The sequence below is a fragment of the Lissotriton helveticus genome, chromosome 1_1 (assembly GCF_964261635.1).
Source record: "Lissotriton helveticus chromosome 1_1, aLisHel1.1, whole genome shotgun sequence".
Classification (NCBI taxonomy): Eukaryota; Metazoa; Chordata; class Amphibia; order Caudata; family Salamandridae; genus Lissotriton; species Lissotriton helveticus.
This window is the reverse complement of record NC_136057.1, coordinates 1737770228-1738058585: the sequence shown is the minus strand read 5'-3', so window position 1 is coordinate 1738058585 and position 288358 is coordinate 1737770228. Positions and strand designations below refer to the sequence as shown.

Here is a 288358-nt window from a genome sequence, read left to right as displayed (position 1 = left end):
GCAAGTGAGAGGTCGTGCTTGCCCTGGAGGCCTGAAAGTAGAGGGGGAACCACCTGTTGGAGAATACTGCCTGAGATGGACCCTGAGTTGTGGTGAGACTCGCATGGAGACTCATTAAGAGGCCTGAGGTGATGGCTGGATGAGCTGCTGTCTTAGCGACTAGGTGGGTGGGAAGAGGCAGAGAAAACCCTGCAGGTGCTACCTGGATCGGACGCCTGAGCTGCCCGGGGGCAGTGGAAAGCTATGAGTGGATGTTGCCCGGGTGCCCTAGTGCTTATGGTCTGCACCTGATGGCAAGAGGGAGCACATTGATGGTCTCCCCCTGACGTCACGGCAAGGATGCTGAACTCTGTTGGGCCTGCACTGCGTGCAGGGACTGAGTCCTGGGCGACAGTGTGCGCCAGAACGACAGCGGGCATAATTGTGGTTACTGGCCGTGTGCCCAGGATTTGAGGTGGGCTGCTGGAGACTGTTGGTCTAGGACCCAGACCATGGTGATGTACACTCAGGAGAGTGATGGCCTAGGGGCCTAAGTGGACAGTTGAGCACCACACTGTGTGGCACCACAAGCTAAAAGGAGCACCCAAGGGAGTGACCTGGGTATATTTGGGGTTGAGTGGCGGCTAGCCCTCTATGGTGGAGAACGCACAGGGCACTTCGAGGAGTGAACCATCGCGAGGACTCTCCGACAACGGAGGAGAACGAGGAAGACGAAGAACCGCACCGGCCGGGAGTTTTTGATCCTAGAAGGAGCACGCCCATGGGCAAGCCATGGGGCAAACAGGGGGGTGTAGCCCCGGAGCAAGAAGAAGAGGCGGTGGATCACCGAAAAACTGAGCATCGGAGTCGCATCCAGAGGGGATGATGCAGCAACAAGTGGAGGTGATCCTTAAAGCCATCATGGATTAGAGATGCTCTTCAGAAGGATATAGCACAGGTGCCCGTGGAGCTGGGCATTCACGGTGCTGATCACATAAAACTGGCAGACCGGGTGAAACTAACCGAAGCCACGCTGGGAGCCGGAGCACAAAGCTCTTGAGATGGGGGATGTGCACCAACGCCAACAAGCCGTGGAGAAGAGGGCGGAGGATGCCGAAGGGAGGGGCAGAAGGAATAATGTACACATGGTGGACCTGCCCGAAGGAATGGAAGGAGACTGTATGGTGGACTATCTGGAGGCCTGGTTGAAGACGGAAGTTGCGCCAGAGGGACTGTCCTCTTTCTTCACCTTGGAGAGGGCGCATAGGATGCCGGTGCGCCCATTGAACCCTGGGAGGCTGCCTGACCTGCGGGGCACGCCTATTACTCTACAGAGATAGATACCTGCTTCTGAATAGAGCACGCACCGTGGGCCCCTTCAGGGTGGAAAATGGTAACGTGACGGTGTTTCCTGACTACACTTTCGAGGTGCAGCGACAGTGGGCCTCCTTCCTGGAAGTAAAGAAGGCACTCCGCACAGAAGGGTTACAATATTCCCTGATGTTTCCAGCGTGATTGAGGGTGGCCATGGACAGCAAGACATTCTTCTTTAGCACCCCTGAGGAAGCATGGGACTGGCTGAAGTCCTACAGGGCAGGACAGAGAGAATCTGGCCGCAGCTCGGAGGCTGCTGGGGGGGGCCCGTGCCCTCCCGGACCAAGGCGCACTGGAAGTCAGAGGCTCAGATCCCAGAGGCCGACGGTCTCCCAGACGGAGACAGAACGCTTAGCGGTGCTGAAGGCAGTGGCGGATATATCTCAATAACAAGAGCCGGAACGGAGGGGAGCGACTGACTCCGAGAAGGGATCAGCCGGGACGGCGTCTGAAGAATCGGACTCGGTGAGTGTTACTATGCCTCATGTCACTCCAGGGACTGCTGACGAGATTGCTGATGCATAGTACAGTAAGACTCTCTCCGGGACTGGAGGGTGCTTTTGGTTACAAACAGTCTTTCCCTTCTCTCACTGTTGCTGTTTTATAAGGTGTGATGCAGTGGGGGTGGGGAGGGAGGACTGGGGGAGGAGTTCCCATAATTTGGGTGGCTACAGTGGTGCTGCAGCATTAGCGGGGATGGGGTAAGGCGTGAGATGGTTGACCGAGTTGGAATCAGACCGTCTGGTACTTGGCCACCTACCCTTTATTGTGAGTAGAGATCCCTGGTAGCTACCGGGGGAACCGTTCAGTTGATAGTTTGGATGGGTGCTGCTTTGTTGGGACCTGTTCTGGGGTGGGGCTGTTGAGGAATGTTAGATGGTTTGTTTGGGGTTGTAGGGGCTCCCGGTGTGTCCGTGGGGAAAGTACAGAGGTACCAAGGGGTAATGGATCAACATGGGGACAATACTTGATTTTAAATGCCTAACGTGGAACGTGAGGGGGATGCATACGATGAGAAAGTGCCACAGGGTACACCCTTATTTGATACGGAGAGGGGTGCAGGTGGCCTTTCTGCAGGGACCCCACATTAATAAAGCGGAGGGCAGCATGTTGCAATGTAGATGGCGGGGGCAAGTTTACTATACAACATATTCTGCGTTTGCGAGGGGGTCTCTCATATGGGTTATGGCAGGAGTACCCTTCCAGATGACCCGCCATTTTGTTGACCCTGAAGGGAGGTTTGTGTGGTGGTGGGGGGGGCGGCTGAACGGCCTGGATGTAACACTGTGTAGCAAATACGCCCCTAATGTTGAGCAGGTGGCTTTTTTTGAACGGTTGTCGGGAAAGCTGGCACCTTACCTGACCGGCTCTGTGATATTGGGAGGGGACTTTAATTCGATAGCTGATGTTGTTAGGGATCGGTCACACCCACCATTTCCGGAGGCTCCGATACACAGGATTGCTAAGGCCAGGAGAGACTGGCAGGAGAAGTGGGAGCTTGTACACACATGGCGATTGCAACACCTAGAAGACTGTGACTATTCTTTCTTCTCAGCCTTTCATGAATTGCATGTGCGCCTGGATGCAATTTTGTGCACTCCGGACGTACATGCAAAAGTCCTTAACAGTGAGTATTTGGTGAGAAAGCTCTTGGATCATAATCAGCTATTGCTAACGATTAGCTGGGTTTGGGAGAGGCCTGTGATACCAATGTGGTGACTACGCCCAGAGATGTTGGAGGACGCGGCCTTCCATTAGGATATAGAAACGGGCATTGAACAGTATTTTACAGAAAATGGGGGGACGGCGTCTAATATAGCGATGGAGTGGGACACCTTCAAGGTGGTGACGAGAGGAATGTGCATTGCCAAATCGGCTGGAGTGCGGTGGATGCTGCTAAGTGAGGTGGAAGCAGGACAAAACAGGATGCGCGCAGTCGAGAGGGAGAGGCCTGAGCACCCCGAGCAGCAGGAAGAATTGGTGGGGGACCAGGGAAGAAGTGGTGACTCAAATAGAGAGATTGCGATGCTATGATCACAGGGCTTATTTGGCACAGCGCACGCGGAGCGGGACAAGGCGAGCACGTTGCTAGCTTGGTTAGCTAATCTGGCGCCTCAGGGCACGCCTATCTTGGCGTTGAACTCATCGTTGGGAACACCGGTCAATACCCAGAGAGGGATTAATGATTTGTTCTTAGAGTATTACGAGGGCTTATATAGGAGTTGGTTGGGGGGCACTGGCGAAGTACATAAACAACAAGACAACCTAGGGGTCTCTGTAGGAAAGTATCATAGAAATTCCTATTTCTTTAGCACGACGTCTAGCATCATACGTCTGGTTGGAGTTGAGACTAAATAGTTCTCACAAGCCACAAAAAAACCAAAGAGAGGGACCACCAGTGATTGTAGATCGAAAAACCTCTGATAGGATTCCCATCAAAGACTTGTGATGATCAATATTATCATTTGGTCATCCTTAGGGTCGTATGTCTCTGGATCATTGAGACAAGGGACGTACCCTATGGTGGATAGGGGTTCAGACCCGCAATCACTGTTGGACCAAGTGAAATTGATCTGACGGGATCTAGTGCAGTGCAAAAATAATAAGGAGTGGTGAATTAAAATAGGATAGAGAACCTAAAGACGGAATTTTTAATAGGGAAGGGCTCTTCCTGTTAAAAACCAAGAACAGTGCAATATCATAGTAGTTTAAACAAATAACTACAAAGGGGCCAACATGTTTCAGCCTAATGGGACAAAGAGAGCAATTCCAACTATAGAATTTCATCAGGAGTCAGACTATCTAGTCTCCCTAGATGTCGAATCCTTATACACCTCGATACCTCAGGATGAGACCTTGGATACCATTAGGTCCATCCTTGAAGGGCGTGATCTTGACTCCATTACTCCGGTCCCCTTTATAATGGCCCTAGCCACCATTGCCATGAAAGACAACTACTTCAGGTTTGAAGAAACAATCTACCTCCAGACCTCAGGCACCAGCATGGGGAGTATTTTTGCTCCTTCCCTGGCGAACTTGTACGTCCACATGTTCGAACAGTCCACTGTGTTAACAACATCTAACCCCTTTTTTTCATCTATAATATGGTGGAAGCGTTACATTGATGATGTGCTGGTGGTTTGGAGAGGTGACCTAGAATCAGTCCAACGCTTCCATGAGTGGTTGAACTCTCAGAACAGATTTTTGTGATTTACCATCGAGATAAGCAAAGAGAGGATCGCATTTTTGGATCTTTCTATTTTTGCCACTCCGACGGGTTTGGAAAGTGAACTCTTTCGCAAGCCTATGGCAAGGAACTCGCTTCTATTGTACGGGAGTCAGCACCCAAAATCTCTGCGTGACAACTTACCGTTTGGTCAGTTTCTCCGGGTGCGGTGAACCTGTTCCACTCTGGAGACTTTCTCACATCACGCCTCTAATCTGTCGAACCAATTGCTAGAGAGACACTACCCTAAGAAACTTATCAAGCGTTCTCTTAAGCGTGCTACCAATAACAACCGGGAGGCACTTTTAGAGCCCAAGACTGCTAAGCCTCCTTTGGACCGCCTTACCTTTGTAAGCACTTTCACCAGCAGGTCCAATTGCATCCAAAGTACCATCAGACGACATTGGCGTATTTTGAATTGTACCAATGAAAAAATTGAATATCCTCTATTCGCATTCAAACGTTCAACCAACTTACGCGATGAATTAGTACACACGCGCCCCAAAGAGTCACCCAGAAGAGAGATTGGGACATTATGGGATCTCCCAGCTGTGACCGGACATCACCCGTGTGGGGCATGCTCGGTTTGCTCACAGACATGTAAGACAACTAGCATTGATATTGGTACCACCCGGCCATGGGAGCAAAGACACTTCACTAATTGTAACAGTACAAATCTTATTTATCTACTGACTTGCCCATGTAATGAAAGGTATATCGGTATGACCAAAGAAAGGTCCGTATTCGGATGTTGGAACACAAAAGCACCTTTCGGTGTAAGAAAGTTGTTTCCAAACTAACCAAACCTTTCATACAAATGAATCATGACGAATCAGATTTTTCATGGACAGTTCTTGAAAAACCTTTCATTCCCACACACACAAGTGACGTTTCAAGATTCCTGTTCCGAAAGGAACAGAAATGGGTTTTTAAACTTCACACAGACATTCGAGGACTGAACGATGAAATCCCTTGGTTCAGTCTTCAATAACATCTTCTAAACTTTGCCTCTAACTGTTGTCTGTATTACAGCCTAGCACAGCAGCACAAGACTATCCGGACAGTTAATATGAGTTGAGCCTTTTAAGAACTATCACTCACGGATTGTCTACTTCAGAGTTTTAAGACCTAACTAGGAAGGTGGGATCTCTGGTCCTGTGTGGGTGACCCAACTCTCAGTTGATTTAACTGTGCCATGAATGTTGGGCCAGGCGTGATTTGTCACGAGAGTAGTCCTTATTTGAATCGCTGCATTGATCACCTGTAAATTCATGCAGCTATTTTCCAATTTCCTTTTATTTGCCTGCTTGTTCTTCTAAACATATTCATGTTTCTACACTCAAGTGGCCATTTCTAGCCTTATTAGTTTGGATAGCCCTCATTAGGATCTCAGTAATGAGACCGATTGTGTTATACCACCGTTTGCCCGCGCTGCTTTGCTTACGGAACTACAGACGTTCCAGGTGTGACGTCATTCTGTAGTCCCGCAGCCGGCGTGAAGGGACTCTTTTCTTTGACAACCTGATGGTAGCACCTTTCAACATCATTTCCTTAGCCGGTCTAGACCTGTGCTGGCTACTTTAAATATCACGTCTAATAGCAGACCCTCACTATGCCACTGTTTTATTCCTCAGCACCGACGCGACCGGCGAAACTACAGACGTCCATGTTATGACGTCATCTTGTAGTTCTGAAGGTATCGCGAGAAGACGCGTTTTGTTTACCGGTTAGATGAGATCGTTTCTTCTCCACTTCTCCTGCATAATGCATTCGCGCTTACGTGATTCCGGGGCAGCACTCTTTGGGAATTCAGTAAGTTATGCTTAGGTGAACGTTTGATTGCTACATGAGGTGTCTATTTAATACATTACTCATACTGATTGGCTACACAGGCTTGTCCTGGACCACTCATAAGGGCTGAGCCTGTTCTGTTCGTTCCCTCCCCCTGACTCGGTACCGGCCAGAGGCAACGACGGACAGGTAAGGCAGGCACTAGATTAATTGCTTTACTCTTTTCTAGCAGTTCAAGTATTATTTTTAAGCAGATTTACTGACTAGGTGTTTTATAAAGGGCTTAGACATTTGGACGCTGCTTCTTAGGGCTACTATTGTTGGACAGGGACCTTAAGAGTTAACTAGGGTCTGTGCAACTCAGCATGACATCCAGACTGCTACACAGGAATTTAAGTGGTTTGTGCCTTGGAGGATTGATTCATGGTCTCTGGACCACGATAGGGAGTGTTCTCTGGTAGCGAACTAGATAATTAACCTGTGCCAAGTATATACAAGACATGGCAGGATAGATCTATATATTCTCTCTGCTGTATTTAAGGTCAGGGTGTTTTACTTCCATAGAGCGGGGTCTCACAAGTCCTGAGCCAGGTCCAGGAGAGGTGAGGTCTGTTCCCCGGACAAGGTGGGTGAGTACATCATGTCCTCTCTGTGCCATGCTTTGGACATGTGACCTTGCACAATTAACCATTTAGGAGCGATCACTGTGTGTTCTTTTTTGTTGCAGATGTGATTAATACACCAGTTGTCACTGAGGAGAATTAACAGACGTTGGAGAAATACATATCCTTTGCTGTTAAAGAATGACTTTTACGTTTGTTTTTTGCTAATTTTGCTTTGGCACATTATTCACACTATATGCAGTAGCATTATTTTTGAGAACAGAGGCCCTGAAGAAAGCCTGGGTGCCTTTGTCCCATTAGGCTGAAACATGTTGGCCCCTTTGTAGTTATTTGTTTAAACTACTATGATATTGCACTGTTCTTGGTTTTTAACAGGAAGAGCCCTTCCCTATTAAAAATTCCATCTTTAGGTTCTCTATCCTATTTTAATTCACCACTCATTATTTTTGCACTGCACTAGATCCCGTCAGATCAATTTCACTTGGTCCAACAGTGATTGCGGGTCTGAACCCCTATTCACCATAGGGTACGTCCCTTGTCTCAATGATCCAGAGACATACGACCCTAAGGATGACCAAATGATAATATTGCTTATCACAAGTCTTTGATGGGAATCCTATCAGAGGTTTTTCGATCTACAATCCCTGGTGGTCCCTCTCTTTGTTTTTTTTGTGGCTTGTGAGAACTATTTAGTCTCAACTCCAACCAGACGTACGATGCTAGACGTCGTGCTAGAGAAATAGGAATTTCTATGATACTTTCCTACAGAGACCCCTAGGTTTTCTTGTTGTTTATGTAATTCTCCATAGGGATATTACCTAGGCAGGTCTTTGAATATCCCTTAGGCCCTCTACTAACGTTTTGTTATTTATATTTTTGAGCAGTTTCCAGCTGCGGGTCTTTCCTGTTTGCTTGCACACATCAGGCAGGTTCCCACTAACTACTATTTAGAGTTAGTATTCTCTTCACTTCCTTGAATCAGTTCAGCCCTGCGATCGTTCTCCTTGAGGCACTTTCTCTTTGTTCCTAGCATTCTACCAACATGGCAGAGCGTAGTGGTCTAGCCTACGATGACTCGGTCTTCCAGTCCATTTTAGACAATATGCCTAGAATTTTGGAGACACTACCAGCACCATCTGTGAGTGCCGTTGATGATTGGACCAAGGTCCTCACACTCAAGAAATCTCATTCACGCACTTTGGCACATGGTATAACTATGGCAGAATATTTGTGGTCGAGTAGTGCTCCTCCAGGGCTTTTAGTAACCAACGCCCCTCGTTTGTTCCTTAATGATAAATCTTTTCTCAAAGATTGGTCATTCATAGCTTGGCGCTGCACCCGCGACTGGCTAATATTGATCATCAGCACAGCTAAGCGGATGGCAGACGCAATTCTTATAGAAATACAAGTCCTTGAGGGACAAATTAAAACCACTGTGAGCCCCTCTGCCTTCAAAAAACACAAGGACGAATCTGATAAGAACAACAAAGACTACAGTGATTCAATACTTCAGGTCAAGATTGATAAATTTAAAAAAGATTTGGCAAAATTCAAACTGGACCGGGTGTATCCATACACCAGTGACTCCTACAAGGCCCCTGACTTTAGTAAAAGTGGCAGGAGATATGGATCCAATGATTCTGGATCAGGCTCTGATTCCAGCAGTGACGCAGAATCTACAAATCCTCCCCCACATCCAGGAAGAGGACGCGGTAGAGGTGGCAGGTATCAGAACCGTGGATGACACCAATTTCCACCAGAACAAACATGGTGGCCACCTACACCCTGGGGTCACCCTGGCAATTTTCAAAATTTCCAACATCCTTTTCAGCCACCGATGGGTCCATACCCAGGTTATTCGACTTTTAACAACCAGCCTTTTTTAGGGTTTGGTCCCAGACACTCCCGAGGGAAAAGAAGACCCACACAAGCACAGGCACAAGCACAGGCACCAGCACAGGTCCATTGGGAAGACTCGGCAGGACCCCATGCAGGCACCCGCAGCCAAACGAGGAGGAGCACCCAAGAATAAATGAGCCGTTACAGCCCAGTTTGGTAGTGAATCTGAGCAACAGAGCTTTATCAGTGATTGAGGAAGTTGTTCTCAATAAAGGTCTGGGTTTTGTCACCACAGCGGACGGGGATCCGTTCAAACTGCAAATTGAGCTAGCCCAGTTCTTTCGAAAACTGAGACTGCATTACTTCTTCAAGAACCAAACTAATGTTGACAACAACTCTGAGAAAAATGTCAACACTGGCTTAAGATGTAAATCCACCTTTCTTCGACCATCACATGCGGTACCCCCACAGGTAGCCACATTTGAACAGGCGGTGAAAGATGACATCGAAAAGATCTGGAGTTACCCTAAGAGTGGCTACAACAACTTGCCGAGAGTAGAGAAACAAGCATTAAGAAATCTCACCCAAGATCCATCGATAATCATCAAACCCGCTGACAAGGGCGGCTCTATCGTGATACAGGGTGTGGACACCTATAGGATTGAATGCTTAAGACAACTGAGCAATACCAGCTCTTACCGTCCTTTGGCGAGTGATCCCACCACTAGATTGTCGAATGAGATCAAGGTTCTGGTTGAAGAAGCCTTGGCAGAAGGCTGGATAACTTCTTTAGAATCACAATTTCTACAGACACAACAGCCCACCATGCCTTACTTTTACACCTTGCCCAAGGTGCATAGGCCTTTAAGGCCACCGCCTGGTAGGCCTATAATCTCTGGCCAAGGATCACTACTCGAGCCACTTTCTGCTTTTGTGGACCATTTTTTGAGACCCATAGTCCATACTATGCCTACATACTTGAAAGACACTACAGATGTACTGAGAGCAATTCCAACTATAGAATTTCATCAGGAGACAGACTATCTAGTCTCCCTAGATGTCGAATCCTTATACACCTCGATACCTCAGGATGAGACCTTGGATACCATTAGGTCCATCCTTGAAGGGCGTGATCTTGACTCCATTACTCCGGTCCCCTTTATAATGGCCCTAGCCACCCTTGCCATGAAAGACAACTACTTCAGGTTTGAAGAAACAATCTACCTCCAGACCTCAGGCACCAGCATGGGGAGTATTTTTGCTCCTTCCCTGGCGAACTTGTACGTCCACATGTTCGAACAGTCCACTGTGTTAACAACATCTAACCCCTTTTTTTCATCTATAATATGGTGGAAGCGTTACATAGATGATGTGCTGGTGGTTTGGAGAGGTGACCTAGAATCAGTCCAACGCTTCCATGAGTGGTTGAACTCTCAGAACAGATTTTTGCGATTTACCATCGAGATAAGCAAAGAGAGGATCGCATTTTTGGATCTTTCTATTTTTGCCACTCCGACGGGTTTGGAAAGTGAACTCTTTCGCAAGCCTATGGCAAGGAACTCGCTTCTATTGTACGAGAGTCAGCACCCAAAATCCCTGCGTGACAACTTACCGTTTGGTCAGTTTCTCCGGGTGCGGCGAAACTGTTCCACTCTGGAGACTTTCTCACATCACGCCTCTAATCTGTCGAACCAATTGGTAGAGAGACACTACCCTAAGAAACTTATCAAGCGTTCTCTTAAGCGTGCTACCAATAACAACCGGGAGGCACTTTTAGAGCCCAAGACTGCTAAGCCTCCTTTGGACCGCCTTACCTTTGTAAGCACTTTCACCAGCAGGTCCAATTGCGTCCAAAGTACCATCAGAAGACATTGGCGTATTTTGAATTGTACCAATGAAAAAAATGAATATCCTCTATTCGCATTCAAACGTTCAACCAACTTACGCGATGAATTAGCACACACGCGCCCCAAAGAGTCACCCAGAAGAAAGATTGGGACATTATGGGATCTCCCAGCTGTGACCGGACATCACCCGTGTGGGGCATGCTCGGTTTGCTCACAGACATGTAAGACAACTAGCATTGATATTGGTACTACCCGGCCATGGGAGCAAAGACACTTCACTAATTGTAACAGTACAAATCTTATTTATCTACTGACTTGCCCATGTAATGAAAGGTATATCGGTATGACCACAGGAAAGGTCCGTATTCGGATGTTGGAACACAAAAGCACCTTTCGGTGTAAGAAAAGTGTTTCCAAACTAACCAAACATTTCATACAAATGAATCATGACCAATCGGATTTTTCATGGACAGTTCTTGAAAAACCTTTCATTCCCACATACACAAGTGACGTTTCATGATTCCTGTTCCGAAAGGAACAGAAATGGGTTTTTTAACTTCACACAGACATTCGAGGACTGAACGATTAAATCCCTTGGTTCAGTCTTCAATAACATCTTCTAAACTTTGCCTCTAACTGTTATCTGTATTACAGCCTAGCACAGCAGCACAAGACTATCCGGACAGTTAATATGAGTTGAGCATTTTAAGAACTATCACTGACGGATTGTCTACTTCAGAGTTTTAAGACCTAACTAGGAAGGTGGGATCTCTGGTCCTGTGTGGGTGACCCAACTCTCAGTTGATTTAACTGTGTCATGAATGTCGGGCCAGGCGTGATCTGTCACGAGAGTACTCCTTATTTGAATCGCTGCATTGATCACCTGTAAATTCATGCAGCTATTTTCCAATTTCCTTTTATTTGCCTGCTTGTTCTTCTAAACATATTCATGTTTCTACACTCAAGTGGCCATTTCTAGCCTTATTAGTTTGGATAGCCCTCATTAGGATCTCAGTAATGAGACCGATTGTGTTATACCACCGTTTGCCCGCGCTGCTTTGCTTACGGAACTACAGACGTTCCAGGTGTGACGTCATTCTGTAGTCCCGCAGCCAGCGTGAAGGGACTCTTTTCTTTGACAACCTGATGGTAGCACATTTCAACATCATTTCCTTAGCCGGTCTAGACTTGTGCTGGCTACTTTAAATATCACGTCTAATAGCAGACCCTCACTATGCCAATGTTTTATCCCTCAGCGCCGACGCGACCGGCGAAACTACAGACGTCCATGTTATGACATCATCTTGTAGTTCTGAAGGTATCGCGAGAAGACGCATTTTGTTTACCGGTTAGATGAGATCGTTTCTTCTCCACTTCTCCTGCATAGTGCATTCGCGCTTACGTGATTCCGGGGCAGCACTCTTTGGGAATTCAGTAAGTTATGCTTAGGTGAACGTTTGATTGCTACATGAGGTGTCTATTTAATACATTACTCATACTGATTGGCTACACAGGCTTGTCCTGGACCACTCATAAGGGCTGAGCCTGTTCTGTTCGTTGCCTCCCCCTGACTCGGTACCGGCCAGAGGCAACGACGGACAGGTAAGGCAGGCGCTAGATTAATTGCTTTACTCTTTTCTAGCAGTTCAAGTATTATTTTTAAGCAGATTTACAAACTAGGTGTTTTATAAAGGGCTTAGACATTTGGACGCTGCTTCCTAGGGCTACTATTGTTGGACAGGGACCTTAAGAGTTAACTAGGGTCTGTGCAACTCAGCATGACATCCAGACTGCTACACAGGAATTTAAGTGGTTTGTGCCTTGGAGGATTGATTCATGGTCTCTGGACCACGATAGGGAGTGTTCTCTGGTAGCGAACTAGATAATTAACCTGTGCCAAGTATATACAAGACAGGGCAGGATAGATCTATTTATTCTCTCTGCTGTATTTAAGGTCAGGTTGTTTTACGTCCATAGAGCGGGGTCTCACAAGTCCTGAGCCAGGTCCAGGAGAGGTGAGGTCTGTTCCCCGGACAAGCTGGGTGAGTACATCATGTCCTTTCTGTGCCATGCTTTGGACATGTGACCTTGCACAATTAACCATTTAGGAGCGATCACTGTGTGTTCTTTTTTGTTGTAGATGTGATTAATACACCAGTTGTCACTGAGGAGAATTAACAGACGTTGGAGAAATACATATCCTTTGCTGTTAAACAATGACTTTTACGTTTGTTTTTTGCTAATTTTGCTTTGGCACATTATTCACACTATATGCAGTAGCATTATTTTTGAGAACAGAGGCCCTGAAGAAAGCCTGGGTCCCTTTGTCCCATTAGGCTGAAACATGTTGGCCCCTTTGTAGTTATTTGTTTAAACTACTATGATATTGCACTGTTCTTGGTTTTTAACAGATAGAGCCCTTCCCTATTAAAAATTCTGTCTTTAGGTTCTCTATCCTATTTTAATTCACCACTCCTTATTATTTTTGCACTGCACTAGATCCCGTCAGATCAATTTCACTTGGTCCAACAGTGATTGCGGGTCTGAACCCCTATCCACCATAGGGTACGTCCCTTGTCTCAATGATCCAGAGACATACGACCCTAAGGCTGACCAAATGATAATATTGATCATCACAAGTCTTTGATGGGAATCCTATCAGAGGTTTTTCGATCTACAATCACTGGTGGTCCCTCTCTTTGGTTTTTTTGTGGCTTGTGAGAACTATTTAGTCTCAACTCCAACCAAACGTATGATGCTAGACGTCGTGCTAAAGAAATAGGAATTTCTATGATACTTTCCTACAGAGACCCCTAGGTTTTCTTGTTGTTTATGTAATTCTCCATAGGGATATTACCTAGGCAGGTCTTTAAATATCCCTTGGGCCCTCTACTAACGTTTTGTTATTTATATGGCACTGGCGAAGCCCTGGAAGACTTCTTGGCTGATATAATCTTGCCCGAGTTAGAAGATCAACAAGCGAAATTGTTGGGGCAAGACATTACTGTGGGGGAAATACGTAGTGCCATTAAATACATGGCACGTAATAAAACACCAGGTACAGACGGTCTGCCCATTGAGTTTTATTCCACTTATATTGATCTACGTGCTCCACAATTGGTGGCGGTCTATAAAGAAGCGCAGGTGGAAGGGAGGCACCCAGCTTCCATGAGAGAGGCCGTTGTTATCCCACTTCTAAAGCTAGGAAAGGCCCTATTAGACAGATCATCGTATCGCCCATTATCTATGCTGACATCTGACTATAAGATTTTAAGAAGAATTCTGGCGACTCGGCTCCTACCCCACATGGTACAACTGGTCCACTGTGACCAGGCGGGCTTTATTCCAACCCAGAATACGGCCGTTAATGTGCGACGCCTACTTCGCTTACTGGACGCAGATCATGGGGATACTCCAAATGCTGCAGTATTGTCGGTGAAAATAGAGAAGGCATTTGATAGCCTGGAGTGGCCTTACTTGTACCGAGTTATGCATGCATTCAGCCATGGGGAGGCGTTTGTGGGATTGACGGGATTATTGTATAGGACGGCTACGTCTAGGGTGCGGACGGGGATGGTGATATCCTCCCCCTGCTCAGTAGACGAGGAACGGGACAGGGATGTCTGTTGTTGCCACTGCTGTTTGCGTTGACCATCGAGCCATTGGCTGAGCATGCTAGAAGGGGGGCGGTACTATAGGGGCCTGACCTTGAGGGGCGACGAACAGTATATATCTCTATATGCTGACAATCTCCTTGCTGTCTTGGCCGACACTGGAGAGGCACTGTAGGGGGCGATGAGCCTTCTGAAGGTGTTTGGGGGGATTTCGGGGCTGGGAGTCAACTGGGGGAAGACTTTTATTTTTCCGGTGATCCCTTCAACAGCAGGCCCGGCCCCGGGAATGGGTATTCAGGGGGAGCTGAGCTGTTTACCCTATCTGGGGACCAATATATATCATGCACCTGCTGATATACAGGAAGGGAACGTGAGAAGGGCTTTACGGGGACTGTGAGGTAACTTGGCCTTTTAGAGCAATCTCCCACTATCTGTGGCTGGCAGGGTGGCACTCCTGAAGATGGTGGCGCTCCTCCGCTTGCTATATTATTTTAGGACATTGCCATTGTGGATACCGGGGGCCATTTTCAAGCAGATTAGATCCATGGTTAGAGGCTTCATATGGGGACTACAATGATGAGGCCATGGTCGGATGGGGGTTTAGTGGTAACGGACTTTAAATTTTATTACTTGGTGGCTCAGCTGCATTGGCTTACTCAGGCGGTGGCTTGGGAGTTTAGCGGCACTGATGGTCCAGAGGGCCGGTGAATTCAGCACCACATGCTATCGTTTACAATATTACAGTAGGGTCTGCGTGTCGGGTCACTAACCGCGGAAGAGCGGACGTTGAGGCAGTGTTGGAACCGGAGCCAGCGTAGAGAGCGGGCATTAGTCGCACGTATGCTCCGGAGATACCCTTGGGCATGTGTACTGCCCTCCTGCATGGAGGGGATTGGTCGGCACTGGCAAACTGGGAGATGATGGGAGTCCAGGTAATGGGGAATCTGTGTGAAGATGGGGTGTTATTGCCTTTTCAAACGCTACAGGAAAGGTACGACCTGCCCCGAGGAGATTATTTATTGCAGGCAGCCCTGGTGTCTCAGCGATACAAGGCCATTGGAAGGGAGGACTATTGGAACCACGGACCTCTATGGCATGTCAATATGTAGTGATGGCGGCAAGAAGGTTTAAGGCGGTCACTTGTATTTACAGGCGACTGGCCACTGAAGACCTGCAACCTTTGCAAGACCTGCAGAGAAAGTGGGAGGTTGACCTTGGGAAGGAAATACCGGATGCTACGTGGGAGCAGTTGACTCGGAGGGCTTGGAAGAGTTCTAGGAATGCTAGGTTTCAATTAATACACTTCTTTATGCTGCATAGGGCCTATTTGACGCCGGCCAAGATTAATCGGTATTTCCAGATAGAAATGGCCCAGTGCCCGCTCTGTAACATAGAGGGGGCGGAGCTGCACCATATGTTGTGGAGTTGCGGACAGTTAGGAACGTACTGGCAGGAGGTGGTTCGCCTGCTTTGTGGTGTTATGGAGCAACAAATAGAGGCTGACATAGGCACCTGTATTTTGCATTGCTTTCCTCATACTCCCAAATCAAGAGCAAGTTTATAGATCTAGGTCTGCTACTGGCAAAGAGAGAAATCACAGCCCCATGGATGAGAGTTATGGAAGTTGATCATTGATGGAAGCTGGCCTGTGTTAATTTGTAACTTAATAGAAAATAGAAGAAAAAAACTGTACTCTCACTTATCTAGTACTGTCAAGGCATAGATAAATATGGCCATTACAAATATGTCCCAACCACCCCCTTTCCTCAATGACATGGGAGAGCCCCTTTTACTGTGGAAACAATGGTTTGGACTAATGGAGTCATACCTAATCGCAATTGGTGGGGAGAAATTCTCATCCCTGCGTAAATTACAAACCCTACTTCATAACTTAGGGATCAAAGGACGCAAAACCTACGATAACGTTTCGGCAGAAGCAGATGAAGATAGCGACAATGATGCAATGTGTACTTAGTCGCAGTAAACAGACTAGAAAACCATTTTGGTAAAACTAATAATGTTGTATTAGAAAGGCTCAAGTTATTTTCTAGAGTACAGAGCAAGAATGAGAAAGTTAAGACTTACATTGCGGCTTTGAAGGGTTTGACAAATACATGTGAGTTTGAAACCTTACAAGATTCCCTTATTAGAGATCAGTCGGTCAGATGCACCAACAACACTAAGATACAGGAGAGGCTCTTGGTCGCCAACCCAGATGTTAAACAGACGATAGAGATAGCAATTGGAATCGAGCAAACTGCAGATTGCATGGTAGCAAAGAAGGAGGATGAAGACAAACATGCAGAGGTTAATGCTATAAGTAAGCAGGAGGTTGGTAAAGAGAGCAAGAGTAAGGTAACCAAAGTTCTTCCTGCGGCACCAAACTTAAATGTTACAGATGCAGGAGCCCCAGTCATTTGGCTAACTATGTAGGGTGCGAAGCCAGATCAGTCATGTGCAATAAATGCAGAAGAAGGGGTCACTTGGCCAGGGTCTGTAGAGATCAATGTTCCAAAGCTGTACTTTCCATTGAACAAGAGCCTCCCCAAGAAACTAAACATGTGTTTCAATTGCAAAGCTCTGACAAAACTACTGATTTTACCATCACTTTGGATAAGAGAGAGGTTACAGTCTTTGCAGACTCTTGCTCACCCAATACTTTGGTGGAAGCTGAGATGTTCACAAAACTATTCCCCTTGTAGCAACAAAACATGCAGCCTCCCGACATTCATCCAGGTGGTTATAACGGTGACCCCATACCCTTGATAGGCATGACTTCCATGAACATAGTATTTAAAGGAAGGAGTACTGTTGGCAAAATCTACATCACGCAGAAGGGATCCAACTTGTTGGGGTGGAAACACCAAAGAGAACTCAGTATTAAGTTAGACTCAAATAGTCCCGACCAAGTTCTCTTAGTGGATCCATCAGAAAGGGGCACAGAGGCTTGTAATGATTTCCCTAAAGTCTTTACTAATAAGTTAGGGCTACTTAAAAACTACCAACACTCCATCAAGCTTGAAACCAATGCTCGACCAGTGGCTCACAAAGTCAGGTAGGTACCACATATGATGCAAACACCCCTACAAGCTGAGATAGGCAGACTTTTGTCACAAGGGGTTATTGAGCCCATAGAAAGCTCACAATGGTTGGCCCACATTGTTCTTACCACCAAAGCGTCCAGCAAGGAGATCAGATTATGTTTTGACCTGAGGGATTTAAATGAGAACATCTGGGTAGAGAGGCATCCCTTGCTCCGGATGCATGAGGTTCTTACCCTTATCAAAGGTGCAAGTTGTTTCAGTGTGCTCGACCTCTCATCCGCCTACCACCAGGTAGAGCTGCACCCTAACTCCCGCCAGTTAACCTCGTTCATAACTCCTCTTGGGGCGTTCCAGTACATTAGCGTGCCCTTTGGTTTGGCTTCAGCAGCTGCTGCCTTCCAGAGGATCATGCAACATGTACTTAAGGATCTCCCATGCACCCTATGCCTTCAGGACGATATTCTAATTTATGGGAAGGATTTGGAAGAGCATAACACTATTCTGAGGAGTGTTTTGGTCAAACTTGAGGTAGCAGGCCTGACCTTGAAGAAGGATAAATGTTGCATTGGGTTGGGATCCGTAGAATACCTAGGTCACACTATTTCTCAAGATGGAATAAAGCCAAAGGTTAACCTGGTTGATACCATTCAGAATGCTGTGGCCCCAACGTGTGTTGAAGACCTAAGATCATTCTTGGGTTTATCCGAGTATTATGCTAAGTTTGACCATAACTGTGCTAGTATTGTGGAGCCCTTGAGAGTGTTACTCAAAGCGAGAACCCCTTTTGTGTGGAACAAAGATTGTCAGGCAGCATTCATCACAGTAAAGGAGAGCATTGCATCCGCCCCATCGTTGGGCAGATTTAATCCCACCAAAACCACTGTTCTATGCACTGACATGAGTAATAAGGGTTTGGGTGCCAGTCTTACCCAGGTTGTCAACGGCAAAGAGCAGGTGGTTGCCTTTGCTTCTCGCACCCTTAAAGGAGCGAAGCTAATTACTCTGTGATGGAGAAAGAGGCACTTGCTTGTGCCTGGGCCATTAAACACTTCCATTTCTTTTAATGGGGTATTCCCTTCACTGTGAAGACTGATCACAAGCCCCTCATGTATGCATTCACCACAAAAAGGTCAGCGAAAACCACACCGAGGATCGCACAATGGATCCTAGGATCGGAGGGGTACAATTTCACTGTCAAATATATGCCAGGTACTAAAAATGTGGTAGCTGATTTTCTATCTCGCTCACCGTCTGAGGCTGATGATTGTGCAACGTTGGTTGATTCTGATAAAGTGATACTTAAACTGTCTTGCCTTAACAAAGAGGAATGGGATGAGTCCTTACATACAGATGAGGAAATGAAAGCACTTAAAAGTCTCAGTCATTGGTTGGCCTAGTGAGAAAAGGAGGTCACCACACCATTGAGTAGCTACTGGGATGTGAAACTGGAGTTAAGCATTCAAGAGGGAACGGTTTGTTGGGGCGAGAAAATCGTTCCACCTGTAAAGTTGAGACAAACCATTGTGGATCTAGCCCATATTGGTCACTTAGGACATAGCCTTACAAAAAATAAGATCAGACTGGACTACTGGTGGCCGGGGATTGACGCAATGGCTGAGCAAACAGTAAGGGACTGTCTAGAGTGTAGCCGCTCTGACAAAATACATCAAGCCTGGAAACCCCCTCTGTCTCCGTTGGTGGTGCCAGATCGTCCGTGGTCCAAACTAGCCCTCGACATCATTGGTCCCCTCAACCTTAAATAAACATTTCATACTGGTTATGGTGGACTATCATACTCGCTGGGTGGTTTACAAGTGTGTGCACCAGATAAACACAAAGGTACTCATCAGCTTTCTGAGGGATGTATTCTTTGATGAAGGTATCCCAGACACCCTAGTAACTGATAACGGGGTACAATTTACATCGGAAAACATGACAGACTTCCTATCCGAAATGGGCATTACTCATCATAAAACAGCTCAATATTGTCCCCGTGCCAACGGGTTGGTGGAACGTATGAATTGTCTAGTGAAAGAGGGTCTTCAGGGAGCGGAGATTTTAGGAATCTCGGCAAAAGATGCCTTGGAAGATACATTTTGGGCGTATCGCTGCACCATTAATTTAGTCACAGGGGTTTCCCCTTTTAGCTCCTTGAAGGGTAGAGCCCCAAAACCAGAATCTCACCTCCTTGGAAAAAACAGAACACCTGTGTAGTAAATCGTGACGAGATTAACAAAAGAGTAGTTGATCATCAATCCAAGTACAAAAACAGGTTGACGCAACAAAACATGTTAAATCTCGTACATTCAGAGAAGGTGTTTGGGTTCGCATAGACCTTCCAAAACCATGAAGAAGGGAGGCTACAAGATTCTCAGAACCCATAAAGGTAACTAAAGTGAGCAGAAATGTAGTTCAACTTGCCAATTGGCAAACTTGGAGAGTGGACATAATTGTCCCTCATAGGCAACTAATTGTTCCCCATGATGATGCCCAAGGGGACGAGAGGGATAGTGTTGCTCTTAGGAGATCCCAAAGAACCAGGTCCACACCTAAGTGGACAAAAGGTTATTTTACCACATAAGATTTATCAATTCTGTGTTCCATTGTTTTTCTGTATTCACTTTGTTTTTCCTTCTTTAGGATGTACTCCACGCATGGGTAATTCATAGACTCCCACTTTCAGCGAGTTAAATTGTTACCGCTTTGCATTCCCTGGCTCACCCCTTTCCTCCCCTTCCTTTCCTAGTTTCCTTCCCCAAGTATGGAGATGTGTTATAATCTGTACTTGGTATGCCCCGCCACCCCTCCCTCCCACTCCACTTGGTATATGCCAATCTGTAGTCAAATGAACATTCAACAGCTGACTCCTGCTGACTGGAACCTGTGACGGTGAAAGGAACTAATAAAGAAGACTCATCACTTACTGCGCTTCGTCTTCATTTATGTAACAGATGTTTGCTGTGTTAGACCTATGGACATAGATGTGATACAGTGGACAGAAGGAGTATCAAAAAGGATCGCTCAGAGTTTAGGGCGGGCACAAGGGCGGGGATAAGGGGGAACAAGGGGCGGGGTTAGCTTTTGGACCGTGCCAACGTTATATGCACAAAATCTGCATGCATTGTTTGAATGTGGGATGTACCTGTCCATTAGTTATCTCACAAATAACTATATATATGTCACTTACTAATAAGTCTTTATTACTATCCAAAGAAACGTTTCTTTTTTAGCAACTTTAAAATAAGAAAGTATTGAGGAAAAAACAGCAAATTCTAAATATATGCTGTCTTGTTTGAAGTCAGGTCCTTGCTGCAGGTTCATAATTCACTAAGCTATAATACAGGGATGCTAACTTTTGACCTGCAGGTAACACAAGGCTATATGCAACAAAACAGTAATCAACTAAGCTATCTACATAAAACAGCTAATCTGCGATTTACATGTTTCATGCTGTGCTTTCCAGCAGACACATTGATCACCTACGCAATATTATGGTGAGTTGAACCTTTGATTAGAATGTACACAGATCTTTCAAGCAAATGCACTAACCTCCAGAGTTATCCACTTCATTGTCACCTATGATGCCCCAAGCTCACTTACTTATGCTTTCTGGTTCTCATGATTGGTGAAGGCGCAACTGCGAAAAACAGGAATTCATCAGGCAGTCTTTTTATTCACGCCACTAGTGAGTGTTTCTGTGAAACCTGGAAACCAGAGTTGCTTTCGAAGAGACATAGTTTGTATAACTTTAGTGAGCAGCATATTTTCTCTCTCTCTCTGCCACTGGATGAGAAATGCAGACATGCAGACAATAGCGATATTGCTGTTGGTGGTTCAGCCTTTCAACATTCCGTTTTATGTGGGTGAAAGGAGTTGTGGAAGGAGTAAACTCGCTGCAGATGTAATATCAGAAAGAATAAAGTATCTACTGGGCTCATCTAGCTGCACTATGTGTAATAAAAATACACACCATTATCTCACTTGTGTTAATTCAGCTAATAATTGATATTCTGTCCCTTATATACTTACTATAATAAATGTTTGCAATTGTCGATTAAATAAATATTAAAAAGAACTTTAAATAGTGTTCATGCGCTGCTCACTATGATTCAGGTACTACTTCTTTTACAATATGGCGCCATCAATGCTGGCCACGTCACAGCACTTTTTAACCTTCCCCCGCCCTCCTCCATCTTGTTTCTTCTCCCCTCCACCTCTCCCCATCCTCTTTCTTCTACCCCCTCACACTGCCATTCCTTGCATGTTTCTTCTGCCCGCTTCATTAAGCTTCTTTTTAGCTGTCGCATTACAAGACCTATTGGCTTTGCCAATGCTTGTCTTACTTCATTCTCCCAATTTAGTTTATTTGTTTTTTTGCCAACTCAATAACCCCTTTATCTTCGCTGTTAAACCGTTGCACACTCCAATTTCCTTCAGGGTGGTAGGCAGATTTACCCTCCTGCTCATGTACTGTTAGAAGGTTTCAGCTTTAAATTGCCTCCACTGTCACTTACTAGGACTTTCAGTAAACCTTCCTTTCTGAATACAGCATCCACAAAGTTCAACTCAGCAAATATTTCCCCTTTACTCCGATTTTGTCATTCATACATAAAAGTAGTACTTTTTACACTGAACCATTCGTGCTTGCAAACGGTTTGAAATAAAGTTTGTAATGTGAAGCTTTTCAAAGAAATGAGGACAGTTTATGTATCAAACCTCAAGGTCTGAATACTAATGAGGCCATTGCATAACAGATTTTTCAATAATCTAACTAAAACGCATTCATTTTATCCACCGCCTAAGGATGACATGCTGCTTCAGCCTGCCTTAAATCGAGCCGATGGTCTACAGCCCACTGAGCCATCTGTCTAGTACACGAGTCTCTCCTGGAACATTTGCAAACCTGAGGGGCCAGAGCTGACAACGTCTTTACTGGGGAACCAGGTGCCAATCTCCACATTTTTTATTGGATTTAAGGTCTGTCCAAGGTCGATAAAATAGGGATCAGCGAGTGTGGTAACAAGATCCCTTCCTATTTAAACATGCAAGAAAGCAATTCAGATGCGTGGCGACGGTAAAAGCATAAGATAATACACAACTATTTTATTGTGAAAAATAATCTAGCTATCGCAAAATGCAATGGAACGGGTAATAAACAAAGGAACAAAAGTGGAGGAAAGATTACTGTCCTGAAGAAAAAAATAAATACAAATCACTCATTAAGGACTACAAAGCCTTAATCATTACAGAAAAATCTAAATACTTCACAGACGAAATTAATACTGCTAAACACTCCACTAAGGAGTTATTCAAAACAGTAAACATTGTATCTACCTGTAACAATAATAATGCCATCAGTCTTGGCCAATCTTTGTGTAACAAACTAGCAAAATGTGTCCAGTCTAAAATCGTATCTTTATTGAATTTATTACTAATCAAAATGTTACATCCATGGAAGTCTACACTCAAATGGTCATTTCGTCAGACGTCTTGAATGCTAAAAGCTGTATCGCATCTAATGTCTTCACGGTTTTTCCCCCTTTCCGAGGAGAAAGTCACAAACCTTATTTAAACCACCAAATTTCCCCCCTCCCCCACCCCCCAGACAGTATAACAAGCAAGCATGCGAAGCTAGTCTTGCCGGCTTTCAATCCAGAAGTGTAGCAGAGTTCATAAATAACTGTCCCGTCTGATGCATTTTCAATAAAACAGTCACCGATGACGAAAATACTTTTAAAATTGGAGAAGAAGTTTTCGTTTACAGGAGAATAAACCTTTTGGCCTCAGAAACATACTTCAGGCCCGTTTCAAAATAGATAGCTAACAGAAGACCGTACGTTCTTTTGATATGTCCTGAACAGTGCCTCCCACCGCCACCCATTAGATTTTACAGTCCCCCTCTCAGACCCACTGTGAAAGATCTATGGATAAGCAAATGACTCTGCAGATACACCCCTGCTCTGATGACTTACAAAGCAGCTCACGTTGTGTCCTGGTGACAAGCTCTATTGATTGATTCCGTGACATGCTTGTTAAAGGTGCTGCCGTGGTATCAGTTGAGGGATGAAGGGAGCGCTGCCTCGGTGAAAGTCAGGTCCCCATGAGTACCGGTACTCTCTTCGTTCTAGAAAAAGTGCCGGTACTCAATGGGAGAAAATGAAGAAGTGACGGTACTCAGTACCGGTGAATATCGGCCCATTTAAAGCACGGGATGGAATGGTACGGGGTGGCAATAGCCCAGGGGCGTAGGAGACAATAAAATTCTGGGGGGGACAGGGACAACCTTGTGGACTTTCCAGTGACCCTATACAAATCACCGCCCGTTAAACAAATACAATCCCATACTTTTGAAGTGAAATATTGAGAAAAGCAGGCATGTAGTCACAGTTTGCATGTATGCTTTATTGTTATTTACATTCACATAGTAATCAGACCAAATGTTAAAAAACATGTATATGAATCTTGCATCTTCATGCACCAAGCAAACAAAGGTCGCTGACTAAGGGTGGGTGGTTGTGTTGCAAGCGCATTATGGTTTGAAAAGAAGTACCTGCTGCTGCATTCCTGGTCTCCATCAATTTTTAGGCAACAATAAAAATGTGAAGATAACTTCAGTGATTAATGTTCTTTATTGAGAGAGATCAGAGGTTTGTCTGGTCGAAGTTTTGGCTCATGGTAAGGTAGCCACAGTGGGGTAATATGCCTGCTGCAAAGAACGTGTACCACGCAGATCACAAAATGCATATCATGTAAATAGGTCAGTGAGTTACTGCTTTTGTCTGAGAGATTCTTTTGCTATTTGCAGTTTATAGGTTAAAATCCTAACATTGAACATTGAGCTATTAACCGTCATCAAAGAGCTGCATGAAAACTTCAAGGTATAGATTAGAACGTTATCCTTTTTCCCCAATCTTTCCTTATCCTAATGTTGGAAAATGGGTTCATTAGGATAGAAATCAATTCTGATTATTAAACAGCACCGCCAACCATGGTGTTGTGTTTTAAATTCTGAGGGTGTGCTTCTCTAGTGTTGGAAAGCCATCCTGTGCCCTTGGCACTCCCCAACTTTTTGCTGACTGGTACTGGTGCTACCTGACTATGACTGGCCCTGGCCTCTGCCTAACCAGGCCCAGTGCTATGCTGAAAGAGACACTTAAAAATACATACACTAGGGTGCACTGTGGGTTAGGGTATCCCTATGATTGGCATGACCTCTCCTATAAGACCCTAGTACATAATAGGCCAGGGGAATTAGAACTATCTTTAAGTCCCTAGAATATAATAGGGCATGGCAGTTTAGAGGCCAGCAGTCCTTCCTACTCTTGCATGTGTGCACTGCTTAAGCCTGCGGTCAGTTTAGAAGTAGCCCTGTATTGTAGAACTGATTTTAAAATGCAATTTGTGCTCAAACTTGACTTTTGGGTTTGGGGAACTTACAAAGTGATCAACTACGATGATGAGGCAAAATTAAGTTAAGTGGAAAAATGTTTTCCACTTAAGTATGGCTGTATCATATTTGCCACACAATACATCATCTGCTACATAATCTAATGATTTCACCCAAAACAATTTTGTAGCTCAAATGGATGAAAAATTACTAAAGAAATGTGACTTATGTTTCTGTGAAGTGTAGGACCCTTTCCAAAGGTTGACTGTCACCTTTCCTACTGCTGCATTTGTATGTTACACAGGTACTAATGAGGCAAAAGCTTTGCAGAGGTTGTTAGTATGTATAAATATGTCAAGGTAATAAAGTATCATCAAATGTACCGCATTACGCTGCAGCCTTTTTATTGTTGCGTAATTTAGTCAACACTGCAACATAATTTTGGCCTCCATTGCTTTATTACTCCAGTGGCCCAAAAGCAGGCTGCACGTGTTATAAGTGTTTGTGCATGAAGCAGAGACCATGAAGTTTGCAAACTTAGGAGCTGATTACGATGGCAGATGGACTTCAGTCCGTCCGCCATCGAATCGGGAAATGGGACCGCTGTCCTTCAAGGCGGTGGCACCACGATAGGCATTACAATGCAGCCGTCACTCCGACGTTCGCAGTGCCTATCTTTTACATTGCTGCAGGTGCTGCTGGCTGCATCATCATCTGCTGCAATGTAAAAAGGGACATGTTAAATATATCACCGCACTACGTGGCAGGCCTAATGCAGTACCTGACACATGGTGCAGTAATATGTAGGGGGGCATCATAGGTGCCCCCCAGGTCCCATGTCTGGGGGCAAAGAGGCCTGCTACAGGCCCCAAATGTCCCTTTCTGACAGCTTTTCCATGGCAGGTAAGGGACATCGTAATTCCTTCAGCGGTGCCTGGCAGGCACCACCAGCATTGATGGAACGACGAGCCCCTCTGCCGCACTGGCGGGCTCAAGGAGCCCGTCGGGTGTGTGGTGGTTGGTCTTTCCGACTGCAAGGGAACCGCCCGCCATTGTAATTTGGCGGCCGGTGGTGCAGTCACTGATGGCAGTGGGACTGCCACCAAAGGGGTGACGTGGCCGTCCCACCACCACCATTATAATCACCCCCTAAGTTTGGTGTGCATGCAAATCCTGCATTGCCAACCCCATGTAAGTTGAACTATTACTACTGAAAAAAGCCAATGGAGGTACCAATGGGTGAGGTGGACTGGCCTCAAGGGTCTTGTGACCGCAGTTAACACAAGGAAGTCCCTATACTTAGAAGCAGCTTTGGATTGCTGAAGGAAATAATCCCAAGGGTTTTTTTTGCAGAGAGGTAAACACGGGGCAAAAACAGCAGTGAGCCAATAGCAGTGAGCACTTAAACAATAAACTGTAATGGAATGATAAGTATCAACAAAGAGATAAAAATCAATTCAAAATTTATTTGGACCTCCCAAATGGGTTACAATCTTAAAAAATTAAAAACAACTAAGACAGCCTTTACGTGAAAGGATTACAATTACAAATTAAAATGAACAAATACAATAAGCAAAACAAGTCGACGCGGCGTTTCGGTGGCTTTCAATCTTTGCACCTTCATCAGGACAAACATATAATTTTCATAGAATCTGATATCTGATCCCAGATTCAAGTCTGATAGGTATATTCAGTTTTTTCTCTCAGCATAGACTGGTAGTTGATGATTTTAGTCACGCTGGGAAGCTTTGAATACTGCCTCCACGTTTTCTCTTTGCATGAAGACGAAGGCGGACGCACGGAGGAACAGGGAGGCCGACCAGAATATTAGAGATACTGGTGATCTGACTATAAAACCACAGAGTGGAAGTGCATAATCTAAAGAGCACAGAGTCAACGCTAAATATTATTTGTCGGACATCCGACAAAAACCGAACAATCTTAGGGTTAAGCTATATACGGTGGTTCCTCCGTGCAAAGAGAAAACGTGGAGGCAGTATTCAAAGCTTCCCAGCGTGACTAAAATCATCAACTACCAGTCTATGCTGAGAGAAAAAACTGAATATACCTATCAGACTTGAATCTGGGATCAGATATCAGATTCTATGAAAATTATATGTTTGTCCTGATGAAGGTGCAAAGATTGAAAGCCACCGAAACGCCGCGTCGACTTGTTTTGCTTATTGTATTTGTTCATTTTAATTTGTAATTGTAATCCTTTCACGTAAAGGCTGTCTTAGTTGTTTTTAATTTTTTAAGATTGTAACCCATTTGGGAGGTCCAAATAAATTTTGAATTGATTTTTATCTCTTTGTTGATACTTATCATTCCATTACAGTTTATTGTTTAAGTGCTCACTGCTATTGGCTCACTGCTGTTTTTGCCCCGTGTTTACCTCTCTGCAAAAAAAACCCTTGGGATTATTTCCTTCAGCAATCCAAAGCTGCTTCTAAGTATAGGGACTTCCTTGTGTTAATTTTAGCTCCCCCTCCCTGACATCCGTCATTAGGGGATCCTCCATTTGTTTGAAAACTTGTGACCGCAGTGACAGAGTCACTGTCTATCTAGGGTGTGCTTCTTCGTATGCCTGCCCGCAAGACCAGTGCTTAATTTGAGCCGGTGCTTTCCGGCGCTAGGCACCTGCTCTTAATTGCCAGCACCAGCACTTGGAACAGCTGCTCATTTAAATATGAGCAGGAAAACAGTTATTTATTAATTCAATACATGTTTAAAACAACTAATACCAGCCACCCAAACCATTTTAAAGCTTGGAAGTCTGAATTCTCAAACTTGTAGCAGTGTAATGGCTAGTAGTTGTGAAAGTTCTGTTATTGGCAGCGCTGGCAGGGGAAATGTGTATTGCAAACTGCGGTGGCCCCATCACGAAGGCCCCAGCACCAATTTGTTTACAAATTAAGCACTGTGCAAGACTGGAGGTGAACTGCAGTATGGAATGTGGTGGACAGACCTTCAAGGTTTACTCACACTTGCCACCGTTAGGGTCCACCTGGGGGTGCTAAGACACCAGGGCTTCTAAGGTCTATTGGGCCTTCTACGGTGTAGCATAGGAATGAGCTCTGTCAGGAGTGTAGTCTGGTGGACTGGTCATGAAGGTTGAACATGGTTCTTGTTAGACCTGACACCTTTGGCGTGGTTCTTCCCCCATCTTTTTGCCTCTGACTCATGTGTTTTTGATGCTGTGCTGGATTTCGTTTTTGCTGGTTTAGATGCATGGGACACTCTGCCACTGCTGATCAGTGCCAGAGTGTAAGTGCTCCCTCTGTAAATTATCATATTGATTGAATATACCTGATTGGCATATTTGTATCACCATGAAGTCCCTAGTAAAGTGCACTGTGTGTGCCAGGGCTGGTGATGACAGATGCTACTAGTGGGCCTGCAGCGCAGATTGCGCCACCCACATGAGTAGCCCTAAAATGGTGACTCAAGCCTGCCAGCGCAGGGCCTGTGTGCAGTCAGTGACTGCCATGTCCGCCTGGCCAGTGTCCCCACTGGCTGGGCCTAACCCTTCCCTGTCTGTGCACATCAGTCACCCCTATGGAAGGCTCAAGGTACCCCCCTGGGCAGGGTGCAGTGTATGGATAAGGTAGAGCATGTACTAGTGCAGGTCACATGCTCTGGTAGTGGGCAGCAGCCATTTTATGTGCTCACTGCTGTAAGGCTATCTTGCTCCATAGAGTAACATGGAGGAGGCTGGTCCCATGGGATACCAGCCTATCGTCCCATAGGAACAAGATGGGACATAAGTGAAAGATATCCCTGAACTCAGAATTTAATAACACATCTTTTAGTGAAGGTTGTTTTTAAATCCTGTGATGGAGAATAGCACTTTTAGAAAGTGGCTGTTCTCTTGTCTAAACCTTTCTGTGTGCCTGGGTTTGTGGAATGCCTGTCTGGTCTGGGTGTGACAGGGGGCTGCAGAGGCCCCGGAGGAGGGGGTCGGAGTCAGCCCGTGGGTGAAAGGCCGCATCTGCTGCTAGGGAGGTGGGAGGAGGAAGCGCCTGATAGTGCCGGGCTGTGTCTGCCTGCCCACCATGCTGGCTCCCTCTCCTGCCGGCCAACTGACACCTCTGACCCTGAAGCTGACAGGAAGAAGAAAACCAGAAACACCCAGCGCTCCGCAACCCCCAGAACTGGTTTAGACCGGGCTCAGGGCCGACTTGCACAAAGACTTCAAAGGACTTCAAAGACTTTGAGGGGTATAAGGGAAGGACCCCTGACTACAGAAGTTTAGATTCCAAGATTCTACAATCAAGAAGGAACCTTGTGGAATCAAGGGTTCAGGCAGGTCAGGTCGATTACCCCTTTCCCATATTTGCCCGGCGTTAGCCGCTTCTCACCCAACTCACGATTACCAAATAAAGAGGCAGGCGCTGGAGACTGGAAGGCAGGAAACAGGAGTTTATTTCCGACGGAACAGAACACGTCAAATCAGACAACAGGGTATCTTCTCGAGGTGCTCTCTCAACATCTCTGAGGCCTGGCCTCTTATACACTGGTTTATTACTTTATTACATGCAACACATTCTTGGTAATGCTTTGAAGTACGGAAAAGGCGTCTTTGGAATCCCCGGTTCAGGCCCGTTCCCACACATATCTACAGTAGGAGTCCCCACCCCAATCTCAGCATGATGGCTATCGTGCAGCTGGACATTCCGCTGGGAACAGGAATACGGGCGATCGATCGGATCTAGGGGTGTGAGGGCATTGATTAATCCCCGTTCCTTTGATGTGAGGCGAGGTCCTACTGTAGGGGCAATAAACCGCATCTGTTGGGCTAAGTGATGGCCTGGGGTCGGGCCGGACAATCGGGCAGGGAGGAAGAGGTTACCAAAAGGGCCTGTTCTATGGGTAGGATGAAAGAGCGAGGGGGCAGGGGTTCAGCACGGAGACAGGGTCGTGTTTAGAGGTGCGTTTATGGCCCGAGCAGGAGAGACCGGGGGCTGTCGGGGCGCGGGGGAATACTTGCGAGGCTGGGGAGGGGGGGAGAGAGAGAGAGACGCAGGTTATTGGCAGTGGGCAGAGAGGTCATGGCACACAAAATGGCTACTATCTATGTTCGTGATGGGGCCTAAAAGGGGACAAGATGGCGGGGCCACTGTTTCGTGACTTTCGCTTTACCTTCAACAGTGGCGAGGGTGAACACAAATGAACGCCGCTTATGTACATATACATTGTCGTTTTCCACAGTCGCCGCTTTTTAACATAAGTTAGGTCATTTCCGTGTTTATCATAACTGACGGGGTGTACATATAGTTGTGTGTTGTCAATGAAATAGCGTTTGTCAATACTGGTGGATTTGCATATAACCGTGTGCAGTTGATGCGACATACGAGGTGGAATACATATAAATTTACATTTGTCGTATTTAAAAAGTGACAGATGAAACATTTTACAGGCAAAAAGTGGTTGAGGGAGGAATTTAGTCCAATACAAGCAATTAGTCAAGGGGGTGTAGAAAGTTCCGAAAAAGGGGGAGGGTCTTCGTCACAGTGTCTTTTTTTTTTTTTTTGTAGCGAGCCATCACTGGTAGGCTCTGGTAGTTCGTTTTCTTCCGTTGGCGCTGTTGAGCACCGGCGGTGGAGCTATAGGTCCAGCTCGGGTCCTTCTTTACACGTCGTAGGGTGTGATCTGTCCTCTGCTGTTAGACCACAGTCCTGTTTCCTAACTAATCTTTTTAAGGGTGCCTCATGCTGGGCACCTGCATTTCTTTCTCCTTTCGCGGCAAACCCTATTCTACCTAAATGCTGTTCTTTTTCTCTGAGTCAAAATCCACGTGAAAAGGAAAAGAGGGGGGTTTTGTCGGATAATCGAGGCAAGAGAGGGCGGAGTGGGACCAGATCTTTGAGACAAACCAAGGGAGCAAAGGGTGATGCGCAGGCAGGTCCATCAATCGGGCTCAAAGGGGCGGGGACTTCTGGCACGCGTGGGTCAACAAGTAGAGGGCTTCAAGGCAGCCCTCCATTCCTTCATTTTCTGCGTTTGAGAGTGGTGCATCGTCCCGCGTCCCGTTGCTCTGCGGCTCCATCTTAGGTCGAGGTCACACGTGCCTCATGATCTGTGGCCAGGCTGTGCGTCACGTCCGGCCCCTCTCCTCCGGTGACTGTGTATCTTTGAATGGGTAAAAAACAGGTTTTAGAGAACTGGCAAGAGAAGACATTTATACATTTCAATTCCGTCCCAGATCTAAATAGGTGGCGGTATGTTCATCGGTCACGGTCAGAAGTTATCACTGTGGAGCATGTATACAGGCATGTCTACTGAGTATGTACTAAGCCTATTTGGCGTTCATTCATGACGTACAGGGAGAGATCCGACTCCTATTGACTGTGTACTTCATCAATCTCGAAATCGGATCCTTCGGTAGAGACTCGTCTTTCTAACCCAAGCCCTGGCAGTCTTCTATCATCATGAGAGAGAGATAGAGGCTAAACATTCTTTTCTCGGGGAGCAACAGTTAATCGGGGTCATCAGTTATACTTCGGGTTATGGAGCTGGGGTCAACCGGGAGAAACGGGGACGTTTTGGACATCCGTACTTGGGTGCAGAGGGGTGGGGCAATCTGGGCATTGGAGATTGCGTTTCTAACGAGCTGAGAACAGAAAGCCACTGACATATAGTCCTCCTATAAGAAGGCCAGATTAGGGGACTTCAGTCGTCTTACCTGTCCTTTCCTTCATAGCCAATTCAAGTTCCATCATTTTACAGAAAGGAGAGGTAGTAATATGGCAAATTACAATTGGTTTAGTTTCTGTCAATTCGCCGAACACCTTTGTGTTCGAAAACCAATTAGGCTCGTGCCGGCGGGGCACAACGTTACCACACAAAGGAAGAGGGAACAGGGGGACCCTCGGAGGGAGAGTCGTCCGCATTTTAAATGAACTATTCGGTACACGTACAACATGAAGAGAGAGAAAAAGAGAGAGAGAGAGTGTGAGAGAAACGTGTACAATAATAGGCCATTTAATGCGCACACAACACAAAACAGTAGGGGTCATGTTATATAGAAACACAGACTGAGGGACAACGTAAATCCATATACTACGTACACATGAATTCAGGCGGGGGGGTACATGTATTATATACAGAACTCAAGACAAAACATAGAACAGTACTTGGCCAAAGATAGTTCCTCCTGCATGCTGCGCATCCTTAGTATGCTATTTAATTCGCCTGGCTGTCTTTTGCTGTTGGCCTCTGTTGTAAATACTTACACTTTCGTCAATTGCTCGGGAACTAACCTGGTCGGGCTAGTACTTACGGTGGGATCTTTGAATCGTTTTTAGTGAATGGGTATCCAGGCTGAGGCAACGGAGGGTGTCAGTCGGGGGGAACAATGGGCAGCTTCGAGTTTCATGTCTATGAGGGTGCAAGAAGGAGGTGGTAAATCTTAAACATTGACAATATTCTTAGTCTTCCAGGAGGAGGGTACTTGGGTAAACCTCACCCCGGAATAGTCCTGAACCTTCCCCTATTTAGTTATCGTATGAACCTACTCGTAGGTGCACGTCATTCTTGGTTGCATTATTCGGGGGCCGGTTGGAGTCATATTTTTGTCATACTGCAATAACCCGTCAAGTTTCTGCTTCGGGCCACCCTTCCAGTCGTTGGGTTCAGAGAGAGAGAGATGGTCGTTTCTAAGTAAGGGAGTGTTATATCTATGTTTGTTCGTCGTGTATAGGTACCATGTTCAGACCCCCTTTTTCCCCATTCCATCGGCCGTTCGATCATCACTCAAGTCGTACAAAAACATCTCTCTTATCAAGTCAACGCGTGCAACGTATATCCAGTCGAGTTATACACATCCGGTCATACACGCGTGCATTCATATCACCCAAATTCGTCATGTCCTCAGGGGCAGTCCCCATGGATAATGTATCATTTTTCCCAGCGGAACCATGGCGCGTTGCTTAGGTCTTCTCCATACTTTAGTCGATGTTCCGATGTGACCTGCAGAAAGAAGGGGAAGAAGAAGGGGTGGGGGCAGTGTTTTAAAACACATCCGCGCGCATAAACCCAAAAGGCTTTTACTTACCACGTATTCGACCTATCTCCGCGGGGTGCAGTCCCTTCCATCTCGGCGTTTTAAGCCCAGAGGGACTGGTAGTGCGGGAGGCATAATCATTGATGGACTGTATATTGCATAGATCGCCCACGTGTGGTGTTGCGGGTCTTGTGTAGGGGAGGGTCGAAACAAAAGGGCAGTCAGTGTAAAGCGGGGTGAACTCGTGCTCTCCTTCGAGGAGGAGGGGTGGTTTACAGTGGTACCGGGTCTGGCTTAGGGGCATCTGAAACAATTTCCCTGAGATATGTGGCATATAAAGCAAAGGCCAAACACCGGGACCTTTATCGATTGCTTTATGTTGCACAAAAGTAGAAAACACAAGCAACGAACTTGGACCATTCACATTTGCAATATTTCTGGGTACTTTGCTTTTTAACCTTTAAGTAATCGAATTGCTTTATTTCGCCTGTATTTTACGTATATCGGAAACAATGGCCATGTATTCGAACTTACCAATCCAAGAGCTACGACTATATTTGCTTTTCACAAAACCTTTATTAAAAAATGTTGACGTACAAATGCAGGCTTACAACCACGTGGGCCGGCCACGGAGCAGACTGGAACTGTACATGAGGGCATATTTATTTGAGGGAAACGTAACTGAGTCGGTGGTCGTTTTATTTCATAAAGGTACGATAAGTGCAATAAAATCATATCGAAAATTCATTGTGGGCAAGTACCATAAGTGTTGAAAATTCGTCCTTTCAATAATACTGTAATCAATGGCGCGTCAGAACTTAATGTCAAATCATTGTCCGAATGTTCAATCAATACTCATCCCCTCCCGCCATGTGCTTCAAAAACTGCATACATATCTCATGATATCAAGTCTGAGCATCCGGAACACAACGGGGAGTTGCGAGTTTCGTTTGTACCGGCGCCATTTTGGGTGGGGTCAGGCGGGTCCAAGTATAGTCAAAATGTCTCCACCAACTCGGGGTTGGACCAGAACCTCTTTCGGCAGTCCAGAAGTTTCGTTAAGGGGCAACAGAAGGGACCGGTGACATGAACCATCAATCAAAGAAAAGGGAGGGGGCAACAATCTTTCCTACCGGGTCATACTGGTGTTCCACCGGAACTGATCAAATCGGTAGTCTGCAGGATTTTTGGTCATTCAAACTGAGGCTGGCGCTAGCATGAGGGCGCCAACGTCTCGTGGCTACGTCTTGGTCGTTCTGCGGGCAATCATGGCAGTCGTTCCCCATCGGGGGGCCTGGGGCCCCTGCAGTTCTCGTAGAATCTTCAAAGCTGAGGAGAACGATTCTGGACGGGGGGGCTCGTTTTCTAGCTGGCCAGCGACCAGGCCATCCTTGCACACCAGGCCCATTCCTGCAGAGTCGACCGCCATTTTTAGGAGATCTGCAGCTACCAGCAGTCACTGGGTCGCAAGAGCAGACGGACTCCAGCCTGTCGGGCGAAGCGTCGTTGCACCGCCACAGTGGACGAGACCCTGCTGGGTGAGTGGAGCGTCGCTGCACCGCAAGAGTGGACGAGCCCTTTGCCGGGTGCGTGGAGCGTTGGGGGTGCAGCTGAGGGGCCTCCACCTGAGGAGGCGGGAGAGGCTCGTCCGCGCCGCCTCTCCCTCCCAGTGCACCCCACGGCGCCTCGTAGACATTCGTTATGGCCGGACCAGGCGATGAAAAAGGGGGGGGGTCGGAGGCATATGCAAGACATCCCCCCCCGTGGCCTGCAAGGCGTTGAAAGAAGAAGAGAATGGGAAGTCAAGTACTTCCCGGGCCGGGTCATTCAACCCACGGCTTCTCCGGCTGATGGCAAGCTGAGTGTTGGAGGCGACCCCCTACCCGGAGGGGGAAGGGGGGGTCGTCCGTGCCACCTCCGGACATCCTGGGGACAGGCCTTGGCGCGTGGTGTCACCTCCGGGCTGTTCGCGCAATGGCCCTCTACCCCAGGCCGCCACCGACGCTACCTCGCCAGCTGATGGCTTTTGTAGACTTTCTAACGCCCAAAAACCTACTAAAAAGTAGCCCAAAGTAGCCCAACATTGCTACTTTTCGCAAGGAGGGACAGGAACGGCGTCAAGCAGGCGGCGAATTGCATTGTGGGTTTGGTGTTGTAGCCGTTTGCCATGTAAATAGTTGTTTAATATATAGTTGTAAAATAAAACGTTTTAACATGTTCCCTTGCTGGAGTGTTGTATATTTCTAATATTTGCCTAGGGTTTGTCGTTATTTGGGCGGGGTGGGTGGTGGAGCCGAGCTGTCTTGAAGTCATAGCGTCGAGTTCGGCTCTTCTCACTAGTTTCATATTTCCTTAGGGGTTGTTCCTAATGTTTCCATTTCAGCGAGGTCGAAAAGAGATCTCATCAGTGGCCTACTGATTTTGCTCGATTCCTTTTGTTATTCCTAACGATTTTTATGTTCTTTTATTTGCTAGCACGATACAGCGGCTAATCCGCATTTTTCTTTATATATGTCCTTTTTATTAGGGGTGTCCTCCGGTGGAGCCAGATGGTCTACCTCTAATAAATGGTCCGGGCTGAACCAACTACTGAACAATGGGGAGAAGATAGGCATGACGGGTTACAACGGGGACAAAAGTCTGCACTACCTATCCTTCACTACTTTGCGGAGACTAGATAGAATATTTCTATTCTACAGTATTCGCAAATAGGGAATACCCAAAGAGAGAACCAATTCCAAACAATCAGTGTTCGGACAAACAATCAATCAATCAAATGAGGAATAAAATAGGCGTGACGGGTTACAACGGGGGCAAAAGCCTGCGCTACCTACCCTTCACTATCTGCAAAGAGAGAGATCTTCCTGTTCCTCCCTGTTTGTAGGCAGAGAAGATCCTTTCAGAGAACCAATTCCGAACGATTAATGTCCGGTCAAACAATCAATCAGTGGGGGATAAAAATAGGCACGACGGATTACAACGGGGGCAAAAGCCTGCGTTACCTATCCTTCACTATCTGCAAAGACTTAACAGAGTATGGCGACTCTGTGCTTGTTTGCAAATAGAGAATGATCCAAAGAGAACCAATTCCAAAACAATAAATGCTTGGATAACAATCAATCAAATGGAGAGGGAAGTAGGCGCGACGGGTTACAACGGGGGCAAAAGCCTGCGCTACCTACCCTTCACTATCTGCAAAGGGAGAATACTCCTATCCTTCCCCGTTTGCAGACAGAGAATTTCTCAGAACAAAACAATCAAATGCGTAATACTAGTATTTTCCAATGACAATCAAACAATCAATTCGCAATTTGTCGTGTTACACGACCTTACCCGGACTGTATGGACAGTTTCTCGTCTTCCGTTTCCAGCGCCCGATCGTCCTCTATTCTCCGTAATTGCTGTGGCACTCCTGATGGTTCCCAGTCAGGACCGTAGATCACTCGAGAGAGGTCTGCTCGGAACCAGTGAAGTTCGGATGATCGGCTGCCAGACAAGGGTCTATCGGGCAGGAGCTCTTCCCGATCGTTGCAGTCGTTCACTCTGTCGTTGGGACCTCTCTCACTGGATCCACGTGTCGCTGATGGGCCCCACGTTTGGGACGCCAATTGTGGAATCAAGGGTTCAGGCAGGTCAGGTCGATTACCCCTTTCCCATATTTGCCCGGCGTTAGCCGCTTCTCACCCAACTCACGATTACCAAATAAAGAGGCAGGCGCTGGAGACTGGAAGGCAGGAAACAGGAGTTTATTTCCGACGGAACAGAACACGTCAAATCAGACAACAGGGTATCTTCTCGAGGTGCTCTCTCAACATCTCTGAGGCCTGGCCTCTTATACACTGGTTTATTACTTTATTACATGCAACACATTCTTGGTAATGCTTTGAAGTACGGAAAAGGCGTCTTTGGAATCCCCGGTTCAGGTCCCGTTCCCACACATATCTACATTAGGAGTCCCCACCCCAATCTCAGCATGATGGCTATCGCGCAGCTGGACATTCCGCTGGGAACAGGAATACGGGCGATCGATCGGATCTAGGGGTGTGAGGGCATTGATTAATCCCCGTTCCTTTGATGTGAGGCGAGGTCCTACTGTAGGGGCAATAAACCGCATCTGTTGGGCTAAGTGATGGCCTGGGGTCGGGCCGGACAATCGGGCAGGGAGGAAGAGGTTACCAAAAGGGCCTGTTCTATGGGTAGGATGAAAGAGCGAGGGGGCAGGGGTTCAGCACGGAGACAGGGTCGTGTTTAGAGGTGCGTTTATGGCCCGAGCAGGAGAGACCGGGGGCTGTCGGGGCGCGGGGGAATACTGGCGAGGCTGGGGAGGGGGGGGAGAGAGAGAGAGACGCAGGTTATTGGCAGTGGGCAGAGAGGTCATGGCACACAAAATGGCTACTATCTATGTTCGTGATGGGGCCTAAAAGGGGACAAGATGGCGGGGCCACTGTTTCGTGACTTTCGCTTTACCTTCAACAGTGGCGAGGGTGAACACAAATAAACGCCGCTTATGTACATATACATTGTCGTTTTCCACAACCTCTGCTGGATGAAGGACTGCTGGGGAACTAAAGGAAGATTGCCTTGCTGTGTGCTCTAAGGGCTGACCTGTTCTGCCGTGCAACTGAGAGCTGAGGAGGAGAAAGGGACTTTGCTGTGTGCTGTGACCCTGCCTACTTGAAACTGCCAAGACTTTGCTGTGTGCTGTGTCTGCAACTTGAATCTCCAAGGGCCTGAGAAGAGCTGGCCTCCTGTTGGAAACCCAGGGTTAAAGGTTCCTACAGCTTTGCCAAAAGCAGCTGCAAGATCGTGCTGTGGTGACCTGGGACGTGTGGTCCTCGACTGCGGAGCGTGAGGAAGGGATCGGTGTGCTCATCGGCACATTCCCAGCGAGGGTCGGAGGCTTGTGGTGCCTCCCCTCGTGAAATCCGCTCCAAAGTGGTTGTGAGGCCGAGAGGGGCGTCTATTCGGGACCTGCGCCCTCAAAAACCCTTTGCCGCCAAATCACCGTCGCGGCCCGGGGCCAGGAACACCCTGCGAAGCTGCCGTTCGTGACCAGGAGCTGCGGGGCCGAGGATCGAAGCCGCCGCGCTCCCATTGGACGAAGGAGCCAAGCCCCCTCACTAACGCCGCGACGGGATTGGCCCGTGCGGCGCAGCGTCATTGCCGTGGCTGAGCTGGGATTGGGCGAGAAAGCGGAGCGTCACGACAAGCCTGTCCCGGGAGCCGCACTGCCATTGGCTGACTCCCGGGTGTGCCAGAGGCTCGCCCCAGACGCCGCGACAGGATTGGTCCCCGTCATCGGGACCGTCAACTGGCCGAGTAATCACCGCCGGGACCGGGGAAGACTGACCCGACCCCGCCGAGGGAATCTGAAGCGTCCCGCACCCCTGGCCAGCCGTCCCCCACAAGGTGAGCAGCACTGCCTCCCCCGCCGCTCGTTGGATTATCGAGAGCGGGCGGGAGAGGACAGGGGACCGGCCGGGGCGGGGACGCGTGCGATCTGCACGGCCCGGGGCGCCTGAGGCACGATAAGGAGCGAGGTTGCACCTGGGGAAAGAAAGAGTCCCCGGGCCTCGCGGAGGAGCGCATTTGCAGCTCTTGAAGCCCACACGTAAGTAAGAGTACCCGTGGGCAGTGTTTCCTTGCTCGTTTTGAGAGCGTATTTGCCGGAAGTAAGCCAGTAGTGCTTATTTTGAACCCTGATTTTAAGTGACTTGAGACACTTTTTGATATACGAACTTCCTGAAATTAAGTACCACCTTAAAGATTAACTGCAACCCTTAAGATTAAGCGCAACATATTCTTGAAAAAGTGATTATCGTGCAAATGCTTTATTTACCTTGCTGAAACTAGATAAAGTTATATATTTTTATAAAATATACTTACCTGTGTGGTCTCAGTTTGTGGTGGATTGGGGATTATTGTTGTGTTAAGTGCAAATATTGTCCACATTGCCTCTGTTTAGCCTAGACTGCTCGTGCCATGCTACCTAGAGGGTGAGCAGGGGTTATCTCAGAGGGTTATTCCTTCACCCTGACTAGAAGCAAGGGTCCCTATTTGGTCTAAGGTACTTACCTCTGCCAACTAGAGACCCCCAGTTCTAACATTGTTGGACAGCGGTGCGGATTTTGAACTAATAATTGCACTTGACCTGCAGTGATTTCTTGTACATCACTAGTCTAGTTTAGCAGAACAGGTTGCGCAAGATTTTTTCTTTTTGGTGAAACCTTTTTATTTGAAAAGGTCAGGAAGCATCATGTCTCAGAAAGCGCTAAGCGTGAATGGAGAAGTGGAAGTGGAATTTGAAATCCTGGAGTTGTTCACCTATAACAAGGAGCAACTGAAAAAATTCTGCAAACAGCTTGAATGCCCAGCGAAGGGCAGCGCAAACAAGGAAGAGCTACAGAAAGCTCTGAGGGCCTGGTGGGAGGCCAAACGTGGTGATCCAGAAGCTGCTACTGGAGAGGAAGGCGCACAGGAGAATGCTTTTTTGCCCAGTGAGTTGCCAGTAAGGAAGGCAGTGTCTAGGACTGGCAGCAACCACTCCAGTAGGATTATTTCTCCAGAGGAGGTGGAGGAGAATCAGAGAGCTAGGGCCCATGAGATTGAGCTTTTTAAGCTCAAAGCACAAGCAGAGGCGGAGGAGAGAAGAAACGCTCTCGCTTTGGAGGAGAGGAAACTCCAATTGGCTCATGAGTTGAGCCTGAGGGAGCTGGACATTAAATTCAAAAAGGTGGAGTCCAGTTCTAATGGTGGCAGCGCACAACCAGTACAGGCGGGTAAGGTATACATACCAAAGGATCTGGTACAGAATTATCAGAGGGGTGAGGATATTTATGCGTGGTTCAGAGCGTATGAACTTGCCTTAACGATGAATGAAGTTCCTGAGAAGAATTGGAGGGCAGGATTGTGGAAGCATTTTGAGGCCTCTGGGAGGGATGTTTGGCACCCTTAGAAGCAGCAGGTGCTTTAGCCTACCCCGCTATGAAGGAGGCTTTGTGCCTCAGGTATGGGCTCACTTCAGAACAGTACCGCCAGAAGTTCAGGAACTTCAAGAAGCTTGATTCAAGTACTTGGGTGGAGTGTGTGAGTATGTACACGCGTGCACTGGAAGGTTGGATAAAGGGCAGCAAAGTTACTGATTATGTGGGGTTGTGTCACTTGATTAGTTGGGAGCACTTAAGTAGTTTATGTGTTCCAGAGCTGCGCCAGCATCTTTTGGATAGCAAGTTAACTGACCCCAGTGAGCTTGCTAAAGAGGCGGACCGCTGGACTAGCACCAGGGTCCACAAGGGGGTGGTAAGTACCCCAGCAAAGGTGGACAGGGTCCCCAGCAGAAGAGTGGGGGGGACACGGGTAATCAGAAGGAGTCTTCTAAAGGGCCTGTTAGACTTGGGCCTTAGGGCAGGTTCACCCCTAATCTTTTTGCCTTTATTTGTGACCCTGTGTAGTGATTTTTGGGTCTTGGCGCACTTTTTCCCTGTGTCCCAGAGTGAAAGTGCGTGCGTGTAGTATGGCTGGCCTGCCCTCCCATAGGAATGCATGGGGAATGTGTGTGCCCTGGTAGTTCCTGATGTGTGGGGAGTGCAGGCTCGAGTTTAGTATGTATGAACTCGGGAGAGTGAATGCTGCGCAATGGTATGTGCGGCTTGTATGTGTCTAGAAGGGAAGTGCTACTTCTGGACATTGATGTATGTGTGCAGTGAGGATACTGGAGCGTGATTGGCTGGAGCTGGCTGGCATGCCAGGCTCCAGGAAGTCTGGATGGGTCTGCCCGGTGGTGAGTGTGAGATCAGCATGAGTGATGTGTGGGAGGAGTAGATCTGTGTCCTGGATGGGCTGGGTTTTTCCCCACACAATGCTGGCTCCGCCCCCCTGTGGTTTGTCTAATGACCCTAGCCTCCCCAGTGAATGAAAGGGGTGGTTGGGCCATCAAGGGTACTCCCAAGCCAGCTGCAACTGGTTTCCCCCCACCCTGCACCTCCTAACAAAGGATTTCTCTGTATAAATATGGGGCTGTGTCCCCACAGAAGTTGTTCTACTTGTGGATCCTTGCCAGAGGGGGCTGTTGCTGCTGCTGGGGCCAAGAGGACCGCCACTTGGCTTGTCTCCCTGCCTGGAGACCCAGTGTGCTGGCTCTGGCCCTGCCCTGCCCCTCTGCCTGCCTCCAGACCCTGCTGGGGCCTTTGCTTTGCTCTTAGCGCTTGGGAGCGCTTATTTGCCCACTAGCGCTGTGGAGCGCTTTTCCTTTTACTCCTAGCGCTGAAGAGCGCTTTATTTTCCCCCTAAGCGCTGGGTGCGCTTTATTTTGATTCTAGCGCTTTGGAGCGCTTTGCCAGGCTGAGCGAGTGCCACCTCGCTTTATTTTTAACTTGAGGCCGGTGCCACCCGGCATTGCCCCGTGGTCTGTATTTATTTTCGAGCCGGTGCCACCCGGCATTGCCCAGGACATCACCGCCGCAGCCCGGGCGCACTGGAAGCTTGCCGGGCCGCCGCGCTGCCTGCAGCGACCCGGAAGTCCCGCCTCCTGACCCCCAGGGCCGCGCTGCCATTGGCGGCCCCGGCGGAAGTCAGGCGGCGTGTGGAGGAGACAAGGCCAGGCGGGAGACGAGGGAGGCAGCCGGTCGTGTCCCCGAGGCTCCCCGAGTGGAGAGAGGAGCCCCGGGACGAGAGGAGCCCCGCCCGCCCTGAGACTGCCGGTGAGTGCCGAGGAGGGAGAGGGGCCGCGGGACACGTTGTCGGTGTCCGCCCCTCCCCCGTAGCGCGATCGTGCGCGCATTGCTTTAGGAAGCCTGAGGGCTTCAGGGGGCATTTTTCGTGGAGGTAGAGTCCCCCGTGAGGGACTCCAACGCCCCCCATCTGTGCTGCAAGGGCCACGAGGCTCTGAGGGGCCATTCTGTTCTTGAGTCCCCCGTGAGGGACTCCAACGCCCCCATTGGTCCTTTGTAAGCCCCGAGAGGCTCCAGAGGCCACAGTTGTTGCCGAGCCCGGCGAGGCTCCTTGCCCTACCTGTAGTTACGAGCCCCGAGGCTCTGGGGGCATTTCATTGCTTTAGAGCGCTAAGCTCTACTTTGCCTATTTTGCTTAGCGAGCCCTGAGAGGCTCTAGGGGGACACAGGCAGTGAGTTGGTTGCAGCCCCGAGGCTCCCACGCTGTGTCTCCCCACCATTGTTCTTGAGCCCACCTGGCTCCAACGTCTGCCTACCTGCTATTCACAACTGTCCAGCACTTAGTGGACAGTTGCTACGTTTAGGCTTTTGTGTCTGTGCTGCCTGCGCAGACCTCCCTGACACTGAGACTCAGGGCATTCCGCCCCTTTCGAGGCCAGTTGGCCTGAGGGACATTTTGAGTGTTGTGCTACATGCACCCTGCGCATTGTGATTTCTTTGCTATATGATTCTTGCGCAAAAGTTCTAACCTGCACCTCTGAATGTGTTTTAATGTTACATGTGCAATTCTTGTTTATTATTACCTTTGCTAAAAGTGACCTGCTTAGGTAATTCTTTATGTGTTTATCCCCTTTGCTAAAAGTGACCTGCTTAGAGGATTGGTTGTGTCATTACCTTTGCTAAAAGTGACCTGCTTAGGTAGTGCCTTGTTCTTTTATTTCCCTTTGCTAAAAGTGACCTGCTGAGAGGAATGTTGATGTTTAATTGCCTTTGCTAAATGTTACTTGCCTAGGTGATTATTTTAGGTTTCCTTCCCCCTGCGTGATTCCCCTACAGAGACTAGGGTGGCGTAGGAGGTGATAGGTTTTCCTTCCATAGGTCCTGATGATAAGGTCCTAGCTCCCTGCGTGATTTCCCTACAGAGACTAGGGTGGCGTAGTAGGTGATAGGTTTTCCTTCCATAGGTCCTAGCTCCCTGCGTGATTTCCCTACAGAGACTAGGGTGGCGTAGGAGGTATTTTCCCTTTACCAGTAGTTACTGGTTGTATGCTACATTTACTATTTCTGTGTTACAGTCATTGTATGTTGATGTGCTAAAGTGTTATACCTACAAGTATTATTTCTAAAAGTGCATACCCCTGACAGTGGTCCAGGTGGCCCTGTCCTGTACATAATCCCTTGTAAATCTTGCCCGTGCCTGTTGGCACATTGTAAAGTGTGTGTGTTATCTAATGTGTTCTTATTATTATAATACAAAGGCTATTTTTGATATAACCTTGTGTGGAGTTTCCTTTGTGGTGGGCCTTTGGTTGTTGTCGCTGGGGTGCGCGCGCAAACGCTTTACACATCGCCTCTGAGATTAGCCTTGCTGCTCGCGCCACGTTACCTAGAGGGTGAGCGGGGGTTATCTTGGTGTGTGACTCCCTAGCCCTGACCTTAGAAATAGTGATCCCTGACTGACCTCGACGCGAGTCTTGGCCGGCCAGGGTCCCGTTTCTAACATTGGTGGCTAGCGGTGCGGATTGGACTTGCGTTTGCGTTGTACCACAGTGGCGACAGGCCACACTTCAAAACTCTGCAATTTTAGATAACCACATTTTTGGGATTATTGTTTTTTAGGGAAGTTCAGTTTTGCTTCTCCTGAAAGGTGTCATTTGTATTTTGTCCAGTACCTTGTTCCCCGCCCTGCTCCCAGAGTTTGGTACCTGTGTCGCTAGTGGTCAGGTTGAGATAATCAGGGGTGGTAGAAACTGCCTTACCAGTCCGAGGGGAGGGTTGTGTGTGAATGAGTGTGTGTTACGCTGGACAGTGGAGTGCAAGTTCTGAGATAGGAATCTTGCTGAATTTTGTTGATTGTATACTCCTGTTTAGCTCAGACCCCCAGGTTCCCTGTGTCAAACTCTTCTTGAGAACGTCCGCCAAAATGGAGCCTGTTTTTGATCTCTGTTGTCTTTTTAGGTACAGTAGGTCAGAGCTGGTCAGATTCTGTGAAGAGGGAGGCATGGAGGTGAGTGTGTTGGATACTCAGTCCCAGCTTAGGGACAGCCTGATCCAATGGCAAAAGGGTCAGTGGGATCTTGAGTACAGTGAGAGAGAGAGGGCCCGGGCCGCACGTCATGAGGATGGTGAGTCTGTGGAGAGCCCTGAAGAATGTGAGTGGTATGATGATGACAGTGGATGGATGTCAGCAGATAGTGAGGACCCCATAGATAGGGAGTCCCTTGCTGGGTCCAGTGTCAGCGCCCCATCCCTTGCCCTGTCCCCAGAGGAGTGGTTGGATAGGAAGGAAGAGAGGGCCTTGTTCAGGGAGAGTAGGTTATCCCCTGAGTGTAATTGTGATTGTCTGGATTCCCCATGGAGGGTGGAGTCCAGTGGTGGCAGCTTTTTAAATATAAGTGTAGACCGTCCCACTCCCAGTTCCTCGAGTATGGTACCTGTTTCCCTAGAAGAGGAGTATAGGTTGCAGTTCAGGGACAGTAGGAAACTGTCTCACCAGTCTTGGGAGGAGTTTACAGAGGACTGTCAGTGTGCACTGATTGAGTGGTTAGAGGTTCCCACGGAACATGATTTTGACAAACTGTTTTGTCTAATTCTCAAGGAAAAGGTGCTCAGTCATTGCCGGCCGGAGTTGCGGCAACACCTGTTGGGGTTGACCTTTGATCCTTGGGAGCTTGCAAAGGAAGCAGACCGATGGGACAGTGCGAAAGGTTCTTTTGAGTCACTAGTGAGTGATTCCAACAATAGTGGGTCAGGTGTCTTCCAGCCCAGTGTGGTGGAAGAGGGTGAGAGTAGCCCAGCTAGGTCCTTGGTTAGTGAGAAGGGTGTAGGGGCTGACTGCCTGTCTCAGTGGAGCGGGAGTGAGTGTGTGACCGAGAGTCCCCAGATGCCCGAAGCCCTGTCACAGAGCCTGGATGGTTTCTTTAGGGAACACCAGGAAAGGAACCTAGACTTGCCTGTTAGTTCACTTGAGGGAGATCTCCTAGTGTGTAGAGAACCTGGAGCATCTGTAAGCGGAGCTTCCACGGCTCTAGAGTCTGGCAGTACCGCTCCAGGAGGGAGAGTACAGAAGTCCAGTGAAAGGAGTGATTTGGGGATAGGATGTGAATCCCCAGAAGTCCTGGAGTGCCAGGCATTGGTTCCACCAAAGGTTGTAGACCGGAGGTTGGAAGGCCAGGTTCAGGATCAGCCTGACCTGAAGGGTGGGACTACTGTAATCAGTGTCCTAACCAGTTCTTTCTCCAGAGGTACCGCCCCGGTTGGGAGGGAGCAGGACTCTGGAAGGGGGTGCAGAGGGTGGGAAAGCCCACCTCTGACCCCGGTACCACCTGAGGGGTTAAACCCTAGGTTGGGAGAATGGTGTTTAGAGGGTACCCCTCGCAGGAGGAGGAGGAACCCTAGGAGAAGAGGTAAGGGGAGGAGAGCCTTCCCTGAGACTCCTGGTCCGCCTGAGGTTGTAGACCCTAGGCTGGAGAACCAGTGGCAGTCTAGCCCTGTCTTGCAGACAGGAAGAGTGGAAAATGGCTGTTATGTGCCAGGGGTTACTACCCCCCACTTTGTGAGTAGGCAGGATCCAGTGGTACCTGGATGGCCTAGGGCCTGGTCCTGGCCGAGGGCAGCTGGAGAGTATCAATGGGGTACCCCAGTTAGTCCCTACAGTAGTTTTAGAAGGAACCCTAGGGGTTCACCGTGGCGTAAAACAGGAGGGTGTCCCTGCAGTTGTGGGCCCGCGTCCTTGTTTTATCGCCCCAAGCAGGGAAGCCCATCACGGTGGTGATCGGTCTGCCCTGCGTTTTGGCTGGAAGGGGGTCGTGTTAGACTTGGGCCTTAGGGCAGGTTCACCCCTAATCTTTTTGCCTTTATTTGTGACCCTGTGTAGTGATTTTTGGGTCTTGGCGCACTTTTTCCCTGTGTCCCAGAGTGAAAGTGCGTGCGTGTAGTATGGCTGGCCTGCCCTCCCATAGGAATGCATGGGGAATGTGTGTGCCCTGGTAGTTCCTGATGTGTGGGGAGTGCAGGCTCGAGTTTAGTATGTATGAACTCGGGAGAGTGAATGCTGCGCAATGGTATGTGCGGCTTGTATGTGTCTAGAAGGGAAGTGCTACTTCTGGACATTGATGTATGTGTGCAGTGAGGATACTGGAGCGTGATTGGCTGGAGCTGGCTGGCATGCCAGGCTCCAGGAAGTCTGGATGGGTCTGCCCGGTGGTGAGTGTGAGATCAGCATGAGTGATGTGTGGGAGGAGTAGATCTGTGTCCTGGATGGGCTGGGTTTTTCCCCACACAATGCTGGCTCCGCCCCCCTGTGGTTTGTCTAATGACCCTAGCCTCCCCAGTGAATGAAAGGGGTGGTTGGGCCATCAAGGGTACTCCCAAGCCAGCTGCAACTGGTTTCCCCCCACCCTGCACCTCCTAACAAAGGATTTCTCTGTATAAATATGGGGCTGTGTCCCCACAGAAGTTGTTCTACTTGTGGATCCTTGCCAGAGGGGGCTGTTGCTGCTGCTGGGGCCAAGAGGACCGCCACTTGGCTTGTCTCCCTGCCTGGAGACCCAGTGTGCTGGCTCTGGCCCTGCCCTGCCCCTCTGCCTGCCTCCAGACCCTGCTGGGGCCTTTGCTTTGCTCTTAGCGCTTGGGAGCGCTTATTTGCCCACTAGCGCTGTGGAGCGCTTTTCCTTTTACTCCTAGCGCTGAAGAGCGCTTTATTTTCCCCCTAAGCGCTGGGTGCGCTTTATTTTGATTCTAGCGCTTTGGAGCGCTTTGCCAGGCTGAGCGAGTGCCACCTCGCTTTATTTTTAACTTGAGGCCGGTGCCACCCGGCATTGCCCCGTGGTCTGTATTTATTTTCGAGCCGGTGCCACCCGGCATTGCCCAGGACATCACCGCCGCAGCCCGGGCGCACTGGAAGCTTGCCGGGCCGCCGCGCTGCCTGCAGCGACCCGGAAGTCCCGCCTCCTGACCCCCAGGGCCGCGCTGCCATTGGCGGCCCCGGCGGAAGTCAGGCGGCGTGTGGAGGAGACAAGGCCAGGCGGGAGACGAGGGAGGCAGCCGGTCGTGTCCCCGAGGCTCCCCGAGTGGAGAGAGGAGCCCCGGGACGAGAGGAGCCCCGCCCGCCCTGAGACTGCCGGTGAGTGCCGAGGAGGGAGAGGGGCCGCGGGACACGTTGTCGGTGTCCGCCCCTCCCCCGTAGCGCGATCGTGCGCGCATTGCTTTAGGAAGCCTGAGGGCTTCAGGGGGCATTTTTCGTGGAGGTAGAGTCCCCCGTGAGGGACTCCAACGCCCCCCATCTGTGCTGCAAGGGCCACGAGGCTCTGAGGGGCCATTCTGTTCTTGAGGCCCCCGTGAGGGACTCCAACGCCCCCATTGGTCCTTTGTAAGCCCCGAGAGGCTCCAGAGGCCACAGTTGTTGCCGAGTCCGGCGAGGCTCCTTGCCCTACCTGTAGTTACGAGCCCCGAGGCTCTGGGGGCATTTCATTGCTTTAGAGCGCTAAGCTCTACTTTGCCTATTTTGCTTAGCGAGCCCTGAGAGGCTCTAGGGGGACACAGGCAGTGAGTTGGTTGCAGCCCCGAGGCTCCCACGCTGTGTCTCCCCACCATTGTTCTTGAGCCCACCTGGCTCCAACGTCTGCCTACCTGCTATTCACAACTGTCCAGCACTTAGTGGACAGTTGCTACGTTTAGGCTTTTGTGTCTGTGCTGCCTGCGCAGACCTCCCTGACACTGAGACTCAGGGCATTCCGCCCCTTTCGAGGCCAGTTGGCCTGAGGGACATTTTGAGTGTTGTGCTACATGCACCCTGCGCATTGTGATTTCTTTGCTATATGATTCTTGCGCAAAAGTTCTAACCTGCACCTCTGAATGTGTTTTAATGTTACATGTGCAATTCTTGTTTATTATTACCTTTGCTAAAAGTGACCTGCTTAGGTAATTCTTTATGTGTTTATCCCCTTTGCTAAAAGTGACCTGCTTAGAGGATTGGTTGTGTCATTACCTTTGCTAAAAGTGACCTGCTTAGGTAGTGCCTTGTTCTTTTATTTCCCTTTGCTAAAAGTGACCTGCTGAGAGGAATGTTGATGTTTAATTGCCTTTGCTAAATGTTACTTGCCTAGGTGATTATTTTAGGTTTCCTTCCCCCTGCGTGATTCCCCTACAGAGACTAGGGTGGCGTAGGAGGTGATAGGTTTTCCTTCCATAGGTCCTGATGATAAGGTCCTAGCTCCCTGCGTGATTTCCCTACAGAGACTAGGGTGGCGTAGTAGGTGATAGGTTTTCCTTCCATAGGTCCTAGCTCCCTGCGTGATTTCCCTACAGAGACTAGGGTGGCGTAGGAGGTATTTTCCCTTTACCAGTAGTTACTGGTTGTATGCTACATTTACTATTTCTGTGTTACAGTCATTGTATGTTGATGTGCTAAAGTGTTATACCTACAAGTATTATTTCTAAAAGTGCATACCCCTGACAGTGGTCCAGGTGGCCCTGTCCTGTACATAATCCCTTGTAAATCTTGCCCGTGCCTGTTGGCACATTGTAAAGTGTGTGTGTTATCTAATGTGTTCTTATTATTATAATACAAAGGCTATTTTTGATATAACCTTGTGTGGAGTTTCCTTTGTGGTGGGCCTTTGGTTGTTGTCGCTGGGGTGCGCGCGCAAACGCTTTACACATCGCCTCTGAGATTAGCCTTGCTGCTCGCGCCACGTTACCTAGAGGGTGAGCGGGGGTTATCTTGGTGTGTGACTCCCTAGCCCTGACCTTAGAAATAGTGATCCCTGACTGACCTCGACGCGAGTCTTGGCCGGCCAGGGTCCCGTTTCTAACAGGGCCCCAAAATGGTTCCCAGGAGAAGGTGTCTCAACCCCCAAGCCTAAGAAGGCCTGGCCCCCTAAGGGCACGCAGGACAAAAGGGGCCCACTTACTTGCTATTCATATAGGGAGGTGGGGCACATTGCCCCCAAATGTCCAAAGAAGAAATCGGCACCCACTGGTGCTCCAGCTCCAGCTCCGGCGTTAGCCAGTGTAGCTTTGGGAGGGGATTTGATTTCTAGTGGGGAGAAGGGGTTAGCATTGATGACCCTTGTCTCTCTAGGAGACCAAGAGATGGCCCAGGAAACTTTGCTGCCCCAAAACACTAAGAAATACGGGCAGAAGGTGACCATCAACGGACAGGAAATAGAGGCCCTGAGAGACACAGGGGCCAGCGTGACATCTGTCAGGTGTCGGTGGGTGTCTGAAGAGCAAATTGTTCCCAAGGTACTCCGGCCTGTGGTGGCCTCTGACAGTTCAGTGCGCTACTGCAAGTTGGCAAATGTTCCATTTGAATGGGGAGGGGTCTCCGGTATTTTGGAAATTGTTGTAAGTGATGCCTTGCCTGTAGATTGACTATTAGGTAATGACCTGGAGAGCTCCCCATGGAAAGAGGTGGAGCACAGGACTCACTTGGAGATGTTGGGTTTGCCTGCGTGGATCTGTGTGTCCACCCGTGCAAGGACAGCCAGAGAGGGCGGTCTAGCAGAGCTGGAGCCTGGAACAATGGCCCAGGGACCTGCCAAGAGAGGAAGGGGTAGAGGGCGCGGGAAACCAGCCCCCACTGTTCCCACGGTCCAGGAAGAAGCAGACCCGGAGGGGATGCCCTGGAACCTACAGGGGATCAGGTGGCCGAACTAGGGGAATTGCCTGAGCTGTCCCAGTGGCAGCAAGAGGGTGGTCCCTCCAGGGAGGAATTCTGCCAGGCTCAGAAGGAGTGCCCTTCTCTCATTGGTGTGCGACAGCTGGCTGCCGACCAGGCCGCAGGCCTGGGGTCCAAGGAGCATTTGATCTACTGGGAGGATGACTTACTTTATAGTGAGCATAAGTTCGCTGAGCCCGGTGCAGCCCGTGTGCTGGTAGTACCGGAGCGCTTCAGGAACTTCCTACTGGGTCTGGCTCATGACGTGCCTCTCGCAGGACATCTGGGGCAAGACAAGACGTATCACAGGCTTGTCACCCATTTCTACTGGCCCCAGATGAAGAAGCACGTCTCTGCCTTTTGTAAATCCTGCCAAACTTGTCAGGCCAGTGGCAAGAGCGGAGGGAAATGCGTGGCACCCCTCCAACCCTTTCCTGTGGTGAGCACCCCTTTTGAGCGGGTGGGCATTGACATCGTGGGGCCCCTGGACCCCAAGACAGCCCTAGGCAACAGGTTTATCCTGGTCTTGGTGGACCATGCCACTCGGTACCCGGAAGCCATCCCGCTCAGGACAGTCACAGCCCCAGTGGTGGGCCGTGCCCTGATGGGAATCTTTTCACGGGTGGGATTTCCCAGGGAGGTGGTCTCGGACAGGGGGACAAACTTCATTTCTAAGTATATGAAGTCCCTGTGGAGTGAGTGTGGGGTGACATACAAATTCACCACTCCTTACCACCCTCAAGGAAATGGGTTGGTTGAAAGATTCAACCGCACATTGAAGGGCATGATTATGGGCCTGGAAGAGCCCATGAGGCGGAAATGAGATGTCTTGTTACCATGCCTGTTGTTTGCCTACAGGTAGGTGCCTCAGAAATCCTTAGGGTTCAGTCCCTTTGAGTTGCTGTATGGCCACCCTGTCAGAGGGCCTCTTACTCTGGTGAAGGAGGGGTGGGAGAAATCCCGTGGGAAAACCCCTCAGGATGTGTTCAGCTATGTGCTGGCCTTTCGCAACCAGACTAAGCGCTTCAGGGAGCTCACTCAAGAGAACCTGGAGGCTAGCCAGGAGGAAATGAAGAGATGGTATGACCAAAACACTTCTCTGGTTGAGTTCCACCCTGGTCAGAAAGTGTGGGTGATGGCGCCAGTGGAGCCTTGTGCGCTCCGTGACAAGTGGTCTGGGCCATATGAGGTGGTGGAGCGCAAGAGCGAGGTTACCTATTTGGTTAACCTAAAGACTCCCAGGCAGCCCCTGAGAGTGCTACATGTGACCCGCCTCAAGCCCCACTTTGAGAGGTCTGAAGTGACTATGCTCATGGCTACAGATGCTGGAGGGGAGACGGATAGTGATCCTCTCCCTGACCTCCTGGCAGTCAAGGAGCAAGATGGGTCAGTGGATGGTGTGGTCCTCTCCCCCAACCTGACCCCAGAGCAGCAGGAGGACTGTCGCCAAGTCTTGGGTCAGTTCGCCCCCCTGTTCTCCCTGACCCCAGGTGTCACCAAGTGGTGCGTCCACGATGTGGACACTGGAGACAGTCTGCCTGTGAAACAGAAGTTTTACAGAGTGGCTGACAAGGTCAGAGCTAGCATCAAGGAAGAAGTTTCCAAGATGTTGGCGCTAGGGGTTATTTAGCCCTCCAGCAGCCCCTGGGCTAGCCCAGTGGTCTTAGTGCCTAAGAAAGCTGCTACCCCCGGTGGCACCCCAGAACTTCGGTTCTGCGTGGACTACCGTGGGCTCAATGCTGTCACCAAGACTGACATGCACCCCATCCCCAGAGCTGATGAGCTGGTGGATTGGTTGGGAGCTGCCCAGTACCTGAGCACTTTTGATTTGACTTCAGGGTACTGGCAGATTGCCTTAACTGAGGGGGCCAAGGAGAGGTCAGCATTTTCAACGCCAGAGGGGCACTTCCAGTTCCGTGTCATGCCCTTTGGGTTGAAAAATGCCCCCGCCACATTTCAGAGATTGGTCTACCAGGTGCTGGCGGGGCTGGAACAATTCAGCGCAGCCTACCTGGATGACATTGCTGTGTTCAGCTCCACTTGGGAGGAACACCTGCAACACCTCACTGAAGTGTTGAAGGCTCTGCAGAAGGCAGGCCTCACTATCAAGGCCAGTAAATGCCAGATAGGGCAGGGATCGGTGGTGTACTTGGGACACCAGGTGGGGAGCGGCCAGGTGGCGCCCCTACAGGCGAAGATTGATACCATTCTGGCTTGGGAGCCCCCCAAGACCCAGACTGAGGTGAGAGCCTTTTTAGGTCTCACCGGGTATTACAGACGGTTTATCAAAGGTTATGGCACCATTGTAGCCCCTTTGACAGAGCTGACATTTAGAAATCAGCCCAGGAAAGTGAATTGGACTGAGGCCTGTCAAACTGCTTTTGACACCCTCAAAGCTGCCATGTGCACAGCACCGGTGCTTAAGGCACCTGACTTTTCCAGTGAGTTCATTGTGCAAACTGACGCTTCAGAGCAAGGCGTGGGAGCAGTACTCTCACAGATCAATGATGAGGGCGGAGACCAACCAGTGGCTTTCATTAGCAGGAGGCTAATCCCCAGGGAACAGAAATGGAGTGCCATTGAAAGAGAAGCTTTCACTGTGGTCTGGGTTCTGAAGAAGCTGAGGCCCTACCTGTTTGGGACTCATTTCCGTGTTCAGACCAACCACAGGCCCCTCAGATGGTTAATGCAGATGAGGGGTGAGAATCCAAAACTGTTGAGGTGGTCCATTTCCCTACAGGGGATGGACTTTACGGTGGAGCACCGCCCTGGTACAGAACATGCCAATGCTGACGGTCTGTCCAGATTCTTCCGCCTTAGTGATGAGGACTCCCAAGAGGTTGGGTAGTTCTCCCCACTTTCAGCTGGAGGGGACACGTGTTAGACCTGACACCTTTGGCGTGGTTCTTCCCCCATCTTTTTGCCTCTGACTCATGTGTTTTTGATGCTGTGCTGGATTTCGTTTTTGCTGGTTTAGATGCATGGGACACTCTGCCACTGCTGATCAGTGCCAGAGTGTAAGTGCTCCCTCTGTAAATTATCATATTGATTGAATATACCTGATTGGCATATTTGTATCACCATGAAGTCCCTAGTAAAGTGCACTGTGTGTGCCAGGGCTGGTGATGACAGATGCTACTAGTGGGCCTGCAGCGCAGATTGCGCCACCCACACGAGTAGCCCTAAAATGGTGACTCAAGCCTGCCAGCGCAGGGCCTGTGTGCAGTCAGTGACTGCCATGTCCGCCTGGCCAGTGTCCCCACTGGCTGGGCCTAACCCTTCCCTGTCTGTGCACATCAGTCACCCCTATGGAAGGCTCAAGGTACCCCCCTGGGCAGGGTGCAGTGTATGGATAAGGTAGAGCATGTACTAGTGCAGCTCACATGCTCTGGTAGTGGGCAGCAGCCATTTTATGTGCTCACTGCTGTAAGGCTATCTTGCTCCATAGAGTAACATGGAGGAGGCTGGTCCCATGGGATACCAGCCTATCTTCCCATAGGAACAAGATGGGACATAAGTGAAAGATATCCCTGAACTCAGAATTTAATAACACATCTTTTAGTGAAGGTTGTTTTTAAATCCTGTGATGGAGAATAGCACTTTTAGAAAGTGGCTGTTCTCTTGTCTAAACCTTTCTGTGTGCCTGGGTTTGTGGAATGCCTGTCTGGTCTGGGTGTGACAGGGGGCTGCAGAGGCCCCGGAGGAGGGGGTCGGAGTTAGCCCGTGGGTGAAAGGCCGCATCTGCTGCTAGGGAGGTGGGAGGAGGAAGCGCCTGATAGTGCCGGGCTGTGTCTGCCTGACCACCATGCTGGCTCCCTCTCCTGCCGGCCAACTGACACCTCTGACCCTGAAGCTGACAGGAAGAAGAAAAGCAGAAACACCCAGCGCTCCGCAACCCCCAGAACTGGCTTAGACCTGGCTCAGGGCCGACTTGCACAAAGACTTCAAAGGACTTCAAAGACTTTGAGGGGTATAAGGGAAGGACCCCTGACTACAGAAGTTTAGATTCCAAGATTCTACAATCAAGAAGAAACCTCTGCTGGAAGAAGGACTGCTGGGGAACTAAAGGAAGATTGCCTTGCTGTTTGCTCTAAGGGCTGACCTGTTCTGCCGTGCAACTGAAAGCTGAGGAGGAGAAAGGGACTTTGCTGTGTGCTGTGACCCTGCCTACTTGAAACTGCCAAGACTTTGCTGTGTGCTGTGTCTGCAACTTGAATCTCCAAGGGCCTGAGAAGAGCTGGCCTCCTGTTGGGAACCCAGGGTTAAAGGTTCCTACAGCTTTGCCAAAAGCAGCTGCAAGATCGTGCTGTGGTGACCTGGGACGTGTGGTCCTCGACTGCGGAGCGTGAGGAAGGGATCGGTGTGCTCATCGGCACATTCCCAGCAAGGGTCGGAGGCTTGTGGTGCCTCCCCTCGTGAAATCCGCTCCAAAGTGGTTGTGAGGCCGAGAGGGGGGTCTATTCGGGACCTGCGCCCTCAAAAACCCTTTGCCGCCAAATCACCGTCGCGGCCCGGGGCCAGGAACACCCTGCGAAGCTGCCGTTCGTGACCAGGAGCTGCGGGGCCGAGGATCGAAGCCGCCGCGCTCCCATTGGACGAAGGAGCCAAGCCCCCTCACTAACGCCGCGACGGGATTGGCCCGTGCGGCGCAGCGTCATTGCCGTGGCTGAGCTGGGATTGGGCGAGAAAGCGGAGCGTCACGACAAGCCTGTCCCGGGAGCCGCACTGCCATTGGCTGACTCCCGGGTGTGCCAGAGGCTCGCCCCAGACGCCGCGACAGGATTGGTCCCCGTCATCGGGACCGTCAACTGGCCGAGTAATCACCGCCGGGACCGGGGAAGACTGACCCGACCCCGCCGAGGGAATCTGAAGCGTCCCGCACCCCTGGCCAGCCGTCCCCCACAAGGTGAGCAGCACTGCCTCCCCCGCCGCTCGTTGGATTGTCGAGAGCGGGCGGGAGAGGACAGGGGACCGGCCAGGGCGGGGACGCGTGCGATATGCACGGCCCGGGGCGCCTGAGGCACGATAAGGAGCGAGGTTGCACCTGGGGAAAGAAAGAGTCCCCGGGCCTCGCGGAGGAGCGCATTTGCAGCGCTTGAAGCCCACACGCAAGTAAGAGTACCCGTGGGCAGTGTTTCCTTGCTCGTTTTGAGAGCGTATTTGCCGGAAGTAAGCCAGTAGTGCTTATTTCGAACCCTGATTTTAAGTGACTTGAGACACTTTTTGATATACGAACTTCCTGAAATTAAGTACCACCTTAAAGATTAACTGCAACCCTTAAGATTAAGCGCAACATATTCTTGAAAAAGTGATTATCGTGCAAATGCTTTATTTACCTTGCTGAAACTAGATAAAGTTATATATTTTTATAAAATATACTTACCTGTGTGGTCTCAGTTTGTGGTGGATTGGGGATTATTGTTGTGTTAAGTGCAAATATTGTACACATTGCCTCTGTTTAGCCTAGACTGCTCGTGCCATGCTACCTAGAGGGTGAGCAGGGGTTATCTCAGAGGGTTATTCCTTCACCCTGACTAGAAGCAAGGGTCCCTATTTTCTCTAAGGTACTTACCTCTGCCAACTAGAGACCCCCAGTTCTAACAGTTCTCCAGTTCCAAATTCAGCAGCTGTGGCCAAAGTGCCACATCCTCTCCCACACTGAACACCATACTGCCCCACAGAGAGAAACTGGCACTGCCTTCAGCTACAATTCAATTGTGCTGCAACTAAATTCAAATTATGCACTAGACAACAGTAAAATGCTGCCTGAAAAATATTATTAACACCCTGGAAAAAGCAAACACTCCTAGAGAATGCAAGAATAAGCAAAGCATGTGAAATGTAATCAGGAACAACAAGGTTGCCTTAACGGTTTTAAACTCATTATTCAGACAAGTAGATGATTTTGCCTGAAAAGTCCAGGACATGGCTACAGGACCAGGAAGGGACCCGTTTCAATGTCCATTGCTTATATCCTTACAAAATGTAATCAGTTTGGTTTAAAAAAGACCACATCCCTAAACACAGAGCTGTGGTATCCATTTTAGAAGCTAAAATAATTAAAACAGTTGAAAACGATTATATTAAACGTTTCCACTCCACCCATTAACCATGTATTGCAGTCCCTTTAGAAATGGTGCACTTCCCTACCCTGGGAAAACATTGTTGTTCAAAGAAAGAAGATAACAGGAAAGTAGCGCTTTCACTGGTAAACTATGTAAAGTGGCGCGAATGTGTGTCAGTGTAAATAACAATCCAGCCTGTCTGCTGACTACTCTGTATTGCTTTATTTAGGTATTATTATTTTTTTCTCTCTGTCCCGAGGCTGTTGTTTGGAATAGAAAAATCAGCATGTAAGGAGGAGTGAGACAGAGACAGAAAGATGGAGGACTAAAGAGAGAGAGAGGGGAGGAGGGCTGCTGCCAGAGACAGATCCGGGGAAGTTGATACTGTCCTTGCCTTCTCTGGGCATGAAGGAAAAGAGAGAGACTTTGTTTTCCTTCTCTGCCCTCCCAGAAAGCCGAGCATTACTGCAGCATAACAAAGGGCAGAGGGCGGGTGGCCTCTTTGAGTCCAGGCAGGTCAAGCGCAGGGCCATTAGGTAGCGCTTTCACACGCTAATGACCCTGTGAATAACAGAAGGGAGAGGGGAAATTCTTTTGACCCCTCGTCCCCCCCACTCTGAAATCTGGGGGGGATATGTCCCCTACACTTCCTACGCCCATGCAATAGCCCTCTCAGACCCTCGGGTGCTCCAGGTTCGCACAACACTCTGCCCCAGGACGCCTCTCTCAAAGCACCCGGCTCACCTTCAGTTCACAGGGTCATCCCTCCTAAAAATACTTCGTCCTGTCAGCTCCTTTCCAGTAAACGTGCTCAGCGCTTTAATGCGCATGCCTATGCAGACTTTCGCGGCAAACTAATAGGACACACACACTTCCACCTGATCACCATACCTTCTGGTTTTCAGAAGGTCTCCTCCTTCTGGCTTTCCTAGCAACAGCACATCCTCATGTGAATGTCTTAGTCAGGGAGGGTTATGCCTTTGTTAAAGTGCAGCAGCATCGCCAGTATGGATGCTTATGCGCTGCAGTTTCCATCACGCTTGCGCCCCATAAACAGTCTCACTACTGACTTAGTTCATCCAGACTCAGCTCGCAGGTGGTCAAGGCACTAGAAATGCGTAATAATGAATTTTAATGCGGACCACCACATTAAAATGTGTTGGTCTAACACCTGATGCATGGTACTTGGCAGGGCTGGCCAAGGCCCCACCAGGGCACAGGTAAGCTGTAGGCTCTACATATGGCACAAAACAACAGGTGTCTTACACAGCGGTGCCCAAATGTCATACGGCTACTGACCTTGCTCCTGGGAGGAGCCGCGGAATCAGCGGCGATCGGTCGCGCAGTCAGCCTCTGCTCCTCGAGGCAGCCTCCAAGCTCTGGGTGCTGCCTGGGTGATTCCTTGTCACTAATGTGGAGGTGGGGGCCTAATTAGTACTGTGCTCTTGCCACCGGCAGTCATATCCTCTGACATAGTGACCCACACATGCATACGCGGTCTAAGACCCTTTTACTTATAACCTCTGGCTGTGTCTGGCCAGAGGATGCGATGTGAAAACATCCAGAGTAGGAGCCACCTAGCAGAGTCTGGGTGGGTCATTACAGGCATGATTGGCTGGATCTAGATTCTGAAATTGAGCTTGATAATTCTGGAGCTAATATTCAAGAATTATTGTCTTCCAACAGTACTGCATACATTCCCCTAGACCTGATTCAGGCAGGAGACTTATTTGCAGCCCAAGAATTTGTCGGATTATGTATGCAAGTTATTGTACTGACATTGTTTTAGTTATTTAACTCTCGTTTAAAATAGTATTTTTTTTAAATTGTACATGCAATTTTCATTTAGTAATTATTATATGCTTTTTGTGATTCATTTTGTTGCTGTTTTTTAATAAGTTGTTGTTAAGAGGGAAGAATGAGTAGTTTTTAGGGCTCGCCTGGCGTTGCAGCGAGAAGCGCTGCCGCTAGCGAGCCTTATTGTCGTTGTGTTTGCCTCCCCAAGTGGTACAGACCGGTGCACAAGCAGACACCGGTCTGTGAACGCGCTTCTGCTTCCCAGAAACGGGCGAAGACTGCAGGTGCCGCCACTGGTACGAGCCGCAGGGAACACCAACGTGCACGCTCACGGCGTCACGCTCCTGCCCTCCTGCGTCTCTTCTGCGCTCCAGGCCGACTTGTTTTATAATTATTTTGATACTGGAAAATAAACGTTCGTACATCAAAAGAGATATCTGCTTCAAGCCACACCAATCGTATCGGTTCTACCATGGTCGCATCACTTGTTGGTTTCAAGAACAAGGCATAGAAGGAAGTGGTCCTACGGCCATAGCTGCCGTCTTTGAAGCTAGGGAACCAGGTTCGAACCTCGGAGTCGGCTCAACAACTGTGATTCTGGCAAACTACATTATCTCCCCGTGCCTACCAAAAATTATCGTGTCCATGTGTAATGTGAATGGTGCTCGTGTGCACTCCAATTCCTTCGGGTTGAGGTCGCGCTACATAAATCTACAAAATAAATAAAGGTCAGAGCTGGCGACGTTGAAACTGGAAAGCCACATTCGAGTCTCTTAGTGGCTAAATATATTATTACGATTATAACTGGTGCTAATGGAAAGCGCTCCAAAACCTTCGTTAGGGTATAAAACTGCAAAAAGAAAGAGGAAAACGAGCCGCCATCACCGCTCTGAACCTGCAGCTAATATAAATATAGTGGGCGCATGCGCATCCCGCGAACGCGCGAGGCAGTCGCTGTAGGAAGGTGGGCGCGCGCTCCCGGCCTGTCAGTCGTCGCGCGGCAGCTCGAAGCAGCGGCGTGGTCGGCGAAGAACTGCAGGCGTTGCTGCTTCCCAGCAGCCTGCGCGGGCAGGAAACGACAGGGGGTGTAGACCTGACCACCCTATTCCTGCTAGACAGCAAGCCCTGCCCCTGCAAGGGGATGAGCCCCACTGGGGAGGGGGCGAAACTCTGAACAGGAACTACTCAAACTAAACTAAGGTAAGAGGCTGGGTGTCCCATCTGCCTTTGATCCTGGTGCTGCCATGGCTTGGAGCAGGAGGACCCGCTGCCACAACATAGTGGGAGGTGGTCCGGCTTCTGTAACTTGTAGTAGGGCATGCTATTATCCCCACGAGGGGCGCATACCTCTCTGCTCCAACCTGCAAGGGTCTGACACCACCAGACAGCGGGCTCATCGCCCACAGCTGTTACCATTAGGATCACTATGGCAAGCACCCTTGGGGCCACCACGAGCTACTTGTGCCACCAGTGACAGTCATTTTATGGTTCTGTGGTGGCGTAGCGTGGACAGAATTCAGAACCTCCTGCGACTACCACTAAGCATCTGCCTTGTGACTCCACTGGTGCTCGCTTTGTGGCAGAGTGTTTTTCATGTGCTCCCGTATGCATTACGATTGATGTATGTGTTGTTTATCTGTGGTACAGAGTGAATATACACTTTGTTTTTATTTAGGGTGTAACCGTAGTGCACTTGTAAAGGAAATGGGTTATTTATGTTGATAAATTGATTATTACAGTTTTTATATTTGGCCGTGACTCTGTTATACTTTGCTTTGGTTGGACCCATGCCCCTAGTAGGGTGGCGAAGGTCGGCATTTTTCTGTTCCTTCAGTGCTCTTCTGTGTGTTAATAAATCATGTTTTATTTACAACAAATCACATATCAAAATGATTTTTGGACATAATGCGACCATATAAGATATTGGTCACATCTTATATGACCGTCAAAATCAAAAGTGACTGTACATTTAAACTTAAACACCTCTCGGGCTTTTTACAGATGGTTCTGTTGGTGGAGAAACGGGTATCTGCCAAGTGACCCGCCTCCTTCCTTAAACTAATCTACTTTGTCATATTTGTCTACACATTGTCATTTATTTACGTTTATAATTGACTTTGAGCATGTGAAATTTCGCATAACAAGCCCGAAGAAACGGCAGATCGATGTTAACTGTTTTTATTGCAGCTGAAGCATCTCAAATAAAACCTTCAACACAGAAAAGTCTGACTGAGACAGGGTTATTAAAACCAGGATGTAACTCTGCTAGGGAAACATGACCATGAAATTGGGTCAGCACACGGACACGACTGTTTTACGTTACAAGTTTTCATTACAAAAATCGGTAAATATGTCACACATATTTGCAGTTTCAGAAACACGCAGGTGACGTTAATTTACCAGAATCCCACTTTTGTTGGTCAATAGCAAATTGAGATAATTTAAAATACAGATCTCCCACTTTCACTCAGATTTCATACCACAAGCACACATCTCCCTTCACTTTAAGAAGGGGAGTGGGAGGGGAACTGTCACTGGTTGCAACATACAGAATAAAAAATTTGCTAGCATTCGCGACAAGAATTTTCAATTCTATTAAGGACACGGAGGCGAGGATTATGCTTCTCAATCTTTACTGCATAAAACACAGCAGCCAATGAAAATGTATATTTTCAGTAAACATTAACAACAAAACTTCATTACCCATGAACACCCATGAGTATAGGCACGCCCCCACAGTCCATAAGAACCCCTTGCGTGCTCCCATCATCCTCTTTCTTTGAGGCGAAACAAGTCCAACAAAACTTGAACGGGCACAATCCTCCAACGTGGAAGAACATCATCAGGCGGAACATCCTGACCTCCGGAGTCGATCAGTCCGACTTCTTATCAGATCCTGAAATAAAGGAAATAACACCACCGTAATCCTTGCATAAAAGGGTGGGTAAGCTTAATACATACAGTACATTAAGCCGGGTGGGATAATCCTCGCCTCCGTGTCCTTAATAGAATTGAAAATTCTTGTCACGAATGCTAGCAAATTTTTTATTCTATTACAGGACCGGAGGCTTCAGATTATGCTAGTTTAACGCTGATTAAATACCACTGAAGTAATATCTCCCACCGGCTTATAATAAAACGTCTTAAACGTTGAATCAGAGGACCAATCTGCACAACGCATGATATCTTGGATACTTGATCCTAAACCATATGACTTAGACGCCATCGCGCCTCTAACTGAATGAGCACCAAAAATGTTTGTATCAACACCTGCTTCCTTCATAATGAACCGAAGCCATCTAGCAATAGTGGCAGCCGCCACTGGTTTAAAGGGCTTTTGAATAGCAATCAATAATTGTGAACAGCCCTGCGGCCGCAAGGCCTTCGTACATTCCTCGTAGGTCTTTAAACATTGGACCACACACAGTTTTTCATTTTCAGGAAAAGCATTATAAGATATATGTCGAGACAATGTTTTAGTACGACCTGTAATATGAAAAGAAACCCCTTCCGGGGTAAACACTCTACCTGTTACGTTGAGTGCTCTGACATCCGAAGATCTTCTGCAAGATGATAAACAAAGCAACATGGCCAGCTTAGCCCACAATTGCTTCCTGGACAGGAGAGAATTAACCGGCCATCTGTTGAGCAAAGAAATTACAACTGAGACATCCCACAAACCCGTATACTTGGGTTTGGGAGGGTTGGCTACCCTGATGCCTTTCAACAACTTACAAACAACCGGATGCATGCCCACTGGTTTTCCGTTCACCTGGGCATGTCCCGCCGAGATGGCTGAGCGAAAGTTGTTGACTGAACGATATGCTAGGCCTCCCGCAGCTTTCTCAGATAGAAAGTTCAAAACTTGGGGTAACTCTGCCCCCACGGGATCCAGACTTCGTCCCACGCACCAATCCACCCAGTTCTTCCAGGCAGCGGAATATCGCTTCCTGGTGGAAGGTGCCCAAGCCTGTTTGATAAAGTCAGCAGTCTTGTCCGAAATTCCTGGCATTTGCCATTGTTCCCTGAAAGCCTCCATGCCATCAGGGTTAACCTGCCCTCCAACAGCAACGGGTGCTATTCCTGACGAGGGCCCTGCAACAACCACTTCAAATCCGGTAGTAGCCGGGGGCTGTCGCAGCTCCACTGCAACAATTTGGGAAACCACGCCTGTGATGTCCACCACGGAGTCACCATGACAATTTCCGCCTCTTGCCGTATCACTTGAGTCATTACTCTGGGGATCAACAGAAAGGGGGGAAAGGCATACTGGATCCCCATCGACCAATCTTGGAGAAATGCATCCGTTGCCGTTGCCATCGGATCCGGTCTCCAACTGAAGAACCGGGGAAGTTGATACGTCAACCTGGAGGCGAACAGGTCCGTTCGAAAACGACCCCAAATCGCCTGCAACCAGAGAAAGACCTGGGGAAGCAGCTTCCAGTCGCTGTAATCCCTCAAATGTCTGGAATGCCAGTCCGCCACTTGGTTGGCCTGACCCGGGATGTACTCCGCTATGACTGATATCTGGTTCTGCAGACAGTAATGCCAGAACTCCTTGGCTATTTGGACAAGAAGAGACGACCTCGTGCCGCCCAACTTGTTGATATACCTCACTGCGGACACATTGTCCAGACGCAGGAGGATGCAACATGACGTCTGCTTCGGGGATAACGTGCGGACCGCGAACGATCCTGCCAGAAGCTCCAAACAATTTATGTGGAGTTCCAGATCCTGTGATGACCACCTGCCGCCTGTGGAAACATCTCCACAGCGCGCGCCCCAGCCCCATCTGCTGGCGTCCGACTCGATCACCACGTCCGGTCGCGACCCGAAGATCGCCCTGCCGTTCCAGGCATCCACGTGGCCTAGCCACCATTGGAGTTCGTGCCGAACCTCGTCCGTAAGCGGGACCGAGTCCGTATATGAGAGACCCTTCTGAAGGTGCCTGATCTTCAGGCGTTGGAGGGCCCTGTAATGTAAAGGACCCGGGAATATCGCCTGGATTGACGACGCCAGGACCCCTACAATCCTGGCCAGGGTTCTGAGCGTGACCAATTGACTGTCCAGTAATTTTGTGATCTCTTTCTTCAGCTCCCTCAACTTCGCCCGTGGGAGACACAGTTGCGCCGTGAGGGAGTTGATCGTGAATCCCAGAAAATCTATCACCTGAGACGGGATCATCACGGACTTCTCCAGATTGATCACAAATCCTAGGCGCTGCAACAGTGAAGTAGTCATGGTCAGCTGGTGCAGTAAGACCGACCGGTCCTGCGCCATGATCAGGACGTCGTCCAGATAAATGATCAGACGCACTCCTCTTTCCCTGAGGTAGGCTACCACTGGCTTCATGACCTTGGTGAAACACCAGGGAGCCGAGGAGAGACCGAAAGGAAGAGCCAAGTACTCGTACCAACGGCCGTTCCAAAGAAACTGCAGGAACCTGCGATGTGGCGGAAAAATTGGAATAGAAAGATACGCATCTTTCAAGTCCAATCGAACCATCCAATCTCCCTCTTGTAACAAGTCTGCCAACATGTGAATACCTTCCATTTTGAAATGGTTGTATACCAGATACTGGTTGAAATCTTTGAGGTTGAGCACTAGTCTGTTGCCACCTCCTTTCTTTTGAACTATAAAGACATTGCTGGAGAAGCCGCGAGGGCTTCGCTGACACTGAGCGATCGCGCCCTTCCTCAGCAAGTCTGCCACCTCTGCGTCTATGAAACTGTGATCTAGTTGGGAAAAACGGAGAGGTGGCGGGGGTAACGCTTGCGCAGGAGGAGAATAGAATTCCAGCTGGAACCCCTGAATTGTCTGTAAAACCCAAGCATCCTGAGTCAACACCTGCCAGTGCAGAAGACAATGCTGTGTGCGACCCCCCAATGGAAGAAGAGACAAGTCCGTGACACTCACCGGAACTTTGATGGGCCTTGAAACTCGCCCTGTTGTTTCCCGACTGGAAACGTCCTTTGTTGAAGCCTCTCCGGGACGGATAGAAGGTGCCGCCGCGGGTCGAGTCCCACTCGCCCCGGCCTCGTCCAAAATCACCTCTCTGGGAGCCTCTCTGGAACCCATGGCCTGACGAGCGACCCCCGCCTCGCCCGGCCCTGTTGAAAACACCCTGCGTGAGTGCTCGCTTGATACCGCTCTGGGCCTTGTCCAACGCGGTGAAGGTACCAACATATTTGGTGACATCCTTAACAAAACGGTCACCGAAGAGACAACCACCAGCCAGGGGACCTGGCTCCGCTTCCGCCAGCTCTGTCAAATTGCCGTCCATTCGTAACAGCAAGGACTTGCGCCTCTCAGAAGAGACGGCGCAATTCGCGTTGCCTAGAAAGCAAATCGCGCGCTGAGTCCATTCAGCCAAGATATCTGGGTCCACAGGTGTTGCCCCTTCTTTGGCCGCCAAGGCCATCTCTAAGATCTTGGCCAGGGGGCCAATAACATCAAGCATCTTGTCCTGACAGCCCCGCCAGGCCCTGTCAAGTCCTCTTTTGGGGTCTTTGGAAAACTTTTTCAAAAAGGTCAGCCTACTGGCGTCGATTTCCGGAGTGTCGGCGACATTGTCCGGTATATCTGGACGCGGGCACTCCGACCGCAGCCGGTTGCGCACTTCCCTCGTGAAACTCTTTCGGAGGTGGTCGTGAATGTACTCCGAAACCTCCGCTGGCGGGACCCAGTCCGAAGACCGAGGGTGAATAATGTCGGAAGGATCAAAATGAAAGGCCCTGGGTGTCTTGTCCTCAGCCTCCTTGGGAGCCGGCTTGGCCTTCTTAGGGGGCGGAGGCTGCTCCTCCGATGAATCAGTGCCTGTACTGGTATCAGTATTGGAGGTGGTGGTATCAGTGTCCACTACTATTTGGCGCTTACTCTTCGCCTTACCACCCGATCGTGGCTGAGTTGGGGCGTCCCGATCCTGCAAGGAAGCCATGGACTGAGCGTGCGGCCACAGGTGGCGGTCGTCCGAAACAGCCGTAGAGGTAGAGGGAACAGGCCGCTTTTGCTTCTTGTGCTTGCCATAGCCGTGGCGCTTGGCAAAGCCCTCTAATTGTTTTTTAATGGGGCGCAGGGCCACTGCGAGTGCTTGTTGCACAGTCTGGGGGACTTTCGTCTCCATGGCTCTATTCACGGAAGCTCGGACCGAGGCATCCAATGCTTCCACAATATTATCTTCTAGGACAGCGTCCTGCTGTCCTTCTGATGTTTCCTCCCCTTCTGCCTGTTCCTCTTCAGGGTACTTAGCCCAATTTTCCATGGTGCTATACAGTCAAACACACAAGGGATTAAACCCTGGCAGAAATGGGGGTGGTGGGGGGGTCAGCCCACTGCACACAAGCAAGCAATACAACTGAAAACGATTCCCAAACCCCCTCAGCAAAGCTGTATTCACAGGGCCAGAGACCCAGGTCCACACAATACACACAATACACAATACACAGAGCGTGTGCTCACTCAGGACCTCGTATTTCTACCAGAACTGGCGGTGACACGAGAGGCAAGCCGGTGTGTGAAAACGCGCAAAACGCGTGTTCCTGTCAGCCTTGGTAACGTGCCGAGGCGCGCCGCCCAAAACGCTACCAAAATCTACTGAAAACCAGCCCAAATGGACAGCGTTTTTGGGCGCGCGCGTTGGCCGTGAGCCACCCGGCCTCTACGCAGGGCGTATCAGGGAGCCTCTGCGCGCCCTCAGGCTGCCGGTAACGGGCCCATCTGGAAGACGCGGCGGCCCCTCGCCGGTCAAAGACCGTTGTGATTGCGCTGAAATGCGCGCGCTCCCCAGCGGAAGCTGCCCCAGCGTCAAGACGGCCCAACAAAGAGTGTGCAGCGAGGTGAGAGTACCCCTCGCGAGCAGTACACGATTACCAGAAATAACCACAGAAACCAGAAATGAACACCAATGCCCTCAATCAGGGAGCGGACTGAGCCGCAGCAACTCAAATAATCGTTAGAAACACAATTAAACGCAATAATCTCCCAAAGCACCCCCAAACCGACAAGCAGAGTGAGGGGACAGGGAAGGTGCACTTAACTCTGGCTTGTGAGCAGCAAAGAAAGAGGATGATGGGAGCACGCAAGGGGTTCTTATGGACTGTGGGGGCGTGCCTATACTCATGGGTGTTCATGGGTAATGAAGTTTTGTTGTTAATGTTTACTGAAAATATACATTTTCATTGGCTGCTGTGTTTTATGCAGTAAAGATTGAGAAGCATAATCTGAAGCCTCCGGTCCTGTAATAGAATTCTCAAACCTCCTACCACCCTCCTAAATATCTGTAATGACGACCTCTGGCGAAGTGTCGCGGATACCCCATTTGTTTTTGTATTCCGCGGTGATTCACACTGAGGTGGACGGTGACGTTGCCTATTGCCCTCGAGATATGACTAAGCCTCCCAGTATAATCTTTAGCTCTTTGGCTCATCGCAAGTAGTAGGCGCTTTTGGAACCGTGATACTTCAGTTTTTTTCTGTAGTTAGCTATACTGAGGCTGAGAAGCTGCACGTCTTTCATTCTTCCGGTCTACCGTTAACGAGGCTGGGGGCATTTTTTGGCCACTACATCTCGAAGGACGTTTTAAAACGTCTTAAATATTTATTTGTGTATTCGAGCATCAATGCATTTTTGGGTATAAAAACACAGACACTTTTTCGCATTTTTGTTATATGCCCTTTTTCTGCATTTATTTTTCCAGAATGGCTTACACTGCCTTGCTTTTGCTGCAAAATTATTGAATGTGTCTCTCTTACACTGTCGGTTTAGCTCTGCCAAGTGTTCAAAGAGGTGGATATGAGAACAAGCATTTGCACTGCAATAGGTCTCGCAGTTACGCGAGTTTAAGCTATTGACATTGTAAATGACAATGCCTTTTGTTTATGTTTTTAAAACGAAAACAAAAATAAAAAGCTTTGTTATTTGCAATGTCAATAGCTCAAACGCGTAAACGCGAGACCTATTGCATTGCAAATGCTTGTTTCTATTTATTGTTATACCTTGATCTCATATTCGCCAAGCTCTTGCCAAGAGACGCTGATAACGGTGCTTTGTTTTAAGTTTTAAAAAAATGAGCGGCACCAAGCTGCTTGTACTGGGCCATCACTAATGTTTTGTCATTTATATCCGGGAGAAGGTGTCAAAAGGGAAGGGACGCCAAATATTCCTCAAACTCTCCACCCCACTTCTAATTATCACACTGTGGATACTTGTACACATAGTAAGGCCTGACTGTCCAGAATAGTATGTTTGCCAATCATGCATTGTTTGCATTTTCAAAACAGCAACAGAACGTAACTGCAATGTCATATTTAAACATTGCCAATTTGATAAAATAACTGTGAAAGGGCCCCCGATTCGTTTGGGTGAGAGGGGGGCCATTAAAAAAGTTTGAAGACCGCTGATCTAACTAGTGTTAAACGTTGGCATTGGCAAGTATTAAGGAGTACAGTGATGCTCCCCTTCACTCTTGTCCAAGATGGCGTCCGCTAATGCTTTATGCTTATGATCTCCCCGATCCAAAATGGCTACACTGTTGTAGTGTTGTGTGACGTCATCATACCGTGTCGGAAGCGTTGTGCTCCCTTTTCTAGCCGGTATCCTTAGCGACGTGAAGCTATTAGGGAGGAGGCAAGACGAGCGGCTGAAAGGTATTTATATGGAAAAGAAAAGGGAGTGTGTAGTACGGGACTGTCGGCTTTGAGAAGTCAGAGAATTTGGATGAAGAGGAGGGCTCTAAGACATGACCGGAGGTTAACTAGAGGAAAAACCTTAAATCAGGATGAAGAGCACCACTTCCCCAGAATATTGAAATACGACACATTTGGATATTCTCATGGTATTTTGGCCAGTCAAAATATAGTGCATGTGGGTATACTGCTTATAAAGCTACTGTTTTGAGGGACAGTAGATGTTAAGTATTCTCTGGTGCCTGGAGGCATTACGTGTTGAAAAAAAACTGAGCTTCACTCTTTAATGAACTCACGCACTCATCGTCCCACAATCAAAAGCATATTTGTTTCCTAAAAACGTAGGCTGATCTGTTACGCAGAGCATCCATTTAACAATACTTCATTAGCATACAGAGTACCCCCTTCACACTTTTTCACATAATATCCTGTCTCTCACCGCCCTTCAGCATCCTTTTCTCACTTCTGTCTCGCACAAAATGATTCTGTTATATTCCCGTTCATTTTGCACAACACCATTTTCCTATCGAACTAGATGCCACAGTTATCTACGCTTTGCTTTGATAGTTCAGGATTCTCTATCGATGCCTATTCGTATTTTTGTTTTAGTATGGACGACTCGCTGAGTTTACCCGATGTTGGGCTGTCAGACGAGTTTCGGATTTAATGAGCCAGGACGCAGGGAAAATATACATTGTCTCAATAATTAATGATACGCGGGGTCAAAGGATATAGGAAGAGGTGTAATATGCGGAAGTAGTACCGCTTCACAGAGGTCATGCAATCCACGCAGGCAATCCAAAAATAAACAGTAGCCACGTTGTTGTTAGATTAATAATCCTCTAATGAAAAGGACCTGAGACCGCATCAACTACTGACCGGTCCACAGAACAGCAGGCAACTGGCAAAGCCTGAAGTTCCAGAACCAATACAGCACTTAATATCTTCATCGTCCCAAGAAAGAATGCATATGACATAACAGGCAATAATATAAAGAAAGCGTATTCTACTTTTTCAAAAACACATTCTGATGCCACACACTACATCACCTCCTTTCCTTACATCACCCCCTTTCTTTAACCAAAAACATGTTTAAAGACATAATGTAATCTCACAATTCGGAGGGTAATTTAACCATATGAGAACTAAGTGTGTATACGGGTTCCTGTTTAGTGTTTTCTACTATCACATTCGTCAGGATTGTTTTCAACACACAACTTCTCAGCAGACCTGGGACACCAACCCCAATCATTGTCACCAGTCAAATTGTTAGTAGAGTTAGTATCACTAATATTACTGTTTCCATTCACAAGATTCCTGCATGAAGAACTTTATTTGCTGGTTTGAGAATTGAACTGCCTGGTAGTCTGCGCACAGGGTGATGAATTATTATAATTTACAACATCCGTGGACAAGATACAATTTCCAGAATTTCCATTATGTTTGTTAGAGTACACGTGCCCAAAAATATTTGCTTGTAAAACACTGTCTCTGTTCTACCAACCTTTTCTTTCCAATAGCACAGAAGCTCTACGAGATTTAAGTACTGTCATAGGAAAAGAAAAATTAGATTCTCCTTTATTTACCCTGAATGTTTTTTTAATCGGAACCAAGTCATTCACATTGTAGGACGCTGGCACTTTAAATAGTGCACTAAAATGAAGTACACTGTGCAGAGAGTCCATTGGATCCCCAATAGGTGTGCAGAGGTAGAAGTAGATAATTCTAATGCTCTGTTTGTGGTAGTGTGGGCTAGCAGTTAGGCTTATCAGAGGGTAGTGCTAAGCATGTGTAGTCTCACACAGGGGCAATAAATGAGGCCACACACAAGAATTAATCCAAGACCAATTAGGAAAAATACAATTGTATCTTTATATTTTAGAAACCAAGAACTTCGTTCAATAGTTAATAAAAGCTTTTAATGTACATTTTTAACCAAATGCAGTTGAAGATACAAATACGCACAGTTTTTAAGCAACAGCGGTCAGTACCATCAGGCAGATACCGTTGCAGTCAAAGGGAAGAAAAGCATAGGCTAAGATCACGGAGCCACTCACACATTTACAGTCGTGGTCGATGGAAGCAACACTCCGCCACAGAGGTTTGGGGTTGACAACTGTCACCCAGAGTTCAGAGGAAGTTCTACTCCAGGCGAGTCAGCGTTTTGGAAGGCTTAGGGCTCTGGCACAGCAGGCAGTTCTCGGCAGTGCCTAACTTGTGCCGGTGGTTTCCGGTACTTAGCACCAGCACTTACTTCCCAGGGCTGGGTCTACATGTGATATTGGTTCACTAATTCCACACGGTCTCCCCGGTGAACAGCTGATAGCGTACAGTAAATCCAGGCCTGCCTGGGTTTCAGGGTTGCTTGATTGTGCTGGATATGTGCATAAAATATTTAAATTTGGATGTTGCAGCCACCTGCCTTATCATGAGGCTCACGGACGGCAGGCGCACACCGCCAGAAACTGCTTGGGTGAGGTCCCTGCCTCAGCATAACTAACAGCAATCATAGTGCTAGTGCACTACCAATGACTAATTTAAAATTAATTATTAGCCTGTCCCATTCCTCCTTGGTGTTGAATCGTCAAGTTTTTCTTCCAGAGTTGCACCAATGCATTTTAGTGCCCCCACTTTTCGCCCACCCCAGCTTTTCTGCGCAGCTGCAGCGCTTGTCAGTCTGCTCAAGAAGCAAGCAGAATTTCGCTCAGTAGCAGGCTTATCATTAATAGTTTTTAAACCAAAAGGCAGTCAGTAAGTAATGATTTAATTTTGGTAACATGCACTAGTTGTGCGACGCAAGTATGTCTTGTTCAATAGTTGAAGTTGATGCCCGTAATACTGCAACCTGTAATTTCTTGCGCTTGTATTTATGTAAGGGTAGCATCGGTTCGTTTGCAAATTCCATTGCAGATGACCTGCTGTACAATCCTGATTGCCGGGCTACTCGAGTGATAATTAATAATGGGGTGACAAATGCAAAAACAACAATTGATGGACTCCACACCACCCCAGGTCAGACATGGCCATATGCAAATCAGCCTTGACCCTGTGCCTCATGGCAACAGTCCAGCCCGAACTTCCAAGCCATGTGTTTCCTGGACCGGAATCAAGCATCCAAGGACCGGTTTCTGGCTATCAGCCGTCATCAGCCTGGATAGCTTGACTCCAGTGGTGTGGAGAGCATGGGACTCACGTCTGAGCATACCCATCCCACTCGGGGTGACAAATGCAAAAACAACAATTGATGGACAGAATACAGAACAATGTCATACATTCACCCCAGTACAGAGATCTGGGCCTAAATTTATCGTTTTTTTGCACTCCACACCACCCCAGGTCAGACATGGCCATATGCAAATCAGCCTTGACCCTGTGCCTCATGGGAACAGTCCAGCCCGAACTGCCAAGCCAAGTCTTTCCTGGACCGGAATCAAGCATCCAAGGACCGGTTTCTGGCTATCAGCCGTCATCACCCTGGATAGCTTGACTCCAGTGGTGTGGAGAGCATGGGACTCACGTCTGAGCATACCCATCCCACTCGGGGTGACAAATGCAAAAACAACAATTGATGGACAGAATGCAGAACAATATCATACATTCACCCCAGTACAGAGATCTGGGCCTAAATCCATCGTTTTTTTGCACTCCACACCACCCCAGGTCAGACATGGCCATATGCAAATCAGCCTTGACCCTGTGCCTCATGGGAACAGTCCAGCCCGAACTGCCAAGCCATGTCTTTCCTGGACCGGAATCAAGCATCCAAGGACCGGTTTCTGGCTATCAGCCGTCATCAGCCTGGATAGCTTGACTACAGTGGTGTGGAGAGCATGGGACTCACGTCTGAGCACGGCTGAAATGCCAGAAACCAGTCCTCGGTAGCTTGTTTCCGGTCCAGGGAAGGCATGGCTTGGCAGTTCGGGCTGGACTGTTCCCATGAGGCACAGGGTCAGACTGATTTGCATATGGCCATGTCTGAACTGGGGTGGCAGAGTGGGCTAAAGAACGGTGATGGATTAAACCCAGATCAGTTGACTGGGGGTGAGTGCTTGTATTGTCAACGCTCCGTCCATCATTTCCTTTGGTTTTTCTTTGTGCTCCAAATTGCATGCCGACATATTTTTGCCCCCTTGTATATACTTCACAACCAAATAATATTCTTGTAGTTATGTATTAAGCAAGCAGATGCTTTACCCAAACCATTACCACTCAAAAGATACACCAAAGGTTTATGGTCCATGTACACATCACAAGTGGTGCCCCAAATGTAGGTTTTACATTTCTGGGTAGTCCATGCACATGCTAAAGCCGCCCTTTCTATTGTACTGTAATTACTTTTAGCATCTGACAACTCTCTAGATGCAAATGCAACCGCGCTTTCCTGCCCCTTAACCCACTGACCAAAAACAACTTCAAGACCTCTGAAACTGGCATCAGCTCTGATAAACGATTTTCCGAATTGTAAAGCTGGGGCAGTGAATATGTGAATACATTGTTTATATGTGTACTCTTTTGGACATTTCTGCCTTTGTTTTGCGGTTATTAACTATATTAAAGTTGCAATGGCCATTAAAAAGCGCTATGAGCTATAGGAAGCTGAACAGGAATGTTGCAATCTTTTAATTTACAACTTTTATACCCTTCACATTTTATGATTAGTGATATATCTTGCAGTGCCAGATCATTTGTACTGTGTATTATGTTTTATCTGTCCGATTTCCATGAACCTTTCTTTTGAATAATTATAACTACATATTTTTACAAGATGTTATGAAATAAAAAAATTGTGATGTTTGTTTGTTGAACTTTTATGGTCCTTGGAACTGAATAACGTTATTTTGAATTGAATTGAATACTAACCCTTTGATTTCCTCAAATGCTGTACTTACTTGACTGTTCCACTCAAACGTGTTACCTTTCTTGAACAGTGCTGTCAAAGGTTGCACAGTCAAAGCATAACCAGGTACAAAATCTGCATAGTATTCACAGAGCCCATGAAAATAACTCAGGGCATCTTTATTAGTAGGCGGAGGAGCATTAATAATAGCTTCCAAGTTACAAAACTTAGGTTTTATGCCTTTCTCCGAAATCATGTGGCCTAAGTACTCCACATCTCGCACCAAAAGCTTACACTTATAAGGTTTCACTGTCATACCTCTGGATTATAATACTTGCAACCCTCTTTCCAGTGCTTTGCTTGCGTTCTTCTTTAGTTTAATTGAAAACCAATATGTCCTCCTAGAAGGCTTGGACATGGGGCATATCACTGAACAGGGCATCTATCATTTTCTGGAGCTTTCGGGAGGCACACAACAGCTTCCCCATTTCCTCAACGTTGCAGTCAGCATTTTGTTCGCCCTACGCATTTCGAGGCCGTTCTGCCTTTCATCAGGGGCTGGCAGCTTTCCTCTCTGTCGCTCGAAGGTCTCTTATCGCGTGCCTCCCGAAAGCTCGTACCATTGTTTCAAAATGAATGTACACGCCTGTCCCGGCGTGTGGGAGAGCACCTTCGTAAATACCAATGAGGCTGAAGGTTGGGACAATGCCCAACTTGGTCAGCACAGTGAAGCCCAGCACCTCCGTGCTTAGTGCGGCACACTGGGTGTAATTAATTAATTATGCACGCAGATAAGAGACCTTCGAGCGACAGAGGGGAAAGCTGCCAGCCCCTGATGAGAGGAAGAATGGCCTTGAAACGCGTAGGGTGAACAAAATGCTGACTGCAACATTGAGGAAATGGGGAAGCTGTTGTGTGCCTCCCGAAAGCTCGGACCATTGTTTCAAAATGAATGTACACGCCTCTCCTGGCGTGTGGGAGAGCACCTTTGTAAATACCAATGAGGCTGAAGGTTGGGACCATGCCCAACTTGGTCAGCACAGCGAAGCCCAGCACCTACCAAGGAGATTACCTCGAGATTGCCCACCTACAAAGGTACAATTATGCTGAAACTACTTTCGCTTGGAACCCACTAAAGGTGGAGACTATCTCTCTAGGGACCATATGTCCCAGCGTGCATCAGTTTCACAACGCGCTTAGCGCGGCACACAGGGTGTAATTAATGAATTATGCACGCAGAGAAGAGACCTTCGAGCGACAGAGAGGAAAGCTGCCAGCCCCTGATGAGAGGCAGAACGGCCTCGAAACGCGTATGGCGAACAAAATGCTGACTGCAACATTGAGGAAATGGGGAAGCTGTTGTGTGCCTCCCGAAAGCTCGGACCATTGTTTCAAAATTAATGTACACGCCTGTCCCGGCGTGTGGGAGAGCATCATCGTAAATACCATCGAGGCTGAAGGTTGGGACCATGCCCAACTTGGTCAGCACAGCGAAGCCCAGCACCTACCAAGGAGATTACCTCTTGATTGCCCACCTACAAAGGTACAATTATGCTGAAACTACTGTCGCTTGGAACCCACTAAAGGTGAAGACTATCTCTCTAGGGACCACATGTCCCCGCATGCATCAGTTTCACAACGTGCTTAGCGCGGCACACTGAGTGTAATTAATTAATTATGCACGCAGATAAGAGACCTTCGAGCGACAGAGAGGAAAGCTGCCAGCCCCTGATAAGAGGCAGAACGGCCTCGAAACGCGTAGGGCGAACAAAATGCTGACTGCAACATTGAGGAAATGGGGAAGCTGTTGTGTGCCTCCCGAAAGCTCGGACCATTGTTTAAAAAAAAAATATATATATATATATCTTCATAAGGTGCCCCGGATCATAAGAACGCCGCTCCGCGAGGATGGATTTAATCCTTTTATTGGCAAAAATATGGTCACAGCCCCAGCCAATATGAATCCCTGACGCGTTTCGTTGCAACATACAACTTCTTCAACTTCTTCATAGGGAAGGGGAAACATGCAAAACCTGGTATTGTACTTCAAACTGCTTTTTACTTTGCGCTTTTTCCCACAATGCAATAGTTTTTCAGTTTTCCAGTAAACTGTATGCTGGTATTTGAAGTACCCAATTTTTCCTTCCAGTAGGGTCCGATTTTGCAGCCCTAATGTTTCAACCCCAATGTTTGATTTCAAAGTTCATCGCCCTCCAGTGGGCTCCAAGGCTGCTCTCGTGCCTTATTTCAGCAATCCATCGCGCTGGCAGGCTGCTACAGTGACAGCCTCGCAGACATGCATTTAATTTTCAGGTGGTGCTTTCTCCGTGGCTCGGAGCCTGCCGCTTATTAATCCATTCACAAGGTGCCCCAGATCATAAGAACGTCACTCCGCGAGGATGGATTCAATCCTTTTATTGGCAAAAACACGGTTACAGCCCTAGCCAATATGAATCCCTGACGCGTTTCGTTGCAACATGCAACTTCTTCATAGGGAAGGGGAAACATGCAAAACTCGGTATTGTACTTCAAACTGCTTTTTACTTTGCGCTTTTCACCATAATACAATAGTTTTTCAGTTTTCCAGTAAACTGTATGCTGGGATTTGAAGTACCCAGTTTTTCCTTCCTGTAGGGTCCGATTTTGCAGCCTTAATGTTTTAACCCCAATGTTTGATTTCAAAGTTCATCGCCCTCCAGTGGGCTCCAAGGCTGCTCTTGTGCTTTATTTCAGCAATCCATCGTGCTGGCAGGCTGCTACAGTAACAGCCCTGCAGACCTGCATTTAATTTTCAGGTGGTGCATTCTCCGCGGCTTGGAGCCTGCCGCGTATTAATCCATTCACAAGGTGCCCCGGATCATAAGAAAGTCACTCCGCGAGGATGGATTCAGTCCTTTTATTGGCAAAAATACGGTTACAGCCCCAGCCAATATGAATCCCTGACGCGTTTCGTTGCAACATGCAACTTCTTCACAGGGAAGGGGAAACATGTAAAACCCGGTATTGTACTTCAAACTGCTTTTTACTTTGCGCTTTTCCCCATAATGCAATAGTTGTTCAGTTTTCCAGTAAACTGTATGCTGGGATTTGAAGTACCCAGTTTTTCCTTCCAGTAGGGTCCGATTTTGCAGCCTTAATGTTTAAACCCCAATGTTTGATTTCAAAGTTCATCGCCCTCCAGTGGGCTCCAAGGCTGCTCTTGTGCTTTATTTCAGCAATCTATCGTGCTGGCAGGCTGCTACAGTAACAGCTTTGCAGACCTGCATTTAATTTTCAGGCGGTGCATTCTCCGCGGCTTGGAGCCTGCCGCGTATTAATCCATTCACAAGGTGCCCCGGATCATAAGAACGCCACTTTGCGAGGATGGATTAAATCCTTTTAGTGGCAAAAACACAGTCACAGCCCCAGCCAATATGAATCCCTGACGCGTTTCGTTGCAACATGCAACTTCTTCATAGGGAAGGAGAAACTTGCAAAACCCTGTATTGTACTTCAAACTGCTTTTTACTTTGCGCTTTTCCCCATAATGCAATAGTTTTTCAGTTTTACAGTAAACAGTATGCTGGGAATTGAAGTACCCAATTTTTCCTTCCAGTAGGGTCCGATTTTGCAGCCTTAATGTTTTAGCTCCAATGTTTGATTTAAAAGTTCATCGCCCTCCAGTCGGCTCCAAGGCTGCTCTCGTGCTTTATGTCAGCAATCCATCGCGCTGGTAGGCTGCTACAGTAACAGCCTTGCAGACCTGCATTTAATTTTCAGGCGGTGCATTCTCCGCGGCTCCGAGCCTGCAGCGTATTAATCCATTCACAAGGTGCCCCAGATCATAATAACGCCACTCGGCAAGGATGGATTCAATCCTTTTATTGGCAAAAACACGGTCACAGCCCCAGCCAATATGAATCCCTGACGCATTTCGTGGCAACATGCAACTTCTTCATAGGGAAGGGGAAACATGCAAAACCCAGTATTGTACTTCAAACTACTTTTTACTTTGCGCTTTTTCCCATAATGCAATCGTTTTTCAGTTTTCCAGTAAACTGTATGCTGGGATTTGAAGTACCCAATTGTTCCTTCCAGTGGGGTCCGATTTTGCAGCCTTAATGTTTTAACCCCAATGTTTGATTTCAAAGTTCATCGCCCTCCAGTGGGCTCTAAGGCTGCTCTTGTGCTTTATTTCAGCAATGCATCGGGCTGGCAGGCTGCCACAGTAACTGCCTCGCAGACCTGCATTTAATTTTCAGGCGGTGCATTCCCCGTGGCTTGGAGCCTGCCGCGTATTAATCCATTCACAAGGTGCCCCCGGATCATAAGAACACCACTCCAAGAGGATGGGTTCAATGCTTTTATTGGCGAAAATACGGTCACAGCCCCAACTAATATGAATCCCTTACGTGTTTCGTTGCAACATGCAACTTCTTCATAGAGAAGGGGAAACATGCAAAACCCGGTATTGTACTTCAAACTGCTTTTTACTTTGCGCTTTTTCCCATAATGCAATAGTTTTTCAGTTTTCCAGTAAACTATTTCCTGGGATTTGAAGTACCCAATTTTTCCTTCCTTTAGGGTCCGATTTTGCAGCCTTAATGTTTAAACCCCAATGTTTGATTTCAAAGTTCATCGCCCTCCAGTGGGCTCCAAGGCTGCTCTCATACCTTATTTCAGCAATCCCTCGCGCTGGCAGGCTGCTACAGTAACAGCCTTGCAGACCTGCATTTAATTTTCAGGCGGTGCATTCACCGCGGCTCGGAGCCTGCCGCGTATTAATCCATTCACAAGGTGCCCCGGATCATAAGAACGTCACTCCGCGAGGATGGATTCAATCCTTTTATTGGCAAAAACGCGGTTACTGCCCCAGTCAATATGAATCCTTGACGCGTTTCGTTGCGACATGCAACTTCTTCATCGGGAAGGGGAAACATGCAAAACCCGGTATTGTACTTCAAACTGCTTTTTACTTTGATCTTTTTCCCATAATGCAATAGTTTTTCAGTTTTCCAGTAAACTGTATGCTGGGATTTGAAGTACCCAATTTTTCCTTCCAGTAGGGTCCGATTTTGGAGAGCAGCCTTGTCGCCCACTGAAGGGCGATGAACTTTGAAATCAAACATTGGGGTTAAAACATTAAGGCTTAACCCTCCCCCCCTCGGGGTGTGTGATGGACCTTGCTCCTTATAGGAGCTATCCCTAGATGAGTACACCCATCTTTACTTACCTAGCACCTTACGGGAACCAGAAACCACTACTGCCATGGCCTGCCCCATTGCCCTCTCTCTCCCCCCTCACCCCCCTGTCACCCCTTGGAACAGCATACCTTTTCTGTTTATCAGCAACATAAATAAGCATATTATACTTTTGCAAATACACATACTTATTTCACATACCACATAGGGCAAGAGGAGGATGGTTTTCGAGTTTCTCTGGTCGATGCATATGTAGCTTCAATAGTCCAGGGCTTCTCTCTGCAGTTTTGTCCTTGTGGTCCCTGATTTATATTTGTATTCACAGCACCACAAGACCTAGGAAGCTTGAGACCTTTGTAGCGGACACTGAGAGGGGCTAGTACACTAATAAGGGTAGACCAAACTAAACTAAAAGGGATTAAAGGCGTAATTTGAGCACCTGTAGGATATACTCGGTGTGGTTAAAATAGTAATAAAAGAATTAAACAAATAACACTTTTCCCCGGTTAGGGGCATTTTAATACCCTATTGCAACAGATAGGCAGAAAGGGGAGAGAAAGTGTGATAGAATGTATGACAGCGGTACTGAGACAAGGGGGAAGGTTGATTATTTAAGAGATGGGGAAATAGGTTACTTTGGGAGTAATAAAGTGGTTACATGCATTCACAGCTCTAGAGAGGGAAGAAGAATAGGACTGAAATGGTTATGTTAGTTCAAGTAAAGAGAGCATAGAAAGATATTGGTAAAAGCCCTAAAATTATATATCGCCCACCAGAGCTGGGGACAGTGTTGCAGGTAGGAAGACGGTGCAAGGGAGATTATGGCTGGCAGTGTCCTAGGTACTAGGGGCTTCTTGGAGGGCAAATGCATCAGGGTTCAAGAGCAAAGCCCTATATGGGGAATTAAACAAACACTGCATACTCCTATTCCTGCGTAGCCTGGTCTGGGCTGCCAGAACTGTAGCCTTTACCACATGCTGTTGAGGGAGCTGCTCTGGTAAGGCTCAAGTTGTGTAGTCTCACTGATGTTTGTGTCTGCATTGACAACATTCAACGATACATTTATCCTCCAGTACTTGAGAACCTTCAGCATTTGAGTTCACTGGGCTTGTCTCCTGTTCTATGAGCAAAAGAATGAAAAGGACAGAATACACCCAAAGACAAGGTGACACGTTGGCAGGGCATACTCCTCAAGGAACTAGAACAAGTGTGGGAAAGGGATAAGTGAACTGGAATGGCGATTAAAATGTGTGTAATTCTGATTAATGGGTATCAAGAGAGGCCCTCAGCAGGACGAGTAAACAAGACAATTTACTTTAATTCTAGATGAATGATTTTAGCTTTGTTTTGCATCACCCTGCCACCTTTGGTCTTCTTCAAGATATTTCAAAGCCTTGGAGATAAAGGGAGGTTGGAAGCAAAGATGGAGGGTCTGGGAAAATGGTAAAGGAAAAGTTTTAAATGACAATATCTAGAGAGTGGAAATGGGTGCAGAGTGTTTTAGGACTTTTCAGTGTTAAGCAGTGACAGCTGAAAGGTGGTTGGGTGCAGAAGGAAAGGTTTGCCAACGGAGAAGAACATTTCAAGGGTTGGAGGTAAAATATGAGGAGACAGCAAAAAGTATGCCTTTATATATACTGGTCTGCTTCTTAGATGTACTGATTTCTGTTTGACATTTTAGGGTATCATGATGGATGGTGCACCAGAACTGCATGACAATGCCCAGGGGTCCGACAATGACTCTGACTCTGAGCTCAGGGGTGACCCGGATGCACAAGCCCAAGAATACCTCAGCCGTGTGCGTGGCTTCAACCACAGTGAGAGGGTGTGCCCAAATGTTCCTGAATTCCTTCCTGTTTCTGGGCGCCTCCCTGCGCTAGACCCCAGCTCTACAGTGGATCTTAAGAAGTCTCCAGCCAGTGAGGATGCCGGGGCCTCTCCATTATTGCTCCTTCCACTAGAGTTGATTTTGGAGATTTTTAGCCACCTGCATGCTAGGTTTGTCTTGGGTGTTTTGCCATTGGTCTGTCGGACATTCAGGGACATTGTGCAGGACAAGGTGACCTGGAGAACTCGGGTCCAGAAGAGGGTCCATGGCTGCTATCCTGTGGTGGAAGGTAAGCAGGTGCCTTTCACCTGGAACACAGCACTTGGTTGCCCAGCGGGTAGCCATGGTCCCTACAGGCTTGAGCGTTGGTAACCATCTGGGCACCTAGTACTCTATATCCTACTCTGAGTACTGACTTTCTTCATTGTATCTGTTTAACCAACTTGCTTGTGGTCGCACTCTGCAAACTCTTCAAATGTATTCTGACATGACATGCTTTCTTTCAGTCGTTTGGGCTCTCTCTTCCATACAGTCTTTAATTGTTAGCCCTTTCTTGCTTTCTCCATCCTTCACTTTCTTTCTCCCTACTGCCCATTCCTTTTTCTGTCACTCATTTTTTTCTTAATTTCGTTCTCTTCTTTTCTCCCTTTTAATGTCTCTTCGTTATGGTTCAGCACTTTTCATTCACAATTTTGAGTAACTGTATTTCCCTAGTTTACTTTTTGTGTTGCTTCTGTATCTCTAACATGACTAAATAAAAAATTGATTATATCCATTATTGTACATTCTTCTATGGCGTTTACCTCAGTGGTATCCAAGCACCTGCTATGCCTTTTTGTATGTTGAATTGGACTAGACTAACCTAAATGCTGTCAGTGACTTGACTGTCATTCGCATGATTGTGGACATCCATTGTCTATCTCCCACAGCCTTAATTCAGCACTTTCCTTCCATTTCTGGGCTAGCTAGTTAAAAATGATTAAGGGCAGGACTGGGCACAGGTTTTACTTCTTGGTGTGTGCTGCTTTGCTAAGTGTGATACGGGAGTGGTTTCACATAAAGGGATTTCTTAGTTAATAGTTCTTACCCCCTTCTCTGCAGATGCAGATTTGGACTGGTCAGCTGCCTGTTTGGATTTGGAAGAGTTGTTGGATCACTGGGCAGATGGCAAAAAGAAAGCAGAGCATTTCTCTTTGACAGATGGGCACTACGCCTCGGTGGACTCTGTGCTTCTACTGAAAGTAAGATCCCCTTTTTGTAAGGCATATCACATTTATTTAATCTTTATGAAGCACTCATGCTTCCTCGTTTAGCTTCAAGGCACTGTACCTGTAAGGAAATCAGCAGAGTTATTTTACTTTTGCACCTTGGCATCTACATCTTATCCATTACTTTTGTTTAGTCGGATCCCAGCCTACTTTTAAAATATTTAAAATCTGAAGTAAGTTTACAAAATGAAAATAAAACTATAAACGTTTTCTTTTTTTAAGAATTAAGGAACTAGTTGTCTGCTTTTTAATTAGCCGAGGGTTTGGGCACCAAAAATGTCTTGCCCCCAGTCAAATCCATCACTTCTATTTTCAGCTTCGCCTGGGAGGCCCCGCATTCAGACCTTGCTTTGGCCTGAACCTGCAGCCCCCTTTTTTTGCCTTTCACCTTCAACTTTTTCAAAGTATTCCTATGGTTAAAAACTTGAAAAGTGCTCATAAGATCTGCAGACAAGGTGACAACTTCCAGTTCCCTTTCTGCCTTTCTCAGACCGTGTAAATACTACAAAGAGGTGAAATATAAAACTACTAGAGAAGATAGGCTCCCCCTCATAGAACCAGCCACCTCTGAGAGAAGTTCAACCGCATTAGCTACGGCAATTTAGTAAATAAAAGATAAGCTCAAAGTCCACCCACCTGCCAAGTAACCAAGCCATATCTCCTCTTTAGTCTTGGTTTCTACGAAGTCTCCATGTACATAAAAGCTACCCTGAAGAGTGCCATTTGTTTGTCAGTGGCAATTTCTTCAATCTACATTGGGGCATCTTAATCAACAAGACCACCTTCAGCACTGAGCCAGCTGTGCAGCAACCTTCTACGCGGAGCAGGTACGTATTCACCATCTAGAGGCTCATTTTCTGAATTGGCACCCTTATGCTCCAAATGCTCCTGATTGAATTATGCTTTGGCACCGATAAACCGATTTACACCCAGAAAACAGCCATACTTGAGGGTTCCAGTTGCAGTGAAAGCAATTCTTTACGTTTTACAGTCCCTCCAGGTAACATAACTGAGACTTTTAGCCACCTTGAGACATTATCTACGTTTTTAAACAGAATTAGACTACTGCCAAGAAGGGTTCCCTCTTTTTTTTTCTGCCTCCTAAATTTAGAGTTCCCGTTGGATCTGGCTGTTCTTTATCTGCAAGTCATGCAAAGTTACAGAAGCCCGAAGAGAGTTCAATCAGTCTTCCTTTTTGGAGAGTAGGGGAGAGTAGGAGAGAGTTCTAAAGAAAAACTGTGAACGAGTTTAATCAGATGTAGGGAGGTACTTAATAGCTTGAATTACGGTTTCACTGTTTGTTAGAAGGAATGTCTTTTTAAGTAAGGCTACTATTTTTTGTTACTATTTTCTGTTGAGATTATAGATTCTGAGCAGGGATAGACTGCTGAACAGCCCCATAGTGCCTGCACCGTAATCACAACATCATCGTGAAAGATTGGCACTCCCTGGAAAGGACAGAGGGAGGTCTGTTTCTCCTGGTAAGAGGAGGGGGTCTGTAGTCACAACCAGCCAGGGCTGGATTTCCAGGTGAGAAAGGTTAGCCAACCTCTGGGAGGGCAGAGGGAGATTAACTCCGAGCGAAATATATTCGGACATCTTGAAAGATCCATAGAATGGTGAATTCTAGAATAGATTTGCAGTTAGGCAACTGGAACTACTGCAAAAAAGGCTACTTTTACTGTGGGAAAGTGTATGGATTGGATTGGGAGTCATCCCCAGCCACTGGCTGTTAGTCATTGAAGAGAAAGTTTCCCAGCACCAGTTCCTCAGAAATGAACTGGACTTGGAGAAAAACTAAAAGAGGAAGGAACTGCTGTCCATGTGTTTGCAGGAGGATGTAGGCTTGGTTTGTTGCCCAATTATACTCTGGGGCGGCAAGGTATTCACAAGGGTCAAACTAGCCTGCCTCCCGTAACCTCATGGACTGAAAAGGTATAGAAGTGCACCTTGGAAGAAGAACTAGCCGAAAGTTGTCACTGGCATCTGAGCTAAGCCATTGCTGGAGTAAGTGGTTGACAACAACACAGAAAGAGCCCTTTAGGGAAAAGTATATTTGAGTATTAATGGAAACAAAAGGTGAAAAGATCCCAACAGAGCATACACACTAATGGAAAAGAATATGGGGAAAATAGGAGGAATATGCTTAATCCAACTATTGCTATTTATTATCTAAAAATAGTAAATGTATAATTCATACTACAATATTATGGCTCTATCCCCACTAAAATATCAACCCTTATATACAATTCAATTCAAAAGCTTTTATTCGATTTGTACATACAAATCATACAAGCAGAAACACATGATTGAAATATTAAAAATTACCATATAATTATTCCAAAAAGGAAAAGAAGGCTAAAGTGCATCAAATTGGAAGTGATCCCGCCTCTATAGGCCAACATTATTATAAAATACAAACATTCTTACATAGATTAGCTGGGGATGAGTAGGAGTTACTCGCTAGACTTTTCATGGGGAACTGTACATTAAAAATTATTATAATCAATCAATACTGTGGTCAACTTCATGCTTAGTAATACCTTAATTACAGAAATTGATATAAAATTTTAAAAGTGGGAGCATATCTATACAGACAGGAGCGTTAAACAGTAATATCATCATAAACAGATCCTGGCAGCTGTAGAGCATAAGTACAGACAGGTAAATAAACAACATTATAATACAATACTTTTCCTGGCAGCTGTACATTTTAAAATAAAAGTAGCCAAAAAAAAACAAGTCTCCTCGTTCTCTAATGAAAATAAAAATATCAATGCTGTTTGTGTGGTGCAGATGTTATATTTGATAAAGATAGGTTTAAGGTATTTTAGCCTAAAGCACTGGTAAAATTTGCAAAAAAGCAAAAAATGGCAACTACTCTGCCTAGAGGTGCTATCGCATGGACAGGGTATATTTGAACTAGTCTTTGTATTTGGAAAAGCAACCAAGTGGTGTACTATGCCCAGTCTGACCCGTGTTAAAACGTACTGGTGAGAAGGGCGAGTCACAAATACAAGATAAGATTGTAGTCCGGGAGCTAGATTTAGGTCTTTATAAAATTTTATAGTAACAAGATTGCCAACGGCTTTGTCTCGTTCAGCCTTACGAAAATTAAGAAACGTTATCTTGATTTCTTTTTTTGAAATGGAGACAACCTTTTCAGGCTCACGAAACACATCAATATTAAAAAGAAGTAGATACCAATGATGAATGTATCTTAACCATGATACACGTGAGGAGTGATCCAAGCCTATACAGTCAAGGATAATATCCTTGGTGAATCGAGTCTCTGGCTTAGCCCAAATAGAACGCCACAATAACAGTGGCCGAACTGCTGCTAAGTCAGAAATATACTCGATCCCAACTTCTTCGTGGATCAGCTGGATGGAGGCAGAAGGGGGAACACATAACATCCTCCTTAAGAACTTGTTTTCCTCCTTCTGCAAGGAAATACCCTCACAGTGACCCCATACCCCTGCCCCATACAGAGCAGAGGAAACACAGCATACATTATAAATGTTCATCATATCTAGAATACTTCGTGAGCCGAGTTTAGAGGCAAAACGAAATATGCTACTAGTGGACCGTAGCATTTTTGTTTTTACGGCCTCAAATTCCGCATTCCAAGACCCTCTATTGTTATATGTTATTCCCAGATAACAAAAGGACTTAACAGAAGTTAGCTTTTCCTTATCAAGGAAGAAAGTGTGCTTTACCTGCTTGGCTGCCTGACCACATGACATTACATATGTCTTAGTTTTATTCACACGAAGCCGCCTAGCTTGAATGAACTGCATAAAATTATCAATTAGGCGTTGTAGGCCCAACTGTGTTCGCGATAAAAGAACAGCGTCATCCGCATAAAGTAACAGCGGAACAGGTTTTCCATCAATCAAAGGGGCATCTGCTGGGATGTCAGTCAGTGATCGGTCGACACCATTAATAAAAAGGGAAAATAAAAGCGGGGCTAAAACACAACCCTGACGTATGCCCCGTGACACTCTAAAGAACGGGGTACATTCGCCAAGGGTGCCATAGCGGACTTTACATGAGAGTTTTTCGTACAATCTAGCTAAAAAGTACACTATTTCCCTTGGTGCCCCGGCGTCAAGCAGAACCTCCCAGAGAATGTTATGGTTAACCAAATCAAAAGCGCTGCTCAGATCGGCAAAACATAAAAAGAGGTTGCCACTTTTGGCCACAGTATATTTACTGATTAAAAGGTCCAGATTTACGCATTGGTCCAGTGTACCCAGGCCTTTGCGAAAGCCATATTGGACTCTAGTTAGAATGTTAAAATCCGTTGCCCAGTCTTCTAGCCTCTTCAGCAAAATCCTACTCATCACCTTTACAGAGGCGTCCAGTAATGAAATAGGACGATAATTAGAGGCCTCTGCCTTATCACCTTTCTTGTGTAAGGGAATGATAATCGATTGACCCCAAGTAGAAGGAAATTCACTTTCGGCCGCACAATTGAAAACCCTCACCAAAATGGGAGCCCATAACGCTGTTTCGTCTTTGTATAAATCCAGCGGAACCCCATCAGGGCCAGGGGCCTTTCCTCCTTTGCTTAAAGAGATAGCTTCCTGACATTCTTCTAGTGTTATAGCCATCGGACGGGGCAACCATGGGTTTATAACTGGTGGTGATAACTCAGAGGTTGACCCTTCTGGATTAAATATCTTAGAAAAATGGTTAACCCAATCGCTACATGTCACATATGAGGTCAGTTCTGGGACATTTTCTTTATTGAGAAACGGGCTGTTAATAGTTTCCCAATAGAGTTTACTATTTTTGGTCTCAGCCGCTTCCCTCAACTTATCCCACGCCTCAGACTGCAGAACCCTTTTCCTTTTATTAATAGCTGTTTTATAACAGGCCCTGAGATATTGTATGTCCGTCTTAACACGTGGTTTAGTGGCTAGCGCATTCTTTAGGTCACGAAGGGCGACTATACATGTCTTATCAAACCACCCCTGTTTTGGACCACTATTGGCTGACGGGGTCTTAGTAAAAATACCCTCAATACAGCTATTCATAGATACAAAATAATCTATTAAGCAGCCAGAATCACTGTCATCATCCAAGCAATAACTAATTTGGTTCTTGCAAAGCATAACGACCTCCTTCTGCTTGGTTTTGGAGTTTAAACCAGTCCATTTAACCCTCAGGCCCTTTGGTCTAACAGGCACTATATCAGTTGTACATTTACTACCTGGAACTAATGAAGTACCATGCCCCAAGAGAGTGACACGTAGGCTATTGTGGTCACTGAGACTTTCTTCATTCACATACAAATTCGTGTAGGCTCCACTGCTGGACATCAAAATATGATCAATAAATGAACCTGCACCCCTGCCTGTAAATGTAGGGCATATAATTGCCTGATTATTAACATTACAATTTAACAGGGTCAGATCTAGCATGATTAACATATTATTTAAAGTGGAACCATAACTGCAGTGTTGAAAGTGGGAAGAGTCCTCCCTCCCCCCCTGATCTCCCCAATGGCTATTTAATGCTGCATCGAAACCACAGTTATTCCCATTGGACAGATGGCAGGGCTGCAAGTTAAAATCACCAGCCCAAACCACCTCAGCCTTTCTTTTCGAAATATCAAGAGCCTTATTAATTTCCCTTTCTAGAGGCAGTAGAATATCCCCCCTAGTTGCATCAAAAATATTATTATAGAAATTAACAATAACTAAATCAATGTTCTTCCTGCACTCCACCCTAATAACTTGGCCGTATGTCCCCACGGTTGTACTGTATTTAACCGTACATTCACACAGCTTGGTTGACATTAACAATAAAAGGCCTCCCTTAGCCCTACCCGAGCTAGATTTAGTTGCTCTAAGGCAGAAGGAGACATACCCTTCGATGTTAATGAGGTCTGGACACCAAGTTTCCTGGAGTAGGATTAAATCAAAACCCTCACCCAAAAAACTGGTCCAAAAGGGTGTGCCTAATTTGCCGGTTAAACCAGCGATGTTCCAAGAAATAAGAGAAATTCCTGCTGGTTTACCAGGATTACCACCAACAGATATCTCCGACTGATCTGCTGGTGGTAAAAAGGCAGGACCCTCTTCCCGAGTGATGGTAACTAGACTCAGGCTCGGACTAGTAGTAGTTATACATATATCAGGACTACCCTGATTACCTATGTACTGGGGTATTGGTAGTGCCGATGTAGTGAATTCGTGAGGTACAGGAAAGGGTGTGGCAGAGGAAGAAAAGGAACACTCCATATCAAGAATGGGCTTAGGAATGTTTAGGTCCAGTGCATCTAGAGGGCTAAGTCAGTCTATCTCATCTAGCACAGCATATCTGTTTGGGTGGGCGAATTGTGAAGACATTGGGTTTTGGGAGTGGGGCGGGTCCTGCCACATTTGTTGCCACGGATGTTTGTCTAATTGCGGTGGATGTAAAGAATGCTGCCATTGATAAGCAGGCTGGTGTAAAGGTGGCGGAAGATGAAAAGGGTGTTGCCAATGTACTTTAACTTGCTGCATAGGAAAAGGTGAGGCATTTGATAACTGCTGCTGTAAATTAACATAATGTGGAAAAGGAGGGGGCGGATAAGGTGGTTGCAGCCAAGGTTTAACGGCTTGCTGTGAAAAAAACCCCGGTCCACTGTTACTTTGAAAGGTGGGACAGGGGGGGTTGGGTCGTGCGGGTTTTGATAAAAAATGTGACAAAGGAAATGGTTTAATTTGGGTCGCAGGACCACTATTGGGTGCATTACATACATAACTAGCTGCCCCTACATCCCTAAAATTGACAGTTATTACGTCCCCAACTATTGATTTCTTACTTCTGCCCACCCAATCCCCTCTCCGGACGGTAAGAATTTCGCCATTCATGCTATTAGGTAGGGGTTTATGTAGATGGAGCCATTGAGCACATTTGTTTCTAAGCTCAGTAAACGTTTCTTTAACTCCCTCTTTCAATGGGGGAACTGCTGTCAACACAACAACAAAAGGAGAAACCTCTGGTGGTAGATTGATGGACCTGAAACGTGCCTGCTTCGGTTTAGGCCCTTCAGGTTTATTTATAGAAAGAGGTGCGGTGGTTAAATTGGGTTTCCCTGCTACTTCTTTAGCTTGGATAGATGTGGTGGCAATATTAGCAACAACAGAGTGTTGAATCGCCTGTACAGGGACATTCCCCTTTGGAATCGGTACAGTTATTGGTTGAACAGAGTTGTTCGCTGTTTGCGACTCAAGAGATACAGAGTTCCCAAGGGCTACGCTACCTTGGACCTTATTTAAAACGTCTTTAGGGGACTGGATGCTCGTTAAGCATTCAGAGACTAAATCTGTAGTCCCCTGCAGTTGAACATGCCCTTGTCCTTGCTTTTTTTGTGGCCATTTGGAGTGTATTAACGAGGTAAGCCTGTCCACTTTAGAAATTAAAGGTTTGATTTGGGCTGCTAAAGTGGCTTCAAGATCTAGTTTTAAATCTGTAACCATATTTTGCACCCAGCACGGGATACCTGATATCATTTGTGGGGTAGGGGAAATCAAATTGTGATTCCTAACCGGTGCTTTTGCTTTACTTTTGCCCTTCGATGTAACCTTAGGAGGGTTAGGAGCCCTTCTCCGGGGATCAATGGGTACAGGGGCTGTTTCCACATCATTAGACCCACTCAGACTCGGCTCCTCTTTATCAGGCGACTGACATGATTCTAGATCTGGTGTACCCTCCAGGTCTTCGAAAGATGGATCCGAGTCTGATTGGGCAACCGATAAATCAACAGTATTCGGTACCGTCGGAACACTGTTGGTAGGCATGGTTATAGGTAAGGAGCAATTATTCAAAGTCTGCATAGCAGGGGATTTAACCTTTGCCAAAGGGCCCAAGGATGAGCGCCTAGCATTAGCAAGGTCCATGGAGACTCTTTTTTCCAATAATACAATACTTTGATCAATTGTCTCGTGCACGCGTGAAATAAAAAGATCAATAGGTCCTGTCACCTGCGCTACCGCCGTAGCTTTTTTCGCGCAGCTTCGGGTTCTGCTGCGTATGGTAGACATTTTAGACGATTATGGTTATCAAGGGTGAAGACACAAGAGTTCTGGGCCAGGGCCGTCCTCTGCCGTCCTTGAACGGCCTTAAACGGCCCGCTCTTTGCCCGGTCTTCGCCCCGGTCGTCGCCCCGCGCGTGTCCCGCGTCGCGGTAGAACTGAAGCCAGTAATGAAGGCGAAGGCTGGGGGCGTGGCCGCCGGGGGAAGAGGCAGCAGCTGTGTGCCGCTGAGGCTGCTGGACCTCGCAGTCCCCCGGTAGGCTCCACGCACACTCTGTAGATTAAATCCTCTACCTGGGAGCGCGTTACTCACCACGGACTGTGGATCCGCTCACACCAGGGAGGACGAGGCAAAAGGAACGGTGAGCGGCACCCGCGGAGCGGGTGTCGCGAACAGTAGCAGGAGATGGCAGAAAACACACAGCACGAGTCTGGCTCCTCACAGAAAGCAGGTAAGCCCAGAAAGCGCCAGTTGACCAGGGAAACCAGGCGATGTTAAAGCGAAGGCTGGGGGCGTGGCCGCCGGGGGAAGAGGCAGCAGCTGTGTGCCGCTGAGGCTGCTGGACCTCGCAGTCCCCCGGTAGGCTCCACGCACACTCTGTAGATTAAATCCTCTACCTGGGAGCGCGTTACTCACCACGGACTGTGGATCCGCTCACACCAGGGAGGACGAGGCAAAAGGAACGGTGAGCGGCACCCGCGGAGCGGGTGTCGCGAACAGTAGCAGGAGATGGCAGAAAACACACAGCACGAGTCTGGCTCCTCACAGAAAGCAGGTAAGCCCAGAAAGCGCCAGTTGACCAGGGAAACCAGGCGATGTTAAAGCGAAGGCTGGGGGCGTGGCCGCCGGGGGAAGAGGCAGCAGCTGTGTGCCGCTGAGGCTGCTGGACCTCGCAGTCCCCCGGTAGGCTCCACGCACACTCTGTAGATTAAATCCTCTACCTGGGAGCGCGTTACTCACCACGGACTGTGGATCCGCTCACACCAGGGAGGACGAGGCAAAAGGAACGGTGAGCGGCACCCGCGGAGCGGGTGTCGCGAACAGTAGCAGGAGATGGCAGAAAACACACAGCACGAGTCTGGCTCCTCACAGAAAGCAGGTAAGCCCAGAAAGCGCCAGTTGACCAGGGAAACCAGGCGATGTTAAAGCGAAGGCTGGGGGCGTGGCCGCCGGGGGAAGAGGCAGCAGCTGTGTGCCGCTGAGGCTGCTGGACCTCGCAGTCCCCCGGTAGGCTCCACGCACACTCTGTAGATTAAATCCTCTACCTGGGAGCGCGTTACTCACCACGGACTGTGGATCCGCTCACACCAGGGAGGACGAGGCAAAAGGAACGGTGAGCGGCACCCGCGGAGCGGGTGTCGCGAACAGTAGCAGGAGATGGCAGAAAACACACAGCACGAGTCTGGCTCCTCACAGAAAGCAGGTAAGCCCAGAAAGCGCCAGTTGACCAGGGAAACCAGGCGATGTTAAAGCGAAGGCTGGGGGCGTGGCCGCCGGGGGAAGAGGCAGCAGCTGTGTGCCGCTGAGGCTGCTGGACCTCGCAGTCCCCCGGTAGGCTCCACGCACACTCTGTAGATTAAATCCTCTACCTGGGAGCGCGTTACTCACCACGGACTGTGGATCCGCTCACACCAGGGAGGACGAGGCAAAAGGAACGGTGAGCGGCACCCGCGGAGCGGGTGTCGCGAACAGTAGCAGGAGATGGCAGAAAACACACAGCACGAGTCTGGCTCCTCACAGAAAGCAGGTAAGCCCAGAAAGCGCCCTTATACCCTTATATACAAAACACAGACGACAAAATAGTTGTCTCAATGAGAAGACATAGGCAGTGAGCAAATTCCTCGAGATCCTTTCACAAGGACTCCCAGAGATATATTCACACCACTAGCTCAACCCTTTCAGTGATGTAATATGTCGACTTTTCTGTCCACTTTAGGTAGTACATAATGCGTATATCTAACCCAAGGGGCTGTGTTTTTTGTCCTCATTTGCCACACCATTTCGCTTTTCTTGCCAGCCGAAATGTCCATAACCTCATATGCTGACATGAGTTACCAGAGGTGGAGTCGCTTGGAGATGCCCTGGAATAATAACTCACACCATCCAAGACCCAATGCACACCAATACCAGGTGGCAGAAAACCTACCACAGTGGAAAAAGGTGCTATCAGCCGAGGCGGAGAAGGGCTTAATCATGGGACCTCTGATCTAATAAATTAAGTGGAAATACTTCCATCGACTCAAAAGGAGTGCCCAAAATTCCTTCCTATGACGACCCTTGATTGACATATCTAAGTTTGCCACATTCTTTACTGATAATATCCATGTTTCATACCTTGGTGGAATCTGAGATACACACAGTTTGCAGATCTCTCTGCGGGCCAATAAAATCGTATAAAATACCAAGTTCGCATGATTCTTACCGCTTACATTTTGAGAGTCCAACAGCCCAAAAATAACTTGTAAAGCGCTTGCCTTAACTTGAATCTTCAAAGAATCAGATAACGCTTTACTCACGGCCATCCAAAAGGGCTGGATCTTTAGGAAAAGTAAAAACATGTAGAGATCGTCTTCCTTCATGCTGCCACACTTTGGACACGCCAATGACCAATAGTCCCTGTGAATGATGAAAAGATGGTTCCTTCTGAGGTATGCAGGTTTTACTATGTTATACAAAGTACGCATAGATACTTGCCATTGATCTTCAAGCGTAGCTGTCGGAAAGCATCTGCCCCATAGATCACTTGGGAGACTGACGTTCCCATCCTCCATTTCCACCATGCACCAGTACCAAAGTGCGATCTCCTTAATTGGAGACCGCCTGGAAATCAATTTCTCCTCAAATTCGTTATAGTCCCCAATTTTTGTGCTAGATGCTTGAAACCAGCTGAGAACTTGGAGGTGTTTGAATCTTGATATTCTTTGATCCGATTTCTGGTTCCAATACTCCCAAGAGATCAACTGATCTTCGTATAAGAGATGTTTCCAGACTACTATGCCCGCTTCCCTCGATGGTACAGGCAGCGCATCTTTAGCTCATTCGGGGGAGCCCGGAGAATCCCAGATGGGAGCAAAATGACAAAAATATGGCAATTTCACAGCTCTCCTCACTCTATACCATGTCTCAGCCATGCCTCGTAAAATTTGCAATCTAACTTTCTTAAAGTATTTTGGGTCTGTGTACTTAAACATAAAACCTCCTTCCATCAGATTCTGGCTTCTCAAATGGACCTCAAAAAGTCTACCCACCTCTGAATTAGAGGGTGTGACCAAAAGCATTCTTCAATTTTTTAACAAAAAAGACCAGGAATACAAAAGCTGATCGGGTAGCATAGACCTCTTTTTTCCAGCCGCCTTCTCAACTTCTTCCAAGAAATTCTTGGCACTTTAGAGGCCCAGATAAAGGAGCTAATCTGACTCTGAAGTTTTAAAAAACAGCTTTACAAAAGGGGAGAGGAATAGCCTCAAAAGGAAAAGTTACACTTCGGTAGGATTACCATTTTTATGAGGTTAACCCGACCAACAGAGTCAGGGGGAGATGCGCCCAGTTCTTCAACAGGGTAACCACTTCCTTCTTAACTTAACTATCACAAAATTTTCTTCTGTGAGTTGAGCGATGTCCTGTGTAATCTTTACCCCTAAATATCTCATGTCCTTAGTACATTTTATTCCATCCACTTCTAAATTCCAAGTCATAACCTCAGTTTTTTATTATTATTAATCTTATACCCTGAGATTTTACCAAAATCAGTAGTGATTGTTAAAACGTACTCAAGTGAACTCTGAATATCCCTAGTGAAGATCAAGATATCATCTGCATACAGTTCAATCTTTTTACTCCAGCCATTATATTGGAATGCTAAAATTTCTGTAGAGCCCCTGAGTCTTCTAGCTAATGGCTCGATATATAGATCAAATAAGACAGGAGACAAAGGACAGCCCTGTCTTGTTCCCCTTGATATCTGGACCGGTTCCGTCAGGGCTCCATTAACTAGAACTCTAGCATTCAGTGCAGCATAAATGCCCTCCAAAGTTCTACATATATTTGGACCAAGGTTAAGAGATTTAACTACTGCTTTTAAAAAGACCCAATTAACACGGTTGAATGCTTTAGCGGCATCAAGTGCCATAACCGCTATGGGGAGCTCATAGGTGGTGGCCAAGTCTATCGCCCCAATGAGATAAAATGTCAATTCTTTGAGCGTTCTACCGCAAATAAAACCCTTTTGATCCTCATGCACAACCAAAGGAATAACCCCATTAAGCCTTTCTGCTATGATTTTTTAAAATAGCTTGTAATCACAGAGTAAAAGTGATATTGGCCTATATGAATCACAATTTTTGGGGGATTTACCGGGTTTCAAAATTAAAGTGATGGTAGCCTCTTTCCAAGAGTCTGGAAATCCCACTCTAGTCACAAAAATGTCATTAAACATATGCAGCAGAATCGGTGCCAAAATGTCAGCCAAGGCCCTATAGACTTTGTGGGGAAGACCATCAGGGCCTGGAGCCTTTCCTTTCTTACCCTCACTTAATGCTTTCTGTAGTTCCACTATACTGATCTTTTCATTCAAACGCTGAATCTACTCTGCTGATAGTTGTTCAATCGAGTCTTGAGCCAACCAACTAACAGCTTCTTCTAGAGTAACAACTAAATCCTCCTTATAGACTTCCGCACAATACATATGAAAGGCCAATTCAATAGCCTGGTTGTCCGAGAGTGAAGCCCCCGTTTGTTCACATCTGATCTCTTTAATTGTGTTTTTGACTTGTTCGCTCTTAACTTTCCAGGCTATTAACTTACTAGATCCTTCCCCATATTTAAAATGTGCCAAGCGGCTTGTTTCCCATCTTTCCCTGACCTTTCCTTGAATAGTGGCTGACAGAGTTGCCTTTAATAATTCAATTTCAGTCAGCCTGGTATCCTGTTGTCCCTCATTATTTACAGAAGTCAGACCATTCTCCAGCAACTGGATTTGCTCCTCTAAGTTTAAAATCTTCTGCTGATATAATCTTCTCCTAGCTGCTGCGAGAGTACCCAGTCTGCCTCTCAAATACGCCTTCTAAGAGTCCCAGACTATTCCTAATGAAGAAGAGCGCACGTTATTACAAAAAAACTCTACTGTCTCATGTTTCAATATATCGAGAGACTGTGGGTCCAACAGAATGGAACAATCTAATGTCCATCTAGATTGAGACCTTGCTTGGCCCAGATTTATACAAAGTACTACAGCTGAATGATCTGAAAGGTGTACACCTATATGTTGGATATCTAATATCAAGTCCCTTAGCCGGGTGAGGTGACAGAGGGCAGCAGGGAGTGAGAGCCTGGTGAGGTGAGACAGATCGAGATAGAGACAGATAAAGATATATATAGAGACAGAGACGGATAGAAGCAAAGACAGATAGAGACAGGGGCAGATAGAGCTAGATAGGGTCAGAGACAGGGACAGACAGAGACAGATAGAGGCAGAGACAGGTAGAGGTAGAGACAGATAGCGATAGAGAGAGAGAGACAGAGAGAGAGAGAGACAGAGAGAGACAAAGATAGAGATCGAGACAGAGATAGAGGCAGGGACAGATTGAGACAGACAGAGACAGAGACTGATAGAGGCAGAGACAGACAGAGATAGAAACAAAGAGAGATAGAGGTAGAGACAGAGACAGACAGAGACACAGACAGACAGAGACAGATAGAGGCAGCGACAGACCGAGACAGGCAGAGACAGAGAGACTGAGAGGGAGACAGAGGGAGAGAGACAGACGGGGACAGACAGAGACAGATAGAGGCAGGGACAGGAACAGACAGATAGAGGCAGAGTGACAGAGAGACGGAGAGGGAGACGGAGAAGGAGATGGATAGGGAGGGAGACGGAGAGGGAGAGGGAGGGAGAGGGAGACAGGGTGACAGAGGGAAGGGGAGGGAGAGCGAGGGAGACAGAGAGAGGCAGACAGAGAGAGAGGAAGACGGAGGGAGTCAGGGGGAGAAGGAGTGAGGGAGACAGAGTGAGGGAGACAGAGGGAGGGAGGCAGAGAGAGACCGAGAGAGAGAGGGAGACCGGGGGAGACAGAGCGAGGGAATCGGAGGTAGGGAGGCTGAGGGAGCGAGTCAGGGAGAGACAGAGGGAGGGAGGCAGAGAGAGGGAATCGGAGGTAGGGAGGCAGAGGGAGCCAGTCAGGGAGAGACAGAGGGAGGGAGACAGACAGAGGGAGGGAGACAGACTGAGGGAGGGAGACAGACTGAGGGAGGGAGACAGACTGAGGGAGGGAGGCAGACTGAGAGAGGGAGATGGACAGAGGGAGGGAGAGGGACAGAGGGAGGGAGAGAGAGAGATTTAGGGAGGGAGAGAGAGAGATTTAGGGAGGGAGAGAGAGAGATTGAGGGAGGGAGAGAGTGAGATTGAGGGAGGGAGAGAGTGAGATTGAGGGAGGGAGACAGAGGGAGGGAGATAAAGGGAGGGAGGGAGATAAAGGGAGGGAGGGAGACAGAGGGAGGGAGATAAAGGGAGGGAGGGAGACAGAGAGAGGGAGAACAGACAGAGGGAAAACAGACAGAGGGAGGCAGACAGAGGGAGCCAGAGGGAGAGAGAGAGAGAGGGAGAGGGAGGGAAAGGGAGACAGATAGAGGGAGATGGAGGGAGTCAGGGGGAGACGGAGTGTGGGAGAGCGAGACAGACAGAGGAAGGCAGAGGGAGGGAGACAGAGAGAGACAGAGGGAGACAGAGAGAGAGGGAGACAGAGAGAGAGGGAGACAGAGGGAGGGAGACAGAGGGAGACAGGGAGGGAGTGGGAGGGAGGCAGAGGGAGCGAGTCAGGGAGAGACCGAGGGAGACAGAGGGAGACAGACAGACAGAGGGAGGGAGACAGATAGAGGGAGGGAGAGAGATAGAGGGAGGGAGAGAGATAGAGGGAGGGAGACAGAGGGAGGGAAACAGAGGGAGGGAGACAGAGGGAGAGAGAGGGAGTTGGAGGGAGGAAGGCAGAGTGAGCGAGTTAGGGAGAGACAGTGGGAGGGCGAGGGAGACAGACAGACAGAGACAGACAGACAGAGGGAGGGAGACCGAGGGAGGGAGACAGACAAAGGGAGGAAGACAGACAAAGGGAGGAAGACAGACAAAGGGAGGGAGACAGACAGAGGGAGGGAGACAGACAGAGGGAGGGAGGGAGTTAGAGGGAGGGAGGGAGATAGAGGGAGGGAGGGAGGGAGATAGAGGGAGAGAGGGAGGGAGATAGAGGGCAGGAGATAGAGGGAGGGAGGGAGATAGAGGGGGAGGGGGATAGAGGGGGAGGGGATAGAGGGAGGGAGGGAGATAGTGAGAGGGAGGGAGATAGTGAGAGGGTGGGAGAGAGAGATAAGGAGACAGAGAGAGGGAGGCAGAGAGAGGGAGACAGAGAGGGAGACGGAGTCAGGGGAGATGGAGTGAGGGAGACGGAGTGAGGGAGAGGGAGACAGAGGGAGGGAGATAGAGGGAAGGGAGGGAGATAGAGGGAGGGAGGGAGATAGAGGGAGAGAGGGAGAGAGGGATGGAGGGATAGAGGGAGGGAGATAGAGGGCAGGAGATAGAGGGAGGGAGGGAGATAGAGGGGGGATAGAGGGTGGAGGGGGATAGAGGGAGGGAGATAGTGAGAGGGAGGAGATAGTGAGAGGGATAGAGAGAAGGAGACAGAGAGAAGGAGACAGAGAGAGGGAGACGGAGGGAGTCAGGGGGAGATGGAGTGAGGGAGACGGAGTGAGGGAGAGGGAGACAGAGGGAGGGAGACAGAGAGAGACCGAGAGATAGAGGGAGACAGAGAGAGGGAATCGGAGGTAGGGAGGCTGAGGGAGCGAGTCAGGGAGAGACAGAGGGAGGGAGGCAGAGAGAGGAATCGGAGGTAGGGAGGCAGAGGAAGCAAGTCAGGGAGAGACAGAGGGAGGGAGAGGGAGACAGACAGAGGGAGGGTGACAGACAGAGGGAGGGTGACAGACAGAGGGAGGGAGACAGACAGAGGGAGGGAGAGGGAGGGAGACAGACAGAGTGAGGGAGACAGACAGACAGACAGAGGGAGGGAGACGGAGGGAGGGAGACAGAGGGAGGGAGACAGGGAGGGAGACAGAGGGAGGGAGACAGAGGGAGGGAGATGGACAGAGGGAGGGAGATGGACAGAGGGAGGGAGATGGACAGAGGGAGGGAGATGGACAGAGGGAGGGAGATGGACAGAGGGAAGGAGATGGACAGAGGGAAGGAGATGGACAGAGGGAAGGAGATGGACAGAGGGAAGGAGATAGACAGAGGGAGGGAGAGGGACAGAGGGAGGGAAAGGGACAGAGGGAGGGAGAGGGAGAGATTGAGGGAGAGAGAGAGATTGAGGGAGGGAGATAGTGAGATTCAGGGAGGGAGATAGTGAGATAGAGGGAGGGAGACAGAGAGAGGGAAAACAGACAGATGGAAACAGACAGAGGGAGACAGACAGAGGGAGCCAGACGGAGAGAGAGAGAGGGAGCGGGAGGGAAAGGGAGACAGAGAGAGGCAGACAGAGGAGGGAGACGGAGGGAGACAGGTGAGACGGAGTGAGAGAGAGGGAGCGGGAGGGAAAGGGAGACAGAGAGAGGCAGACAGAGGAGGGAGACGGAGGGAGTCAGGGGAGACGGAGTGTGGGAGAGGGAGACAGACAGAGGGAGGGAGACAGAGAGAGAAAGAGGGAGACAGAGAGAGAGGGGGACAGAGAGAGAGGGGGACAGAGAGAGACGGAGACAGAGGGAGGGAGACAGAGGGAGGGAGACAGAGGGAGGGAGACAGAGGGTGGGAGACAGAGAGAGAGGGAGGGGGTGGGAGCGAGTCAGGGAGAGACCGAGGGAGGGAGAGGGAGACAGATAGACAGAGGGAGGGAGAGAGATAGAGGGAGGGAGAGAGATAGAGGGAGGGAGGGAGAAAGATAGAGGGAGGGAGGCAGATAGAGACAGATAGACAGATAGAGGGAGGGAGGGAAGGAGACAGAGGGAGGGAGGGAGACAGAGGGAGGGAGACAGAGGGAGGGAGACAGAGAGAGGGAGACAGAGAGAGGGAGACAGAGGGAGGGAGACAGAGGGAGGGAAACAGAGGGAGGGAGAGAGAGGGAGTTGGAGGGAGGGAGGCAGAGTGAGCGAGTCCGGGAGAGACAGTGGGAGGGAGAGGGAGACAGCCAGAGGGGGGGGAGACAGACAGATGGAGGGAGACAGACAAAGGGAGGGAGACAGACAGAGGGAGGGAGGGAGACAGAGGGAGGGAGGTAGAGGGAGGGAGGTAGAGGGAGGTAGAGGGAGGTAGAGGGAGGGAGGTAGAGGGAGGGAGATAGAGGGAGGGAGATAGAGGGAGGGAGATAGAGGGAGGGAGATAGAGGGAGGGAGATATAGGAAGGGGGATAGAGGGAAGGCGGGAGATAGAGATAGGGAGGGAGGGAGATAGAGGTAGGGAGGGAGGGAGATAGAGGGCAAGAGGGAGAGAGAGGGAGGGAGGGAGATAGAGGGATAGGTGGGGGAGGGGGATAGAGGGAGGGAGGGAGATAGAGGGATGGAGATAGAGAGGGAAGGAGACAGAGAGAGGGAGGCAGAGAGAGGGAGACAGAGAGAGGGAGGGAGACAGTGGGAGAGAGAGAGGGAGACAGGGATGGAGACAGAGGGAGACAGAGAGAGTGGGTGACAGAGAGTGGGAGACGGAGGGTGACAGACGGAGGGTGACAGACAGAGGGTGACAGACAGAGGGTGACAGACAGAGGGAGACAGACAGAGGGAGGGAGGGAGACAGAGGGAGGGAGACAGAGGGAGATAGAGAAAGGCGATAGAGGGAGGGAGACGGAGAGAGAGGGAGATAGAGAGAGGGAGACAGAGGGAGGGAGACAGAGGGAGGGAGACAGAGGGAGGGAGACAGAGGGAGGGAGACGGAGGGAGGGAGACGGAGGGAGGGAGACGGAGGGAGGGAGATGGAGGGAGGGAGATGGAGGGAGGGAGACGGAGGGAGGGAGACAGAGAGAGGGAGAGAGAGTGGGAGACAGAGGGAGAGAGACAGAGGGACAGAGGGAGAGAGACAGAGAGAGGGAGACAGACCGAGGGAGAGAGAGTGGGAGGCAGAGGGAGAGAGACAGAGGGAGAGAGACAGAGGGAGAGAGACAGAGGGAGAGAGACAGAGAGAGGGAGACAGAGAGAGGGAGACAGAGGGAGGGAGACAGAGGGAGGGAGACAGAGGGAGGGAGACAGAGGGAGGGAGACAGAGGGAGAGAGACAGAGGGAGGGAGAGAGAGTGGGAGACAGAGGGAGAGAGACAGAGGGAGAGAGACAGAGGGAGAGAGACAGAGGGAGAGAGACAGAGGGAGAGAGACAGAGGGAGAGAGACAGAGAGAGGGAGACAGAGAGAGGGAGACAGAGAGAGGGAGACAGACCGAGGGAGACAGACCGAGGGAGACAGACCGAGGGAGAAAGACCGAGGGAGACAGACTGAGGGAGACAGACAGAGGGAGGAGGAAAGACCGAGGGAGGGAGACAGACGGAGAGAGAGAGAGAGAGGGAGACAGACAGAGGGAGACAGACAGAGGGAAGGAAAGAGAGGGAGGGAGACAGAGAGAGAAAGAGAGAGAGAGGGAGACAGAGTGAGTGAGACAGAGGGAGACAGAGTGAGACAGAGAGAAGGAAGGAGGGAGCAGGAGAGAGAGAGAGAGGGATATATATATGTGACCAAGGCCTCTGTGAAGGCCGAAACGTTATGCTGAGGTGCGTCTTCTCCACGATTGAATAAATTACTGCTCACCTGCACTTGGGTCTCCTCTCTTCTTCTGCGCCGTCGGTATCCGTGACTGGGCTCCAGGCGAGAGAAAGCTGAGATTGTTTCATATATATATATATATATATGTGTGTGTGTGTGTGTGTGTGTATGCCAGGTCTGTTGGCTCAGTGGACGAAGGCGTCCACTGCAGGGGCCTGTATTCAACCTCATGGTCTCCGTTTTTTTCTCTAGCCCCTCCCCCACTGACCCCACCTCCACCAGTGCGGCCCTCGGCCACAAACCACGCTGTAAATTCGGCTCAAGAGAAAGTTTGTGAGTACCCATGCTTTAGAGGCTTCTTTAGAGCTTATATTTTGGAACTGATACTTGGTACTCCACAAGATTGATAGGGAATATTCCCCTTACAGGGTCCCTGACTGTAAACCCTCCATAAACCTATCCACTTCTTCAACAAAACGGAAGGAATGCATCTAATTATTGAACATTACCTTTAGCATCGCTGGAAATTTTAATTGCACAGACGCACCCCAGCCTGCTAAGAGAGTCAATTCTCTTGCCCAACTCCCATTGCCTATTGGAGGTTTTAGTCGAAACGTCTGATCTAATTTCAAACTTTACTCCATTTATCTCCATCCCCTTTTTTGACAGGGCACGAGATAGAATCTTCTCCTTAAGGGAGTATTTACATTTTTTTTACCAAGATTCTCCTAGGTTTGACTCTATTTGGGTTAGGTCTATAAGGGTCCCTGTGTATCCTCTGGATATCCTTGCTGATCTCCTCCTCTGACTCCTCAATAAATAGCTCTTTTTTTTAATCAAATGAACTATAAAACATTTAATCTCCTCCCCTTCTTTGCCCTCTGATATTTTCAGAAACTACAAGTTATTTCTCCTCTGAAAATTTTCTAACCTTTCTAGCCTCTCCTGTTGTTCTTTAGCCCTCCTTTTTAAGACCTCTAATTCTGCTGCGTTACCCTCTATTGTTTCTTTGAGAATCTTTACTTCCCCTTCAAGGATCACAGTTCTTGAACGTAGATCATCAAAATTCTTCTCCAAATTATCACAGACACCTCTGATGTCTTTCTGGTTGCACTCAGAGATTTTTAAAGATGTTTTATTTCCATCGTGAGAGTTGTGAGAAGACTGGCAATAGACGTATCTTCTTTAGCAAGAGTTTTCGGGAGGGGAACGTAGCTCCTTACTGGTCGCATCATTAATAATTTCATCTTCCACAGGGTTTAGAGGGCCTGAAGGATCTTCAGCCGAACATATGGAAACCTCGGCAGGAGCAAATTCTGTAGCCAAGACCTGATAACGGTTTGGAGAGACATCTTTTGACCAATCCCTCATACTTGGGGTCTGTTTAGAGGCAGAGGCAGAAGACGAAAGCTTGTTGCTACTCTAGAGTGGACACTGTTCAGTCCTTGAATCCATCTTAGCACTAACTGTCGGGAAAGGCTATTACTCAGGATGATGGTCTTTGTTAGGATTTTAAAGTAGGTCCTAAGTGAGGGAGTGACCTTAATTTTATGTTCAGAAATGATCTATTTTTAGTTGCTTTCGTTGGTTTATTACGTGTCACTGTCACTGTCTCCTTCACCACACACTCCTTTATTGCTCTAACAGGTTTTTAGCTATCCCTTATTGCCTGTTCACCTGCTACCTTAATTTCAGAATCAACTTTACTTGGGGTCGCCACTGCTGCTACAACCCCAAGATTGGCGTCTTGAGCACTTCTCAGAGTATACCTGGTTAATCCTGGACCCTCCTTGGCTCCCTCCTGCCCCTTTCTCCTACCTCTATGTGATTTGATGTTCATAAAATTCAATTCGGGGAGAGGGGGCCGAGAGGGTTTAAAGCAAGCACTAGGCGAAATATAGTCCAAAACCCCTACCTTGTTTGAGAGTTTGTTCTGCTTTATAGTAAGCACCGATACAGGAGAAGTGATAACAAACTTTTCTGCAGCTTCTGTTCTTTCGGCATGTGACAGATGAACGAGCTTCGAGGGACTGGTGCTACTATGCCCGTCTCCAACTCCCCTCCCCCAGAAGGGAATCCGGGAGGCGGCACGCCTTCCTCTGCGGAGCTCCAGCGCCGCACACATCCACGGCTGATCCCCCGCCATGCTGCCGACCTGAAAACGCCACGAAGGAGAAACGCTTAAGGGGTAATTTTGACTGGATTTCTGCTTTTCTGCTTTCCCCTATTATTCGTATATTTCTATTTCATGCACTCTCCCCAGCTACGCGCATCCTTTCTCCGGGCTCCCGCGACCTGCACGCTAGCCTTAGCGGCGCTCGAAACCACGCTGTGCTGTCGATCCAAAAACCAACTACAGAGGAAGAGCTCTCAAGGAGATATTTAATTCATGTGTACTATTTATCACACATCGCCTTCCTACTTTCTCCCTTTTTTCTGTTTCATACTTTCTCCTAAAATTGCAAACAATATTCCTCCGGGTTCCGGGCACCCACGACCTGGATGCTAGCAGGCCGCCATGTTTTCCAAGGGGCTGTGTTTTTAGGTTTCGCCTGGCGATCAGCTGCGCAGCAGCGTTCGCGCAGGCGAAATCTTTTGAGAACAGTATGTGGCTTTGTCCCGCCTCTCTTTTCCATTGGCTAGCTCCATAAATGGAGGCTAGCCATTGGAAGAGAGAGGCATCCGTCATTGTCCGAGGCGATTCGTTGGCGTTCCAGCGATTTTTTTTCCCTCTCCGCCCCTTTTAAAACGTCATGCGGTGGTGGGCGGATGTTTTTTATTTTTTTTCCGTGATGTTTTGGTCTTTTTCGAAGTGCCTTTACCCGGAGTGGTCTGCGAGATTTAAGTTGCCAGGAAGTTGTTTCTATTTGCGATCAGGTAAGCAGCATTTTGTTTATAATTTTCTTTTCCCTTTGTACGTTTACCCCGTCTCATGTCGTCTCCCTGTTTGTACGTGTACCCCATCTTATGTCGTCTCCCTGTTTATTTTACGTCTTTGCGTGTCTTTTTTTGCCTTTGTAGCTCCTCGCGTTTCCTTTTCATGTGCCGCTCCCGTTCAAGCTGCTCGCCGCAGTGGGCTCGATAGAACTCGTCGAAGTCGAAGATTGGCTTGGTGGGAGTGAGGCGGGACGAGGACGTGCTCTCTGTCCTCTTGGGCGTGGGAGATCCATCCAACTTCCCCTTTGGTTTCTCCGCCGCCCGCACATCCTCTTGGCTTAGGATTCCTCGGTCGTACTTCTTGCGCAGGGTGACGCTGCCCAGTATGAGGTAGGCCTCGCTAATCTCGGTGAAGCGCTGCGCTGCTGCCTCGTCGCCATTGTTGCGGTCCGGGTGGTAGCGGAACGACTGGCGGTAGTAGGCTGTCTTGATCTGGGACTGAGTGGCTGAGCCGGGGACACCAAGGATATCGTAGTAGGAGGTCGGGCTGCGGAAGAGCGGTGGCTTCGGGGAGCCATTGTTCCTTCCAGCTCCGTTAGTCGTAGAGTATACCCTGGTGAAAGAGTTCTGGTGGCCGACAGCAGAGAGCCGCCCCCTGGTGCTTGTTATTTTTTATTTCGAAAATAGTTTGTTTCGCTGTATTTTTCTGATATCCACAAGTTCCCACACAAAGCCTCAATGGAGGATGGAACTTTTCTACCGAGTTTTCCCAAGGTGGTTTGGTGGCAGAAGAGAGGGGACCCTCAAGGGACAGGTGGCGTAGTTACTCATTCAATATCACATTAGATTTCAATGTGTATTTCTTCCTGCCGGCCACCTGAGACCCGGCCACCCAAGCAGAGCGCCACTGTGCTCAGGAGGTGGGAGAGGTGTCCGTGCACGGAGGGTTCGTGCAGAGGCGGCATCGGTGCTGCGAGAAGGATGTGTGCACAGTGGTGTCCATACAGACAGTGAGGTGTGGGCATAATCCTCTTCTGGGGTTGGTGTCTGTCTGTGCGTGGAAAGGCATCTGGGGAGAGAGAGGGCGGGCGGGCGGGATGTGTGCACAGTGGTGTCCATACAGACAGTGAGGTGTGGGCATAATCCTGTTCTGGGGTTGGTGTCTGTCTGTGCGTGGAAAAGCGTCTGGGGAGAGAGAGGGCGGGCGTGCGGGAGAGAGAGACCGAGGGATCCACGCTGAGAGACAAGTCTGTGCCCGGAGAGGTAGGTAGGCGTCTGTGCACACAGAGGAGTCGGCACACTCCCTGCTCGTGCAGAGAAGTGTCTAAAAAGGGTCGTCTGTGGTAAGATTCTGTATGTACAAAAGAGGTCTGAGCACGTGTAAATTGTAAGTTGCTGCTGTGAGTGACGTCTGTGCTTCCAGCAGTATACGTGCGTACGGGGCTCCGTGCTCCTGCAGAGGTATCGACCTCAGAGGTCTGTGCTGGCAGCAGTGTCTGGGCAGTCCTGGCCGTGCTGGGAGCGGCAGCTGTGCTTGCGTGCTGAGGCCAGTGTCGGGGCTGTAAGAAGTGTCTGTGTGGGCTCAGCGCGTACTGTGGCCGGTGCTGTCCGCTTTCTGCAGTGGTTGTGCAAATGCACGCACCGTGAGTAGGAGCTGAGAGCACCCGTGCTGTGAGCCACAGGTACTGGGACCACGTGTTCTGTGAGTAGTGCCCGTGAGTAAGTAGTCGCCGTGGAGGTGCCGTTGCGCTGTGAGGCACAGGTACTGGGACCACGTGTCCTGTGAGTAGTACCTGTGTGTAAGTAGTAGCCGCGGAGGTCTGTTGCGCTGTCAAGGCGCCGTCACGAAGATTAAGCGAGCTATTGCCCAGAGTCTTTGTGCTTACATCTGTGTGCTTGTATTGTTTTATATTTAGATATTTAGCAATACACTCTGACATGCAAAGTCACTTTCAACATTTTAAGCAAATATCGCTACTTGGCAAGGTAGTTAGACAGAGGCAATTTAACGTTGTCGTTTTGTAGGGGATCCGCGCTGTGTGGTTCAGGTGGTATTTGTCCCTCGCAGTTACAATTGCAGCCTCTCTCGTGTAGTCAGGACATAATGTTTCTACTTCTGAGGTTTCATTTAGCTATTTAAGGTATTTTGGGAGTTGTTTTCGTTTGAGTGGCAGGCCGGATACCAATGGTTTTTTCAAAATAGCCAAGCAGTGGAAACATGGCTATGCTTGCTTCCCTGCCCCCTGGCTGTGCTTGCTTCCCTGCCCCCTGGCTGTGCTTGCTTCCCTGCCCGTGCTTGCTTCCCTGACCCCTGGCTGTGCTTGCTTCCCCGCCCCCTGGCTGTGCTTGCTCCCCCGCCCACTGGTTCCCCTTCCCCTGGCTGTGCTTGGTCCCCTGCAACCTGGCTGTGCTTGCTTCCCTGCCACCTGGCTGTGCTTGCTTCCCTGCCCCCTCGCTGTGCTTGCTTCCCTGCCCCCTCGCTGTGCTTGCTTCCCTGCCCCCTCGCTGTGCTTGCTTCCCTGCCCCCTCGCTGTGCTTGCTCCCCTGCCCCCTCGCTGTGCTTCCTTCCCTGCCCCCTCGCTGTGCTTGCTTCCCTGCCCCCTTGCTGTGCTTGCTTCCCTGCCCCCTCGCTGTGCTTGCTTCCCTGCCCCCTGAGTGTGTGTGTGGCTCTGGGTGGGTGTGTGTGGCTCTGGGTGTGTGTGTGGCTCTGGGTGTGTGTGTGTGGCTCTGGGTGTGTGTGGGTGGGTGTGTGTGGCTCTGGGTGTGTGTGTGTGGCTCTGGGTGTGTGTGTGTGGCTCTGGGTGTGTGTGTGTGTGTGTGTGTGTGTGTGGCTCTGGGTGTGTGTGTGTGGCTCTGTGTGTGTGTGTGTGTGTGTGGCTCTGGGTGTGTGTGTGTGTGTGTGTGTGTGTCTGGGTGTGTGTGTGTGGCTCTGGGTGTGTGTGTGTGGCTCTGGGTGTGTGTGGCTGGCTCTGGGTGTGTGTGTGTGTGGCTCTGGTAGTAATTGCTGTCTGCTGAGCTCGTCCGTAGGGTACAATAGGTCTCACAATTGCGAGAGATTAAGCTAATGGCAATGTAAATGACAATGGTTTTCAAAACCAACACATAAATACAAATGTTGTCATTTACAATGCCAATAGCTCTAACTTTTCCAAAGGCGAAACCATTGCATTGTAAATGCTTGTTGTTATACTTATCACCTCAGCCTGTTGTTGGCTCTGTAGGGAACTATGGGGCAGATGTATCATCACCATCATTTGCGATTCCCAAATAGCGATTTTTTTAGAAATCGCTATTTGAGAATTGCAATTTGGGATGTATGTAGAAAATCGCTTTTTTTTAGCTATTTCTTAAAATTCCTTAATTGTGATTAGCAAATTGCTAATCGCAATTAAGGAATAATTTCCCATTCATTTCTATGGGCCAGGAGGCCTATAGGAAGGAATGGGAAGTTATTCTCAATTTACAATTCGCAATTTGCTAATCGCAAATTGAGAATAATTTCAAGGGTGCAAGGGTGTCTTAAGGACACCCTACTGCACCCCTGAAATTTACATATGTACGCATATGGCGCACATACATGAGCGCCACATGGCACTTTTACAAATGCCAAAAAGTGCATTTGTAAAAGAAATCGCAAATTACCACCAACTACAAGTTGGTGGTAATTTGCGATTTCTTAATGAGGATTCGCAAAAGAAAATGCTTGATGCATAGCATTTAAGGAATCGCAAAATTGCGATTCCTTAAATGCTTGAGCAAAATAAGGAATCGCAATTTTTGCGATTCCATATTTTGCGATTTGGCTCATGCATACCAAAACGGCGTTTGCGAATCGCAAACGGCTTCATACATCTGGCCCTATGTTTTGTATTCAGATGGAGTTAGTAGTGAAGCTTTCCTTCTACTGTTTTTTCTGGGCTGGTATTTTAGCAACTTCTGCTGGAAGTCGAGGAGCTTTGGGTGAGGAAGATATTCCGCAACTGAAGAATTTCAGGAAGTTTGACTGTAACTGTCTTCTAGATAACTGCCCTTGTCCTTTCTTTCAGTGTTAAGTACAACAGCTGACTGGTAAATATATTTGTTTTTGGTGCAAGAGTGTCCTCTGATGGTTGTTTTTGGGAATAAACATATCCACTATGCAGTTTCGTGGTGTTTTTTGATGTAAACTTTCAAAAATCTTTAGGAGCTTATATTTTTGTTTTGATTTTGAATTGACTTAAAAAAAATGAATGGCCAGAAGAATGGCCTGTAGAAAGCCTTCTTGGCTAGGGAGGAGGGCCGACAATTACATATTTCCTCAGCAGTGAGTAAAGAAACTGCCAAAGAGCAAGGTAAAGAAGCCAGAAAGGGTAGTATAGGTGGAAGAGTAGTCTTGAAGAATTTAAAATGATTCCTCACCTACACCATCAAGGGCTGAGTGTAGTGTGTAAGTGCACAACATGCCTTCTAGAGTATTTAGACAATCAGTAGGGATTTTGTGCATCCACTCACATTCTGGAACTTTCCCTCACAGAAATGGGAGGAAACTACATTGTATTGCAAATGTTTGAGGTTTGAAGTGCACTGTGAGTAAGAAAACATTATAGGATGCACACAGGGCAAATTACTCCTTGTGTGCATCTACACGAATTGGACCTTGCTGAACTCAAAATGTTGTCTAGTCTTTAGAAATGTATAGCTTCCTTGGTTCACTGATGAGTTTCACACCTTTTCCCACCACAAAAGTCATGTAGGTTGGAACAGCAAAAAATAGGAACAATGACTTGTCAGTTAGAAAAATGAAAAAACTTTGACTAAAAATGTTTTTTCTTGAACTTATGTTCAGTATTCTTTCCATCAATTGTTCTTTTTGCATTTGACACCCCGAGTGGAACAAGTATGCCCAGACGTGGGTCCTGTGCTCTCCATGCCACTGGAGTCAAGCTATCCTGAATGATGAGGGGTGAAACCCTGAAAGAGGTCCTAGGATGCTTGTTTCCAGTCCGGGGAGGACCTGACCTGGCAGTTCGGGCTGGACTGTTTCCATTGGGCACAGGGTCAAGACTGATTTGCATATGACTGGGTTCAAACTGGAATGGCATTGGGAGCAAAAAAAACAATGGATTTAGGCCCAGATCTCTGTACTGGTGTGAATGTATGACATTGTTCTGCATTCTGTCCATCAACTGTTCTTTTTGCATTTGTCACCCCGAGTGGGACGGGAATGCCCAGATGTGGGTCCAGTGCTCTCCATGCCACTGGAGTCAAGCCATCCTGGCTGATGAGGGTTGAAACCCCGAAACCAGTCCTAGGATGCTTGTTTCCATTCTGGCGAGGATCTGGCCTGGCAGTTTGGGCTGGACTGTTCCCATTGGGCACAGGTTCAAGCCAGATTTGCATATGGGTGGGTTCAAACTAGAATGGCATGTGGAGCATAAAAACGATGTATTTAGGCCCAGATCTCTGTACTGGGGTAAATTAATGACATTGTTCTGCATTCTGTCCATCAATTGTTTGTGATAACACATAAGAAGCATCATAAAAGATACATCACATAAAGAAAGTTATCAAATACATGTTCCCACTAAAAACCTCTAATAATATAGATTCCATAAAACAAGTAAAAAAATGCAGCAGCAACAAACACTTCATAAAATAATCATACAATTTTCAGAGCATGGCACCCATCATTTTCCTAAAAGTATAGTAATATAGAGCAACCAAGAAGCAAGACCTAGAAATAGTGCATACAGTATTTAAAACTTAACTTCCGACTTTTTCCTGTATAAACAAACTGCATCTAAGTATTGGCTGATTCCTAATGTCTGCAAAATTTGATAAGCCTCCCTATATTGTCTCACCTCAATAGAAATGCATAAACGTTTGAGCCAGCTCTGCCTAGGCCTATCTTACTTAGGGCAAAATCAATGTTCAACATCTTATCTTACATGATTACAAAATACACAAGCTGCCGAGGTAAGTTGGTGGGATTTCCAACTATTTGTAACTTTATTGACGAATAGCTAGCCCATCTTAAATTTTATGAATAATGTACGAGCTGAGCTATCAGATGATTGAATCATGTCTAAGTACATTTCTCTTGCAGTAGTGGGCTTAAAAGATAAGAAATGTTCCACTAGGCCCACAGATTTAGCCTTGCGACGGCTCCCAATAACAATTTTATTCCAAAACCCAGCCTTAAGCTGCCCTTGGCTCCATTAGCAATTGTTGATGGACTGCTCCAGTACACATCCAGACCTAGGTCATTAAAACGGACTTGGATATAGTCAAACCAGGGTGAGAGCTGTGATTTACCCAGGCTTAAAGCTTCAGCTGTTGCCAGCCTATAGTGATGTGTAACTCTAGGTTGGACCACAGCCTAACCCAATATAAAAGGGGTTTCAGAGGCTCCAAATCACCCACCCCTTTAAGGCCTGTATCAAAAAACAATGGTAAAATAGGGGTGTTCTGTAGTAGTCTCAATAAAGATCTCAAACAATTGTTTTCTTTTGTGGTCAGACTTTGGTGTTTACAATCCTCAAAACGTCTGCCTCATAGAGTGCCGCAGCCTGAGCTTTTGCCCTATAAACTTCAATGGCAGGGGATGCTGTTTTGGGGGGTAATGGCCTCGAATCTCTTAGTAATTGGTGAGGCTGAGTGTAACTACACGAATTCACTTTTCTTCTGATTGTGTGATTTCCAAATTTTGCTCTTATCAATTCGGATCCCCAGATAAGAGGGACCCCCTTCAATAAAAATTTACGTTAGCAACTTCTATGTGGGTCTAAAATCCTAATCTTGTTTTTTGTAATATTCACCTCCATGTGACTCATATCACAGAACTCAGATTTTGAAGCCCAGACAGGGTTAGAGATAGTAAAAGGGTGCCATATACGAAGCGGAGTGAGGGGATGGAACAACCACCTAGCTTTGGGTAATCATGAACACAGTCGTATATGTACAGTGAGAACAGTGTCGGTGCAAATACACACCCATGGCGCACCCTTCGCTGCAATGGAATGTGATCAGTTAGGTCACCACCCAGCGCCCTGCCTAACCTGTGCAATGGTATTATCATGTAATCTAATGTGTAGGTTCAACAAAGCATGACCCAAACCCACAGCCGCTAAAGAGGACCAAAGGTACTGCATAGGAACTAAATCAAAGGCCGCCTAAGATCCATGGAGGCCATATATAGGTGGTCCCTAGAGATCCTGAGATATTCTGCAACAATAAGCTCAAAGCAGAAGATTTAATCTATTATGCTCACCTTGGAGCGAACACCAGCCTGTAATGGGGACAGGCTAGAGGCATCGTCAATCCAATCCAGTCATCTAACCAGAATTTGGCAACAGAAAACCTTCTGTAAGGGATCTAAAAGGCTGATAGGCTGATAATCATTTGGGACTTCTCTATCATGCTTTTTGTAAAATGGGATAATCTCTGCATTTTTCGAAGAGTCTGGGACTTTCCTGCCTTCCAGTAACCTATTACAAGGTACATTTATATATGGGGCCCATACAGATGGTTCAGATCGAAACAAGTCACTGGGAAATCTTCCAGGGCCCGGTGTCTTCTCAAGGCTGCATAGCCTGGATAGCTCCAATGATTTCTTGAAGAGTAAAATAATTTGGGGTGATTACAGTAACGTTCTCCAAGTCGAGCACTATTGTCACAGGTACAACCAACTCTGTACTAGGTTGAGCTTAAATTGCAGAAAAATTTTACACCGACTATTGTTGGTTATATTACTAAATCTACAGGGTTGGGGGATCTAGGGCAGCTGTGTGCAAAGATGTAGCAAAATGTCTGAGGAACTTTATTTTTTGTTGCCTTGACCAGAGCCAGCCAATTAGGGTCTATCCAGCTCTGTTTGGTGGATACAATAATAGGATTGTAGTGCGTACGAGCAGCACACATTTCCTCATGGACTCCCTTTTTGACAGCTTCAATTAGTTGGCCTTTCACCTTAGGACACTCCTTGGAATACCATACCGGAGTCTGTTGAGAAGCGGCCTTTTTACCTATTTTGGGCCTTAGTACAGTGGAACCTCAGAGCAAGGGCAATAAATAAATCATTGTGCTGGTCCAACAATAAAGATGTATCACAAGGATATTCAGTTAATGATTTAAAAGTATTGTGAAAGGCATCATACATATCTGTTAGAGTTCCCATATCAAGACACAGTTTAGACCATTTTAATTGATTTCCTGTTATTGCCCAAGGTTACAATTGTCTCCGACTTAGGGCCCAGGGTGGTAGGGTTCCTCAAAGAGAAACCACCCAGAGTAAGCCTCATTGTATTGTGATCACTACATAGTGCCTGATTTAAATCTAAGGTGACGGGTTACTCTGTCACACCAGTGATGGTTATCCCATCCGCCGACATATAAGTCCCATAGGATATAATGAGATTTATATTTCGGCAGACGGGATATCCCGTCCGCCGAGATGTAAATCAGGCCCATAATCAATTCTCCTTTGTAAAAGGCCTCGGACAAATCTATAAGCACACATTGTATCAGACAAAAACATCCCATTTCATGCACGCATACCATAATTCAATGTTCTTGCCAAAAGCGGTGTAGCTACAGTTGGCCAGGATGATAAGATTTTGCTCGCTAATAAGGGTATGCCTCTAGCTTCAAACCAATTACAGAGGCTAAACCATCTAACGGCTCAGAGATGGTATTAATATAACCAGCAATTAGGAGTGGTGAGCTATCTACTCTAGTGGCAAGATGATTGGCGACTAAATGTAATGTAGGAGATTCTTTATTTCACTTTACTGAGCTTTTCGAAACATTATAAAGATCTAGTACCATTTCTACCCCAAAAGGACAGTCCCAAGATGTCATTCCCATTAATATATATATATTTTTTATAGTTGTCTGGTATGTTTTTAACCCATATTAGAAGACCACCTGACGGAAGCCCGGCCTTAGAGGGTACAGCTTCAATACTGAAATTAGGATAACACAACCTAAAATAATATTCCCCTGCCCATTTTTCTTGCAGAATTATTATATCGTGTGAATTGAATTGATGTACGTTCCCCACTCGGGATTCATCATATTCTCCTTCAAACCCACAACATTCCACAACAATAATAGAAAAGGGGACAAAATTTATTTGGGGTTGTGCCCGGCTCATTAGGGGGAATAAGTGGAGTTATCTTAGAAATAAAGTTAGCAATATGCTCGTGATCATGGTATATGTGGCACGGGGCACAGTAATAAAGTGAGTAGAAATTGGGCTTTCTGGATCATACTCTATTAGCATAAAGTTTCTCTCTAGTTGAACACCCTTACCACCCATGCTTCATTCATCCCTGCAAGCGGGAAACAACATTTACAACGCAACTTTTACAACGCACTACCATTACAACGAAATTTTTACAACGCACTACCATTACAACGCATGTATTTACAACGCATGTTTTTACAACGCAGGTACCTTTACAACGCATACCATTACAACGTAAGTATTGGTAAGTATATAATTATATTTTAAATTTTATATGTTTGGGTTTTTTTAAGGGGTATTTTTAGGGTTCAGGGTCAGTTTTCAGTTTTTGGGTAAAAGGGTATTTTTAGGGTTCAGGATCAGTTTTCAGTTTTTGGGTAAAAGGGTATTTTTAGGGTTCAGGGTCAGTTTTCAGTTTTTGGGTAAAGGGGTATTTTTAGGGTTCAGGGTCAGTTTTCAGTTTTTGGGTAAAGGGGTATTTTTAGGGTTCAGGGTCAGTTTTCAGTTTTTGGGTTTAGGGGTATTTTTAGGGTTCAGGGCCAGTTTTCAGTTTTTGGGTTTAGGGGTATTTTTAGGGTTCAGGGTCAGTTTTCAGTTTTTGGGTAAAGGGGTATTTTTAGGGTTCAGGGTCAGTTTTGGGTTTTAGGGTAAAGGGGTATTTTTAGGGTTCGGGGTCAGTTCTGGGTTTTAGGGTAAAGGGTTATTTTTAGGGTTCAGGGTCTGTTTTGGGTTTTTGGGTAAAGGGGTATTTTTTTTAATTATTATATTATTTATTATATATAATATATTATTTATATTTTAAATATTACATTTAATTTTAATTTAATTTTAATTTAATTTAATTACATTAAATTAAATTGATTAAATTAAATTAAATTAATTACATTAAATAAAATTAGTTAAATTAAATTATTTATTTTGTTATTATATTATTTATTATATATAATATATTATTTATTTTTTAAATATTACATTTAATTTAAATTTAAATTTAATTTAATTACATTAAATTTAATTGATTAAATTAAATAAAATTAATTATATTAAATAAAATTAATTAAATTATATTAATTTTAATTATTTTACATTTATAAAAATATTATAAAATTATCAATACTTACGTTGTAATGGTATGCGTTGTAAAGGTATTTTCGTTGTAAATACATGCGTTGTAATGGTACTTCGTTGTAATTGATCCTGCGTTGTAAAAACTGCGTTGTAATGGTAGGCGTTGTAAAAGTGTGCATTGTAACGTCATACATCCCCTGCAAGCATAAGTCTCCTGAGAAGTATCTATTTGGGCTGGCTCCGAACAAACAAGGTCTCTCGCCGATTTGTTTTCTTTTACAACTCCGCTTATTCTTAAAAGCTGGCAAGATGGTGATGGTTGCACTGCATACCTTTAGTTGATGCCCTATTTTAGGGAGAAAACACATTCTTTATTTCACAGCACATTTTTCCAACAAGAAAGAACATTTGGCTACAGAGGTAACATATTTGGCTAAAGATCATAAGGTTATGATGCCACCCTCAAAAGAGCGTGTTTGTTTTTGTATTTCTTTTTCAATTATGTTAATTTATTTTTATTTATTAAATATTATCTGCTTTATTGATCTTTGTTGATGCCTTTTAAGGTCCATACCAAAAAAGTAAATTTGAATAAACAGCATACAAGATGTTTTATCTTTCTTCTTTTTTTACACAAGTCTTCGAACTTAAGATCAAGAGACAAGACTGACCTGTGAGGTTGCAGAAGGTTTGGGAGTGACCCAAAAATGTTTTCACAGCTTGAATGCATGAAAGGTTTTGGCTGCTTTGGTGTAGGCAAAAACTGTAAGCGGCCGTGCAAAAAAGGTCCTGCGACAGAAGCACTACTAAATAAGGAATGGCAACATTGAAAACCTCGTCCGTGTGTTGAGGAGTCTACTTGGGCAAGAGGAGGGTCTTATTTTCTGCTCCTGGATATCTTTTACTTCCCTCCAATCCATATTTCTGATTATTTACCTTGGGTATGGATTTGGATGTGGTATTGAGAATGGATGCACTACTGCAGCTCACCAGGAAGTTTGCTGTTGCTTTGACAGTGCAAGTAAGGGTGTACCAACTTGTAGCACTGAATGCGGTTTCATGAGTGCAGGCACTGGTGCAGCACATTAAGGAATTGACTGTCGTTTTAAGAGTGCAGACAACGTTGTAACACAGAATGATGTTGGTCGTAGCTTTAAAGTGCAAGATCCTGTGCAGCACAGAATACAATTTGCCATGGTTTTGAGAGTACATGCTCCATGAGCTACAGCATGGAACTGGCCATGGTTTCAGTCTGAGCACTGGTCCAACAGTGTGGAATTGGCTATGGTTTTGAGACTACAGGCACCATTGTAGCGCCGTATGGTTGTGGCTATGGTTTTGACAGTGCCCGCACCAGCGCAGCATTAAATGGTGTTGACTGAGTGTTTGCGAGTGCAAGATCCAGTGCATCACAATATGGTGTTGGCATTGTTTTGAGAGTGGCTGCACCAGTACAGCACAGCATGGCATTGGCAGTGGTTTTGAGATTGCAAGCACCAGTACAGCGCAGTGGGTCGTTACCTGTGGTTTTGATAGCAGAGTCGTAATGAAACACAGTATGCAACTGGCCATGGCACTGAGATTGCTGATACCTCTGCAACAGAATATTGAATTGGCTTTAGGTTTGAGATTGCCGGCACCACTGCAGCACAGTGTGGGGTTGCATGAGGGTCAGAGTGGATCAGGCATACACCAGTGCAGCAGTGACTTCCGGTCATTCCTTAGGAGTATAACATTGGCTGAGGTGCTGGAGAAAAAGACCATTGATCCTGCCCGAACTCCTGGTAGCTACTCCATGTACAGTACTGGATAGGGCTTGGTGAGCTTCAGTACTCTTGCACTTTGCGGGGCAGGTCATGGTGCTGGCCACCTCGTCTGTCTGAAGGAGACATTGCAGAATGGCTCTGGAAAGAGTAATAACTTGCTGGAACAGACGGCCTGTTTCTGATCCCTGTCATCTGCTACCTCACTCCATGGTCACAAAGTGAACAGTACTGCCTAAGCTTTAACCCATGATTATTGCTGTTGTAGTTTCTCACGTTGTTTCATTCTCTTCTTCCAGGGAGGATCAATCTGTGTTTCGGGTTCGAGGGATCGAAATGTCAGCGTCTGGGATCTAAAAAAGTTGGGCCAGGATGGTGAGAAAGTCCTGGTGAAAGCCCTAGGTGCCAAGAGTAGTGGTACCCACAAGGTACAGTATTAACTACTAGAGTGTCCCTGGTATTGGGTGCTTCAGTTCCATGAGAGGTTGGGGGAAAGAGGTTTGTTAATACCCAGGGGCACCAGACTCTTCCTTTCACCTCTGAAGGCCTTCCTTCAGAGGTACACTGCACCCAGTTTATCACCTATGGCATCGTGAACCAATAGGTGTAACCACCTTTCCTCTCCTTCTTCCTAGGGCTGGGTGTGGTCTCTGGCATCACGTGAAAACAATCTGTGCTCGGGCTCGTGGGACAGCACCATCAAGCTCTGGGACATGGGGGCAGAGGGGCAGCTGTCTAGGGAGATCAGGTAACTGCACATTGGCACGTCCCTTTGATACCCCACTCCCTTTATAGCTAAACCTCGGCACCTAAGGGAGTCTCCAGTGATTCCTGACCTAAGTCCGGGACTACTCTTGACGAAGACCTTTGAAATTGCTGTGTGGGGGTGGCTTGATCCTCTAGCGTTCCCCAAGGTGCTGGACGTCAGTCAGTGTGCTCATCTCTAACTGGCTTTAGTACTGTACCCTCAATTCTAGAAGCAGACACTGGCTTATTAGTTAACTGTAGACCCTTAGGGTGTGCCCGTTCAGAGGCCTGTGGGCTTTTTGCTCAGATTACATTATTTCTATACATTTATTCTACTTATTATTTCATACATCTTGTGTGGCTAGGGTCTCTTTGTGTTCCTATGACATATTATGTATCTGCATTTGGGCAATGATGCACTAACTCGCTGCACATATTTACATCCTTCTTGTTATTAAACATCCATTTGCCAAAACTGGGAGGGGATCTTTCCATTTAAGGAAGCAGACCAACTCCTCTGTGTTCTAAACATAGGGAGGCATAGAGGCTCCTTAGATGGAAAGTGAGATTTTAAACCAGATGTAGAGTAAATTGGGGAGGGAGGAGTTTTCCTGTGCATGATTAGAGTTCTCCATTCACAAAGAAGGGATACTTTCCAGTCATGCAGAGCAGGGATTCTATGCTCCGGGGATAGGATCGTCTCCACTCAAAACTGATGTTTTTCTCTCTTCTGTGACTTTTTAGAGGGAAGACTGCTGTACTGTGCCTGTCGTACCAGCCGGATATCCTGGTAGCGGGCTCTTATGATAAGAGGGTCACTGTATATGACCCCCGAGGTGAGGTCTTTTACATTCCAGTGCTGTAAGTTTAAAAGACCACACAATGTCTGAAATGGAGCAACTTGTTTTAAAGATAATACCTCCTAAAGCTGAAATGTCAACCTAAAGCTCCACAATGACCAGCTAGCTGTGGGCGACGATATGTGTATTTCAGAATAATAAAAAGAGTTAAACCATAAATATAATACCCCATAACACCTCCACATTCATTGGTGGTGCTTTTTGCCAGCGGAGTACTTGAGTGCATAAACCCTCTTGAGTCCTTCTGTGATAAAACACTCTTGTTCAGATATGCTTAGCATTTCCACTTCCATTTTGAAAAGTCATAATAGCGGCTGGAGTATACACTTAGCAACTGTCCGCCTGACTTGGCCTTGTTCCTCTGACCATCTTGCAAATTTAACCCAATGAAACTTTGTGATTTCTCGGGCTTGCTCTGTCACCATTATATTTCAGAAAGAGGAGAAGCATCCCTAATGATCTGTGCCCTGTCAAAAAGTTAATTGCCATGTTCACCTCTGAGCTGGCTCTTCCAGTGAGCAGAAAAACATAGCAGAAGGTAGTCTAATGTGTACTTTCTGTTTAACAAGCCTCAATCACACAGTACCTTGAATTTGTGGAACTTTAAAAAAAGACAGAAAATCGAAACTTTATTTTGGGAGCCCCACTTTAAAGATGTAACGCCCTTTTTATCTTTTTACTTTGCACCTTCACAGAAAACAAGCATTTGCAATGCATCGGTCTCGCCTTTGGGACCTTATATGTATTTAGCTGTGCAGGACGGTGAACAACCTTTACAACACAACTTTTACCACGCAGTGCCTTTACGACGCAACTTTTACAACGCAAACCATTACAACGCATTGCGCTGGGGGGCGCTCTAGGATAGGGAATAGGTTTAATTTACTATCCAACACCTTCCCTACTATCCACGGGGACCTGAGTTGGAATAGTAAATTAAACAATTCACTATCCAGCGCCCAAAAGCACTATGCGTTGTAAAGGCATGCGTTGTAAAAACAGCGTTGTAAAGGCATGCGATGTAAAAGCATGCGTTGTAATGTCATACATCCGTGCAGCACATAAGCCTGGGTGCTGAAACATCTACGGTTCTTTAACAGAGGGAAAGTAAGCACCAAACTGCATGACACGCCAGGTATGGGAACACATGGAGAGAAATATTGCCTTAGGTGGTCATATCACTGAAAATACAAGATTTAAAAAAATGTATTATTGTGTACGGGTGTTTCTGGAAGACAATTTCTATGGACTGGAATCTTGCTAAAGTTATTCTGGAAGCAGACAAGTTCTAGGGCTGATCTCCAGAGACCACAAAGTACATACACATATATTTCTTGAGTTTTATCTTGCCATTTGCTTGATCCCCAAACACCTGCACTACACCCCTTTTTGGGGGAGCTTGTTGCCTTGAAAAAATGAAAGCAAATATTTTCTGGTTCAGCTTTGACCTAAGAATGGGCCCTGAAGCACTGAATTCTGGATAGGACCACGGCTAAGTTTTCTTTTACTATCATACATGATGACTTCCTGAAAGTAAAACTGTCACTTTAAACTGTTATGAAAAAAAAAACCTGTCACTTTAAAAAAAAAAAAATCACACCTCACCATTTCAGTCACAATTGATTTAAGAGCAGTAAAAAGTCTCACCATGATTGGAATTTCGTCGATACCACCCACCTATGGTGATCCTTTTCTGTGTCATGGGCCTTGCTGAAGAAAAATAAATCGGTCACTTATAACATCTCAAAGTACTCACAGATCAACTATCAAGGTGTTGTCCTCACTCAAACACTAGCTAGCTATCAAAATACCTTGTGCAGGGAGGAAGATCTAAGGACCATGGTTTCCCACCAGCACAAGCATCAATCAAAGAATCACAGTACTTGATCATTTATTTATAATTGGGGCACAGGTCACAATTAATGTGGTTGTAGAATAGAACCTGTTGACATTGTGTCCTACTTTTTGGTCAACTGCCCGGTATAGATATCTATTTAAGGAAGCAGAAGTTATGCCTGTTCTTTATTACATTTATGATATGTACAAGAAACAAAGGGCTTCAGCTCTATCCTTTTTATTGGCCGCTCAATTTGATGGTTAATTAAGTACACTATAGTAGCTGTGTTCTGACAAGGAGTGCAATAGGAGTTTAAATGGTTTAGTTTTAAACAAAGATTGCATTTAGTGTGTAGTGGGATTGTGAGAGGCTCAGTACAGAGCTGGTGAGCGGAGGAGGGAAAATGTCTTCTATAGACAACTGTACTGGTTCTTGGGTTTTAAATTTGGGATGGTCCATTTGGAAGAGTGGTTGTGCATTTATTTATAATTGCTGTTTTCTATGAGAAATGGTAAATGCCATGTATCCCTCTCAGTTGCACAGTCATACGAGTATTTACATGTCATATTTCAGCAGCATATTGTTCGAATTTTCAAATGACACAAAGATTTTGCATTATTTATACACGGTGGTTCCATATTTTAAGGTATGATACAAGTTAATGTTACGAAGCTGGGGTTGTGAAGTGGGTATTTACTGTCCTCTAATTGTAGGTGGAAATCTTTTGTGATCATCTCCCATTGTTATATATAATATATTCCATGCTTTGACAGAACTGCAGAAGTAATGAAACATGCAAATGACTCGGTTCTTCTGTACTTAAACATAATGGCGCAATGTAATTAAAGTAACCCCAGTGTTTTCAATAATTAAATTCGCTGCAATGGTTGTCATACGATTTTATCTGATTATTAATGGGTCAAACTTGCATAGGAAACCTAATTCTGACATGTGCACATGGGGGCTCTACATACGGCCGAAAAACTGACATCATTTTTTAGTTGTGATTTCTTTACCTGCCACACTTTAAGTCAACAGAACGGAGTTGATCCATAAAGAGAAAACAGGGCAGGCTGGGCGCCATGCGAGTCGAGTCTGTGGGTTCCGTAACCTGCACTGGTAGCTGTAAACCACTACTGCCATACAGAGAATGCTGGTTACGACCTAACCTGAGGTCCCTAAACATTCGGACCTGTGATGAAGCTATGTGATGCTGTTTCAAGGGAGAAACCACTAGCTGTCAGCCTGCTTCTTGACATTTCCAAATGTTATCTAAGACCTCCAGGCGGCTGCGGAGCCCACGGTGCAGTCTGTCCTTCAACGACTTAGGGGAAAGTAGTGGGGGAGCTTTTACAGTGCCTCTTAGTAACCTAGAAATCCCGCTTGCCATTTAAATCTTGGGTTATGGGTTTTAGATGGGCACTCACCGCACTTGATAAAGTAGTTCGGGGGTTGCTAACTGGCACCGTAAGGAGCTTTCCAACATGAAGCACCTTAGATAACCTGCAGTTTTTGCAGAGGTTTAGTGGGATGCCCAGATAGCGGTGCACATTTCAGCATTAGCTCAACAAGAAACATTTTAATGTACTTACCACGTAGAGTATTAGTTGTCCTGTCTCGACAGTGGTGCCCCTTTGAGCATTAGCTACAGCTAATATAGCCATCCCCAGGGGACGATCCCCTGATGAATGGCAAAAAAAACTGTGCTTGATGCGACCGGAATACCTGGTGTTCCAGAAGCATTTAAAAATGTACACCAGTAGCACGGCCAATCTTCCGACTGGGCAAGAATGCCTCAGCAGGACATGCACAGCACATAATAACGCTGCATGACGAGGCACTTTACCGTCTACATTAAAGAGCACTTTAATTTCGAAGCAATTTAATGAAGCTCCAAAGGGAAGTTACCTGCTGGTTCACCTGTGCACCAGTGGTCGCCCAGTCTCTGCTGCAGCTAGTAAAACAATTCTTAGTTTTAATGGAAGACCCATATGCTCTGTGCACCCAGCCGTGTAAATCCTGCATTCCAAGCAAAGCGCTAACTGGGCGGTATACAAACCCCCCTTGCCCCCTCCTAAATTACTATTAATTAAACTATAGCTCCTGGCGGCAAGGGGGCTTGGGGGGGGTCTTAATTTCGTAACCACAATATCCGCTAGGGCCAGTCTGTCTACATTTCAGTCGCACACATGTTACTGATTCTTTTTTCAAGTGACAATGTATGTTCGCAGGTACAGAATCAGAATCACGAGGGTACACTGCTAACTTTTACGGTGGTCCTGGCTCGCACTGCTTGTGCAGGGATGCGGCGGAGGGCGCCCCAGCCCGGTCAAGAGGCGCGCCACTTTCCGGGTCGCAGACTCCCCTCGCTTTGAGCCGGGCCTGGTCAGTAATCGAGGCAGAACTACGGCCACATTGACCCGATGCGCATCGTGCCGCCATAGGGGAGAGAGCGTTTCTGCGAGGGGAGGACACGGAGGCCGAGCCCGAATGTGCATCGCGCCACCATAGGGGAATGAGAGCGTCTCTCGGAGTGGAAGACACGGAGGCTGCGGCCGAATGTGCATCGCTCCGCCATAGGGGAATGAGCTGAACATCAACACGCCCTTGGGACAGCAAGTTTACAGCTTGTCTTGCTCACGCTGCCTGCACGCGCCAGTAGGCTCTCTGATTGGTTGACAAGGTCCACCAATCACAGTGCTTATTTGGTAGTTGCCAACGAATCAGAGAGCCGACTGGCGCGTGCAGGCAGCGTGAGCAAGACACGCCGTAGACTCGCTGTAAAAAAAAATATATAGGGCAGTAATAAATACCAACTTCACACCAATCACAACAGAACGTTTTACATGAATATCCACAATGCCCAATTGAAAGCATGGGCGGTAACAGAAGTCCCTCTACACAAAAAACTTTACCCCAATAAATCTCGCTACTCGAGCATCGCATGTGCGCTGCAACGCTAGGCGAGACCTAAAAACGTTGACTGGCCAATACATAATATATTCTAACACCAAGCACTCGTTGCCACCATAGTTTGCTGTCAAGATAAAATGTAGGGCGAATGTCTGTTCCACCTGTCTAGAGCTGATCTAGAGAAAATACCTCCGCTATCTATACCTCATGCCCCAGCATATCAGTGATGATTAAACATTTACAGTTCAGATAAGGCACTGATGTAATTTATTGCTTTTTATAATACATTGGTTCAACAATTGGCTCGCAAGAATTTAGCTTTTATTATAAAAAGGCAACTGAAGGGATTCCTTTTTTAAAAATACTCTAATTGGACATTTGTTACAGGAGAGTAAGTGGTATTACTGATGCTTTGTGTTGGTGAATGACCTATCGGCTAATTGTGTTATGCGAATTTCTTGAACTATGGTTCAAGCTATTGAGATACTTGGTGTAAGTGATCTCTTTGTTGGTGTTCAGGATGTAGGGAACACACAAAACGAATTTATTACATCATAAGAACATTGCAAATCGAGTTAAGCCCTGAAGTTTTTTTTAGGGCCCCTGGACTTATAGTGGAGGACCACTTATTTTACAGGATTGACTAAATTATCCTGTAAGAGGAACCAAATTATGAGTCCTTCTACAACTGATTTTGTTTAGCAATATTATCTTACTATTTTGTGTTACTAACAACAAAGATACAAAAGGGATGCAAAATACAAATTTTTCTTAATTAAGAATAGTATGCAATTTATTTTATGCATCGCCCATACTAACACTGCATACGTCATAAGGCCATGCTTTACTTTCTGTGGGCCTACGACTGGAGTGATTTGTGAGCCCTCATTTTGTTGTCTACGTCCATTTAATTATCTAATGATTGTTTTCAGCTGTTCTTTTAGATGTCTTAGAACTAAAATCGCCAGGATTTCCCGCCGTACTTCGTTTTGTTTGATATACACCCCACTTGCTATCAGCAAACTAACTCCTCTTTTTGAAACCCCTCAGCCTCGACCCTCTTGTTCGACCACAAGATCTGTATTGTAATTATGTCTAAATGCTCTTAAGTTTGTAAGTTTCGGATTCTGACTTTGCCAATAAGGCTCATAATTGTACTTGGTGTGAAGCGCTCTGATACCCTCGGGTCCAGCTAGCGCTATACAAAACTTCTAAATAAATAAATACAATTTGCAAACTGATTTTCCCTACTGCTTGTAGGGTGAAAACAAATCCCCCAAATACCCATGCTCTTTTATTTGGTCAACAGGCCTGTCCACAGTGGACCACACAAATGTATTTAAGACTTCCATTTTAATTTTTTTAAGTATTGATCTTGAATGTGTTAACATGAGTTAAGCTTTCGAACACTGAAAGTAAGCATTGGAGTCCACTGGCACTTAGCACAAGTTTGAGAACCCCCAACTGTGAAGGGAAACTGGGACTCAGCCAACCCCCTTCCGCCCTTAAGCAGCTTGTGTAGATATTGTGACGCTGTGCATACTTTTCTTTATCCCATTTTCTGTTGGTTTTTGGAATACAGCTAACAACCTTTGCTCAACCATCACCAAGCATGGGTATTACAAGGCTTGATTAATAGTGATTTAATAGTGCGAGTTACAAGTAATACAAGATCGATGAACTTTGAACTTCATTTGGCACTGGGTTCACACACATTATTGTATTACTTTTTTTTAATTTAACATCTTATTAAGGTTTTTCATTTAAAAAAAAAAACTTTACAGAATGATTGATACATGTATAGCGATAATCGTATAAAAACAAGCATGCTGATCAATGCAAAAGCATAGATTATTTACCTGCATGCAGGCCGGTTCACCATGGATGAACAAGGTATTGTGACTGTTCTTCTTCACTTATTTTCCATCAGTTACAATCAATAACAACCAGTCTGCATAGAGATCATTCCATTTTCTCATCTAGCTGTATGTAAAAGGGCCTACGTTACCTTTTCTGTACATACTTTTCCCTGTTCAAATCTGTAATGATTCCCATCCTACTTACTGCCTGTTTTACTTGTTGGTAGAGAGCAACCCTTAAAATTATTAAGGGTGAAAGCATCTTTACCCGACCTGGTTTTGACCATAGGAATAGGTCACAGTTGTCGTTCTACAGACCACACGTTCAGTGCTCTTTTCAGAATTTGCATACAGTGTATTGTTTCTTGATAGAAATGAGTAACACATTGGCAATTAATATAAACAAATTAAGTGTTCGAGGCATGTGGGCTGCTGAATTTATATCTATGCATAGATCGCCGCCTAGTGTTGGGTACGGATGATTGCACATTGTTGTCCTGGAAGAGTCTTCGAAGTATCACGAGATAGGTGGCTCCTCCCTGGACTACAGTGCGCATGGGCATCCCCTCCATGCTCAGACTGTTTTTTTCCGCCATTGGGTTCGGATGTACTTCTTGACTCACGTTCGGAATTTGTAATAGTTACTCTTTTTCGAGGCCAAAAGGCCTTCGGGGCTTCGGTATTGTCTTTTGTTCGGTTCCTTTCAGCTTTCCTGTTCTTTGAACTCGACTTCGGAAGACTTTTAGTCTTCGACGCCAAAGGCCCGTCGACGATCGACGATGGAACGGAGCCCGTTCAAGCGCTGCCCCGTCTGCAACTCTAAATATCCACACATCGACGTGCACCGGTGTGCAACAAATGTCTCTCACCGGATCAAGACGAGGCCAGCTGCATGGCCTGTTCGAAGTTCAGGTCGAAGAAAACTCTCCATCTTCGACGCGCTGCCCGACAGTCGGCGCGTGAATCGGCGCCAGACCCAGAAAACATCTTCGGTGGCGACGACAACGAAAATGTACAAGACGACGAACCGGAACACTCGGACCCCGCGTCGGAGCCAGACTCCACCTACAACGAGGACGAGGAACAACTCTACGTCCATGATGAAGACATCATCGAGGTAGGAGACGACGCACAACCTCTGGGAGCCGTCGACGATGACTCAAGCGAGGAGCTGGGCCCAACCACAGTAGCGGGGCCCCATACAGACTCTTCCACGGCTCAGGTCGAGGCATCGCCGTAAGGCCTTAGCCAAGATCTTCAACATCGTTCTCTAGTCCCGCTTCCAGGCCCGACTAAGGACATTTCCAAAGAGCAATCGGTCGATCGACCACTCTCAGTGGAGAAATCGAAACCGAAACCAAAAGACCCGAAATCGAAACCGAAAGTGTTGACTACAACCGTCGGCTCGAAGACTTCGGAGCCGTCCAAGTCAAAAAGGGTGCTCGACCCTCGGAGTCGACAGGGGGCGTCGACCCGAAGATCGGAGCGACAAAGACTGTGTCTGTTGTTAAACACGTCACGCTCACGTCGACGTCAACGCCGAAGCCTGGCTCCAAAGATCCACATTCTGTCCATCACTGTTGTGTTTGCAATTATGGCTCCAAAGATGGCAACTCTTCCAAAGGACTCAAGGCCCAAAAGGCCGTCGATCCGAAGATCCAGAAGCCGCAACTGGTCAAGGCCTTCGAGCCGAGAACAACCATTGGCTCGAAGGACCGTTCCTCCTCTACCATCACAGGCGTCCCTGCTCCGCAGCAACGCGTAGAGTCGACGAAGACGCACAAGCACGCGGACCAGTCGGAGTCGGTCGGATCGAAGTCTTCAAAGCAGTTCGGTCCGTCACCAATGCTTTTGGCGCCTATCAAATACGGACTTCCCCCGACGGCTAGACCTAAGGCTGTGCCACTCCAAAAAGCTACAGACTCATCCAAGTCCACATCAGTAGCTGCACCCGCGCAGCCTCGGACCGAAGACGTTCAGTTCCAGCCACCAAGCTACGACGAACAGTCAAAATTATACATCGACTCCGAATCAGGCAGGCTCACCGTTTACAAACTGAAAATCAGACCTGAAACACCTATGGAGCCTTACAAGATACCACTGAAAAGAGGGACTCCACTACCTCTCCAATTCTTTTTGAACCTATACACACATATGGGCAAGGCTATTCCTACTCACCCACAACAGTCACTGAGGATGTGGAGGAAGGAGACCATGAGGAGCAGTTTAACCACCCCATGGACACAGATCAAGATGAGTCCCGGCCATGGGCTGACACTGTTGACCCTGATGAACCTCACACCACCCCTGACACTCAGTCATATGCAGTCAAAACTTCACCTACTGAAGACACTGCTGCGTTCAACGCGCTCATTGAAAGGGCGGCACATAACCATGACGTCAATATGCACGCTGACCCGGTAGAGGAGGACTTCCTTTTTGATACATTCTCAACATCAGAACGATCTGTAAAAACTCTACCCATGCTCAAAGGTGTGCTCAAACATGCAAGTGACATTTTTAAAGAGCCCACTAAAGCAAGAGTGGTAAACCCGAGAATTGAACGGAAGTACCGGCCTGCGCCCGTGGACCCTACCTACATCAAGGGCCAACTCCCACTAGACTCCTTGGTGGTGGCTAATGCTCGCAAGAGAGCGAACTCGCAAACAACGGGTGATGCTCCTCCTCCGGACAAGGAATCCAAGATCTTGGAAGCCTCTGGGAAACGTGTGGCTGCTCAAGCTGCTAATATTTGGAGGATCTCCAATACCCAAGCCCTGTTAGCAAGATATGACAGGGCACACTACGACACTTTAGAGCAGCTACTGCAACGCCTACCAGATACCTATAAGGAGGGGGCAGAAATGCTTATACAGGAGGGGAAGTTGATCTCCAACGCGTCCATTAAGTGCACGTTAGATGCAGCCGACACAGCAGCTAGGGCAGTAAACACTAGCGTTATGCTAAGGAGGCATGCCTGGCTCCGCATCTCTGGATTTAAGTCGGAAATCCAGACTACCCTGCTCAATCAGCCAGTAAACCCTGACTTCCTCTTTGGTCCAGAAGTAGACACCACTCTCGAGAAAATTAAGAAGGACACTGAAACTGCGAAATCCATGGGGGCTCTGCAGTCGCTCCGGTAACAGGGGAGCCTCCAGAGGACAGGCGTCACAACAGGCCCAGTTCAGCAAGGGTGGCACACAGACCACCTATAACAAAAACAATAGGGGTGGATACCGTGGAAACAGCACCAAAGGCAGGGGGCGTGGAAATAATAACAACAGATCCTCCGCCACTAACAAGCAGTGACGTCTTGTCACTGTCCCCCGCACATATAACACCAGTCGGGGGGAGACTCCAGCAGTTCCTGCCGGTCTGGGAAAGCATAACCACGGACAGGTGGGTGAGACAACTTATACAACACGGTTATTGTCTAGAACTAACCTCCACTCCACCCAACATACCCCCAAGGCACCGTCCTATGTCCGCAGAGCACATGCACTTATTGCAGCAAGAAGTCATCTCCATGCTGCAAAAAGGGGCCATAGAGCTCGTGCCTGTAGAACAACAAGGAACAGGGGTGTACTCTCTGTACTTCTTGATCCCAAAAAAGGACGGATCCCTCAGGCCCATTCTGGACCTCAGGCCCCTAAACCAATATATCCTATCAGAACACTTTCACATGCTCACGTTACAGCAAGTTCTGCCGTTGCTCAGTCAAGGGGATTTCCTAGCAACCCTAGATCTGAAGGATGCCTATTTCCACATTCCCATTCACCCCAGTCACAGGAAATATCTCAGGTTCACCATCAACAACCAGCATTACCAGTTCAAGGTCCTGCCTTTCGGGGTCACTACAGCCCCCAGAGTGTTTACGAAGTGTTTAGCGACAGTGGCCGCGCATCTTCGGAGACAACATATCCATATCTATCCGTATCTGGACGACTGGCTCGTACAAGCAAAGTCAGCCCAGCAGTGTGCCGACCACATGTCCCGCACAATCCACCTCCTACACAGTCTGGGATTTTCGCTCAATTACCAGAAGTCCCATCTTCAACCCGCACATGTACAGCAGTACCTACGCGCAGAAATAAACACGCTCGCTGCCACGGCGCACCCGAACTCAGCGAGAGTCAACAGCATGCAAGTTCTAATTCAGAGATTCAGGCCACAACACTCACTCCCAGCGCAGGTGTTCATGCAGCTGATAGGCATGATGGCCTCCTGCATCTTTATAGTCCCTCACGCGAGGCTACACATGCGTCCGCTTCAGGAATGCTTAGCACGCCAGTGGAACCAGGCTCAAGGACAACTAAACGACCTAGTGTTGATGACCGGTCGTGCATACAACTCTCTGCATTGGTGGGACACACAAAACCTTTGCAGGGGACGACCGTTCCAAGAGCCTGTACCACAAATAGTACTAACGACGGACACATCTCTCCAGGGCTGGGGAGCGCATGTCTTCCATTACACAGTGCAGGGACTATGGACACCGCAACAGCAAAAGATGCACATCAACCTACCGGAACTGATGGCAATCTTCATGGCGATGAAGGCATTCAAGTTGCATCTCTGCAACAAAGTCGTGTTGATCCGGACGGACAACATGACTGCAATGTATTACATCCAAAAGCAAGGGGGGACACACTCTCCACAATTGTCACACCTGGCACAATGCATGTGGAAGTGGGCCATTCAGAGGAACATGTTCCTCATGGCGGAACACCTCCCAGGGAAGGACAACCAGATGGCGGACTTGCTCAGCAGACACAGCCATCAGATGCACGAGTGGGAGATACATCCCTCAGTGCTCCAACCATACTTCCGTCAGTGGGGTCATCCAGAGATAGACCTATTCGCCACACACGAAAACGCAAAATGCCGCATCTTCGCCGCCAGGTTCCCACACCCGCAGTCTCAGGGCAATGCAATATGGATGAACTGGTCGAACAGATTTGCGTAAGCCTTTCCTCCAGCTCCGCTAATGGCACGCAAACTGAGGCAACACTCCATGACGCTCATCCTGGTTGCTCCAACGTGGGCGAGGCAAGCGTGGTACACCACGTTCCTAGAACTTTCCGTGGTTCCCCACGAGCGCCTCAGGCTCACACCCAGTCTCCTCACTCAGAGCCATGGAGACATTCAGCACCCGGATCCGCAGCAGTTGAGCCTGGCAATATGGCTCCTGAAGTCATAGAGTTTGGCTACTAAAACCTGCCCCCTGACTGCATGGACATCATAAAGGAGGCTAGGCGTCCTACCACAAGGGCCTGCTACGCGGCCAAATGGAAGCGTTTTGTTATCTATTGCTCCAATAATAACATAAATCCGCTTGATGCTTCCACTCAAAACATCATAGGTTACTTGCTGCACCTATACAAGTGTAATCTAGCGTATAGTTCCATCAGGATACATTTAGCGGCAATGGCAGCTTATCTTCAAAATAGACAGCACCTATCCCTTTTCAGAGTGCCAGCCATTAAAGCTTACATGGAGGGACTGAAAAGGGTCATTCCTCCAAGACACCCGCCTTCGCCTGTCTGGAACCTCAACATAGTCCTCACCAGGCTCATGGGCCCATCATTTGAGCCTCTTCACTCATGTGAGATACAATTTCTCACGTGGAAAGTGGCTTTTCTGGTGGCAATTACGTCGCTACGACGGGTTAGCGAGCTGCAAGCCCTCACTATTCAGGAGCCTTTCATTCAGATACATGCTAATAGGGTTGTGCTACGCACCAACCCTAAATTTATGCCCAAGGTAGTATCACAGTTCCACATTAACCAAACTATTGAACTACCTGTGTTCTTCCCAAATCCTGATTCAGTAGCAGACAGAGCACTACACACACTAGATGTTAAAAGGGCTCTCCTGTACTACATAGACAGGACTAAAGATTTCAGAAAAACTAAACAACTGTGTGTTGCCTTCTCTCCACAACACAAAGGCAACCCAATCTCTAAATCAGGTATAGCCAGATGGATTGTTAAATGCATCCAGATCTGTTATCAAAAGGCTAAACGCACGCTAACAATCCCCCCAAGAGCGCATTCCACATGCAAGTTGGGGGCATCCATGGCTTTCCTAGGCAACATTCCTCTAGAGGAAATATGTAGAGCAGCCACATGGACCACCATACACACATTCACCAAACACTACTGCGTGGATGTACACTCCAAACAGCAAGCTGCTGTAGGTCAGGCTGTTCTCAGAACTCTCTTTCAGACTGCTGCAGCTTGCACGGGCAACCGCCGCTAAGGAGGGTACTACTATTTATTCTATGCATAGATATAAATTCAGCAGCCCACATGCCTCGAACGGAATATGCTACTTACCAGTATGCATCTGTTCTTGGCATGTAGGGCTGCTGACATTTATATCGCCCGCCCTCCTCCCCGGTGCCTGTCGCAGCTGTAGCATTCAGAATTAACATAATCATTTTCACGCATGGTCATCACTTACTATATCACACTCCATCTCTGCCACAATGGCCAAAAACAATCTGAGCATGGAGGGGATGCCCATGCGCACTGTAGTCCAGGGAGGAGCCACCTATCTCGTGATACTTCGAAGACTCTTCCAGGACAACAATGTGCAATCATCCGGACCCAACACTAGGCGGCGATCTATGCATAGATATAAATGTCAGCAGCTTTTAACCCTCCTATATCCCCCGACCAAGTTGGTCTATTCATCTCAATGTCCGCGGTCCTATTTGCTTTATATAGGTCACTTAAATAGTTTACCCATGCCGCCTCTTCCACAACACAACTCATAGCACCCGGCACCCTTCCTGCGGCTTCCTGTATCAACCTCCAGAAACCTTTTATATTTTTATTTTCAATTGTCTCTAGAAGGGTTCTCCAACATTCTTCTTTATAGATCCTTTTCTGCTTCCTTACTAGAGATTTATATTCTTTCTTCAAATTGAGTAGGAGCTCTACATTCCCAGGGTCATAGCTTTTCCTCAACCGTCTCTCCAGTTTTCGAATCATACTTTTTTTACTCTTACATTCTTGATTAAACCACCTGGACTTTCCTTTGCTGGTCTGTGTTTTTACCTTTGCCTGTTCATTATCTTTTAGGTACACTCTAAGACACTGCACCGCTTGTTCTATTTTATCCTCATACCACTCTACTTGCTGACCTTCGATCCTGTCCTTCAATAAATTTTGTTGAAAACCTGCCAGTTTCTGAACATACTCATCCGTCAGTTTTGTAGTCAAACGCTTGGGATATTCCACATTTTGGGGGATCACCCTTTCACAATTCCTTAAAGCCCCCCCTTCAATTTCACAGTACAAGGCATTATGATCGCTATCCCTGCGTTTGATTACTTGGAACTTTTTTACCAATACATAGTTCCAAGCCTGGATAAAGATATAGTCTATAGGACAGTGTTGATTTCCTACTCTAAAGGTCTGCGAGGCTGGGCGATCGGGATCCATCCTGCCATTTAAACATACTAAACCTTTAGAACCCAAGAACTTCCCAAGGGCTTCATCCTGACTGGAGGTTAAACACATTGGAAAATCTGCTGGCCCTATATTATAGGCATTCAGCATATCTTTAAACCAACAGTCTATCCTTCCAAAATGTAATTTATGGTTGAAGTCTCCCATTATCATATTTATGTAATGTTTGATAAACATGTTCTGCAAGGATGCGCACTCCTGTACGCGTTGTGATTTTAAGTGTGTAGTAGTTCTATAGAAGTTTTCAAGTATTATGTGTTTTGCAAAGATTCTAATTACTCATGCAAATAAAGATTATTCATTATTCATTTCTTAAAGCTCACAGGGCAAGGTGCATGATATTTATAATTTAAGTAATGTGTGCTTAATAGTAAAGTTGAATTTTAAGTTACTAATCTGAAAATGCCACTTTTAGAAATTTAAAGTAGACGAAAAAAGTGATAATGGAATGCTTGAATTAATCTCATATACAAATCAGTCTTGACCCTACTCCAATGAGAACAGTCCAGCCCAAACCACCAGGCCAGGTCCTCCCTGAATTGGAACAGAGGCAACCCAGGACCAGTTTCGCTCTATTTAGGGGAGCCAGTATAGCTTGGTTCCAGTGACGCAGTTTGCACGGGGACCCAGGTCGGGGCTTACCTGTGCCACTTAGATCGACATAACTAAAGTTCAGAAAAAGTAGTCGATGGATTGCTTGAATTAATCACAACCCCTGGTAATCTCTCAGGCCGCATCCCATTCCATCGGTATTTTGTAAACCATGCCTCCCCAGTTTGGACACAGCCATATTTGTAAACTTTTCGAGGCTGGCATTGTTCTTCCTAAACAAAATGTGCCTGCCCTGCCACTGACCAATGCAGCTCAGACCTAGGCCTGCCTGCCTTTGTCCCCTAGATAGATTGGAGCCAGAACCAAGGAAAAGCGGAGGTTAGACAGAAGGGGGCATTCCCCACCCACAGGCTGGCACTAGGTTTAAGAATAATACCCTCAGAACCACTCATCAGAACACTCTTGAACCGTGAAAGATTCAGAAAAAGAACTGCCATGCTGTCTGAAAGAAAGAAGACTGAACATGCTTCTTGCTCAAACCCAGCATCCACAGAGGTGACTCCAAGGGTCAGTTAGCTGACCTGCTGTTTCAGCTACAGAAACACAACAAGTTCCAGCGGGCATCTTACAACTGCCCAGCTGACCCGTTCCAACTGGACCTGCAGGGGCCCTGCTGCTGGCCTCTGTTAGAGTGAGTCGTGATCCTCAAGAGGTGCCCCACCAGGTCCTGGACCCTTGGCTAGCTCTGAGTGTACTCCTCCTACTCAAGACTGCAACTACAGGCTGTTCTCTACTTTGAGCGGGCTCCTCATGTCAGCAATGATATCTGCATCTCCCTCTTCCCACCAAAAGTCTCCTGCTAACGCAAAGTTTCAGTGGCAACATGCTCCTTACGCCGACAACGATCTCCTTGTGGGCCTTGCTAACGTGAAGCTCCAGCTAAGGCTCCTCGTGTGGACCTGGATGGAGAGAAGGTAAACTCTCCATGGGCTGTACAGGAGCCCTGTATCCGACCGTTGCAACTCAAATTGTGACTTTGACCCGGTCCAGCGCGATCAAATAACCACAAGTGGTGCTTTGTGGCTCTATTTTAACCAGAAACTTTAAAGATGTATAACTCTGGTTTTACTTGTTGGAGTTTCGTCATTTTGGTGTCACTGTATTTATCAAAATGTACTCTGTCTAAATTGGATTGGGATTATACTTGTGTGGTGTTTTGACCTTATTATTGTTTGAGTGCTGCATAAATACTATACATGTCTCTAAATTCTGGAAATATCAAAATCTTACAGTCCCTGGTGTTATTTAAGCCAGTAAACATAACAAGAGGAGGGAGGGAGAGAAATAACAGTGGATTCAGTCTCCCTTGATAATTCGTATAAACAGATTGGAATCCACTAAAATGTGGTAGTGATCCTTAATGTGATGGGGAGCACACAGTGTTGTTTAAATGCCCCTCACACACCAACAGGCCCCTTGGTGTCATGCTTCATCATCGGGGCCTTCGCATCCCTCTCCGGGATGCGGCGTGCTACGACTCACGGATACGCAGGAGCACTTATAAGTGAACTATGTGTATGTGTGTGAAGGACAAGGGTGTGAGTAATAAGGTGAGGTGAAAAGAGTGAAAGATAAAAAATACCTGGCGCGTAGGAACAAAACAATTTATTATAACCTCGGCTGGTATTGTTAAAAGAGTGCAAAATGAGGTTGACAAATATACGTATTAGGGTATATCAACCTCTGAAAAGCGTCAACATGTTTCGGAGTACTGGGACTCCCTCTTCAGGACGAGGATCTGCACATTGAATCCTCACCTTACTCACATGGATGTGAAAAAAAGTGTAAAAGGGTAATTTTACCAAAAAAGCTAGGTGAAATGTACCTATCAGTGTTGTTTTTGTAAGCTCTGTTGCGCCCAATTGGTGTGAAAAGAACCTGTAGGACAAAAAAGAAATAGTAAACATCACAGTCGGACGTCCAGGAACAAGGGAAAAAATTAAATTCCTGTTATCTAAGGGTAAAAATGAACCGGAATCTTGGCTCATGGACCCTGTGGAGAAATCTTTTAAACAGACACACACTAGACACAGACATACATATGGTGATAATACAACAGAATTCTAGTTCCCAAAATCACTGGCTGTGAAGGAAGGTTTTTGGGCTTACTTATGGTCCAAGATTGTCTGACCTCATGAGCCCAAGCGTGGTATTGGGGGATTCCTTCCTCACTGCTTAATATAGCAACCTAAAAGAATGTTAAGGGTAGCCTTTAGTTTCACATATTTGTACCAAAAAGGGAAGAGATTGGATGGCCCTCGTTTCCGCAAAAAACAAACTCACGGTTACTGCACGGTCTAGTAGACTGCCTTCCCCTCAACGCGGCTCCGGCGATGTGAAAGGTCATGTTTGTGTGGCCTTTTATACCGTCAAATCCATCAATTAGTGGGTTAAATTAGAAACGGAAGGCTGCCCTTACATGGGTGTAGTACAGAAGGGAAGCCCGGTGCTGCGCGCTGGGCAGGAGCGTCATACGCGTATAGGCTGCGCATGCGCTGGGGATCAGCGCGGTTGCACTCGCAAATGCGTGTTCTGCGCCATACGCGAATAGACTGAGCATGCGCTGGGGATCAGCGCGACTGCACTCGCGCATGCGTGTTCTTTAAACAACTCCGTCGGGAGGTTCATGTATTTTAGACAGACGCTTATGCTCGCGATAGAGTGGACATTTGACGGCTTTCAGGACAGCATTCACATTAGCCCAGTCGTGGTATTTTTGGGTTAACCATTAAACTGCCTAACAGAGGCCCAACTGCACACAGATTGCGAACAATTTTTAAAAAAACCATTTGACCTTGCAGCAATTTTTATGAGATTCTTAAGGTACTAGCTGGGGAGATGCAAATCAGAAAAAAACATATATATCAGCGTAACTGGCTCCACGGAATGTCATCATTTAACCCGGTGTTGTTCGTCCCGAGGCGGAACACCCACCTCTGCTCTTTTTCGAACAACCCTGCTTCTGTAGGGAGCTGTTCAATCACTGTCCAGTGTATCTCATTAACACAGTGTTGGAATTCTAAGAAGTGGGCTGACATTTTAGTGGTTGATTTTTTGCATCTTATGTTACTTTTATGCTCATTGATTCGTATTTTGACTTGCCTTGTGGTCATCCCCACATATTCTTTTTTGCAGGGGCATGTGATCAAATACACGACGTTCTTTCTGTTACAGTTGGTGAACGTGCGTTGTTCCCAAATGGTACCATTCGTGAAGGTGAGGGTCTGGCTTTTCTTGGTTAAATGGCAGTTGTTACAATTGCCACATGGGTGGTGGCCTTGTACTCCTCGTAACCTTGTTTGTTCACCTTTGTTAGTCGGAGGTCTGGTATGGACAAGCATGTCCTTCAAGTTCCTACCACGTCTATGGGCAAAGAGTGGTTTCTCAAGGTCAAGTGAGCCACTTGTCAAAGTTCGCCAATGTTTGTTGACCAGTTTGGAGACTTGATTCGAGACTGGGCTGTAAGTGGTGACACAGACTGTTCTGCTCGGTTGGTTGTCTCTTACTGGTTTTTCTTCCAAAAGAGCTTCGCCGTTATTATTTCTGGCTCTTTTCATTGCTTTTTGGATGACCTGATTCGGATATTTTCTCTGTTTTAGTTTTATACCCAGATCCTTGGCCTGTGCTTTGTATTTTGTTATGTCGCTGCAATTGCGACGTAGGCGTAGGAACTGCCCGTATGGTAAATTCTCCCTCAGGTGACGTGGGTGGAAACTGTCAAACCTGAGGAGGCAGTTCCTCGCTGTCGGTTTGAAATGTGTCTCAGTTTTTAACAAACCTGTCTCATGATAGATGTTGAGATCTAAAAAGACCATCGAGCTGTTAGACATCTGGTGGGTGAATTTTAGGAAAGGTTTTTGGTTGTTGAGCCACTGCATGAACTCAACGATTGACTGGACGTCCCCTTCCCAGATCACCAGAATGTCATCGATGTAGCGTCGCCACGTGAGGATTCTTTCCCTGTAGGGATTGTCTGGGTGGAGAATTTTGGAAGACTCAAGGTAATGGACGTATAGTCCCGCCAGACTTGGGGCAAATGTGCTCCCCATGCTGGTTCCATGGCTTTGCAAATAGAGAGTTCCTTCGTATTCGAAAAAGTTCTTAGTAAGAGCTAACGAGATACACTCCATGACCACTCCCCGAGGGGTTTGGTATTTCCATTGATTAGAGTAGAGTACTTCCTCAATAATCAGTAGTGTCTCGTCATGTGGAAGGCTAGTGTAGAGACTCTCTACGTCAAGACTCAACAGCATTTGTGACTCAGGGTTAAAGGGGTGTTCCTGTAACAGTTGGAGAACTGCTTTGGTGTCTCTGAGATACGTGTTTGTTGCTTGAACCAGAGGTCGTAAGAAGGCATCCGCGAACTTCGACAACGGCTCAAGAATGGATGAAATCCCGGAAACTATGGGACGGCCTGGTGGATTCTGAAGGTTCTTGTGGACCTTGGGTATAGTGTAGAAATAAGGGGTGCAAGGGTTCTTCTGAACAAGAAATTCTGATTCTTTTTTACTAAGCCAATTGTGTGCCAAGGCTTCCTCGATCATTGCCTCTATTCTCACTCGTAGAGACTCCGTTGGATCTCCTGCCAGTATTTGGTAGTTCCGGCTGTCAGAAAGAAGTCTCCTGCATTCTTTGTCATATGCAGTGGTAGTCTGTATGACTATTGCCCCACCCTTGTCTGCAGGTTTTATAATGAGGTTATTGTTTTGTTTTAATTCTCTGATTGCCTCATTCTCCAGTTTACTCAGATTTTGAAAAACCCTTTACTTGGTGTCTATTTTGTTTAGTTCAAGCATAATGGCGTTTTCAAATGCTAAGACTTCCACCGGTAGTTGGTTGTCTAAAGGCGTGAAATGAGACTTGGGTTTTAAACCTGTATCAGAGGTTTCTTGAGATGGTTCCTTGTCTTTAAAGAAAGCCCTCAGTTTAATGGTTCTGATGAAATCCTGGATTTCTTTATGTAGAAGGAAAATGTCAGGTTTATTAGTGGGGACGTATCCTAACCCTTTGTTGAGCACTTCACGTTGTAAATTAGTTAAGGGCCATGGGGTTATGTTAATAACTAGGTCCCCCTGTTGCTCGTTGATGCTTGGTTCGCAGTCATGCTCCTCGTGCTCACTCTGGGGTCTGCTTCCACTGGGGGTTGCCAGTTGACGTTGTTGCCCTTCCTGTTTCTCCCTTTTCGAGTGTTCTGGCCCCATGATAAAAAAGGCTGAGCATTCTGAGGTGCGTTAGTTAGGTCTGGCACCCATTGGGGATACATTTGTCCCATTTGTGGCGGGCCAAATTGGTATTGAGGAAACTGAAACTGATTCTGGTAAGGATTGTATTGAGGTCCCTGGTACCCTCTCCAGCCTCTTTGGCGGGGGAATTGAGATCTCTGTTGACGGAAACCTCCCCTCTGTTGTTTCTTCTGATTGAAACCACCAGAATTTGTACTGGTAGAGCTACCATCCGAGCTTACGCTGTCAGTGTCATTTGCGTTTCCTTTCATCACATAATCAGCTCTTGTATATGGATATGCTCTTTCTGGGGTAAAGCGGTCCTTATCCTTTTTCAGTTTGTTGAATTTACTCTGTTTTAAAGTGGCCTCAAAATCCTTCATTTGCTGGTTAAGTTCTTCTAAACCTTTTTTCAAATCGGCTGGTGAGATGAAAGCTTTCAATTGTACTTCTAGTCTCTGGATTTCTACTTTTAGTTCCAAGGATTTTCTTGTGGCTGTTTGAACTATCAGTACCAGCCAGTCTCTGGTACAATGCCAGGAGATAAGGGACCAAGCTTTTTTAAAAATCAGGTCATCCTGGAAGATGAAAGGTTCATTTTTGACCAATAAACCCTGTGGGGATATTTTGTTCCTTAGGTATTCCCTCATTAGTAGGCCATGTAGGGCTGCCCTTATTTGTACTTTTCTCACGTTCATCAACTCGTCCCAGTCTGCTACTGCTTTGCTCGGGTCGCTGTTGCTTAGCCCTTGAAAGGGGTTGACCTCAGCAAGAATTCTATCGATGTTGTCTTCACTGAAGGTTAGGCCGTGTTCGTCCTCCATCTTGTTTGTGGGGAATTTGAAGATTCAGAGCGTTAGGTGTAATGTATGTCGTGTGTCGTAGTGTGGTCTAAAAGAGGGAAGGGGCTCCCACAGCTGCGCGCTATCTAGGACATAAACATAACAAGAGGAGGGAGGGAGAGAAATAACAGTGGATTCAGTCTCCCTTGATAATTCGTATAAGCAGATTGGAATCCACTAAAAAGTGGTAGTGATCCTTAATGGGATGGGGAGCACACAGTGTTGTTTAAATGCCCCTCACACACCAACAGGCCCCTTGGTGTCATGCTTGAGCCGCGTTGACTGGCTTACCAACGTGGTAAGCCAGTCCACGGGTCACAGCCTCTTGGCATGAAGAACATGCGAAATCAACAGTGATGGTATTAGCACCTGCAACCTTCAACCCAGGTCCTCTCATCTGGATATAGTGTACCTTGTGAATCTCCAAAGGAACACAGGGTTAGTTTCTATTACATCAAATTTCAGGAGGTGGCGAAGTGAGGCCTTGCTTGGCGTCTTCTGACATATGTATAGGTGGAAGTCCAACTACTTTTATCTCAGTTGCTCTCACCATATTTTCAAAGGGTTCAACTTTTCTTTCCGCATTAGCGATAGAGGCTATAACCCAGTGTTTAAAGGCGTCCTGTTGCAGTCTCAAATCAAGTCCTTCAGCACTTTTAATGAAACAAGCACCTTTCACCCAGTATTCCGTCTTGGGACGGAGTCATGCTCAGGATTCTAAATTTAAGACTGTGGTCTTCAGCCATTGGGAAACAAAAAGTGTCCCAGCTGGAATGCCACGCCTTTCTTCTTGATTGAGGCCAGTATTTCGAGCTCTCTTCGATGCCACAACAGGCATGTGTTCACTGGGCAAGCCCTGCTGTTTCAGCTCACTGCAACGTATATATTGTGTCCTTTGAGGCCAAGTCCAGCAGGCACAGTCTTGAGTATAGCCTGTGATCGTAAGACTGGGGAATGTGAATCACTCTATTTTCCTGTAACGGAATGTGGAGGAAAACCTTCAAATCACCTCCCTCCGCGTACACTAGTGATTCTGCTACATAAAACCTCACACTCTGATCGCATTAGTGTTTCCTACTTCTACGCCTGATCCTGGAAAGTTAGGCTCAGAGAAGTTGCAATCTGCAAGCAGCAACAAGACTTCCAGTTCCAAGTATGTTTAAGAACTGATTGCAGTATCGGCATATCTACTCTCAATTGTTTTCTGAAATTTCTTTTGAACTGTCCTCAACTAAATAATTGTTTTAAAAACAGAAGACATATTATTAATCTACTAGGTAGTTAATGACCAGATATCACCTTCCCTCATCATTACATACCAATATTTATTTATTTAGTTGTGATCTTATTTTTGGTGCAACATACACTTCGAAAAAGTCTCTTAGCGCTATAGAATGATGCATTTGACTGGCTGTATGTCTTGCACAGAGGCAGATGAATGAGAAAAGCCAGCTTTTCAGTGAATTCTTGAATTTAATCGGAGAGTTTTCAGAAAGGGGAGTTACTTCCACATTAAAAGCCCTCAAACACAGGAGGCTCGACCACCACATTTAAAGTTAGTTGGCCAATGCAATTTCCAAATTGGCGGTATTTTTTGATTTTTGATCAAGGGTCTGAACATGTGTACTGATTTTTTTATTTTAGTTATTTATTTTGCCAAGAATTTTAGGCGTAATGTTGTGAAAGATTTTATATTTAAATCAAGCTAACTTGAAAATTATGGATTTCTGCACATGTAGCAAGTAAAATTAATGAAGATAATCAATCAGTTACAGGCAATATGTTAGGTTAAACTGCCATCTGGTTAAAGCAGCTTGAATTTTTTGATTTTTGCATGATAGATGCTCTTTTTTGGAAAGCCGGGATAGGTGTAATTGTCATAGTTTCTCCAAGACTATGAGTTTATTGGGGACGATAATTCTGTTAGAGAAGGCTAGAAAGGTGAAAATTCAGCAGAGAGCCCATAGTTGATAGATGCATGTCTTTCTAATGGCTCAATTTGCTTTTCAAGACATAATCTGGTATCCAGTAACACGCCTAGATTTCTGACTGTAGGGACTGAGTTGGGGCATTGACCCATTGGCAGGGTGGGGTGTAGGTGGGAGGGGGTAGAAAGTTGAGTCCCAGTGATTGAATTTGTATTTTATTATTTGAATTTCAGAATGCAATGGTTTGATGCGAGGTAGTTTTGAGTCAACTGGAACTGACAGCAAGCTAGTCTAGTAGATCGGCTGCCGGGGTCATCCTTTAAGTTTATAATTAGTTGGGTGTTAACTGATCAAAAATGATCAAATTGAACTGATGCAAAAGTGAAACCAAGTTTTTAAATAAATGTTGACCAATAGTGGAGACAGGGTCGACCCTGTGGGACTTCTCAACAGGGAGGAAACATAGCAGAATAAAAACGCATAATTGTATTTGTTGAGTTTTGTTGGTAGTAAAAGATTTTAGGCAAAGGAGGGCTGTGTCTTTTGTGGCCAAAACGCTTTGGGCGACACAGTAGGGTGCAGTGGTCAAGGGTGCCAAAGACAGGGGTTAAATCAAGGAGTATCATTACTCATCATTCACTTAAATTTTTTAAAGCCATTCTTTGTGGGCTAGTGGGCTTTCTGGAGTTATGGTAGGTAAGGGATATCCCACTGCTTTGTTTATTTAGGTGGACACAACGCGATATCTTATAATTACCAGGGACCAAATCCTCGAAAATAAATCAGAGATCCATATTTCGATTAAGCATAGTATTTCAAGGTGGCCATTGTTATTCAGTGCATTCATTAGTGCACCAGTTTTAGCCTGCTTTGTCCCCTTGATTGACTTTCATTTTATTGCTAATATAAATATAAAACATTGTGGACTGTGGCCACTTTGTAGGCGGTTTACTGTTGCCTCCAATTCATATTGTAAAAACTGTGTTAATAATTCATGAAGGTATAATCTATGTAATCTGTAATTAAACAAGTAAAAGGTGATGGATGTGTAAAAAGCGCTGGTGAGACCGAGATAACTTGACCAATCTTTTCTCATGCAGCCATCCAGCCGTTAGTAAAAAGCCGCAAGGTCCACTCCAGCGCTGTGCTTTCCGTCTCAGCTGATGAACATTACATCCTGTCAAGCAGTGAAGACAGGACGTTAGTTGTCTTTGATCGGCGGGCCAACAGTGTGCTGCAGCGGCTCCAGGTACAGTAATGGTCTGCTTTTTACAGCCTTACAGTTGTCAGCCGTTGCTTGGTGAGTTTCTGTAACCTTAATATTGTCTTTAAGGCCTCTTATTTATATTTTACCAATGCCCCATGGTTAACTTGTTGTGCTTGTTCATCCTGCAAGAGCAGATGGAGTATGAGTAAAATCCTGCAGCTCAAATCTAGGGGGGAAGTCTAACTCGTCAAAACCAAAGTGGTGCTAATGGCCATTCTGAACTCTACACTTCAGACTTAAAAAACGGAATTTCTCCTTTGTGCTGACATATGTATAAAACGTCCTCTTATATTATTTATTTTTTGGTTGTTTTGTTTCTCTTGGTAACTGAAATAAAAAGTATTATCAAAAATCCACACCTGCCAATCGTTGCCATTATGTCTCCAGGTATTTGCTGTTAGGGTGCCTCATTTGTGCTATTATGAGTATGTATGAATGGATGTCAGAAGTAATATGTGCCATTGCTGGGTTCTAGCTCATATACAGAGATAGAAAATGTGTATGATTTTAATGAAACTACCAATGCCAGTTTCCCCATTTGCGTACCTTCCACATACCAAAATGTTATTGCAAATTTTTCTTTGGGTCAGGCTCTACTTATTTCTCACTCTATATGTATGTGCAGGTGTGTTTTTACTTCATAGTTTGACTTATGTTAACTGCTTTTATCAAGAGGGCTGCAGGATTATTTCATATATCAATTGCTCGATGAAAGGAAAGTTCTGCCATTTCTGCCTAACGTGGTCTTGATATTGATGCAAGCCTTCTTACTTTCTGACTTAAATTTCCAGCTGGAGTCCTACCTGCTGTCTATGTCCTACCAGTCACCAGAGATCTGGGCAGGTGACAATCACGGTCTTATCCACGTCTTTGAGAACAGGGCCGGCAGCTACCAGCCCATCAGGGTTTGTATAGGCACCTCATCGATATTCTGACTTAAGAACCTGAATATTTATTTACAGGACAGTCTAGCTGTCATGTACATATTTACCCAAGAGCCACTCACTTGGGTATTTAAATTTGGAGAAGTGTATTTTTTTGAAAAAATGTATTTGATTGAGCTACTCCCAAAGATGGGTTCCCTTTATCTTGTTTTTCTGGAACGTGGTTCTGGCCCAAAGTCCGCCTTGTAGTATTTTTATTTTCAATTGTAGTGTGTTTGGAAAGGCAAAAAGCAAATTATTAATGTACTGCTTGCTCTGTGGTTTCCTGTCCCCTGTACTAGCTACTCTGCCCCTGACTCGTTTGGACTTTGATTTCATGCCCCCCCACCTCCTTTCATCTCATGAATTACTATCTAGTGGGGATATGTTCTGACCAACTGCTATAGAGCTAAGACATATTTATAGAAGTTTGATTCTGTCCTGTGATAACACTCCACGCTGTCCCCATCAGAGAGTAATCAATCGATCAATCAGGTGGAACTTGTATAGCACTGCTAATCACCCGAGAGGGTAAGCAGGTGCTGTGCTGCGGTGTCAGTCGAAGAGCCAGGTCTTGAGTCCCTTCCTGAAGTGGGTCAGCGAGGGTGAAGTGCAGAAGTGGAGGGGAAGGGTATTCCAGGGCTTGGCTGAGAGGTGGGTGAAGGAGCGTCCTCCTTTGCCGAAGCGGCGGATGTGTGGTATCTGGGTGAGGTAAGTGGAGGTTCCTGTTAGGAAGGTGGTTCATGTAGGCGGGTCCTTGGTAGTGACATGGGTCAGGAGCTTGAATTGGCATCTTTCTATATGGGGAGCCAGTGGAAGCCTTTCAGGTGCTGGGTGAAGTGGGTCCCCTTGGGCAGGTTGAGAAACAGTCTGGCTGCTGCGTTCTGGATCATCTGGAGTCTTCTCATGAATTTGGTCATGGTGCCTGCATAGAGTGCGTTGCCGTAGTCCAGCCAGTTGGAGATGAGGACCTGCGTCAGTTTTCCTGGTGCTGATGGGGATCCACTTGAAGACTTTGCGTAGCATGTGGAGAATGTGGAAGCAGGCTGAGGAGACATCGTTGACCTGATGTTACATGGTGAGTTTGCTGTCTGGGATGATGCAGAGGGTGCAGGCCTGGTCTTTCAAGGTGGGGGCAGATCAGAGTTCTGATGGCCACAAAAGTTGTTCCAGAGGTTGGTGTGTCTGCCGAAGATCAGTAACTTCTGTTTTGCCTATGTTGGGCTTCAGGTAGTTCTTCATCCAGGCTGTGACGTTTTTCATACAGTTGTGAAGTTGGTCTTCGTTGTGGTGTGGTCTGCTGAGAGCGAGAGGAGGAGCTGTGTTTTGTCGGCATAGGAGACAATGTTGATTTTGTGGGTTCTGACGATGTCCTTGAGTGATCTCATGTTGATGTTGAAGAGGGTTAGACTGAGGGATGAGCTTTGAGGGATGCCACAGATGGTGTGCTTGGGTTGAGAGGTGAAGGGAGGGAGGGAGATGGATCCTCTAGGTGCACCCCGATAAGAAAGGAGGCCATCCATTTAAATGCGTCATCTGTGAATCTGATCTGGTGTAGTCGGTCAATGAATGTGTTGTGTGAGATGGTGTGGAAGGCTGCAGAGAGGTCAAGCAGGATCAGGGAGGCTGATTTTACTCTGTCGAGTAGGGTGAGGATGTCGTCTCTTACAGCGATAAGGGCTGTCTTTGTGCTGTGATTGGCTCTGAATCCTGATTGGGAAGCATCCAGCAGGTTGTTTCTCTCCAGGTGTTCGGTGAGTTGGAGGTTGATGGCCTTCTTCAGGACTTTGGCAGGAAACAGGGGAAGTGAGATGGCACAGTAGTTCTGGAGCTCGCTGGGGTCTGCAGAGGGTTTCTTGAGGAGGAGTTCTGACCTCTGCATGTTTCCAGGTTTTTGGAAACATGGCTGTGGCGATGGAGGTGTTGAGGATGGTGGTGAGCTAGTGGCTTATTTAGTCTCTTCGGAGGTTGAAAAGTTGGTGGGATGATGGGTCGGTAGGTGCTCCAGAGTGGATGGAGTTCATTTGAGTTTTTGTGTTGGATGTCCTGAGCTGCTCCCATGTGGTGTGTGGTTGCTCTGCAGCAGTGGTCGATGGGTTGGGGATCAAACTTTCTGTAGATGATTGCTATCTTGTTGTGGAAGTGGTCGGCGAGGACGTTGCAGAGTTCCAGTGAAGAGGGGATTGAGTTTTCAGTGGCTGATGGGCAGCTGAACTCTCTGACAATGGTGAAGAGTTCCTTGGTTTGGTTCGTGCTGGTCTCAATCTGGTGTGTCAGGGCCTCCTTTTTCACAGATTTAAGCTGTTGGTAGTAGTTGTTGAGGGCCGACTTGAAGGTGGCTCAGTCTGTGTTGTTCCTGCTGTTCCGTCACGTTCTTTCCAGTTGATTGCATCTGCGTTCCAATGTGCTAACTTCCGGGGTGAACCAGCTAGCTCGTTTGGTGGATCTGTGCGTTCTGGCCGGTTTGGTGGGCACGACTCGGTCGGCGGCGCTAGTTCTCCACTGCCTGGTTCAGGCCTCTGGTGATGTTGGGCTGGGTGCTGTTGAAAACTTTGGTCCATTGGTGCTGAGTGACCTTGGTCTAGCTGCGGAAGTGGGCGCTGTGGCATTTTGGGTGCTGTAAGGTCCATGGGCTTTTCATGGGATATCAAGTTATCTTTGATAGAAATGCCATTCAGTGGTTTCTGTCGTTTTTGTTGAGTGGGCAGATTCGGCCCTAGAGTGACTCAGAGTCATGTCAAAGATCACTCCTTAGATCTTTCCACCACACCTGTCAGGATGTTCAAGCAACAATGTTGTCTTTTTCGAAGACAAACCAGGGGTTAGGCATATTGAGAACGTCAGACTTCGCCTCTAGTGCAACAAGCGCCTCAACAATTTCAAGGTTGTGGGTGTGGCTCCCAAATGTAATTTACAGAACATCAGGGACAATGCACAGGTCATACCTCCATCCCTCTGGTAACAACTTCAAAACCGTTTTATTGTGTCCTTTTCAGCACACAGCCATCTAGTAGGAGGTAGGATCTGCCATTTTCTCTAGTGGGGTGGCAGGACATCACTTCTAACAGATGGGTCCTCCTGATCATCCAACGGGGCAACGCCCTCCCATTTATTTCTACCCTGCAGTACCAACCTCCATCAGGGCTGACGAGTACTTGTCTGTTATGCAGCAGGAGGTGCAGGTCCTTTTGTCTAAAGGGGCCATTGAGAGGGTTCCAGCCACAGAAGTAGGAACTGGGTGTTATTCCCTGTGCTTAAGAAGGGCAGAGGCGTTCATTCTATTTAATATTTTTCCCTCTCAACACCTTCCTGCAAAAGGAAGGGACTTGGACAGAACAAAGAACTTCTAGAAGTCCAATCAACCACTGATTGGATTTTCATGCTGCACATACACAATACTTTATTGCCTGTATTGCCACAGCCGACACAGAGCCCGCATCTGACTTCAACATCTCTTTCAATATGATGAAACTTTTTTAACCCACCATCTTCTATAGCTAAAAAAATGGTAGGATGTTCTTCATGCTATTCTGACACAAGCATTTAATTCTATGAACGATTCAATACTGGAAAAAAAAAGTTATATCCTTATAACTACAGTTCAGTTAATGTTGTGCCCAGTTCAGTTTTACACTTATCGTAGAGTCTTGCGGATGCAGTCTAAGTATAAACCAAAAGGAAAAGGTTACATATCTGTAACCACAGTTCTCCAGCGCTGTTATATTTCAAATATTCACAAGCCTATATCTTTCGCCATTGACAAAGTGGGAGGTCCAGTGTACTCTGAAAATAGCAGGTGAAAGAAAAGTCATGCATATAAAGGCTTGGCAGTGTCATTTTAGTAGCACACTCGCCTCACCTCCAGCCATTTAAGTGAGAATGCACTGAACTCCAGTCCCCTTGAGGCCACCTAACAGCAGATTTTAGCATGAGCTTGAAAGGTAATAACAGAATTAAATATGAATTTATGAAAGACACCAGTGCAGGAGAATCAACGAGGAAGGCTACAGATTGTTTAAGAGCAGCATTCTTATTCTGCCAGGTATTACCCGAGTGCTCTACTACTTGGACTTGGCGCATGAGCTGATAAGGACCAAAAACTCCTAGATGTCACAACCTGTCAAGGAAGTTAGAACGAGTATAAAAACTCATCAAGTCGCGCACTGTTCACACGGTGTTTCTCTTCCAGGGGATACTCATCAATAGTCATAAGCACTGAATAGTCCCGCCCACGTGCGGGACCCCGGAGCAATAGCCAATAATATGCATATATCTACATATATATATAAATACATATAAATACGCATAAAATAACCATATATATATATAGATAATATGCATATACATATACATATACAACCTAACATACACCATACTAGGCTCAAAAACTGCCATTGTTGCATGTAAAACTTTTACATTTGCTAAATAAAGACATATAAATTACATTATATGATAATGCAGAAAAGAAGACACTGCCCTGGATTTCTTTGAAACACCCAACCTTTATTTTCAAAGGTAAAAACAGGCAGGATCATAGAGGCAGCTTTAGCCTAGATAGGCTGCATAGTAACAACAGAAAAATTTGGTGCCGTACCTTCAAGACCTCTATGAGCCTCCAGTCTCCCATCATGCACCACAGGTGACAGTTAGGTCAGTTCCTTTTTCCGGCTCCTTCTGTGAGGATCCTGGAGCATTGAGCTCGCCAGTTGGTCATATTTTATCACTTTGTTCTGGTATTTCTCAAATTTTTTCGTCTTTACTCGACGTCTTTAGTCATTCTTTGACTAATTCAACAATTTTTTACTGTTTTTTGGCTAATTTTCCAGTCATAATGCCGGCCTTATTTGTTAAGTGTCCGGCCTGTGGTAAAAAAATGACCAAGACAGACCCACATTCGGTCTGTGTAGCTTGTCTACCTTCTTCTCACAAGGCAGAACTCTGCTACCACTGCAGCAAGTTGTCAAATAGAACTTTGAGAGAGAGAGAGAAGAGCAGGCTTCAGTCCCTGCATGACAGAGGAGATACTGTGAGTGGAAGAGAAGAATTCCATTCCAAGAAGCCTTCTTCTCAGTACAAAGAGCGCAAGGACAGAGGGGAGAAGAGAAAACATCGGTCTCCTACTACTTCGAGGGACAGATCTTCTTCTAAGGTACCTGTGTGCTCAAAATCAGCATCGAAATCACCGTTGCGGCGTCCGTCGACGTCGAAACATCCCTCGCCGTCGAAGAAGATTTCGCCGTCGAAGCAAGGTGAGAAGAGGCATTAGCGTAGGCGATCCAGGTCTGGCTCTCCTACGACTGCAAGAGGGCGGGACTCGACGTCGTCTCATCGACGTCGACGGTCGCCTTGAGAGGCTCGGAACATAAGTCAAGGTCGCCGTCGAGAGGTGCCATGACGTCGACGTCGAACCGGCCAGTAGAGGTTTCGACGCCGAAGAGCCCAAGTCATGTGGCGTCGAGGCACACGACGCCGAGTAGATCATCGCCGGAAGTCGCCGCCGAGGAGGTCGCCGCCGAGGAGATCGACTCCAAGGAGGTCGCCGTCGAGGAGATCGCCGTTGAGGAGATCGACGTCGAGGAGGCCGTCGTCGGCGTCTCCTGCAGCTAAGAGCCCTAGAACGGTGTCTAAAGACCGGTCTAAGGTTCCTACTGTGTCTTCTGGTAGTTCCACTTCCTCCCCTGGGCTGCAGATTGTGCAAATCTCTCCAGAGCCCTCAAGAGCACCTTCATCTATTCAGTCAGCGACTAATATCTCGCCACGAGTGCTGGGGGAGATCAGAGAATGGAAGATAAGGAGGATTAACCTTCCAAGGTCTTATTCCAGGTCACCTGTGTCTGCAAGACCTGCTTCAAGATCAAGATCGCCCCCAAAACAGTTGGTGCACTCTCCGAGAAGGCGTGAGCGTACTCCTCCGAGAAAGTCTCCATCAGTGAGGAGGCGGACTTTACCCTCTTCTAGATCAACACGTCGCCTAGATCTTCGACAAGGTCTACAAATTCGAAGAGGGGCTATTCACCGACACTGTCATCAACTCCTCCGAGTAGGATATCACTGATTGATGATGTGATTACCTTCAATGAAGTTCTATGTCTTGGAGTTGCTAAACTTAATATCGAGATGCCGGTCTCTACTGCCAAGACAACGGTCATTTTCGAAACTTTACATCAAAAGTTATCTTCAAGGCCTTTACTTCCTCTGGTACCAGGTCTGTTGGAGCCTGCGGAGCACAAGTTCTTAACTCCTGCAGCTTTGGGAGCAGTCCCTTCTCGGATCGCAAAGAAATTTAAGGCTCCGGACAATGATCCGTTATTTCTAAGATCTGAGCCAAAACCTGATTCGGTGATTGTCTCAGCGGCACGAAAGAATCAGACAGGAGCGGCTTCATCTTCTGTGACGCTGGATAAAGACAGTAAAGCTATGGACTCAGTAGGGAAGAGAATGTGTGCCACTTCTGCTTCCTACATGAAAGTCGCCAGCGCCTCTGCTTTACTGGGTCGCTATGACCGCGCATTATGGGATTCCATGTCTCGTTTTGCAGAAAAACTTCCCAAAGAAGACAAACACGATTTTCTTGAAATTCTTCACGAAGGTGGGCTAGTGGCTAACCAGGTGATTAGCGCAGCTGCTGATGCTTCCGATCTGTCTACGCATGGTTATGCTTATGGACTCTGTGCCAGACGCTCCGCTTGGTTGAGGCTCACGGGTCTTAAGCCTGAAGCGCAGCATCAAATACTTAATCTGCCGTTTAATGGAAAAACGCTCTTTGGATCTCATGCTGACGATGAAATGTCGCGAATGAAGATGGAGCTTGATACTGTGAGGGCTGTTGGTCTCGAAAAAAGGAAGGACTTTAAGAAAAAATACTGTCCTTACGACCGGAGACAGAACCAGCAGAGGGTTCAAACCCCTAAATGGTCATCACAGCAGAATCAGGGAAGATCTCAGTTCTCCCAGCGTCGTCCTGGTAGAGGAAGGGGGGGCATTTTCAGGCAATCTGCACCTGGAAACAAGCAACAGCAACAAAAGCAGTGAGTTTTTGCTTCCCCTGAGCCCGTTACCCACTCCGGTGGGGGGGAAGTGTTCGTTTTTGCCTGGACGAGTGGAAACACATCACAATAGACAATTGGGTGCTGAATATTGTAAAAAATGGATATGGCATCAGATTCAAGTCCCCTCCACCTTCCATTCCTCCTCAAAAGACTGTGATCCATCAAATTCATCTTTGAGGCAAGAGGTGCCTGCCGTAATCCTAAAGAATGCCATCGAGGAGGTCCCGAAGACACAGCGTCGACAAGGCATTTACTCCTGTTATTTTCTAGTTCCAAAGAAAGGTCCAAACAAGGAGTTCAGGCCCATACTAGATCTTAGGCGCCTCAATCAATTCATTCGGCGAGAAAAGTTCAGAATGCTGGCGTTACATCAAATAATTCCACTGTTGCACCAAGGGGACTGGATGTGTTCCATAGATCTTCAAGATGCTTATTTCCACATCCCCATCGCCCCAAAGCATCGGAAGTTTCTAAGGTTTTGCATATAAACCAGTCATTTCCAATTCACAGTCTTGCCCTTCGGGCTAAAGTCAGCTCCTTACACCTTCTCAAAGTGCATGGCAGTCGTAGCGGCTTTCCTAAGGAAGAGGCACATTTTCGTCTATCCCTATCTAGACGATTGGCTGCTAAAGAGTGCGTCTCCGATTCTGCTTCAGCAACATCTTACGTTCTGCATAAATCAGCTGCGGAGACTTGGCCTACACGTAAACTTCAAAAAGTCTATCCTCAATCCCACGCAGAGGATACACTATCTGGGCGCACTTCTGGATTCAAAGGACGCAAAAGCGTATCCTTCGGAGGAGAGACTATCCTCCATTCTCCTCAAGTGTCAAACTTTACTAAAGACTCCTCGACCAACGGCCAGGAAGATCTCGTCTCTTCTAGGGTCCATGGCGTCTTGTATTTTCCTTGTTCCGAACGCCAGGCTGCACATGAGACCTCTGCAGCAGTCTCTGGAGGACCAGTGGTCCCAGTTTTCAAATCGTTGGGAGGACAAGCTGTCACTACCCCTGTCAGTGCGGATCTCCATTCGATGGTGGATGCAGCGGAGTCATCTGGTAGTGGGAGTGCCTTTCCAAGAGGACATGCCCAGACAATCGCTGGTGACAGATGCGTCCCTTCAGGGATGGGGAGCCCATCTGGGGTCGCTTCAAGTTCAAGGAGTGTGGTCAGAGAAAGAAAGACTGTTTCATATAAACATGTTGGAACTCAGAGCTGTCCACCTAGCTCTCAAGGCTTTCTTTTCCGCGATCAAGACATCCTCCCTGCTTGTTCAAACGGACAACACAACAACGATGTACTATCTGAACAAGCAGGGCGGAGCGAGATCCAGACCTCTGTCGCTCAAAGCGCAAGCAATCTGGAAGTGGCTTCTGGCTCGGGGTATGAAAATATCAGCTGTCCATCTGCCGGGTGTCCTCAACATCCAAGAAGATGACCTAAGCAGACACTTCGCAGAAGCACACGACTGAGTCTTAAAAGAAGATGCGATAAGAGATGTCTTCCAGGCCTGGGGGACACCAGAAATCGATCTCTTTGCGGACGCCGAAAACGCGAAATGCCGCGTCTTCGCGTCCAGATACCCACAACGAGGGTCCAAGGGGAATGCTCTATGGATGGACTGGTCAGAGACATTACTCTACACTTTTCCACCGATTCCTCTCATTCCCTTGGTGATCAAAAAGCTGTACAAGTTCAAGACAGACATGATCCTAGTGGCTCCGGATTGACCTCGCCAATGGTGGTACCCGGATCTCCTGTATCTATCCAAAGTACCGCACAGGAGGCTTCCTTGCTGTCCGGATCTGTTGACCAGAGAGAACGACAGAGTGTTCCATCCCAACCTGCCGTCCCTGAAGCTAGCAGTATGGTTCCTGAGTTCGTCCAGTATGGACATCTAGGCCTCTCGCAGGACTGTATGCACATTTTAGGAGAGGCGAGAAGAGCTTCTACAAGAAAGTCGTATGCTTTCAAGTGGAAGTGGTTTTTCATGTGGTGTGCTGCGGAAGGTCATGACCCTATTCGAGGTCATGAACAGGTACTGTTACCATACTTACTTTCTTTGGCCAAAGCAGGCTTACAGTATTCCTCTATAAAGGTCCATCTGGCAGCAATAACAGCATATCGAATGTCCCCTACTCAGGTTTCTTTCTTTCAAATGCCAGTTCTGAAGGATTTTCTGGAGGGTTTCAAGAAAGTGTATCCTCCCGTGAGGGCTCCATCACCTCCCTGGGAGCTTAACGTGGTTTTGTCCAAATTGATGGGCCCTCCATTTGAACCTATTCATAAGGCCTCCCTTCAACATCTGTCGTGGAAGGTGTGCTTCCTAGTAGCTATCACTTCTGCGCGCAGGGTGAGCGAGATTCAGGCTTTTTGTGCTACAGAACCTTATCTTGTTTTCCATGCGAATAGAGTGGTGCTTCGGACTCATCCAAGATTCCTTCCTAAGGTAGTCTCGGATTTTCACATTAACCAGTCAGTTACACTGCCTACGTTTTTTGCTAATCCGAACACTCCAGCTGAAAAAGCTCTACACTCTTTGGACTTGAAAAGAGTTTTGAAATTTTATCTTGATAAAACCAAGAGTGTTCGACAGTCTGATCATTTGTTTGTCAACTATGGTCCTCTGAATACGGGCTTGCCTGCGTCTAAGAGGTCCATTTCTTTTTTTTGAAAAATATGTTTATTGCGGGCAGCATAGAAGACATAATCAGGCAATCTACTCATAGGCACTGTAAAAATAAAAAATAACCAGGAGTATCATACAGGATAATACACAGCCACATGGCCCACAACCCGGAGGCCGGGCGGCGTGAAGTCGAACTTTGCCACAAAAGGAAACGTAACCAACTGCATAGATTGCACATGTATCGCTAGTATCCGCTGTTTTCCATTTATGCCCCCTCCCAGGCCTTCCGTGGATCCCGTCACCCATCTGTCTCCACGGGTAATTTTTTCAATGTAAACACAATCAACATAACAATAAAACAACCCCCCCCCCCCCCCCTATGTGGCATCGTTAACAGAGGACGTGCAGTAGCCAGGTCATCTCTTCGCGGCCCAGTAGGGTGCAGACATCACAATGGTGAGCAATTCTTCGGGAATCTAGACAAATCATATATCGACATAGTACGGAACATTAGTGCGCGCCCATCAGGACACTACTCCGAACCTGGACCCTCCCCTCCGCCTCAACCTCCTCGGACTCAGACTCCTCAGGGGTGAACAATTCGGCACTGGTTGCATCCGAGTCGTCCCCAGACAGCCCCTCAGCGCACATCATCCTCCAAGCAAGTAGGTCGTCCTGAAGCCTCTCGTCGCGGCGCGTGCGCTGCATGTGCGTCTCCTCAGCCAGGGACCATTCCCTAAAATCTCTAAGCCACAGGGATAACTCGGGGGCCCTCTGCCCCTTCCAAGTAATAGCCACACGCCTCCTTGCCAGCACCAGGAGCAACTGTAACAACTTGTAGGACAAGTTCCTCTTTTTGGGCTTGGCCACCAGGGCCAAGAGACAGTGACGCGGACTCAGGGTAAACCGTAGTCCTGTAACTCGGCTAATATGCTCCACCACCGCCTTCCAGAAGCTACCAACCAGCGGGCATTCCCAGGCCAAGTGGAAAAATCCAGTCTCGTCGATCCGCAGAAATGCGGCTCAGGGAGACCGAGGTCATGTAGGTGCAATGTAGAAAATTAAAGTGGATCAATTTAAACCGTGCATTGCATGACACCTTCTGGGTCAGGAGCCCAATACGTTTGCGCTGTCCCGGCTCCAGAACCATCCGTAGATCTGCCTCCCAGGCCGCCCAGGACGGCGCGACCGAGTCCCGTCTCATGGCTGAATACAGTAAGGTGATCAGGCGCCTCCCTCTGCCGCAGGAGAGAAGGATGTCGAGGGTGTGGGTCACCGGAGGGGCCTCCGGGAACTGGGGCCAAGTCGCCCTCACCACCTCCTGCAGTCCCCTATAGTGCAAGTATTGTCCCCTGCTTAGATCAAAGGCGGCCTCGGCGCGCTCAAAGGACACGAAGGAGTCATCAGGGTAGAGGTCCACCAGAGTCTCACACCCGCCGTCCCACCACTCCCGGAAGGACATATTCTCCTCCATCAGCCTCACCGGGGCCAGGATCCACACCGGCAGTTCCCTATGAAAGGGAGCCCGCCGCAAGATCCGTTCGACAAATCGTTGCCAGATCCTTGCCGCATGGCGCACCACATAGGGCAAGGCCTGGTCCGCCCCGCGTCCCTGCATCAGAGACACCTTAAAGCCGTTTCGTCCGCTCTGCCCGCCAGGAGCTGCAGCTCCCAGTTATCTGTGCCCGCGAACCACCTCGCGGCTGGTAGGAGCTGTGCTGCATAGTAATAGAGGTCAAACCTCGGGGCCTCAAGGCCCCCCTCCTCCCAGCTCTGGACCACAGTGTGAAGGGCAACCCTACTCCGTCCGCCCGCCCAAAGTAAGGACCTGAGCAGCGAGTTGAGCGTGCGAAATATCCGTGGGGGGAGTGGACACAACGTATTTTGCAGGACATATAATATCCTGGGCAACATCACCATTTTAGAAACCGCCAACCGCCCCATAAGAGAAAGGGGGAGCGTATTCCAGAAGGACACGGACTGGTGCAGAGAGTGGATCACCCGCTCCGCGTTGCGAGCCAGCAGTTGCTCATCAGACGAGGCCACCTGAATGCCCAGATATCGGAAGGCCTCCAACTCCCATCGCAGCCCTAGGCACGGGGGGTTCATTCCCGGGTCCACGTCACAGCCCGCTAGGGGAAAAATCAGGGATTTCCCAAGGTTAATGCTCAACCCAGAGGCCGCACCAAAGCGGTCTAGCAACCGCAGTAGAAAGGGGAGCGATTCTCTCCGGGAGGTCAAGTAGAACAGAGCGTCATCCGCATATAGGGAGATCACATGCACGGCATCCCCCACCCTAATGCCCCACTGCTCCATCTCTACCCGAATGGAGACCGCCAAGGGCTCCAACGCCAAGGCGAACAGGAGCGGCGACAGGGGAAAACCCTGCCCAGTGCCCCTCTCCAAAGACCACTCCTCAGATCGGGACGATCCAAGCCGAACCCTAGCCCGGGGTGCCACATAGAGGATCCGGATCCAAGCGCAAAATACTGGCCCCAGACCTGCCATCTGTAGCACCTCCAACAAATAACCCCAGCTGACCGTGTCAAAGGCCTTAGCCAGATCGATTGACACCAGGACATGGGGTTCCTCACAGCCACGCACCTCGTGAAGGACATGATTCAGACGCCGCAAATTCATGGCAGTGTTACGACCAGGGATAAACCCGCACTGATCCTGATGCACCAAGTGCGCCATGTGGGGGGCCAGCCGGGTGGCCAACAGTCTGGTGAGGATCTTGACGTCTGTATTGATCAAAGTGATGGGCCGGTACGCCGTGGGGTCGCAACCATCTCCCCCAGGTTTCAAGATCATGCAGACCTCTCCCTGATTCATAGTAGGCGGAAGTACGCCACACTCCAGGGCCTCATTATAAACCTGCAATAAGAGGGGGCTCAGGGCATCTCCAAACGAGTGGTAGAATTCAGGCGGGAAGCCGTCTCCGCCCGGCGCCTTAGCTCGCGGAAGGGCAGCCAATGCCACCCTGATCTCCCGGAGGGTTAATGCCCCGTCCAACTCTTCCGCCGCCTCCCCTGAGAGGGCCTGAAGAGTCATTCCCTGGAGGTAAGGCCGATAGGAGGCCTCCGTAACCGTGGGGTCTGCCGTATACACCGTTTGTAGATGAGATCGAAGGACCTCAAGGATAGCAGACTCCGAGTGTACCACTTCACCAGCGGGAGCCCTCAGGGCAACTATCCGCTCCGGTGCGAATTCACGTCGAAGTATCCAGGCCAATAGCCCGGCGGACTTGTCCCCCCTCACGGTGGAGACGCTGCCGATATTGACCCAAAGTGTACTTGTCCAGACGGGTAAGAATGTCATGGACGGACTCCTGAGCCTCCCCCTCCGCCTCCCGGTCCAAGGCAACGGGATCCGGGAGAGACTGACAGCGCCGGAGTGTATCCTCCGTGTCCCGCAACTCACAGAGCAAGTGCTTCCGGACTCCATAAGTGAGGCCCATACAGGCACCACGGCTTTCAGGGCCTCCCATTTGGTTGAGTAGGGCAAATCCCCGGCGGACCGTTTCAGGTGGATATAATTAGACAGGACAGTCTCCACATGATCTTTCCCCACCTGATCCTGCAGGAGGTCCGCCGGCATCCTCCAAGTACGGGGACGCGTAGCCTGGTCAGCCCAGTGCGCCTCACACATCACCGGAGAATGATCAGACAAGAAACGGGCCAGGTGAGTGACTGTCAAGGAGAGGGACGTGGCAACATTGGCCGCCAGAATGCGATCCAGCCTGCTATGGGTGCCATGCGTCGGGGTATAACAGGTGTAGAACTTCTGAGTAGGGTGGCCCGCACGCCACACATCCACTGCCCCCAAATTATGCATTACCTCCCGGAGTCTCGCCGTCATATGCTACTTCGTGCCAGAACGAGGGGGACATCGATCCAAATCCGGATCTAATACGCAATTAAAATCACCGAACCAAAGGAAGGGGGCGTCCAAGTCCGAGACAATGAGGTCTTGAAGACTGGAAAAGAAGCCAGGATCATCTACATTCGGTGCGTATGAATTTAAGAACAGGAAGTCCCTACCATCAAGCTTGACCCGCAGCAGCAGATATCTGCCTTCTATGTTCTCCTCGACGTACTGAACGGCACATGGAACCCCGGGAGCCACCCAGATTAGGACCCCCCTGGCATATGTGGAGAAGGAGGCATGAAATACCTGACCCCTCAATTTTTTGGACAGCTTTTGAGCACCCTCTTCATTCAAGTGGGTCTCCTGGAGGCACGCAACAGAGACCCCATGTCGTCGGAGGAATGAGAGGACCCTGTGTCTTTTGGTGCAAGTGCCCAATCCGCGCACGTTCCAAGTCAAAAATTTAAAACCCATATCCGATAATTACGCCCATCCGGGCTCAGTAACACATCCACTGCGATCCGCCACCCCCTGGGCCAAACACTGTCCAGGACGGTAAGCTCAACCCTCAGGGCCAGCCACACATGAACCTGAACCATCCTACACCTGATGCCAACAACAATTCCCCCACCCAACCCCACCCAACCCCGAAGAACTTTCAACCCCACATGTCCCCCAAAACTCTGCCCCCCACCCCCACCCACGAGCAAGAAGACAACTATAACAAAACATGCTATCCTGCCCTCCCCCTGCCGGTGCTAGGACGTGCACAGCCACCCCATCCGTTCCACACAACATTCACACACACACACACACCCAAACCCGTACTACCCACCCTCCCCCTCCCAGCTCCCTGCGGGACCCAAACTGCCATATCAGTCACCTGGCTGACAAAAAACAAAAGAATAATAAATAAGGAATGCTTATACTTCCCGCAACAGAGTCCCCCTTCAGCAGGATGCAAGTCCTCCGCTCCACCCCGCCATCCACAGGTAAACAATAAGGGCTACAAGGATCCCCATTGAACCAGAGATACAACAAAAAGGCCCTCCCAGGCCGAGGACAACCCAGCAAAGATCAGACAGTACCTCAGGGTGGAGCCGTCTCCGGCAATGGCTCGGATAGTCCAGTCTCAGGGATCACCGGGGCCACAGCGTCTGTACCCGGCATAGTATCTTGCAAGCTGTCCGGAACCAAAACTTCTCCAGGGACAGACCTACTCAGGGACTCCGGGCCTGTCCCCTCCCCGGAAGGTCTCAACAGCAGGCCACCATCCTCCCCCACCGTGATTCTAGGCCCCTCGGGACCCTCCGAACCAGATCGGCGCCGACGTCGTCCGCAACGTCTTCTCTGAGGACGCGTCCCCCCACGTATCACGGGGTCCCCCACATTCTCTGGTGGCAGGTTGTCTCCCCTTATCTCCAGCCATTCCCACACCTCCGCTGGGGATTCGAAGAAGTGCGCTCGACCCTGTGAGATCACCTTGAGCTTGGCTGGATACAATAGCATGTATTGGAGCTGCATCTCTCGGAGCTTTTGCTTGACTCCCAGATAGGACTTCCGCTGCTCCTGCACGTGCTGGGTATAATCAGGATATATGGAGACCCGACTGTTTTTAATAGTGAGATTCGCCGTCTCCCTCGCCGCTCGCAATATGCAATCCGGCTCTTTATAGTTCAGGATCTTGGCAATGAGTGCCCTCGGGGGCTCCCCCGGGCGCGGAGGTGGAACCAGGGCCCGGTGCGCCCGTTCAATGACGAATACACTCGACAGGCCCTGTGGACACAGGTGGGTACGAATCTAGGTCTCCAGGAAACGCTCGGCATTGCCTGCCTCCAACCGTTCCGGCACACCCAGGACCCTGATGTTACTCCGACGCGCCCTTCCCTCCGCGTCTTCAGCTCTCCGCTCCAAGGCATGCGTCGTGGCCGTGAGTTGCGTGACTGTCTTATTGAGGGAGGCTACCTCGCCCTGCAACTGGGTAATGTTGCCCTCAGCGTCCGAGACCTTATCCGCCACCTTTCGGAGATCCGTCCGTAGAAGATTAACATCAATCGATACAGTCTCAATCTGCCGCTCCAGCGCAGTATGGGAGCCCTGTATAGCCTTCAGGAGCTCCGCCCGGGAAGGCTCCGCAGTCCCATCCGCACTCTCCTCTTGACCCGTCTGTCGCGTAATCCGTTGCGACGGCAACCTCTGGGTAGTGTACTGCGTAATGGTGTTAGGTTGGGTGGACTTCGACATCCTATCCTTGCGCATTGCCAGTTGTCAAAGAAGTCCCAGCTGGGGACCAAGGACCGCTCACAACCACCAACCCTCAGTCACGCGTCTCCAGGAAGCTCCTCAGGCCGTAGGTCCGGTGCACCCAATCACACCTCCAGGACGCCCCAGGGGGCCTCAAAACGGGAGGACATCAGGCCAGGGCCAAGGCCAAGAGCGCCCCTGTCGCAATCCAAATCAGGTCTACGTAGATGTAGTGAGGGGCGGAGGGCCCACCTCCACCCACTCAGGCAGCAGCGTCTGTGGTGGCAGCCTGGGGTGACACTCCGACCCCCCGGGGGCTCCCAGGAAGGGCAGAGGCTCACAGGATGGCAGGCGGCAAGTTCAGGGAGCGCCCTCTCTCTCTGTCAGGCAAAACTGTGGGGCCCGGGGCAAGCAGGCCAGTACAAGAAGCAGGCCCGTCGCGTTGGGCAGGGAGTCCGATGTTCAGGCTCCTACCCCTGCGCGTTCAGTCACAGCAACCCAGGCCTCTAGGACCCCTCCAGAGTAGCACCAAGGACCTCTCGCTACCACCGTTCCCCAGTGACACGTCGCCAGGCAGCTCCTCAGGTCGCAGTTCTGGTATGCCAATCACATCACCAGGTCGCGCTAGGGGGCTTCAAAAAATGGGGGACTCCAGGCAAGGGCCAAGGGCGCCTCCGTCGGAGCCCAAGCAGGCCACGCAGATGGAACGAAGTGCGGGGGCAGTCCAATCTCCCAGGGAACTCCTGTTATAGGTGTGAGGCTTGCAGGATGACAGGCAGCAAGATCAAAGAGCACTCACCCCGTCCAACAGGCAATTTACAGGGCCCGGGGCAATCTGTCCAATACAATGATCAGGCCCGTCGCGTTATGCAGGGAGTCTGATGTCCAGCCTCACACTCCTGCGCTCCCAGTCATATTCTCCCAGGCCCCCGGGTCTCCAGGCAACTACTCACCAGGGGGCGCAGGGCGTCGCGATATGGCAGCAAGCTGTAGCAGGCCCCGCAAGCCACGCAGTGGAGCCAGTGGCCTCTCCGCAGCGGGTGTAATATGGCGGCTCCGTGGGGGAGGGGCGTATATCCGGCAATGCAGGCCCCGTAGCGCCATTCCCACCTCGGCCGCAGCAGACTTCGGGGCAGCCCCGCAGGGCACCAACACAAAAGGAGGTCGTCGTCAGGGAGCACACTCCCAACCGGGATGCTCCCACGCCGGGCACCAGGCAGCTACCGGGGAGAAGGCGGCCATCACAGATCTCCCGGCCGTCTCTGGGATGAGGCCAGTCAGCAGGGGCCGCACATAGATCCCAGTAGCCGCACACGGATTATGGCAAGGCGGAGCCCCAGGTGGCAGCGGGCTCCGCCGTCCTTCAAGACGCACCTCAGCCTCAGGGAACACGGCAAGCCGGCCCGCTCCCGCGACACCACTCGAGGGTAGGCCGCAGACCGCGGTCTCTCGAGGACAGAGACCCGGCTCCCTCCACGCCAGCACCGCCATCAAGGGATCTCACCACCAGCCACCGGCGGCGTTCAGGAATGTGGCCCCCGGCGTGAGAGGGACATCCGGCTCCCGATGCAGCATACAGCAGCCCAGGAAGGATAAAATAAACAGGATATTAAGTTCCTCAGGACGGGAGCCGGTGGAGCTCACATCCTGTCGGCCATGTTGCTGGCCACACCCCCTAAGAGGTCCATTTCTAGATGGATTTTGTCATGCATTATGTTGTCTTATCAGTTGGCACGGAAACAGCTCCCGGGTAAACCGAGAGCGCATTCCACTGGAGGAAAGGCTGCTACTATAGCAATGCTTAAAAATGTTCCTATTCATGAAATTTGTAAGGCAGCTACGTGGCGCTCGGTTCATACCTTTGCTCGCCATTACTGCCTTGATTCTGATACCCAGGTGGATGCTCAAGTTGGTCAAGCATCCCTGAGGAATTTGTTTGGGTAATATATATTAGTATACTGTTTAGAGAGTCTGGTATTCGTCCGCAGGGTATAGAATGGGCTTGCTACTCTATTCAGTGCGTATGACTATTGATGAGTATCCCCTGGAAGAGAAGGATAAGTTACTTACCTGTAATCCTAGTTCTCTTCCAGGGGTATACTCATCAAAGTCATAAGCAACCCACCCTCCTCCCCGGGTGAATACCAATACTGTCTATTTTACATGTTACCCATGCGGTTATCACACTGTTATACGCCGTCCAAAAGAACTGACCTAACTGTATCCTGTGGTGCATGATGGGAGCCTGAAGGCTTATAGAGGTCTTAAAGGAGCGGCGCCAAATGTTTCTGTTGTTACTATGCAGCTTATCTAGGCTAAAGCTGCCTCTATGATCCTGCCTGTTTTTACCTTTGAAAATAAAGGTTGGGTGTTTCAAAGAAACCCAGGGCAGTGTCTTTTTTTCTGCATTATCATATAATGAAATTTATATGTCTTTATTTAGCAAATGTAAAAGTTTTACATGCAATAATGGCAGTTTTTGAGCCTAGTACGGTGTATGTTAGGCTGCATATGTATATGCATATTATCTATATATATATGGTTATTTTATGCGTATTTATATGTATTTATATATATATGTAGATATATGCATATTATTGGCTATTGCTCCGGGGTCCAGCACGTGGGCGGGACTATTCAGTGCTTATGACTTTGATGAGTATACCCCTGGAAGAGAACTAGGATTACAGGTAAGTAACTTATCCTTTATGCACACCTTATTACAATAATTCTGTTATACCAAAACTTTTTTACTCATATTTACCAATCATTTAATATTCATGAATTCATCTTTTGAAATTGAATATCTTTTCATGTGGTGATCATTTCAGAACTGAATATTTAAATCATAACATGTGGTCATTGTACATTTTCATATTACATTTTCATAATGCATTCATAATACCTCTTATCTCATCATATCAACACATCTTTTGTTCATTCCCAATGCATTTCGGTACCACCGGTACCTTCCTCAGGGGCCAATCTGATGTCATCACCATTAGCCACACACTGGGAAGAAGCAAAACATACCATCTCTCAATTACGATTCTTTATCATTGAAAAAGTGATACTTCGCTCAGGGATTGATAACCACCAACAGTTATTGAAACGTGAATTATATTGGATAAAAATGCTGCATACCATGTCTCCTATAGGTCTTAATGATAGGTATGATCTCTCATGTTACCTATAATTTAGGTCCACTATCAGAGGTTTTTTCTTTAGATGTAAATAGTCTATTATCACATCTGAGTGCTGCAGTTTTAAGTTGAAAAAGTTCTATGCCTATCACATGAATGTGTTTTATCTATATTGTTTATGTACTATATATTGCTGTTGCATTTCAAATGATATGTTGGGGATAACACAGCAGGACACATATATTATATATACTCCATTCAAGAGTTCAAGCACATGTCAAGCTCCCTACTCAGCAATATCTTTTTCCAAAGCATCATTAAGCTGTAGGTCGTTTTTTCTTTTCTTCTTTTTTACGCTTCATTTTTTCTGTTGTATCGGTTTCGTGGCAGTAAGTAATTATTAAAGTCCTTAAGGACAATAGAGAATGTCTATTATGGCACTGGTGAACCTAGGTGTATATATCGTCAAAACAATTAATGAAATCGTAATTTCTACAGTATTCAGGAACACGTCCAGAAGCAGTGGCCTTTGATTGTGGAATATTATTTACGTATTAAACATTTTCAATCACGACATGGGCGCTTAGGAATTTTTTTTGTATCATTATTCCGTTTTTTAGACATTGTAATATGGCGGCTGTATTTTCATCCTAGTGGCAATGTTTATTTCCGTCGAGTCTTTTGTTTAAGTCATTCACGTGACTCCAAAACAATTGTATCTATCACCCGCGTTTGAGGTGGCGTGTTACAGCGGTTGTTGCAACTTCTCCGGCGGTTTATTCCTGCACGGTTTAGGACCAACTAGGTAAGGATGGTGAATTTGAGCCGGTTGGGTGTATAGATATTAGTTTTTATCATTGTCAGAGTTTACTGACGTTGTTGCACTCATTTTGTTTTTAGATATGCACGGAGATTAAACTTACAAGGTATGTTGGCTTTTGAAAGTAAGGATACACTGTTGTTTACGCGTTGGGCGTTTTTTCATCCCGTGATGATTATCATTATTTTTTCCAGGGTGTGACACCATTATTCGTTTACATCAGGTATGAAGAATGTTTGTCTATGCAGACATTATTGCAATACATTTGAGTACTTATGCGTTTTATATCAGTCGGTGATATTAATTGGTATCCGTTTTGACAGCCCATCATTGACTACTACCAAGAGTAACAGGGTAAGATTATATCACCCTCATTTGTTTACCTTAGGTAACATTCTAAATAGGGTAATTTATCAGGATTCCTTTGTTTTCTCTTTTTTCTCTTCTATAGACGACAGAGCTTACCATCAGTTTACACACAGGAATGAGATTAGATATCATACACGAGATGGCACGAGTACTCATGGGCATAAACACTAAGACATCTTTTATCCATTTATTTTTTCAGATCGGCCCCTGAGGAAGGTACCGGTGGTACCGAAATGTATTGGGCATGAACAAAAGATGTGTTGATATGATGAGATACGATGTATTATGAATGCATTATGAAAATGTAATATGAAAATGTACAATGACCACATGTTATGATTTAAATATTCAGTTCTGAAATGATCACCACAAAAGATATTCAATTTCAAAAGATGAATTCATGAATATTAAATGATTGGTAAATATGAGTAAAAAAGTTTTGGTATAACAGAATTATTGTAATAATGTGTGCATAAAACACCGTGTGAACAATGCGCGACTTGATGAGTTTTTATATTCGTTCTAACTTCCATTCAGCCTGGAGGGGTGACAACCCTCAACAGCCGCTGCACCGATAGAGTAAATACTATCAGTTCAGAGTAAAATTAGGAGTGCTCCTCACAACCCCCCATTATTTGCAACAACCTGTCAAGGGCCAGATTTTGAAGCAGACTCTTTACTTTCTTGAAGAATTGGCAGCCACTTCCTGAAGGCACATTCTCTCTACAGTAGCATAGGGTGCAGTTGGACACACTCCGGAAAGTTATGTCCAAAATAACCGTAAGAAAAAAAGGAAAAAGGCATAAAAACGTTTTCTATGTTCCTTGCTTTGCACAAGACATACAATGTGTATGTATATACATATATCAGGGATAGAGCACTAGTAGACGATCAAGACTGAAATGCACTGACTGTAGTACAAAAATCAGTCCTGTAGTTAAGAACTCAGTAGCCTGAGAGAGCAAACTGTAGGAGTTCGGATGTGGTGAATCACTCCTAAGATGGCCACAAAAGAGGAGACACTCAATCAGAAGAGACATATGGCCTATCAGCCATAATAGCTTAGACCTGATTCATTTGGTGTCAGGAACTCAATGGCATGAATGTATCAGGAAAAAATATGTGGTTTATGAAAACATGAATTACACTACAGGATCAAGCGCCATTTTGAGGGGAACCATAAGAGTCATCACCTGTACACCCTATGAGCCCAAGCTTCCACTCTATCTCAACTGCTCCCAGCTGGACTTAACACCAGTGAGCTGCGCAGGCACTTCAAGAAAGTACACAAATGCGCTGCCATTCATTGAATGTTCCCAGCATATGTAAGTGCAGGTGCTCGGTCTGCTAGTGCGGAGCCCCCACGTGCATGTGCATTGTCCGGGCAAGTGAATTAGTGCAATTGTTCATCTATAGTCAAAGTGAAAGTAACCAAGAATATTACTAGTACTAGTGGGCAAAGAACAGGCCAAGGAGTGACTCCATTTATCACGTCACATCGAAACTTGGTATAAATCCGAGTAAACAGGAGCAGTTTTGATTTCTTGGTAACTGCTACATTTTATTTCCTGGCCACATCTACCATGTTATGCAAGAGTTCCTGTCCCTCACCTAGTGTGTGGGCCTTCATTTCCTGTGCTCCACCCGTTTGTGATTTTTCATTTTTCATTTTCCTTTTGTGCCCCTTCACACTTGGACATCTGTGCCTCAACCCATTCATGCTCTCTGTATCTTTTTCCCACACATCTGTGCACTTTGGCGGCACACTCTAAACCTCTTTCGGATTCCTTGTAATCCGCTCCTGCGGTAGAAGTTGTGATGCAGTAATAGAATTGTGCTCTGTGGCATTCCAAAACCTGGAATCTTATCTCAGCAGTCACACCAGGCCAAAGTGTGAGGTTCTAATCTGGGTAAAATCCTTCCTCCCAAACGGCCAGTTTTCATGTCCTCGAAAACCTAGTGAAACAAAAACTGAATAAATATCGGCTGAATGTCATTGTACATACCTGTTAATTTTTCTTTATCTATTAATATTTGTATTAGTCAGTGGTGACCAATCGGAGGCCTCTATGTACCCAATGGCCACATGCTCCTGACTTAGACCTAAAGACTCACTATGCTGCTGCTTTTGCGCAAATGCTACGTTTATTTTATATGGTCAGTGCCATTTAATAGCAGAATAATTTTACACATACGGGACAATCAACAGCTTATAAAGTGCACATCTTTTATGTTATAAAATGCCCTCCAATTTAGACCTCACATCTGATTTGGAAAAGCCTTTAAGGCTTGAAATTGACAAGCAAACAAGAACACAAGCTTCAGAAAAACAGGCATGTTTGAAATGTGTACTTCTGAAGCCAGCAGTGCTACTTTGGGCCCGATGTAGGTAAAACGCATTTACCGATTTTAAAATACCGATCCGTACCGATTCGGTATTTCAAAATCGGAAAATGATATGTAGGAAATAATCATCGGAAAAATACCGAATCGGTAGCATTCGGTATCGAGAGTCGATACGTACCGATTCGCCAACTACCGATTCGGTATAGGCCGGGTCGGACAAGTCCGAATCGGAAAAAAAAAAATGCGGAACCAACCGAATCGGTAAACGCCGAATCGGAATAATAAATACGCCCCATGGGCCGAAAGGCCAATAGGAAGGCATTATACATTCAGAATCGGTATTTACCGAACACATTCGGAAATTACCGAATCGGAAAATACCGATTCGGAGAATGCCGTTTTGCCGAGCTGGTTGAGTGACACTGAAGACATCAGCCAATGAGCTGTAAGCACCCTCCTCCACAGGGTGTGGCAACCCAGGCAGGTGCAACTCATCAGAACTTTCTGGAAAGCTGCCTGAGCTGAGCAAACACAGAGAGAGCAGCATTGTGAGCAGGATCCCTGAGAGACATGGACACCAGCACAGAGAGCCAGAAGGCAGGGCGTAAGCGCAATCCTAAATTCAGCACCATGGAGCTACAAACTTTGGTGGAGGAGGTGGTGAGGGTGCACACCCAGCTATATGGCAGGCAGTCCCTGACTGTCCCGGAGAGCACCAAGAGGAGGCTGTGGATCGACATCGGGGAGAAAGTGAATGCAGTTGGTGTCACCCACAGGAGCCTAGACGACCTCAAGAAGAGGTTTTATGACATCCGTGGCGTGACCAAGCGCAAACTGGCCGACCTGCACAAGCAGGCTGGACTCACTGGAGGAGGAACAAACCGTGCGCCACCCCTCACTCAGCTGGAGGAACTAGTGGCGACGACCATCGAGAGGGCCAGTGTCGTGGGCATTGGGGACCTGGATAGCTCATCCCGAGCTACAGCTACAGGTAAGAAGCATGCGCAACTTGACACACCATACCAGACACCTCCCCTACAGACCCAATGCACAGCCAAACCCCAGGCCAGTACAGCTAGCAACAGACATGAGCAATGCATCGTGCTAAATGTACTCAGCAAAAGTTACCAATAATGCCACAGCAGAAGCATGAGATAAATAACTGTAATACAGCATCAACGTGTTTGTAATGAGATGTGCAATGCTTTAATAGTTGTGACTGGAACACATTAGCACCCACTTGACAAATGCTTCTTTGTACCTAGGGGCACCATCAGGCGGGGGAGCAGCATCAGCTCCAGCACCAGCTCCAGCACCAACAGCCAGTGCGGCAGTGGCAAGCACCAGTGCAGCAGCACAGGAGGAGGAGGACAACAGCTGTGCCCTGGCAAATGAGGAGGACACAGGACATTCCCTCACAACTCCACACTCCCCCCGACTGTCTCAGTCTCAGTCGCCCTCATTGGTATTCTCCCCGGACAACACACCACCACAGAGCCACCCTGCACCTGCCACTTCCCCGGCCCGGAGGAGAATAGTGGCTCCATTAGTCATCATGGAGGGGGCAGCGGGTCAGGCTCCTGCACAAGACCCCGTGACACCAGCGACACCAGAGCACACACAGCAGGGCAGCAGAATTCCACGTAGGCCACGTGCTACCAGCAGCCCAATACCAGCACCGGGAGGCAGCGTCTTCGCAGGGCTGGAGACCAGCATGGTCACAATACAGAGGATGCAGGCGAAATCCATCCTGGCCTGCCATCGCCAGTTGCGCCTGCACAACCTGCAGATGGGTGAGATGACACAGGGCTTCAAGACCTTCGTTGACAGCAACAAGGACATAGCAACATCAATTGGCCGAATGACCACTGCCATCACCCAGCTCTGCACCAGGTTGGATGACCATGAGCTGAGTCGTCGCAGGGATGCAAGAGTCACGAACAGGTCACTCACCCGCCTTGCGGCTGCGACTGCCCAGTCATGCCAACGTGGGGCAAACATGGAGGCCAGCCTCACACAGAACATGTCCGAGGTCACTAGGGGCATGGGCCGTATAACAACAGCCATGGAGACACTACTCATCTCCAACACCGCAGTGAATCCCGTCCTGGGCGAGGCTGGGGACAGCAGCAGCCGCAGCAGCCCGGCCAGCGCTGCGTCAGAGCCGCGCCGGAGCACCAGGCGCTCAGCTGAGGCTGCAGGGCATTCTGAAGGGGGTGAGGTTCATCCCAGTGGGCCTGCTAAGCGCAGCAAAAAATAGGACTGCCACTGCGGGTGAGGCAACCCGGACATTGGACATTCCTACCCCTTGTTGTTTAACTTTTCTTTTGTTGCACATCAGTGCAGTAACGTTGATGCAACATTATTACATTTTATTTCTGAACACATACATTGACCTGTTTGTGCATCTGTACTCACTCAGAAATAGTTGTCTGTGATCTCCTGACGCCTGTATCTGCCGTCAGATGGTGCAGAGACTCCAGCAGGTAGTGGTAGTGGGACAGCATTGTCATCGTCGGGGTCCTCGTAGTCGGATAACTCTACCTCAGTGCCTTTCCTGACTGCAAGGTTGTGCAACATTGCACAGACAGCAATAATCTTGCAGCAGGTGATGGGGGTATATTGCCTTGCACCTCCGCTCTTGTGCAGACATCTGAACCTGCTCTTCCAGATGCCAAAGGTCCTTTCCACTACGTTCCTCGTGCTTTTGTGTGCACGGTTGTACCTCCTTTGGCTGGGTGTTGAGGGGTTGAGGTAAGGTGTGAGAATGAACGAGCGTAGGGCATATGCACTGTCGCCTGGAAGGAGAAGGGGTAACATTACTCACATGCATACATGTATTTCACACTGCAATTTTGGTAATGGGGGTCTGACACTGTGTCTTACCTAGGAGGTATCCTTCGCCAAATTCCCCTGCCATCAGCCGTGCATAAATCCCGCTACTCTGGAAGATATAGGAGTCATGGGTACTCCCCGGAAACTTTGCAACCAGGTCAGTGATCACACACACTTGGCATTGCATATCACTTGCACATTTATGGTGTGCCGTGACTTCCGATTGCGGTATACGTATTCGGTGTCAGCAGGGGGGCAAATTGGTATGTGTGTGCCATCTATGCAGCCAATGATGTGGGGGAATCTTGCCATCTGATAGAATTCAGCTTTTGTCTGTGCCAGTTCTGCATGGGTGGAAGGGAAGGAAATGTAGTGGGCCATCCTCTGGATCATGGCATCAAGGAACTTGTGGAAGAACCTTGACAGGCTGCTCTGGGTCACCCCTCCTGCCACAGCAACTACACTTTGATAGCTGCCAGACGCCAGAAGATGTAGGCAGCATAGCACCTGCACCTGCACAGGGATTGCATGTGCCCTTGGGGTGGGGTGCTGCAACAGGGGTTGGAGGTCCCTGATGAGGTCTCTGATGGTGTCTGCCTCCAGCCTGTACCTCTGTAGGATCTCTGGATCTGTCAGCATGCACAGGGTCACCCTCTGCCTGTACACCTGCTCCTCTCTCTGCCATTCCCTCTCACCTTCCTGCTGTAGCCGTAGCCGTCTAGCTATGACATAGAAAGCTGCCATGTTGCAAGTAGAACTGCATTTTGGGTCCTTTTTTATAGGTTGCACCTGGTTACCACCTGATTCCAATCCATGGTAATTTCCGAGTCAGAAATACCGATTTTTTGAGCAAAATCGGTATTTCTGTGCTTACCTACATCTCAATCTTAGGGTTTTCGCATGGAATCGGATTTTCACCGAATCGGAATATATACCAATTCGGCGATTTTACCGAATCGGAAAGTCACCGAGTCGGTCGGATTCCGAATCGGGAAAAAGTAGTAATCGGAAAAAATCTCCGAATCGGTAGATTACCTATTCGGAGATTTTTTCCGATTCCTACATTTTTCCGATTCGGAATCCGACCGACTCGGTCACTTTCCGATTCGGTAAAATCGCCGATTTCGCAGGATTTCGGCCTCCTACATCCCGTTGTCTGTATTCCGATCGGTAACGGCCGAAAATACCGATTTTCGGCCGTTACCGACCGACCTACATCGGGCCCCTAATGTTTTATTTTCTGTTTGTAATTCATGCTTTTTCTTGTTTTCTGTTTCCTCTATGTGTCTGGATTACAGATAAAAATGCAAAAGCTGTATAATTTGAATTTGCATTATTGGCAGGGTAAATGTTGGCTCAGCTGTATCTTTTTTTCGAGCACTAATTAAGCACACATCATGTTCTCATGGTAGCGTTCCATTTGCAGCTCACAATAATCAACACAAATGTTTAAAACTTTTTGTACCAACGTGTGAATGTGTGTGTATAATCTTGGTAGTTGGGAGGGATGTGGGAGCTCCATGGTGCATGAAAGTTCTATCATTTAAGTCAGTGATACTCAAAGTGCCGCCCAGGGCGCTCTTTACCTTTACATGCCGCCCCCTGGTGGTTGCTCAGCACTAATATTCTGAAAAAAATGTTAAATAAACGGGCAAGCATTTATTAACCTGCACATAAATGCTTTCCCGTCTATTTAACATTTTTTTTAGACCTCCTTACAAAATTCCTGAACCACCCAACCCCCTACCCCTTCCCTGCTGGCATCAGTGCGGCCCTCGGTCACACCACAGACTGTACTTTGTGGCCCCTGGGCAAATGTTTGTGAGTACCCATGATTTAAGTTGAACCTAGTGTAAAGTATATGACACGAAATTGTCAAAAAACATATGCTTCCCCTCCGGCCCTAAGCACTCTTTTCAAGACCATGTTGGGCAATTCGATAGTCTCCTTGGTGGGTTTTTACCTGAAACTCTGTAATGCTAGTTATTCTGGAAATAAAAATGATAAAAATGTTTAATAATAAAAAAAAGCCAATAACTCTGCCCTTTGACCTACTGACCGTAACTCTTGCAGTGTTTTGATGTTGGACATGGATCACAGATCACAGGAATCCGACATTCACTGGGAGCCTTGTATACTACATCCACAGACAAGACCATCAAGGTGAGATGGGTGCACCAGGTTTGTAAGGCGTGTTCCCAACTTGACGCTCTTTTGGTGAATATGTTGTACAATTGTCTGTATTTCTGTGTATCCCTTGAAGGTGCAGAGACCCAGGGACCCTCTCTGTTGCCCAGCTTGAAAGAAAGTTGTACGGAATAGACTCCTTGCTAGCACTTACAATCCATGATGTGATGTACTCATTCACAGGAATCCCTTCTGTGTGTGTAGAGTAAAATAGCTTGAAATGTGCTCTTCTTGGTGGGTGGGAAGTAAGATTGCTTCTGCCACTCTTTCTTCTTGCAGGGTGAGTGAGTTGGTTGTCCTGCTACTCTTTCCCAACGTGACTTATAAAACGTTCTCTTTTGGGGCACTAGTTGGATATCTTCCAGTGTTCTCTCCTGGGTGGGAGAGAGAAGAATGACTTCTATTACTCTCTCCCAAGAATGAGGGAGTATGACTTTCATTGGTCTCTTAGTTGACAGCGTGGGATAGTCTCTACTATGCTGTGCTTGCCAGAGCTAGCTTTCCCTCACCGGTGGAGGCCCAACATCTGTGAATAGCCCGTGCAAGTTATCTTGTGCTGCTGGCACCCACATATCAGTTATTCCGAATCCAGAGCAGCTCAAAGTATGTACTTTAGATGAAGAGTAGACTGTGATTCCTTGTAAATGTTTCCTTTTCTGCTGTACAGCACAGATATGACAACTAGATACCAGTTGCATTTAGAAGTAAACGTCTCGAACAAGCCTATTTTTAGGTCTCGCTGAGTAAGCGCATACGCTGCTCTGCGAGACATTTAGTCACAGTGGCTTTTGGAAATGCTTCCAAAGCCTGTTGCCAGCTACCAGCTTTCCGTTATGTGCACAACCGCATTCACCTCACTCCGCCTCTGCAATCAATGCTGCTGCACGCGCATCCCTCGCGTACTGAGCACATAGCACGTCATCCGGATCGCAATCTCTTTCGCTTTCACCGCAATTGCGATGACTTTCGCTTTCACAGCCGCGCGGTGTTACTTTTACGGCCGCACGGCCAATGCCCATTATTTAGAAGTTCAACATAAAATGTTATTTTCCCCATGTAAAAAAGTACAAGTATACTTAAACGTCATCAAACATCAAACAAAATCAAATAAAACTGTTTGCGACAGTATGGTCACGTTTCTTTAAGTATCAACATTAAACACCGGAACATCAAGCGCATACATATCACCCAATAGAGGGTCTATTTCCTCATCAAGACCTGACAATAATTGTAGCATCACAGAATGTAAAATTACTTTGTTACTTAAAAAAAAAAACAAGGAAAAAGCAGACATCAAAGGACACTAAAACGTGACGCACTGGTGGAACCGATTGGCGGCAGATGTGAATCTTAAATCCAGATCTGTAATTTCCTTATCGGAAATCCCAGCTAGTAAACAGACTCTCGGCACAGATGCAATATGAACTCGGTAACACTGGCTTTCAAGATCCGCTTCAGCAAAGGGACCAGCAGAGAACGACGGGAAGTCGGCACTGCTTTGAAATATATTTACTTGGGAAGACAGCAAGCTTTTGGGTCATGAGTTTCAAAAACATGTTGGCAACCCCCCGGGTAGCGAGGCACGTAAGAAGCTTCCAACGACTTCCAGGCTAGAGATTTAACCGTCAATATCGAAAAAAACCTCAAAAACCCAAAGCTCGAGGGACTTTCTCTTCCAGTGGCCTCCGCTCACTGTTCACTGCTTGAAAGAAGGTTGCAGAAACTTAACTGGCAAAAGGGAAACGTCAGCATCCGTTCCTATGACAAACACAAATAGTTATTATAAATGTTCCTTGCCTTGTCTTTTTAAACCAACTAAAACAGCATTATACGGGAAAAGTTACATTTAACCCAAAGTACCTTGTGCCATGCTGTTCCAAAGTAAAATCCAGCTTTATTTACAAACATTTAAGTTTAAGAAACGCATTCCATTTTAAACCATAAAAAATTGCAATTATGCAATTATGACAAGCTCATTATCCAGGAATGAAAAACAAAAGATTTTACGGGCAGGATGTAGAGCAAAAACAATTTTAAAGGATACTGTTATTTAGGGTCAGGCCTAGAACGGGTCTTACAGCGACTCCTATTTTTATTATCCCTGCTCAAACATATTCAACCTTCAGCCTCATACAATTTATTTTTACTTACAATTTATTTTTACTTCTTACCATGTGCCCAGCCTTACGCTTTTAAATTTACTTCATCCCTGTGGTTTCCGAAGGCATGCAGCTGTACACAACAAACCAGCTCGAGTCCTTCTTAGCATCGGACAGGCTATTCATGAATAGAACAAACACATGGGTCAGCAGACACAGTGTAGGCCAGAGTAGTCCCACTGGAAGTTACACAAGGCGTCCCATGTGCATTCAGTAAACAGGCCCATAAGACACACTCTGGCCACAACATCCCAACTTTCGACCCTTGGCAGATTCCTGCCCGCTTCCATGAGAAACTTAAATAGCTCACTCCTTTGAGTGAATAGGATCTTAACCTGCAACGCACTGCGATGCCGGTGAAGACAACGCATAGAGAAGCTAGTCATCTCCATGGGAAGAGTGGGAACGATATAAACCGCCTCCCCTCCCATACATGATCATCACTTAATGCTCACCCAAAATTATTGAGCAGCACTCATGACCATATGTTCTCTAAATCAAGTACATATCTAGAGAAATACATCCATTGGGCGCGCGTCATAATTAAGTATGTGCACGAGAACCCGCATCATTGCGAAAGTAGAAGTCTTAAGACTATTTTACAAAAACAATGGTTATTGATGCACATTTTGCAATGAGAATCTCAGTATCATACAGAATACACTGCCAAGAAAAGGCAGAAGAACATCTGATTAAGAGGTCTTAATAGCTGCATCTGATGCCATAGAGAAGGGGCTGAAATTAATGTTTCAAGATTTACTTAATATTTTTACCTAGGGTGGACCAGCTATTGATGCAGAATGTAACAAAACTGTGGAAAATCAGGCTGCCCTGCTGTTTGTTATGACCTTTTTATAGCGCGACAGGATATTACTGGAAATAACATCTTGAAGAATTACATTTAATATTTACACCAAGCAAGGTAGAATGAGGCTTAACACAACTCACTTTGCTTCCTGTTTTGCAAGATGGAAATAGTTTAAAGTTAGTTTATTTCCGTTTTCTCGCTCTCTGGGTCCCAGCTCAGCTCAACTGAAGTGTCTGCTTTCTTTCCTGCTAGATACCAGTGGGCAGTGGTAAATAGCATAACTTGAGATGCTTATTTCAACAAGAATTTGCAATGCAATAGGTCTCGCATTAGGAAAGTTTGAGCTATTGGTATTGTAAATGACACATTTTTTATTTATGTGTTGGTTTTGAAAATAGCGAAATTAATAGCCTTGTCATTTACAATGCCAATAGTTATAACTTTCGCAAATGTGACACCCAAGGAAAAATACTAAAATGAATTCCTTATGGACTCCTATTGAAACAACTCAATACCAAAAAATGTAAATTTGATACTAATCATAACACTTGCAGTGAATCAATCACAGAATGGTAAATGTTTGTATCCTATCAGTTGATTTTCATGCATAGCGAAAAAATGACATGCCTGTAATAACATGCAATGCAAAGCCACATAAGCATTATATAAAATAATAATGTGTTGTCTGTCGTTGGAGAATGTTGTTAGCAACTACAACTCCCATAATGCAATGGGTTGTTTTTAACAAGAAGTACTTAAATGGATGTTGAAAGTAGTGTCTCCCTACCGTGACCAAGGCCGTAAGGCCGAAACGCGTCGGTTGACAGACTGGCTCTGTTTATCAAATAAACCTTGAATGCAGAAGGATTGTTGTGTGCGGCTAAACTTTGTTAAAAAATATATATATATACATATATACATAATATATATATACATATATACATATATACACACACACACACACTTTCTTGACACCACTGTAGGACCTTTCCGTACAATTAGCGCCTATAGTGCTTGAAGTAGTTAGAAATTACTTACTGTTTCAAATGCATTCATCGAGTCAGAGTTTCATTACCTCATGATAGTTATGCTTGAATCCTGCAATATGATTGTGCAAAAAGATGGTATCCAATCGTACGGATTTGATGAAAGTTACATTGGGAGGAAGGTAAGTCTCCCGAACACGGGCTCAAAGTCTCAAACGTGCACTCCTCGAAAGTGCTCAGGCAAGTGAAACAGCCGCTTTCAGCGGGAATGAGCAAGACAGCGTGGGCAAGGCATGAGACTCGAGTTTACTACATAATATCTCAACACTCGTTTTTCACTTTGAAAGCAATGTGCTGGGTCTTGTCAACTTACACAAAATAAACAGACAAGCGTGTGGGACAAGACTCGTTTGCAGCACAGTGTGTGCACACAAAAAGTGGAGCACTTGCGCTGCACGCTTGACAGTCGCAGTCCCAGCTTGTACCTCGCCGCCCCCCCACCCCTCCTCGCAGAGCGCTTAAGTGGTGGTCAATGCGAGAATAATGCGTGAATATGCATTTTAGTGCCGTGATGCGTTAGTCTAACCATCCATGCATAGTAGTTGGCAAGGTTGTTTAACTCCCCCAAATAACTAATTTACAGCCCTGCCCGCCCCAATTCCTAAACAGATGCAGGTACTCACACAGAGATGGTCTTGCCGCTTAACACCGCTGCTGTAGACATGGCTGAATAGATGGTGTTGAGAGTCACAGCAGCTGCTCTGCTCAAAGGCTTACCTATCCTGCAACAAGTCCCCGCTTCTGCAGCTCACCCTCGTGGATCATAAGGTCCAGAGCTAAATGCTATGCGCATGCGCCAGCCTAACCTAAACAAGCAAAGGGTACGTCCTTTCGGCTGCCATGATAGGGTCAGGAGAATATTTAATCAACTTCCCCTACTAAACGGGGAAAGGAGTAATTATTCGAGCACCTGACCACAACATGGCCACTATTGAATGCGCATGCTTAGTGTCCCACAGTAGAAGCGCTCTTCAGAAAAGAGCATGTTCTACTCATGGCGCCAACACGGAAGAGGCGGGTCCCACCTGGGACTGAAACTGGAAGTAGAAATCGTTAAAAGTCGTATTTTCTTAGGTGCAATATTTTCCACCAAAAACGTAGGCTCTGGGTGCAGAGGTATATAACAAGACAACAGACAGCGGGAGGGGGCGGGAACAAAGGGAACGGGGCACGAACAACAGGAAAGGGGGTGGGAAGGTGGACAACACGGCCAACGGGAGGGGGGTCGGGGAAGCAAGACAACAGACAGCGGGAGGGGAGCGGGAACAAAGGGAACGGGACACGGACAACAGGAAAGGGGGCAGGAAGATGGACAACATGGCCAACGGGAGGGGGCGGGGAAGCAAGACAACATACAGCGGGAGGGGGGCGGGAACAAAGGGAACGGGGACGCGGAGAACAGGAAACTAAAAAGCCAACACTTCCAAACTCCGCAGCTAGTGGTGAACAGCGGTGGAAAATAAACAAGAAAGTAGTCACTAAATGCGTAGATAATGCTGAGCAGTGGAAGGAAACTGTAGTTGGTCGGTGCTGCTTCCTGCAAAATGGAAGCAAAAGGGACGTGACGTTTCGGAACACCAGCCAATGAATGAGCTCCATAAAAAGAGCAATGCAAGATTTAACCAATGGGAAGCTAAGAAACAATTATTCACACAATGGGTGGAGTTTCACAACTAATACGAACTACTTGATGCCTCGCCTATGCGAGACCTAAAAAGGAGGTGCAAGGAATACTGCCATGTTGTCAGAGGAGATTAATTTGTCATTTAACAAACATGTTGCACAAGTATATTTATAATAGTACAATACATCCTTGGTGTTTGCATGCTTTGTTTCGCACATTAAAGGGATGCCACTAATAATTAGTGCTAGTTTGTTAAAATAGCTTTTGCCACAACCGTTAGCCTTTGAAGCGCTTAACTGATGACCTCCAGTTGCACTACTTGCACGCTATGATTTGTAAGGACACACAGTGTCTAGCTCTGGACACAGCCACAGTGCCCTGGATCAAAGGGAGGAGGAGTTGTAGGGAGAAACAGCCTTTCCACTTCCAAAGAAAACAAGCATGTGCAATGCAATAGGTCTCGCATTTACAAGAGTTTGAGGTATTGGCATTGTAAATGACAATGCCTTTTTTTATGTTTTGTTTTTTAAAACATAAGTAAAAGGCATTATCATTTACAATGCCAATAGCTTAAACATGCGTAAATGCTAGACCTATTGCATTGCAAATGCTTGTTAGGTGTAAGCCTACTAGACAGCACAAATATCTAATTGCCAAAGACATGTTGATGACATACAAAAGCTGACCCAAGAATGCATTCCATCCTTTGCTTCCCATTGGCTTTTCCTCTTATCATTCACATTTGCTTATGTTCTATTTGCTGGCTTTGTCTTTTTTAGCCCCTACAGTTTGTGTTTGTCGTCTCATGGAGCACAGCCTCTTTACCACTTCTCTCTTTGGTAGCTCCTAATATTCCAGGAGTGTTTGCTCTCCAGGAACTATTTTTGCAATTACACAATGAGAGTCCGTGTGTTTTCTATCTCTCACTTGTACTTTTTCCCCTGCTAAATCGGACACACTGTGCTTTGTGTTGCAGCTGTTATCTCTTTTCAGCTTCGGTTTGCTTTGGTTTCATGCTTGCTTTGCACAGTAAGTGTCTTTGTTGCTGCCTACATTTATAACTTTCTTTCATTGAAAGCATAACACTACACTCTATATTACTTCCTTTTAACACTGCTTAAAGACATATTCATTTTTTGTCATCCTTCACACTTTTATCCATATTAATGCATTTTTTTATGTTCATTCTCGTAGCAACAACTTTCTTTTTCTAAATTTGCATCCTTTTTTTTGTAGTTTTATTTAATACTTTTAATAACCACTCTTTCAGATTACAAGCACTCCTGTACGCTGCTGTGTCTGTTTTTAACATATTGCTTTAGCATTAATTCCTGTATGTTAAAGTCCTGCAATGCACACACAATGCGGCTTTGTCATCTCTTTTATATCAACAGCAATAAAAGCAGTATTTTAAAAGACATAGCAAATTTTGTTTCCACGCTTGCATACAATTGTTTGGTTTTATTGTCACTCATTTGCTTGCTTGCTTATTCTTTAAATGAAACAAGCATGCACAGACAAAATGGCTTGGCTGCATCATTGCACCTTTCCCCCGATCGCAATTTGGCCTAGTGCTATGTCTGAAAGCACAACTGTCTCTCAAATTAAGTAATCGCAAAATTTGTGATTCCTTATTTTGCAAATGCATTTAAGAAATCGGAAATTGCGATTCCTTAAATGGAATGTATGAAGCACCCAAGTTGTGCGAATATGGCATAAGGAATCGCAAATTAGCACCTACTACTGCGATTTCCGTTAAAAATGCACATTTTTGCATTTTTTAAAGTGGCATGAGACGCACACACATACCCTTAGGGCATGTATGTGTGCCACATGTGAACCCATTCTCATTTCAGGGTGCAACAGGGTGTCCTTTTGACATCCTGGCACGCTTGAAATTGCATTCTTAATTTGTGATTCTCTAATTGGGAATCGCAAATTGAGAATGTCTTCCCATTCATTCCTATGGGCCTAATGAATGGGGAGGTATTCTTTAATTGCGAATTGCAATTTGCGATTTGCAATTAAGGAATATGTCGGATTTACAAAATTAATTGCAAATCCTACATACATAGCGTTTTGCGATTCTCAAATAGTGATTCTCAAAAATTTGCTATTTGAGAATTGCAAAACCTAACATTGATGCATATGGCCCTTGGTCACTTAGGGTCCACTTGCTCACTAGAGCACCCTTCCATGCCACTCTAGTGTTCAGTACTAAAATACAAGTACTAGTTTATATATCTTAGCAAATGCTGCTGTGTAAACACTCAAATAAATGCCGAGTTTTGATCAAATCAACTCAACTACAATTTGTGATTCATCAAGGATTTCGTTTGCTTTTTCCCCCCCGTTTCCAATTCCTAACATGGTCTAGAATTTACTCTGTAATTTCTTTCCCTTCCCTCATTACCTTGTGCTATCATACTCCCCTTTGCTCCACTCTCAGGCCCTATGAAATGGAATGATCTCTGTTTTGTCTCATTTACAGGTTCATATTCCAACAGACCCTCCACGGACCCTGTACTCCCGGGTGCACTGTGACGTGATGAATGGGGTAAGAGTTGCACAATGAAGAGAAAGCAAGGATCCTAGGGTGATTGAAAGCACTCGCTGCAGTTTTCACCTTTGGGAGGAGATGTGTCCCAAGTGAACCTGAGCCCCATAAGTTCTCAACATGATTTAGGTTCATGTGCTTGATACCAGCCTCTGACTCTAGTGTCATGGACAATAGTCCAGATTAAAGCATTATCGGTCAGGGGCTCACTGCAAGGTCAGTTCCTTTTCGGCTTTGGTCACACTGTTCGCACATGCTGTTATCACATATAGGGCCCGATGTAGGTAGCCAAATACTGGTCGGTAACGGCCGATTTCGGCTGTTACCGACCGGTATTTGAAGATGGAGATGTAGGGGCATGTTAAAATACAGAATCGGTAATTTTACCGATTCTGTAAAATACCGAATCGGTAAAATTACCGATTCTGTATTTTGACATGTACGTAGCACTTAAAGCAGTGCTACAGGGGTTTAAGAAGTCGTTATTTACCACCAACTAGAAGTTGGTTGTAAATAATGAAAACCCTTTCAAAAGCATTTTTTTTGCTTTTAAAACGGTGCCATGTTCCAGACATACATGCCCACAACATGTGCACCCAAGCACAATTGAGGGGTGCAACAGGGTGTCAATGTGACACCCTGCCACCCTTCTATATTTCCCCCAATTACCGAATCGATATTTACCGATTCGGTAATTGACATTCATACAGATTCGGTAATAAATTCGGTAATATTAGGTACATCCCGATTGCCAGTTCTTAAATACCGAATCGGTATGATTCGGTATTTAAGAATCGGTAATCTAGGATTACCTACATCGGGCCCATAATGTTTATTTGAGTGTGGCTAGTTGCCAGGGAAAAGTTAACTTTCTTTTAAACTGGGAAATGTTTATTCAAAGTAGTAAGTAAAAAAACTGTATTAAACTGGTTGTCTGTAGTAAAAATAATAATATATTAGTATGCAATTAAGAGAGAATAGTTTGGGGGGGGGATAAAAAATACTATGTTATGGAACACATTGTAATGTAATGTAATGATGTCTTGTAAAGCGCATGTATCACCCCACATGGGGTATCTCAGCGCTGTAGACCGCTGGGGAGCCCGTCCTGGCTTTCCCTGTGAGATGGTCCCTACTGGGTATCTCCAAGGTGAAACCAGGCATCCCCGGCGTATGTGGGGGGCCGTTGTGGAGATGAGGCAAGCTAATGCCCAAAGTTACAGAGTGTGATCCCTGGTTAGAGTAGGCACCGAGGCGAGAATTATCGAGTCCGCTGACCCTGTCCACAACCCTGCCGCGTCGGGAATTGAACCCTGGTCCCGGGCCGTCCTCTGCTTCCGGGTCTGCCGCCTCTAACCAGTGAGCCACACCACTCCACACATTTTGTCTGTGGATATCTGAGACTGCATGGTGCAATGAACAGTGAACTCTCATTGCACTACGAATGTTCATTTTTTGATGCCTATCATGAAGAGGATGCTGATTAAACCAAGGATAGTAGTTTCTTTTCATGTTGCAGCCAGCCAATCTGAGTGCGAGGTCCCGTGGGACTTGAAGGAGCTTCTCACTCCTGCTAGAGCAAGGCAGCCGACGGGTGGAAAAACCCTCTCGATTGATGAGATTGCTCTATTTTTTTAAGTTGCATGCCAGCGGAGTTCCACAGGACACCCGCGAGCACAGCCATCCAGATGTCTATACATTTTAAACCTCAATTTCTCATTTCTGCCAAATGCAGTGTAGTTCCATTCAGCTGTTTTGGCTGTAGCAGTGTTTAAAATTCCCTCTGGAAACTGCATAATGAAATTTTGTTTTGGGACCCCCCTCCCCGCATTTTTATCAGCCCCCCACTTGACGTATGATGCCAAAACTTTCCAGGAAGGAGGTGAGGTGTTGAAGATTCAGCAAATGACAATGAGTTATTAGTGAAACAAAAAACGCTTGTACACACAGTGACATTCATCACTGATCCTCTTCTGGGATTTGATAAACCTCATTAAGGTTGTTTGAGGGTGCTCCAGAAGCTAAATGCATCACAAAAAAGTCTCACTATCTTTCCCCGATACGTCAGGATACAGTTTATTGTTCTGAGTAAAGGGTACTTCCAGCATCAGCAGCAATCTGTTAATTAACTTCAACGTTCAATTAACAACTAAATCTCAAAAATTCTGAATTCATTACACAAGTGTGGCACACCTGAACACCATCTTAATGGATTCAAAGCTGTAAAACTCAAACAGTATTTCTTACATTGGATACAGAAGTAAATAATGAAAAACAAGGGGATTCTTTTTGTCTTATCAATTATCTTTAGTGCACTAGAAAGCTAGAAGGAAGGCACATTTGCTATGAGTTCTCAAATATCTTTCTCATCCATTTCATTAAAAAGTTTTAACATGCATAGTAAAACGTACTTCCAACACCAAAGGTAGTCTGTCAGCTACCTCTCTAGTAATCAACTGCAACATTACCACAGATAACAACTAGAGCGCCCACATTTTGTATTCAAGACAAAAGTGAGGCATAACTGAACGCCATTTTTCTGGAATAGGAGCTGTTCAATTAAAAGCCTTGCTTGAGGATTAGACAGAAGTAAAACCAGGGAGTTCAAAATGTGAGGGGAGGTATGGGTTTTTAGTTATTTGAGGCATAATGTATTTTTAAGGGGCTAAAAATAATTAAAGAGAAAGGCAACTGCACAATTATAGCATCTTCTTTCCACATTGTTTTGTCAGCCTACCCATTTTTTCAGTCTCGACACAGCTCCATAATTTTAAGATAGTAACATTTTGGTGTGTGTGTGTGTGTAGATATATATATATTCACTGAAAAAACCACAGGATTCAGGGACGTTAGTCAGAAATTAGCATTTAAAAAAACCTTAGAAATTCACTGAAAAAAACATAAGTGTTAGTTGGACATTTCCCTCATACAAAACCAGAGAAATTCCGCAATTATAGTTAGTAGAGCTAACTATATTTATTTGAAAAGTTTTATATAGCGCTGGCTAGACCCGGAGGTATGAGAGAGCCTTACATGAGGACGAACATTGTTTCGGAGCATAGTTACAAGGTACATGAGTTACTGGAGCAAAGTTACATGAATTAAAAAACATAGATGTAAGGAAAAGAAATCAGGCAAGGGGGAGAGATTCAGGAAAGATAGAAAAGGAGCAGGGGAGGTAGACCAAGAATGAGAGAGGGAAATAAGAGGGGGAGGGTGAAGGAAAACGAAACCGGGAGACGAGGAAAAACAGTGTCCGACGTCCCGTGTGCTGTGATCCCAGAGGAAGAGGTATCATTCCCACACTTCCGCTGTGTGTGGTTCCCTTTGTGCTGTGGACTCTCTCAGAGGGTCTCTGGTACTCCTAGATGTCATCAGTGATGTCACTGAGCATGTCATGAGTGATGTAATGTATGATGTCATTAGCAGTGCATTGCGGGGGCACGAGTTATAGTTAGCTCTACTAACTATAACAGTGGAATTTCTCTGGTTTTGTATGGATGAAATGTCCAACTAACTATAACGTCCCTGAAACCTATGTTTTTTTCAGTGAATTTCTAAGGTTTTTTAAATGCTAATTTCTAACTATAACGTCCCTGAATCCTGTGTTTTTTTCAGTGAATTTCAAAGGTTTTTAAATGCTAATTTCTAACTATGCCTACATCGGTAGGACATGAACAGAAAGAGGAAGAAAGGTGCAGAAAGAAGCAAGAGATGTACACAAAGAACCAACAGAGGAGCAGAAAGAGGCCTTATTGCAAAGTCATCCTGTGCCCCCAACGTTTTGCTGACGGGTACTGGTGGTAACTGACTCTGACTAACCAGGCCGGGAGCCAGTGCTATGCTGAAAGACACTTAGAATACAGTGAAAATACCTACTTACACTAGGGTACACTATGGGTTGGGGTACCCCTGTGATTGGCATGACCTCCCCTGTATGGTCCTAGTACATAATAGGGCAGGGGGATTAAAACTACCTCTAACTACGAGGTGCAGAAAGAGGCGAGAAAAGCACAGAAAGAAGCAACAGAGGTGCTGAAAGAGGCAAGAGAGGTGCAGAAAAAAGGAAGTGAAGTGCAGAAAGAGGCAAGTGAGGTGCAGAAAGAAGCAAGAGCAGTGCAGTCTCTTGACTGGGGGTGAATGTTTTGATTTGTTCTTCATTCCATCCATCAATTGTGTGTCTTTTGCCATCAGGGCACAAACAACAAAGTAAAAAAACACAACAGAAACACATTGGTGTAACAAGCGAGACGTGCCGTGAGAGGGTGCCATTTGTCGTCACTATCTCCCCTTTTGGCACAGGTTGGACCAATGCGACCACGATTGACGTGCTTGCCCTGGGCTGGCACATACATGAAAGGAGCATGAAACACAACCAGAAATTGTAAATGTTGGCAACGACACAAATGCAACAAACCTTGGCAAGAAACTGTGGAGAAAAAGGCTGCAGATCGACTCCAATCCCACAATATTAATAAAATGCCCTAAGGGAAAAATTGCACAAGTCATGCCTCAATTTGCACAATGGTCGGCATGCGTAATTGTGCCTCTCTGTTAAGAATTAGTTCTAAGCACACTCATGACAGACGGTATGAAAACACCCAGCGGAGTAAATGGCCAAGAGTTGGCAGGGGGACGCTAAAAACGCACGGTGGGAGAGTAAACATGTATTGTAAGCACAGCAAACACGAGCAAGGGAGCTGGGGTGGTGACAAGGGGGTCAAAGAGAACATATGGTCGCCTGACATCCACACTCCTGTCCGAAGATGCCGCTGGGCCTGCCTGCCTTCAGCGAGGTGCCAGGCCTACCCCATGGGGCCTCAGTAGCTAGTGTGGCCGGCTCCTGCCTAGCCACATTCACACCTAAATGGCAGTGGACCTCTGGGACTGAGGAGGGGGGTGAGGGTGAGTGGGGCGCTCTTCACCCAGACCTCTGCTCTTCACAAACCAATAACTTTCAAATGCCCCTAAACATTGGCAAAACAAATAGAATGAGTACATAATACTGCAGGAAAAAGGGACGGGAGTCGCGCACTGAGTAATCAAATCAAACCCATTAAGTGGCTTTAGCTGGTATCTATTGTCATTCATGAACTGTTCATTTCTTAAAGGAACATACTATTATAGAGCTTGCAATCCCAGCACTGCATGAAAAACTCTGATCATCGCCTCAAAAGGACAATGGCTTAGGAAAGCTTGAACACCAAACGAAAATTTGCCTGTGAAATAAGGGCTGTTTATATCCAGAATACCACAATAATTAAATTTAAAAACAAAACAGAAGTAGAAGGTATAGCGCTGCCAGGGTAAAAGATACTCTTTCATTCACACTGCCATTTGTACAGCCCGGCACTACGCTATAAATTGTTTATTCTGAACAATAAAGTGGGACATTTCGGTATACACAAGTGTGGTAAATAGAGGCCATTGACAGATGCGAGAGGATGGAGTTAGTCCGAGTTTTCACTCACGGACCCCACCGTGTGTCTCTTAAGGGCATTAACGGCAGCTTCCAACATAATGACAGTTTACAGCAATCCGGCTGCACGTTCTGCCAACCTGAAAAGCGAAGTACTCCGTACTCAAATTAGATGGGTAATTGAAACAAAACACTGTAAGATCACACCGATGCCGTGACAGAGACACACAACACCCGGGCACCACAAGTGTCCTAGAACTGCAATAAATGTGGGTGCAAGAAATCAAAGCACCCCTCCCCAAAAAATAAACCGCTCTAGCTTGCTGTTTTCAAGTGACTAAAAAACTGTGATGTTAACTTTAAAAAAAATATTTTTATTGTTCAGCTTGAATATTGCATCATATTACATAGCATTTGAATGTATCATGACCACCATCCATAGAATCTCTAGAACAAATTTACATTTTGAAAAAAAGAGGGTAAAGAGAAAGGGGGGAGAGGGCAAAAGAAACGATAGGAAGAGGGCAGCTGATAGGATTAGGGTACATACGCAAGTGAAGGAAAAAAGTTATTGGGGCGGACCAACACAGCACCCAGCGCTAAAACTTTTAAGCAAAACACTAAGCCAGATCCATCGATCAATTATTCTGCCAATGGACAAATGGAGCCCATATTCGCAGCCCCCTCTCCCGCCTCCTCTTGCCTCCCCGCATAAACACTGCAGATTCTAAATTATGCAGGGCCAGAATTCTGGCTCTCCAGTTTACAAACGTGGGAGGATCTGGGCTGATCCAATCAGAAGTGATACATAATCGAATTACGGACATTGCTATAAAGATTAAAGCTGACGAGTAGCTTGGTCTAAGGTCCGCAACATTTGATTCGCATCCCAATATTTCCACTTCGGGAGATAGGACCACTGATACTTTGAGGCTAGAATTAATAAATGTTTGGACTTCTTGGATAAATACATCAAGTTTGGGACAGCTGAAAAACATATGTATGTCATTAGCAGCGGCTAAGCCACATCTCGGACAGCTATGGCCCCCATTCGCCCCCCATTTGGAGATTTTAGCCGGGGTATAATAGAGGTCCATTAGAGCCATATATGATTGTGAGCGGAGGCTCCCAGATGTTAACACCATATTGGCTAGCTCCAGTGACTGCATGATATCTGTTCCTGACTGACCCAATTTGTTATCCCATTTAGAGTTTTGAAGGGATGAGTCATCAGGAAGGCCTAAAAGAAGGTTTTGATAGATAAGCCCAATTTTTGATTTCTTCAGAATCAACTCCATGAGTAAATTTTTAACAAAAAGAGTTGGATTTCTAATCAGAAGTCGCTCCAGATAGCTGCGAATCTGCAGGTATTAAAAAAATTAGTGCAAGTCCAGAGCAAACTTCTCCTTAAGAAACAAAAAAGGAGCCAAACTCTCCTGCTTGGCTAGGTCTCCCAAATAAATAATACCATGCATCCTCCACCTAATTGTGATATGATCTTGGAAGATAGGTGGTAATAATCTAGCTGCTGCGAGGGGTGTGTAATAGTTAATATTAGGAATTAGCCATTTCCGCCGTACCTTACTCCAAACCGAATACATGGCCATGATGACTCTGAATTTGGTTTTCTTATAATAACTAGGTTCGAGGACTGTTAATAACATTCCTTTCACATCCTCCCCTAAGCCAATTGCAAAAATGGAGGGGCTGCAGCAAACTGGAATTACTGCTCTTTCCCCAAAGAGTGGAACAGCCAGATGTTGTAATAGGGCTGCCCAATTGTAGAGCAGCAGATTGAGGACTGACCACCCTCCCCTGTCCACCGGCAACTGCATCCATCTCGAAGCCCTACGCAGCTGACGGTAGCTCCATAAGAACCTATTGCAGCATCTCTCTACCCTGGCCATACTAGTCTGGGCGAATTCTAATGGGATAGTTCTAAACAGATACAAACGTTTTGGTAAGATCAGCATCTTTAGAACGTTCCTCCTTCCGAACAAGGATAAGTGCAGGTTATCTAGTCTTTGTAAGGTGGTAGTAACCGTATCTATGATAGGTAAGATGTTCATTTCTGGCAATTTTTCCACTGCTGCTGTGATTCTAACACCTAGGTACATTGCACTAGGGACCACTGGTGCATCGGATGGCCCCATAGCAGAGGATTGGACCACCTGGGTTTTTAGAGTATTAAGTTTGTAGCCCGAACATAGGCCAAATTGCAGTGCCAGGATCTTTAACGCTGGAAAGGAAGTTGCCATATCACTAGTCAGTATCACAATATCATCGGCGTAGCCTAACGCTTTAAACTCAAAATTATTAACCCTTGCTGGAGGTATAGACAGGGCATTCTCGATTCTACTTAAAAACGGGTCGATGTATAAAGCAAATAACAGGGGTGAGCAGGGGCAGCCCTGCCTGGTACCCCTGCTGATGGAAAAAGGGCTCGAGGTCATGCCAGAAATAGATAAAGTTGCCCGCGGGCTGATGTAGAGTGCCTGTACAGCCTGAATAAAGCCAGGACAAAACCCATTCCACTCCAAAACTTTCCACAGGAACCCCCACGCAACCCTGTCCAACGCCTTTTCGGCATCTAACAGGATTGCGCCCAGTGGAGAACCTGTGGCTTGGGCCCAGTCTAAGAGTGCAATGACACGGCGGGCATGGTCCGCCGTGTCTCTGCCCGGGATGAATCCGTGCTGGCGGATAGAGACTAGAGGAGAGATGACTAAAGCTAGTCTAGTGGCCAGAATCTTTGCGAAGATCTTATTGTCCGTATTGATCAATGAGATCGGGCAAAATGAGGTGGGATCTAGAGCAGGATTATTTTTTTTTAATAAAATAATATTGGTATGTTGCCAGGAATCTGGTATATGGCCAAGCTGGGCCTCCCTTAGCATTGTTAAGAAATCTTCCCGGATCTCAAAGCTGAATGTGCTATAAAACTCCAAGGGAATGGAGTCCGGGCCGACCGCCTTGCCTTTAGCCAGCGAGTTAAGAGCCAATTCAACCTCCTCCCATTCTATAGGTGCCGCTAAAACTGAGTTCTGACTGTCTGATATTTTTTATGGTGTTAAGTCCATAAGCAAAGGCCGCAAATTCTTCATCCATATTAACATCCCTGGATGACTCTGTGTATAATAAGGAATAGAAATCAGAAAAGACTGTCAGGACTCCGTCCGGAGCATCGTAAGTTCTGCCTTGAGCATCCTGAATCGAATCAATACGATTGGCCATAGATCGCTGTTGAAGGCGCTTGGCGAGGACCCTTCCGGCTTTTTCCCCAAACTCGAACATAGTCGAGCGATACTGTATGTACTTAGCTGCTAGATCCCTCGCAAAAAATTCCAAGAGCGAAGATTTAATAGGTGCCACCTGCATTTGATCTTGAGCAGTATCCAGACCTTCCTTAATGGCATTTGTGAGTGAAACCTCTGCACTGCGAAGTTCATTGGTCCGGATATTGATTTGCTCACGGATTTGCTTCTGTCGTGCCAGTGAGAAGCTCTTAGTCTCACCTCGGATCGCAGCTTTCAACGTATCCCAGACTATGGTATTAGAGGCCGACCCTCTATTAAAATTCAAGAATTCAAGGACCCAGGGTCGCATATGATTTAAATAGGATTCCTCTAATTTTTTATTTTTTTATTTTTTTATTTTTTTTAAAAATCATTTATAGAGCGCCTGGCTACACAAAGAACAGTGTGTCCCCGCGCTAATCACTGATAAATTCTACAGAGGACCGATGTTATTGGGCAGGGGGTTTATGAAATGGGGAAAATGAGTGTTTTTAATTTCCTCCGGAATCCTATTTCAGATGGCTCCATCCTAAGGTTCAGTGGTAGAGCATTCCAGTGTTTGGGGGCTAAGTACCTAAATGAGCGTCCGCCCATTCTGGCCCTGAAAATACGGGGTGTTTTAAACAACATCGCGCCAGAAGATCTTAAATTGCGAATAGGGCGATGTATGGCCAGGAGGTTCTTAAGGTAATCCGGACCTTTGTCCTGGGCTATGCGATGTGCGTAGCAGAGGGCTTTAAATTTAATTCGCTCCCTGACAGGAAGCCAGTGGAGCTTAGCCAGGGCAGACTTCCCTGATGCTCTGCGCGGGAGGCCAAGCACTAGACGTGCGGCAGCATTCTGCACGCACTGCAGTTGGTGACATGCTTTTTGGCTTAGCCCTAACAGCATGGCGTTGCCATAATCGAGGTGTGGAGTCACTAGGGCATGGACAATAGTTTTTCTAGCTACTGCAGGGAGGAGGTCTAAGACCTTTCGAAGGACCCTAAGTAGACCAAAGCATCTCCCTGTGACTTTATTGACATGGGTCTTATACGAGAGGTCGGTGTCCAACATAACGCCAAGGTTACGTACCGACTCCCTCGGAGTGGGGGGATCCCCGAGTTCACTAGGCCACCATAGCCTTGACCATGTAGATGTTGCTCTCCCTACCACCAACAACTCCGTCTTTTCGCCATTGAGGCGCAGGCAGTTGTCATTCATCCATACTGCCACTGCTGACATGCAGTTCGAGAAGTTAATGGCGTCTTGACTACGGTCGGGTGTGAGCTTAAACACCAACTGAGTGTCGTCAGCGTAGCTAACAATGTCCACCCCAAATGCCTCCACCACGCGAGCCAGGGGTTCCATATAGATATTAAACAGGGTAGGGCTCAAACTTGAGCCCTGAGGAACCCCGTGGCTTACCTTGCGTGGGGAAGATCTGAAGGGAGGACAGTGCAGCTGAAAGCTTCTATCGGCCAGAAAGGACTTCAACCAGGCTAGCGCTGACCCTGTCACCCCCATCTCCGTCAGGCGAGACAGCAGCGTAGAGTGCAGCACGGTGTCAAACGCTGCACTCAGATCTAATAGAACTAATGCTGCTGTCTCGCCTTCATCCGCTATCTGCCTAATGCGCTCAGTGGAATATAGAACGGCCGACTCCGTCGAGTAGCCAGTTCTGAAACCAGATTGTGATGAGTGGAGAAGGGCTTCTTCTTCTAGGTGTTTCATAAACTGTTTATTAGCAATTTTCTCCACAATCTTCGCACAGAAGGGGAGAAGGGAGATGGGGCGGAGGTTTTGCAGTTGTAAATTGGGGATGTTGGGTTTTTTCTTTAAGGGAATAACCTGAGCAGTCTTCCATGCTTCCGGTACATGACATTCTTGGAAAGACAAAGTGACCATGTGGCTGATATGGTCAATTAGCATGCTCTCCATAATTCCTTTGCACCGCGCCACTGGGCACGCGTCAGATGGAGATCCGGATTGTATGCTTTTGACAATTCCCAGAAGTTCATTTCTTTCTGGCGTTATAAAGCATGAGAGCCGGGATTTTTGTGTGGGGATAGCTTCGTTAACCCCAGGACTGGTTGGCAAGTTGCTACCATAAGTAAAGGTGTCATGAATTTTGTCCACCTTATCCACAAAATAATCGGCTACAAGATCACATAACTCAGTGGAGTAGATATCTTGAGCCTCAAGCCTGGATGGAGTCGTGAGTTCTCTGTAAATACCAAAGAGTTCTTTGGTGGGGTTGTCTGCTGACTCGATTCTATTTTTAAAATAGATGCCCTTTTCTGATCTTAATAATTTGTGGTATTTTTTTATCTCTATCTTATAGCCTTCTTTGAGTTCAGGGGCATAGTTCTGCCTCCACATCCGCTCCAGCGTTTTACATTTGGCTTTTGCCAATCTGAGTTTTTCAGAGAACCATGGAGCTGTTTTGGATTGCCTGGTAGGAGGTTTAGACACCCAGGGTGCTACTTCATCCAGAGCCTTAGACATCCAGTTCTCATAACTGTTCCATGTTTCCTGTAGTGTGTTGCATGGGGACAGGGGATGTTTAAGTAAGGAACGTTCGAATAGTTCATGGGAGAATTTCTTCCAAATCCTGCGCTTAAAAGGTAAGGATCTTTTAAGTTTAGTTCGCAGGGGGGTATCTTCTATTTCGAACGGGACGATGCTATGGTCTGACCAGATCAACTGGACCGGGGGTAGGACCGTAACACCTTCCCAATTGGAAAAAAATGGGGTCCAGAGCATGGCCCAGCTGATGTGTGGGGGCAGTGGATAGCAGTCTAAGCCCAACAGAGTTCAGTGCTGTTATCACGGTTTGTGCCTCTTTACACTCTTTGTCTTCACAATGGAGATTAAGATCTCCCAGGACAAGGAACTTTTTGTGTCTGATTACTGGTTGATGTACTAGGTCCAAGAGTTGATTAGCGAAATGAGCTGCACTCCCTGGGGGGCGATATACCAGTAGTCCGTTTACCGTGTTTTTGGGGTCTACTTTTAGGGTGAAAATACCGCACTCTGTGTTAGGTATGGTGGCTTTAGTGAATGCACATTCTAGTTCTTGTTTATAAATTAAAGCTAGTCCCCCACCACGTTGCTTTTGTCTGTCTAATCTCAGCAGACTATAACCAGGGGGGATAGCTTCAAGAACCTCCGGGGAAGATGGTTCATCCAACCATGTTTCGGTAAGAAACAAGGCGTCCGGTTCCCTATTTTGCAGTAAGTCATATATCTCGACTTTATGCTTCCTCATAGACCTACAATTCAATAATAGCAGCTTTAGTTTAGCTATTTCCTTAATCTCTCCTCTGGACAGTGGTAGTGTCGAATTACACGTTTTACAGTAGGGGGGTAGGGAGTTAACCAGTAACGTATGGGAGCAGCTGCTGCCCGATTTATGATTGAGTGACAGCAGCTCCATTTTGGTATAACATAGTCGGTGTTTTGACTTGTTCTGCAATGACTCACGGTTAGATGGATCAGGGGGTGTTGCCCCGCGTCCCGAACGTTCGCGGACGGGCGCAGACGGGCAGGACTCTGGCTTGACTCCGGCGCGCGAGCGGCGCGCCCGCTGTACGCGTCCGCTGCTCTGAGCCATCGCTGTATGTTTTTATAGGGCGCCTGAGTGGCAGAAGAGGAAAGCCCTCACTAAGATGGCCGCCACTAAGCTCTCGCCCCAATCCCTCGGAAATGACGGCCCTAAATCGGCCAGTAAGTGAGTGGAGAGGCAAGTATTCTGCCAAGTGCAATTTTAAAAATGAAGATCTTAAGGGCGAGGAATCCGCACCCCAAAATCGGTGCGTGATTCTAGCGCCTCGGTAATGTGCAGCGTAGCGCGCTGATGCCAGGGGGAGGGAGAGGACACAAAGGGTAATAACAAAGTAATTTTAAAAACCAGCAGGAGTTTCAACCACCCGGCTCAAGCCTCAGGTGTAAATATCAGCAAATAGTACTTAATGCTCCTTAGCACACGTTTAGTATTATGATTTCAACAATATACATGTGTTTCCACCATAGTTCAAAGCTCCGTCCCCTCTGCCGTATCTAATATACGGCAGAGGGGACGGAGCTTTGAACTCTAGAACCACAGCGGAAAAGCTGTCTAAACTGATAACCGACACTCCGGTTACAACTTTGATGAAATTGCCTATCACGTACGAAGTCCCCAAACAGAACCCCTTTGAGGGTTGGAATTATCACCTCAGCAAAAAAAGAACGATATTTCGGAGAATAGCTTTGAAAAAGTCGTGGGTTACATTCCCTTAACGACGAAACACGTGTCGGCTGTGACGTCTCCAGAAATAAAATAACAACAACGACAACCCTGAATGAAGAGGAACTGAAATTTCTTATGAATGTATGATTGGTGTATGGTGGAAACACATGTATATTGTTGAAATCATAATACTAAACGTGTGCTAAGGAGCATTAAGCATTTTGTGGCTCTTGCCGAACTAGAAGAGGGGATGTGGTTCTCTTCTCCTTATAGCACCGTATTTATCTTATAAAAACAGTGACCTAGAATTATAAGGTGAACATTCCCTTGTGGCGCCGAAACCTAGTCAAGTACCACTAGCCGAGCTCAAGAAGGATTCCTCTAATAGTAACTTCCTCTCAAAGGTCCAAGGTCTGGGGACCTTTGGGACAGAAGGTAGGGTACAATTAATAATCAGCGGATTATGATCAGATATTATACGAGGTGAAATAGTAATTGATGTTGTATCCGCTAGCTGATCAGAGAGAAAAAAATAATCCAAACGTACCATTTTTTTACGGGAAGCTGAGAAGTAAGTACAGCCATCTAGATCCCTATGGTGCGAATACTAAAGGTCAGTCGTTAGGTGCTCCTGAACCAGCGCTTGTAAAGCCCTAAACACCTTAGGTTTCTTACCTACATATTTGTGTCCCCCAGTTATATTGAAATCTGCTGACAAGTTAATATTAAAATCCCCACACAAGCAAACGGGATGCGGCCACATAGCCTGCTCTACAATTAAATGATGTAGAACGGCAGGGTCATCCAAGTTGGAACTATAGACAGTACAAATAGTCAGGGGTGCCCCTTTAATCAAAAGCTCAGCAATGGCCCAACGGCCACAATTATCTTGGGTGGTTTTCACACAGGAGCCCACCCCACGCCTGACCAGAATAGCCACCCCTCTTATCATTGAGGTTTGTCTGGAACATCCTACCAAATCAAAACCAGGGATTTTTAAATATTCTCTATTATGCCATGACACGTGAGTCTCCAGCAGACAGAGTACCTCTAAATGTAAGGACTGGAGAACCCTTGAAAATAAGGCCCTCTTCTTGCCATTATTCAGGCCACAAACATTTAATGAAGCAATGCGTACTTTAGCCGACGCCATTCAATCTTTTCAACGAAAACAGCAGAATAACCACAACAATCACTATGGTATCATGATACAGACAACATTTTATAAGCTGATTTTTTTTTGATGCGCCTCCCTCCCCACCCCTCCAAACCCCTCCCCACCCCTCCAAACCCCCCCCCCCCCCCCCCAAGGCCCCAGCCACCCCCCCGCCCACCCTGAGAAACCACCACCCGCTGACCCTGACGCCCCCCACCCCCCAAGCAAGGCAATAGGACTGAGGTCCAAATGATGGGAAAGCTGGTGAGCGCTGGACCCCTCCCCTGAGGTTGCTGCCGGTCTACTTGCATAGGGGCATACCCGGAGAGGTTCCCTGAAAGACACCAATAGGAAAAAAGAAAAAACTAACAATCATCACCCCCCCCCCCAATTGGGCATGCCCCCGCTAAAGTTTAGACAAAATCAGTGAGAAAGAAGGAGAGGATAAAAATACAATCCTAAAAATTCGAAATTGAGTCCAGGAACCCTTTGGCCTGTATCTCTGACTCAAAAAATTTTGTTTGAGCATGATAAATGACTTTAAGTTTAGATGGATACAGCAAATACACCTGTGCCCCCTTGGATTGAAATGGGGCAATCAGCTGCCGGAGCTGCCACCCCCGTTCAACTGTGGCTGGACAGAAATCTGGCCTGACAAAAAATTGGCACCCCTTCCCTGATCTCTGTCTGTCTGGTCTCGCTAGATCATACAGCTTCTCTCTGGCCAGGAAATTAAGCACAGATATTAAAATAGCCCGAGGTCTATTGGATGTTTGGCCAGAGTGTTGTTTTGGTTTAAACGGAAACCGGTGGGCGCGCTGAATTTCCATTTGCCAATCCCATTCCTTCACTTCAGGGAATGCTTCCTTGAAAAGCTCCACCACGAATTGGCGAACATCCGTTCCCTCTGTGCCTTCCGGAACCCCCAGAATCCTTAAGTTGTTTCTGCCGGCCCTATTTTCCCTGTCCACAATCTTCCATTGAACATCGTCCCTATGCGCTTGGATTGCCTCAATAGCATTCCTCTGAGTAGACATATCATCCTCCAATGTCGAAATACGAGTTTCTGCTTCAGCTACCTTGGATGCCGTCTCAGCACAAGTTTTAATAACTCTCCGGAGTGAGTTCTGGACCCTGCGACCAGCCGCTTGCGCACGGGCACTTTCCTGGTGGGTCTCTTCCCGATGGGCAATAATTGTTTGATAAATTATTGCAAGTGTCACTTCACCCGGGGGTGGACCAATACAAGGGTCAGGAATATTGGAGGCTGCATCCATGGGGTTGGATTGGGCACCAGGCTGCGTTGTGTAGGAATAGTCCCAGGCTAGGGAGCCAATCACCTGATCCGGATCTTGAGGCAGTTTGCGTACTGTAGATAACACATTTGAGATGGCCGCAGAATTCAAAACCTCATTTGTGCGCCAGTCGCCTGTTTCACTATCTTCATCGTCCGTCCAATTCCTATCTAAGCCGTAATCGTCCACCGAGGAACCAGTGTGTTCCGATAAAGAAAAAAAATGATCAACGTCTGTGTCCGTATCAGTGTTTATTAAGGCTGGTGGTAATAGAGCTTGCATAGGCTCTACCTGTGTGTGGACACTAGGTGGCGGTGAAGAAGGTGCTGCAACAGAGTCTGTAAGTATATGTTGCTGGGGAATCTGTGCCGGAGGGACTACATCTCCCATAAGCCCATGGGGCTGTGCAGACAAAACCGCTGTAGATTCCATGCAAATCAGAGTTCCAGAATTATTGGAGTCGGACCTCCCCGACTCTGTTTGTTCGGTGCCCACCATGCCCCCATTTATGATACCCAGCGGAGCGGCAGGGGCAGCCGAAGATATCTTGGACACAACATCCGACTTACCCGCTACAGCTGAGGGTACTTGTGTAGATGTGGTAACTGTAGGCTGTTGATTCTTTGCTGTCGCTGGACTGTATGGGGTCTGAGGCATTCTACTGGTGCTAGCAGCGCGTGACTGGAACATTGCAGGTACTAGTCCAGTTTTTAAATTTTTAAGATTCTTGCCAACTGGGATGTCTGCCTGAGCCTTCTTTGCGCTATCAGCTACAAGCGCCGGTTGTGTGGACGGGGGCTGAGGCAACAGAGATTTTGCGGGAATGCGGGGTTGGTTTTTTGATTGCCCCTTCGGCGGCATCTCGGCGTTTTGTGAGCAGAGCAGGCGAAACTGCTAAAGCCGCCGCGCAAGAGCAAAGCCACTGCAGAGCAGACGCCAGGGAGCCGGGAACAGCTGTGCGGAGCGGCGTCGATTTCCTACATGTAGCCGCAGCATCCTGCTACACACCGTAGAAAATAGAAAGTCGTTTTTCGAAATGCTGCGGATTACATCAGTTTTAATCCTCTCGTTCACAGGATATTTTCACCGGCAGGGCATCCAAGCGGGGAGAAGCGCTACTGACCAGCTTACTCGGCCGATGTGACGGCCGCCATCTTGCCAGAAATAAAAACTGTGATGTTAAAACAAGGCATTTAGGTAAATAAAAAATAAAAGCAAATATAACATTAAAAGGTACAGTTTATGCCCTATGTGTGGAGTGTAGTATGCTTGCTGGCCAAGCATACACACTACATTGCGCAGAACGCGATGGGGTAGTTATAGGTGGGCACAGAGACACCAGTGAGAGAGTGCTAGGAGGGCACAGAGACACCAGTGAGAGAGTGCTAGGTGGGCACAGAGACACCAGTGAGAGAGAGAGTCCTAGATGTTCACAGAGACACCAGTGAAAGAGAAAGTCCTAGGTGGGCATGGAGACACCAGTGAGAGAGAGAGAGAGAGTCCTAGGTGGGCACAGAGACACCAGTGAGAGAGAGAGTCCTACCTAATTGGGCGCGGGGACACCAGTGGGAGTGATAGGTGGGCACAGAGACACATGTGAGAGAGAGAGAGAGTCCTAGATGTGTACGGAGACACCAGTGAGCGAGAGTCCTACCCAGGTGTGCACGGGGACACCAGTGAGAGAGTGATAGGTGAGCATGGAGACACCATTGAGAGAGTGATAGGTGGGCATAGAGACACCAGTGAGAGAGAGAGTCCTAGGTGGGCACAGAGACACCAGTGAGAGAGAGTCCTACTTAGCTGGGCACGGGGACACGAGTGAGAGAGTGGTAGGTGGGCACGGAAACACCAGTGTGATAATCCTAGGTGGGCACAGAGACACCAGTGAGAGAGTGATAGGTGGGCACGGGACACCAGTGAGAGAGTCCTAGGTGGGCACAGAGACACCAGTGAGAGAGAGTCCTAGGTGGGCAGGGAGACACCAGTGAGAGAGTTTGAGGTGGGCACGGAGCCTGCTCACACCTGCATCCGTGAGAGCCAGGCTCTCCTCTCTTTGAGAGACGCCTGTGTGAGGAACCATCGCTGGTGTGGCACATGTAAACCAACAGAACAGAACTCATAAGAGGATGCAGCAAGAGAGCCAGGGCATCAGAACACCCGCACAGACAGTGGTGCCCTGGAAATAACTGACACGAGGAGTCATAGGCATCTGCCGGCCCACTGCACTACCTGTGACAAGAGACTACATTCATGCAAAGAGCTCATCACCTGAGGTGGCTGAAATCCGCCTAGTTCCTAGAAAGTCTTTGCGATAATTACAAAATCCAGTTTAAAAAAGGTTAACAGCCCCATACTTATTATTCAAATCCCTGAATGAAATCCACAAAAAGTTGCTGTGCCATAAGTGCCTACATGGACTCCAAAGTGTGACAGGACTACCCGGCCGTCCTGACCATAACAAGATGGTAACATTCAATAATTGATCCAAAATGGCAAGCACCATCAATGGACCATCTACACCCCGAAAGCACGCAGGGATGTCATGCGCTCTTCTTGGCACTTGAGAACTTTGAAAATGCAGGTCGCTAGCGCAAGAGGACCCGGGGCCACAGCGGAATGAAGTGCTGGAATGCGGCAGGCTGCGTGCAGGACAGCGTAAAGTGCAGGACTGTGGAATGATCCAATTACACCAACAAGAAAACAGAACTTAAAGTGCAGGACAGTGGCTGAAACGACTATTGCACCCCGCTTTATGAACCAAGTCCAGACATCCAAGAGGGAAAGCGGGGGCATGCACAGTGCCCTGCATTAGTCGTGGGCACATGTGGAGCGTGCACGGCGCAGGACAGGTATACCCAGTGCCTCAGTGCACTACACCACAGTGGTTCCCAATCTGCACAGCGGCACCCCAGTGCGCCGTCGAAGTAGCCAGGGGCGCCGCGAATAGATGCGCACCAGTTTGGGAACTGCTGCGTCTGGCCAGTTGTGTGTAGTCAGTACTCATGCACCAGTTGTTTGGTGTGAACAAACTGCTTTGCGGCTTTCCCCAGCGGCTCTCGATTGGGTTGCTCTTCGTTGTTTGGAACACCAATGGCATTATTTTCGTGCGGGTGTTGCAACGCCTGGTGACGTCTGGATGTTCGCACCATTGGGGTACACTGGGGGCAGTCTGAGGGTGGCCGTGTATCCTACATGTGTGCATTGAGTGTGGCGCACGCTGGAGAGACGGTTCTGCCAAGCGTTTGGTGGAGGACAATTTGTAGACTGAAGCCTGAACTAAATTTGATGTTGCATTGGAGCTTGCAGCACAGTGGCAATGCTGTGTTTTCGGCCTTCTCAGTGAATTTTGTTGCCCTTGCGTGTGCTTTGGGGACCCACACAGTTGTGTTACTGGATTTAGTTGTGTCGGTTGCCTTTTTGGTGAGAGTTTGCAGTGGACTGAAACGGGAATGCATAGTATCATCTTGATTGCTATGCTTTGGCAGGTGGCCCCAGGCATTGTTGAAGCGTGACAGCAGAGTTGCCATGGGTTTGAAATGATGGAATCCAGGAGGTAGAGTGATGCCACTCGTTGGGCAATGGAGTGGCCCGGGGCTCCTTGTCAGGCTACTCGGAATGGAAGGGGGCCCAAGGATGTGAGTGGATGCAGGGTGGGGGTTTTGGCGCTCCTGGCACAGCTGTGCGCCTGAGACAATTTTGACTTTTCCATTTTTGGTGTTTTCCACCTGGTGCTGGGTGGCCCAGTGTCAACGCGGGAGCCTGCAGAGTGAGGATGGACACGATGTGGTAGATCCATTTCTGTGCCTGGGTGTTATGTGTATCTGTCACGGCATCCGTGTGATCTTACAGTGTTTTGTTTCAATTACCCGTCAAATTTGAGTACAGAGTACTTCGCTTTTCAGGTTGGCAGATTGTGCAGCCGGATTGCTGTAAACTGTCATTGTGATGGAAGCCGCCGTTAATGCCCGTAACAGACACACGGTGTGGTCCGAGAGTGAAAACTCGGACTAACTCCATCCTCTCGCATCTGTCACTGGCCTCTATTTACCACACCTGTGTATACAGAAATGTCCCATTTTATTGTTCAGATAAAAAAAATTATAGTGCAGTGCCGGGATGTGCAGTTGGCAGTGTGAATGAAAGACTATCTATTACCCTGGCAGCGCCATACCCCCTACTTCTGTTTTGTTTTTAAATGCAAGTACTGTGGCTTTCTGGATATAAACAGCCCTTATTTCACAGGCAAATTTTCGTTTGCTGTTCAAGCTTCCCCAAGCCATTGTCCTTTTGAGGCGATGATCAGAGTTTTTCGTGCAGTGCTGGAATTGCAAGCTCTATAATAGTATGTTCCTTTAAGAAATGAACAGTTCGTAAATGACTATAGATACCAGCTAGAGCCACTTAATGGGTTTGATTTGATTACTGAGGCGAGACTCCCGTCCCTTTTTCCTGCAGTATTATGTACTCATTCCGTTTGTTTTGCCAATGTTTAGGGGCATATGAAAGTTAATGGTTTGTGAAGAGCAGATGTGTGTGGTGAAGAGCGCCCCACCCACCCCCACCCACCTCCTCAGTCCCAGAGGTCCACTGCCATTTAGGTGTGAATGTGGCTAACCAGGAGCCGGCCACACTAGCTGCTGAGGCCCCCTGGGGTAGGCCTGGCACCTCGCTGAAGGCAGGCATGCCCAGCGGCATCTTCGGGCATGAGTGTGGATGGCAGGTGACCATATGTTCTCTTTGACCCCCTTGTCACCACCCCAGCTCCCTTGCTCGTGTTTGCTGTGCTTACAATACATGTTTACTCTCCCACAGTGCGTATTTAGCGTCCCCCTGCCAACTCTTGGCTGTTTCCTCCGCTGGGTGTTTTTATACGGTCTGTCATGAGTGTGCTTAGAACTCATTCTTAACCGACAGGCACAATTGTGAATGCCGACCATTGTGCAAATTGAGGCATGACTTGTGCAATTTTTCCCTCAGGGCATTTTATTAATATTGTGGGATTGGAGTCGACGATCTGCAGACTTTTTCCCACAGTTCCTTACCCAGGTTTGTTGCATTTGTGTCATTGCAACATTTACAGTTTCTGATTGTGTTTCACCCTCCTTTCATGTACGTGCCAGGCCAGGACACGCACGTCAGTCGTGGTCGCATTGGTCGAACCTGGGCCAAAAGGGGAGATAGTGACAACAAATGGCACCCTCTCACAGCATGTCTCGCTTGTTACACCAGTGTGTTTCTGTTGTGTTTTATTACTTTGTTGTTTGTGTCCTGATGGCAAAAGACACACAATTGATGGACAGAATGAAGAACAAATCAAAACATTCACCCCCAGTGAAGAGACTGCACTGCTTTTGTTTCTTTCTGCACCTCACTTGCCTCCTTCTGCACCTCACTTCCTTTTTTCTGCACCTCTCTTGCCTCTTTCGGCACCTGTGTTGCTTCTTTCTGTACTTCTCTTGCCTCCTTCTGCGCCTCTTAGTTAGAGGTAGTTTTAATCCCCCTGCCCTATTATGTACTAGGGCCATACAGGGAAGGTCATGCCAAACACAGGGGTACCCCAACCCATAGTGTACCCTAGTGTATGTAGTTGTTTTCACTGTATTCTAAGTGCCTTTCAGCATAGCACTGGCTCCTGGCCTGGTTAGTCAGGGTCAACTGACCCTGACTAACCCTGACCACCAGTACCCGTCAGCAGAAAGTTGGGGGCACAGGATGACTTTGCAACAAGGCCTCTTTCTGCTCTTCTGTTGGTTCTTTGTGTACATCTCTTGCTTCTTTCTGGTGGAACACACACACACACACACACACACACACACACTCACACACACACACACACACACACACTCACTCACACTCACTCACTCACTCACTCACCCTCCCTAGGTTTCATGGACGTTCTAGTTAGTTGGACATTTCACTCATACACAACCATCGAAATTCCGCCGTTATAGTTAGTATAACAGGTATATATATCGTATATATATATATATATAGTAGGGGTCATGCCCAAATTACCCTCATGTACCTGAGCAATAAACATCAACAATGTTATTTTCACCCAGAGTACAATTAATTACCCTGCTAGTCCCAATTCTTATTTATGGCAAATGCGCCTGAGGAAAAACACCTCAAAACTATTAAAGTGGCGCTTTCCTTCGTTCACACAACTCTAAGTGATGGGACTCCTTTGCGAATGTCGACGCTGGCGCAGTCGCGTTTCAGCCAGAGATTCCTTTTGGCTTCATCAGGACAGGGGGTTCAATATCTCTACAATAACAATAATAAATAATATATTCTGTATCTCATAAGATTAAACCAATTATCATGACTCAACTCACCCTTCAGTGACCGTGCAATGCCGGAAAGGATCAAGTACTGTACTCTGTGATGGGATGGAAGGAGAACACATGAAAGTGCTCCAAACTCTCAAACAAAAGAGACCAAAAAAGAAGAACAACAGAGAACATCTAACCAAGTCAGACATGCCCAACGGGTGTTAATGAAAGAAAAAGCCATTGCCACCCAAGAAAAAACCAACACCAAGGCAGCAAGGCAAATGGCACACACGAAGTGGGCTAAAGCTACAATTACCTGAATGGAATGTTAGCTCTCATGGGTAAACACGGCTGGCAGGGATCTATCCCGCTGCCACCTGGCCGACAGTGGCCAATGAGCCCTTATACAAGAAAAACAACAGCATACACTTATAAGTAACATGCAAAGGCTGCGCAGGGACACTATCAATATTTCGATGTACCAGCTACAGACAAAAACGCCTTACTCCTACCTTGCGAGGCTGTATTCCACTCGTACGATGTAATGTAACATCAAAGGTCCACTTACTTTAAAGTTGAAAGAATACACAGGCACTCAATACCTAATGAACCAAATGAAAAGAGACAGATGCAATTAGGGAAATCCTCTTCTCACACTCCAACAAACCACACCGAGTTTCACGCGCTCGCAGGAAATACCAAATGTTAAGCACCTCCAGGATAAACTACCTGCAACCACGGGGTCCCGTCACGAACACAAGGTTACAATCCACATTAGGAGCAGCATGTTTCCAAACAGCGAGTGTACGCGTGTCATCAACAGCTGCTTGCATGGCGTACACGCGTTTACGTCACGTTCCGCCGGACACTATCATTGAGGAGGGACTACCAGTAAAGGCATCATCTAATACTACACATCCCCGCATACCGCAATCGAAGATAACGGAGCGAGGCTTCTGAGCAATAGCGGCAAGGAGGAGAGTAGCCATAGAATAAGGTTAAACTAAAACCAAAACGCATAATAAAATATTACAAAATTAATACAGAAAAAATTACTAATACACAAATTATAAACACACGTATCCCACTGCTGTGCTCCAGCAGGAGTACAGGAGCTCTCACACACTATACCATCAAATGGTAACCCTATCACAGAGTGAACACATCTACAGCAGAACTCCAGTCCTATTGAATCAGCCTAACGACGCATAACGAATATCAAGATACTCAAATCATATAATCAGTAGACACAATCCATACTGCAGGCAACCTAAAATAAACAGACACTGCACGGTCACCTACGAGCGTGCACTCTAAATAATTAAAAGGTGTGTACCTAAAGAAATAAAGGCCCAAGTAGAAATGGAACCACAATACCAATGGAAGGAAGGGACAACAAGGGAACCCCACTCAACCTTAAGGAATCTTTATATTGTTATTGTTGTTATTGTTATTTTGGATTTGTATCGCGCCTAATCACCTGCAGGTCTCTAGGCGCTCATCAGCAATATCAGCCACATATTATAAAACATCACAGCAAAGATTGAAAAAATACCAATCTCCATATATTGTACACAAGCAAGGCATAAACAACACAGGGACGTTCAAGGAGAATACACAGTTCTTACAATAATCCCCCTCACCTATGTACAATACTAAAACCTGAAACATCATAGTTTATTTATAACAGTGCCCAAATCTCGTCTCTGTCATTCAGGCCTTCCGTCGCGTAGACGCGCTTCTGTACGGTTCAATTTTGTTTCCAATTCTTTCTTGTTATTGGCTTTAATCACTACTAGCACCAACCAAACTAGCTCATCTTCACTAGTTAGTAGAGCGAACTATAACTTGCGCCCCCGCAATGCACTGCTAATGACGTCATATATTACATCACTCATGGCATGCTCAGTTACATCACTGATGACATCACTGATGACATCTCAAATGACATCATCCAAGTGATCATCTGATACACCTCCTCACACCCTAATAAAACCTTTCAGACACCCACTCTAAAATACAGACCACCAATATCGAAACCATAGATAGACCAGCAGCAGTTAGTACGTAACTGCTCAGTGATTCATATGTCTACACACACATCCACCCTCTAACCCATACAGGCACTCATACACACAGTCATTCATCAATATAGCCACTGATATATCTGCTTATACAGCCGTATAGACACTCATACACTGCCACTCACCCAAAGAGTTACTTACACACCTAGTCAGTCATGCAAAGAAACTATCACACACCCATTTACTTGCCTATACAGTCATACACACACCAACGCACTTATTTATACAGATACTAACACATACTTACTCTCTTAAACAATCACTCATAGAAACACACACTCATCCATACAGCTACTCTTGCAATCACTCACTCTCACATATAGTCATTTATAGACTCCAACACTTGCATATACTGCTTTAAAACATATGTGGTTACTCACACATGCACCACTGAGACATCCATTCAGTCACCAACACACCCATACACACACTCACCCACACATACAGCTGTTTCGACATGCACTCTTGAACCCATACACCCATTGAATCAACCACTCACATATCTATGCACAGCATCACACACCCCCCACCCACCCACAAAGACACTCTGGCACCCATACAGATACTCAGACAACCAATCAATAACCCAAGACAGTCATGTAGATACTCACCAACCCATGCAGCCGCTTATACACCAATAGACAGACTGATACAGACATTTACACAGTTTACTCCCTAACCCATGCATGCAGTAAGATACGCTTAATCAGTCACTTATACAGTCAGTCACGCACCTACTAAATCATCCATTCACACACTTACACCTACCCATTCTTCAATACACCTTGGCATATATATTTATATAAAACATATTTAAACTTTACAGAAACAAACATTCACTGGATGATGTCATCAGTAAGGTCATCAGTTATGTCACTGAGCATGTCATGAGTGATATAATATATGACGTCATCAGCAGTGCATTGCGGGGCCGCGAGTTATAGTTAGCTCTACGAACTATAACGGTGGCATTTCTCTGGTTTTGTATGAGTGAAATGTCCAACTAACTATAACGTCCCTGAAACCTATGGTTTTTCAGTCAATATATATATATGTGTGTGTGTATATGTGTGTGTATGTTTATGTGTGTATATATATGTATATATATTAATTTAAAAAAACCAAAGGTTAAAGTGACTTTGGAATGAGACAAACATTAATGTAAAAAAAGAAAACACAGAAATATACTATTCAGTTGAGTGAATTAACTGTGATTGCACCCCATCATGCACTGCTTAGGACCTCACATGTTACATCACTCATGATGACATGTTAATTGACATCCTTGATGGCATCACTGGTGACATCACAAATGAAATCTGGCCAGGTGCCTATGTTAACTAATTAGATAATAAACTGGTGAAGACAAATTATCTGTAACAAAGACATACATAAACTTTATTCCCAGATCGGATTTGAGGCAACTGTGTATGTCCATAGTCTGTGCTTGATGGGTTTTGGTTGCTTGTGGCAGGGTGGATGCAGACACTTGCCACAGGCTCAGCCATGTGTTAGACTTGTCCTACGTATGGCTGAAGATCGTGTGCAGTGGAGGTTTCCTTCTTAAGGAGGGTTGGACATAGGTTGCAGTGACTAGGCACGGAGTCCAAGTCTTGGTGCAGATTTGATATAAATACTTTAGTAAAATACACTACACTCATTCCTGAGATGAGCATAATGGTATACAAGCTTAGAGCCATAATTACATCTCTGTCAGTTAAACCACCTCTGAGTGGGTCACCCCTACATTCTACAATAATTTACAATGCTCCCAAGTTATGGAAGGCTTTTAAGTATCATATCCTCATATGATGATTGTGCCCATGCCACAGAGCACAAGAAAAGTAAATGCACTCCAAAGAGAAAAGCAGAAGACTACATAATACATAACAGTTGTGCGAATAGCTGTCCTTGATTCAGAGCTAGATCTGGGTTTAAAGGTCTAGTTGCACTCTGAAAAAGGTAACATGGGTTCTTAAATAGCAAAGCCAACATGGCCTCAACTGGTTTCAGGTGTTGTAATTGAAGTGCATCCTGAGTTGTTGCTTAGGAAGTATGTGGAGTAATGACAGAGTAAAGTGGGCACACATCTATTGATATAAGATGTGGGGGTCCCCAAACTTGTAGGTGTTGGATTTCTAACCCTCTAATACAAGGACTTAGTTTAATGCATCAACAATGAATTAGAAAGCCAGCTGGACCACAGCATTGACACTAGCCCTCTGAGCATCACCGTACAAGCAGTGTTTTCAGGTTACTTTTAGTCCTTCTAGATGAGTTCTGGGACAAAGTGGCATTCTAAACTATGTTTCGTTTATGAATAACACGCTCAAAGATGGGACTAAGACATGGGGACATGTAGTTTAAAATATTTATTTTATAATCCTCAGCCTAGTGTATAGAATATGAACTGTAAGCACACAGAATCCCAAAATAAAAGTAGTTAAGTATGTAACTATGAGCGAAAACAAGATAAATATTTCTAACATTGTAAGCGAGTTTCTGACATCCTAACATCCTAAAACTATTTCCATACACTATGCTAAACCTCACCTACATTATTAAATAGCAAAGTCTGCCTTGTGAGTTTCATAAGATAGATCGCACAGCATACCTATGAATAGCTGGTTGCATATATTCCTTATCAGAGCACTTACCAGAAGTAGGATATGTGCTCTAGGTGAAGGACACCTTCAGTATGGCTTCTGTAATCAACTCTCTGACTGAGAGCAGGGCTTGGCAATCTGGTATTACCTCTGGTATTAGTTTTTACGCAAAGACCTCTCCTAATCATTGGTCAAATCCTGGTTTTTATTGTACCATTTGACGCTGATTTAATGCCAGATTTACAAAATAAAACCGGTTTTGGAGACACTGAACCTACTAAACTAACGTAGTGCATAATGCTTTAGCTCGATCCACATGCTAATATTAAGAATCCATCTTTGCAACAAACAAGCTTGTACTGCAACAGGCCAAATTGTAATGGCTGCACCCATTAACATAGACAAAAAAAATGTCAGCATACTAAGTTGTCGGTCATGCTGATATCGGCATTTTTGCATATGATCTAAGAAATTCACTCATTTTAATAACGATAAAGAAAAGCTCACAGCAAGCACGGAATGAAAACAGACTAACAGAGTTAGCACTGTCACATAGTTTACTACGATCCACAGATTGTGGGTTGAGTTAGACTGATTTTTAGTCCTGTATTGTACTAAAAATATTACATTTTTATAAATTATTTCTCTAAAACATCATAAAAAATTTGCACATGAACAAATTTGGATAAAACGTTTAACTGCCTAAAAAGACATTTGAATAACATTTTACATATTATAACATTATATATGAAAGCATTTTAGGAAGTTTTGAATTATTATTATATATTTCAAATTTTATTGTTGAACAATTTTCAGTTAGCATTACAAACATAATAACCATGAAAGGAGCGGCTATCTATCACCAATAATAATATTCACATCAATCTCATTTAGTCTTGCGTTGCATGACCTGTCATTTAATCATCCAAGTCTTCTGAATTCCGAAAGGATCCCTGCACTTGTGACCCAACGGGTCACCTATCTTCTCGAGCCAAGAACATCCGGAGGGGTATCTATATGTCATTGGGCCTAGAAATTAAGGGCTACAGTTAAGCATATATCTCTGATCGCTTGTTACATATGTTCAAATATTGTATCCAATAATCCTTCTTAGGAATATGCATCGCCCCCCCTGTGCATGGCTACCCAAGGTTTGCAGGTAGCAAAACCACTGCTGCAAACCTCCTGCTGATCTGTGGTATCATTTTGACATAGCTTAACTAAGCCACCAACGGATCAGATTCTACTGCGATTCAGTCATACACGATGGGGACATAAAAATGTCACCCAAAACCTTTTATGTTGGCCCACATAGCCATTTTAGATGTATAAAATAGGCGTGTTCTGCTTGACAGTGGGGCATGGATGTTATCTGTTTGAATCGATCGTGTGTTGTTTTGCCAGTGTGAAGTAGGCCTACCATAGGATTTATAATACAACACCTTATGCCTATAGTTAGGTGATACCATCTGAGTTTGCCCACAGCAATATTCACAATTCTTTGCAGAAAGTTAAATCCCAAAGTCTGTCTCCCTTGCCTGCTTATACGTCCCATCATCTGCTGTAGCATCTGGAGTCCTAACAATCTGTGTCAGAGGTGTAACTTCTTGCAGCTCTTTGGGAATCTTGGCAGTCAGTCTTGTGCAGGGTTTCTCGGCCTATGATATGTAAAGATGTCTAAGGTGGAATGCATCACAACCATTCTTGAAGTGGTATATAGTCATGAACTACCCCCCTATGTATAGATTACGCATCTCAGTCAGACCGGCCTTCCAGAGGGATTCTATAACTTTACTCTCGCTAGTTAGCGGTAAAGTATGGTTACTCAACAATAGTAGCACGGGCAAATACACAAACGGGACCCCAGACTTTCTTTCCAATGTCTTTCTAGGCCCAGCATGCCGATGGTGCCATAGGAACCTCTGCTTTAGGGTGAGACAACCAGTTGGCGATAAGAAAATAAAGGGCATCATGTCTGCCTGTTCTTTTCAAATCTACCGAAACCTGATCACCTCCCTGATCAAAGGAGGTAGGTTTCTGCCAGAGTCTCTGATAAAGAATAGGATGTCACCTGCATGCATGAAATGGAGCAGCCCACCAGCCCAAAAACTCAGGCCTCTGTGTATGTGATGTTCCTGCAGATGGTGCGCCAGTGGGTCAATATTCAACACAAATAGTAGAGGTGAAAGTGGGCAGCCCTGCCTTGATCCCGTAAACAAGTTAGCCCATCAGCCCGAACCCTGACTACTGGCTGCATGTAAAGTAGCATCAGCACCTTAAGGAACTATCCAGATATATACCATATCGTGCCATTGCAGTTTTAAGAAAGGACTACTTCAGAGAGTCAAATTCCTTTTCTGCATCCAGTAGGGCTAGATTTGCCTCCATCACAGGATTTAATTAATGTAAAATAGCGAAGACCATACAAAGATTGTTTGTGACCTGTGTGGCACAAACCAATTTTTCCATTGGTAGGGAGAGGTGATTCACCAGTACCTTGGCCAATAGTTTATTGTCTAGATTTAACAACCTTACAACAAAAAGGTAATGAGAAGTCAAATGTATGGGATTGCTCCACTTCCTGTTGCTTCAAACCATAATATCAAAGGCGAGAGAACTTGTATTGCTAAGTAATTAGCCACCCTCTCAAAAAAATAATTATGGGGGTGGGTAAAGAAACCTCTTTATTTAAAAGGACCCTCACCCACCAGTTACACTAGTGGTATGCTTCATCCTCTGATACATTTTGGGCTAGATAGATGTCACACTTGAAATGTGTGACGGAATTCTGAATGCGTTTTTCACGCATGTCTTCGGAACTCCGTCATTTGAACGAATGCATCTTCAGCACACATTTGTTCTGCACACAAGTCATTTTAATTACTTGCCTTAGGGGGCGCTGGATATTGGAATAGTTTAATTTACAATTCCAACTCCCGTCTGCGCAACAGTAGGGAAGGTGTTGGACTTTAATTCCAACACCAATCCACCATTGCGCCCCCCTAAAGCAAGTTGTTGTAACAACTTGCGTGCAGAACGAATGCGTGCTAAAGATGCATTCGTTCTGTTGTTGGCGCTGTGAAGGCAAAGCGTGATTCTGGCTTCGTCCTAAAGGACTTTCCTCACACATCACAGGAAGTCATCACTAGGCGGGAGGGGACCTGGTAGCCCATTGGCTAGTAGTTGCCACATCCCCCAAGGGCACAAATTAGGCATACAAGTAATGCTTTAAATGTGTCTAACCACTGGCAATTGCTTAGGTAGCATTCCAACATATTTTTTTTTTTGCCAACCGTACCACCTCCGTTTGGACCCAGCTGCATGCAAATCTGTCTTGACTTTACTCCCAATAGGAGAAGTCCAGCCCGAACTGCCAGGCCAGCTCCTCCCCAAACCGTAACACAAGCTACCAACGTCTGGTTTTACCCTGATTGGGGCTCTTCAGTCAGGTTTAGCCTGGTTCCATTGGCAGAGTGAGCACAGAAACCCATATCTCGGCATACCCTTGCCACTCAGGGGGGTACATCAAAACACACTAAAGGGGATGGGAGCAATGCTTGCAATTGGGTGGTTCTATTTGTTCCATCATTCTATCCAGCTATGTAGTGACAGGGCCAGTTTATGGTCAGTTGATGTAAGGCTAGCATTCAGGTTTTTCAGAATGGCATCTGTGGTGGAGCTAGGGCCTGAGGATTCACCTCCCCCTCCTTCTGCCACAGTTTCAGGGGCAATTGGTCTCTGCTCCAATGTCTTACAGTGACCAAACACCAGCTTACTTTGGAGTCTGATTTACCCCATCTGGAAACCGTGCGTCTCTGTTATTGCAAAACAGTCCGATTCGGAATACAGTTCGTTATCAGAGCACCAGGTCTACCCACGTTAGCTCAGCAATATCAAGTCTGCTAATGGTGCATACACTCATCATTACAAATTGCTATGTGCTGAACCTTGCAACTGATGTACATGACTAATATGAGGGTGATGATTGCCTTATGTGACCCCAGACAGGTAGCTGCTGTATGTCCACATGCATTGCCTGATTAATTGAGGGGCAGTGGCATGCCTGCACAGGTCTTTATGCCAGGCTCATCTCGGTTTCACTCCAGCACAGAAGTAGGCCATTGAACGCCAGCTGTGGCACCGCAAACATTGTCTTTTGAGTTAAAGTCTAATTGAAAAAGATTCAAACATGGGGCTTTCAATGAGAAGCTGTCAGGGTACTCTTCCAGACTGTAATGTCTGCTGTGACCAATTAAGCTGCGTAATTGCTTGCAAGTTAGCCAGTCCATGTTGCAGGAGCCAAAAGTCCTCTTTTGGGAGATCAAGGGCTGGAGACAATATACTGTTTAAGGAATATACTCTTTTTTTAGAGCTTTTGTATGCCATTGTCTATTACTTTGTGTCATTTATCAAATTTCTCTGTCAGTTTGCCAAATTCTTACAGCAGCGTCTTTCTCAGTATTTTTGGCATTCATGTTAGATCACGGTGGTATGAGATACCTGTCACGAAACCTATAGTAAGCATAAAGCAAGCTATGATATCGAGTGACTGTGGAGTGTGATGGCAAATCATTTATTTCAAAGTAAGAATCATTTTCATAAAGTTATTTTTTGCAAGAGCATCATTTCAACTAATGTCTGCTCAGTCGGGGGGTTATAATAAACCAATGCAGTAGTTGAGTCTATTGCCAAAATTGCAGCTTCCGGTTTCTCTGTGGAATCTGGCTCTACGTGTAAAGCTGGGGACACAGCAATCTAGTGGGTCCTTGGATTGGAAGTTAATTTATCAGTATTGCTGTATGTTTCTTGAGGTAGCTCCTTTGGAGTAGGGAGATTTTATGAGGCTCTGTCCAAAGGCTTCTTGCTGTCAGAGGTGGTCTGGTGAACAGAATCAGCCGCATATTGCTTTTTAGGTCTCGCCTGTCGATGCGCATGCGCATCGAGCTTGCGAGACTATGGGGGCTTAAACAGTCTTTAACCAACTTGCAAGGAATCGTGGCGATTCCTTGCAGTGCCCGTGAAAAAGCGCGTGCACATGCCCCCAGCCGCCTGCCTTGCATGTATTTTCCCTCAGCCTCCCTCCCGCGGGCAGCTTGCCTCGGGTATTCACCCCAGCGCGACTTCTCCTCCCCCCTAATTACATGCCTGCTGTTTACTTCTTTCACGGCCACTCTCTCGCACATCAAAGGCTGCTCACACACACCATATGCTTTCACGGCCACTCTCTCGCACATCAAAGGCTGCTCACACACACCATATGCCAGCTCCCCTCCCCCACCCCCCACGCCTCGCAACAGACTTCATTGGAATGCGCTCCATGCATTCTCCCCTCCCTTTCAGCCTCTTTCCCAGCTCCAAGCCGGACCCTCCTTTCTCACCTCCTCTTTCTTTATTTACAGGGAGAACTTGTATTTTTCCCCGAGGCAACCAGTTCTGACACTGCCCGTCCCAGCACACACCAACTTAGAGCTTGACTTGTACTGACGCTGTCACCCCAGCAGACATGCAATCTGCATCAAGCATCCATATGCATCAAACATCCACAAGCAACAGACATCCACAAACATCAGACATCCACAAGCATCACAAGCAGCAGACATCCACAAGCAGCAGACATCCACAAGCAGCAGACATCCACAAGCAGCAGACATCCACAAGCAACAGACATCCACAAGCATCAGACATCCACAAGCATCACAAGCAGCAGACATCCACAAGCATCAGACATCCACAAGCATCACAAGCAGCAGACATCCACAAGCATCAGACATCCACAAGCAGCAGACATCCACAAGCAGCAGACATCCACAAGCATCAGACATCCACAAGCATCAGACATCCACAAGCAACAGACATCCACAAGCATCAGACATCCACAAGCATCAGACATGCTTAGCATCAGACATCCACAAGCATCAGACATGCTTAGCATCAGACATCCACAAGCATCAGACATCCACAAGCATCAGACATCCACAAGCATCAGACATCCACAAGCATCACAAGCATCAGACATCCACAAGCATCAGACATCCACAAGCATCAGACATCCACAAGCAACAGACATCCACAAGCAACAGACATCCACAAGCATCACACATCCACAAGCATCACAAGCATCAGACATCCACAAGCATCAGACATGCTTAGCATCAGACATCCACAAGCATCAGACATCCACAAGCATCAGTCATCCACAAGCATCAGACATCCACAAGCATCACAAGCATCAGACATCCACAAGCATCAGACATCCACAAGCATCAGACATCCACAAGCAACAGACATCCACAAGCAACAGACATCCACAAGCATCACACATCCACAAGTATCACAAGCATCAGACATCCACAAGCATCACAAGCATCAGACATCCACAAGCATCAGACATCCACAAGCATCAGACATCCACAAGCAACAGACATCCACAAGCATCAGACATCCACAAGCATCAGACATCCACAAGCATCAGACATCCACAAGCATCAGACATCCACAAGCATCAGACATCCACAAGCATCAGACATCCACAAGCATCAGACATGCTTAGCATCAGACATCCACAAGCATCAGACATGCTTAGCATCAGACATCCACAAGCATCAGACATCCACAAGCATCAGACATCCACAAGCATCAGACATCCACAAGCATCAGACATCCACAAGCATCAGACATCCACAAGCATCAGACATCCACAAGCATCAGACATCCACAAGCATCAGACATCCACAAGCATCAGACATCCACAGCATCAGACATCCACAAGCATCAGACATGCTTAGCATCAGACATCCACAAGCAACAGACATCCACAAGCAACAGACATCCACAAGCATCAGACATCCACAAGCATCAGACATCCACAAGCATCACAAGCATCAGACATCCACAAGCATCAGACATCCACAAGCATCAGACATGCTTAGCATCAGACATCCACAAGCAACAGACATCCACAAGCAACAGACATCCACAAGCATCAGACATCCACAAGCATCACAAGCATCAGACATCCACAAGCATCAGACATCCACAAGCATCAGACATCCACAAGCATCAGACATCCACAAGCATCAGACATCCACAAGCATCAGACATCCACAAGCATCACAAGCATCAGACATCCACAAGCATCAGACATCCACAAGCATCAGACATCCACAAGCATCATAAGCAGCAGACATCCACAAGCATCAGGCATCCACAAGCGGCAGGCATCCACAAGCGTCAGACATCCACAAGCATCAGACATCCACAAGCATCAGACATCCACAAGCATCAGACATCCACAAGCATGAGACATCCACAAGCATGAGACATCCACAAGCATCAGACATCCACAAGCATCAGACATCCACAAGCATCAGACATCCACAAGCATCAGACATGCTTAGCATCAGACATCCACAAGCAACAGACATCCACAAGCAACAGACATCCACAAGCATCAGACATCCACAAGCATCACAAGCATCAGACATCCACAAGCATCAGACATCCACAAGCATCAGACATCCACAAGCATCAGACATCCACAAGCATCAGACATCCACAAGCAACAGACATCCACAAGCAACAGACATCCACAAGCATCACACATCCACAAGCATCACAAGCATCAGACATCCACAAGCATCAGACATCCACAAGCATCAGACATCCACAAGCATCAGACATCCACAAGCAACAGACATCCACAAGCAACAGACATCCACAAGCATCACACATCCACAAGCATCACAAGCATCAGACATCCACAAGCATCAGACATGCTTAGCATCAGACATCCACAAGCATCAGACATCCACAAGCATCAGTCATCCACAAGCATCAGACATCCACAAGCATCACAAGCATCAGACATCCACAAGCATCAGACATCCACAAGCATCAGACATCCACAAGCATCAGACATCCACAAGCATCACAAGCAGCAGACATCCACAAGCATCAGGCATCCACAAGCGGCAGGCATCCACAAGCGTCAGACATCCACAAGCATCACAAGCATCAGACATCCACAAGCATCAGACATCCACAAGCATCAGACATCCACAAGCATCAGACATCCACAAGCATCAGACATCCACAAGCATGAGACATCCACAAGCATCAGACATCCACAAGCAGCAGACATCCACAAGCAGCAGACATCCACAAGCATCAGACATCCACAAGCATCAGACATCCACAAGCATCAGACATCCACAAGCATCAGAAATCCACAAGCATCAGGCATCCACAAGCGGCAGGCATCCACAAGCGTCAGACATCCACAAGCAACAGACATCCACAAGCAACAGACATCCACAAGCATCACACATCCACACGCATCACAAGCATCAGACATCCACAAGCATCACAAGCATCAGACATCCACAAGCATCAGACATCCACAAGCATCAGACATCCACAAGCATCACAAGCATCAGACATCCACAAGCATCAGACATCCACAAGCATCACAAGCAGCAGACATCCACAAGCATCAGGCATCCACAAGCGGCAGGCATCCACAAGCGTCAGACATCCACAAGCATCACAAGCAGCAGACATCCACAAGCAACAGACATCCACAAGCAACAGACATCCACAAGCAACAGACATCCACAAGCAACAGACATCCACAAGCATCACACATCCACAAGCATCAGACATCCACAAGCATCACACATCCACAAGCATCACAAGCATCAGACATCCACAAGCATCACAAGCATCAGACATCCACAAGCATCAGACATCCACAAGCATCACAAGCATCAGACATCCACAAGCATCAGACATCCACAAGCATCAGACATCCACAAGCATCACAAGCAGCAGACATCCACAAGCATCAGGCATCCACAAGCGGCAGGCATCCACAAGCGTCAGACATCCACAAGCATCAGACATCCACAAGCATCAGACACCCACAAGCATCAGACATCCACAAGCATCAGACATCCACAAGCATCAGACATCCACAAGCATCAGACATCCACAAGCATCAGACATCCACAAGCATCAGACATCCACAAGCATCAGACATGCTTAGCATCAGACATCCACAAGCATCAGACATGCTTAGCATCAGACATCCACAAGCATCAGACATGCTTACGATCAGACATCCACAAGCAACAGACATCCACAAGCAACAGACATCCACAAGCATCAGACATCCACAAGCATCAGACATCCACAAGCATCAGACATCCACAAGCATCACACATCCACACGCATCACAAGCATCAGACATCCACAAGCATCACAAGCATCAGACATCCACAAGCATCAGACATCCACAAGCATCAGACATCCACAAGCATCACAAGCATCAGACATCCACAAGCATCAGACATCCACAAGCATCACAAGCAGCAGACATCCACAAGCATCAGGCATCCACAAGCGGCAGGCATCCTCAAGCGTCAGACATCCACAAGCATCACAAGCAGCAGACATCCACAAGCAACAGACATCCACAAGCAACAGACATCCACAAGCAACAGACATCCACAAGCAACAGACATCCAAAAGCATCACACATCCACAAGCATCACAAGCATCAGACATCCACAAGCATCACAAGCATCAGACATCCACAAGCATCAGACATCCACAAGCATCAGACATTCACAAGCATCAGACATCCACAAGCATCAGACATCCACAAGCATCAGACATCCACAAGCATCACAAGCAGAAGACATCCACAAGCATCAGGCATCCACAAGCGGCAGGCATCCACAAGCGTCAGACATCCACAAGCATCACAAGCATCAGACATCCACAAGCATCAGACATCCACAAGCATCAGACATCCACAAGCATCAGACATCCACAAGCATCAGACATCCACAAGCATCAGACATCCACAAGCATCAGACATCCACAAGCATCAGACATCCACAAGCATCAGACATGCTTAGCATCAGACATCCACAAGCATCAGACATGCTTAGCATCAGACATCCACAAGCAACAGACATCCACAAGCAACAGACATCCACAAGCATCAAACATCCACAAGCATCACAAGCATCAGACATCCACAAGCATCAGACATCCACGAGCATCAGACATCCACAAGCATCAGACATCCACAAGCATCAGACATCCACAAGCATCAGACATCCACAAGCAACAGACATCCACAAGCAACAGACATCCACAAGCATCACACATCCACAAGCATCACAAGCATCAGACATCCACAAGCATCACAAGCATCAGACATCCACAAGCATCAGACATCCACAAGCATCAGACATCCACAAGCATCAGACATCCACAAGCATCAGACATCCACAAGCATCACAAGCAGCAGACATCCACAAGCGGCAGGCATCCACAAGCGGCAGGCATCCACAAGCAACAGACATCCACAAGCGGCAGGCATCCACAAGCGGCAGGCATCCACAAGCGGCAGGCATCCACAAGCATCAGACATCCACAAGCATCAGACATCCACAAGCATCAGACATCCACAAGCATCAGACATCCACAAGCATCAGACATGCTTAGCATCAGACATCCACAAGCATCAGACATGCTTAGCATCAGACATCCACAAGCATCAGACATTCACAAGCATCAGACATCCACAAGCATCAGACATCCACAAGCATCAGACATCCACAAGCATCAGACATCCACAAGCATCAGACATCCACAAGCATCAGACATCCACAAGCAACAGACATCCACAAGCAACAGACATCCACAAGCAACAGACATCCACAAGCAACAGACATCCACAAGCAACAGACATCCACAAGCAACAGACATCCACACCCTCACTCACCCTCACCCTCACTCACCCTCAACACCTCATCCTCAACCCCTCACCCTCACTCACACTCACCCTCACCCTCACTTACCCTCACCCTCACTCACCCTCACCCTCACCCTCACTCACCATCAAGCGCTCACCCTCACTCACCTTCACCCTCACTCACCCTTACCCTCACTCACCCTCAACACCTCACCCTCACTCACCCTCAACTCCTCACCCTCAACCCCTCACTCACCCTCACTCTCACTCACCCTCACTCACCCTCAACACCTCACCCTCACCCACCCTCACCCTCACTCACCCACACCCTCAACTCCTCACCCTCACCCTCACTCACCCTCACCCTCACTCACCCTCAACGCCTCACCGTCACTCACCCTCACCCTCACTCACCCTCAACACCTCACCCTCACTCACCCTCAACCCCACAGCCTCACTCACCCTCACCCTCACTCACCCTCAACTCCTCATCCTCAAGCCCTCACCCTCACTCACCCTCACCCTCACTCACCCTCAATAATCCCTCACCCTCACCCACCCTCAACACCTCACCCTCACTCACCTTCACCCTCACTCACCCTCACCCTCACTCACCCTCAACACCTCACCCTCACTCACCCTCACCCTCATCACCCTCACCCTCATCACCCTCACCCTCACTCACCCTCAACTCCTCACCCTCACTCACCCTCACCCTCACCCTCACCCTCATCCTCACCCTCACCCTCACCTTCACTCACCCTCAACACCTCACCCTCACTCACCCTCACCCTCACCCTCACTCACCCTCACTCACCCTCAACACCTCACCCTCTCCCCTGCTGCACTCTCCTGCTCTCCAGAGATGTGGCATAACGACCAGAGCTGCCATATAAGTCACGTAAATACAAAACATGTTGCATTCCAAATGCTATAGGTGTCACATTCGCGAAAGTTATAACTATTGGCATTGTAAATGACAAAGCCATCAATTTAGCAATTTTAACAACCAAAAAATAAATAATATATGTCATTTACTAGACCAATAACTAGAACTTTTCTAATGCGAGACCTATTGCATTCCAACCCCACTCATCCACGCAACGCCACTCACACACGCAACGCCACTCACACACGCAACGCCACTCACACACGCAACGCCACTCACACACGCAACGCCACTCACACACGCAACGCCACTCACACACGCAACGCCACTCACACACGCCACTCATCCACGCAACGCCACTCATCCACGCAACGCCACTCATCCACGCAACGCCACTCATCCACGCAAGGCCACTCATCCATTTGCAAAACAAAAAAGGTCAAACTCTTCTATTGCGAGACCTATTGCATTTTCAATGCTTGTTAATGTGATCGATGGAGACCTTTCTGTTTTTCTGAGAACTAGGCATTTGAGGCAAAATTACAATTTGTGTGCCTTCTACCTAAAGAACTTGAATGGGTGGCTCTATAGGATGATCTAAATGCTTGTTTATCTGGGATTTTTATTTGGAACTAGATCCCCTAATTTGGGGGATCCTCCTGTCAGCAGCTTTAAAGACCTTCTCGTCACTGGTGGCAGAGTCAAAGACTTCAAATTAGAAAGCTTATGTTTGACCTCTTGGACAGTGTGAGACAGTCAAACGCCTAGGTCAAAATGTTGTACTTCCTCCAACTTTCCAGGATTATCTAGGTCTGGTACATAGATGTTGCAAAAAGCATCTTGTACAGGGTGTGACCACCTAATACTCATCTAGGCAGATTATTTTATGTTCTTTGGACTCCATACAGAATATTTAGCCAACTCAAACCTCTACCTAGCACCATATTGGTCAAGACTTGTTTAATCGTACCATTTACACACACTATTAATCCGTTGCTCTGTGCACGAAAGGGATGCGAGTAATGCAGACTTACTCTCAGAGCAGACATAGCATCTCTGAACACCTTTGTGATGAACGCAGAACCATTGCCTGAATGGAAAGTATGAACTTACCCCATGACTAATAGCACTGCAAGTCTTTTATAACTGCTCAAGCATGAGCATCTCTTTGTGGCTAAACCCAAAGGAATTGGAAGCTAGAATTAATCGCAACCAATATATATTTATAGAGGGTAGATTTCTCTAGAAAGGAGGGCCACATATAAAACCAATCTTAAGACGTATCACTCTCTCATAAGGAAGACACGAGCGGCACACTACAATATGAAGATTTAGCTTGCCGACAATTCCTCTAGAGAACTCTTTGTGATTTTTAAAGAGCTTTCGTCCCTGGACAGAACCTCTGCCCCTAGTAAAGTCTCTGTAGAGTCTTGCAACTTGATAGCAGACTACTTCTCGGACAAAGTAGAGAGGATCTACTCTACTTTCCCAGAGGAGGCCCGTAACGGGAAAGATGATTGGAAGGTAGTATGTAGTCTGGAAGAAGCTTCCTGTCTCTCCAGTTTCAGCCTTCCCTCACTAGATGACTTAAAATCCATAGCTTTGAACTTCAAGTCAGGCTCCCAGAGAGATCCCATTAAACTGAGAAATACGAGGGAGAGTATGGACATTCTGGGGCCTTACATTAGACACCTTATCAAACTCTCTTTTGAGGCGGGAGTGGTCCCCCAAAGATGGAAGGAGGCAGTGGTTGTCCCTATTAAAAAGAAACCCGGGATTAGCGCTAGCCAACTGGAGAATCTTTGACCAATATCTCTCCTACCTTTCTTCGCCAAGATCGCGGAGAAGGTGGTCAATGCTCAGATAACTGATCACATGAATCAGACCAGCCTACTCCACCCCACGCAATCGGGCTTCCGGGCCTCACACTCCACAGTCGGCGCTGCCTCTGTCCACTGAAACCATACGTCGCTTGGTCGATGCCGGACAGACGGTGGCACTGATTCTGTTGGACCTCAGCGCTGCCTTCGACACAATGGCCCATCTCATACTGATTCAGCACCTTAAGGAGAGTGGATTGACATACCTAGCTCTGAAATGTCTAAGCTCCTTCCTACAGGACTGGAGCTTTCAATTATTCCAAGGGCAGTACTACTCCAAGAATATTAGATTAGGACAGGGGGTATCCCAGGGTTCGATACTCCTACACTTTTTAATCTGTATATTGCCCCTCTGTCTAACATCGTTGATAAATACGGCATCAGTATCATGTCATATGCGGATGACATGCAGCTTGTCGTATCCTTGACCCAATCCCAGGAAGAAGCTTCCGCTAACTTCTCTGCTTGCCTTCAAGAGCTCTCAGTCTAGATGGCTAACAACTGTTTAAAGCTGAATGGTGGCAAGACTGAGGTCCTCATTGTGGGAAACGCCCCCACGATATGGTCCCCTAGTTGGTGGCCGCAAACTTTGGGCACCACCCCCGCCCCCAAAGAGGAGGTTAAAAACCTGGGGATGTGGCTAGACCCTACCCTCTCCTTCGATCACCACGACGGTGGCGGGAAAGTGCTTTGGCATAATGAAGGCCGTTCGGAAGATCTTAGATGGGCTCCTGGTAGCTGCCAGGAAAACCCTAGTCCACGCATTTGTCATCTCTCGCTTGGACTATGGGAATGCACTCTACATAAGTGCCAGTAAAAAGAGCGTGCAAAGATTACAGTGCATCCAAAATGCCGCCACCCGCCTGGTCCTGGTGCTTCCTAGGAGAACCTCATCTAAAAATGCCCGAAGTACTCTTCACTGGCTCCCAATAAGAGAAATAATTTTATTCAAGGCCCTGTGTATTAGTCAACGGATCCTGTTGAGGAAAGGCCCAAGGTACTTGCACAACCTCTGTCCCCCTACATCCCTACCAGAGCCCTGCGTTCCCAGGGCTCAGGGCTGGTGCAAGTCCTTGTTATAAAAAGAATGAGAATGGGAGGCCATTCTTTCCGCTACCTGGCCGCCAAGCAGTGGAACGCTCTTCCCCCTGATCTTCGGATGAATATCTTTAGAAAAAAACTGAAGACTTGGCTCTTCCAGGCATAGAACATAGAACCCCTGAACCTTTGCAGGACCGTTTTTCGACTCTTCTCTGTAGCTTTCTCTGGCCGCAGTGCGGGAACACACTGGCAAGTGTAACCAGGCGCTTTACAAACTCTTTATTATTATTGTTATTGTTATACCCATCAGCTGATATTATAGGCCCACAATGATTTGAGATAAATTGCACCAAACAGGCAATTGGAGATAGGGGAGTCTGCGCTGACCTTGAAATAGTGGAATGTTTCATTTGTTGGCAATATTGCATTGCATTGCTGCACTTTGTTTTTTAGATTATTTAGATAAATACAGCCACTAGTATCTCTTCTGTAGCATAGGTACAATAGCACTTGTGCCAGCTTGTTGGAGACTTGCTCTCTTCCCCCGCAGCTCCGCTGTTGTTCCTCTGCTGCTGCGCCGCTACCCTGCGTGGGCAGGGTTCGAGTCCGCTCTCCGCTGGCCTGCCTCGTGGTATTGTGCCTTCTACTGTTGTGCCGTGTTTACTGTTGTGCCCTTTTACTGTTGTGCATTTTTTTAAACTTCAGTTCCTTTAGTTACTGTGATTCCTAGCTATCCTTGCCTGTTGACCTTGTCCTCCGTGCCCACTTCGCCGCCTTCTTTCCCGTCGCTGCTGCCCCAGCGGCCCCTGCCGTCTCCCAGCTGCACTCCCCCTCCCTTATTTAATGGCAGCTGCTGCAAGGGTGGCTGAGCAAGAACTCTGAGCTCCGCTGTTGTGCCGCTGCTGCTGCACCGCTGCTCTGCCTGGGCAAGGTTTGAGTCCGCTCTCCGCCGGTCTACATCGTGGTATTGTGCCTTCTACCGTTGTGCCGTTTTACTGTTTTGCTGTGTTTACTGTTGTGCCTTTTTTAACCTTCAGTTACTTTGGTTACTGTTACTGTGATTCCTAGTTGGCCTTGCCTGTTGCCCTTGTCCTCCGTGCCCACTTCCCCGCCCTCTTTCCCACCACTGCTGCCCCTGCGGCCCTGGCCGTCTCCCGCCTCCGCTTCCCCCCCCCTCCCCTATTTAATGGCGGCAGCTGGTGCACCAAAGGCAAGTGTGTCTGCACCAGTTCGTGACCCGACTGCGACAGGGACCCTGGATCTCCGATCACCCACCGTTACGACTCCGCTTCCCTCCTCGCGCTCAACCCTGGTAGGAACAGCTGCCAGCTGCCCACTCTGATCACTACCCACGGCCAGTCCTACTGTTGCCACTGCTGCCGACCTTCACCACCCTCCGCACCACCACGGCTGCCGCCCCCATGCCGGGCACCACCGAAGCCCTGAAGTGCATGCTCATCAACGTGTGCTCCCTGCACAGACATACCGTAGAGATCTGGGACCTCCTGGACACCCTCTCGCCAGACATCGCCTTCTTCACTGAAACCTGGACCTACTCCTCCTCCGCCCCCGACATCGCCACCGCCATTCCTAACGGGTACAAGATCCAGAGGAAGGACAGCCCCAACCGCCCAGGAGGAGGACTCGCCATCGCACACAAGAGCTCCCTCCAACTCCACCATGAGCGATGCCTCCACAAGTTCAAGTTCAAGTTAGACATTTGTATAGCGCACTACTCACCCATAGGGTCTCAAGGCGCTTGTGGGAGGGGGTGAATTATTTATCGAATAGCCAGGTTTTAAGTTCCTTTCTGAAGGAAATGTGGTTCTGTGTGAGGCGGAGGTGAGTGGGGAGAGAGTTCCAGGTCTTGGCTGCCAGGTAGGAGAAAGATCTTCCTCCCATGGTGGATCTGTGGATGCGCGGAACTGCGGCAAGCGCTTGGTTGGAGGATCTTAGTTGGCGGGTGGGTGTGTAGAAGGACAGTCGTGTGTTGAGGCATTCGGGTCCTAGTTTGTAGAGGGCCTTGTGAGCGTGGGTGAGGAGACGTAACGTTATTCTCTTGTTGGCGGGAAGCCAGTGGAGGTCTTTCAGGTGGCCGGTAATGTGAGCTTGGCGGGGGATGTCCAAAATGAGTCTGGCAGATGCGTTTTGGATGCGTTGGAGTTTTTTTTGTAATTTGGCTGTGGTTCCGGCGTAGAGGGTGTTTCCATAGTCCAGTCGGCAAGTGACCAGTGCGTGGGTGACCGTCTTTCTTGTTTCGGTGGGGATCCAGCGGAAGATTTTTTTGAGCATACGGAGTACGTTGAAGCAAGAGGATGAGACGGCGTTAACTTGTCTGGTCATAGAGAGGGAGGAGTCAAGGATGAAGCCCAGGTTGCGTGCATGGTCTGTGGGTATGGGTGCTGTACCCAGGGCCGATGGCCACCAAGAGTCGTCCCAGGCAGAGGGTGAAGATCCTAGGATGAGAACTTCCGTTTTGTCTGAGTTAAGTTTTAGGCGGCTGTTTTTCATCCATTCGGCTACTTCTTTCATGCCTTCATGAAGATTGTGGAGTTCTGGACTTTTTGGTTCCGTCCAGAGGTGTCAGGGAAAACACCCGAAGACCCCGGAGTTCAACCTGTCTCGGTGCACAAACAAACAGAAACACGGGCTTCTCGATGGTGGCGTCAAAGACCAAAGGTTTATTACTGCAGGGACACAGAAGTCACAGAAACTGCACACGGGCAGTGTCTAGGAGCCTGTTCAATTTGTACAAAGAGGGTTGTTCCTTATATACTGAATATTCTGCTCGGGGCAAATTCTTTACATGTTACCACAGTTTAAAACATTCGTGTCTTAGACAATAAATATTTGGCGTTGCACAGGAACCGTCAACATTATCTGATGTCAAAACATTACGAATGAGGGGTTCCCACTATTCCATCATAATCCCATGTCAATTTCTCATTCAAGACCCGGACCGCCTCATCGTAAATTTCGTTACCTCCCCCTAATAAAGGCCCAGAAGGAAAGGAGCAGAGCCAGGTGTGGAAGATAGAAAGACAGGATAAGAGATGTTTGTGGGTCGTAAATGGGCACGGTTACCAGCTTCGGCCGCCTAATCATGATCAGGCCAACGAACACCAGAACCAGTATAGCAAGACTGGCCTCAGGCTGGGGAGGCAGTTCTTGCCAAGTCATGCTGCTACAGCGTTGCTGGCCTAAGGTGCACGTGTCACTAGCAAGGTGAATCGCCGGTTAAAGCCTACGTGTCCTTTAATGAAAAGAGGTCATTGCGTGTCCATTGACTATGTGAGGGCAAGGAATACAAAATGGCTTCCGTGTTCTAAGATGGATGCCATGGGTAGAACAGAAATGTGTTTGTAACTGGAGTGCTCTTGCTCGTAGCATAACGAAAACACCAGGATATACTAAATGGATCATTTGCGGTTCACTGATACCAAAATTATGTATTTGCGACAATGTTACAAACACGAGTAAAATCGTCACGGAACCTCAGACCCTCCTTTTGCCCTTACATAGGCAATTACTCAGTCTATGTCAGAGTCAGAGTCTAATTCTATGCTCATTAGGTCAGTGACATGTTGTTGCACCATCATCTTGTCTCGTACCTTTTCTCCAAATGCAGGTGGTTTTCTGAAACAGGTTGCAGCACAGAGACTACACAAAGCGGGACCACATTGGATAATAAGGCAGCACGAGAACAGAAATACTAGGATGACACCAATGACCATCAGAACCTTCCATCCCCACGCTGATACCAGAGTCCAAAACCACTCCATGAAGGACCAGTTTCCCTTGTCTACGTGTATGGAGTCGGAAATCTTGTGTAGCTTAGAGATCGCTTCATAGACTGTTGGAGCATTATTTGGAATAAAGACACAGCAGCTCGATTGGATCATTCTGCATACCCCACCTCGATCTGCAAGTATTACATCTAGAACCATTCGGTTCTGCAACGTCATGAGACGATCCGCCTGAAGCTCAGCTGTTAAGTTACTAAGGGCACCAGCAGTTTCTGTAATAGTAGATTCAACTACCCGTGTTAGTTGACGTAGATTTCTACTATTGGCCATAGGCCCCCAAAACGGAAGGAAACCTTTGAAGAAGTCTCCAGCTTCCTGACCAGCGGTATCTTCCTTGCTGAAGACACCTCTTGCTACTCTGGTCTTGTGATAATCTGAAGAAGCAGTGTATGTCGGAGGTAACAATCGAGCAATATAACATGAACCTGAAAAGTCAGCAGGCAGCCATGTATATGCTCTGTCCTGACAGATGAAGTAGGTACCCCTAGCAGTCAGGAAGGCAGGGGAGGAGTTAGACGGAAATACGTAAGTCTCAACGCACTCACTCCTCCCTAGCTGAGCTCTCAGATTTCTCCCATTTCCTTGTAAACAGACCTGACCTCGGTGAGGCACGACCCAAACTGAAGTGGAGCTTTTACGCTTGCTTTCTCCCAAACTAAGGCGATACTCTGTAGAGTTCCAACTCAAATACACCCGTAATTCATCTCTAGGGTAAGATGGAGTATTATTGACGTCTTTAATCATGTCAATAATTCCCTGGACAAAGCTTTGTTGGCTGAGTTGTATTTAGTGGACCGTGGTGGACGCGGAGGATAGGTCTCAAGGGCATATGAAAAAATGGTCTGAAAGGCCTGAAATGATCCATTGTAGCTAAAAGGCAAGACTAGATAGGGAATGCCTTTATCCATAGTGTGAGGTATCAAGCCACACACCCAGCAGTCTGTAGTATTAACTACCAGTTGGTGTTGATGCAAGAGCTGTACAAATGTATTGTTAATAAATTCTGAGCGTCGAGCTTGTTCGTGTTCAGGAAATGAGTGAAAAGAATGCATAGAAGAAACCGTAGAAGTAGTAGGATCAAGGGGAGGTACTGTAGTTACCGGCATGAAAATCAAATGCACACCAAAGATGATTCCACCCACCAACGTTATCAAAACGATTAAAAATGTTACTGCACATTGCATTGGAAAGCATTTGCTGTGAAGTATTCTGTACAGTCTATTTCTGCGAACATAAATTACATTTTCTCGTTGCAGCTCAGGAAGCTCCATCTTCTACGACCGTTCGCGACCACTGATGATGTGTACGTAGATGAAAATGCCTCTATCATCCCTGGGAGTTCCCAGAACTAACAGAAAGATCGACCTTGTGTCTGACCCCCGCAGATTCAACTAGGCACACAGCCACGACCCTACGGCTACCCAGACGGCAAGGCAATTTTAAAACAAAAAGAAACAATACAAAGTATTAGCAAACTTCCTGGCTGGAGGCAATGTATAGAAAATTCAAATCTGAAAATAGGCAGTTTCCTGCTTTATTTGTCCATATTGCGAGGTCGCAAGTTGTATCTCAGTTTTGCAGGAGCTGTCTGGTCTGGAAACAATGTATTTTCAGCCGACGTTGCAATGTTCACGTTTTCAGATGACAAATGTTCTTTTGGTGCAGATGGCAAATGTTCGTTGGGTGTGGATGACAAATGTTCAGGATTCAAAAGAGCAGTTTCAGGAGGAGAGTCAGAATTTGGTGAATCCGTGATCAGTTCTGCATCGCTGAAAGGTATGAACCTGGGGATTTGTTCCGTTTCAGAGGCACCGATTCCTTTCTTTACCCAGTTGTCGTAAGGAAGTGGCAGGGGCACACGTTTGACATGTGTCGTATGGATCCAGTTCTTCCTTCCGGCCACACGAATAGCAGTTCTCGTTGCTAGTAGGACTTGGAAAGGGCCAATGAATCTGGGCTGAAGATTTTTCGTTCTTGCAAAATTTCTAATGACCACCTGATCACCCGGTTTCAGCTGATGGCCTGGACTCTCCGGTGGCTTTGGCAATGCATCGAAAACCTGTTGGTGAATAAGACTCAATTTAGCAGTCAAGTCGAAAAGGTAATCAATTAACATTGGGTATTCCAGCTGCTTGAATTCTTTTGGTCTAGGTACCCCCCAAACATTTGCAGGACGACCGAAAACTATTTCATATGGACTAAGCCCTACTCTAGAATGTACAGTTGCTCTTGTTGATAGCAAAGCCAAAGGCAATGCGTCTGGCCAGGACAAACCCGTGGATGCTTGTATTTTAACAAGTTTCAGTTTAAGGGTGCCATTGTAACCCTCGACTAAACCCGCGGACTGGGGATGATTCGCACTATGAAACTTCTGTCTAATCCCTAGGCCGGCACACACACTCTGCATAACTTTCCCTACGAACTCACTTCCGTTATCTGACCATACAATCCGTGGCATTCCGTATCTGGGGAAGTATTCTTTAAGAAGAATTTTGGCAGTGGATAAGGCAGTATTGTCCTTTAGCGGGTATGCTTCGATCCATCTGGAGAAAGCACAAACTACCACTAGGACGTATTTCAGATTATTACAACGATCCATGTGAATGAAGTCTAGCTGGATCACTTCGAAGGGGCAGGAAGGAGGAGCGAAATGACCTGCAGGTGTGGGGATTCCCTTGCCAGGATTATGCATTAAGCATACCATACAATTTCTCACCACTCTCTCTGCACACTTACTAATCCCATCATTCTTCCAGACCGGAGCCAACATCTTACAAATCCCTTTTGAACTGATGTGCGCTGTTCCATGTGCCATCGTCACTACTGCAAGCACATACGCATCAGGCAACATCCAACGCTGTTGTTCTGACAAGTCAATCCAACACCCACTCGAGTCCAATTTACCCGTGCTCTCTCTCCATGCAAGTTTTTCCTCCTCAGTCGCCTCTTTCTGAATTTCCTTCACGCTTTCCACTGTGTCCTCACACATTCCAGACTCAGAAATCCATCTTGCAGACGTTGCAACATACATTCTACTCATCATATTTCTAGCTGTCTGTTTTGCAGTCTCATCAGCAAAAGCATTCCCACGACCAACATCATCCGTGATTGCTTTATGAGCACTGCATTTCACAATCGCAACTTCAGTCGGCAAGGTTAGAGATTCCAACAAGTCATTAACTAGCTGACCATGTTGAATCTTAGTCCCATGGGACGTAATGAAACCTCTCTCTTTCCACAAACGGCCAAAACTATGGGCCACGCCGAACGCGTACTGACTATCTGTGAACACATTCACTCTCTTTCCCTTAGCTAAAACGCACGCTCTTGTTAGCGCGATCAATTCTGCAGCCTGGGCAGAATTCTGACTCACTCTTGCAGTCTCCACAATCGTACTCAAAGTCGTTACTGCATAGGCAGCAGTCACATCACCATTCTCTAATTTGAAGCAAGACCCATCAACATACAACGTTCCATCTGGATCTGATAACGGAGTGTCTTTTAGATCAATTCGTCCTTTTGTTTCTTCCTCAGTTTTAAAATAACAGTCGTGTGGTTCGGAATCACTCGACTCTTGGCTAGTCGGCAACAATGTTGCTGGATTCAATACATTGCATCTTTTGATCTGAATATGACTAGCTAACAGTGTCAGTTCATAACCTGATAATCTAGCACTGGTAAGGTGTTGCGTCTTGGTTCGGTTCATGAGTGTATCCACCGCATGAGGAACCATAACCACTAGCATGTTGTCCATTACTAAACCAGCAGATTGTCGAATGGAGGCTGCAGCTGCGGCTGTAGCTCTCAAACAACTAGGCAATGCTCTAGCTACTGGATCTAATGTTGATGAAAAATACGCACAAGGGCGTTGTTTATCACCAAATTTCTGCGTCAACACACTCAATGCACAACCTTCTCTCTCGTGGACATAGAGCGTGAATGGCTTACTGTAGTCGGGTGTACCCAATACAGGTGCTGAACACAGTGCATTTCGTAACTCAGAAAAACTCTGCTGACATTCTGCAGACCATGGTACCGGACTCGGAACATTTTTCCCAGTCAAGGCTACCAATGGTTTTGCTAAAAGAGAAAAATTTGGGATCCATTGCCTACAATATGAGGTAATACCTAAAAAGGCACGTACTTCTCTCTGCGTGCTAGGAACATTCATCTGTGTAATTGCCTTTATTCTCTCTGGGGTCAACTTCCTTCCCTCCTTTGACAAGAGATGACCTAGGTAGGTCACTTCTTGGCAGCAGTATTGCATTTTTGAAGGTGACACCTTGTGGTTCAAATTTGACAAATGATGCAATAAAGAAATTGTAGCTGTTTTGCAAGTTTCCTTGTCATCAGCAGCCACTAGAAGATCATCAACATATTGTACTAAAGCAGAACCAGGAGGAAGTACGAAGGAATCTAACTGGCTTTTTAATGCTTGACTGTAAATGGATGGGCTTTCACAATAGCCTTGTGGAGCTCGTTTAAACCTGAAGCTTCGTCCTCCTAGAGAGAAACCGAAGATATCTCTGCTTTCTTCGGCTATCGGAATGCTGAAAAAGGCATTTTTCAAGTCGACAACCGAAAACCATGCTGCTGTAGCAGGAATCAACGTTAACAATGCAGTAATGTCTGGAACCACAGGAAACTGTGGAATCACAATTTTATTAACCTCTCTAAGATCAATTACAAACCTATATATTGGAGGTTTTGTAGGGTCAGTTCGTTTCAAAATAGGCAGTACAGGACTATTACAGACATTACCTCTAGTTTCTTCTATAACGTCTTTCTCAATCAGATCATGCACTATCAGTAGGAGCGCACGCTCACCTTCACTAGAGATTCTGTATTGTGGAATTCGTGGAAGTTTGACATTTGCTTTCAAAGTTACTACATAGGGTGGAATTTCCAATAGACCTACATCATTAGGACCAGTCGCCCAAAGAGTGTCAGGGAGTGAACGCAGCTCTGGTGGGAGCGCATCCATCGACAAGTACATCGGAGAGATTATTCTTTTACCCAACGTAAGCTGTACTCCTTCTGGAGAACAGTATAATGTCGCATATAGGCGTTTTAACAAGTCTAAACCAAGCAGATTTTCGTTACAACCTGTCGTCAAAATCAGGGGTGCTTTCAATTGACAGGGTCCAACAGAAATAGACAAAGGACCAGAAACAGGGTTATGAACAGGGGCGCCCGAAAAACCTACTGAAACGTTTGTTGAGCCAGACAAAGGTGCGCCAGGGAGTTTCGCATGTATGATAGAACTTTTTGCTGCACCAGTATCCAACAGAAACGGTTCGACTATACCTGATGTTGCTACTGCGACATAAGGCCCACTCTGATCTACTGGAACTGATACTACTCCCTCTCTTTGTCCATGGCTGTCCTAGTACTCACTTTGCTGACCTTCCTCACTAGCTTCATAATAGTCTTCAACATGATACTGTGGAGACCTATTCTGTTGGGCAGATTGTCCATTTCGCTGGTCGAAATAATTAGAAGGGCGATCACTCGTCTGCGGAGGCATAGCACCTCGTCCTCGACCTCTAGAGTTTTGCATAGAACTACCACGACCTCTCTGAGCTGCCGCAGCATTATTTTGTGCCCGAACTGGACACTCATTTTTGTAATGACCTTCCACTTTGCAATAAGCACATTGATTCCATTGGTATTGTGGCCTTTGAAAATTATAATCCGTTCTTTGATATGACCCTTGCTGCATATTAGTCTGATTCGTGCGAGGCGGATAAGCTTGCTGTAAAAGTACTTTAGTTTTTAAATCTTTCGTCTTTTTATCTGATTTTTCCTTCTCTTCTTTATCCCTATTTTCATAGTACTGGGCAGTCGCAAGTATTTGCGCAGTCGTAGAGACAGCCCACGCACTTTCAGAATTCTTTAATTTACCACTAAGTTCTGGCAACAGATTGTGCACAAATTTATCAACAAATAATCTCTGGCCTCCTTCTGTGCTCATATCCTGACCACTATGATCCACGAAAGTCTCCTCGAATCTTGTGAAAAAGTCGGAGACGCTTTCGTCTTTCTTCTGTTTGCACGCGGACAATTTGTCCCAGTTAACGCGCAATGCTGGCATTAGGGTTTTCATTAAATCGATTATTCTACCAGGCAAATTAGCAATTAGGGGTTCTGGTTTGGAACCACCTATTTGTTGACCATCCGCTGCAATTATAGCTGCCCAGTCACCACCTAGGGCAACTGGATGATTCTCTTTACGAATTTTAGCCCAAATTGGTTGCGGTACTACATTACCAAATAGCAGATCTATGTCAGCGAGATTCAATACACAAGCGTCAACTGTTTGAGCCAACTCTTTGTAGTACCCTGCAGGATTTTTACGCGGATCTGGCAAGGCCTGTTTCACTGCTAATACTTCAGCTCGCTTCCATGGAATATGTATCCATACTCTCTGGAATTGGGCCGGAGCGGCTGCAATACCAAGGTTTGCATTAGCTTGCACAGCTTCACGCCAAATTGGTGGAACCTCTCTCATTGGGTATTGACAATTTTGTTTCGTACTACGTTTCTCTAACTCTCTCGGTGAACGAAGGGATGAGTCGGTCCTATAACTTAGAACCAGTTCCATCGCTTCTTTTATATTTTGTCCAACTATCATACCTGCAGCAAACTCTTTCTGAACATTAATTAATTCTTCTAGATTTGATTCAGGGTCATCCTCTTCCAATTCCTCACGTAGAAGGAAACACATTTCATCGAACACATATCGTTGTGTCGGTTCATTCCATTGCATAAATGTATCTAATACATCTTGTACATTATATCTTCCAACTTTTGAAACCCATCTAAGAGCAGTGGAATCTAATATTCCTCTTTCTTCAGTACTGGGAAGCTGACTACGTCTCTGCACAGAGTCAGAGGTAGGAGTCTTAATCAGAGTTTTATAGAAGGGAGATAGAATATTGGAGACAGAATCAGTGATTCTCCGACGAACAGAAAGTGGAGTCATAATATTAGCAGAGGCAGTAAATAGAGTAGCAGTTGGAACAGATAGATTAGGAACAGTAGGAGTAGCAGGAAAAATAGCTTGTGAACTAGCAGGTGTGAGCGACACAGGCATAGGTAAAGAAGCCGGCAACCCTGGAAGAGGGGTTGTCGACGGAACATTAATATTGACCACAGGAGGTACAGGAACTTGATTCAGGGGAGCGAGAACAGGGACACCAGGTTGTCCAGCAACCGGTAATTGAACATTCGGTATAGGTGGAGCCGTAGCACCCTGTGCATACGGTGGGGGTGATCGTAACAAGTAAGACAACAGGCGATCCTTTTCAGGGTCCTCTACTATCTTAGCTGTACTCGATGGCAAAGCAGGATAGCACTTGTCTATCGCTAAATTACGCTCTCTATTGGCCACCTCCATTGCCTTCTCAGACTCGTTGAGTTGCAGCTGCTTAGCAGACTGTTCTAAAGTCAACTCTTGCTCTTTCTGTTCTTTCTTCAACTTTTTAATTTCTCTCTGTTTAGATTCTTTTCGCCAATAACGGAAAGAATCAAACATTGCCGGCCGGGCTTTCTTCTTAAACAACCTTCTTTCTAGATTATCGAGAACTTCAGGTTCAAAACTACCGTGTAGTGGCCAACTAAGGACACCATCTTTCTCTGTGAAGCGGATCCATACCTCGTTATAAGAGATAGGGCCCACACCAAATTTGCAATATAGATCATAAAGGGGAGTTCCAATCGGAGGAACCAAACACGAGTCCTCTAACTGGGAATCACTGTTGCAACTAAAACAAGACAACATACAATTTTTCCGACTTACAATTTTATAATCCGGAACACAAAACAAACAAAACACAAACAGAAAAGATGCGCACTCGAACCAAGAACTTAGGCCTACCAGAACTGACAAATGTATCGATACCTGAACTGAACAGAATGATTATCGTAACCAGAATAACCAGTGATAATCTTACAGAACTGAACTGAACTGAGAACTAAAAAGGATTATCCAAACAGGAGCAACCCTCACAAAATACTTAACTGAGGTACTGAAGACGTCACCAAGGAGAAACCCGTCACGTCTCGCCGTACTGAGGACTGCACCTCGGGTCCAAGACAGGGCGACGGTCAAGGCAACGGACCACTGCAGCCGTCTGAACGGGAACCCTCGTGGAAGAGAACGTCGGGGCCACTTTTGCGATATGCCGGGATCGATGAAGTGGGGCGCCTCCCTCTGAAATCTTCCCACGAAGCTCCTCGAACTCTTCAGGCTTTTGGACCGGTACCGAATGACGTCGCCCCACGTTGGGCGCCAATTGGAGTTCTGGACTTTTTGGTTCCGTCCAGAGGTGTCAGGGAAAACACCCGAAGACCCCGGAGTTCAACCTGTCTCGGTGCACAAACAAACAGAAACACGGGCTTCTCGATGGTGGCGTCAAAGACCAAAGGTTTATTACTGCAGGGACACAGAAGTCACAGAAACTGCACACGGGCAGTGTCTAGGAGCCTGTTCAATTTGTACAAAGAGGGTTGTTCCTTATATACTGAATATTCTGCTCGGGGCAAATTCTTTACATGTTACCACAGTTTAAAACATTCGTGTCTTAGACAATAAATATTTGGTGTTGCACAGGAACCGTCAACAGTATCTGATGTCAAAACATTACGAATGAGGGGTTCCCACTATTCCATCATAATCCCATGTCAATTTCTCATTCAAGACCCGGACCGCCTCATCGTAAATTTCGTTACCTCCCCCTAATAAAGGCCCAGAAGGAAAGGAGCAGAGCCAGGTGTGGAAGATAGAAAGACAGGATAAGAGATGTTTGTGGGTCGTAAATGGGCACGGTTACCAGCTTCGGCCGCCTAATCATGATCAGGCCAACGAACACAAGAACCAGTATAGCAAGACTGGCCTCAGGCTGGGGAGGCAGTTCTTGCCGAGTCATGCTGCTACAGCATTGCTGGCCTAAGGTGCACGTGTCACTAGCAAGGTGAATCGCCGGTTAAAGCCTACGTGTCCTTTAATGAAAAGAGGTCATTGCGTGTCCATTGACTATGTGAGGGCAAGGAATACAAAATGGCTTCCGTGTTCTAAGATGGATGCCATGGGTAGAACAGAAATGTGTTTGTAACTGGAGTGCTCTTGCTCGTAGCATAACGAAAACACCAGGATATACTAAATGGATCATTTGCGGTTCACTGATACCAAAATTATGTATTTGCGACAATGTTACAAACACGAGTAAAATCGTCACGGAACCTCAATTGGTTTTGGCGGTGTTAGGGTCTTTGGTGAGGGAAAGGATCAGCTGGGTGTCGTCTGCGTAGGAGATGATGTTGAGGTTGTGTTGTCGCGCGATGGATGCGAGGGGACTCACGTAAACGTTGAAGAGGGTGGGACTGAGTGATGATCCTTGTGGGACTCCGCAGATGACTTCGGTGGCCTCAGATTTGAATGGGGGGAGTCGGACACTCTGGGTTCTTCCGGCGAGGAAGGAGATGATCCAGTCCAAGGCTTTTCCTTGTATTCCAACGTTGCTGAGGCGTTGTATGAGGGTGCTATGGCAGACTGTGTCGGGCCGGGAAAGGGAGGAGGGAAATGGGGCGGTAGTTCTTAAGTTCAGAGGGGTCTGCTGTGGGTTTCTTCAGGAGTGCACTGAGTTCGGCGTGTTTCCAGCTTTCAGGGAAGGTAGCGGAGTTGAAGGAGCAGTTGATGACATCGCGGAGATGGGGTGCGATGGTGGAGTCTGCTTTGTTGAAGATGTGGTGGGGACAGGGATCGGTTGGTGAACCTGAATGGATGGAGTTCATTAGGCGGATGGTGTCTTCAGTGGTGATTGGGTTCCAGGCGCTGAGGTTGTTAGAGAGCGGTTCGGGATTGGAAATGGGTGGGGTGGGCTGTTCTTTCAAGATGTTCTTAAAGCTGTTATGTATATCGGCGATTTTGTTGTAGAAGAAAGAGGATAGCGAGTCGCAGAGGTCTTGGGAGGGAGTGATGTCGTTTGAGGCTGCGGTGGGGTTGGTAAATTCTTTGACGATGTTGAATAGTTCCTTGCTGTTGTGGGCGTTGTTGTCGAGTCGATCCTTGAATGCTGATTTCTTGGTGGATCGGATCAATTGGTGGGGTTTGCGGGTGGCTGCCTTGAAGGTGGTCAGGTTGTCATTTGTTGGCTTTTTTCTCCATGTTTTTTTGAGAGTACGGCATAGTTTCTTGGAGTTCTTGAGGTCATCGTTGAACCAGGGGGCATTTTTGCTACCTTTTTTTGATCTGGTGGTTTTTTAGGGGTGCTAGTTCGTCAGCGCTGAGAGTGATCCATTGTTTGAGTTTGGTGGCAGCTTCGTTTGGGTCCGATGTGAGGGTTGGAGGGTTTTGGTTGAGCGATGTGAGGAGTTGGTCGGTGGTGATTTTGTTCCAGTTTCTTCGAGGAATAGGTTGTGGGGGGTTGTGAGTCGTGGTAGTTTTGTAGCTGAAGTGAACACAGCTGTGGTCCGTCCAATGGAGAGCTGTGGTGTGATTGAAGGAGATGTGTTTGCTGGAGGTGAAGATAGGGTCGAGCGTGTGTCCGGCTAAGTGGGTGGGGGTGTCAACAAGTTGTTTGAGTCCGAGTTTGGCTAGGTTGTCCAGAAGGGTGGTGGTGTTGCAGTCGTTTTTCTTTTCTAGGTGGAAGTTGAAGTCTCCCAGTAGAATGTAGTTCTCGGAGGGGAGGGCATGTGGGCTGATGAAGTCAGTGATGTCTTCGCTGAATTGTTTACGGGTTCCTGGTGGTCTGTAGATGAGGGTGCCTCTAAGAGTGGACCTGGGGTCTGTGTGGATCTGGAAGTGAAGGTGTTCGGCGGTTGCAAGGTGGTCGTCGAAGCTGGTCGTGATTCTGATGGTGTTCTTATGGACGATGGCGATGCCGCCTCCTGTTTGGTTGGTACGGTCTTTTCGGATGATCTTGTAAGCGTCCGGGATGGCTATGGCGATGTCGGGTGTTGATGATGCGTTAATCCAGGTTTCTGTGAGGAAGGCGATGTCTGGTGACGCAGTGTCGAGTAGGTCCCAGAGTTCTGTGGCGTGTTTGTGGATCGAGCGGGTGTTTAGCAGGATGCATTTCAGGTGGTTGGAGTCGGAGCTGTGTATGGAGGTCGTGGATTTGGTGTGGCTTTTGATGCAGGCGAACTTGCAGGAGTGGCAGGCGAAGGGACCGTGGGTGCGTCCTGGGGTAGCATTGTGGTGTGCGTCCGGGGTTAAGGGCTAGGAGGGTGGCGGCGTCAAACGTTATGCGGGAGGAGTGTGGTTTGCGAGGACCAGGGGGTCTGGCGCTGGGCGCGGTCCAGGCGCGGACGGGCGTAGACGGGCTTACCTTTGGCGCACCTTCGGCGCGCATGGGGCGTGACCGCTGCGCGTGAACGCTGCGCGCAAAAGCATCTGTCATATGTGGATAGTGGAGTGGGGAGGGGCGAGGGCGGGGCAGCTGGGAGGCGGGAGCGTGGTGGGGAACTGGGCTGGGGGGTCCAACAACAAACAACAAAATGGCTGCGAGCCAAAATCCTAACACGAAGATATTAGGGCACGACCTGAATTATGGCTAGGGAATGGGCAATGGCGCCAACACAATCAGCCAGAAATCGATTGCACAGACTAAAGGCAGCAAAGCGCTATTGATTGGTGATTACTGCGCACTGTAGCAGTATAGCGCTCTGAATAAATTTGATCAGCTATATAGCGCTACGAAAATTAAACAACAGTCTGGCACATGTGAAAAGCGGCAGTAATGCGAGCAGAGCGCTATTTCATTCAATCAGTCATGCACAAAAGAAAGCAACAGTAATGCGAGCAGAGCGCTATCTTATACAATCAGTCAGGTACAAATGAAAGCAACTGTAATGTGAGCAGAGCGGGCACAGATGAAAGCAGCTGAGATGCGAGCAGAGCGTTATTAATTAGTTCCAGCAAGTAGCAGTCTGGCAAAATATCGCTACGATACCAGCTTCTGGGTCAGCGCAGGGAGCAGCGTTAGGAGCGACCGCTTCTGGCGAGTGCAGGGCGGTCACAGCGTTTGGGCAGGACAGTAGAGCCTGATTTTCAGTGGGAGGGCGGGGCAGCTGGGAGGCGGGAGCGTGGTGGGGAACTGGGCTGGGGGGTCCAACAACAAACAACAAAATGGCTGCGAGCCAAAATCCTAGCACGAAGATATTAGGGCACGACCTGAATTATGGCTAGGGAATGGGCAATGGCGCCAGCACAATCAGCCAGAAATCGATTGCACAGACTAAAGGCAGCAAAGCGCTATTGATTGGTGATTACTGCGCACTGTAGCAGTATAGCGCTCTGAATAAATTCGATCAGCTATATAGCGCTACGAAAATTAAACAACAATCTGGCACATGTGAAAAGCGGCAGTAATGCGAGCAGAGCGCTATTTCATTCAATCAGTCATGCACAAAAGAAAGAAACAGTAATGCGAGCAGAGCGCTATCTTATACAATCAGTCGGGTACAAATGAAAGCAACTGTAATGTGAGCAGAGCGGGCACAGACCACCACCGAACACCTTCACTTCCAGATCCAGACCAGCCCTAGAAATACACTGCTCTGCACCCTTGCCTACAGACTCCCCGGACCCTGCGCTTCGTTCGCCACTACTATTGCCAAACTCATCGCCCCTCACTCCATCACCTCCATGGACTGCATACTCATCGGAGACCTGACTTCCACTTCGACAACCTCTGCAACTCCAAGTCCACCGCCGTCCTGGACAACCTTGCCAACATCGGACTGAAACAGCTCGTTTCAACCCCTACCCACAAGGCAGGACACACCCTCGACCCTATCTTCACATGGGGTACAACATCCTCTTCAGCCACACCACGGAGCCCCTTTGGACGGACCACCACTGCATACACTTCTCTTTACACACCACCACTGCTCTCAAACCAACTCTTCGCCCTCCGCGAATGAACTGGAGCAAACTCACGGTGGAGCACCTCAACTCCACCCTCATCCAGGAAACCCCCCCCCCACCACGACTGACGCCAACTCTGCAGCCAAGGGACTACACCGCTGGATCACCAACTGCGCAGACAAGCTTGCCCCTCTCCGCACCACCAACAGACCCAAAACCCCCTGAAGGCCACCTGGATCACCACTGACCTCCAAGAAGCCAGACGCTCCTGCAGATGTCTCGAAAAATTATGGAGAAACAGCAAAACCACGGAAGACCTGACCACCTACAAAAAATGCCATGACAGAATACCAGCAACGCATAGGATCCACCAAGAAGCCCTTCGTCCGGAACAAAATCCTCACTAACTCCAGCAACTCAAAGGAACTCTTCAACATCATCCAGCAACTCACCAAACCCCCCAGCAAGCCCCGGACATCCCTCCCTCCCAGGACCTTTGCAGCGAGCAGACTCCGGAAACCACCCTGCCCTCCAGCTACAACAGCCAGCCAACCAGCACCACCACGACCATGAAGAGCACTCACTCAAGAGCCCCCGTGGACCCCTGCCCGACGCACATCTTCCACAGAGCTGCCGTGGCCATAGCACCCGGGCTACGACGCACCATTAATGCCTCCTTTGAATCAGGCACTTTCCCCCGACGACTGGAAACGCGCAGAAGTCAAGTCCCCCCTTAAGAAACCCTCTGCTGACCCGACGGATCTGAAGAATTACTGACCCATCTCTCTCCTTCCCGTCACAGCCTAAACCATCGAGAAGATCATCAATGCCCAGCTGACAAACTTTATCAAAGAGAACGCCTTACTCGACTCCTCCCAATCCAGATTCCACAGCACCGAGACCGTCCTCCTCGCCGCCACAGACAACATCCGCAAGCTCCTCGACTAAGGCCACACAGCAGCCCTCATCCTACTCGACCTCTCCGCAGCTTTTGACACTGTCTCCCACCGCACTCTCGCAGTCAGATTCCACAACGCCGGAATACAGGGAACCGCCCTCGACTGGATCTACTGCTTCCTCACTGGCCAAACCCAAAGAATTTGACTCCCGCCTTTCCTCTGCAAACCCACAGAGATCAACTGCGGAGTAACCCAAGGATCATCGCTCAGTCCCACGCTCTTCAACATCTACATGCCACCCCTCGCCGCCATCATCAGACAGCATGGACTCAGCATTGTATCCTACACCGATGACACCCAGCTCATCCTCTCCCTCACGAAGGACCCCAAAAACACAAGACAGCTTCCAAAAAGGAATGAAGGAAGTCGCAGTTTGGATGAGCAGCAGCTGTCTGAAACTCAACTCGGAGAAGACAGAAGTTCCCAACCTTGGACCCACCCCTTCTGCCTGGGGCAACTCCTGGTGGCCCTCCGCAACCCGACGGACCACATCCAGAACCTCGATTCCTTCCTCACCATGACCCGACAGATCAACGCCGTCGCCTCCACTTGCTTCAACACCCTCTGCATCCTCCGCAAGACTTTCAAGTGGATCCCCCGAAGCCAGAAAGACCTTCACCCACGCACTCATAACTAGCAGACTGGACTACAGAAACGCCCTCTACGCTGGAATCAACAAATCCCTGCTTCGCAAACTCCAGACCATCCAGAACACGCGGCCTGAATCGTCCTCAGCATCCCTCGACATGAGCACATCACCCAACACCTGCGAGACCTCCAGAGGAGAGTAACCTTCAAGCTACTCACCCTCACCTACAAATCCCTCCATAACACCGTACCCAAATACCTCAACGAAAGAGTCTCCTTCCACGTCCCCAAAAGGAACCTCTGCTCCGCCGACCTCGCCCTAGCAGAAACCCTGCGCATCCACAGAACTAGAGCGGGTGGAAGAGCCTTCTCCTACATCGCGGCCAAAGCCTGGAATGAGCTCCCAGTCCACATCAGACGCTCCCCCACTCTGCACACCTTCAGGAAGAGCCTCAAGACCTGGCTCTTCGGCTGAACTGTAGCTGCACCCCCTCCCCATGCCCCCCAGGGCCCTGGGACTCTCACAGGTGAGTAGCGCGCTCTAAACCCCCCCACCCCAGCCCCCCAACTCGTTTGGTTGAGCTTGGACAGACACTAACCTCTCTTGAGCTGTTTTAATTAGTTCTAGTCTAACCAGCTCATTAGGTATTACTCTGGCTCCCACTCCAGGCAGGATTGCCGTTGAAGAGTTATATGAACTAAGAGTGTAGGAATATTTACAGGACAAACCATCTGAAGGTTTTCCCCTTTAGCTGTTGTTTGTATCGCTGCCAAAATGTCTGTGTCAACGTTCATTTGAGATCTGCTTACTGTTATATGAATCACTGTCTTTGCGGCTAAGTCGTCTGCTCAGTTTCTTTTAGCGTGAATTCCCTCAGTTTTATGGCCATGGTATGTTGAACATGGAACAAAAAAATCTTGTCTTGTAGGACATCCACCTTTCCACAGAGCTGTCTATTTTTTATTGGTTTTCCTTTTGAATCTCTGATTCTGTACAGGTACCAATATGTTAAATCGACATTGTAACCTTGTATACAGAAGAATTAATCTGCCATGATTTGTGTGAGAACTGCTGGATTAGGCTTCTGTAGAACAAGTAACATACCATGAACTTATGTGAGTTGTGCAGTGCAATTATCTACGATTTTAGTGTATATGTCATGCGGCTTGAATTCACTGTTTCAGAAAATTCCCTGCATTGCAGTGCAAGCTAGGTTGATTTTCTGTTTAATACCAAGCTCCGGCTATACAGAGCCATCTGTATAATCGAGGCTTTGATAGTTCTTTGTTGGTAAGATAAAAGGAGTCTTTAGCCTGTTTTGCGTATATTGGAGGAATTTTTGCATGCAGAGTTGGCTCATATTCAAATTATGCAGTGCACCCAACGCATTGGTCGTCACGTAGGAATGGGAAAAACTACAATTATACATTTTCTCTGCACCAAGGGATGCTCTTTCAAAATGACTGTCTGCACTGCAGCAATAATCTTCTCTGTGGGAGTGAACCTTGCCTCAGCTGTGGAGTATAAATGTGCTTTGTAACCTGTAAGATCTGTCTGCCCCTCATAGTAAACTATATAAGTGTAACCAAAGGTGCTAGGAACAATCCTTATAACTAGGTTTGCTTTGTTATCCTTAGTCTGTAAAGATTTTGTCTCTCGGCATAGTGTGGCAAATAAGTCCTTGCAAAATGAATAAATCCCATCAGGGGTTGTAACTTAACATATGTGTTTGGTTCAAGTTACCACACTTCTTTAAGAAGTAAGGTGCAAGACCCTTGCCACAATTGAATAATTCATACCCATCGAAAATGACATTCAAGTATGTGATTTAAGACTTTTTAAAGTTAATTTTGTAACTGTGTATGGTAAGTATTGTCCCTATGGTCCACCCTTGTCAGGTGTGTGTTTAAATCATCAGTGATAAATATTGCTCTCAGTGTAAGATAGCACCGCAGGATCTGGTTGTAGGATTTTCATAAGACATGCTGCAAATAAGCCACGACTATTCTTATAGCCCATCTACAATCTTTTAAAGCAGAATTGAAGCCGTTAAAAGTGGAAAGCAGTTATATACTTGATTTCGGGTGTTGTGGTTTGACTAAAAAACCTGTATCCAGGTTGTTTCCACACCAGATTTGTTATAAGTCCTTTGCTATGAGCATTTTGTACGACATAGGTGTGTGTATGTGAGTTTAAATTCCTATAATCTAAGACTACTCTTTAGGATCCTTCTGGTCTTAATATAGGAAAAAGAGGGGTGTTCTGTGTTGAACTACAAGGTGCTATAATGCCCTGATATGGTACCTGGTTTAAAATAGCTTTTATATTGTGTATTGCTTCTAGCTTCAGAAGATATTCAGCCTGTATTTGTGCTCACTCCATAAAGGATTGACACGGGGAATAGAATATTTATCCCACCCCTCTTGGTTTCTAGTATATACTGGAGCCTGTTTCTGAGCCAACTCTCTTGCACATATTTTCCTGATAACTTCAGGGACTGTGGAGGAAAATGCTAAATGTATTATTTCCTCAGCTCAAGGTACAGCTGTAATAAAGACTGAAGGGGGCCAGTCAACCTCTGTGAGAATAATCCTGTGAGCATTAGAGAAAGGTGGCTAGAATACTGCTTTAATTGTACGTGATATGTCACCTTCAATTTGGAGTTTTACATCATAGATTCTGTCTAGAGGATGTAAATGTCTATTTGGAGTTACAGCTTGTATGGGTTCATCAGTCGGACTCACCAGACCCTCTTGGAGAGTCTGGTGAACTATTGTCCATTCTACTGCGCTATATATAAGTCCTGTTGTCCAAGTTCCGTGCCGCAGAAGTATCTGTAATTTGTATGACCTATTTTTTAGCTAACCCTGCTACTTTCTTCTTTTATGAAGTGGTCTTGGAATCAAAATCTTTCTCTTCCTTTTGACTCTAATCTTGGTTTTACGCCCTGGTACACCTTTCAACTTGCTATGTTCTTCTGCTCTGCGATACTCTGTTTGCCCACTTCTCTCTGTCATTTTACTGTCCGAAAAAGAATGGGAAGAATACCAGTCCAGCTTTTTAATCTTATCACAGTCTATCAAATTGACTGATTGATTCCTGAGTGGATGGAGATCCAGTCATTTGTTTCTGTTTCACTGTAATGCTACAGGCAATTATGCATTGTGAGATTGTGTATTGACCATTGACTCTAACTACATTTTGTGAGCACAGTTTCATCTGGTGTCTGTCTGACCCTCCCTTTCAACTGCGAACACAGGCAGGCCCAGGTTACTTGTGCACACAGATTGTTTGTTTCTCACTTCACCCAGCAAGAGAGATAAGCTGCTAGAACAGCAAGGGATGCGTACAGTGTCCAAGGATGAGAAAGTGAAGAAATCTGCCTCAGCTCTCATCGGAGCCTGGCCATCTCCATTGAGTGACACTGACGCAGAGAGTGTACCGGGCAGCTACACCGCAGTTGAGGGAGGGGGAGATTTTAGAAATCTTACACCGTGTTAGTAAAGATTATAAAGACGGAGACCTCCTGGCGCTTTGGCAGGAACTCTCCTGAGAGTGGTCGCACTGCCCAGGGCTTTTGTACCCGGTTAAGACCTCCTGCCTGACACTGTCAATGGGTTCCCCAGTCGTGCTGGCAAGATGATGCTAAACAGACAGCTGGTGAAGTATTTCAAGTTCTACTTATTTCCTCTTGTGTGCATGCAGTTAACTTTCTATGCACTACATGCATTTATTTTACGTGTGCATTATTGCCATTTGATATATGGGAACTTGCTGTAATAAATATTCTCCTTTACTTTACAAATGAGTGTTGAGCTTTGTCCATTTTGTATTTTGTAATTCTTAAGTGTAAAGAGCCCTATTTTGAAGAGTGTTCTCCTTGTGTTCTGGTATTTTGAAGTCTTGCCTAGGTGCTCTGGAGAGAAAAGCAAGACATTCACCTTTTGTTTCTCTTTAGTTTCAGGCATAGTTATTTTCCCTAGCAAAAAGAACAAATGATGGACGGAATGCTAAACAAATCAGACATTGACCCCAGTCACAGATCTGGGTTCAATCCATTGTTTTTATTGCTCACCACTCCACCCCAGCCATATGCAAATCAGTCTTGACCATGCTCCCCATGGGAGCAGTCCAGCCTGAACAGGCCAGAGTCTCTGGAAATAAGCATCCTAGGACCGGTATCGGGGTATCACCTCTCATCAGCCAGGCTATCGTGAATCCAGTGGCACAGCGAGCAAGGGAACCAATGTCTAGGAATACCCTTCCCACATAGGGCGACAAAAGCAAAAAGAACAAATGTTTGTCGGAATGCTGAACAAATCAAACATGCGTCCTCAGTCATAAGGCTGGGTACAAACTGGAATGGCGTGGTGAGCAAAGAAGCAATGGATTAAATCCAAATCTGTGATTCAGTGAATGATTTGTTCAGCATTATGTCCATCATTTGTTCTTTTTGCTTTTGTAGCCCTAAGTGGGAAGGACGTGGGTTCCTTGCTCACTGTGCAACTGGATTCAAGATAGCCCGGCTGATGATGGGTGATACCCCAAACTCGTTCCCAGGATGGTTCTTTCCGGTCCAGGGAGACCTGGCCTGGCAGTTTGGGCTTGACTGTTCTCACGAGGAGCATGGTAAAGACTGTTTGCATATGACTGGGTCTCAACTGGGGTAGCTTGGCGAGCAAAAAACGATGTATTAAGCCCAGCTCTGTGACTGGGTTGAATGTTTGTTCAGCATTCTGTCCATCATTTGTTTTTTCTGCTTTTGCCACCCTAAATGGAAAGGGGATGCCCAGACATGGGTCCCATGCTCGCTGTGCCACTGGATTTATTTTAGCCTGGCTGATGAGGGGTGATACCCCTAAACCGGTCCCGGAGGCTTGTTTACGGTCCAGGGAGGTCCTGGCCTGGTAGTTCTAGTTGGACAGTTCACAATGGAGTAGGGTCAAGGCTTATTTTTATATATAGCTGGGTCCAAACTGAGGTAGCGTGGTGAGCAAAAAAATCATGGATTCACCCTGATCTGTGACTGGGGTGAATGTTGTATTTGTTCAGCATTCGATCCATCATTTTTTCTTTTTGCTTATAATTTTTTCTTTACCTGAAACCTCAACCTCACGTTTTTTTTTAGGTGCAGTTTGACTTCTTTTGATCCCAGAGTGTCACAGTGCACAGATATATATGTTTTCAAAATGATTTTTTGTAACTTCTGTTCACGCTCTTGAACAGGAACCCCTGAAAGTCTCTAGGCGCTTTAAGGACAGCAGGGCCACTGCCTGATCGCTGCAACTCTCCATGGTCCCACGCCTGCCCCACTCTGCCTTTCGACCAGTCCATTACAATGGTAGGGGCTACCAACCACATTCATTCAGGCCCAGCCACCATGGCATACTGGCTACCCAGTCTTTTTTGTGGCTGTGGACACGGTTCTCACAAACCCAGTTGGACCCAAGGCCAGAGATCTGCCCCCCTCCTCCCCACCCCCAGGATCCACATCCTCTAAACATGTTTAATATGCACTCTCGCTAACACGGCCAACCGGTGGGCAGCAGGATCAGGCACCACCTACCTCAAAGGCTGTCCATAACCACGAAAAAGGGGTGCTCCAAATTTATCAGTGGGTTTACACCCTCCAATTCACAGAAACCCCGGCTGGCGGAGGCCCAACTCTCTCTCTGCTGCTTCAGGAAGTGTAGGCTCCTTTGGCCAAAGGAACCATTGAGAGAGCGCTGACAGAAGTAGGTTGCTATTCCTGCTACTTTCTGGTGCCGAAAGAGGGTACTAGACCTGCACCCTATTAACTACTTCCTGAAGAAGGAGAAATTTCAAAATGCTCAGGTCCTGTCTGCCTAACTTTGGATCTGCAAGACTCCTATTTTCTCACATCTGTCCTGCTGGCGCACAGACGTCACCTGCAGTTCATAGTGGGCCACCAGCACTTTCAGTTTGCTGGTCTTCCTTTCTTCACAAAGGTGATGGTGGCAGTTGTGACCCATCTGTGGACGTCAGGGGTTCCAGTCTTCCCTACCTCAACAACTTCCTGTTGAAGATGGGCTCACCCCAGGCAGTTGTCTCCCACCTCCAGACTACTACGGACCTCCTGCATTCACTGGGGTTCACTGTAAACATGCTGAAGTCACACCTTAGTCCCGCTTAGATGTTCCCTTTCATCTGAGCGCTTCTAGACACAGTCTAGTTTCGGGCCTATCCTCCAGGGAGGGGAGACTATGATTTCAATGATTGAGCCTCTATTCTGGATTTCAGTGAGACTGACTCTGAGGCTGCTGTGCCTCATGGACTCCTGCGTCATGCTGGTCACACATGCCTGCTGGCATATGTCGGCTCTGCAGTGGGACCTGAAGTTCCAGTGGGCACAGCATCAGTGGAATCTCTCTAACTTGGTCCATATAATGAAGGGAACTGCAAAAGATCTGCAGTGGTGGCCGACGAGCCACAATTGGGTCAGCGGCAGACCTATCTCCCTTCCCCACCCAGAGCTCACAGTGGTGACACTCCTGGGTTGGGTCGGCCATCTGGGAGTGGTGGCGATCAGAGGAGCCTGGCCTGCGGCGGTGTCTCAGCTCCAGAGGCCCTGAATATCTGGACATGGCGGGAATGTCAGAGCATTTCCCTAGTGGTTCAACACCAGGCGGGATCTCAGAACACCAAAGCGGATCAACTCATCCGTCAATGCCTCACGAATCACGAATCGCATCTCCTGAGGTGGTGCAAAATCTTTTCAGTGACTGGGTCAAATCTTGCTTAGGTATGCTCGCCACAACTGAGAACGCACAATGTAAACACTTATGTGAACTGGAGTTTCCAAGGCAACTTTCGCTTTGAGACACATTTCATCTTGAGTGGAACTCAGGCCTCCTGTACACCTTCCCACTGATGCCATTTCTGCCGAAAAGCATCAAGAAGATTAGGAACGACTGTGCCCAAGTCACTCTTGTGGCTTCAATTTGGGCTCAGAGATCATGGTATCCCGAACTCCTGAAGATGAGCATTGGTCTTCCTATCAGGCTGCCCCTCTGGGCAGATCTCCTGTCGCAGCAACAGGGCAAGGTTCCACACCCGAACCTACGCACTGTCCGCCTTCATGCATGGAGATTGAGCATCAGCTGCCAGTCTTCGGAAGTATGTGTATTCATTCTGGCACCCAGCTGTCCCTCAACAATGACCATATCCTCTGCCATTGGGACAAGTTGGTGCACTGGCATCCATCTTCATCCTCTCTACACTTTTTTTCTGAAGTATTGTTTGTTTTATTGTTAGCCCGGTAAGTCTTTGTTTTGGGCACAGTTAAAGGGTAACCTGCCGCCATATCGGCTTTCTTGCGGTTGACGGATCTGCCCTTCCTGTTCAAATCACCAGTTGTGACTCATTTCCTGGAAGGACTTCAGCACGTTTCTGTCAAAACCCTTCATTATGTCCCAGGGGGACTTTAATTTAATTTTAACGTTTTTGATGCGCTCTCACTTCGAGCCAATGCATAATTGCTCTCTACTTCGCTACGTCTCTTGACAATCAAAACGGTATTCTTAGTGGCCATTACATCGGCCGGAAGGGTTAGTGAGCTTCAGGAACTTTCTGTGCACCCTCCATACACCAACATCTTTCCAGACAAACCGGTTCTCTACACTTGTGCCTCTTTCCTACCAAAAGTGGGGACGCCTTTCAATGTCAGCCAAAGCATCACACTGCCAACCAGCTTCGCTCCACGCCACTTTTCCAAGGACGACGAGAGACTCCATCGTCTGGATCCGGAAAGAGTTGTCGTTCTACAGCGATCGAACCACAGAACACCAGGTGGCCGATCAACTCTTTATTGGATTCACAGAAGCAAAGAAAGAGAAAACAGCTGAAGCGGACCATCTCCGGACAGATTGTGCTCTACATTAAGATCTGCTACGCACTAACCAAGCAGCAAACCGCCTGAGGACTTGTGGACTAATTCCACCAGAGCCAACGCTAGCTTCAGCTCACAGAGTCCCCATCCTGGACCTCTGTACGTGGGTATCTCTGCACACGTTTACTAAACACTGCTGCCTTGATTGTCAAGTTTGTCACAACGAACACTTTGCCCTGTTGGTCCTCCATTACTTCTTCGTCTGATCCTGTTCACAGACCCACCTCCTGGGAGGTATCTATTCTAAGGTAAGGAATCTGCGGCTAGAAGTCTCTGTCAAGTGGACAAGTTACTTACCTTCAGTAACGCCTTATCTGGTAGATAGTCTGACCGCAGATTGTTTACTAACCATCCCATCCTCCAGTCTTCTGCAAACATTGTTTTCTATCTAGTAAGGCCTCTATAGGACATTAGTGAATCAGAATCAGAACAAAGCTTTATTTCGATTGTAAAACAACAATCATAAAAGCACAGATAAAAAACATCAATAAAATCAATTGACAATGCATCACATGTTCTTAAAAGACATATTAGAAGTCAATTACTAGTACATATGAAGGGAAGAAAACATCCTGAGTCTAGATAACAATACTCTTTCTCTGGTTTAAAATTATTTTAGAAAAATGTAGATAGCCTCCAAGCAACGTGTTCATTGTCCAGGAGCTGAAGCTTCATGAAAGCAGGGCGAAATTGTCTCAGTCCCCATTTCCGTAGAATTGGTAAGATCCAGACCTTTCTTGTCTCCCGGTATAGTTTACAAAATAATACAATATGTATAGGTGATTGGAACGACCGATTGTCACATGGACAAGGTTGTAACTCGTTAGCCCAATAATTCAAGGTGGGATAAGAGACAAGCCTATGTATTGTACCCAGTCTTAATCTTGTTAACAGGAACCTGTCGTAAACACCCGGGTATGGCTGCAAGCTAAAAGTTGTAAGAATCATCTGATACTGCATCACGCTGGGCTTAGTTATTTCCCTTGATAGTCTTTGGGTATCCAGGTACGAGAGTACCTCTTTTCTGAGCTTTTTCCTGAAGATCAAGATAATAGTGTCAGGGTTGGTAAAATATTCTTGTTTACCCATATCTTTCGTGAAATCTTGGATAAACTTAACCCAGGGTATCCTTTGTACACCATCCCTAAACGTAACCCAGGGTATCCTTTGTACACCATCCAGGCTGAGACTATCCTGTAATAACTCTCTGTTGAGGGTGGTCTCATCACATGACCAGATCCTGTGCCACAAAAGGATAGGCTCTGCTTTAATGTCTGATATGTGTGGAAGACCCAGTTCAGCATGTGAAACATAAGTGGGGGTACTGGAAGGGACCCATAAACAAAATGTTTTTCAACTAATTGCATCGAGTTAGTATTCACAAAGCCTCAAATACCCGCCCCATAAATGGCAGTTGGTACACACTTAGCTTTATATATTTTTAAAAGCTCTAGAGGTGGTTAACGTCACAGTTTTTTTGCAAAGCTGGCTAGAGCGGACATGGTTCTAACTAGCACCAGCTTCTTTGCTTTAGCTGCCTTAACCCAGGTATCATAATTACTAAATAGGATACCTAGATAGGAAAAGCTCTTGGTGGCAGTAATCCGATTTCCCTCCACGAAGATATCCCTACGCTTTTTAATACCATGACCACGTCTCATTATAAATGTTTTTGAGATATTAATTCTGAGGTCAAGATCTTTCATAAAATTATGGAAATTATTCGGAGTCTTCTGCAGGCTATTCTGGGGACGTGACACGATCACAGCATCGTCCGCATATAACAATGCTGGGATTGGGCGATTGCCTATCTGTGGAAAGTCATTGGCATCTTTGAGAAGTGCGTGCCCTAGCCCGCTAATATAAAGATTGAAAAGAAAGGGGGTTAGGACATAGCCTTGCCTAACCCCCCTTCCTATCGGGAAAGTGGCAGTACGTTCTCCTCCCAATCCGAATCGTACGCTTGATTTGGCTCCATTATAAAGGAGACGGATAAAGTTAATAATATTTCTATCCACCCCCAGCAGTGACATGATCTCCCAGAGCTTTGAATGCCTTATACAGTCAGACGCTGCCGGGAGATCTACAAAGGCCAGATACAGATTACCCTTTTTCGCCCTGGTATACTTTCCCATGAATATCGCTAGATTTAGGCTCTGTTCCACAGTCCCTAGGCCTTCTCGGAACCCTGTATTGGAGATCTGATAAGATTCAGTTTTCCTCAGCCCAGAGCTGCAGGCGCTCTAAGATAATGGGTCCCACGACCTTGGCCATCGAGTCCAATAAAGAAATGGGCCTATAACAAAGTGGATCCTGTCGATCCCCCTTTTTAAATATGGGGACAATAATGGATTACACCCAAGTTGGTGGGAAAGCGGCCTTACAGCTGGCGTTAATTATTTGAGTAAATATTGAAACCCACAAAGTAACATTGAACTTATACAGGTCCACAGGAATCCCATCTGGCCCGGAGGCCTTCTCACCTGCACTTGCAGAGAGAGCCCTACTCCCTTTGTCGATATTAGAATGTAGGTTAGAAGGCTGATTAATCAGTCCTAAATGTTCACTAACTTGACCAATGCCAGTACTTGCCCCGTTGTATATTTTGGAAAAATGATCAATCCATTGACCCTCTGAGATAGCTACTTCGATTGTTGGGCCCCAACCGGGTCAGCAATGGTGTTTAAACCGCTTTCCAGAAGGCGGCACTATCTTTTGAGTGTGTAGCTTCGGAAAGCTTCTCCCATGACTCTTTTCTAAGAGCATTCTTCCTTTCTTGGAGAGCCAGTCTATAGTTCTTCCTCGCCTGTCTAATATTGGTGATGTTCCTTGGTACGTTATACAGTTCTTGTTTCAGATGGGTATGTGTGCGGGGCACGGCAAACCATATACTAAGTAAATGGTATAAATAGAACGATTTAGAAAATGAAGATGCCCAGAGGCTGTAGGTTCGCTGGGACTACCCTATCCTAACCTGAGGTAAGTAAAGGGGGGCCCACGGGACGCGTGTGCAGAGTGTGAACTCACAAGCGGGATGCGGAACAAAGTCAATGGACAGAACAAATTACGAAAAGGTAAGTAAAAGACAGTTCCTACTAGTTACGACTAAAACGACAGGATACCTGGACACTAGGAGAGTCAATCTACCCTTGAGCACCGAAATGCTCTTGTTACCTCACCCACGGGCTGCGGGTGCATTGGTGTCAAAGTGTGTCAGGTTTCCGCGTCGAAGTCTATGGAGCCTTGGAGAAAGATGCTGCAGGCGACCAGGAGGAAGATGTCCGGTGCGATCCACGGGTGGATCGAGGAAGATGAAGACCTGAAAGCAGAGGGGACAATGTTCAAAGTCACTAGCCAGTGACCGGTGTGGAACCAGGAAGGAACCAGATGTCGTTGTCGCGATCAGGTGAAGAGTGGACGCTTGACTCTGCAGCTACGTGGACCAGGAGGTGTCTTCGACGACCAGGATGGAGGCACGAGCTGTCCCACGCAGGCTCTCGCTGTCGGCGGTGTCTGTTCCGGATTCGGCGTCAACAGGCCTTGGCAAAGGCAACCCACGCGGTGAGTGAAAAAGGCGTCTGGTGCGGACTAGGAGAGTCCGGGGTGCTTCTTTTTTGGAAGGAAGCAAGGGCCAGTCTGGAGCAACCAGACCAGCAGTGAAGATTTCAAGGATCGTCGTCTAGGAGGTCACTAGCCAGCCGGCAAGTGACCAGACAACGCGTCGAGCAGCAACCAAGCAAAAGGGCCCCACGCAGATCTCGTGGATGCTGGAGGGCTGGTCTTCGGTGCAGGAGCTGCTCGGGGCTGGGGCTTCTCAATCCCCCAAGCACTTTCTCGAGGATGCCTCTGAAGTCGTGCTGGAAGCGAAGTGCAGTTTCTTCAAGATGGCCGGTCCCACGTGTCTCGTCGCACCCACGGATCTCAGCTGTGCTGCAGATGTAGGTAGAGGTCGGAGAGTTCTGGAAGTCCGGGTCTCGTCGGGCTCTGAAGTCTGGATCCGGCAGGAAGGACGACAAAGTGAACCACTAGGACGCTTGATGGTGCCTGCAGTTGCAGGGTGGACACTCCTTGCCCACAAGGGAGATTCTTCAGTCTTCTGTGGAGCAGAACGTCGAAGTCCAGAGTTTCTTCTTGTAAAGTTGTCAGGATTAATCTAAATTGGAATGGGACCAGCTCCTACCTTTATTCTCCTAAAGGGGGCTGCACTAGTGACAAGGTCCCTCCGATGGGTGGGACCAGGAAAGGGGGTGGTTACACCCCCTATCATTTGTCCGGTTTCGCGCCAGAGCTGAGGCTGGAGTGCCCCAGCAACTGGTTTGAACCGGTGTATGCACAGGGCACCTTGTGTGCCCCAGGCATGTCTCATTCCTTTCAGGCCTGTCCTTCCTAATACACAAAATCCTGTCTGGGGTGGTGCTAGCACCTCCCAAGGCAGGAAACCCTTTGTCCAGGCCTCCCTCGCTGGAAGGACTCCCAGCAGCAGGAGGTCAGACTTGTGTCTGGGTGGCAGCATCCATTTTGTGATGCTGAGGCTCTGCTTAACTTTAACCGGGGTTCACAGTTACATACATGTCGTGTCCCTCTAAAAGGGTGGAATGCTACCCCCGTCGCCAGAACTGGCGAGGGGGTAGTATTCCAATTCGTATGACACCTTACTCGACCTGTTTTGATAATGCTATACCAAAGTTAGCAATAACCGCGAGGATTATAATGCACTTAAGAGTATATGGTATAGCGTTATCATGGAACAGCTATAAGGACTTGGTTCCGCAAGCTGCAGACAGGCTCAGCTCATGCTAGAGCACCATCTCACATAATTCCAAGCACTCTGCCTTCAGGATTGGTAAGGCCTGCCATAGGAGTGACTGATAGGAGTATATGTGTCCATTTTAGGGTTAGATATAGGTATACTATATCTACAGCAAAGGGTGATTACACCACCTTGCCCCAGCTGTCTTACCAGCCAGTTGTGTCTGTTTAGATGGCCAGCCAGGGGTGGCATAATACATGCTTCAGCCCCTGGTAGGCCTTGGGTTCACCTATGCCCTGGGTACCTAAGGTACACTGTACAGGGGCTGATAAGGTGTCCCAATACCAATTGGTAAATGCACCTAGAGTACATGGATGTCAATTTAGAGAGAGAACAGCTAGGCTGTGGGTCTGATTAGCAGGCCCACAGCCAGGGAAAGTCATAAACCAGTGAAGCAAAAAGCAAAAATCTGGGGTGACCATAGGATTGCAGACCCTACTCTCCTACATTCACAACAAGAGTCAACATGATACATAGAGGAAAAGGATCACTCAGGGAGATTGTGTCAACTTTAAAAGTGAGTAATCTAGGGGCAAGACTGTTCGACAGCAAGATATAATCTATTGTGGAGCAGTGGCCCCCACCATTATAAGTCTGCGGCATTCATACTGATCTTATACATAAACCATTGGCAAAGCCTAAGTCTAAGTTGAAAACTAGTTCGTTAAAAAGATCACCTGTACCCTGATGGCAGAAATGTGTATTGTGTGTGCCTTCTAGCTCATTAAGACCACATATCCTTTTGTCCTCAAAGGGACACAGTTGCACAGTTAAAATCCCCACATACAATGAGCATATTTTCGAGGCCCTTTACATTACACATAGTATTTAGCTCTTTACAGAGTGTGTGTAGCATCTTGGAGGTACTATCAGGTAAAATAATATTATAAAAGTTAACCTGAGTTATTGAGTTGGAAGCAGATGAATACAAGATTAAAAATTGGTCATAAGGGGACGCCAATTGAGAAACAGATCTAACAAAATTTAGCTTATTACTTACATATATACAAAGACCACCTTTAGCTCTGCCTGAGACCCCCCCCCTATCGCTTGGGTAGCAAATGTTCTATAACCATTCAGGTGGATTGGTTCCTTTGACCAAGTTTCTTGTAGGCAAATGATATCCTGTTTTAAAACATATTCAGACCATAAGGGATTGCTAATCTTGGAGCGCAATCTTGCTATGTTCCAAGATACAAGGCTACACCCAGGATACGTATTATCATTGGAAGAACTAGCTATCCCCAAATCGGTCCCATTAACAGCAACATTGCCTCCCACGTGCCCTATACTGGGGCATAAGTTAGTTGTGGATTGTGGTAGTGTATGTTCCCAAGGAGATAAGCCATTTGGAGTGCCCTCATCCACAGTAGTATGCGTCGGTGGGAAGCCAGGGGGGACAGTCGGTACCCCGAAGGAAGAGATATTTTCATGTAATTCAGCCGATGTACCTTGTTCATGGGGTAGAATTCGTTGGGCTTCTACTATTGTATATGGCCTATTTCTATGGGTTCTCACCCTGCATCCCGGCTGCCTAACTTCCCCACCAACAGGACTATTATACTTCCTAGAGTGTGATTGTCAGTCGATGTCATCCACGTGCGGAAGACATCGAAACGATTACTGGTTGGGTCGAGTATCTGGCGAGGTTATCATAGGTGGGCGCCTTCTCCGTAGTAAAAAAACATGGGTTGGCCGATAAAGCCTGAGAGGAAGGGGAGTAAAAGTGCCCTAGGGGTAGTATGGCGGGCTCATCCGGTCTAACTGGCCCATAGCTAGCCCTTTCCAGAATGTAATGAACGAGGTCTGGCGATCTAAATGACATCACTATACAATCCCCTTTAAGCTGCTTCCAAGATTGACCCACCCAGCCAATTCTATGTGCAAACTTATTTTCTGAGTACAAGAGATTTGTGTTAATCCCAGTCCTGGCACTAAGAAAGTAGAGAGATGTGTCCCGCAGGGTAGACCAATGCTCGCTATTATTAGCTGGCAATGTGGGAATATTTGCCACTACCACAGTGTAAGGTGTTGCCTCAGGAGGTAGAAGTAAATGTGTGACTGGTATCGGGATAGCATCACGAGCAGGGGACTTATTTCTCATGGAACTGGGGGGGGGGGGGGGTGAAGGGGTGCACTCCCAGGCTGTATAAAATTTTCCCTGCTTGGGCTGTCACTAGGGTAATTGCCAAATGCTCCCTGTGATGGAGGGGCATGGCTTTGTTCAGCACCTCCACTGCAAGTAGGTGTTAAGGACACTAAGCTTCCGCTCTACTTATTACTAGGGCATATCTTCTGCCTTATAGTGGCATCTAAAATGAGGTTTAATGGCCCTTTATCAAGAAGACCTTTATCGTGCCCACTACACCCGGATTGGTACCTAACTGAGTTAACCCCTTCAATCCTCCCCTGGTTTGCCAGTACTGATTGTGAAGGGGTTGAGAAGATTGTTTCCAAGTTGGCTAGCCTCGATATGAGAATGTTTTTGTAATATAGGGTTAAGGAGGCATGAGAACATTAATTCCATTTTACAGGGGAATCCTCAGTCAATGAATTTGCTGAGGGTTCCACTAACACCCCCTCACCCCTCCCCCACTCAATCATGGTTGAAGTTTTACCTTGAGCGTGTTCAGTGTGAGGCTGGGAGAGTTTGCGACCTAAATATTTCCGTGTGGGTTGATTTTATTTTTTTATTGCCCTGCCCATTCCTTTTCTTAGATGTAGGCGCTAGGACATGGGCCTATGCACTCTTAGCCTTTTGGCCCCTGGTTGCAACAGAGTGGCCGGGGATCCATGGGCCCGCGAATGTCCAAGTAGCGGACGCGACGCCCTTACCGGTGCTACTGTCCAAACCGCGGGATCGCAGAACGAGTCTCCTAGATTCCTTAAATGTGGTCACACATGCATGGTATTGCATGATGGATATCCAGGCGTGCAGTCTCCTCTATGCCCCTAACGCCCTGCCCTTGTGGCTTGGTGCACGTGGCTGCCAACTTGCAGGGATAAAGGAGTAGTTGAGGCCCTACAGAGGCTACAAATACATACTATGGGGGACCTTTTCTCTGGGGGATGCGCTCGCAACTGGAGTGAGATCGAGACGGATGACACCCCGCACTCCTTGCTAATGCCCTTTCAGTTCCATAGAGTGAGGCTGGCTCTTAAAGAACTGCTAGGGGATGATATGGAAGAACCTATGATTGTGACTGCCTTTGACTACATTATCAATGCCAAGGCCCCTACCAAGCTAATTACCAAACTAACCGCATTGCTCTCTCTGAGAGGACAGTGGAGTATGCTAAACCAAGACTGGCGTGGCAGGTTGATTTGCAAACTGGCATTGGGGAAGAGATGTGGCAGTATTGTTGCGCGAGTATGAGACGAATATCTCTGAACAGTCGTCCCAGGCTGCAACATTTTAAATACCATAACAGGGTATACTACACCCCTGAACGATTACATAGATACGGCTTACGTGACAGTCCTCAATGTGAGAGGTGCGGAGATGCTCTTGCTGATTTTTTACATGCTGCCTGGTCTTGCCCGGCTGTACTGACTTTCTGGCACTTGGTGTACAGCGAAGTCAATAAACTCACCCAGCTAGAATTGACCCCTGACCCACTGCTGTCACTATTGGGCTATTCCAAACCTCTACGCCCGCTGTACAGGAGACTTGTTGATATGGCCTTCCTTGTTGCCAAATGGTGCATAGCACGTAACTGGATGCGGGGCCCGGTCCCCACCGTGGCACACTGGACGAGAGAAATGTTGTTCTGCTGCACACAGACGGAACTTTATAGTGACTTACTCCCCCCGCGCAATAGACCCAAAAACTACTGGTCCCTGTTCACTGACAGAGGCCGTGCATGTGACACTGGGATGGAGGAAAACGCCCCTCACCCGACGTCTGACGCTGCTCTGACTGGTACAGTTGAGACCACTACATAAATGCATCAACCCTGTCTGGCTTGGGATTGGGAGGGGTGGTGATCACTGACGATGTGACGGGTTGGAGTTCCCCTGGATCCTGGGGAAAGTGGTGCCCCAGCGGATATACATAGGTTAATAGATGTTTGGATGCCAAAATTGTAACATGATGTAATGTATACGTAATGCTCTGTGGCTGATGTAAACTTGACAGTGTGTCTTTAAGATCTAGTCCTGCTTAATTATTGATTATGCTGATTGTTGTGTACTGTGATGTTAGCCTAGGTTTTGTATCCAGGTCATTTCATTTCAAAATCAATAAAGACATTAAAAAAAAAAAACAAAAAAACAGAGTGGCCAGGGGTGCTCCCACTAATTACCGACTGTGTCAGATCTGGTGGTTCTTGACCTATAGCACCTGCATCACTCCACAATCACCTCACTCGCCCCCGGACTCACAGAGGGTGGTGTGGGTGGAGTGGATATTCGCATCAAAGGGCATTGGGGATCTAGGGATAGCCTCCTCTCCGTAAGTTCAATTTCGTGTACTAGAACTTATTCCGCCCTTTTCAAGAAGGCGTCCAAAGTCCCCACAACTCCCTGCCCAGTTGTAAATTTTCTACTCATGTTGAGGTCCCACAAGATAATACAAGTACCCCTTAATAACAGGGGGATTTTATAACAGTGCCTTGTTGTTTTCTAGACCAAGTTGTCGATTCTCCAGTTTGCCCGATCAATAATGTGGCCCTGCCCGGCCTCCTTCGGCGCTGCGGGAGGCCTGTCCCTCTTTTGTGCGCCTCCCAGCGCTTGCTCCTCATGTCTGTGGGATGCAAAGGGTGCTGGGAGCTGTAGTCTCTAGTCAGTGAGACCAGCTCCACTCCCCAGATGACTTCGGTTTTGGCGGCGTGGGCAGACAGCAACTGGCCTTAAGCTACGTGGGTGATGTTATTAAATCACAGCGGCTTGGTTGCTGGTTACTGGTACGGCTTTACTGTGGCCCTCCCTGACTGCTGCTCAGGTACCGGACTGGCTACCGGGCAGTTGTGTCGGCTGCCGAGCAGGGGGATGATTTCGTTGATGGGGACCTGTGTGTGCAAAACGAAATTCGTTTTGCTTTTCTTATTTCAAAGCGCACGCAGGTCCCCATCAACGAAATAAGCCCACACCACGGAGAAATCATCCCCCTGCTCGGCAGCACACACAACTACCCGGTAGCCAGTCCAGCCCTGCTGCTGCTCCGATGTAAGATGTAAGGTGAGTGCCTCCGTGGCACTGCTACTGGGGCTGGAGTCAGTAAATGGCAGTTGGTAACGAAACTTCAGGGGGCCAGAGTGGGCTGAGCTGGGTGCTAAGGGAGCCTGCTTTACCTGGCTCACACTTAACTCGCACTCAACTTGCCCACCAGCCTGCCTCCTATTGTCAAGCAACTCTCAACACCAGAGGCGCAACTAGAGCCAAATTTCGGGGGGGCTAAGAAATAATTTCGGGGGGGGGGGGGGGGCTGAACCTTTAATCAGTAGGCAGAGTGGAGCTGCAGGGGCTCTTAGAAGGGGTGAAACAACTGCAAGGCCTAATTGGCATTCAAATGGTCTTTTAAAGACCTGTGAAACGTTCGGGTGCGGCTCTGTGTGGGACCGGGATCTGTCTCATCCCGGGCTGCCACACATGACGGGGGGGCTGAAGCCCGGTGAGTTCAATGGGTGTTGCGCGCCTGCTGAACACCCCTCTCCCCTTCCCCTGCTACACAGGGGGGTCGGGAGAGGTCGAGAGACAGGATGACAGAGGCAACGGGAGGCAACAGGAGCGGCCGCGACAGGAGGTTGAAGGCTGAAGGCGGGGGGCTGGAGGCGCTGGGTAAACTTACGTTCAAGTGATCAAGCGCGGTCTGTTGACAAGTCCACCGTCATGCTGTTTGGAGGAAATTAGCGGTGATCAACAAGGCCAGTGCCGCAAAAGGTTCGTTCATCAGCAGCTGCGGCTGTTCGGGTGCGGAAGTATTTTTCCGGTGACCTTCTGCTCCTACTCTGCTGCTATGGTCTAGGCGAAAACACAGGCTGTAGGACACTGGTTCATCAAATTTCTGTTGTGGCTGCGCGCGTCTGACACAAAAATGTAATACAAAAGAAACAGATGTCAGCATGCTGTGGTGGTGCCTATGTAGAATCCGTGAATGTGACTTCTGGCGTGGCAGAGGTGGAGCTGATCATAGGTGCTGCTCAAAATTTTACAGGTCCAGTCTGAGGCTTGGGGAGTATTCTAAAGTAAGGAATCTGTGGCTAGATTACGTCTCTATCAGATAAGGTGTTACTGAATGTAAGTAACTTGTTCTTTACTTCTATTGCAATAAGAGCTGCCATTTATGTTGAAGAGATTCGACAAACATGAGAATCAAATAGTAGAAACCACGAAACTGGGAAAAAACCTTTTTTAGGGTCAAGCTTAACAAACCTACAGAAACCATGGGTTTCCTATTTATTCTGAAGGAGAAAAGCAATATTACAAATGACACCTCAAAGTGTTTGTAATAATTGGTTTTTGAGTGTTCCAACAAAAAATACTCAAAAGCTCTGAAACAACCAAGGCTGGCTTTGAGCGCCAACCTATACAAAAGCTGTGGGGATCCACAGAGCCAGTGGTCTGATTTCTAATCCTTTGATGCAGGAGCTTAGTTTGATACCTCAACAAAAAAATAGAAAGCCATTTGGAACACAGCCCTGGCAATAACCCACAGAACAATCATGTGCAAACAATGTGCTCAGGTTGCTATCAATCGATGTAGATGAGATCAGGGACACAGTGGCAATCTAAATCCTGGAGTTTTTAGACCATTTGACGCTGCTTTTTTCTTTTATTTACAAAATAAAACAGAATTTGTAGCTACCAAGCTTATGGTCATCCAAACTAATGTGGCACAAAATGTACCCGCTTTATCCACATGTTGACATTAACCCTTTGTGTGCTCATGACGGCTCCACGCCGTCATGAGTCACGGACGGCATGTGCTCATGACGGCATGGAGCCGTCATGCCGCTGCCGCTCCGCCCACGCGGCACTAATTTCCAGCCTGTGTGGGCGAATTAATGAGCTGTCACAAGTACCGGAGCGCCACGCCCACCCCCTAGCCCCACCCTCGCCGTGGCGGGAAGGGGTTAAGCATCCATCTTTGTAAACAATAAACTTACACTGCAAGGGGGCCAAATTGTAATGGCTGCACCCATTACACAAACAAAAAACACGTCAGCCTGCAGAGTTGTCAGCCATGATGATCTCAGCATTTTTGTGTGTGCACTAAGAACTTGAAGCTTTCTATTAACAAGTACAGACTGAAAACAGACTACCGGAGTTAGCACTGTTGCAGTGTTCATGACACCATGTGCCGTTTGTAGACTACTGAGTTTAAGTGCTGAATGAGCTGGGCACAATTGAGATGTTTATCACTAGATTGCTTTCTGTTGCATAGTTGAGTGAATCTGCTACCACAGAGTTTTGCAGCCCTGGACAGATGCGAGGCGTCATGGTCTTCTGTTGTTGCTATTGAAGTCTAATATGCCCTTGCGGTGATTTCTAACTTCTTATTGCATCTATATCCAACTATTTTTTACAGATTAGCGTGGAGGGGAACATAATGGCGGCTGCCTCGGGGGCAATGACTGTTGAGATCTGGAGGATGGCAAACTGACTGGACAAGAAAAGCCCCTGTCAACAGCGGAATAATGGAGAGGAAACGTGCCTGGGAAAGAACAAGCAAAGGCTAGATATAATAGTGGCAGTCCAGCTCGCTTTTTCAATTTCCTTTTATGAACATGGCATCGAGCTGTTGGCGTTGGGTTCACAGCGAATTGCGTTTCCTGCCATAGATACACGTAGCAGCACTGGAGACTCCCTCCAAATGAGCTCTGAACACTTTCCAGGGATACATCTGGTGTGTGTTGTACGTCCACATGATTTAATTGAACCATTCCTGTTCAAAAAATGTGTTTGATGTTCTTGCAGTTTTCCATAATTTTTCCGACTTTATGATCCTGTGCGATTTGTGGCTTCTTCTAACTGTCGTGACAGAGCAAGGCTATTGTGATTTTTTTTATTGAGAGAAGTGGTTCTGCAAAATAGTTTTTTTTAAATTGTAACAAAAAAAGCTCGACAAGCTTTTGCCAAAGTTTTGTGCATGCAAGCGAAGATGGTGTAACACTTATACGCGCACGCCAACATATGCGTCATACAAAATCATCAATTTCTTTTTTTTGTATTGAAAAGCAGCCCATCAACTATTCTCTCCTTACTAAACATCCAATTTCCCATTCGATCGGAGCTCACCACTAATTGCCCAGAAGGAAATAAAAGAGTCTTACTGTGATAGCTTATGTAAAACAGTTTACACACACCAGCACTTTTGTGGCAAACAAGGGATGCCAAGCCCGCCATATCTTGCACACAGACCTGCCTCAGTAAAGGTCGGCCTTAAACTGCTTTCCACTAGGTCTTTCGCCCTATAAAATTGTTCCTAATAGAAGGGTGCTTTGTTTTCTTGAAAGCTAGCAGCCTAAAGTGTTACTAAATGTAGAAAAGTGTCACCGCTACAAAATTGCATGCTGTTGAAAAAGTGGTTGCAGGAGAGGAAAACGTGCATACTAATTACGCTATTAGCACATGTAGCTGTGCTGAAATATACATGTCCTATGCACAATATGTTCATAAGTGTCTTAACAATATCATTAATGGGCTTGGCTGGCCCTTCTACCGGCAGACATAACAAAGAAGGTACTGGCACTAAAGGAGCATTTGGCCTTGGATGAAACCTGTTAAAATTAGGATGCCTCAGATCAGAAGCTGGTGTAGTAAAAAAAACTAGTCTCATGAAATAGAAAAGGGGACCGAACTCTGAGGCTGCGCCAATTTAGCCAATGATGGTGTTTTTTTGAGCTCTTAAGCTAAGCAGTTGTGCTGAGGTGAAGGGGAAATACTAGAGGGAGCTAGACCACCATACCCAAGGCCGAGCTATGAGAACGTCTGTCCAGATAAACTGATTCTTCAAGGGCAAGTTAATGGCTGTTGGTCTCCCACAAAAGGGATAGAAACAAGCAAGATAAGGATCCCAGTCGTCAGTTCTATATGGTTCAGCTTTGTGAGCTTGGAAGTATCCAGCCATGACTTTTCTCATGTTGCCAGCAAACGTATTCATTTGCTGTTCCTTATATATTGAAAACACTAATAAAAATAATTTAACTCTCAAAAAAGAGGACCATGCTTAAATGAGAGCAAACATGTCAATTTAATTCTCAGTGGAGGGGCTAGGCAGATATGTATACGTATTATTTATGGATGTATGACATTACCACTCATTCCTTTACCATGCACGTTTTTACAACACTGATTTAAAAATGCATGCCACTACCGCGTAATTACATTCACTCAAATGTGAAATACCTTTACCACACAATCCACTACCACAAATACTTTTACCACGCTTTCGGTCACAGAAAAATCCAGCCACAGTCTTACATTGCCACCTACTGGTCAAAAATTATACAATAAATCTTAATACGTTATTGCAAACAAAATCTATAATTCTCTTTTTTTTTAAATGTATGTTGATTACAGGTTTGAGGCATGTGGGCTGCTGAATTCATGTCTATAGCATAGATCGCCGCCTAGTGTTGGGTCCGGATGATTGCACATTGTTGTCCTGGAAGAGTCTTCAAAGTATCACGAGATGGGTGGCTCCTCCCCTGGACTACAGTGCGCATGGGCATCGACTCCATCCCCAGATTGTTTTTATCCGCCATTGGGTTCGGATGTAATTTCGTTATCTCCAGTTCGGAATCAACATAAACTTTTTCGAGGCCCGAAGGCCTTTTCGAACCGTCGGTATTGTTTGCGTTCGGTGCCCGGCTCTATTCCGACTCAGTTCCCGAGTTGGATATCCAGGGAGTCGCGTGACTCTTCGGTGATCGAGGCCCAGTCGACGCAGCAAGACCTTCGGCGACACGACATGGAACGGAGCCCGTTCAAGAAGTGTCCCGTGTGCGGATCTAAGTACCCACACATCGACGTCCACCCGGTGTGCAACAAGTGCCTGTCGCCGGACCACGATGAAGCCAGCTGTATGGCTTGTTCAAGGTTTCGTTCGAAGAAGACGATTCGGCTTCGGCGCGCGGCGCGCATGGAGGCCCGGCAGTCGGCCCCGGCACCGGTGGACATCTTCGACAGCGAAGAAGCAGACGAACACGAAGTTCAGATGCAGATTTCACCTCTGGCGGAGGAAATCGACTACGACTATGAAGCGGATGTCGAAGGCCTAGACGTAGAAGAAGTCGTCGACGAGGTAGGAGACGACAATGAGGCCTATGGGGCCATGGAAGATAGCTCAGAGGAAGAGCTATGCCCCGTTCGAACAATTACAAAGGCTCAGGTCGAGGGATCGCCACACGGCCTTACCCAAGACCTTCTACCAGGATTCACGGCCCCGCCTCCAGGCCCGGCTACGGACACTTCGGCGGAGCCGCCATTGTCGAAAACGAAACCGAAAGTGAAACCTTCGGTGTCGACAACAACTAAAGTGGTTGAAACGCCATCGAAACCGAAGACGTCTGCTCCCCTGTCGACACCCTCGTCTTCCGAGGTGTCGGGGCAACCCAAGCCGAAGAAAGCTGTCGACCCGGTGAAATCGGGCAAAGGCGTCGAGCTGAAGTTGGTCAAGGGCGTCGAGCCGAAGTCCAAGAAGTGCGTGGAGCCGGAGTCAAGCAAGGGCGTCGAGCCGAAGTCCAAGAAGGGCGTCGAGCCGAAGTCCAGCAAAGGCGTCGAGCCGAAGACTGGGGCCCCAAAACTTGTTACCCAGGCCGCCGATCCGACACAGTCGGCGTCAACGTCTGCTGTCACGGAAGGAGGGCGTGGTGCCCCTAAGAAGGATGCTCCTCCGCCTCGGCCGGAAAAGCCCAAATCATCGATGCTCGAGTCTTCACATGTAGGTGGACCGAGATCGTCTGTCGGGTTGACGAAACCGCCCGCTTCCTTTACGAAGCAGGTCTCGGACTCCCTGAAACGTATCAGGGACAAGGCTTCGGCGGAGGAACCAAAGGCACCTTCCGCCCCGAAGCAATCTTTCCAACGTCAAAGTCTTCGACGCCAATCCTCTTCACGTTGCCGCCGAAAGTGGCACCGAAGGCCTTCGCACCACAGTCCGTGCCCGAAGCGCACTTGCAGGGTTCTGCGGGGTCGAAGCCTACTCACCCGGCTGGGGGCTTGAAGCATCGACCACCATTGGTAGAGGAGCAGTCGGAGCGTTTCATCGATGCCGACACCGGGAAGCTTACGCTTTACAAAAGAAAGATTACGGCGACACAGCCTTTGGAGTCATACACGATTCCTCTGAAGCGCAAAAACCCTGCTTCAGATTCACCAGTCTTGGTCGAACCACTGGTTCCTCGGACTCCAAGAATTGCCACACCATCACCAACTTATTCAGATGTGGAGGATGCTGGGGATGAGGACGAAGAATACAACTTTCCTGCCAACACAGATCCAGATGAACAACAGGACTCATGGGTGGAGGCAGGAGACCAAGGGGATCAGCAACCCGCCCATGACCCTCAGGTCTACAACGTCAAGACCTCTCCCACTGAGGATTCTGCGGCATTTAATGCCTTAATTGAGAGGACGGCAAAAAACCACGACGTTGAGCTGCATGCTGACCCTGTTGAGGTGGACTTCCTCTTTGACACTTTTTCAACAGCTGAAAAGACTGTAAAGACTCTCCCAATGCTAAAGGGGGTCCTGAAACATGCTGCCGACATTTTTAAGGAACCCACGCGGTCAAGGGTAGTCAACCCTAGAATTGAAAAAAAATACAGACCGGCACCTGGCGATCCTACCTATATCAAGGGCCAGTTGCCATTGGACTCTCCGGTCGTTTCTAATGCCCGCAAAAGGGCGAATTCGCAGACCACTGGTGAAGCTCCTCCCCCGGACAAAGAATCCAAAGTGCTGGAGGCATCAGGAAAGAGAGTATCAGCTCAGGCGGCCAATATCTGGCGTATCTCTAACACGCAGGCACTCTTGGCTAGATACGACAGGGCACACTACGACACACTAGAGACCCTGTTGCAACATCTACCAGACCAATATAAAGAGGCAGCGGAGATGCTTATCCAGAAAGGGAAGCTCATCTCGAACGCTTCCATTAAGTGTGCACTAGACGTTGCGGACACTGCAGCCAGGGCAATTAACACCAGTGTGATGTTGAGACGTCAGGCATGGCTCAGAATCTCCGGGTTTAAGCCGGAGATACAAACTACCATCCTCAACCAGCCGGTAAACCCTGACAGATTATTTGGTCCTGAGGTGGATACCACCCTGGAAAAAATAAAAAAGGATACCGAGACTGCTAAGTCCATGGGAGCTCTCCAGTCCCAACAGTTTAGAGGGAGCACTTTTCGTCGCTCCGGCAATAGAGGTGTTTCCAGAGGCCAGATGTCCCAGCAAACACAATTCAATAAAGGTGGGGCGCAATCCTCTTACACCAAGCAAAGTAGAGGAGGTTACCGGGGCAACAGCACCAAGGGCAGAGGCAGGGGCAACAACAACTCCCGTTCCTCCGCCTCCAACAAACAGTGACGCCCTGTCACTGCCCCCCGACCATTCCACACCTGTCGGGGGGGAGGCTCCAGCAGTTCCTGCCAGTCTGGAAATCCATCACCACAGACAGGTGGGTCAGGAAACGTATCCAGTTCGGCTATTGTTTGGAGCTCACGTCCACTCCACCCAACATACCACCAAAACACCGTCCTATGTCCACAGAGCATTTGCACTTATTGCAGCAAGAGGTTCTTGTCATGCTGCAAAAAGGCGCAATAGAGCTCGTGCCAGTGGAGGAAGAAGGCACAGGAGTGTACTCCCTGTACTTCTTGATCCCAAAGAAAGACGGGTCCCTCAGACCTATTCTGGACCTCAGGCCCCTAAACCAGTATATTCTCTCCGAACACTTCCACATGCTAACGCTGCAGCAAGTTCTTCCGTTGCTCAATCGGGGAGACTTCCTCGCAACCTTGGACCTCAAGGATGCTTACTTCCACATTCCACTCCATCCATCACACAGGAAATACCTCAGATTCACCATTCAAAATCGGCATTATCAATTCAAGGTCCTTCCTTTCGGAGTGACCACGGCCCCCAGAGTGTTCACGAAATGTCTGGCAACAGTGGCTGCGCACCTCAGGAGACAGAACGTACATGTCTACCCTTATCTGGACGATTGGCTGGTTCAAGCAAAGTCAGCCCAGCAGTGCGCCGCCGACATGTCCCACACCATTCACCTTCTTCACGGTCTGAGCTTCTCACTGAACTATCCGAAGTCGCACCTTCAGCCAGCCCATGTCCGGCAGTATCTGGGCGCGACGATAGATACTCTGGCGGCCACGGCTCAGCCAAATTCAGTGAGGATCGACAACATCCAGTCGCTAATCCAAAAGTTCAGACCGCAACACTCACTTCCAGCGAGAGTGTTCATGCAGTTGATAGGCATGATGGCCGCCTGCATCTTCATAGTCCCGCACGCGAGGTTACATATGCGTCCGCTCCAAGAATGCTTGGCGCATCAGTGAACTCAGGCTCAGGGACAGTTGAACGACCTAGTTTTGGTGACCGGTCGGGCATACAACTCTCTGCATTGGTGGAATCCACACAACCTTTGCAAGGGCCGACCGTTCCAAGAGCCTGTGCCACAGATTATCCTGACAACGGACGCATCTCTCCAGGGATGGGGAGCTCATGTACTCCATTACACGGTGCAGGGACTATGGACGACGCAACAAAGGAAGATGCACATCAACTACCTAGAGCTGATGGCAATCTTCATGGCATTGAAGGCATTCAAAGTACATCTGTGCCACAAGGTCGTGTTGATCCGGACGGACAACATGACGGCCATGTACTACATCCAAAAGCAGGGAGGTACACACTCTCCACAGTTGTCTCATCTGGCTCAGAGCATGTGGAAGTGGGCCATTCAGAGGAACATCTTCCTCATGGCGGAACACCTCCCGGGCAAGGACAATCAGATGGCGGACCTGCTCAGCAGGTACAGCCACCAAATGCACGAGTGGGAGATACATCCATCAGTACTCCGCCCGTACTTTCAGCAGTGGGGTCATCCAGAGATAGACCTGTTCGCAACAAGGGAAAACGCAAAATGCCAAAGCTTTGCCGCCAGGTTCCCTCACCCACAGTCGCAGGGCAATGCGATATGGATGAACTGGTCAGACAGATTTGCGTACGCTTTTCCCCCAGCGCCTCTCATACCGCTGGTGGCAAGAAAGCTAAAGCAACACTTGATGACACTCATCCTGGTTGCTCCAACGTGGGCACGCCAGCCATGGTACACCACGTTTCTAGAACTCTCCGTGGTACCGCATCAACGGCTGCACCTCACACCCAGGCTTTTGACGCAGAACCATGGCGACATTCAGCATCCAGATCCGCAACAGCTCAATCTGGCGATCTGGCTCCTGAGGTCTTAGAGTTTGGCTACCTTGACTTGCCTCCAGAATGCATGGATATCATTCGGGAGGCGAGAAAGCCCACCACTAGAGCCTGCTATGCAGCGAAATGGAAGCGGTTTGACATTTACTGTACTGAACACCACATCAACCCGCTAGATGCATCCATTCCCAACATCTTATGTTATTTGTTACATCTTTACAAATGCAATCTTGCATATGCTTCCATTCGGATACACTTATCTGCCATAGCGGCTTATCTCCAAAATAGGCAGCATCTCTCCGTTTTCAGAGTGCCGGCCATTAAAGCCTTCCTGGAAGGACTAAAGCGGGTCATCCCTCCAAGGACCCCACCAGCTCCTGTATGGAACCTCAATGTGGTCCTCACCAGGTTGATGGGCCCACCTTTTGAGCCTCTACATTCATGTGAGATTCAGTTCTTAACGTGGAAAGTGGCTTTTCTCATTGCCATTATGTCTCTACGACGTGTTAGTGAGCTGCAGGCGCTCACTGTACAAGAGCCATTCATTCAAATTCTTAAAACACTTTTTCAGACTTCTGCAGCTGGCACAGGCGGCCGCCGTTAATGGAGGGACTGCTATGTATGCTATGCTATAGATATGAATTCAGCAGCCCACATGCCTCGAACTGAATATGCTACTTACCAGTATGCATCTGTTCTTGGCATGTAGGGCTGCTGACATTCATATCGCCCGCCCTCCTCCCCGGCGCCTGTAGCGGCTGCAGACCTTTTACACTTACTCTTAGCATGGCCATCGCTTACACTGTTACACTCCATCTTTGCCACAATGGCTAAAAACAATCCGGGGATGGAGTCGATGCCCATGCGCACTGAAGTCCAGGGGAGGAGCCACCCATCTCGTGATACTTCGAAGACTCTTCCAGGACAACAATGTGCAATCATCCGGACCCAACACTAGGCGGCGATCTATGCTATAGATATGAATGTCAGCAGCCCTACATGCCAAGAACAGATGCATACTGGTAAGTAGCATATTCATTTTACTACTGTTTCTAATTTTATATTGGGGGCAACCACCTTTTTTAATGCCTCTTAAAAATATTTTAACAGCTTACTACATACTGACCAATACAAACGTATATGCGTTGTAAAGACTTGTGTGATAAAGACTTGTGTGGTAAAAGTTCTGATATAAATAATGCGATGTAATTGTATTTCATGGCCAAAACTTTGTGGTAAAGGCTGTTCCCCATTATTTATTATTGTAAATAGTTTGCAGTGTTTTGTTCATTTTGGTAATGGTGAGATGTCAGTCCGCCGAGCTAAACCAAGAGTATGTGATAATGCAGGCTCGTGGTGTACACTAAATAATTCTTTCAGGCTGCCTTTTTGGATCTCGCCTAGGCAGTGCTTGCACTGTCTCTTTGAGACATGCTGTATTCAGGATATGTGCATAAAGCTCTGACCACTTTTCGCCCATCTTTTTAATTGCCTCCTGTCCCTGTCCTTTGTAAATTGTGGCTTTTTATTGGTCAATAGGCTTAGTAGTCCCTCCTTAGTACCGCCTTGTCTCTTTTTGTAACCTCCCATGAGGACACCCCGTGTTACATGTGTTGTTACTCCCTAGGTTTTAATTGCAGCCCCAAAGCACTATTTTCTTAAAAGGCTTCAAGCAAGGCATACACCTTGTCCTAACTAAGCCGGCAGTGGTTACTTCGCTCACTAGAACATCTCACGTTTATATGAGACCATCTATAAATTTCCCTTCATGAGCTTACAGAGTACAACCTAATCTGAAATGAATGTATTAATTATTTTGTCACATTTCAAAGCTACTAATTGTATATATGGACATACCTATTTGAATGTACTCATAGTACTGTCTTGCATGCAGTGCATTATGGGTAGGGTGGATTTACCATATCTTCTGCAGGATGCAGTGCCATATGTGACCAAAAGAGGTCCGCAGTGCTGGTGCCCTGCTCACTAGGGACCTCTAGGAGCAGCTTGTGGAACTACCCCTAGACATGCAGTGCTGGTGCCTTGCTCACTAGGGACCTCTAGGAGCCGCCTGCGGTACAGCACTGAGACATGCAATGTTGGTTCCTGGCTCACTACGCTAGCATTTGCAATGCATAGGTCTCGCATTACTGAAAGTATGAGCTATTGGCGTTGCATTATTATTTGCAACGCCAATACTCAAACTATCAGTAATGTGAGACCTATTGCATTGCAAATGCTTGTGTATGTATGTGGCAGTATCTATCATGTCTGATAAGGAAAGGTTTTACCTTCAAAGGGGTTTGGCGGATTAGATGTAAATTTCAGAAGCCTACATCATTGAAAATTTTGATTATCCTATAGCTGTCCTCCACGCCCCTTTCGCAGTCCCAAATCAAAGGTGTGAACATTACCAAAAACACTTTGTTCTTCTGTTAACTTTACAAAACTAAGGGGCCTATTACGATGGCGGATTTCCCGCATCCACCAGGCCGGCGGAAGCCATCGCCGGCCCGGAGGATGCGGGGAAATCCGCCGCGGAGGCTTGAAAGACCCACCTCCAAATTAGGATGGCTGGTGGGTCTTACAATCTGTCCTCCGCTTTTCCGCCGCGGTCGCCTTCCGACCGCGGCGGAAAAGCATTAACATGGCTGGCGGTGTCTATCAGACACCGCCATCCATATTAGGATGGAGTACAAAGTGTGCTTTTCCACGGCGGCTTTTCCGCCGTGGAAAAGCATACGGAGCTTCACTTCGGGGGCCCGTTGCGGGCCCCCTGGGTGAAGGGGGGGTGGGGGGGTACCCATGGTACCCCCCTGCATTTGCGTGGACAAAGCGGCAGGCACCGCGCGGTGCCTGCTGCTTTGTGCACGCAAATGCCGTGCATGCATTTTTAGCATTGCGGCGGGTGCAGCTTGAAGCTGCACCCGCCGCAATGTTAAAGATTGAGGATGTGACCGCCAGGGTGGCGGTCACCTCCTATTTGCACGGGAGGGAACTCCGCAGGCAATGCGGAGGTTCCCTCCTACTCTATGGTGGCGGACGGACTCCGGTCCGTCCGCCATCATAATCTGCCCCTAGGTTCAGAAACGTCACAAGCTCATGCTCGTTGCCACAGTCAAAATACCAGCAGTTTTGGAGCGCAAGGCCGCACTAATCACAATTACAGTTTCAAATATTAGTACTCTTTGGCATTTGGCTTCCTTTGAAAAAAAAAGTTGTTATTTGGAGACAGATACAACCACTGCCAAAAATCAAGCAATTACCATAGAAGAAATTGACATAATTGTCTTGCATACAAGATATTACTTAGGAAAATGTTGCTGAGCCATTTGAAGAATGGGTGTGCGTACTTAAGTTATTGTTAAGAACGGCAATGCAATAGGTTTACCAAGTGGCCAGTGTGTTTTCCTTCTTTCAGGGATTTTGTTTTACATTGTTGTATGGATTTGTTGACGTTAAACCAAAATTGAAATACAATTCTATTGGTTTTATTCTTCATTTTTGTTAAACAGCATACACCGTCATATTTGAAGAAGGCATTACTTACCATAACAGAAGTAGATGAAATCTTTAAGGGAGCAGAAAGATGGATGGATTATAATAACAATTACATAATGTCTAGCAGGTGCTAATTTGTTCCTGAAAACTCAAAAGTTTCTCAAGAGATCCTAATATACTTAAAGAATTTTGCAAAGACAAATCGAACTCAGCATTGTAGATTATGAACCTTCTTTGGCAGACAGAAACAGATTGTCAAAGTATGACGCACTGATCCTGTAAACCCAGGGGAATCAGGGTTTACTGACCTCCAGGTATGTCCTACTCTGTTGGGGGGCACAGGGCAGTCATGTGCTATTGAGCTTAAGCTGTGGTGTTTGCGGTAGGTTGCCACAGGTGTTCCAAGGCCCACCCTATTTTGGTTCTGCAGACTGGGCCAAGTACAACCCCTTCCACACTTGACTCTCATGGTAGCAGGGAGCCAACTGTCACAGGCTTCTCAGGGAGGCTTGAGCTCTCCACTCAAAAATCAAGCAACAGACACAATAATTGCAGCCCCAAGCTTGTCTTTTCAGAAAAAGGAAGTACTTTCAATCACACAGTTGTACTAAATACTACACAATCGGATGTATTACTTACTAGACCCTCCAGGGACCCTCTATCCAATAGCTTCACCCTTTTGGAAAATCAATAAAGTTTGTACCAAGCAGAGGTACAGGGTTTTTGCTAACTGACAGTCAAAGGTGCACTTTATTCAAGGCTTACCCTCTTCAGTGTATTGGATAGGCAAAGATTGAATCTTTGTTCATTTCGGCCTGCTGGAGTGGGCCCTCTGGTTATTATCTGCAGGGGCTTTGTTGATCAGGGAGTGCACAAGGCTGCTGGGCTAGCAAGGTGCGAGCTGCGTCTGACTACTCACCCACCCACTTTGAATCTTTCAAGGCCTTGACACCGCTACAGCGGTCGTGTTCTTTAGTAATTGTGACAATGCAGCCATGCCTAAGCCAGTGATAGTTGTAGCCCCGATCTGGCCAAAGGTAGTTACAGTAGTTGCAGCCCCCATCGGGCCGGTAGTAGGTGCAGCAACAACCAGGCTTATGGTGCTTCCAGCAGTTGCAGTCCTTGTCCAGGCCTACGATATCACCGAAGTTATACCCCCAAACAATCCGGGCCTATGATTATCATGGCAGTTGCATCCCCCATCTGGGCCTACGATGATCACGGCAGCTGAGCCCTCTTGCGGGCCAGAAATAATCACAACTGTAGGGGGGCCCCAGATGGGTCTATCATGATCACAGCAGTTGTGGTTGCCATCCGGAACCAGTGTGATAATCTTGTCACTGGGCGCCCTACCAGCTTGCTCTCGGTCAGTCATATCTCTGGATGGCCCTCTACCACTGAGGACATGCAGGGCGTCACTGCTCCCGAAGAGCCTCTCGTCCTGAAGGTCCTGGAAGACTCCTACCCTCTCTCAGCAGGTTGGCAAGCTTCTAGGTGGTTTCAGCAGATCCACTCCTCCAGCAGAAAGTGCAGACTTCAGGTGGTGTCCCCTCACCCCTAGGATACTGGCTGTTTGACACCTGCCTCTGTTGCACAGCAGTTCTTTGAGTACTCTACAGAACACTCTTCCATGGTCATAAAGGACTTGAAACTGGAAACAATGGGGTGGTTTGGGTCCCACTTTTATACACAACTATTCATGGGATGTGGGTTCACTGTCTCAAATTGTAGAACTGGTCGGGGTGGTTCTTCATTCTAGTGTCCACCTCTGACTGTTCTCCAGACACTACCTTTATGAGTGATGGTTCTCACAACAGGTCACACTGAGGCTATCTGCAGCCTGTACCATCCAAAACAGGCACCATATGGTCTGAGGTTTCTAAAGCTGACCATCATCAGGCTAACTGAATGAGTAATCTGGAATAGACAAAAGGGCAGCCCGAACCTAGAAACATTTTCACCTCACACAAGAGAGACTGCTGTCCCGCCCTTCACCGCTACGATCCACTAAATAGCTGTGCTCTGGAAAACTAAGCAGCGTCACAAAAAGCCTCTGAATTTCTATATGTAGCACTGTCTCCATCACCCTCACTTTGGTGTCTGGTTCTCCTTCCTCTGGCTTCAGGAACATAGGCAACGCACTTCCAATAATTGTGAACTGAGTCCTCATCTTCCATTTTGTGCTATGCAGGTCACGGGCATCCAAAATGGATCCCACTGGCACCATTTACTCAGGCTCAATCACACACAGGTTATAACTACACAGGTGTTAGTTGGAGTACACATGTAGTTATCAAGCAAAGGGGATGTCAGCACAATGTTCTGGCCACACACATATTAGATGAACTTTAAACAAGTGGGCCAGTATGTCATATTCCCAGTGCCACACAAAAAGATGTAGTCACAATACTGATCTTTTGTAAAAAGTGCTAAGCTGCCACCTTCACCTTATGAACTATAGCAGGACTGGGACAGTAGTAGTCATGTGTCCATAATAAAGGCACTCAGTGCGACTCTCCAAGTCACAGGACTGGTCCAGGACCTCACATAGTCGGGGCCACGCCTAGCCTTCTGCATACATACTTTGATGCCAGGATCAAAATAAAAACGTCAGAACACCCAATATTCATACAGTTGGGCACCATACGCTCTCAAACTGGATAACCAAATATTCCCCTTTAGCACTTGGCTCTCAAGATAGAAAGGCACATGCCACAAGCCTTACTCATGGAGGTGATGTAGGCTAGAGACTTCAAATCCTGTTTAGACCTTAATACCTACAAACAAAGTCAATGTCAGGTCAGTTCCCTTTTTAATCTATTAAAGTATTTCAATGCACATTAGTAAGTATATTACACATATAACTGAGTTAAGCAGAAAGGCAGGAGTCTTTTTGACCTTTGGGGACAGGGTTCTGACCCTAAGACAGTATAGTAGCATTTAAATGGTACAGAACAATATTGTTTGGAGTCTATGGAGAATGTTACATAGTGCTATCCTTCAAAGCCAAATACAATATCATTGTTACAGTAGCTGAACCTGAGGTTTTCATTACCGGTCAAAGTTAAACATCAGGAATGATGGCGGTATCCCTGCTATACTACTCATATAGCTCCAGACTGCCCATTATCCCACCACCCAATGAAATGCATAGGCCCCGCCCTTTTCTTTCCAAGCAACTCTTTGTACCATCAATCAAAGAAATGAAAAGCACCCGCCCCTTTTCTTGGCAAGGCACTGCCCATGTATGGTATGGGGTTATGGTTCCTGGTTTGGCAGGAGAGTGGCAGCCCCCAGAGGTTTCTGTCCTGGATCTTGGTTTTCTCATCCGAATTTGCCAAGCACAACATGCATGAGCAAGACAGTTTACAATAACTACACTAGCCACCAGTCTGTTCTCGCCCAGTAAAATACACTCCCTCCACACACACTACAGACCGCTTTCACACCACGTGCTGCACGCCAAAAAAAAACCAGTTTTGGGAGACAAGACAGACTTTGCAGGAGGAATCTTGTAGGCCATCCTTGACTATAGAGTGATGTGGTAAATCTACCACAGCCTAGATGAAGGGGGCAGTAAGCATTCTGTAAGAGGGGTGCACTTGGGATGACCCCTCGATATCAAAGCTATCTCCGATGTCTTAAGACACTTTAAAGGGCAAAACATCAGTGGGCTCACGATTGTCAAACTCACTGATGGTGAAACAGCAGGCTAACCAGAAAAAAGCATGATATCTACCACAGCCATAACCACAACTGGTTTTCAGACCATTTTAAGGGCCTTGCAGACTTGATAGCTGTGTTAGCTGTCAGTCATTCTCCCTTCATGATTCTTGAATACTTCATCCTTTTTCCTCTGCTTCCTTCATCTCCACTAGTTACAGTGAAACCTAATAGCCTTGTCAGATGCTATAGAAGTTTCCTAGCTAGTTTTAATGGCTCGCACCACCAAGCCTTTGATTTTTCCATCTTTCATGAACACAGCACGGTCCTCACCCACCAAACTTGATATGTTCACCACCACAATACTTCTCCTTCAAGCTGAAGTCAGAACAGATGAAAGAGGCTAACTCCAGGGTGGCGTCAAGCTGGAGGAAATGTTTCCTGGATGCCAAGACAAAGCCCTATCCCTCCTTTAGAAAAGAGTGCAAATCTACTATTTGGGAATGCTAGGCTTGGCACGGTGGATTGGAGCTGCCTTCACCAGCTAAACAAATGAAGATCTACTATTCTTCGTCTCAACATGTTAGTAATTGGGAGCAGCAGCCAATTTTCTGTTTGACTACTGCAACTTCGCTACAGTGTCCTGGTCTCCTAGTTCATCAGATTAATTGCAAAATGCTGCTGTACTCCTAATCTCAGGGTCCATCTGCCAAACTCTGGGAGCCTTTCACGGGTTTTGTAAGACTGCCTTCAAAAGAAGCTCTTGAAATACAGCTATTTCTGATAGATACATCTGCCAGTGGATGTCTCACCTTGTGAATATCCCCTTGCGTCAGCAACATTCGGAAATTATTTTTGTAGCTTCGCGCCGACGTGGACGACATCACAGAGGCACGACACCGCGTGCGACTCCGCTGACGTCACCGACACCATAATAGGCCCACGCCGGTGTGATGAAATCAGTTCCCTTTTTTCCGCGTCGTCGACGCTAACGGTTTTCAAGGAATCATCTGTAGCTGTGTTGTAACTTTGTTACTTTGTATTTCTACTGGTGTCTTCTTTGTCTTCTGTCGTGATGACTTCAAAGAAGACTGGTTTTAAAGCGTGCGGAGAATGTGGCAAGGCGATGTCTATCACTGATCCACACGAGTGCTGTGTTTGGTGCTTGAGCTCCGATCATGATGCCAAAGATTGCCCTTCTTGTAAGAAGATGACTCCGAAGGCTCTCCGGGAGAGGGAGACGAAACTCCTCGTAGTCAAGTTGAAGAGCAACAAGGATAAAAAGAGTTTGAGGTCGCGAACTCGGCGTTCGAGGTCGAGGTCTCGTTCGAGGTCGCACTCGGATTCGTCTTCGGCGCATGCTTCGAGGTCTTCGAGGAAGAGACATAAGAAGAGGAGTCATGAATCTCGCCATCATTCTGAGAAAGACTCGAGTTCAAGGCCGAAGTCACAGGTGAAGTTACTTCGAAAGGAGGCGGTGGCCTCGGCTTCGGAAGTACAGGTCTCCGAGGATGAGGCTTCGCGTGCGGATTCGCCTGTGTCACCGAAGCAGTTGCCCAATCCTTCTCCGAATCCATCCCATCCTTCTGGTCAAGAAGATGAAGAAGAAGGTGATGAGGAAGAAGAAGGTGAGGGCGAGGCTTTGTTGGCTGCGGGTTCGTCGACCCCGGTGCACCAGCCCGAGGTGGATGCCGAAGTCGAGAAGACTCCGCTCCCTCAAGAGCAACCTGGGGGCTTTTATCCAGCCTTTCCGGCGCCAGGTCAGGATCCTACTCAGTGCCTGAATGCCATGTTTGGAGTTTACTCCAGGGCTATGTACCCCTCTGGTGCACCAGTTGGTCCCACGGGTCCATTGGCATTTAATCTGGGTGTCCCCCAGGCTTATGCTCCTTCGCCTTTTATGCCTTTCATGCCGGCTCTAACTCCGCATTGGCATTTTCCGGCGGCGTCGAAGCCTCCGACGCCAGTTCCATCTAGGCCGAATCTAATCACGCCCATATCCTCGACTCCGATGCCGAATCCAGTTCGTCCTCGGGTTAAGCTGCCTCTTCCGACTTCGAGTTCGGCGTCGGCTCCGGTGGAGTCGGTCCCTGATCCGTCGACTTCGTTTATGAAGGAGAGGTCGAGGCGTGAGGCACAGAGGCTTCTGGAAGAGGAGAGGTATCGGGATGAAAATTTGGAGGAAGGTGAACTGCAGGATTCGGAGGATCCTTTTGATGACCTGAGAGAGGCTAGTGGTCTTGAGCTGTCTCCTGAGTGGGATTTGGCCTCTGTATCTGACATGCCTTCCAAGGATGTAACACCTTATCACGTTGTTATCAATAAGGCTGCAGACTTATTAAATATTACTGTAGGAGAGTAGGGTCTGCAATCCTATGATCGCCCAGATTTTTGCTTTTTGCTGCACTGGTTTACGACTTTCCCTGGCTGTGGGCCTGCTAATCAGACCCACAGCCTAGCTGTTCTCTCTATCCAAATTGTACTCAGGTACTGAATTGGCACTGGGCCCTCTCCATTTCCCTGTACCCAGGGCTGAGGTGCACCCAGAAGTCTCCCAGGGGCTGAAGCATGTATTGTGCCACCCCTGGACTGACTAACTAAACTGACACAACTGGCTGCACGACAGCTGGGGCAAGGTGGTGTACTCACCCTTTGCTTTAGATATAGTATACCTATATCTAACCCTAAAATGGACACACAGATCTCCTATCAGTCACTCCTATGGCAGGCCTTAACCATCCTGAAGGCAGAGTGCTTGGAATCGTGTGAGATGGTGCTCTGGCATGAGCTGAGCCTGTCTGCGGCTTTCGGGATCTACCCCTTAGCCGTTTCCATGATATCGCATACCATATACTCTTAAGTGCATTATAATCCTCGCGGTTATATGCCAACTCTGGTATCGCTTTATCAAAACATGTCGAGTAAGGTGTCATACGAATTGGAATACTAACCCCTCGCCAATTCTGGCGACGGGGTTAGCATTCCACCCTTCTAGAGGGACACGACATGTATGTAACCTCTAACCCCGGTTAAAGTCAAACAGAGCCTCAGCTCCACAAAATGGATGCTGCCACCGAGACACAAGTCTGCCCTCCTGCTGCTGGGAGTCCTCCCAGAGCAGGAGATAAGGACAAAGGGTTTCCTGCCAGGGGCGGTGCCAGCACCGTCCCAGACAGGATTTTGTGTATCCTAGGTAGGCAGGGCTTCAGAGGAAGGTGACTGCAAGTGGCACCCCGGTGCTCACTGTGCATAGGCCGGCTGAAACCAGTTCCAGGGGCACTCCAGCCCCTGGCCTGGGGAAAGCCCGCCAAAGGAGAGGGGTGTAACCACCCCCCTCCTGGTCCCACCCATAGGGCAGGACTTAGTCGCGTGCCAGCCCCCTTTTCCCAGATAAAGGTAGGAGCAGGCCCCCTTCCAAATTAGATCATCTTTGGAATCAAGACACGACTTTCTGCGAAAGGACTTCAAGATTTCTTCTTCAAGATTCTCCCTTGTGGCTAAGGAGTAGTCACCCTGCATCCGCAGGCACCATCTTAAGAACACTGCGGTCTGCTGTAAGTCCTTCCTCCGGAATCCGACTGCCCAGCTCGACAAGACCCGGCTTCCCTGGCACCTCCGACCTCTACTCACCTCTACAGCCAAGCTGAGAACCGTGAGTGCGACGAGACCTCAAGGGACCGGCTATTGCCAAGACTGCACGACTTCTTCACAGCAAGCCCGCCGAGTAATCTACTGGCGAGTGCTTTGGGGTCCGAGAAGCCCCGACCCTGAGCAGCTCCAGCACCGAAGAGCAGCCCCCCAGCATCTCCACGATCGGCGTGGGGCCCTTCTGCTTTTTGCTGCTCACCGCGTTGTTTGGCTACTAGCCCGCTGGCTTGTGGCCTTCTGAACGACGCCCGACGACATCACTGCTGCTAGTCTGGTTGCTCCAGACTGGCTCTTGCTCCCTTCCAGAAGAGGAGCACCCCGGACCCTCCTGGTCCACTCAAGACGCCATTTTGAGTCCACCGCGTGGGCTTGAATTAGCCAAGGCTTTGTTGCCCAATCCTGGGTACTTCGACGCCGACAGCTTCATCCATCGTGGGACAGCTCCCCCCTCCATCCTGGTCGCCGACAACGCCTCCTGGTCCGTGAGATCTGCAGAGCACAGCGTCGCCCACTCACCTAGTCGAGGTGACTACCATCCGGTGCCCTCCTGGTGCCCCCTGACTACTGGCTAGTAGTCACGAACTTGGTCCCCTCTGCTTTCAGGTGTCATCCCTCTTCAAGATCCAGGCTTGGATCACTTCGAACTCTCTTCACTGGTCGCCTGCCAGCATCTTTCTTCCAGGCTCCTGGTTCGTCAACGAGGATTCCCGACGTCTTTTGAGACATATGCAGCTGCAGCCCCTGGGCTAGGTAACTTCGGCATTTCGGTGCCCCAGCATAGCCTCACTATCCAAGGGTCAGGATCCACTTTCGTTTTCTCCCTACCAGGTCGGGTTCGCCCGTGAACACTAACTTTAACTTTACTAGCTATCATAGACTTTGTCCCGCATCCCGCGTGAGAGTGCACACTCTGCACCCGAGTCCCCTGGGCCTCCTAGAAGTAATCTAACGATTCTATAGTCAAGTCCTAGCGATTCCAAAGCCTATTAGTACTGAACTTACCTGCTAGTAATTTCGCATTCCACTTTCAGAGTATATGGTTTTCCGTGCCCCTAGGGCATTTGTATATACTGTGCTAACTTAAGTATTTTCGTAAGAGTTTTGTTGTGTGCTTAGCTCCCTGACTCATAAAGAGTTCAGGGTAGTCTTGTTATAAATAAATACACTGTTTATTTTCATAACAACTTGTGTGGTGTCCTTTCACTGGGTGTTCAAGGGGTAATGTGATGGTAAAACAGCTGGCTTAACACGCCCTCTAGAGTCTTAGCCTTAGACTGCTCGTATCCATGCTACTAGGATAGCTGGTCTATAAGGTTGACTTACAACCAATCATCAATAAGGGTTGTTTGGACTGATATATAGTGATCACTAGAATAGTGAACACTGCACATCAGGCCAACTTCTCACATTGGTGAGCAGCGGTTGGGATTTGAGCTTGCTGTTGTTTTACCACACATATCCTAAGAATATCTTGTGAAAGATCACATAAGTACTAAAGGTACATATAACTTAGCTTAGAATACTCTGAGTTCTACTGAACCAGCTGTTGTAGCTCCTAGGGCCTAGCACACCCTAAACTACAACTCTAGCAAGGGATCAGTAGGCAAACATATAGTGTAGGTAAGTGCACCACTTACACCTCACTAGAAAAGCATGTCTAACCATGGAGAGTCCACTGAGACTCCCCTGGTGAGCGTTGACCCTCCACAGGTCACTTCAAGATATGCAGCTCTCAGTTTCCAGGAGATGAGACAAGTCTGTACCTCAAGGAAACTGAAGCAGGGGTCTAACCCCACCATTCCCTTTCTGATAGGTCTCTTAGAGACATATGATGCCAGAAAGATTTCTCAGTTACATGAGAATATGCCAGCCTTAGAGGGAACCTCTGGGGATCCAGACCTCCCCAACACTGCCACTGCAGTTGAGGAGGAGGATCAAGAGGAACTCTCTGGGGATGAGGTAGACACAGGTCTTGAGGTAGTCAGAAGGCTAACTAGGGCCAACTTAGACTTACTTGGGCTAGGATCTGGGGGACCCCCAGTACTAACCCGGAGTGGGCCTAACCTTGGAGTTAGGAGAGATAGATCTCTTTCTAGGGACTCCAATAGATCTCTGCACTCTAATGCCTCTTCCCAGAGGAGGAGGAACTCTCCACAGAGGAGAGTGACTTCCCCTCAGAGAATAGAGCATGAAGCTAGAATGAGACAGGCTGCTCTGAGGATTGAAAGGGAAGAACTTGCCCTGGCCAAAGAAAAGCTTGCCTTTGCTAGAGAGCAGCAGATGAGTGGGCTAGCTCCCACTGGTGGCAGCAATCTCCCAAGAGATAGAAAGAAGGGGTTAGATACTAAACACCTGACTAAGATAGTGCCCCCCTTTAAACAAGGGGATGACATCCAGAAATGGATGGCTGCTTTGGAGAGGGCCTGCACTGTGCAGTGCATTCCCCGAAGTCAGTGGGCAGCTATACTGTGGCTCTCCTTTGATGGTAAAGGTAGAGATAAGCTCCTCACTACAAGAGTGGAGGATGCTAATGATTACCAGGTCCTGAAAAATGCACTGGTTGATGGGTTTGGTTTAACCACTGAGCAGTACAGGTTGCTGTTCAGAGACACCCAGAAAACTCAGTCTCAGGACTCATCTGACTTTGTGGATTGTGCCACTAAGGCTTTGGAGGGCTGGTTGCTGGGTAGCAAGGTTACAGATTACACAGGATTGTATAATCTTATGATGAGAGAACAAATTTTAAACAATTGTCAGAACCAGTTGTTGCACCAGCACCTTGTTGATTCAGATCTGACCTCTCCCCAAGAATTGGGAAAGAAGGCAGACAAATGGGTCAGGACAAGGATCAAGCAGAACCAGAACCAGAACCAGGGTGGTCAGAAGAAAGCAGACCAGAAGGGTAATGTTAAGAGTGAACAAAATGACCAGAAGTCTTCACCAGGTCCCCAACAAACCAAAGAGGGTGGGGGTCAGGCTTCCCAGAAGAAGAAGACTCAAGAAGGCCAGTCAAAGAGGTGGTGCCAGTACTGTAAAAGTAAGTCTCACTGGTTTAGTGAGTGCACCAAAAGAGGAGGACAAACTCCTACCACTACAGCCCCTAAGGCAACTGCACCCCCTAGTACAGTCAGTAGTGGTAGTGTACCTCCCAAGGCATTAGTTGGGTTAACCTTGGGAACTGAGGGGTCTGACAACTTAGTTGGCACACTCACTCAGGCTGTCATTGTCTGTACAGGGGATATAGATCTATCCCCTGATATAAGTCCCAATACTTTGGGCAAATACAGGCAGACACCTTTGATTAATGGCAAGATGGCTCAGGCCTATAGGGACACTTGTGCCAGTGTCACCATGGTGACACCTAACTTTGTGGACCCTGGACAGATCATGCCAGGTACAGATTTCCTGGTGACCAATGCCAGCAACGTCACTACCAGTCATAGTATGGCGATTGTGGCTTTCTCCTGGGGTGGAGTGAAGGGTCAAAAGAAAGTTGTAGTCAGTTCAGACCTCCCAGTTGATTGTTTGTTGGGCAATGATTTGGAGTCATCACTATGGTCAGAAGTGGAGCAGAGGACTCACATGGAAATGTTAGGCTTGCCAGCACATGTGCTTGCTGTGACTAGGTCACAGGCCAGAAGATGCCCCACTGAACAGGTGCTGGATCCTGAAAGTATGGACCAGACACCTTCCAAGAAGAAGAGCAGTAGGGTTAAGGCTTTGCCTTCCCCCTTGCCCCAGGTTGAGGATCAAGTCTCTGAGGAGGCTGATCTGAGAGAACTGAGGGAAACTGAGCCTAAAGAGCTTGAACTTGATCAAGTTGAGTTTCTGGGCTCAGGGGGACCCTCCAGAGCAGACCTGGGGAAGGCACAGTTAGACTGCCCTTCCCTTGAACCCCTCAGGCAGCAGGATGCTGCTGAGGCTGCAGGGAATGCCACAGGTGCCCACAGGGTATACTGGGAAGATGGACTCCTGTACTCTGAGTCAAGAGACCCCAAGCCTGGTGCAACCAGGAGGCTGGTCATCCCCTTGTCTCTGAGAGGTTTCCTTCTCACCTTGGCCCATGAGATTCCCCTTGCAGGTCATTTAGGTCAGACAAAGACGTGGGACAGGCTTGTCTCACACTTTCACTGGCCCCACATGAATGAGAATACCAAGGAGTTTTGTCGCTCCTGTGTCACTTGCCAAGCCAGTGGTAAGTCAGGTGGCACAACAAAGGCCCCCCTCATACCACTACCTGTGGTGGGGGTCCCCTTTGAAAGAGTGGGGATTGACATTGTTGGTCCAATGGAACCCCAGACAGCATCAGGGCACAAGTTTATACTGGTGGTGGTGGATCATGCCACCAGGTATCCTGAAGCTATTCCACTTAGGACCACTACAGCACCTGTAGTGGCAAGGGCCCTAGTTGGAGTGTTCTCCAGAGTGGGTTTCCCTAAGGAGGTCGTTTCTGACAGAGGTACAAACTTCATGTCAGGATATCTGACTGCAATGTGGAAGGAGTGTGGTGTGAACTACAAGTTCACCACACCCTATCACCCACAATGCAATGGGCTTGTTGAGAGATTCAACAGGACCCTCAAAGGGATGATTCATGGGCTACCTGAAACTCTTAGGAGAAGATGGGATGTCCTGATCCCCTGCCTCTTGTTTGCTTACAGAGAGGTCCCACAGAAGGGGGTTGGCTACAGCCCTTTTGAGCTTCTGTATGGGCATCCTGTAAGAGGACCCCTGTGTTTGGTGAAGGAAGGATGGGAGAGACCTCTCAAAAAGCCTGCAACCAACATAGTGGACTATGTACTTGGTCTCCGCTCCAGGATGGCTGAGTATATGGAAAAGGCATCTAAAAACCTGGAGGCCAGCCAAGAACTTCAAAAAGCTTGGCATGACCAAAAGGCTGTTCTGACTGTGTACCAGCCAGGACAGAAGGTGTGGGTGCTGGAGCCAGTGGCCCCAGCAGCTCTGAAAGACAAATGGTCTGGGCCCCACACCATCATTGAGCAAAAGGGAGAGGTTACCTACTTGGTGGACCTTGGAACTCCCAGGAGCCCTCTCAGAGTGCTCCATGTAAACAGGCTCAAGGCATATGTTGACAGGAAGGACATGAGCTTGCTCATGGCCACAGATGAGGGACAGGAGGAAGAGAGTGACCCTCTCCCAGACCTGCTCACTCAGAATCCTGATGATGGATCAGTAGATGGTGTTGTCTTTTGTGGCAGCCTCACTGAACATCAGCAACAGGATTGCAGGCAAGTTCTGCAATCCTTCAGACATATGTTCTCTCTGACACCCAGCCAAACTGATTGGTGTACCCATGATGTTGACACTGGAGGCAGTCTGCCTGTCAAGAGTAAAATCTACAGACAGCCTGATCATGTTAGAGACTGCATCAAAACAGAAGTGCAGAAAATGTTGGAGCTGGGAGTCATTGAGCCCTCAGATAGCCCTTGGGCTAGCCCAGTAGTTCTAGTGCCAAAGCCTCACACCCAGGGTGGTAAGAAAGAGATGAAGTTTTGCGTAGACTACAGAGGCCTCAATGCAGTCACTAAGACTGATGCCCACCCAATACCAGGAGCAGATGAACTTATAGATAAATTGGCTTCTGCCAACTTCTTAAGTACATTTGATTTGACAGCTGGGTATTGGCAAATCAGGTTAGCTGAGGAGGCCAAACCCAAGACAGCATTTTCTACCCCTGGTGGGCATTATCAGTTTGTGGTAATGCCCTTTGGTCTGAAAAATGCACCTGCCACCTTCCAAAGGTTGGTGAATCAAGTCCTCACTGGGCTGGATGACTTCTGTGCAGCATATCTTGACGATATTGCTGTCTTTAGCTCCACCTGGGAGGATCACCTGGTCCACCTGAGGAAAGTGTTAGTGGCTCTGCAAAAGGCAGGCCTCACTATCAAGGCCACTAAGTGCCAGATAGGGCAGACACAGGTTGTATACCTGGGCCACCTTGTAGGTGGAGTCCAGGTTCAGCCACTGGAGAGTAAGATACAGGCCATCAAGGACTGGACTCCTCCAATCACCCAGACTCAGGTTCGAGCTTTCTTGGGCCTGACTGGGTACTATAGGAAGTTTGTCAGAAATTATGGGTCCATAGTGACCCCTCTTAATGACCTGACAAGCAAAAAGATGCCAAAGAAAGTTCAGTGGACAGCAAGCTGTCAGAAAGCATTCAATGACCTAAAGCAGGCCATGTGCACAGCACCTATCCTAAAGAGTCCAGATTACTCCAAGCCATTCATTGTCCAAACAGATGCTTCTGAGTTGGGTGTGGGAGCTGTTCTGTCTCAGCTGAATTTTGATGGTAATGACCAGCCTATTGCTTTCATTAGTAGGAGGCTGACCCCCAGAGAGAAGAATTGGTCAGCTATTGAGAGGGAGGCCTTTGCTGTGGTTTGGGCCCTGAAGAAGCTGAGGGCTTACTTGTTTGGCACTCACTTCACCATTCAGACCGACCATAAGCCCCTCTTGTGGCTAAATCAGATGAAGGGTGAAAACCCCAAACTGCTTAGGTGGTCCATTTCCCTACAGGGGATGGATTTTACAGTGGAGCATAGACCTGGTACTGATCACAGCAATGCTGATGGGCTCTCCAGGTATTTCCACTTAGAGCAAGAAGACTCACCTGGTCAAGGTTAGTTTATTGTCCCAAAGTTTGGGGGGGGGGGTCATGTAGGAGAGTAGGGTCTGCAATCCTATGATCGCCCAGATTTTTGCTTTTTGCTGCACTGGTTTACGACTTTCCCTGGCTGTGGGCCTGCTAATCAGACCCACAGCCTAGCTGTTCTCTCTATCCAAATTGTACTCACGTACTGAATTGGCACTGGGCCCTCTCCAAGTCCCTGTACCCAGGGCTGAGGTGCACCCAGAAGTCTCCCAGGGGCTGAAGCATGTATTGTGCCACCCCTGGACTGACTAACTAAACTGACACAACTGGCTGCACGACAGCTGGGGCAAGGTGGTGTACTCACCCTTTGCTTTAGATATAGTATACCTAAGTCTAACCCTAAAATGGACACACAGATCTCCTATCAGTCACTCCTATGGCAGGCCTTAACCATCCTGAAGGCAGAGTGCTTGGAATCGTGGGAGATGGTGCTCTGGCATGAGCTGAGCCTGTCTGCGGCTTTCGGGATCTATCCCTTAGCCGTTTCCATGATATCGCATACCATATACTCTTAAGTGCATTATAATCCTCGCGGTTATATGCCAACTCTGGTATCGCTTTATCAAAACATGTCGAGTAAGGTGTCATACGAATTGGAATACTAACCCCTCGCCAATTCTGGCGACGGGGTTAGCATTCCACCCTTCTAGAGGGACACGACATGTATGTAACCTCTAACCCCGGTTAAAGTCAAACAGAGCCTCAACTCCACAAAATGGATGCTGCCACCGAGACACAAGTCTGCCCTCCTGCTGCTGGGAGTCCTCCCAGAGCAGGAGATAAGGACAAAGGGTTTCCTGCCAGGGGCGGTGCCAGCACCGTCCCAGACAGGATTTTGTGTATCCTAGGTAGGCAGGGCTTCAGAGGAAGGTGACTGCAAGTGGCACCCCGGTGCTCACTGTGCATAGGCCGGCTGAAACCAGTTCCAGGGGCACTCCAGCCCCTGGCCTGGGGAAAGCCCGCCAAAGGAGAGGGGTGTAACCACCCCCCTCCTGGTCCCACCCATAGGGCAGGACTTAGTCGCGTGCCAGCCCCCTTTTCCCAGATAAAGGTAGGAGCAGGCCCCCTTCCAAATTAGATCATCTTTGGAATCAAGACACGACTTTCTGCGAAAGGACTTCAAGATTTCTTCTTCAAGATTCTCCCTTGTGGCTAAGGAGTAGTCACCCTGCATCCGCAGGCACCATCTTAAGAACACTGCGGTCTGCTGTAAGTCCTTCCTCCGGAATCCGACTGCCCAGCTCGACAAGACCCGGCTTCCCTGGCACCTCCGACCTCTACTCACCTCTACAGCCAAGCTGAGAACCGTGAGTGCGACGAGACCTCAAGGGACCGGCTATTGCCAAGACTGCACGACTTCTTCACAGCAAGCCCGCCGAGTAATCTACTGGCGAGTGCTTTGGGGTCCGAGAAGCCCCGACCCTGAGCAGCTCCAGCACCGAAGAGCAGCCCCCCAGCATCTCCACGATCGGCGTGGGGCCCTTCTGCTTTTTGCTGCTCACCGCGTTGTTTGGCTACTAGCCCGCTGGCTTGTGGCCTTCTGAACGACGCCCGACGACATCACTGCTGCTAGTCTGGTTGCTCCAGACTGGCTCTTGCTCCCTTCCAGAAGAGGAGCACCCCGGACCCTCCTGGTCCACTCAAGACGCCATTTTGAGTCCACCGCGTGGGCTTGAATTAGCCAAGGCTTTGTTGCCCAATCCTGGGTACTTCGACGCCGACAGCTTCATCCATCGTGGGACAGCTCGCCCCTCCATCCTGGTCGCCGACAACGCCTCCTGGTCCGTGAGATCTGCAGAGCACAGCGTCGCCCACTCACCTAGTCGAGGTGACTACCATCCGGTGCCCTCCTGGTGCCCCCTGACTACTGGCTAGTAGTCACGAACTTGGTCCCCTCTGCTTTCAGGTGTCATCCCTCTTCAAGATCCAGGCTTGGATCACTTCGAACTCTCTTCACTGGTCGCCTGCCAGCATCTTTCTTCCAGGCTCCTGGTTCGTCAACGAGGATTCCCGACGTCTTTTGAGACATATGCAGCTGCAGCCCCTGGGCTAGGTAACTTCGGCATTTCGGTGCCCCAGCATAGCCTCACTATCCAAGGGTCAGGATCCACTTTCGTTTTCTCCCTACCAGGTCGGGCTCGCCCGTGAACACTAACTTTAACTTTACTAGCTATCATAGACTTTGTCCCACATCCCGCGTGAGAGTGCACACTCTGCACCCGAGTCCCCTGGGCCTCCTAGAAGTAATCTAACGACTCTATAGTCAAGTCCTAGCGATTCCAAAGCCTATTAGTACTGAACTTACCTGCTAGTAATTTCGCATTCCACTTTCAGAGTATATGGTTTTCCGTGCCCCTAGGGCATTTGTATATACTGTGCTAACTTAAGTATTTTCGTAAGAGTTTTGTTGTGTGCTTAGCTCCCTGACTCATAAAGAGTTCAGGGTAGTCTTGTTATAAATAAATACACTGTTTATTTTCATAACAACTTGTGTGGTGTCCTTTCACTGGGTGTTCAAGGGGTAATGTGATGGTAAAACAGCTGGCTTAACACGCCCTCTAGAGTCTTAGCCTTAGACTGCTCGTATCCATGCTACTAGGATAGCTGGTCTATAAGGTTGACTTACAACCAATCATCAATAAGGGTTGTTTGGACTGATATATAGGGATCACTAGAATAGTGAACACTGCACATCAGGCCAACTTCTCACAATTACTCTGCCTACTGCTAAATACAAGTCTAACATTCTAACTGAGGTCCTTCACTCGTCTTCCTCCGTTATTGAACCAATGCTCCAATTTAATGACGCTTTGGCTGAGCCTATTTATGAAGTGTGGAAAAAACCTCTGACAGCTCCTGCTGTTTCAAGGGCTGTTGCGAGGAGGTATAGAGTGGCCAAGGTCTGAAGAAAGTGTGTAGCTGTAATGGCGAATATGCACCTGTGGATGCGTGTGCGAACATGTGCCGTTGGGGTAGTGATTTGGTAGGATAGTTGGGATACTATCAGACGTCTGTTGGGTTATTGTGTAGAGCAATTTGCATGGACACAGCGAAGTTAGGTGCTCATTGTGTCCCCCTTTTTTCTACACTGTAGAGCGGGGCCTCATACTCCCGAGCGGTCGCCGGGTGAGGTGAGGTCTTCACCCACACAAAGCTGGGTGAGTAACACCATGAGGAAATGCCTCATGGTGTTGAAACTATTATGTTTATCTTTATTGAAACGCCGAATGCAAATTATTCGTGCGGGTGTGTTTTGTTTGTATGGTCTCTGTGTATTCATGTGGATGAATGTGTATAACATAGTGTTTTTGTAATACATTTTGTTTTTTAGGAAGAAGATTTCCTTCTCTCCTTCCAGTGGGCATACAAATGTGATGTTTCCTGGTAGACATGTAACTTTTTTTGAGTATATCCTTTGTTGTGTTTTCACTTCATACATCACTCATAGTTGCAGTAGCTGTTCTATTCATGGTCCTGAAGAAAGCCCGGGCAATGCCCCATAGGCTGAAACATGTCGACCGACCTGCACAGCGCAAAGAGGTAGTCTTACTACTAGGCGTGGTTTTATCCTTTGACACACAGATTGCGCTTTGAATGCCATACAGCGCCTGCGTAGTCAATTTTAATTTCATTTTCATCACTGTCACTTGAGCACTGCACTTTAGCAAATACCACTTCATGATGGATATCATGGCTAGACTTCTGACATCTAGTTTTACATCCGCACTATATGGTCGGTTGTGACATGGAATGATCAGTGAACATCCCACATGACGCAAATTCCACCAGAAGGGTGGTCTGATGGGATTTTTTCTAGCCAATGGTTTCAACGGCACATGTTCGCACACGCATCCACAGGTGCATATTCGCCATTACAGCTACACACTTTCTTCAGACCTTGTCTGCTCTGTTGTGTGTTTTTCATTCTAGAGTAGGGGAGCGAGCAGAGAGGTCAGTAAATATTCCCCTGGACCCTCCAATACATGTTTTGTTTTTTAGTATCTAGAGCAACTGGATAGTTGCGGGTCATTTTGAAATAGATGCAACGTACTCCTTGGTTGCTTCTTTTAAGCTCACCCAACATAATTGTGTTTGTTTCCCTTCTGTCCACCTAGTCTAATACCCACTGCTCCGACACTGTTCAAAAACAATGACCTCCTTTAATTATAAAAGTAATGATCCCTCGTAAGGGTTAATTAATGGACTTTGAGCCGCTACCACAAATACCTCAATTATGCGGGCTTCCCTTTGGCCCACCTAGTCCAACACCTACCCTCCCATTACTAGATCGTATTATGCATATAATGATCTGTCACAAGGGTATCATTACGTCTCACCTTATAGCAGAAGCAGTTGAAGTGTAGGACACACTCTGCCTTAGTAGGATTCCCTGTGGACTGACTATTCTCACTATATGGTAGAGTCCATATAGAACGAGCATTACAGTGGCGACACTTGCGCTAGAGATTTATCATGACTAAGTGTTTCCTGATACAGGGTTTGTATTCTTTACGGTATGGGACTATTGCTAGTTAATTTTATAGCATATAATACACATTTGTTTTCCCGACCCGGTATTTTTGAGCGTGGTATTCACCACGCCCATTTCCAGCTTGATTTAGCTATCTTCATCGGGCGCATGACAGTAGTACAGCGTCTCTTTTCTGGGCATGCGCATTGATTGAGTGTTGATTCAAGATCGACACAGGCATTATATTCATCAGATGTGCCTTTAACTCAGTCGTACTTCCACCAGACTTGGGTCTCTTTTAACAGCTCCAACCACTGTCCCCGCATTTTTGCGAAATAATTAATATTAAACGGACTACACGTTATTTTGCGCTACATTTGGTGGTCTGCGCATGCGCGATAGAGCAATGTCTCTTTCTCTCGCGCTCCCTTCCACAGCTGTTTGATTCTTCGGCGGCTACTAAAGGGCTTTGGGCGTTTCTGGCTAACACCTCCACTTCTGCTCGCTTCAATCCTGGGAGGCACCGACGGACAGGTGAGCCCCCTGTTGGTCTCCTGACCCCATAAAATCTATTCGACTCAGGGGTTCTTTGAGGATTTTTTGGTGCTTGATTTATGCTGCTGGGCATCTAAGTAGCCCTTTACCATGGACATTTTGTAAGGCATAGATTAGGACATCTTTTTAACATGGCTTTAGGTTTATGTATCTGGGCACTCGAGTGGCCTTTTACTATAAGACAGCCCCAGTCACTATCCAAGGGGGAGAGATTGGTACTTCTTAACAACAATTAGATACTGCAATCAAAGGCAGGTTCTTTAGAGTTACTAAACAGCTATCAGAGGCATACCTAAGTATTTGTATGTCTTATGACAAAAAACAACAGCTTGTGTGTTTTTTCAAGTGTCTGATGATGGGGTAGTGATTTGGTAGGATAGTTGGGATACTATCAGACGTCTGTTGGGTTATTGTGTAGAGCAATTTGCATGGACACAGCGAAGTTAGGTGCTCATTGTGTCCCCCTTTTTTCTACACTGTAGAGCGGGGCCTCATACTCCCGAGCGGTCGCCGGGTGAGGTGAGGTCTTCACCCACACAAAGCTGGGTGAGTAACACCATGAGGAAATGCCTCATGGTGTTGAAACTATTATGTTTATCTTTATTGAAACGCCGAATGCAAATTATTCGTGCGGGTGTGTTTTGTTTGTATGGTCTCTGTGTATTCATGTGGATGAATGTGTATAACATAGTGTTTTTGTAATACATTTTGTTTTTTAGGAAGAAGATTTCCTTCTCTCCTTCCAGTGGGCATACAAATGTGATGTTTCCTGGTAGATATGTAACTTTTTTTGAGTATATCCTTTGTTGTGTTTTCACTTCATACATCACTCATAGTTGCAGTAGCTGTTCTATTCATGGTCCTGAAGAAAGCCCGGGCAATGCCCCATAGGCTGAAACATGTCGACCGACCTGCACAGCGCAAAGAGGTAGTCTTACTACTAGGCGTGGTTTTATCCTTTGACACACAGATTGCGCTTTGAATGCCATACAGCGCCTGCGTAGTCAATTTTAATTTCATTTTCATCACTGTCTCTTGAGCACTGCACTTTAGCAAATACCACTTCATGATGGATATCATGGCTAGACTTCTGACATCTAGTTTTACATCGGCACTATATGGTCGGTTGTGACATGGAATGATCAGTGAACATCCCACATGACGCAAATTCCACCAGAAGGGTGGTCTGATGGGATTTTTTCTAGCCAATGGTTTCAACGGCACATGTTCGCACACGCATCCACAGGTGCATATTCGCCATTACAGCTACACACTTTCTTCAGACCTTGTCTGCTCTGTTGTGTGTTTTGCATTCTAGAGTAGGGGAGCGAGCAGAGAGGTCAGTAAATATTCCCCTGGACCCTCCAATACATGTTTTGTTTTTTGGTATAGAGTGGCACCTGGTGACCCGGACTTTTTGTCAACGTACCCCCTGCCGGAGAGTTTGGTTGTGCAGGCTGCCTGCTCAAAGAAGTCTACGGGTGCTTTTCCGCAGGTTCCTGGGGAAAAGGAAACAAGGAAACAAGACCAGGCGGCAAAGAAAATCTTTTCATCAGCCAGCATGGCGCTAAAGTCTACAAATGCAACTTGCCTGATGGGTAGATACATCCATGCTTTGATGGATTCCGTCAAACAGTTGGTGCCTAAAATTCCTGAGAACGATAGAAAGGATTTTCAGGAGGTTATTTCTGACACTCAGGCTGCGGCAAGGCAGGCAATCCAGAGTGGGCTGGACACGGCTGATTCAGTGGCGAGAGTGATGGGCTCATCAGTGGCCACAAGGAGAGCTGCGTGGTTGAAATCTTCAGAATTTTCTGTGGATGTTCAGTCTGCTTTGATGGATTTGCCCTTTGATGGGTCAGGATTGTTTGGTAAGAAGGCTGACGCTGCTTTAGAGCGGTTTAAAGACAGCAGAGCGACAGCGAAGTCTTTGGGGCTTCAGACCAGGGGCTCTTTTGGAAAGCGATTCAAAGGATTTGGCAGATCTTCCTTTCGGGCCTACAAACAATCGCAGCAGCAGCCGCAGCAGCAGCAGAATACGCTGTACAAGTCATACAGGGGCAGACAAAGAGCTCATCCTAGAGGTCGCCAAGCCTCCTCCTCCTCCTCCTCTTCCCCTTCCCAGCCCCCTGCCACCGCAGCAAAGCAGCCCTAGATCCACCATTCCGGATCATGTGGGCCCAGTGGGAGGCTGGCTTACCCATTTTCTACGAGATTGGGAATTGATTACATCGGATCTTTGGGTTCTCAATCTCGTGGAGAATGGGTATGTTCTTCCCTTTCGGGAATTTCCCCCCAATTACCCTCCTTGCCAGGGTTATTGTTCGGAGGACAATCTGCTGCTCCTGCAGGAAGAAGTCCTGGCACTGTTCAGAAAGGGTGCGATAGAGGTGGTTCCTGACCAGGAGAGGGGTCAGGGATACTACTCCCGGTATTTTCTGATCCCAAAGAAGGATGGCAGACTTTGTCCAATCCTAGATCTCAGGGTCTTGAATCTTTACCTGAAGCAGGAGAAGTTCAAGATGCTCACCCTTGTACAAGTTCTTCAAGCGCTGCTGGGAGAAGACTGGATGGTGTCAATCGACTTACAGGATGCGTATTTTCATATTCCCATCCTGAAGTCGCACAGGAAGTATCTCCGTTTCACGGTTGGATCACAACACTACCAGTTTGCGGTTGTTCCGTTTGGTCTTACTACTGCACCTAGAGTCTCCACCAAGGTGGTGGCTGCACATCTCAGAAGATCGGGGATACCGGTATTCCCATATCTGGACGGTTGGCTGATCAAAGCAGAATCTCCAGAGATAGTACTCCATCATCTGCAAGAGACAACTCAGTTGTTGCACAGGTTGGGTTTTTCGATAAATGTACCCAAATCTCACCTGGTGCCCTCCCAGCGCAACCTGTTCATGGGTGCGGTACTGGACACTACTGTGTGTCGTGCATTCCCTCCTCCTCAAAGGATTCGCGACATACAGGAAATGATTCCTTTATTTTACAATGGAGCGGTCGTTCCAGTCCTGAAGGTCCTTCGCCTGCTCGGTCTGATGGCTTCTTGTATTCTGTTGGTCAACCATGCACGCTGGCACATGAGGGCACTCCAGTGCTGCCTCCGCAGGCAGTGGTATCAGCACAGCGAAGATCTCAGTCAGTGAGGATCTCGAGAGAAACTGCAGCGGATCTGTCTTGGTGGAGCGTGGAAGGCAATCTGTCACAAGGAAAGCCTTTTCGACTACCTCCATCGGTGGCCACAGTGATAACGGATGCATCCACTCTAGGGTGGGGTGCTCATCTGGGGGATCTGGAGGTGAAAGGTCTTTGGTCTCCAGAGGAAAGGTTGCTTCACATCAACCTTCTAGAGTTGCGGGCTATATGTTTAGCGCTCAAGGCCTTCCTCCCTTCCCTTCGGGGTCAGTCAGTTCAAGTCCTGACGGACAACACGACCGCAATGTGGTATGTCAACAAGCAGGGAGGAGTGGGGTCGCAGTGTCTCAGCAGGGAGGCTCTGCACTCTGGTCCAGGGTTCAGGACCATCAGATTTGTCTGATGGCAAATCATCTGGCTGGAGTTCTGAACGTTCGTGCAGCCAGTCTCAGCCGGCAGTTCTCCGCCGACCACAAGTGGAGGCTTCATCCAGAGGTAGTTCATCACGCCTTTCGGACGTGGGGAACTTCTCAGGTGGACCTGTTTGCCACTCGCGAGAATGCTAACTGCCCGTCATTCTGCAGCCTCCAATTTCCGATGCAGGGAGCCTTGGGGGACGCGTTTCAGTTGAATTGGGACTCACAACTCCTTT

General features: G+C 47.3%; 2 protein-coding genes across 4 annotated transcripts; one reads left to right on the top strand and one right to left on the bottom strand.

Moving 5' to 3' along the window:
* Positions 1-66678: 66678 nt before the first annotated feature.
* Positions 66679-257133, top strand: FBXW9 (F-box and WD repeat domain containing 9). 3 transcript variants are annotated; one of them, XM_078689211.1, is made up of 11 exons: positions 66679-66786; positions 78524-78959; positions 79772-79911; positions 113914-114042; positions 114250-114362; positions 115106-115197; positions 139013-139161; positions 139971-140084; positions 167481-167570; positions 175723-175788; positions 255180-257133. In XM_078689211.1, exons 2-11 carry the CDS (start codon positions 78530-78532, stop codon positions 255252-255254), a joined length of 1398 nt encoding a protein of 465 aa, XP_078545337.1. In that variant the 5' UTR covers positions 66679-66786; positions 78524-78529; the 3' UTR covers positions 255255-257133. The 3 variants fall into 3 exon arrangements, with proteins under 3 accessions (XP_078545337.1, XP_078545335.1, XP_078545336.1); XM_078689209.1 differs by lacking the exon at positions 66679-66786 and adding an exon at positions 66842-67003; XM_078689210.1 differs by lacking the exon at positions 66679-66786 and adding an exon at positions 66852-66974.
* On the bottom strand, positions 101663-113826 carry LOC144814268 (dnaJ homolog subfamily C member 30, mitochondrial-like). Its single transcript, XM_078674094.1, has 2 exons — positions 113822-113826; positions 101663-102212 (listed from the first exon to the last, which is right to left on the bottom strand). Exons 1-2 carry the CDS (start codon positions 113824-113826, stop codon positions 101663-101665), a joined length of 555 nt encoding a protein of 184 aa, XP_078530220.1.
* Positions 257134-288358: the final 31225 nt, after the last annotated feature.

Excerpts from the sequence above, each read along its gene's own strand:
- FBXW9 (XM_078689209.1), top strand. The coding sequence starts at position 66,857 with ATGAAGAGGAGGGCTCTAAGACATGACCGGAGGTTAACTAGAGGAAAA. Across the intron at positions 67,004-78,523 it reads CCAGTCAAAATATAGTGCAT|GGTATCATGATGGATGGTGC; the intron begins GTGGGTATACTG and ends TTGACATTTTAG. Across the intron at positions 114,043-114,249 it reads AGAGTAGTGGTACCCACAAG|GGCTGGGTGTGGTCTCTGGC; the intron begins GTACAGTATTAA and ends CCTTCTTCCTAG.